At 48.9% G+C, this 236,395-nt stretch overlaps 67 protein-coding genes across 67 annotated transcripts; 31 read left to right on the forward strand and 36 right to left on the reverse strand.

Annotated features, from left to right (window-relative positions):
- Positions 1 to 12,375: 12,375 nt before the first annotated feature.
- clcA (putative C6 finger domain protein) lies at positions 12,376 to 15,962 on the forward strand (the record flags this gene model as incomplete). Its single annotated transcript, XM_022534194.1, has 7 exons — positions 12,376 to 13,047; positions 13,148 to 13,260; positions 13,329 to 14,681; positions 14,742 to 14,822; positions 14,893 to 15,095; positions 15,156 to 15,666; positions 15,743 to 15,962. The coding sequence occupies 7 exons, from the start codon at positions 12,376 to 12,378 to the stop codon at positions 15,960 to 15,962; spliced, it is 3,153 nt and encodes a 1,050-aa protein (XP_022388689.1).
- Positions 15,963 to 21,255: 5,293 nt separating this feature from the next.
- Positions 21,256 to 35,097, forward strand: lah (involucrin repeat protein; the record flags this gene model as incomplete). Its single annotated transcript, XM_022534195.1, has 8 exons — positions 21,256 to 23,089; positions 23,151 to 23,237; positions 23,571 to 23,726; positions 23,849 to 23,895; positions 23,946 to 32,016; positions 32,071 to 32,475; positions 32,998 to 33,500; positions 33,568 to 35,097. The coding sequence occupies 8 exons, from the start codon at positions 21,256 to 21,258 to the stop codon at positions 35,095 to 35,097; spliced, it is 12,633 nt and encodes a 4,210-aa protein (XP_022388690.1).
- A 1,121-nt stretch (positions 35,098 to 36,218) lies between these two features.
- On the forward strand, positions 36,219 to 39,065 carry ABOM_007067 (corA family metal ion transporter; the record flags this gene model as incomplete). Its single annotated transcript, XM_022534196.1, has 4 exons — positions 36,219 to 36,619; positions 36,688 to 38,667; positions 38,718 to 38,920; positions 38,995 to 39,065. The coding sequence occupies 4 exons, from the start codon at positions 36,219 to 36,221 to the stop codon at positions 39,063 to 39,065; spliced, it is 2,655 nt and encodes an 884-aa protein (XP_022388691.1).
- Positions 39,066 to 40,964: 1,899 nt separating this feature from the next.
- ABOM_007068 (putative phospholipid metabolism enzyme regulator) lies at positions 40,965 to 43,670 on the forward strand (the record flags this gene model as incomplete). Its single annotated transcript, XM_022534197.1, has 1 exon — positions 40,965 to 43,670. The coding sequence occupies one exon, from the start codon at positions 40,965 to 40,967 to the stop codon at positions 43,668 to 43,670; it is 2,706 nt and encodes a 901-aa protein (XP_022388692.1).
- Positions 43,671 to 44,621: 951 nt separating this feature from the next.
- Positions 44,622 to 47,320, reverse strand: ABOM_007069 (DUF3824 domain-containing protein; the record flags this gene model as incomplete). The annotated part of the gene is made up of 3 exons (XM_022534198.1): positions 44,622 to 45,046; positions 45,104 to 45,446; positions 45,533 to 47,320. The coding sequence occupies 3 exons, from the start codon at positions 47,318 to 47,320 to the stop codon at positions 44,622 to 44,624; spliced, it is 2,556 nt and encodes an 851-aa protein (XP_022388693.1).
- A 3,423-nt stretch (positions 47,321 to 50,743) lies between these two features.
- Positions 50,744 to 52,930, forward strand: ABOM_007070 (Zn(II)2Cys6 transcription factor; the record flags this gene model as incomplete). The annotated part of the gene is made up of 3 exons (XM_022534199.1): positions 50,744 to 51,364; positions 51,435 to 52,603; positions 52,681 to 52,930. The coding sequence occupies 3 exons, from the start codon at positions 50,744 to 50,746 to the stop codon at positions 52,928 to 52,930; spliced, it is 2,040 nt and encodes a 679-aa protein (XP_022388648.1).
- Positions 52,931 to 53,522: 592 nt separating this feature from the next.
- On the reverse strand, positions 53,523 to 55,674 carry hxt8 (putative MFS monosaccharide transporter (Hxt8); the record flags this gene model as incomplete). Its single annotated transcript, XM_022534200.1, has 11 exons — positions 53,523 to 53,661; positions 53,733 to 53,838; positions 53,909 to 54,022; positions 54,106 to 54,245; positions 54,322 to 54,476; positions 54,574 to 54,625; positions 54,686 to 55,114; positions 55,169 to 55,359; positions 55,412 to 55,473; positions 55,530 to 55,557; positions 55,615 to 55,674. The coding sequence occupies 11 exons, from the start codon at positions 55,672 to 55,674 to the stop codon at positions 53,523 to 53,525; spliced, it is 1,476 nt and encodes a 491-aa protein (XP_022388647.1).
- Positions 55,675 to 56,888: 1,214 nt separating this feature from the next.
- On the reverse strand, positions 56,889 to 59,241 carry ABOM_007072 (60S ribosomal eL42 domain-containing protein; the record flags this gene model as incomplete). Its single annotated transcript, XM_022534201.1, has 7 exons — positions 56,889 to 56,928; positions 56,993 to 57,177; positions 57,245 to 57,337; positions 58,049 to 58,095; positions 58,184 to 58,768; positions 58,831 to 59,092; positions 59,164 to 59,241. The coding sequence occupies 7 exons, from the start codon at positions 59,239 to 59,241 to the stop codon at positions 56,889 to 56,891; spliced, it is 1,290 nt and encodes a 429-aa protein (XP_022388646.1).
- Positions 59,242 to 61,083: 1,842 nt separating this feature from the next.
- ABOM_007073 (elongin A domain-containing protein) lies at positions 61,084 to 62,350 on the reverse strand (the record flags this gene model as incomplete). Its single annotated transcript, XM_022534202.1, has 3 exons — positions 61,084 to 62,097; positions 62,156 to 62,232; positions 62,293 to 62,350. 3 exons carry the CDS (start codon positions 62,348 to 62,350, stop codon positions 61,084 to 61,086), a joined length of 1,149 nt encoding a protein of 382 aa, XP_022388645.1.
- Positions 62,351 to 62,906: 556 nt separating this feature from the next.
- On the reverse strand, positions 62,907 to 64,300 carry ABOM_007074 (flotillin domain protein; the record flags this gene model as incomplete). The annotated part of the gene is made up of 5 exons (XM_022534203.1): positions 62,907 to 63,058; positions 63,117 to 63,344; positions 63,398 to 63,915; positions 63,965 to 64,010; positions 64,072 to 64,300. The coding sequence occupies 5 exons, from the start codon at positions 64,298 to 64,300 to the stop codon at positions 62,907 to 62,909; spliced, it is 1,173 nt and encodes a 390-aa protein (XP_022388644.1).
- Positions 64,301 to 65,753: 1,453 nt separating this feature from the next.
- ABOM_007075 (putative tubulin-specific chaperone Rbl2) lies at positions 65,754 to 66,222 on the forward strand (the record flags this gene model as incomplete). Its single annotated transcript, XM_022534204.1, has 3 exons — positions 65,754 to 65,918; positions 65,973 to 66,059; positions 66,121 to 66,222. 3 exons carry the CDS (start codon positions 65,754 to 65,756, stop codon positions 66,220 to 66,222), a joined length of 354 nt encoding a protein of 117 aa, XP_022388643.1.
- A 199-nt stretch (positions 66,223 to 66,421) lies between these two features.
- ABOM_007076 (uncharacterized protein) lies at positions 66,422 to 67,499 on the reverse strand (the record flags this gene model as incomplete). Its single annotated transcript, XM_022534205.1, has 2 exons — positions 66,422 to 67,401; positions 67,463 to 67,499. The coding sequence occupies 2 exons, from the start codon at positions 67,497 to 67,499 to the stop codon at positions 66,422 to 66,424; spliced, it is 1,017 nt and encodes a 338-aa protein (XP_022388642.1).
- Positions 67,500 to 68,062: 563 nt separating this feature from the next.
- ABOM_007077 (uncharacterized protein) lies at positions 68,063 to 69,289 on the forward strand (the record flags this gene model as incomplete). The annotated part of the gene is made up of 1 exon (XM_022534206.1): positions 68,063 to 69,289. One exon carries the CDS (start codon positions 68,063 to 68,065, stop codon positions 69,287 to 69,289), a length of 1,227 nt encoding a protein of 408 aa, XP_022388641.1.
- Positions 69,290 to 70,415: 1,126 nt separating this feature from the next.
- Positions 70,416 to 74,948, forward strand: ABOM_007078 (putative C6 transcription factor; the record flags this gene model as incomplete). Its single annotated transcript, XM_022534207.1, has 8 exons — positions 70,416 to 70,982; positions 71,145 to 71,247; positions 71,297 to 71,552; positions 71,614 to 72,194; positions 72,597 to 72,721; positions 72,786 to 72,880; positions 72,938 to 73,646; positions 73,695 to 74,948. 8 exons carry the CDS (start codon positions 70,416 to 70,418, stop codon positions 74,946 to 74,948), a joined length of 3,690 nt encoding a protein of 1,229 aa, XP_022388650.1.
- Positions 74,949 to 75,569: 621 nt separating this feature from the next.
- On the forward strand, positions 75,570 to 76,293 carry ABOM_007079 (uncharacterized protein; the record flags this gene model as incomplete). Its single annotated transcript, XM_022534208.1, has 3 exons — positions 75,570 to 75,734; positions 75,808 to 76,083; positions 76,141 to 76,293. The coding sequence occupies 3 exons, from the start codon at positions 75,570 to 75,572 to the stop codon at positions 76,291 to 76,293; spliced, it is 594 nt and encodes a 197-aa protein (XP_022388649.1).
- Positions 76,294 to 76,946: 653 nt separating this feature from the next.
- On the reverse strand, positions 76,947 to 78,532 carry ABOM_007080 (NADH:flavin oxidoreductase/NADH oxidase family protein; the record flags this gene model as incomplete). Its single annotated transcript, XM_022534209.1, has 7 exons — positions 76,947 to 77,012; positions 77,061 to 77,399; positions 77,456 to 77,692; positions 77,747 to 77,766; positions 77,826 to 78,245; positions 78,308 to 78,413; positions 78,464 to 78,532. 7 exons carry the CDS (start codon positions 78,530 to 78,532, stop codon positions 76,947 to 76,949), a joined length of 1,257 nt encoding a protein of 418 aa, XP_022388694.1.
- A 1,214-nt stretch (positions 78,533 to 79,746) lies between these two features.
- ABOM_007081 (NADP-dependent malic enzyme MaeA) lies at positions 79,747 to 81,931 on the reverse strand (the record flags this gene model as incomplete). The annotated part of the gene is made up of 6 exons (XM_022534210.1): positions 79,747 to 80,809; positions 80,886 to 81,234; positions 81,304 to 81,382; positions 81,477 to 81,589; positions 81,649 to 81,755; positions 81,855 to 81,931. 6 exons carry the CDS (start codon positions 81,929 to 81,931, stop codon positions 79,747 to 79,749), a joined length of 1,788 nt encoding a protein of 595 aa, XP_022388695.1.
- A 4,144-nt stretch (positions 81,932 to 86,075) lies between these two features.
- ABOM_007082 (uncharacterized protein) lies at positions 86,076 to 88,329 on the forward strand (the record flags this gene model as incomplete). Its single annotated transcript, XM_022534211.1, has 2 exons — positions 86,076 to 86,469; positions 86,522 to 88,329. 2 exons carry the CDS (start codon positions 86,076 to 86,078, stop codon positions 88,327 to 88,329), a joined length of 2,202 nt encoding a protein of 733 aa, XP_022388674.1.
- A 734-nt stretch (positions 88,330 to 89,063) lies between these two features.
- On the forward strand, positions 89,064 to 90,367 carry ABOM_007083 (putative DnaJ domain protein; the record flags this gene model as incomplete). The annotated part of the gene is made up of 2 exons (XM_022534212.1): positions 89,064 to 89,230; positions 89,284 to 90,367. The coding sequence occupies 2 exons, from the start codon at positions 89,064 to 89,066 to the stop codon at positions 90,365 to 90,367; spliced, it is 1,251 nt and encodes a 416-aa protein (XP_022388675.1).
- A 513-nt stretch (positions 90,368 to 90,880) lies between these two features.
- Positions 90,881 to 92,368, forward strand: ABOM_007084 (phosphotransferase family protein; the record flags this gene model as incomplete). Its single annotated transcript, XM_022534213.1, has 1 exon — positions 90,881 to 92,368. The coding sequence occupies one exon, from the start codon at positions 90,881 to 90,883 to the stop codon at positions 92,366 to 92,368; it is 1,488 nt and encodes a 495-aa protein (XP_022388678.1).
- A 457-nt stretch (positions 92,369 to 92,825) lies between these two features.
- Positions 92,826 to 93,754, forward strand: ABOM_007085 (snoRNA-binding rRNA-processing protein IMP3; the record flags this gene model as incomplete). The annotated part of the gene is made up of 4 exons (XM_022534214.1): positions 92,826 to 92,857; positions 93,054 to 93,158; positions 93,217 to 93,472; positions 93,581 to 93,754. The coding sequence occupies 4 exons, from the start codon at positions 92,826 to 92,828 to the stop codon at positions 93,752 to 93,754; spliced, it is 567 nt and encodes a 188-aa protein (XP_022388696.1).
- Positions 93,755 to 94,188: 434 nt separating this feature from the next.
- Positions 94,189 to 95,391, reverse strand: ABOM_007086 (uncharacterized protein; the record flags this gene model as incomplete). Its single annotated transcript, XM_022534215.1, has 1 exon — positions 94,189 to 95,391. One exon carries the CDS (start codon positions 95,389 to 95,391, stop codon positions 94,189 to 94,191), a length of 1,203 nt encoding a protein of 400 aa, XP_022388676.1.
- A 6,534-nt stretch (positions 95,392 to 101,925) lies between these two features.
- ABOM_007087 (allantoate permease family MFS transporter) lies at positions 101,926 to 103,868 on the reverse strand (the record flags this gene model as incomplete). The annotated part of the gene is made up of 8 exons (XM_022534216.1): positions 101,926 to 101,977; positions 102,036 to 102,216; positions 102,276 to 102,624; positions 102,682 to 103,101; positions 103,154 to 103,214; positions 103,268 to 103,412; positions 103,480 to 103,575; positions 103,628 to 103,868. The coding sequence occupies 8 exons, from the start codon at positions 103,866 to 103,868 to the stop codon at positions 101,926 to 101,928; spliced, it is 1,545 nt and encodes a 514-aa protein (XP_022388677.1).
- Positions 103,869 to 105,221: 1,353 nt separating this feature from the next.
- On the forward strand, positions 105,222 to 106,334 carry ABOM_007088 (mitochondrial carrier protein; the record flags this gene model as incomplete). The annotated part of the gene is made up of 3 exons (XM_022534217.1): positions 105,222 to 105,251; positions 105,307 to 105,499; positions 105,568 to 106,334. 3 exons carry the CDS (start codon positions 105,222 to 105,224, stop codon positions 106,332 to 106,334), a joined length of 990 nt encoding a protein of 329 aa, XP_022388639.1.
- Positions 106,335 to 107,059: 725 nt separating this feature from the next.
- On the reverse strand, positions 107,060 to 107,958 carry pyrG (orotidine-5'-phosphate decarboxylase pyrG; the record flags this gene model as incomplete). Its single annotated transcript, XM_022534218.1, has 2 exons — positions 107,060 to 107,736; positions 107,802 to 107,958. 2 exons carry the CDS (start codon positions 107,956 to 107,958, stop codon positions 107,060 to 107,062), a joined length of 834 nt encoding a protein of 277 aa, XP_022388640.1.
- Positions 107,959 to 108,527: 569 nt separating this feature from the next.
- On the reverse strand, positions 108,528 to 111,055 carry ABOM_007090 (ankyrin repeat-containing protein; the record flags this gene model as incomplete). Its single annotated transcript, XM_022534219.1, has 4 exons — positions 108,528 to 108,617; positions 108,695 to 109,104; positions 109,173 to 109,470; positions 110,312 to 111,055. The coding sequence occupies 4 exons, from the start codon at positions 111,053 to 111,055 to the stop codon at positions 108,528 to 108,530; spliced, it is 1,542 nt and encodes a 513-aa protein (XP_022388660.1).
- A 2,033-nt stretch (positions 111,056 to 113,088) lies between these two features.
- Positions 113,089 to 115,865, reverse strand: ABOM_007091 (putative diacylglycerol O-acyltransferase (DgaT); the record flags this gene model as incomplete). Its single annotated transcript, XM_022534220.1, has 7 exons — positions 113,089 to 113,376; positions 113,483 to 113,618; positions 113,685 to 113,743; positions 114,189 to 114,229; positions 114,420 to 115,422; positions 115,484 to 115,524; positions 115,586 to 115,865. The coding sequence occupies 7 exons, from the start codon at positions 115,863 to 115,865 to the stop codon at positions 113,089 to 113,091; spliced, it is 1,848 nt and encodes a 615-aa protein (XP_022388659.1).
- Positions 115,866 to 116,508: 643 nt separating this feature from the next.
- On the forward strand, positions 116,509 to 118,602 carry ABOM_007092 (WD40 repeat domain-containing protein; the record flags this gene model as incomplete). Its single annotated transcript, XM_022534221.1, has 3 exons — positions 116,509 to 116,602; positions 116,729 to 117,102; positions 117,181 to 118,602. The coding sequence occupies 3 exons, from the start codon at positions 116,509 to 116,511 to the stop codon at positions 118,600 to 118,602; spliced, it is 1,890 nt and encodes a 629-aa protein (XP_022388662.1).
- Positions 118,603 to 118,885: 283 nt separating this feature from the next.
- Positions 118,886 to 119,356, reverse strand: ABOM_007093 (uncharacterized protein; the record flags this gene model as incomplete). The annotated part of the gene is made up of 2 exons (XM_022534222.1): positions 118,886 to 119,006; positions 119,067 to 119,356. 2 exons carry the CDS (start codon positions 119,354 to 119,356, stop codon positions 118,886 to 118,888), a joined length of 411 nt encoding a protein of 136 aa, XP_022388661.1.
- Positions 119,357 to 119,737: 381 nt separating this feature from the next.
- pex8 (putative peroxisomal membrane protein Pex17) lies at positions 119,738 to 121,981 on the forward strand (the record flags this gene model as incomplete). Its single annotated transcript, XM_022534223.1, has 4 exons — positions 119,738 to 119,811; positions 119,871 to 120,868; positions 120,923 to 121,371; positions 121,424 to 121,981. 4 exons carry the CDS (start codon positions 119,738 to 119,740, stop codon positions 121,979 to 121,981), a joined length of 2,079 nt encoding a protein of 692 aa, XP_022388656.1.
- A 182-nt stretch (positions 121,982 to 122,163) lies between these two features.
- On the reverse strand, positions 122,164 to 123,112 carry ABOM_007095 (protein-S-isoprenylcysteine carboxyl O-methyltransferase; the record flags this gene model as incomplete). The annotated part of the gene is made up of 2 exons (XM_022534224.1): positions 122,164 to 122,252; positions 122,326 to 123,112. The coding sequence occupies 2 exons, from the start codon at positions 123,110 to 123,112 to the stop codon at positions 122,164 to 122,166; spliced, it is 876 nt and encodes a 291-aa protein (XP_022388655.1).
- Positions 123,113 to 123,556: 444 nt separating this feature from the next.
- Positions 123,557 to 124,465, forward strand: ABOM_007096 (sugar O-acetyltransferase; the record flags this gene model as incomplete). The annotated part of the gene is made up of 3 exons (XM_022534225.1): positions 123,557 to 123,729; positions 123,904 to 124,300; positions 124,376 to 124,465. The coding sequence occupies 3 exons, from the start codon at positions 123,557 to 123,559 to the stop codon at positions 124,463 to 124,465; spliced, it is 660 nt and encodes a 219-aa protein (XP_022388658.1).
- Positions 124,466 to 126,169: 1,704 nt separating this feature from the next.
- On the forward strand, positions 126,170 to 133,953 carry ABOM_007097 (putative ubiquitin C-terminal hydrolase; the record flags this gene model as incomplete). Its single annotated transcript, XM_022534226.1, has 5 exons — positions 126,170 to 126,791; positions 126,851 to 127,007; positions 127,061 to 133,695; positions 133,757 to 133,813; positions 133,868 to 133,953. 5 exons carry the CDS (start codon positions 126,170 to 126,172, stop codon positions 133,951 to 133,953), a joined length of 7,557 nt encoding a protein of 2,518 aa, XP_022388657.1.
- An 880-nt stretch (positions 133,954 to 134,833) lies between these two features.
- On the reverse strand, positions 134,834 to 136,306 carry ABOM_007098 (putative transcription factor TFIIE complex alpha subunit; the record flags this gene model as incomplete). The annotated part of the gene is made up of 3 exons (XM_022534227.1): positions 134,834 to 135,971; positions 136,034 to 136,129; positions 136,212 to 136,306. 3 exons carry the CDS (start codon positions 136,304 to 136,306, stop codon positions 134,834 to 134,836), a joined length of 1,329 nt encoding a protein of 442 aa, XP_022388664.1.
- A 648-nt stretch (positions 136,307 to 136,954) lies between these two features.
- On the forward strand, positions 136,955 to 138,837 carry ABOM_007099 (pseudouridine synthase PUS2; the record flags this gene model as incomplete). The annotated part of the gene is made up of 4 exons (XM_022534228.1): positions 136,955 to 137,040; positions 137,097 to 137,300; positions 137,354 to 138,544; positions 138,588 to 138,837. 4 exons carry the CDS (start codon positions 136,955 to 136,957, stop codon positions 138,835 to 138,837), a joined length of 1,731 nt encoding a protein of 576 aa, XP_022388663.1.
- A 772-nt stretch (positions 138,838 to 139,609) lies between these two features.
- On the reverse strand, positions 139,610 to 143,893 carry bud4 (putative GTP binding protein (Bud4); the record flags this gene model as incomplete). Its single annotated transcript, XM_022534229.1, has 4 exons — positions 139,610 to 140,206; positions 140,265 to 140,968; positions 141,023 to 143,747; positions 143,804 to 143,893. 4 exons carry the CDS (start codon positions 143,891 to 143,893, stop codon positions 139,610 to 139,612), a joined length of 4,116 nt encoding a protein of 1,371 aa, XP_022388671.1.
- Positions 143,894 to 144,810: 917 nt separating this feature from the next.
- On the forward strand, positions 144,811 to 146,715 carry mrh4 (ATP-dependent RNA helicase MRH4; the record flags this gene model as incomplete). The annotated part of the gene is made up of 1 exon (XM_022534230.1): positions 144,811 to 146,715. One exon carries the CDS (start codon positions 144,811 to 144,813, stop codon positions 146,713 to 146,715), a length of 1,905 nt encoding a protein of 634 aa, XP_022388670.1.
- A 226-nt stretch (positions 146,716 to 146,941) lies between these two features.
- Positions 146,942 to 148,646, reverse strand: ABOM_007102 (putative carboxylesterase; the record flags this gene model as incomplete). Its single annotated transcript, XM_022534231.1, has 2 exons — positions 146,942 to 147,199; positions 147,279 to 148,646. The coding sequence occupies 2 exons, from the start codon at positions 148,644 to 148,646 to the stop codon at positions 146,942 to 146,944; spliced, it is 1,626 nt and encodes a 541-aa protein (XP_022388669.1).
- Positions 148,647 to 149,321: 675 nt separating this feature from the next.
- Positions 149,322 to 151,269, reverse strand: ABOM_007103 (SET domain protein; the record flags this gene model as incomplete). The annotated part of the gene is made up of 2 exons (XM_022534232.1): positions 149,322 to 151,097; positions 151,159 to 151,269. 2 exons carry the CDS (start codon positions 151,267 to 151,269, stop codon positions 149,322 to 149,324), a joined length of 1,887 nt encoding a protein of 628 aa, XP_022388668.1.
- Positions 151,270 to 151,792: 523 nt separating this feature from the next.
- Positions 151,793 to 152,374, forward strand: ABOM_007104 (mitochondrial 54S ribosomal protein uL14m; the record flags this gene model as incomplete). The annotated part of the gene is made up of 4 exons (XM_022534233.1): positions 151,793 to 151,807; positions 151,872 to 151,956; positions 152,026 to 152,250; positions 152,304 to 152,374. 4 exons carry the CDS (start codon positions 151,793 to 151,795, stop codon positions 152,372 to 152,374), a joined length of 396 nt encoding a protein of 131 aa, XP_022388654.1.
- A 172-nt stretch (positions 152,375 to 152,546) lies between these two features.
- On the reverse strand, positions 152,547 to 153,245 carry ABOM_007105 (DNA-directed RNA polymerase II core subunit RPB9; the record flags this gene model as incomplete). Its single annotated transcript, XM_022534234.1, has 4 exons — positions 152,547 to 152,591; positions 152,646 to 152,735; positions 152,934 to 153,105; positions 153,166 to 153,245. 4 exons carry the CDS (start codon positions 153,243 to 153,245, stop codon positions 152,547 to 152,549), a joined length of 387 nt encoding a protein of 128 aa, XP_022388653.1.
- Positions 153,246 to 153,678: 433 nt separating this feature from the next.
- Positions 153,679 to 154,418, forward strand: pin1 (peptidylprolyl isomerase ESS1; the record flags this gene model as incomplete). Its single annotated transcript, XM_022534235.1, has 4 exons — positions 153,679 to 153,681; positions 153,759 to 154,120; positions 154,222 to 154,338; positions 154,409 to 154,418. The coding sequence occupies 4 exons, from the start codon at positions 153,679 to 153,681 to the stop codon at positions 154,416 to 154,418; spliced, it is 492 nt and encodes a 163-aa protein (XP_022388673.1).
- A 1,383-nt stretch (positions 154,419 to 155,801) lies between these two features.
- On the reverse strand, positions 155,802 to 156,527 carry ABOM_007107 (uncharacterized protein; the record flags this gene model as incomplete). Its single annotated transcript, XM_022534236.1, has 1 exon — positions 155,802 to 156,527. One exon carries the CDS (start codon positions 156,525 to 156,527, stop codon positions 155,802 to 155,804), a length of 726 nt encoding a protein of 241 aa, XP_022388672.1.
- A 798-nt stretch (positions 156,528 to 157,325) lies between these two features.
- Positions 157,326 to 160,161, reverse strand: ABOM_007108 (uncharacterized protein; the record flags this gene model as incomplete). Its single annotated transcript, XM_022534237.1, has 4 exons — positions 157,326 to 157,383; positions 157,444 to 157,613; positions 157,669 to 159,780; positions 159,841 to 160,161. The coding sequence occupies 4 exons, from the start codon at positions 160,159 to 160,161 to the stop codon at positions 157,326 to 157,328; spliced, it is 2,661 nt and encodes an 886-aa protein (XP_022388652.1).
- Positions 160,162 to 160,519: 358 nt separating this feature from the next.
- ABOM_007109 (nuclear cap-binding protein subunit CBC2) lies at positions 160,520 to 161,301 on the forward strand (the record flags this gene model as incomplete). Its single annotated transcript, XM_022534238.1, has 5 exons — positions 160,520 to 160,585; positions 160,661 to 160,758; positions 160,821 to 160,865; positions 160,921 to 161,112; positions 161,169 to 161,301. 5 exons carry the CDS (start codon positions 160,520 to 160,522, stop codon positions 161,299 to 161,301), a joined length of 534 nt encoding a protein of 177 aa, XP_022388651.1.
- A 163-nt stretch (positions 161,302 to 161,464) lies between these two features.
- ABOM_007110 (pyridoxal 5'-phosphate synthase subunit PdxT) lies at positions 161,465 to 162,352 on the reverse strand (the record flags this gene model as incomplete). The annotated part of the gene is made up of 2 exons (XM_022534239.1): positions 161,465 to 162,047; positions 162,105 to 162,352. The coding sequence occupies 2 exons, from the start codon at positions 162,350 to 162,352 to the stop codon at positions 161,465 to 161,467; spliced, it is 831 nt and encodes a 276-aa protein (XP_022388697.1).
- Positions 162,353 to 162,759: 407 nt separating this feature from the next.
- ABOM_007111 (4'-phosphopantetheinyl transferase family protein) lies at positions 162,760 to 163,788 on the forward strand (the record flags this gene model as incomplete). Its single annotated transcript, XM_022534240.1, has 1 exon — positions 162,760 to 163,788. One exon carries the CDS (start codon positions 162,760 to 162,762, stop codon positions 163,786 to 163,788), a length of 1,029 nt encoding a protein of 342 aa, XP_022388698.1.
- A 526-nt stretch (positions 163,789 to 164,314) lies between these two features.
- ABOM_007112 (1-acylglycerol-3-phosphate O-acyltransferase SLC1) lies at positions 164,315 to 165,259 on the reverse strand (the record flags this gene model as incomplete). The annotated part of the gene is made up of 2 exons (XM_022534241.1): positions 164,315 to 164,481; positions 164,548 to 165,259. 2 exons carry the CDS (start codon positions 165,257 to 165,259, stop codon positions 164,315 to 164,317), a joined length of 879 nt encoding a protein of 292 aa, XP_022388699.1.
- An 874-nt stretch (positions 165,260 to 166,133) lies between these two features.
- On the reverse strand, positions 166,134 to 168,688 carry ABOM_007113 (anaphase promoting complex subunit bimA; the record flags this gene model as incomplete). Its single annotated transcript, XM_022534242.1, has 4 exons — positions 166,134 to 166,205; positions 166,265 to 168,108; positions 168,164 to 168,275; positions 168,344 to 168,688. The coding sequence occupies 4 exons, from the start codon at positions 168,686 to 168,688 to the stop codon at positions 166,134 to 166,136; spliced, it is 2,373 nt and encodes a 790-aa protein (XP_022388700.1).
- Positions 168,689 to 169,661: 973 nt separating this feature from the next.
- On the forward strand, positions 169,662 to 170,248 carry ABOM_007114 (SND2/TMEM208 family protein; the record flags this gene model as incomplete). Its single annotated transcript, XM_022534243.1, has 2 exons — positions 169,662 to 169,670; positions 169,748 to 170,248. 2 exons carry the CDS (start codon positions 169,662 to 169,664, stop codon positions 170,246 to 170,248), a joined length of 510 nt encoding a protein of 169 aa, XP_022388666.1.
- Positions 170,249 to 170,687: 439 nt separating this feature from the next.
- On the reverse strand, positions 170,688 to 173,480 carry ABOM_007115 (uncharacterized protein; the record flags this gene model as incomplete). Its single annotated transcript, XM_022534244.1, has 3 exons — positions 170,688 to 172,518; positions 172,574 to 173,290; positions 173,359 to 173,480. 3 exons carry the CDS (start codon positions 173,478 to 173,480, stop codon positions 170,688 to 170,690), a joined length of 2,670 nt encoding a protein of 889 aa, XP_022388667.1.
- Positions 173,481 to 174,579: 1,099 nt separating this feature from the next.
- ABOM_007116 (E3 ubiquitin-protein ligase SSM4) lies at positions 174,580 to 179,207 on the forward strand (the record flags this gene model as incomplete). The annotated part of the gene is made up of 2 exons (XM_022534245.1): positions 174,580 to 177,592; positions 177,646 to 179,207. 2 exons carry the CDS (start codon positions 174,580 to 174,582, stop codon positions 179,205 to 179,207), a joined length of 4,575 nt encoding a protein of 1,524 aa, XP_022388701.1.
- Positions 179,208 to 180,168: 961 nt separating this feature from the next.
- Positions 180,169 to 183,976, forward strand: ABOM_007117 (uncharacterized protein; the record flags this gene model as incomplete). Its single annotated transcript, XM_022534246.1, has 2 exons — positions 180,169 to 183,505; positions 183,567 to 183,976. 2 exons carry the CDS (start codon positions 180,169 to 180,171, stop codon positions 183,974 to 183,976), a joined length of 3,747 nt encoding a protein of 1,248 aa, XP_022388702.1.
- A 913-nt stretch (positions 183,977 to 184,889) lies between these two features.
- Positions 184,890 to 191,873, reverse strand: ABOM_007118 (acetyl-CoA carboxylase ACC1; the record flags this gene model as incomplete). The annotated part of the gene is made up of 3 exons (XM_022534247.1): positions 184,890 to 191,429; positions 191,487 to 191,657; positions 191,733 to 191,873. 3 exons carry the CDS (start codon positions 191,871 to 191,873, stop codon positions 184,890 to 184,892), a joined length of 6,852 nt encoding a protein of 2,283 aa, XP_022388703.1.
- A 3,190-nt stretch (positions 191,874 to 195,063) lies between these two features.
- On the reverse strand, positions 195,064 to 197,026 carry nde1 (nuclear distribution protein NudE; the record flags this gene model as incomplete). Its single annotated transcript, XM_022534248.1, has 2 exons — positions 195,064 to 196,716; positions 196,790 to 197,026. The coding sequence occupies 2 exons, from the start codon at positions 197,024 to 197,026 to the stop codon at positions 195,064 to 195,066; spliced, it is 1,890 nt and encodes a 629-aa protein (XP_022388665.1).
- A 333-nt stretch (positions 197,027 to 197,359) lies between these two features.
- On the forward strand, positions 197,360 to 199,468 carry ABOM_007120 (cysteine hydrolase family protein; the record flags this gene model as incomplete). The annotated part of the gene is made up of 6 exons (XM_022534249.1): positions 197,360 to 197,379; positions 197,449 to 197,509; positions 198,045 to 198,190; positions 198,289 to 198,713; positions 198,777 to 198,908; positions 198,966 to 199,468. Coding segments are annotated over 6 exons (1,287 nt in total), but the record flags the coding sequence as incomplete, so codon positions are not given.
- A 1,365-nt stretch (positions 199,469 to 200,833) lies between these two features.
- Positions 200,834 to 201,481, reverse strand: ABOM_007121 (TRAPP subunit TRS20; the record flags this gene model as incomplete). The annotated part of the gene is made up of 2 exons (XM_022534250.1): positions 200,834 to 201,218; positions 201,291 to 201,481. The coding sequence occupies 2 exons, from the start codon at positions 201,479 to 201,481 to the stop codon at positions 200,834 to 200,836; spliced, it is 576 nt and encodes a 191-aa protein (XP_022388685.1).
- Positions 201,482 to 202,210: 729 nt separating this feature from the next.
- On the forward strand, positions 202,211 to 205,904 carry ABOM_007122 (splicing regulator NSRP1-like domain-containing protein; the record flags this gene model as incomplete). Its single annotated transcript, XM_022534251.1, has 5 exons — positions 202,211 to 202,274; positions 202,326 to 202,806; positions 202,892 to 203,120; positions 203,185 to 203,730; positions 204,444 to 205,904. The coding sequence occupies 5 exons, from the start codon at positions 202,211 to 202,213 to the stop codon at positions 205,902 to 205,904; spliced, it is 2,781 nt and encodes a 926-aa protein (XP_022388688.1).
- Positions 205,905 to 206,880: 976 nt separating this feature from the next.
- On the reverse strand, positions 206,881 to 208,487 carry ABOM_007123 (Zn(2+) transporter ZRT3; the record flags this gene model as incomplete). The annotated part of the gene is made up of 3 exons (XM_022534252.1): positions 206,881 to 208,113; positions 208,198 to 208,328; positions 208,433 to 208,487. 3 exons carry the CDS (start codon positions 208,485 to 208,487, stop codon positions 206,881 to 206,883), a joined length of 1,419 nt encoding a protein of 472 aa, XP_022388687.1.
- A 794-nt stretch (positions 208,488 to 209,281) lies between these two features.
- ABOM_007124 (uncharacterized protein) lies at positions 209,282 to 211,189 on the reverse strand (the record flags this gene model as incomplete). Its single annotated transcript, XM_022534253.1, has 3 exons — positions 209,282 to 209,512; positions 209,574 to 209,602; positions 210,784 to 211,189. 3 exons carry the CDS (start codon positions 211,187 to 211,189, stop codon positions 209,282 to 209,284), a joined length of 666 nt encoding a protein of 221 aa, XP_022388682.1.
- Positions 211,190 to 212,602: 1,413 nt separating this feature from the next.
- On the reverse strand, positions 212,603 to 214,122 carry ABOM_007125 (uncharacterized protein; the record flags this gene model as incomplete). Its single annotated transcript, XM_022534254.1, has 4 exons — positions 212,603 to 213,265; positions 213,333 to 213,467; positions 213,524 to 213,900; positions 213,963 to 214,122. The coding sequence occupies 4 exons, from the start codon at positions 214,120 to 214,122 to the stop codon at positions 212,603 to 212,605; spliced, it is 1,335 nt and encodes a 444-aa protein (XP_022388681.1).
- A 3,178-nt stretch (positions 214,123 to 217,300) lies between these two features.
- Positions 217,301 to 218,299, forward strand: ABOM_007126 (DNA/RNA non-specific endonuclease; the record flags this gene model as incomplete). The annotated part of the gene is made up of 1 exon (XM_022534255.1): positions 217,301 to 218,299. The coding sequence occupies one exon, from the start codon at positions 217,301 to 217,303 to the stop codon at positions 218,297 to 218,299; it is 999 nt and encodes a 332-aa protein (XP_022388684.1).
- Positions 218,300 to 218,563: 264 nt separating this feature from the next.
- ABOM_007127 (putative RING finger domain protein) lies at positions 218,564 to 219,842 on the reverse strand (the record flags this gene model as incomplete). Its single annotated transcript, XM_022534256.1, has 3 exons — positions 218,564 to 218,883; positions 218,950 to 219,208; positions 219,267 to 219,842. 3 exons carry the CDS (start codon positions 219,840 to 219,842, stop codon positions 218,564 to 218,566), a joined length of 1,155 nt encoding a protein of 384 aa, XP_022388683.1.
- Positions 219,843 to 220,255: 413 nt separating this feature from the next.
- Positions 220,256 to 222,163, reverse strand: ABOM_007128 (SET domain-containing protein; the record flags this gene model as incomplete). The annotated part of the gene is made up of 1 exon (XM_022534257.1): positions 220,256 to 222,163. The coding sequence occupies one exon, from the start codon at positions 222,161 to 222,163 to the stop codon at positions 220,256 to 220,258; it is 1,908 nt and encodes a 635-aa protein (XP_022388680.1).
- Positions 222,164 to 223,268: 1,105 nt separating this feature from the next.
- ABOM_007129 (Arf family guanine nucleotide exchange factor SYT1) lies at positions 223,269 to 227,634 on the reverse strand (the record flags this gene model as incomplete). Its single annotated transcript, XM_022534258.1, has 3 exons — positions 223,269 to 225,838; positions 225,906 to 227,153; positions 227,229 to 227,634. 3 exons carry the CDS (start codon positions 227,632 to 227,634, stop codon positions 223,269 to 223,271), a joined length of 4,224 nt encoding a protein of 1,407 aa, XP_022388679.1.
- A 2,895-nt stretch (positions 227,635 to 230,529) lies between these two features.
- ABOM_007130 (M14 family metallopeptidase) lies at positions 230,530 to 232,416 on the forward strand (the record flags this gene model as incomplete). Its single annotated transcript, XM_022534259.1, has 2 exons — positions 230,530 to 230,934; positions 231,001 to 232,416. The coding sequence occupies 2 exons, from the start codon at positions 230,530 to 230,532 to the stop codon at positions 232,414 to 232,416; spliced, it is 1,821 nt and encodes a 606-aa protein (XP_022388704.1).
- A 447-nt stretch (positions 232,417 to 232,863) lies between these two features.
- Positions 232,864 to 234,791, reverse strand: ABOM_007131 (dicarboxylic amino acid permease agtA; the record flags this gene model as incomplete). The annotated part of the gene is made up of 5 exons (XM_022534260.1): positions 232,864 to 234,178; positions 234,238 to 234,398; positions 234,455 to 234,461; positions 234,525 to 234,582; positions 234,638 to 234,791. 5 exons carry the CDS (start codon positions 234,789 to 234,791, stop codon positions 232,864 to 232,866), a joined length of 1,695 nt encoding a protein of 564 aa, XP_022388705.1.
- Positions 234,792 to 236,395: the final 1,604 nt, after the last annotated feature.

Here is a 236,395-nt window from a genome sequence, read left to right on the forward strand (position 1 = left end):
TTTTAATTTTTTAAAAAAAAAAAAACCTAAGCCCGGCGATCTTCAAAGTTCTAACCTGGTAGACTTAGGATACACATGCTTTCCCACATGTACTATAAATATGTGCTGTATATCATGAGCAAGACACATATATTGATCCTGCAAGTAATCTGTAGGGGCGTTACAATTCCCAAAAATTACGGAATCGGCGCTCAGTTATTGGTGTATCTATCTTTGATCGATTTGTTTCTGATCTTGTTTAGCTTTCGACGCTCGGATTCGACGTGTACTTCACTCCGAATAGACGAGTCAACTCATCATACAGGAGACATGGTGCACAGTGTTTTCGTTGAGGCATAGAGCCATTCAATGTAATTATTTGGGTATTCCCCCTTTAAGTTAGAGGTTCATTAAGGTTTGTCCGTGTCTGCCTGCCGGAGAAGGGCGAACTGGCTTCTATCCACCCGTTTGGTCGCAATATTTGATAGCCTCGACTCCTGAAGTAGAGTGGAACACCTATGATTATTTATGCATAAGAGTGATATGATGCCAAGTGACACTACTTGATTTCCATTCTGCTACTGATAATGTGATTCATTCCATGACATTGCATATGATCGTTGCCTCATATCTCCACTCTAATGATATATTACTTTGGCGCTCTAATACTTGTCACTTGAACGCCCAATAGAATCGAAGGATTCTGCTGCTCGTGCTCGTTGGCACTCTGATTAGATTCCAATCTAACTACTTTTACAAAAATGTGATAACCTTCCCTGGCATAGCGTCCATTGCTCGGGATGTTGGAGGGAAAGCTCAATGAAAGATTCGGCCCGCATCCAAAGGAAGGTGGAACCACACCGAGCAATCTCAGTGGCTTCCAGGTTATATTATATCGCAAAGAGCAGAGTGATTTAGACAAAACTCATGCAATGGAGCCTTTCTCGCAGTATGACATGAGTCTTTTCTAAGATATCTCTCTACTCTATGCTTGACAAAAGCAACGGATATGTCGAATGATACTTAACACTTGTATCAAGGTTCAACCTACGAAGGTTAGGATATTACAAGCTGATATCCCCCATGTTTCCTGTGCTGACAACCTGACAGGCTCAGAGAGACTGCACCAACACCCACTATACTAGGCATATTGCAAGCATATACAAGGCCTGGGACTGGCGTGCTGCGGTAAGTGATAGGCTCTGTTTTCGATGGCTATCGATGAGGTATATGGTTCTGGAAGCGCCTGAGAAAACATGGGAGCATGCCATACCTGGCTATGTCTTCTATGGTTTTCCTGGTGCTTTGCATCCGAATCTGTCCTTGTTTAATCTTGGTGATAGGAAGAGATGTGGTGTTGTCCATTGGTTTTCTGATCCCACAGTGGCCTTCTTTTGAATATTCAGAACCAGAGGGGCAAGTCAACATTGGACTTGACTTTCTGAGCTACGTGGAGAAATAGACCATCAGACATCCAATTGCCTCGCTAGCCCCACATGGTGATCTAGCAGATGTCAAGCTCGAGCAGAAGACTGATTTGTCAAACGGGGTCTCGGTTGCTGATTCAGACAGTGCCGATGTGCGATGGAGGAGAGCCCTATCGACAAGACATTTGCTACCTGGTATTTACTTCTATTTTCATAACCACATCCATGCCGACAATGTAAGAACTGCCAATATCCGAGTAAGAGACATAAATGAGCAAAAGCCGCTGTAGACGCCCGGCAGGAAGCATATGATCTTAAAGTGCTTATCCCACTAATAGCGGGGGTTTCCTCCACCCATAAGAGATAAGAGCTAATCAGAGAAGTCTATGAGGAGGCAGATGACTGGATTCTGCTGAGGAAACCCAAGCAACCCCCACTCGAGTGCATCGGCCGAGCCGGAGGACACATTGGTTAAGTTGAGAAAGAGATGGAGCAGAACTGAGCTACGTCAGAGCTACCCCACCGATCCCCCACTACGGATCATGAAATCTGATGTGAAAAGACGTGACAATACTAGTACTAGTAGTAGCATTTGACTATCGCGTCAGGTGGCAAAAGCACTGATCAATTCCCAGCCTTAAAACGGTATACCATCGGCAGAACATCTTTGCCTCTCTCGGGTAGATTTGAAATTACTAGAGTGGTATCTGGAATTCAGCATCGCCAGTAACTAACCAAGACAGGCATCAGCCAATCTCGTATTTCTATAGAGTGAGGCTCTGATCGTCCAACGCCGGATTTCTCATGTCTGTGCGGGCCAGGCAATTGGTGCCCATGGGGTCGGTGGAGTTCGGATAAGAACTCCGTTCTCCATAAACAAATGAAATATTACCCCGTGTACAGGCAGTTTCAGTGATATCATACGCGAATAGGGAGGCAAAGGAGCCATGGTATAGGGTTACCCCCGTGGCGCAGCTACATATAGGGCTATAGGAGGTGTCATGCCGAGTCATGTTGATTGTGGAGATAATTCAATCGCCGCCGTGGTGCTAAGAGAGGAACATTTTCTTTTCCCTCTTGCAATGATGCCGATGCCGAAGGGGAGTAAATGATAAATGTGATCCTATGCAGTATATCGTCGTTGTAGTACTTCTCCATGAGAGTTGCTATTAATAATTGAAGATACGATGCATGACCCCCTGAGCATAGCTTCGTTGTTGCAGCAGTGAAGCCGACGGTATTCCAGACCAGTCCATTGGATCCGGAGTTTCTCGAAGAAGCCCTAAAACGGTATGAAGGTATGTAAATCATGGTATTATGTCATAACAAGAGCAATGTGATTTCCAATCAGGAGACTCAGGAGTTTAGTCCCTGCTAGCAACTTGCGACACGACAGCCAGTAGACGCTCAACACGGGAAGCTTTGTCCATGTGCTGGTCTCTCCGCGTATGATTGTCTCTTTCCATTGGGCGCCTCCTCGGTAAGGATATGGAACTGCAAACTAAACTTGAACGAAGTGCACCGATTTGTCTAGCTATCTGCTTGGGCCGTTTCCATCACCGGGGTTCTTCGTCTATTATAATCTCCCATGCGATTTCCCCATTGGGCGATTTGCATGGCTGCTAAAATAAAGCCTGATTGATCACTGCGACAGCCCGCTCGAATCGCGTTAACCACCAAGCTTTCCACCGCATTTCAGCTTGACATACAGAGTACCTGCACCTTCATTAAGTGCGGAGTATCCTGTACAAAAACGCGTGAGATACATACAGAAGTGTATATGTCAAATTATATGTGGCTACAGAAGTGGGGCCAACAACGATAGCAATACATGTGATATAAACAGCCCAACGACTACTCGGTACTATCAATCAATTCTCAATAACAATAACAACAACAGATATATATGCAAGTGTGGACACTCCATTCTTCTACATCATGTAGGTACTGTACATAGCTCTCTCCACCATTGCCCCTGTTAGTTTCTTCGCGCCGTTCCGGTTTTGTTCGGAGACAGAACCACAACAAACTTCGACGAAAGGCTATTGAGGTTCCAGACCAGTGGGAATGTGATACGTCCACGGACGTCATGGAGAACGCGCACCTTGAGTCAGTTCTCACGCTGGTGGAATCGCAACGAGATGGCATGTGCGGAATACATGGAGCAACATATTCCGTTATCCATGCAATCCAAGCGATCGAATGGCTAAGTCCCACTAACCTGCCAGTGAAATGGGTCAATGCTCCGAAATTGGGCGCAAAGGGTTGGTTTTGGTCGCACAGTGGCCACCACCGGGAGCTGTCATATTACTCAAGCGTCCAAAAAGCCTCCCGAGCCCATTAACCAGGTCCATGGGTCGACTTAGGGGCTCGTTAGATATCAAAGAGCGATTTAAGCATCAACTGTAGTTAGGGCGGTTGAATAACACACAGACCCTGCTTCGTACTACAGTACCAGCAGAGTATTACTGTTGTACTACGGGCGGTTTCTCACAAACAAAGGGCGTGCGTAGAATTACTTTTTGGTATATACGAATCAAATCTTCCAACCAGCCTTCGTTCATAATGGAAGAAGTAGAAAGGACTCGTGGGCGGTGCGAGGTTACACATCTCATCCCTCAACAAACAATGGAAACAAGACAGTCATACAGCATTTTCACTGCCACAGGAGTAACGTGGTGTAGGTCTAGGATTTTTTCCGAGAACTCCAGTTCAAATTGGTTTTGGTCCTTTTCTTTTTCTTTCTGGTTTAGGGTTGATTAGATTCACTGAGGTCAGTTCGCAGGCATTCTTGGGCTCTGCCTTATTGCTCATCTGAACCTGCGGAGACAATCTTAAAAGAATGTCTCCGCAGCTAGGGAGTCATGTAGGATCAAGTGTCTAGGTCAAGCACTTTAGTTCAATGTTGATGTTGTATTATTATTATTATAAATCAAAGGTGTTGCCAATTGTTTCGGCTCCGTCACCATGGGCGTAGAGTCTGTGGCCCAAGGTAGTATTCAATTATAAATGGGCGACTATAATTGGGCAGAACGGTAGCTTTTTCTTAACGTAGTTATTGCTCGTGTCCATGCTTGAGTTTTGAATATGTAGGACGAGAATGCAACATAGGTTAATCATCGCAGCATTGGGTGCACTGCGCATGCAAGCGGCGAGATCAGGAGATCTGTTCCTGGAAATGGGAAATGATGAGAGGTACAAAAGGTGGGTTGGAAATATGCGCATAGTTTGGTATGGAGCACGACACTCTACCCCTCACTTCGACCAGGAGGCCCAAGTCCTGATCACCTCCGATCGATGGGGTCTGATCATGGTTCGCGTAAGGAGGTAGCCAAGAAATGGGCGATTGATTTGATACAAGACAACTTATGTCCTGGGAGCTGTCCATTTTCAAAGTCGCCACCCTCATTAATGATTATACGGCCCGCCAGTAAAAATCCAGAGTTGTACCTACAATACATTACCAGTCAGTTTCTCTTCTTAACGCTTCTTCGGCCTATTTCCGGATCTCTTATTTTACAGATGCGCAGACCACGTGGTTGTGGGTACATAATTTCGGTAAACATATCCACACAGGTAGGTCATCAAGGTTGATGATGATGCTGTATCCCAAGCGCACCCGAAATACAACCGTAGTGGAGCGGCAGGCGAAGAAACTGTACATACATCGGCTCTTAAAGAAAAGTCGGTATAGCATATAAAAATGCTAACCAAGAGAGATCTGCAAATCTCTGCAGTTGAACCGATAACTGAATAGCGAGGCCTTAGTTTCATTTTGGCCAGTTAATCATCACCTATTGATTTCACATAGCCGTCGGCGTGGGTGACTGGTATCGCGAGCTATTCCACATGGAGATCCGATCTCCGAAAGGCTTTAGCTAGCATTAGCCAGCATATTTTAAACATGTCTTTTTCGGATCTTCGGACAGTTACTTATAATGAGCTTGATTGTGATACGTTCGCTTTGGGTTGGTGGTGCGACAACGGTAGAACCATGGTACCCTATACGGTTACAAAGGAAATGACATGGGTGTCACATTAATATGATATTTTCTTTTGATATTTGCTAATCTACTCTGTTGGCGAAATAGTAGGTCCTCAGTAGTTAAGGTGTGCATAGTTAACCTAAATTGTTTTTGTTGCCAACACTAACTACCAATAATATTCCTGATCCTGTAACCTGGATGGAACCTCGCTGTGCTTACCGAAGTAAGCAGGATTAAGATCTGCCCTGAACCAGACCCTCGGAGCTCGTCAGACGGGCGGTTCATCCCGCTGTCAATTAAGGAAGTACGGAGTTTATCACGGGGTTGGGGTTATACGAATTATGAGCAATAATTGTCTCTTGAGAATTTAGTTGACCGACAGCTGATTATGTGGCAAATGTATTCAGTTGATAAACTTTTTTTTGTTAAGTCATTGATCCACAAACTGTTGACCGTTCGAGTGGACAAGTGCGCTTCGAATATCCACTTAAATTTGCTCTGAGACAGTAAATTGATCCACGGACTACACCGATCTTTTTGTCAGTCAGAGATGACTTCAATTGGATGCTTGAAGCTCGTGACGATGGTCAGCCGTACCAGCTGGTCTAGGGCCTCCTCCTCTACTCCGCATCTTCAATGTTTTAACATGTCTTGGTCTGCTTGCTCTGTAAATAACTATGGCATATCAAGTAGAGCGCTCATTGCTCATGGCTTATGTGATTCGGAGTTCGGCTAATAAATTACGAATCGGGTGTGAATTGTTGCAGTAATCAGTGTTTCGGAACAACATGACCCCTGGATGTACCTAGTTTTTTATCGAATATTCTTCCATTACTGTGTACATGGCTGCTACTAGTTGCCACTGATGGGTCCTGTGATACATGTATCCATGGGCGTTTCTACTTAGCGTATATCGGTTTTGCATTATTCCCAAGCTCTACCAAGTTTGAGTTGTGGTTCGGACTTCCCTAGAAGACACGAAGAAAGGGAGAAACCTCGCTGATTGCCGAGAGACAACTCAAATAATATCGTGTTATGTTATCGACTTTTGTAATTCCAGCCCCAGAGGAACTCTATTCCCTCCATTCCAAGTTTCTATGTTAGACAGAAGCATAGCATTGCCGATGACTTTTTTGTCTATCAAGACAGACGACTATGACATTGGTGTAACCATTCCTTCCAAATATCCGTGTTCGGTGATGGAATACTGTCTTCCACTCTGTATAATCTTCAGACAAACGATGATGTGCAGTACGGGGTCATCCCTTACGTCCGGTGCTCCATTATACTACAGTTCTACGCGCCATACAGCATGCATGCACATCACCCGTAGGAAACTTCGGTAGTGGAGCACATCATCGCAAAACCTTGACTAAAGTCAGGGGGCTTTGGTTATCGAGGTTGAGCGAAACGTTGTGCAACTCTGTTCCGTCCCAAATCGACTATATGAAACATACCTAAGCCAGTATGGGCTATGTCATAGGTAGAGTTGCGGAGGCTGATGGGGTTCCTTCCCTGTTACCCGATGAGGCGGTCAATGGACTAAGTGAAGATCCAGAAATTTATGCGGCCAACCGACGGATGGTACCAGGGAGACGGGATTAGGCAAAGTTAAAATTGCGGATCAACCGGACAGCGAGGGGTGAGAAAAGAGCAGGATTTTGCTGGCCCTTGGGAATGGCGCCTGGAGAGAATTAATTGGTGGCGATGGATAGCTAGCACATGGTTCAATCAGGTTGGGCGTTTGGGCCACGCTTGAATTGGGAGGGGAATTCCACGCAGGGTTTATTTAATCTCTTAATCTGGAAGGCATAACACGGTCTGATATTGATACGCCCGGGCCGATGTAATCTCTTTTCCCTTCGAGAGTACTCATCCATGGGTAAGATGTATTTGTTCACGCAGAGAAAGAAACAGATGAGTCTAAAGTGGCAAAAAATGGCGAGCCGGAGCGCCGGACACTTGATGATCTATTACGACATGCCGTCAACTCTGCCCCTCCTTTTTTCCGATGCCGAGAAAACCCAGCCAAAGTTTTGGGTCCTTAACTTGACTGTTTACTCGTTCCGTTAAAAGTAAAGCGGTCTTTAGATGGGGCTGAACCCCACTAACGGACGGGCTCTGGTACCTATTATTGACTAAGTAGGACACATTCAGTACAAGATTCGCGTTGGAAATACCTTGTAAAATTGGTTACATCAGCCAACCTAGTCTCGGGCTCTTGATAGGAGGAGCAGTGCTCTTTACGGGGCAAATACGCGACAGAACGAAAGATGGGAGTTACCTATTGGGGACTTTCCAGTTCAGGTTCGATGCTCTATAGTGGTGATATTATCATTACCTTCCAGAAAAGTTACCATCCTTCGGTATGGAATATACTGCAAGGGGAATTTCCCTGTGTAATATCTCTGGATGGGGTAAGAGTATCCAAAAGATTCGTGGCAAAGCGGTGGATAAGGGATTGGCTATTATACTTCACACCATACGTAGAAACAGTCTTTTTCGTAGAACATGGGTATGAAGCACTGGCGGTGATTATGACATTTGTCGTTTTCCGAGTGTAATCCGAGAGACTCATACATGATAGTTGACCAGGTATGAGCCTTTCTCAATTTATTTGGAGTAAAGCGACCCGTGACTGTACCCGTGACCAAATAAATTTTGGAAGGTACGGGTACTGTACTATGTACCTGAGGTATGTGTACCAAAGGAACCATCCCGTAACTTTACCAGTTCCCGACTAGGTAGCACCATGGATGGGGAACGGTTTGTTCCTGCTGATTGGGAGAGGTGCCATTCAAGTACTCTGTATATTTTGATTTTGACCGTGGAGTTGTGCTATGTAAACAGTAGTAAGGTGAACTATTCATGTATGTACCTATAGTTACATCTGGAGTACTCTATGGGGTAGTATATGAGTACATATGTAAGTCAACAGGACTTAATTGACAGGGTCACTCCTTGAATGATGTATTATGGGCTTGCGCTTCAATTTTTGCAACATGTTTAATTTTTATACAACGAGAAACTGTCTTAGATAAAAAAAATGCTAATGAAGGAGACGGTAAGGACAGAAAATAATGACCTCTGAAGATATAGGAATGACATTTTTCTGTTCTGGAGTTTCACAATAATGAAGGTAGCATGGTAGTTCTCCGCCTTTTTGAATCAGGCGGTCCTCCTGACTCCTTAATCCATGCAGAATGCTCGTTTACAGGGTACGTACTACTACTACATATGCATGTGTGGTGTTGGAAGACTAAGGCGTGACCCTTGATTCCAACAACCAAATGACAACCCCATATCATTGAGCGATTCTCACTGTCTTCTGCTTTTGTGTGGGGCTGTGGTCGAGCTTCCCTTGGGTCACATCATGCATACCTCGCACTGTCTGGTTCCCTCTACTTCGTATGCGAGACTCCAACTTCGACTGCCTGTGCTATCTTTTATTTTTATTTTTATTTTATTTTATTTTATTTTATTTTATTTTTTTTTCGCTCTTACCAGTGTATCCTCCTCCCTTTCAATTTCGATGTGTATGTATGTACTCTGTATGTACTGTACATACAACAAATTCGTAATTTCCCTAGAGTTAGACTTTGCGATCTCTGTGTTCTTCCTCACCTAAATACTTTGGAAGAATTGACTTTAGATCTAAGTCCACCAAAAAGTCGAAGATCAAGATAGGGGGTACCTTGCCAATAATAAGCTGGATTAAGCTTGATCACAGCAGTAGATGGGCATCAAGAGACCCAAGGAATGCGTCTGAGGGGCTTAGGTTGACAACAAGCATGTCGAGAGTATGTAAAATTCCGTGCTACTGTCCAGTTAGGTTGTTCGTATACCAGCCCTTGGGGAGGGATAAACCATTCCAAGTCTCTTTCATCATTACTATTAATCAGGTGTTGCGGCCACTCCATCTGTTTGTTCCATTCTTTGGTTTCACTTTCTTCTACCCAACGCGATGATCTGAGAATAGACATACGAAGTGTTTAGGGAGGAAAAAAAATGGAAGGCCAAGAAAGAAAAATATATTTTTGTTAATTCGTCCCCTTCTCTTGAACCCCTTTGCACAGTTCTTTGTCTTTTGGTAATTAAGAACTTTTTACCCCAAATATCGGTATTTCCTCTTTATCCGCCATATCTTTCGGTGACCAACATAGTCCACCGCTGAAATTACCCCTCCGGATTTTGGGCATCGACCACTCTCTGATCATCTCACGAGGCATCTGTTCCCAAGGAGAAGATTGCAAAGAGAAGAATCCGGGCTTTGTCTGGCATCAATAATAACAGTCATCATCATCATATTTATATACTAGTATTTCCTCATATCTGCCTGGCTACAGAACGTAGATACTATTGGGCGGTCCAGTTCGGCCCGGGTGACACCGATTCCCCCAAGATATTTCCATGTGGCACTGCGAAAAATAAATGAATGGAGCTGATTGTCGGCCCTTTGACAAGATAGGAAATTGAAAGGTAGCTTAAACATTTTATGGATTCGCCGGTGTGTGTTTTTCTTCATTTGTGATTCTTCTTCCAACCCGTCCCGTGTTAGCAACCAGCTCCAGTTTGCGGCTCCACTAAGTGAATTTTTTTTTTCCTTCTATCCTTTTCCCGTTGTTGCTCCCCTTCCCATTTTTGTTTTCTTACGGCAGAGTCGAAACCGAAACCGAAGTATAGACCAGAAAAGAAAAAAGAAAATAAAAAAAAAAGCGATCTGTCAATTCTCGGTGGCTTGTGGTAATTCTCTGCAAACCAGGATCCCGGTCCAGGTTACAAGACCCAGCCAAGCAGTCAATCAATCTGTCAGAAGGAGGCGCGCGTCAAAAAGCAACGAAGACGATAGAATACTTACGGAAAAAAAACAAGAACGACTATTAAGAAAAGGAACAACGGAGAGGAAAGGAGGGAGAAGAACGACTGCCTTCTATTATTGCTCTCGCTTCTACCACGACTGTTGTTGTTGTTGAGATTGTTGTTTCTATTGTCGTTGGTATTATTTGGATTATTATTATTATTATTATTATCTGTAAAGGAAGGAGACGGAAGTTCTTCATCCATTCATACTACTGACCACTAGACACTTCTCCCTACGGACAATCCCTCCACTTCCAGGGTTTAAAAAAAAAAAAAGAAAAGAAAACCAAAAAAAGAGGGGCAAGTCACTCACTCTTCATCTCAGTCATCAGTCAATCAGTCCCATCCATCAATCAGTCGAGAATTTGCTATCACAGTTCTGTTTGTCTGTGGATTGACGTCCCCCATCCGTTATTATTCTTATTCTTATTACTATTGTCATCATTTTTCTCATGATCACTTCTCTTATTTTTTGCCCCCATACCTGCCTATCATTCTCCTCGTTCCGCGACTCTTATTTGTCCCTCCTACTTTTACCTACTTTGTTTCCCCAGCAGATCATTCATTCCTACTTGGTCACAGTCGGGTCCCTTAGGTAGATACCTACCGACTTTACTGGGTCCTCGAACCGCCCCTCTTCCTCATCCCTCATCCACTAACTACTGACCACTACCTCCAACTACTACTGCCCGGACTACTTTACGGCACTGGCTAATCACCACTTTATCTCTCTTTTCCTTCCTCTCACACCTGACGGTAAGTTCTTCGTCTTTTGCCTATTCCAGTTTAATCCCTCTCCCTGCAGTGTCTCCATTGCTATCCCTCCGTTCATCTCTGGCAGCAACTTCCCGCATTTTGACAATATCTTTTGACTCTTTCCTATTAAACCAAAGCAGACCCGGCCTTTTTTTTTTTTTAATTTTTTTTATTTTTTTTTTATTTTTATTTTGGCTTTCCCACCGTTCGATCTGCTGTCGCGCACCACGCGACCCGACGGCCTGGCTTAGCTATCTCCCAACTGATCGGAGAGTAGAGGCAGTGCCAAACGACCGTCGTATTTTATTTCATCCTTTGGGCCGCCACGGTGTACGTACTACGATCTTATTACTACTATTATTATTGTTGTCGCGATTTAGGATTCTCTTACCGTTATATGAACATCATCAGCACTATTTTACAACCGGTTTACCCCTGTTCTAGCTTCGTTGGTTTGCTCCTTAGCTGCGCTTTTTTTTTATTTATTTTTTATTTTTTATTTTCCCTTTTCTTTTTTTTCCCACTAATTTCTCGTTTCCCTTTTCCCTTTGCGCTCCTGTTACCTGATTTGGACCCCTCGTCTGCGCATCTCTTCGGCGTTATAAAAAGAAAAGTACCTATACGGAGTACTCCGTACTGGAGAAGGGATTACTTACATACCTTATTTTTTCCCACTGACCAGGGTCGGTGTGCCCAGTGCCCACTCCAGTCATTAGCTCCTGCGCGGATCTCGTTCTTTTCCATCTACCCCCCCCAGCTTATACTACTTATGACAGGTACTAAGTATTCTGAGCTCTGTCCTTGATGTCCGACCTATTATTACTGTTACCATCATTCTGGGTTTCGCTTTGCATTAGCTTTTTGCCTTTATTACCACTTCTTACCTAATTTCCCCAGAGTCCTTCCTTATTATCTTTTTCTCTTAAATCTTTTAGCGAATGTTGCCCTTGGTTGACGGTTGTTAATACTGTCTTTGCGATCGTTATCTTTCAAACCCACTATAGCTAACTATTAGAAGCTATCGAGTTGTGGACAGTTGCTCCCATCCGGCAATCAAACAAACCGGAAAACCTGGCACCTCTATACGCGTGATATTAGAACGTCAACTTAGCTGTTTGGACGTCGCCGCTCTGTTCGAAAATCGCAAGTTAATACAAGCGCCACGAAATAGAAGGCAACCAACCCACCCCACTGCCAAACTGTGGTCTCATACTGAAAAGCTCATCGCCAACTCTGGGAACTTCTGGTGAAGCTCTTACTGTGGTAAGACTCCACAGTCTCACTAAGTTGGTGTAACTCACCAGTGTATGGAAGCCTAAACCCACCCTTGATAGCAATTCTCTGGGACATGATGTCCTCATGACCGTATGTCTCTCGCACTGAATCGACCGTCCACTGCGGATCTGCGGCGATCTGGTGATCCTAGCCGTAGCTGCGGACCCACGATCATGGAAATTATCTCAACGGACGATAAGCCGAAAACACTTCCTGCCTTTTCTGGGCCTGCGCCCCCAATGCATCGCCTTCCTCCCGACGGATCGCATGGTCCACCGAGTGTACCGGGAATGTATGAGCAGCCATGGCGCCACTACCCACCCTATGAAGGTCACCCTGCAGAACAACGTCGAACATCCACTGCTCCTCCACCATTATCGTCACATGGGTACCCTGTTATCCCGAATCGCGAGCTGCCGCAGCTTCCTCCCGACGGCCCGTATAGCCGGCAGGGAAGTCTAACAGGCCCAAAACACACACCAACGGAAGCGCATCCATCGTTCCGGGGTCCCATTAATGGGACACCTCATGAGCCGGCACCCCACTCTGCGCCGCCTGAGTATCGATCTCGGATGTCTTTTCCACCTCAAGAGCCACATAGTAATGGCGACGCTCCGCCTCCATTGCCACCGCACTCAATCCCCCCAGCTCCATACTCTACCCCTGTTCCGCCTATGTCTCATACGCCAGCTCCGTATGATTCTAACTATTATCAAAGTCAGGCCTATGGTATTCGCCAGCGCAAAGCTGCCAGAGCACAGCAGGTAAGTTAATTATACTCTTTGCCGCAGAGTGCCGCACTGCATATCTATATGTGCAAAGAGAAAGTGTTGCTGACATATGTTGTTCGCCCCATGGTTGAAGGCTTGCGATCAATGCCGAGCGAGAAAAGCAAAGTGCGATGAAGGTCGGCCGTCATGTAGTCATTGCAAGGAGAATAACTTGAACTGCGTTTACAAAGAAGTCCCTCCGCATAAGTCTGTGTTCCTAGCCCTTCCATTTTAACACTGAAGCAATGATGGAAGGACGCTAACGATCTTTATAGACAAGAAAAGGCGACCCAGCTCTTATTAGATCGATTGCAGTCATTCCAGGACGCTATATTGGATAGATTCGATCGTTTAGACCAACTTAATACGGAACATGGGAACAATTTCAACTCCATTCTGGCAAAGATAGACGCCAAGTCCACACCTAAGGAACCACGGAAACCCGCAGTTCCGCAATTGGCAAAGAAGGACATAATCGATATTCAGGAATCGAAAGCCAAGGATGAGAATATTGCTACAATACAGGAGCAGATATCAGAGCCGACTGAAACGGCCACAGAGCAAGTTGTTCCCTCTGGTGAGGATGGTGAGCTCTCAATCCCTGTAGAGCACACGACGGCGGCTCATAAATTGCTGTTGTGGCCTTCTATTCGGAACCTTCTTCATCCAAGAGAGTATGATGAGGATTACGTGATGAAACTCGAAGAAAAAAGGGGTTTAATCCGCGTGTATGGTCGTGGAGAGGGAGATGAGACTAGTGAAGACAATGGCCTGTCCCCACCACCGACGACGTTGAGCACTAGTTTTAATGAAAACCAGCCATACTATGCGGCATCCCCCTCTAATGGACCTTGGGGGGTGTACGTAAACCAACCCCAGACCAAACTTGAGAATAAGGGGCTTGACGAGGATGGTATGCTAACTGCGGACCCTGATATGGTTCGTCGTTATCATAAAAGCTATATGAAACATATGCACCAGCTTCACCCGTTCCTTGATCAGAGTGACTTAGAGAACAAAGTCGACTATTTTATCAGGATGTACTGTCCATTGAAAGGTCCTGTGCCGTCCCCAGGAGTGCCGAATAATCATGTGAATGATGTGCCTCGAGGCGCAAAACGAAAGCGTTCATGCGAAAACTTACAAGGTGTGGGATGCGATATGCAACCCGCAGTGGAACAAGGTAGCGGCCGACGTATAGAGAAATCTATCTATAATGCTATTATTCTTCTGGTTCTCGCTCTTGGAAGTATCTGCGAAGCCAATCCTGTGCCCGGCCCAGTCACAGACCACCCGGTGGACTTTCGAAAAGAGACAATACCTGGTCCTCCTACGCACGGTCTATTATCGCCCGAGGGTTCGGATTCTCTTCCTCAGTCTCAAGGCAGCGGTTACGTCCCAGATAACAACACCTTTGCTTCCCAAGACAAAAACCTGGATTATATTCCTGGCTTAGCGTTTTACGCATACGCTACCCAGATCCTTGGAAGTCTCCAAGGAGCAAATAGACTGCCTCATGTCCAAGCAGCCTTGTTAGCAGGGCTTTACGCGGGCCAGTTGGCGCACCCCTTCCAAAGCCACGGATGGATTTATCAAGCCGCCAGGGCTTGTCAAGTTTTGGTCCGATCGTATGGATTGTCATTTCCGTTCAAGCAATTATAGTATATGGCACTAATTAGAACTCCTAGAAAGCGTTACACACAAATGCCTGATGGCCCCGACAAAGACCTTTACGATTTTGCGTACTGGACCTGTCTTCAGCTGGAAAGGTATGTGTGCACCTTCTGTACCTGCTTTCTTTCTACTATCATCTGGGGGAAGTGCTAAACTTGTATCAAGTGATATACTAGCAGAACTTGATCTTCCCGCTAGCGGTATCTCACGCTCGGAAGCTCGCATCTCTTTACCCAAGGGACGGTTTACTCTTAACCTCCCGAATGAAATTTCCGCCCCAAGTACTATGATGATGTTCTTCTACTCGGCCCAGATTCATCTAAGGAAGGTTCTCAATCGTGTTCATACTGATCTATATAAAGTTGAAAGTAAGCTTTGGTGCCTGGAAATATTGTCAAGTTGAAGGATACTAACATAATGGTCTACAGAGCAAGGACAGACCCATTGGTCTTCGCACGTTCAAGAAATCTTGAGTATGAATCTTGAACTTTGGCGAAACAGTCTACCTGCTGTTATGAAGTGGAAAGACACAGACCCACCATCAGAAGAGATCAACGTTGCACGAATGCGAGCCAAGTACTACGGTGCACGTTACATTATTCATCGTCCCTTACTTTATCACGCCCTTCATTACTATGGACAACTAGGCCTTCGCGCATCATCGGATGGTCCATCTACTGAAGCTACTGCTATGACTGCTTCCAAATCACAGCAGATATCACCATCAATGAACCATAGTCAAGGTGCCACGAACATGGCACGTCTATCAAGTGACATCGGCCCTGCTTCTGGGTTCACAGGGATTGCACACCGTGACTTACCCACAAAGCTGCGAAGAGCTTGTAAAGTTTGCATTGATTCAGCTATTCTAAGTACAGTGGCCTTTGATGGCATAAAGGGTCGCCCGGTGGTAACCAACATTTTTGGCACGGCCCATGCGTATGTGAACACCACCTGCAGATATTATGTGTAGGATGGAGTGCATCAGCTGACATTGTTTATTGTATTTTCACAGACAATTTGGAAACATGTTGGTATTGTCCGCCACATACATGTCTAGCCTCTCTGAATTAGTGGACCGAAACGAGCTCGAGAGACTTCTTAAGCGAACAATCAACTTCCTGCTGCAAAGCCGTTATATTTCTCCTAGTCTCCGGGCTGACGCGCGAATTCTTACCGAGATATACGAGAAAATCTTCGGAAATCCCTCAGAGTGGAGGGATACAACTGATTAAGCTTGGCAGCCTGGCCTATCTGCATTTCAAATTCTTGATTGGTAGAATTACTGGCATCTACGATGCACGCCTCAGTTAAACGAGTACATGCAAGCTGAATGACGCCCCTAAGTGGCTATGGCTTTACAGTCGCCTGCACTTCGATTTTTCTGCTCCACCAGTGGGCCTTCCAGAACGCGCTTCAGCGTTTTATTTCGTATCTAACTCATGATATATACGTGTATTTGCATGGTGGCTTATTTGTTTGTTTTTCGTCTCGATTTTAGATACCACCTGCATTTGTGGTTTGTGTGGTCTTGTCCCGTGCATGTGGAGAGGAAGGGTGGCTATCTGACGGTTTTCTCTGTTGGTTTTGATTGGTTTTCTTTTGTGGTATTCTAAAGGTTCCGGTTGGCGTCGACTGCACCTGCTCATCGAAGCAGGAAATGGGTACGGGAGGGATCTTTCATTTGCATTTCTAGCGGATCATGGAGGATTGCCTCCGCATACAATACATTCTGGAACTTCGTACGGAGAACTACGCAGTGCATCTTACAGGTTAGGTGGCTATTACTCATGGTATCAGATTATTGGCGGCTCCTATTATCGTTGTTTGTTGGGATGATGGGTGTCTTCTGAGTCAATAGCGCATGCTGGCTGAATCAATGAATATAGCGCGGTTCTGCCCAGTATACTTTCCTTATTCGACATGTTGCATTCACAGTGTCTCCCGGGTTCTCGTGTAGGATGGCGACCAAGGTATACATGAACCTTGAGTGGCCTCGGCCTTTCATCCCTTATATTCACCACATCTTGAGCCTATGATGCGGTGTGGTTGGCCTACGGCGGCTATGGTCTTGCTGAACTGACAGATCTGCGTGAGGTTTATGCTAAAGGGAATGCCTTGTCCCTTGGGCATGATGGTTTAACCTCCTCCTTTCATAATTATATAGTGGAAGCGTATGTACGTCGAAGGTTGATAGCTGATGTGTCGGAGATGAGGTTGTGATAAGAATGGCCATGTTCCATGGATGTTGTGTTGAGGTCCCTAGGTTGCCTCAGGCACCGCTGCTAGCAACCAAGGTCCTAGGTTGCTTCGTACGACGTTACCAGCTGGGCGGGGTGGGGAACCCTGCAACCGAAGTACCAGTAGTAGTGCGCAGTAGAAGAGGCTGGGTTTGACACTTAAAGAGATGTCGACTGGTCTAGTACTAGATAATGAGTAAATGACTTCTAATTATGGACGCTAGTGGTCCATAAAATTTATAATAATTGTACTAACGATTGTCTACATTGTGGCCCCAGCCATCTCTGTTTTGATTATGTGCATCGACCTGTCCCGCACGTGCACCAGCGCCCACACCTCACCGCGATTCCGAATCTTTCCAACTAACCTTCTCTGCATTCCTCATTTTTTTTTAACCCTACTGTAGGGAAGTCATCTCATCCGAGATCGAAACTCAGTTTGTCTCCGACATCATCAGCCTCCCCGCATTCCTTTAATTCTGCACCATATCTCTCCCCTCTATCTCACCAGACCCGAGCTGTCGCTCTACTGGAGGGCGCTAAGTCCTCTCGATCGCCCTAACTAGCGGCACGCTGGAGCAACCAAACTTAGATTGCTGACCAAAGTGGTCCTCGCCTCCGCGTGAAGCTGGGGCCCTCCTCCGACTTCCGAGCAAGAAGGAAAAAAAAAAAGAACCACGGTTCAGCTGCGCCAATGTTTACTACCCTTCCGTCGCAAAAACAACTCGGCTGAACTGACCGATCAATCTATACGCGTCCTTTTTGTCCCTAATAGTTAATTTTCTGTCCCACTCATCTATTCCCTTATACTTTCCCTGCTAGTCCCCCTTTTTCTTTCTTTTCCTTTCCTTTCTTTTTGCCTCGATCTTTATCATCCTCACTATCTTATAGCCGGCCTGCGTTTGGTATTTTTCTCAACACACGCACACACCTACCCACACTTTCCTTTGCCTTTCTTGACAGCTGCAGCAGCCCGTATCCCACATGGTTGCCTGGCTGTTTAGGGCATCGCCTTGATCGCTCTCTGCCCACTATGTTCAAGGCCTTATTGGCCGGGGGCCGTTCGTCCGATGCCCGCAGCAGCTCTAGTTCTAGAAATGGTAGCCGTCGCAGAACAGATTCCAAAGCTTCTTCAACAGTGAGCCGCAAGTCCTCACGGGGTGACGACCGTGATCGAGGCTTGGGTGACCTGTCAGCCTACTCGTCGTCTGGAAACCGCAGCAAGCGCTATGCACCCAGTGCGGCAGGCGATTCCGTTGTGTCGAGCTATGCGACGGCGGAACCTCACACCGTGATCGAACCCGACCGAAATGTCATCGAACGGGCACCGAGGCGCAAAGCTACCGACGATAGTGAACGTAGCAATCGATATCCAGACAGCGATGACAACAGTGCCAAACCCCGACATAGACGCAATCGCTCCCGATCGCCGAGTCGCGAACGAACCAGTGAACGCTATGACAATACAGATGAGGTTGATAATGGAAACCGTGAAAGTGGTCATCCTCGAGAGCGGCGACGAACGCAACCTGACGAAATGCCTTTATCGCCAGGTGTGCCCATTTCCGGTGTTGGGGCAGACTTAGCTCCGAAGATGAGAACTTCTGACCATTCCCAATTCCCCCCGCCGTTCCACAACACACACCCAGTGACATCTATGCCAAGCTCGCCCAACGTGCCCGGTGTCTACGACCCCCATGTACAGCAGCAGTTTCCAGGCCAGTTTCCGGCCTTCGTTGAAGAACCTTACAGACCAAACCCTGCAGGCGCAGCAGCCGATTACTACGGCGACCAAGGGCAGTCAGTCGCGCAACAACCCGGTGTTCGGCCTAAGCCACCAACAGTTATTCCCAATAGTCAATCGCACTTGATGCCGGCATCACCACATGCCAACCCGCCGCCAGAGCCTAGTAGTATGGGGCAGACCGGTGCAGCGGCTGATTATTACGCAGACGACGCAGACCCAGAGACACAAGCACCCGACCAATCAAGTAAACCACCTTCAGGACCGACACCCAAACCTCCCAGACCAACTATACAAACTGAAGGAGTCTCGGGGCCTGTTGCAGCCGCTACTGCGCATGACGAAGGCAGCCCTCAAGATATTGGCTCTGGGCCCTCTCCATTGCTAGTCGAGTCGTTGACGCCTACATTTGTCCCGCCTACTGGTATAAACCCGTCCAAACCGCCCGATACTCATGGTGTAGGGACATTAGTTGGCGCAGCAGCAGCAGGTGCGGCAGCAAGCTATATGATGGGCCACCATCATCAATCATCCGTGAACGTAGAACATTCCTCTCAACCCGGCAATCAGAATTACGAGGACGCTTCCCCGTACAGTGTGGGACACGCTGGTCCATCTACGTACCCGGGTCAGCTGAATGCACCACCCATCTATACTGCTGGTGCTGGGGAGACAGCGTACGCTGCCCACCCGTCGCATCCTCATCATGCAGCCCTCTACCACGGAGCGCCATTTCAGCCCGGGGGTTTGGCATTCCAGCAACGCCAACGGGGCCCTCTGGATAAGTTCCTTGATTTTTGGCGTGACGCAGAAGGTGTTGGTATGTTCGAGGATTACACTGAAACCATTGGTGTTTGCAAGCACTGTTTTGAACCGGGCACCTCCTCGCGCGACGCACCTCGAAAACATTATTATAGACCCCGCCGTCGCTCTAGTGATCGCTATAGCAATGGCTCACGAGTGCACAAAACTAATCATAACAGTTCTTCAGAGGACGAAGGTCGACGTCGCAAGAAAACCTCCACAAGCTCCTGGCTACCTGGGATGCTTGCTGGGTACGCTATAAAATCGGCCTTTAAGAACAGAGACTTCGAGGATACCTATAGTGTTCGGTCTGGCCGAGCTGCAAGCTCGGCATCTGATACTGAAAACCTATCAACGCTCGAGAAGCGGAGTCACACATCTCGTGGCATCTATAGGCGCTCACACCGCCGCTCCCATGAAGACCTGCGAGACTACGAATCTCGACAGCTGCCCCACTCTAGGTCCCGATCGTCGTCAAGATCGAAGAAGCATTTTGCAGTCCGAGATGCAGCTTTGGAAGCTGCAATTGAACCAGTGGGCGACTCTGAAAGTCAGCCACGCCATCACCGCAGCAACAGCTGTAGCCGGTCACCGCGGAAGGCCAAAAATCGGAAACCATCATCTTCTGAATCATCCTTTGTAGATATCTCTAGACCAGCCAGGAAATCTGTGGGTGGTGGCTTGAGCTCATTTTTCACCGCCTCTTCTGAGAATCGCAGAAAGCGGCAGGCTAAAAAGCGCAGAAGTATATTTTCGTTCAACAATTCGTCATCATCCTCCCTAGATGCTGATTTGGCATTCGGAAATGGCTATGCCAAAAGATCATTACGGAAGTCTAAAAAGCGAAGCAAGAAGAAGGACCAGGACAACGTGGATGCGGCATTGCTAGGATTAGGAGCGACAGCAACTGCAATAGTTGCTTCAACTGACCGTCGCAGTCGACGGACAGGCGAGATTCTCGCGAGAAAGGAACCTACATCCGCTCGTTTGGGCTATCCGTCGTCTGCCACTACTGACGATGCTTGGGAGGACGTGGACTCAGGGGATCAATCGTCATCCAGTGTTAGTTCAGCACTTGCCTTCGGAGGCAGTGGACTTTATGGTAGTAATGCCTCACCGTCTTCTGATTCCGGTACATCATTGTGGGGTTGGAGATGGGGCAACAAGAAAGGCAAAAAGCAGAAGAGAACAAGGTCCAACGTATCGGATAGTCGTTTCCCTTTTAATGCTGCTGTAGCAGCGGGAGCATTGGGAACGGCCGCATTAGCCCATGACTATAACAAGCGAGGGAGACGTACCAGTGAGGACGCCGGAAGCAGTGCTGGGAATCTTCAACACGTGGCCCCAGTGCCCACTAGTGATCCTTCGCGCTTTGACGCTATCAACGTATCGCCTTTTCCTTCACAGCCGGCATTGATTCGCCCAGGACCCATCCCTCTTCAACAACCCCAACCGGTGACACCAGTCTCTCAGGCTGTCTATACTACGCAAGGAGAGACTATCCATGCCTACACTACACCATCTCGTCCTCCCCCGTTTGCCAATACATTTGCACACTATGACTATCATGCCCAAGGTTCACGAGTTGGCCTTTGGGAGCATGAAACCCCCGTTTACCATGATTCCGTCGATATGCCATCAAAAGTTACCCGCCCCCCTCGACGAAGTGACTCATCGCCTGTGTTTCATACGGAGTCTTTGGAGGGTGCATCGGTGTCTAGTGTGAAGCGTCGTTCTACCATGAAAGACCAGGGTTCCGTACAGTTTGACCTTACTAAAGAGCAAGTAGAGAAGGAGCGACGAGCAGACCATCTTGAGCGTATAAAGCGTGATTGTGGGCCCCAAGGAGTTCAACTCATTGACAGGGAGAGTGAGATTGCGGCGCAGGAGGATAAAAACAGTTCAAGACGCTCTTATGAGGGGTACCAGGATTCTGATCATGGCTCCCAGGAACAATACAGACGAGAGCCTCGAGGGGAGAGCGGCCCAGCATCAACGATTGAGCTAGCAACAGTAGGCGCGATCGGAGGTATAACTGCAGCCAGTGTGCTTTCCGGTCAAGGCTCCAACGGTGGCTCCTCCGAATCCAGCCAGAGGCGTCATTACGAACGCTCAGAGAAGCGGCGCGCAGAAAGACGCCGCGTGCCAGGTTCTGAGATATCGTCCGGCCTTCCCATGCCTGACCGTGCCTACAATGATGTTGACCAGCGCCCGAACCCGAACCCTGAACAAGAACATATCAAGACTTCAGTATTCAGTGACATTCCTCGCAAGAAGCCAGTCCATCATGATTATGCACAATTCTTCGCACCCGAAGAGTTGCGGTATAGCCCTGATACATACATGCGTCGCGAACCCGCTTCAATACCAACTATCATAGAAGTGGAACCTGCAAGTCAAAAAAGTAAGCCAGCGGAGGAGCCCCGCCCAGAATATCGTGGTCTACCATGGCCAGTTCCAGAGCTCAAGGTGGTTGAGCCCACGCCTCCTCAAAGTCAGAATGGCTCCGTAAGAGATATTGCCTCTCCGATTCCATCGCCACCAGAGGCCCCTGAAGATGAGAGGATATCAAGGCGATCAACAACAGGCTCCCGCATATCTTGGGGTAAGGATGAGACACGCGAATATGAAGTCCCATCTACATCCTCTGAACTTGACTCCGCCGATCACGAAATTATGGCAGACCGTGGACAGGAAAAGCAGACTGGTAGTGAACCCACCCAAGAAATTCCCGCCATTCAAACCGATCTGTCCAAAGGCGACACAAGTGAGTATGATACTGATATTGAAGTCGCGGCAACAGCCGCTGCAGTTGCTGCAGCCGCAGGTTTTGGTCCCTCCGTTGTGTCGGACATCAGGGAAAACCTCGCCTCTCCGTCAGGAGCTCGTGGCTATGTTGGTGAGGAGGTAACACCCGATGATGGAGAGAAGCAGCCAATCTTAGGAAAATTCGTCGAAAACGGACCAGCTTACTCTGAGCCAGCGTCGATGAGGGACGGTGTTAGAACGTTTTATGATGATCAACCTCCATCATCAATTGCACAAGAAGTGATTCAGCAGCTCACTGGAGAGCAAGCACCTGAGGTAGGTGAACTTCCCAGGAGGGCTGTGGAGGAACCGAATGAGAGCGGGCAAATGTTGGTCTTTCGAGACAAGCGTTCTGGACCCGAGTCGCCTGCAGAGGAAGTTTTACACATGCCTGGTGGATTCGAGCTAGAGGAGTCATCCAGCCAGCGGGAGCCGCGTGGAGATACACAAGAGTCAGCTCAGGATGATTCAAGCTCAATTACCTCAGCTGCTATACCTAGACATAGTGAGGCACCGACTGAGGAAGTTAGTTACTGCAAAGACAGTCGCGAATCCGACATCCCTAGTAGAGCTAGTCCACCTGCCGTTGAAGAGGGTTCTACTATCGAGAAGAAGAAGCGAAAGAAAAGATATTCCACGCGGGATAGCGATGCTTTCGATGACACCGTCTCAGTGACATCTTCCTCAGCCAGAGTTGAGGAGACTGGTGATCGCAGCAGAACTACGGATGAGCAGGCAAAAGAAAAGAGGACAGGTGGTCTATTCAGTAATATATTCGGTTCTAAAGTCTCTGAGCCGGTAGCAAGCCGACAGCTATCATCCGATAGCTATCCATCTCGCGAGGTCCAATCCGAAGTTGGGCCACGTTCTGGGGAGTCTCGACGACAACGAAGGGAGGAAAAGCGGCGACAAAGGTACGGAGAACTAGCGGACTTGGGTAAAACAACAGAACGTGAGAAGGTATGGTTCTAGTTGTTTTTGTTGTTCGTAAACTGTGATTTACCCAGTTTATTCCTATATTCGATCTTAAGCAAAGTGTATAACACATGTACTAAACATTTTCTTTTCCTTTTCTTTGTACGCAGGACCGGACAATATCGCAAGACGGAGACGTTCAGCCGTCTTTTTTAGCTGGAAGCCCCGAAATGCCTTACCAGGTAGGCGATGATGACCATGAAGGTGCTTCGGGGCGTTTGACCTCGATGGATGCAGACCTCACAGAGTTGGGACTAGATGTTTTCGAACAGCGGCCAAGAAGTCGTTCGACATCCCCACACGAAGAGGTCCAGGGTCAGCAGTCACGGCGGTCGTCCGGAGTTCGACCGACAGAGTCTCCTACCGCCGTCCCTTTGCACTTTCGTCGACCCCCACCAACATCACCACGAGCCCATCGGTCGCCTTCAGTCAGTTCAATCGTAGCACCATCTCCGGACTCTCCAACAGGGCGTTCTCGGCGTCCAGCTTCCGGTGAATTTATATCCTCACGAGAGATGCGACCTCTGTGGCTTGTCGAGCACCACGGTAGCAAAACGGAAGCTCAACCTGAGGAACCGTTACCTTCCCTACCGTCAAGTAAGACATCATCTGCAAATGCATCCGCTGAGAATCTCGTATCTCTGCAGGATGAGAAGAACTGGGAAAAGATAGATTTGAGCCCCAGTATTCATAGAGACCAGCGGCATGTTGACGTTGATATGCCTTCTGATTCTCAACACGGAGTGCTTGGTTCCCAAGAAGTAACACCTACTGCCGCAAGCTTTGGACAAATAAATGCCTATCAGCCACCTCGGAAGGATAAGCCCAAGTACGAGTTCCATTCGCCCTCTGAGCTTCTCCAGGATCCGTGCACTTATGCAGAGCTGCCTCCTTCTCCAACAATGGGGCTTCTTCCTTCTGCCGAGGGCTCTGCAGTCGGCGTAAAAGACGATGGCAGGCTGGAGCGCAACCTGGACAGCCTTCCATCTCTACCTGTGTCCCGACCCTCTACTCCTGAAAGTGAACAACTTCGTGCTTCAGACGCTGCTGAAGAAAATCTGACTAGAGAGCTGACAGCTCCCGACTTTGCAACGCCAAGGACCGGGAACGATACTCCATCCGCAGATGTCGACACGCCTATTATGAAGGTACTCGATATTGATCTACGGGATCTTCAGCCATCTGACGAGAAAGCCCCCACAAAAGCCACCCGGGGTAATATTGAGTCAGGCGATGCTCTAATGTCTCATGAACCAACTTCCCAGGGTCTGCCAGATGAGGCTATTCCTGTGCGTCCAGCTGTCCAAGTCCCAACGATCGAGACAGTAGAAAAAGTTAGAGAGGATCTAGAACAGGCAGCTACCACCCCTGTCGACATTGTCAACGTGGCAATTGCAGACTCTGTGCTACCTGCTGAAGAGGAACGCGCATTGTCTGCCGAACCGCTACAATCTCAAATTACTGACGAGGCAAAGCCGGGAATCAGTGCTACAGTATATGAGAAAGCGCAACCACAAGAGGCACCCCCTGGAGTGCAATCCGAGCCACAAAAGCCTGCAACAGAGGATAACGAGTCATTGGGAAATGCTGAGGCTAAAACTGAGTCTAATTCTAACCTCACTTCTGCCAAGATTCTTTCTGTTGAAGGCGAAGAAGCAGAGATTGCTGATGGAGCAACAGTCACAGGATCAGCCAAGCCAATAACGGGGAGTATAGACAAGGCTGCCAACGAAGCAGTCCAAGCACCCATTGCTGAAGAACTAACAGTTGATGCTACTTCTCCAAGTTCATCGAAGAAGAAGAAGAAAGCTAAAAAGAAAAAAACCAAGAGTGTGGATCTACATGATCAGGAGCCACAAGATACTGCAGCCATAGCTCGTGCAGCCCCTTCATCCCCTGAAGATGTTGAGAAAAAGGATGGGGCAATGGCTGAAGGAGAAACCCCGAGTGAACAGATTTCTCCACCAGAAAGCATCGAGAAATCCACAGGAGCTGATGTAGAGTCCGCCACAGACCTCTTAAAGCCAGACGAGGCAGCAAATGTACAAGTATCTGTGGATATGCCTGTTTCTGAGCCTGAGCCTGTTGTGAATATTACCAGAACTGAAGACGCACTTGCAGCTGAAAACGAGGTTATTGCGAGTGACCTCAAAGCTGGGGAAGAAGCGGGTATGCAGGCAATTGAGGGACGCCCGCTCTCGGAGTGGGAACCTACTGTCCAATCTGAAAACCCACAAAGCATCGTTGACCTAGCGGCCCCCGTGAATCTATCTAAGCAGGAGCCTCCTTTGGAGATACTGCTGTCAGAAGATGCTCCCCTAGCTGCAGACACTTCAATAACTGAACAGAAACCCAACCCAGAGGCCTTGGAGACAGACGCGGTTCAGGAAACGCAGGCACCCGAGGTTGCGACGGCTCCTGTGCAAGGGTTATCCAAAGTTGAAGATGCTCTCACCATTCCAGACGTTCTTGTACCCGAGCAGGTGATACCTAAGGCGGAAGGGGATGCTCACCGGGAAAGCTTTGAATCGGATAAAATGCAGGATTTCGATGCGAAACAAGGGTCTACCGAGAGAGAAGCAGCTGCGAATACAGATACCCCTACCAACAGTTTGGAGAGTGACAAGGAGAGCAAGAGATCTGATGTAAATGAGAGCGTCAAAGAGCTTGGTGGCGTGGAGTTTGTGATGGCTAGCAAGACGGAACCAGAGGCTAGTGTGCAGGCAGGTGAAAAGCCTTCAAAATCTGTCATTGGTGATTACCAGCCTGTGGAAGAAGACTTGGTGCCTTCAAAGGAAGAAACTATCTCCACCTCTGAACATCCCATGCAAGGTATAATGGAGGGAGCTGAAAGCCTGGAGTTCAGCGGACAGGATGTTGTACTGCCTGAAAAGTCCTTTGAGCACGCAGAGGAGCTTGATGAACAAAGTAAAGAATACCGCCAGTCAGTACCACAAGACTCAACAGAACACAGTGCCTCCGCTCAAGACGACGCTCCTCGGGTTGTTTCTGAACCTAGCACTGTAGTGCTAGAGCCGCCTACGGAAGCTACTTCTCTGAGTGTCCTTGGAGGTCACAAAAGTCCTGCGGCAGATTTGCAGGAGGGGCTAATCCCCGAAGCGAGTACCGTTGACCCTGCTCCGGTCGAATCTGAATCCGGACCATCACAACTCGAAAGTGGGCAAACTACCACGACAGAAGAGGCCAAAGCATCAATGGAACCGGGCTCCGGAAAGATATCGTCAGAACAAGACCAGATGCAGGGCAATGCTGCGCCTGTTCAACCAACATCTTCTCCCGAGTCGGCGGCTGAAGTTGCTGAGGCTGGTACAAAATGTCAAGATACCGACGTTACCGACGCGCAAACTGAAACTTCCTTGTCGCGACGAAGCAGCAAGAAGAACAAAAAGAAAAGCAAGCGCGATGGTATTACGGTGCCGCCTGAGGATAAAGGGACAAATGATGTTCCACCTAATGTGCCTTCTAGTGAAGGAGCCACGCCACAAGTGGAAGACGACCCTGCTGTGCCCCCCAAAGAAGAACCGGAAGCAAGGCAGTCCGAGGAAACCCCGGGCAACGAACACGAGGGCGCTATGGACGTTTCGCCTGAAAGGACACCAGGCGCCACTGCAGATACACGAATTGAGTCCCAAGATGCTGATATCGCGGAGATGGCGCAGAAAGCCGGGTTAGAGGAAGCTTCAGAAGGACAGTCAACGAAGAAGGGCAAAAAGAAAAAGAAAAATCGCAAATCCATATCTTCCGATTCTCAAGCTGTGGCCGATGCGGAGACCCAACCTCCACTCTCCGCTGAGGGGCTTCCTGCCGAAACCCCACTGGCGGAAATAAGCGGGGTGGTTCATCCTACGGAAGACAAACAAATACCACAGGAAGCTACGGCGACTAACGATATGACGGAGACGACTGAAGCCGTGGACGCTAATGCTGCAGCAGAAAATGAGCCCAGTGTACCTGTGGAGTACCCCGCTGAGCCTAATGACGGTACGCCACATATGTTTGAGCGTGTCCCAGACGATCCTGTACCTGATCTCGAACCTGAAGCAGGGGAATCTACACCGACAGGCAAGAAGAGCAAGAAAAACAAGAAAAAGAAACAAAGCTTGCAGTCCGCATCCGACGCTCACGAAGCAGCTGCTGAACCCACACCTAGCACAGATGTCGCAAGTCTAAAAATAGACATTCCTCTTGCTGCTGAAAAGCCCCAAACCACAGAAGGCCAAGAACTAGTTTTGGAGGAGACAATGGAAAGCGAACAACCCTTCAACGTAACCGAATTAGCGGAAGGCGCCGCTTCGTCAGAAACAGCACCCGAGATAACTGCTGCTCAAAAGAAGAAGGCCAAGAAAGAAAAAAAGAAGCAGCGCCGATCCGCTTTGTTGGATGAATCACCAGCTTTTGACCCCGCTATTGACCTAAACCCAGGGAATGCTTCTTCGGAACATGGTCCAGATTCTGTTGGAGAATCTGCCCCTGTCAAAGAACCTGAGGCATATGATGCTTCAACCGAGGGACCAACGCTTATCGATGAGCTAGCGAGCGAACAACCTAGGGTTGAAACGGTCACAGATACAGGGCCCAACATGGCGTTGGATGAAGGCTTGGACGAGCAATCCCAAGAACCTGCGCAGCAAGAGCCCACAGAAGCGCCCACAGACATTGCTGGTATTCTAGCAACGGAAGTAGAAAATGTAGAACTCGGCCAAACACATCATACATATCATACACCATCCGACTTGGAAGGTGCCCCTGCGAACGAAGAGCAATTAAGAACTGATGTTGATGGAAGGCACACGGTTGAAATAATGGGAGTTGAACAAGAGCCCACAAATGAAAAACAAGTTGAGGTAGAGGATGCCACGCTCAATGCTGCACCAAAAGTGAATGCAGACACGGCCCTTGAGCAACCTCAGGAAGAAACGCTAAATGAGAAAGCTGCTCCAGACCAGGCTCGAGATGCTGGAGTCCCCTTGGTTGATGTTATTCCACAAGACGCAGTTGAAGGGGAGCCTGAGATTCCTACTCCTAAGAAGTCTAAGAAGGATAAAAAGAAAAAGAAGAAACAACAGTCAATTTCTTTGGAGGAAGATCAGCCTGCGGCCGCTCTGGAAGAGACTGCGCAAGAGCCTTCTGATGCACGTCCGGACTCGCTTGAAATCTCCGGGAAACCGCATCTTTCTCTCCCCGGGGATGGTGCGGAAGAGCCACAGCGCGCCTTCTCAGAGGAGCCTACGCAACAGTCTGGAGCAAGTGAGCATGAGTGCACTGAGTCTCCGGAACAGGCTGACCTCACAAGACCTGTAGAGTCTGAATCTATGGCGGATACCCAGGAATCAGTCTCTAAGAAGAAGGCCAGGAAAGATAAGAAAAAGCGCAAGTCTGTTTCTTTTGCACACAATGAACAGGAGGCTCCCACGAAGTCATCTGAAACCACAGAAGCAACAGAAGCGAGTCACCATATTAAAGAGGCTAGCCAACCTCCAGAGCAGGCAAATGAGCAAATGGCAGAAGCCAGCTCCCTCGTTCAAACAAGTCAGGGAAATGCTGATAGTACTGCTGCCGATGAGGTACAGCCCGGAGAAACAACTGCAGACCTACACAAGGACGTTCCTGCAGTCGCAAATGGCGAGAATGGTTCAGAGTCCAACAAGGGGGCCATAGCAAACGAAGAACAAGTTACTCAGCCCTACAAGGATTCTGTTGCCGAATCACAAGCCAGCACATTGAATCCTGATCCCACGCCTTCAGTGGCGAGAGAGCTAGAAAACGAACCTACAGTTCCTGAGCCTGAAGGACATACCAATGATGACGCCCTAGCGATTGAATCCCCTGAGCAACAAGACGTACAGCAGGGTACAGGTATTCTGACCGCCCTAGAGACTACAGAGAAACACGAAGTCGAGTCCACTCCGGAAGCGTCTGTACCCGAAACACCCTCTACCTCCGTGCAGGATTCTACTGTGGTAGTCCAGGAGGTTGAACAAGAGAGCGTCCCTTCCAAGTCAAAGAAGGACAAGAAGAAGAAGAAACGCAAGACCCAAGAATCCATTGAGAACGAGGCACCTGCTGTGTCTGAGCCAAGCATCGAAGGGGCATCCGTTGAAACTGAAGAGGATAACCGTACTGCAGCTCCAGGAGTTATCGAAGAGTCAATCGAGCCGAATAATGCTGCCAAGCCATCCGAAATCTCCAGTCAAGATGTGCCGCCGTTGACGCCGGAGAGTATTGCTGAACGCACGCGAGCTGAGACCGAAGAAGTAGCTGATAGTACTGTTCACGAGGTGAAGGAGTCGGAAAGAACCGAACAGCAGGCGAGGGAACATCTGGAAGATCCTCAGAATGATGGTGCACCGGCTATGTCGGCGAAAGAAAGAAAAAAAGCGAAAAAGAAGGAAAAAAAGCGCCAGTCAAAAATCCTAGATGGTAGTGTTGCTGCCTCAGTTGTACTGGACGAAAAGACCCAAGGTCCCTTGATAAATGCAAGCACCACTTCAACTGAAGATATCACGCTTGATGCAGCCGAAACACAGGCCTCCGCTGAATTGAAACCCTCAGGCCCTTCGGTTGATACGGCAACCCCACCTGCTGAAGATGACGGTAAAGAAAATCAGTCCCACGGCACCGAGTCCCACGGCGAGAACGATAAGAATCTGTTTTGGACTGATCACATGGTATCTTCGCAGGTAGATCAACAGCAAGCCACTCCCCTCGACTCTCCCACCCAAACCGTGCCTGAGAATACCATACCCGAAAAAGTAGCTGTCTCCAGCGAACCAGTCTCATTGTCTGAGGAAATTGAGGTAGGAACAGAAGATCATGCGTCAAAGACCGAGCAGGAGGCAACTAGCGTGGTAGATAGGGTTTCCCTCGAGCGCCTGCCTGCTGAAGGCTTTGCAGCGGAAGCAGACGAAAGTGGCAAGGCGCTTACGCCAAAGGCGGACGAGTTAATGAGCCAGCAAGATACGATCCCAGCCCAGACAGATGAGATGCTTGAAGAAAAAGGTCAAGAAGCAGCGCCTGAAGCACGTCTGGTTACTGCTGAAGTAACAGGCACTTCCATGGATGATCTGCAAGCAACAAATGAAGAGGCAGTTCCTCTCTCTCCTGCCGAGGCTGGGGTTCCCGAAGACCTGCAAGAGACAAACAACGGCTCAACTTTTGACGTGGAGAAACTTGAAGCGACAGCGCCTTGGGAGAATTTATGTCAGGCGCGGGAACCAGAAGATCCTGTATTAGAAGATACCTTTTCTGGGTCTAATCGACTCTCTACGACATCACCTGAACGTGCCACGCGCGAAGCCAAATATTCGGAATTGCAAGCAAGCAGCGCTGGACCAGCCCTTGAAAGTGACGCAAAGGAATATGAAACTGCGAGCCACAGAGAAACGAGATTGGACGGAGTTGATCTCGTTTTAAACCCACTGACAGTTGAGTCACAATGTAGTAGTGCAGAGGTGACTAACACGTCAGAGTCTGCTAATGGGGCTTCAAGTGAGATACAGACAGAGCTCGGAGACTTGTTGCCAATTACCTCTGGCGAGGAGAACAGGGAGAACAAGGAAACACCCGCTGGGTCAGATGCGGCAAGAGAGACACCAGCTGGCACAGAGGCAACCGCTGAACTTTCGGAAGCCAACAAAAAGGCAATAGTGGATCCTGTGGAATCCTTAGGTCCAGGACATCAACCATCAGCTGAGAAGGAGCAACTGCAAGCCAGTATTGAACCTACACCTGAGCAGTGGAGCCACGAAGAACTGAAGTATGTCGCTAGAACAGAGGGGGAAATCGTGACACAGCCTTTAAACCGCAAAGCGTCGAAAAAACAGAAAAAGAAAGCGAAAAAGCAAGCCAAGGAAGCGTCAATAGAAATCGCTGGTCCTTCACTTGCAGAGTCTAAAAGAGTGATAGATGCAGAAAGCGTCCTTGAGCCAACAGTCGGCTCCACGGAAATGGCTGGCGCCGCTGAATCCCGTTTGGCGCCCGAAGAAAAGCCCATGCAGAGCCAAGGAGTGCAAGGCCCACAGAGCGAGTCAGACGTATCGAAGCCGACATTTGAGGCTGTATCCACAACGGAAGAAAGAAGTCCGCCCATAGCTAGGATGTTTCCCAATCAGACTCAAGCCACGCATAAGTTACAGGAGGGAGAGGGCAAAGACGCAGATGGCGAGCCAAAGTTGAGCAGCCAGACTTCCGAGGGAGGCAATTTTGAGACAGCCGAAGAGCGAACTCAACAGGAAATTGCAGTTCCCGGATCCGTATCAAAGGAGGAGGAAGGGAAATTCAAGCAAGAGGCTGAGTTGCAGGTTCCTGAGCAAACAGAGCAAGCATCAGGGGAAAATACCAAGACTGCTGGTGGGGCCCTGCTTTTACACGAAGCAAATCCTGAGAATTCAGAGCTTCCAATGGCTGAAGCAACCAGGGCAGAGATTTTCCCTTCCAGAACATTATCTCGGGACAACAAGCAGCAGAACGAAGAGAACCTGAGCGTAGGGGCCAAGGAGCCAGAAGAAAGTGAAAGTGTCAGTGGAGAGGCAAACGTGAAACATTCCCAAGACCGCTATCATTCAGAGACATTGGTAACGGAACAGTCTGCAAAGGATGATGAATGGCCTTTGATAGATTGGGAGAAGGAAAGAGTCGATGCTTCAGAACAGACTCCCCAATCTTCACCTGAAGCTTGCGCGGCCCCATTTGAGCCAGGTATTGCCGATTTCGATGAGTTTGCTATTCCAGAAGGGCTAACCAGATAACCAGACGAGTCGGCTGAAGCCATAAAGGCGAAGGCAATTATGGGGCCGCAAGGACAGGATTCTGAGGCGAAACTTGCGACGCCAGAAGCAACCGTCGAACCAGCTGAGTATGTTGCTGACCAATTTGCTCCGTCAACGGGGGAGCCCGGTACGGAGCCAGTCTCAGAAGCGACCCGAGAGCATGCCCTAGACGATGCAGAAAGCTCTATCCCGGGAAAGCAGATGATGGGAGAACCTGGCTCAGTTTCCCAGAAGCAAAGCAAAATTGCCAGTATATTTCCTAACTTGGAACGAGGGGCATTTCGGCGACCTATCACCACCAAGTCGTCGGAGTCAGTAAAAGATGGGGCTGAGGATGAGACCAATGAACAAGCGCAGGTCTCGGAAGCGCCCATCGCTACCACTGACGGTAAGAACAGCGACCACATTGCGAATCCTCTTGTGACTTCAGAGCGGTCAACTACTGCTATGCTAGAGGACCTACCAGGAGAGGCTATAATTCGTGATATCCACATGCCGGTTGTATCTCATTCAGTTCAAGCAAGCTACAAGGACTCCAAGGATGTTCGATATACAAAAGCTGAAACAGCTGAGACGCATTCTCTTGCGCGGGAGATTCCATTACACGCGCCAACTCCAATCCACAAACAACCGTCTACACTAATCAGCGCCTCATCGGATACTATGTGTATAGACCGGCAAGCAAGTCCCGAGTCTCTCTATAAACTTGGCCGCAGTCCGTCCATCCAGAGATCGCGCGACCCCTCCCCACGGCCAAAGCCATCGGAAGAAGATGCATCAACTGAACAACCAAACAGCACACCGCCATCTTCAGCCTCTGGGGTAGACAGAGGCGCAATCTCCCCTTCCCGAACTCCATTGCAACCTATTGCAGAACACGAACCAGTTGATCGGACAACAACCCCCATAGGAGCCATGAACCAGGGCCAGGGAACGCCCCGCCTGGAGATGAAGCCAGAACATGTGCTTCCGCGGCCCGAGACACCGGTCAGGAAATTTACAGACAATGCTCTGGCGCGCCAGGCATGGCCTACACTTGACAGAGATGGAGATGGAGAGTTTCACATCAGGAAGAATGGTGCAGCGAGATCTATTGACTGCGAATGGACTGCGGAAGCCATCCAAACACCTGAACGAGGCATCCTGAGACCGAGCAGTATGGGTAGCATTAAAAGCGTGCGCAGCGCACACTCGCAACGGTCACTCCGACGAACGGATCGCAGCGCGGGCGGCGATTTGCGGGCGGCGAGCCAAGCACAAACAGGCGCCCGCCAATCATCGTGCAGCCCCCAGCCACCACCTGTCGAGCCCCCTCTTTCGGACCTCAATATTGAGCACATAGCTTCCTCCTCTTCCTACGACCCCGTCACCGATAAGGGCAAACGGCCCATGCGAGCCATGACTGATGTTTACGTAAGTATTCTTGGTTCCCATAGTTTTACTCATTGTGGTTTTAAGTCACTCACGTTTATTTACTTAGGAGAGCTGGGGGGAAATACCGAACTCGCCTCGGTCGCCTAGCCGACCGCCTAGCATCCGGCACCGTCGAAGCATGCAACACTTACAAGAGCTTGAGACTCGACTCGACCGACTCGTTTCGGAGAATCGCTTGCTTGTTGCTGCGCGGGAAGCTGCTGAAGACAAGCTGCGCAATGCAAGTGTTGCTCGTCGCAAGAGTGACCATGCTCTCAACGAGCGAGCTGCAGACTTGCGAGACAGGGAAGCTGAAGTGGAACAACTTAAGAATTCAGTAGAATGGCTTCAGAAAGAAGTGTCCCGGTTGACTGAAGAAAACGAACGGCTGACTGTCACGAACTCCACCATTACCGTCGCCCATGCTGCCGAGATCCAAACTATTCGGGTGTCATCAAACCGTGAGCTAGACGATTTGCGCCTACAGAATCAGCAGCTGTCGAACGAAATGCAAGATAGAGTGCGTCAGGAGATTGATGCGGCACTGGCTCAGAAGAATATGGAGCTGCGCAGGTTGCGAGAGGATTTAGAGGGCGCCCGGGACAAAGTGAAGGAACTACAACAGCAGATCGCCGCATCCATGCACGATACCGTGTTAGTTTTCAGAGATGAGGACTACTTTGATGCAGCGTGCCAAAAGCTGTGTGGCCATGTTCAACAGTGGGTGCTACGCTTCTCCAAGCACTCTGACCTACGCCGCTGTCGCAAGCTCGACGATATTCAGGACGAGAAGATTGCCGACCGGTTTGAAAATGCCATACTCGATGGATCCGATGCCGATATCTATCTCTCCGACCGGGTTCGTCGACGCGATATATTTATGTCGGTGGTGATGACAATGGTGTGGGAATTCATTTTCACTCGCTACCTGTTCGGCATGGACCGTGAACAACGACAAAAGCTCAAGTCTCTTGAAAAACAGCTAGGTGAGGTAGGCCCGCGCGGTGCAGTTCATCGTTGGAGGGCTACTACCCTAAGCCTTCTCTCAAAGCGGCCTGCTTTCTCCCGGCAGCGTCAGAACGATACAGAAGCGGTGGCCTTGGAGATCTTTGAGACGCTGTCCCGTCTTCTCCCACCGCCGAGCAATGTAGAGTCCCAGCTTCTAGAGTCTCTGCGCAAGGTACTGCGGGTTGCCGTCAACCTATCTATCGAAATGCGCACGCAGCTGGCGGAATACATCATGCTCCCCCCACTACAACCTGAGTACGATACCAATGGTGACCTTGCACGGCAAGTTTATTTCAATGCGTCCCTTATGAACGAGCGCAGCGGCGAAACTACTTCAAATGAGGAACTGGAATCCCAACAAGCCGTGGTACGGGTTGTCCTGTTCCCTTTGGTAGTGAAGAAGGGCAATGATGCAGGTGAAGGCGAAGATGAAGTAGTTGTTTGCCCGGCGCAAGTACTCGTTGCACGTTCTCCTAAAGATAAGAAGGTTACCAGAATGCTCAGTGGTGACCGAATGTCCTTCGATGGCACCAGATCCATTCACAGTATCGCTCCGTCGTCGACCATGGACATGAGCAATGTGATTTGAGGCGTCACACTCGATCATATCTCGCCATGAGTTCACTTCAACTGTTGCTGATGGACAAAAATCATTGAGAAAACAATAGAATGGTTATATTTTCTTTTGGGGTGACAAAAGGCATAGTACTTGGGCGTCAAGGTCAAAGATGAATGGTTGGATAATGGGTCAATACGGTTTGGAAACACGAACAGGTAATGATAATTGCGATGGGAGTGGGATCGGACTTTTTTTTTATTTTTTTTTTATCTTTATCTTTGTCTCTTTTCTTTTCTTTTCTTCTCTTCTCTTCTCTTTTTTGCCGTCCAATTTACCCCGTTTTTCTTGCTTAACCACTGTTACTTTTATGACGATCATGACGATGCCAACATCTCCGTCTACTTTTTAGAGCTTATGATGTCACGGCCTGTTTATTTTCCTCTTCTTGATATAATGACTGCTTTCTATGTATATGAGAGACGAGTTTGATTTTGTTCATTATCTAATGACACTCGTCTGAGTGCATGCTTATCTTCTGTATTTATGTACTTCTATGAATATTTTTTGTTCATTTTGATAACCATGCGCTGTCGATTAATTAGGTTTCATAGGGCCCGTAGGGTAGAAAAGCGGAGTGCTGACTTCATACATCATACATTCCGAAAGTTAAAGCTCAGAAAAAAGAAACAATCGTGGGGCCTGAGGCTGACCCAGACCAAGCCAAACTTCCAAAAACTGGGCTGTGTCTTGACCTCCTTTCCCACGCACTCTCTCTCTCACACTCTCCATTTGACACCGTCTTTTCTCCTGCAGCTCAGGCAACTCTTTTCTTCCAACGAGTGTCTCTTTGATGGAGTCCTCCCTTGCTCTTGTCCAATTCCCCATGTCCCACCGCAACTTGCCACAGGTTCCATTTTCGCCAATCATTGCTCCTTGCCCCGTGTTTCGGTGAATTGGCATCGACAATGCTGGATTCTGTTACACTGGGCCTATCACAACTGCATAAACGTTGAACTGGCATTTGTTTTAATCCGGTACTTTATTACCCAATTCGGTGTTGGATTGTGCTCTACAAGGGAGATAAGCATACTCGGCTTTCTTCGGTCTGCCAATCATCGTGGATACCTCGCGCGCTGCACCCTCCCATCAGCATGGCTGACGCTCCATCTGCTGCGTATCAAACGGGCTCCAATCACGGTTTGTCTTCTTCACAAGATGGCCGCTCCGTCAACTCACGTCCAGACACTCGCCGCTCCACTACCTATGATCCCTTAGCTTCCGAAACGACGCAAGACCCTCAGGTTGATAGCAAATCGACCACGGGAAAGCGCGCGAAACGAAAGAAAAAGCATAGGAAACGTCATAATCGTCGACAATCTTTTATCAGTGCCGAAGATCCTCATGTCACAGCTCCTACTACCCCGAGGCCCGAAGTGGAACACATGGCTATAATGGCGGATCAGACCAAGTCTCGAGGCGCGCTTCCGTTCTACAAGCTGGGGAGAGACTTAAGTAGCACTAGTCTGGAAAGTGAAGCTTTACTGGACCATAGGTATGTGTTGTCTTTGATGCTATTGTCTATGTTAGCTCTATCACTGACCCATGTCCGGAACTGCCCAGGAATCAGCCCATGATGCGGCCGCGCAGAGACAGCCGACTTGCTCAATCTTTTCGACCCGGTTCCTTGTCCACTACAGTCCGTACCGGTGATTTGGGCTCTCGTACTCAGCCGTCTGGTACAAGAACTTTTCCTGCAGATGATGACAGCGATGGCCCTAACCCTGTGGATGATCGGACACCGTTGATGCGCCCGTCATCCGCTCATAGGCCCAATATCTCTAGGTATGGAACCGATTCGAAGTCGACTCCATTCAGTTTTCGCCGACGTCCGTCAGTCCAAACGGACTCGTCCCGATGCTCACCTCGTCGCATCCCGAGCCCCGGGTTTCCCGAACAGGATCGCGATTATGATATCAACAATCCGCCATCGATGCCAACTTCACCAAAGCTTGGGGCGGACATGGGCTATGATGATGCCGTTGTGACGGGGGCTGATTTTGACTTCTCTTTGGCCAAGTCTATCGACAATCGGATGGAATCGATGCCCCGATCACACGACATGGTAATCGATGTTGAAAGCGGTACCAACCGAATCCGAAGCTCTCCTCCATCTTCCGTGTCGCCGCGACATCGTCCTCCGCAAGAAGGTCTCCTTCGACGCCGGACTTTGCCCGTCGAAGAAGATGTTTGCTTTCCAACCGAGGAAGTATCTGAACTGGCCGATGAGGACGCTGCGAGGGCACCGCGTGAAACCGAGCGTCGGAGACGGCGGCGCAGAGAATGGCCTGACCTATCAGTTTTGGAGGAATGGAGCCGAGAGGAAAAAGAGGACCGCACAGGTGACTTTCGAGCAAAGAAGATTAGCGAACCTATGCTTATCGAAGGTCGTCTGCGCCCACAGTATCAGCTTTGGCGACGAGAGGAAGAGGAGGCACCTTATCGATTCACATACTTCAATGAGGAATTCCAGAGTACGATACACGCCCAGACAATATCCGAGCTGGTACAACCGGGAAGCAGCTTCCGCGAGCTTTTTATCCCCAACCCTCCAGAATTGGAGATTTCTTCAGACGAAGAGACGGATTCCGATCATGACCCCGAAGAAGAGGCCTTTGACAATAAACATAACAACAACCACGACTATGATGGAAACCGGGCTTCGCCATTCATTAACAGTCACCATGATACTGTGATCGGCCCTAAGCAACAACCTCGTATGTCTATCATCAGCGAAGCTGTTTCTGAAGCACGCACATCAGCAAACGCCTCCCCGTCTCGTCGGCCGCAGCAACAAACGAAGCCAAAAAAGTATGGGCCCCGGCCAACCTTCTGGCTTGACGTTCTTTGCCCTACGGATGCAGAGATGCGAGTGATCGCCAAAGCCTTCGGGGTCCACGCGCTTACAGCAGAGGACATCATGATGCAAGAGGCACGGGAGAAGGTTGAACTATTTCGGAATTATTATTTCGTCAATTATCGAACTTTCGATCAAGACCCAAACAGTGAGAACTACCTGCAACCAGTGAATATGTACGTGGTTGTGTTTCGGGAAGGAGTCTTGTCCTTCCACTTTTCTCAGACACCTCACCCGGCGAATGTGCGCCGGCGAATCCGTCAACTAATGGATTACTTGATCCTAAGCTCTGATTGGATATCGTATGCCATAATAGATGATATCACTGACGTCTTCGGCCCGCTGATCCAGTCTATCGAAGATGAGGTCGACGAGATTGATGGCATGATCATGAAAATGCACTCCCCTGAGCCGGTAATGGGCCAAAGCAGCAAGCTCGAGGACGATGGAGTTGAAGCCTCGACTACACTAGCTCCCGGTGAGGTGCTTCGAAGGGTAGGGGTTTGTCGGAAGAAAGTGATGGGCATGTATCGACTGCTAAGCAACAAGGCAGACGTTGTCAAAGGCTTTGCCAAACGTTGCAACGAGCAGTGGGAAGTGGCACCGAAGTCGGAGATTGGCCTATACTTGGGAGACATCCAGGATCACATCATGACAATGACGAGTAGCTTGACCTACTACGAAACGTATGTTAGGATCCCTCCTCGTAGAATTTTTTAACTGACCGACCATCAAGGCTTCTGTCCCGAGCACATTCCAACTATCTCGCACAGATCAACATTCTCATGAATGAGCGCCAGGAACAGACTGCGGACGTATTAGGCAAGTTGACCGTGATGGGCACAATCGTTCTTCCACTTAACATTATCTGTGGCATGTGGGGGATGAACGTCAAGGTGCCGGGTCAGGAAGTGGATAGCTTGACGTGGTTTTGGTCGAGTAGGTTTCCCTTGCTTTCACACAGCTTCCCATAGATCTGATGATGGACTGGCTAACATCCTGTCTTTGATTAGTTACGGCTGGTTTGATCATGTTCGCCTTTGCGTCATTTCTCATTGCCAAACGGGTGTATAAGATTGTGTAGCCCGCAATGCAATAACGTATTGCACCCTGGATATCAGTTTACGATGTGTCTAGTAATCCAGTCTACATTTACAGCAAAGGGGGCTTTGGTTTTGCAATAATTGCCCCCTGTATTGATTCTATATGCGGTCATGTGCTACTGGCTAGATCTGTTTCGGCTGGTATAGAGCTATGGAACTTGGGGCTATTCTCTTTTCCCTTTTTCCTTTCCAAAAGAAAGGGGGGGCATAAATAATCAAATACATAAAATGAAATTCAAGAAAATAAAAATAGAAAGAGAAATCTATCTTTCCTCCCCCTCGCCCTTGTTTGATGAATTTGGCCATGATTGGTTTGCCCTGCAAGTTCAAAGGCTGTGGGGGGTTTGTTTATGTCTGTACTACTAGTAGTATGTAACATCGCCTTTTCTTTTCGGTTTTTTTTTTTTTTTTTTTTTTTTTTTTTACATCTTCGCTAGCACGGAAACAAGATGGCTTGTAGAGTCTTTTGATTTGTCCTTTCCCTTCGTTTGTGTTCCATTTCTCATGAGGTCATGATGACTGGGGGTAATTTGAGTAATTTTAGGACGGATACACAGCATCCTGCCGTCTTTTCTGGTAATTTTCGCGGGTGAATAACCTTTTTAGCTTTTTGGGCGTTCCGGGCCAGGTTCTTCTTCATCATTACCGCATCGATCTCCTCATCCTTCTCATCCTCACTCTCTTTTTTCCCTTTCCCTCTTCCTCTCCACCCACGGTCACTTCCTTTCTCTACTACTACTACTACTACCTTACCCATTCTTGCTGTATACAATCCCACACAATCTTTGTGACCGTTTCCCCCCTTTCGCTCCTCCTTATCATTCGCGGGTGTTCCTCCGCCCCGTTCCCACCGCTAACCCATCCTTGTGGGTGCCTTCCTGCCTGTGCGCCCCAGATCGTGTCCTCGGCCTTCCCACACTAAACCTTTCGTTCCTTGACGTGGGCCCCTGTCATTGGCCTCGGTTTCCCCCTCCCCTGAGTGGGTGGTCGATAGTCTAGTCTCCTACTATTCTTTCCTTCCATTACCGTCCTCCTGCACCCGGTTTAGTCAACCACCTAAACCTCTCTGGTTGCATTCGCTTCGGCCCTGCGGGAGCCACTGGTTTGAATCCGTGATTCCTTGCGTCTGACAGTTTGTTCGTACCTATTGGAACCGCTGTCGCCATTCCTGAGTGCTCCGTGAGCCCGAATCGATTATTGCCGATACCAACGAGACTCAGATCTCGTCCGCGGCCCAGGGCCAGTTCAGCGGCCTTTTGACGTTGGTTTCGATCAACGGTAATTCCCGTTGGCTAAACGGCTCGGAGCTTATGTTCTAGACGTTCCATCTCACCGTCTTCTGATCAAGTTATGTCCACGCTTGCGCCCGCAACTTTGACTTCGGTCTGCCTGGGTTATTATTTGATTTCTTGAACATTGCGAATCGTTCACCCTACTTGTCGCCTACAGACAGTTCACGAATCTTGCTTTCCCCGTGGTATTCTCCCCGTCAGCATGTGGCCGTCGTCTATTCGTCCAACTTTCTCGTCCGTGTAACGTGTTTTTGTGTGCAACTGAAGATCATCATTGTGTCGAATCCGTCGACCTCTTAGATCTACCCTTTTCGATTCAAGAATCTCCTGACCTTTCTTAATTTTTTTTTCTCTTTTTAATTTCTCTTTATTTATTTTTTTTCTTCTTATTTTCCCCTTTTCTATTACCTACGGTGGTGTCATTCTCGGAACTTGTCACCCTTTCCCATAGCTCCCCCGGTTTTTCTTTTTCTTTTTTTTGTTCCTTTTTTTCTTTTTTGCTCTCTTTCTAGACCCGCCGCTTCGGTTTCCTCTCGGATCTCCTGACTTTTCAAAGTCTTGTCATCACAATTTGACTCGACATTGATCATGGCAGCGGAATCCGAGAGGTTGCCTTACCGCAATGGTACCTCTAGTGGATCCAGGAGGGCCAAAAAAGATGAGGCTGCGAGGTCTACGTCTCGGCGATCTACTAGTGAAGGTGACATGATAGAAGTGCCACGTTCAACGTTTAACTCCCAGATCCAGGCCTCCCTCACATCTCAGATGCCTAAACTCACCCCTGCAGTTCCTGGGCTGTCAGCCCCAGCTTCTTCAACGAATTCGGCTATATCCTCCCGTGAATCCTCCCCTGTTCGCTCCACCCGCCGCCCGCGCAACTCCGCCTCAACCTCTCGCGTTTCTTCTCGATCACATAAAGCCAGTGCAGGTCGCAGCCCGAGTAGATCGAGTTTTGGTCAAAGGTCGGGCTCGGACACACTTCCATCCACAACTACCGTGCAACGGGCACTGCCCCAAACTAGCAAACCTCTCATCATCAATCCGCCATCCAATGTCGAACGGTCGACCGATGCTACGAGTCCGGAGAAACCCAACATGCCGTTATGGGCCACATCCCGTCGGGTGGAACAAGAACCGACCCTCCCGAATATGTCCAGCAAACGATCATTACTGGTCGACGACTCTAAGTCCGACCGCAGCGCGCCTCGCTCCGTGAACAGGAGCATCAACGGGCCCGGCTCTGCCCTCGAGACGGTACAGGAAATGGCCAGTGACCAATCAACGCCATCGACAGAGACTATATTAAACCAGTCGGCTCTCGAACAGTCGCGGTTGCAGAAGATCGATGAGGATAGCACGCCAAAGGCGTCTAGGCAAAATGCCGAGAGCGGCAGTGATAGCGGAGGGAATAAGAGCCCGGAACTTCGAGAAGACAGTCGCCGTCGTGGTTCGGGAGCCAAGGGACCCGATAACCTGATCCCAAAACGGTCTTCTACATCGCTTGGGGGTGCTCGCGGTAAGCCGACGGATGGGTCAGTTAGGAACATGATCGTCGAGACAGAGACGGTCAGTTCCATCCCGCAGGTCTCCCTGGGCGTGGTGACAGGTGACCGGAGCAATTTGGGTCGTGTAGATCCGGGCACTCTTCGAATGAAGCCCAGCACTGAAACTATTCGCCCGAAGAAGGAAAAGAAAAGGACGCGCAAGCCGACAGCCTTACCTAGTGGAGCTGCATCTTCCAAGGCGGACATTTTCGAAGCTAAAGTGGCTAGCGCTGTAGATGAAGCCGACGTATCTGATTCTGACGAAACGTTTGTTTACGAGTCGAATCCACCGGATCCATATCCAGTGAGACAGAATCGGTATCATTCACGTACGCCTAGCGCGACATCTATGGCCAGCCAGGTTGACCAATTGGGTGCTCGTGGGCGTCCTGGGATGCGAGACGGGAATCATAGTGTTACAGGCAAGCGCAGCATGAAGTTCACCAATAACACGTACGCCGGCAGTGTCGATGGTGATGCAGGTGAAGACAGTGCTCGGAGTCACTCAAGGGTCGACAGTGGCGGAACTCATACGCCCCGCCACCATCATACTGGGCGATATGGGCGCAACAATGCGTACCATTCGTTGTTCGATAGCGATTCCCCGTTTCCCCAGTCCCAGGCGTATCCAAAATCTCCTCGACACTTCATCGGGGGATTTCGGCAGCCTCGGCATCCCGTCACTCGTGGAGGCCCAAACTATCGCACGATCAATAGTACCAGAAAGGCAGGCGAGATATATGGGTACGATTTCGATGCCGAAGGTGCAGATGACGAACGGACTCCCCTAGTAGGCTCTCCACGTGCAACTCGAAGTCGTCACGGCAATCGACGGCCCGGCAGTGCCAGTTTGCGTCAGATAGAGTACATGCAGCAGCGACAGCGTGGCTTTTTTTCACGGTACGGCACCTGCGTCGTCATAAGCCTTTTACTTCTGGTTATTATTGGAGGAGCTGCGTCCTTTATCGTTGGCATTACCAAGTCGCTTGTGGAGGTCCAGATCCTTGCTATCCAGAATGTGCTCGCGTCAGAACAAGAGATCATGTTGGACCTCAGTGTACGTGCCACAAACCCCAACCTCTTTCCCGTCGCAATTGACGACATGGATATGAACATCTTTGCGAAGAGTCGATTTGTTGGGACGGACAAATTATGGCGGGATCAAGGATCTGACTGGAGTGACTTCCCCCGTGTTGGAGATAGCAAGAAACGAGCCCATTTAGCTAGCCTAGCACGTTGTGCCGGAAGCAGTGGTTGCTTGCTAAATGAAACAGGCTTATCAAAGCGTATGGAGCACAAAAATGGTGGTGTGGACAAAGGCACCGATCCTATCCCGACTGACCCAGCGGGTGACCCCCAGACAATGTTGTTAGGCCGTGTTTTCCGTTTTGATTCACCCCTAACCTTTGAGGCGTCGCCATGGAACTATATATCATCCACCTCTAAGGGCCAGATCCGTCTCGCCCGGCCAGGTAATAAGACGGAGGAAGGCGGTACAGAGCGGTGGGAACGGGTATTGCAACACCCCTTTGAGCTGATAGTCCGCGGTGTTGTGAAGTACCAGTTACCGCTGAGCTCCCGGTTCCTTTCAGCATCTGTCAGCTCCAGTGTTCAAGTGGTGCCCGATAAAGCTGACAATGGCACTGGAGATGACAACAACAAGCCTGACCCTGGAGACAGCGACACTGTCACCATATCTAAGACAAAGTTATTTCGTCGCAGTCTACGAGCTGCGTTAAACTGCCACTAAACGCTCAACCGCCGATCTAGTAAGAGAAGCCCTTGTGACCACCCGATGAGTGATCACAGCTCGAATGCCGTTGATCCCAACACTCAGGGTTACACCATCTTGTTGCCGCCTTTGCTCTTGCTCTTTTTTGTATATTCTTTTGCCATGTTTAGAGCCTATGCTTCTGCGCCCAACCGTCCCTGTTGCCAAGGCGTGCGAATCTCTTTGTTTCAACATGAGAAAACCCTCCTTAATCTGGAGTTACTTCATTTTACGAGGAGGGGCTGTCAACGGAGTCTCATAATACCCACATGATTGTGGTTCGTTTGACATAATGACTTTTTCCTTTGTCGACTTACGGCTCCCTTTTTATTATACCTTTGCTACAATTCCCCAACGATGCGTCACGATGATCTGATATATTAACACGAAACAAACAGCAAAGCATGGAATGGCACGTTGAAAAAAGACTTTGATTATGTATGCATCAGCCCGGCGCGTTTCTGTCCATAGTTCTGGGGTTTTGTTTTGGGTTGTTCTGGGTGTTGCTCAATTAGACTTTTTGATTTGGGAATAGGGACAGGCGACCTATTCTGTTAGCCCCCAGAGTCATGTCACAGCTGGATTGAATCCATGCTTCCAATGTGTGTATGTATGTCTGTACATAATATATTATATCAGCGCACGTAATGTGCTACTTTTGTACTTCTTAAGTGGTTTGGAGTTCAGGTGGGGATCCATATTAGCATAAGTCTTGAGCATTGGTTTACATATCATAAGTACTATTTAGTCGAGAAGAACATCTTATATCAAAGCAAAATCGTTAAATCCGTGATAAATATCATCACATCATATCGTCGCAAATTCTTCATGTAATATATCAAGAACTTTCATGAATCGTAAGGTCATCACGTCAGGCCAAAGCCCAAAAAGCCACATAATCCCAAAAATCCAAAACAATAAAACAAGCAGCTAGACAAAAACTTTATTAAATCCCCTTAGCAGATTGTCGAGCCCGCCGGCGAACATATCTCCTTCGCGCTGTGGCAGAAGTCGGCCTTGTGAGTCGAAACGATCAGGTAGGTCAATTGTCGAGTCCGAGTCTGATCCCATCTCTTTTCCTGAAGTACTTGATCCCGGTTTCTTTTTAGTTGTCATGTGCTGAGTCTCTGATTCCGTTCTAGAAGAATGGTGCTGACGGTGCCCGTGGCGACGAACCCAGCTCGACGAACCAATCGTCGAATCGCTATCGTCAGTTTCATAACCCGGGTCCATTTGTTGGCCATCTTCTGAACTGAGATCAAAAGCAACTGACTTAGACTGAGGAGACTGACTCGCAGCGCGTGATCTTCGCTTCTTCACAAGGGGTGTCGTCGACGGAGACTGGATATTTAAACCTAAAGTTTTGGGGTTAGAATTCCTCCTGATGCATTGGCGTTCGTCCCTGAACCCACCATCATTCATATGAGCTTGGGAAGTGGGAGGGGAAGAGTTCCATGCAGCACTCACATTCTCATCTGCTCCGGGGGCGAGACACGAATGACTCGGGTCCTGGAGGGGGAGGATAGCCATATGACTGCGAAGGTGGAACCGCGCCAGGTGGAGGAGGATAGTCAGCCGGGTTGTACGGGGCTGTGCTCCCAGCTGGTCGAGGAGCGGACCCTGGAGGCGGTGGGAAGTAATTGGTATTAGGGTAGTATTGATGCTCAACCGGCTGTGGAGGCAGAGCAGGTTGATGATATGGTTCAGGGCTGTACGGTTCGCCATACGAGTCCTGGCGTGTATCCGCATCAAATCCTGATCCAGGTATATTAGTACGACCACATTGTGACCCTCTCAATCTGCTACGGCCACTCACTTGGCCTTTCCCTCTCTTGCTCCACCTTCTTGCGCTCTCTCCGCTGCGAATACTTATGAGCCGCATAACCGACGCCAGTTGCGGCCAAAGCAGCCTCAGCTAAGTCACGAGACCGGCTACGATGCTTATCTTGTCCCCTTCGCCGTCTTCTGCGATCGCTGCTGTCAGACCCAGACGGACTACCACTGTGTCGTCCACCACGACTCCGGCTGCGGCTGCGGCTGCGGCTAATGCTGCGACCACGGTGTCGGGACGAGCCAAATCCCGTGCCGCTCACAGCCGGGTCAGAAGCATCAGAGTAATAAGTCTGTTGACTAGTAGGCTGCCCGTAGTAATCCGCCGCGGGAATCCTTCCATGGACCGGGTCCTGGCCATACTCGATCAAACCAGCCGAGTCCCGTGTCGGGTCAGGGTAGATTTCGGATGGCGCCCTGCTTCGAGATCTCGATCGTTCCCTGCGGCGCGAGGCTTCGCCCTCTTCTTTCTTCTCCTTGTGCTTTTCGTAAAGCCCTGTGGCGGCAGCGGTGCCCAAGCCAGCCGCTATGACAGGAAGAGCTTTCCTGAGCCTGCTATGAGATCGCGACTCACGCTTACGAGAGCGGGAGCGACTGCGTGCCTTCTCCACGAGACCAGCCACTGCAGCACCCGCCAAGCCAGCGCCCGCCATATGCTTTCTGCGCTGCGACTCGCTGCGCTTTTCGCCATCGGTAGTCCTTCCAGACCTGACAGAAGATGACCGGTGGTGTCGTGACCTACTTCGATGGCGAGAACGGCTTCGTCGCTCATCTTTAGATTTGCTCCGAGCAAGGGCCACGGCGCCAGCAATAGCGGCAGCACCGAGGCCAAGTTCTGCCAAAGTTTTCACCCGGGAATGCGAATGAGAGCGGCTGCGGCTGCGACTGCGACGGGAGTGGCTGTAACTGTGATGGTGATGGTGGTGATGAGAGCGTGAGCTTCGATCATCGTCAAATGAGTGCGAACGATGTCGGCTCTTGCTACGATAGTAATCTCTGGCTCGGGATGCCGCATTCACTGCTACAGCACCCAGGGCACCAGCACCTATATCCCGTCCGAAACGACCCACCCCACTCGAGACTTCTTCCCCTTCCTTTTTCCGACGACTGCGGAGTAACTCTGCAGCACCAATTCCGACCAAAGCACCCTCGGCAAGATGACGTCGATGATGTGGGTGGTCATCATACTCACGGGTCTCTTTGCGGATGTAGACCATGCTGTCATCGCTGCTATAGTCACGGTCATCCCGGTCATCCCGACGGCGGGTAGTCTGGGACACTGAGTCGCTAGGGCTAAGTTCACGGTGAAAGCGACGGTCGTTGTCATATTCGCGAACACGGCGATGATAATAGTACCCGGGTTCTCGGTCCACCTCTGAGCGATGGACAACCTCATAGTCGGATTCCCGCGGGTTGACGTAGACAGGACCTCGAGCTTCAACCATAAGTACTGGTTGTCTCTCAAGAATGACAACGGGGGTAGGATAATAGCGATGGAGATGTTCAGGTTCTTTGTACTCACGTTCGTAATAATCCCGCTCGGAACGGTAGTCATAGCTGCGGGAATCGTAGTCAACATCGCGCTCGTAACGTTGAAGCATGACGGGTTCCTCCCGGTCTGTAGACCGCCGGATCACCAGCTCTCGGTCACCAGTAAAGGGGTCTTCGCGTCGGTAGAGAACGTCTCGCTCTCGCTCTCGCTCTTCTTCGGGGGAGACGACGTAACGTTTGATCGTAACTGGAGAACGAGGTTCATCCCAGTCGCGTTCTCGTTCACGCTCTCTGTATATGTATGACATGAGGATAGTTGAAGACAGATAAGAAGAAAGGATAAGAAAGGACTGCCTCGTGATGGATGAAACGGAAGGTAGAATCACGAATTCCGTTGTTGGAATGTGAAGCCGGATGAGGGGCTGCAAAAGTGGGGAGGGTACGGAGGAGGCTGGAACCGTGGATGAAGAGAGGGAACGGTAAAAAGGGATTACTTCGTTAGGCGTTGACGGACGGGAAGGATGACAAAATGCCGATCGAAGCAGCAGAAGATTCGACACAGTTCAGGAGCCCTTGAGTGGAGGGGGAATCCGGGATTAGCGACCAAGAGGGGCAAATCAGATCCCGCACGCGCCCGCCAGACTACTGATCACTAGCAAGATGCAGGGGCTTGGATAACTGGCAGAAACAGAGGGATGATTATTTTTAGGATCTGCAACACGTCATACGATCAACAACAGTGGCATATAGGCAGGATCTTGATAAACATATGATAAACATCGACGACGATGGATGGAGAGGGTGGGCAGGGAAAGTGAGGGTATCGAAAGAAGGGACGAGAAGGACAAAGAACAACTGGGGAAGGGGAGATTACCCACGTGGAACAACTATCTCGTGATGAACAAGTCGAGTCACGAGTGTATGATTGATCGATACGGATATCCGATTCAACAACAACGCAGTATATCCATATCAATCAAACTACGACGAATGTTCACGTCCATGGTAAACCTGTCAGTTTGGGGAAATGTGGATCATCTTCCGAGGAAAAAAACCACGGTACAGGTAATATCTATCCATCTTATACTTGCGTACTCATTATCTTATTTTACACCGGCCCGAGTCGTTGTTCGACATAATGATGACCTCATCGTTGATATGACCCAAACTGAGGCTGAGCGCCCCGAGTTGCCCGACTCGGCTGTACATACTGAAGCCCCGAATCCCGACTGGTATTTAGTACTGCGCAGTAGAAGTAGTGAGGCTCTGTCTTCCACCATTTTCGAGGCAAGTACGGAAATGGAATGGCCCATTCATTCCTTGGAGGGTTCCAACGGCATTTCTGGAAACTCGTGGGGAAAGGGTTTCCGTGGATCACGGGTCCCTTATTTCCTTACCGCCCATGGTTCGGAAAAGTGGGAGAGGTGGTACGTGAGAGAGTAGCAAGTACGTGCAAAGATCGGGACTACTACATGTAAATAGTCAACAAATAGTGGGATAATGGAATGCTAATACTTGCCAAAGATAGTTCTTGCGATCGTCAATTGTGACTTTAGTGTTGGACCTATCTCATGTTAGTACCTGGCGCACGGGGTACGGGGCGGTTCTAGAAACCTTCCATTTTCAACACACTTGCATCTGCTTCTGATTCATCATATTATCAACGTCATCATCATTGGCCACAAGATACCACGACTCCTGAATAACCGACAACCCTACCATAAGGACTATGAGCAATTTTTCTATCAGCCGAGTTTGTAAGCCGATAGCTTTATTGTTATTACTATCATCATTTTGGCAACCTCGTTATTTGCCACGCGGGCAGTAGTGCGACGCAACACGGAGCGCTACCAGGCAACTAAGAGGAGGACTGAGCTCATGCATGTTACATGCAGGGTGAATGAAACACGCATCCAATTTGCCTCCCTTGATCCGGGTTTCCGACCGAGCCACGCACCGTCGTGAAATAAACCAAATGAAAATACAAGGGGGAAAAAAGTTTCAGATCGCTTAAGGGAGAAGGGCATAACTCATTGGTCCATTTTAAGGATCTTCGTTCTGGCTTCTAGAAAACCAAAGTCCCACGATGATTTACCCACACCTGGATATTGCATCTCATGTCAAAGCGTCGTTCTACCAACTAAGCGGTGTATTCACGCTTCGGTGGCGATTTTGCTCTTTCTCTGTCTCTCTCTCTACCGAAGTACAGAGTAATAGCTGTCGTTTCTACAAGAAGCGTATTTTCCTAGTGTGAAATGTTATTGGTTTCTATTTTATTTTGATTTTTGATTTTATTTTTTTTATTGTTCTCTTTACCTTTCTTCGTCTTTCTTCGGCTTGATTTGAATTGTCAAAAGCCTCGCCAATATGATAGCGTATAGTAATCATAGTCGTTATAAGGTACTCAGGTAGTACTTCATTATACTAGTAGTAGTGAGTTATCGGCTTGCTTGCCAATAGGATAGTCGGCCGGAAACTATATCCATGTGTTTGCCGAAAGGTTTGCCGGATGAAGGGGTTGGGTGCATACTGTCGGGATGGTATGTGCATAATGGACATTGCCGTGACGTCCGTGAGACAGACAAGGGATGATGGATGGTACCATACAGTGCCGAGTTACACACCAGCATGATGAGACATGTCACTACTACTCCTACTACTACTACTACTACTACTACTACTCCTCCTCCTCCTCTACTACTAGTACGGAATACACGGAAATAATCCGAGCAAATCTCGAATCATGCTTGCATCCGTCAATTGCATCTTCTTCTGGCTACTAACAAGATGCCGGCTCTCATACGAGGGGGCAACAAAAGAGGAGAGGGGAAAGAGACCAGTCTTTCGTTGAAAAAATATATATATATATTAAATTAAATTAAAACACATTAACTAGTTGATTGAAAACCCAGAACAATAAAAGGAAAAGAAAAAGAGCGCCGCAATTTGATAGTTGTGGGGAAATATCGACTTGACGGAGATAGTCGACATTTTCTTTTCTTTTTTCTCTTTTCTTTTTCTTTTTCTTTTTGTTTTCGGCATCATGGTCGCGCCTTAATATGCAAGCCTTCCCCCCCCCCACCACACACACATTCTTTGGACGAATCTCCACTGGGGGATCAGCCCCAGCGGATCCTAAACTCCATTTCTCGCCATTGTCAAATAGTTTCCACGTTGACCATGTTCCTTGCTCCCTTTTTCGCGTGGCATACCGTCCCACATGGCACACAAATCCTGCAATGTGAAAAGTTTAAACGGATTGAGGCTGGCCACATGGTTTTTCGTTTTCTAGAAGGATGCATGCCCCTAGAAGGGCAAGGATTCCGTTCCTGATTCGACATGTAGCCAACTGCCAGCCAACTAGGAAAGGAAGCTTATGTTCCAATTTGTTGCAGGGTTAACTCTAATGTTCATTGCTCATTCCTCCTACCGACAGCGCATGAAATGGAGGTCTTCATCTCGATTCGGTGTAGCTCATCTACCGATTCAGCTCGCAGATCTCTGAACAAGGGCGTTTCCTCTCCAGTTTAAAGGCAACCGGAATTCTCGAGTTCTCGGAAGTGTGCACTCATCTCTCTCTCTCTCTCTCTCCCCATCCGAGACTGTGGACACCCATCATCGAGTGTGGATTATAATATCTCTTTTCAAGCCCCAAACCGTAACGGCCTCCACTTGAAGTCTTTTCGTGTGGAGTTGGCTAGACCAGTTCCTCTTCCCTCCCCATCGGTACCATGACTTCATCAAGTCGTTCCACTGGGAAGAGACTGCCCATTAGCTGCCAAGCATGCCGTACAAGGAAGATCCGCTGCTCCCGGGACGGCCGTCCGTGCCAGACATGTGTCCGACGCGGATTAGGAGCAGAAGACTGTGTCTACTTGGGCCAGCCTCGGTTATCCTCTGAGAATACAGTGACGGCGGACGCGACTTTGCAAAAGGAGCTGCTGGCGCGCATCCGCAACCTTGAAGATACACTACACAAGCAGGCCGCCAGTTCATACATGAGCGATTCCCTTTCACCACAAATGTCGCCTAGTGTGGCCGGGAGCTTCTCGGAACCGGACAGTTCCATCGGTCTCAGCCAACCTGATATCAGGAGCCCGTTTCTGGGCAACTTTGGCACCCTACAGACATTTTCTTCGGGCTATGTCCGTTATCTCCCGCTGGCATCTCAATGGGGTTCAGTGACTGGAAGTGCAGTGCAAGACGTCGATGCCGACATCCCAGAGGAAAACGATGATTTACAGATTCCCTTTGCCAGAAACAATATCTCCAGAGAGGAATTGCTGGCAGTGCTTCCTCCGGGCCGATATTGCGACGCGCTAAAAGATGTGTACTTCCGAGTATTCTCTCCCGTAGGTCCTACCCTATCTCATCCCCCTTCATGGCTCATCGGTTAGCGAGGTTCTAACCATATCGAATCAGATGTTCCATATTCTGCATGATTTGACATTCGAAGCTGAGTATCAGCGATTCTGTCACGATCCAAGCAGTGTAAGCACGGCATGGATTGCCCTCTTATTTATTATTTTGGGAGTTGCAGTCACTGCCCTTGATGACGATGATCCACTGCTATCTGACTTGGGCCGTGAAAAAACTGTCAGTCGCAATATCAAAGTCCTATCATCGCGGTATCGCTCGGCAGCGCTGCGATGCTTGGCAGCTGATGGCGTGTTTTCTCGCCACTCCATCAACTCTCTCCAGTGCCTCGTCCTCGTCAACTACGCAAGGATCCACCGTGGACTCCCTACGTGGACCTTGTTGGGCTTTACGCATCATGTGGCAATCTCAATGGGGTGTCATGTTGACCCGGAACGATTTGGCTTGGGGCCCATCGAGCGTGAGGAGCGTAGGCGTGCCTGGACCGGCCTCATGATCCTCTATATCAACCAGAATAACACCTTTGGCGGCCCCGATCAGAGAATACACTCTCAGGATGTAAAGTTCCCGTTGGAGATCAACGACGTGGACTTGCTCACAGGAGGCTCATCAGAGCCCACAACACATCCCACTCAAATGACCTACCTCCTGCTGGAATACCAGCTATCCAAGATCTCTTCGATGATCTGCGAAACCCTCTTCACGTTCGCACCCAGATTCAGCATCTCGCAGATCGAGACTGAGATCCTAGCGATCCATGAAACCTGCGACAAGCGGTATCAACTTGACGCCAGCGGCGAAACACTTCCAACCCACCATCTGGCCAACCTAAACACCTTGTACGGCCACCTCCACCAACTGTTTCTTCTCGCCCTCCGGCCCAACCTATGCCGCTACTTGCAAGGCGAGGTCACACCCGAGACATGCGCTGCGAGAGCTAAGTGCGCCGCGTCTGCCAAGGCCACTCTGGCAATCTACCAGTCCCTACACGACCTGCCCCAATATTCCACATACAAATGGTACAACAGTGGGCTGGGAAGCTTCCACGCTTTCCACGCAGTCGTTGTTCTCTGCGCTATTCTCATGCACCCGGACAGCCAGTTCGAATTCACCGAGACCCACGATCTCCTCTGGCGGTCATTGGATGCCTTCGCCGCATTGTCGAACCGCAGTAATTTCTGCAGCAAAGCCGTGCCGGTTATACGCCAGCTTCTGTGAGTCAACCCACTCATACAATCCCCCGTCCAGAATCCCACCTTCAGGCAGTATCAAACTAACAAAAGACATCCAGGGACTTCGTCAGTGCCCGAAGCCAGCAACAACAAACCTTAGTACCAATGGACAACAGTCACAACACCGCCCCGACCTCGGCTGCACCATCCTTCATCCAACCCTACCCCACACCACCGGTGGAATACATACCGGAGTCACTTTTTTCTCAGCTCCGTGCTCAGAATTGGGTGAGTCCGTCGTCGATCCAATGGGATGGATGGAACTTCCTCGCGCAGGAGCAACGCCTCCGTCAGTCGGGACTGGGGTAAATTGACGGCTGGAGCCGCATTATCAGTACTCGATCTCATGGTTCAGTACAAGACCATGCTATTTCCGGCTAGAGAGACCGAGCTCGGTCTCTGGTTGTGGAATATCCGCCGTTCGATCTAGGATCGACTCAGTCTAGCTTGCAGAAAGAAAGCTAAAGCGAGGTGGCGGGAGCCCCGTCGGAGTTGATCCGATGTCAGGACCTCCTCGTATACGAGTCAAGCATGATATCATGCAATCATGCGTGTCCACTCTTGGGGAGGAGTCAGTCACTTTTAAGTTGGGGGTGTCTGCAATCAAAGATTCTCTGGGGCCGGAGTTATCCCGCATCCAGAAATCCAGACCTTCATGGCCTACGCGGCTTTTACAATTGGCTATATTCGCTGCAATTGTGACATCTGGAGAAAATGATCCGGATCATTCTCTCAGCGTTCTTTAACACTCTTTCCTTGTCTTCTGTATGGAACCGTCATACGACACGTCTCTATTTTCCTTTGTCACATAGAATTATATCATTGGAAATTTATTATGTCAAACTATCCCAAAGGAACTGGTTACCAAACTATATGCATTGGAAGACATTGGAAGATGTCGTCAAGCAACTTCCACTCGCTCAGATGTAGGCTTTCCAGCGTCATCCCCATCATCCCCATCTTTACCATTCTCCCCAGGTGCAACAACCTTATCACCAAACGAGGCAGCAATTTCCTCGAGCGTCTTCTGCTTGGTCTCCCTAATAATCACTCATCAGTAAAGGATCTCAAAGCAACAACCAATTAATGAAACAGGGAACAAAACACGTACGGAAAGTAAAAATAAGCCACAACCAGGAAGAAAGCCGAGCAAGCGACGAAAACATAATAGTAATTCTCCCCGATATTAGCAAACGCACTTGGCCCAGCTTCGGTGACTGCAAAAGATTTCGATCAAAATCAGCACCTATACGCAATGTCCATGAGCAGAGAGGCAGGGAAACGAACTTGCAACATTGACGATAAAGTGCGAGGCAGCTGCTAGACCCATGACTTTGCTTCGGAGGGATATGGGGAGGACTTCGGCGCCATAGAGCCAAGTTGTGCTGTTTAGCATTCCGTCTATTTGGGAGGGGGATTTCCATTGTGGTTAGCTTTTATTCTGCTTGGGGTGTCTGTTGCTCTGCACGGTGGTCTTCGCTTACAGTAGGCTACGACGAAAAGATAGATGCCTAGAACAGCGAAGCCCTTTCCGACTTGGTTGTCTGTATTCTGGAATTCTCGTTGCATGACTGCGGCGTATATTTCGATTACTATGATCCCTGCCAGACCTGAGAGGAGCATCCTATTTTGGATTGATTTCGTCAGCGGGGCGGGAGTGTTTGGTAGATACTACTAGGCGGATGAGTGGTGACCCTTACTTTCGACGACCCCATTGATCAGTGAGGTATTTTGTCGTCAAGCAGTTGACGAGGAAGGCTATGGTACCGTAGACTGCGGCTAGAGCGAGGATGGTGTGGGAGTCTATGCCTAGGGATTTGTATAGAATTGCTGGTCGGGTGTCAGGAAGGGTATGCTGTAGAAGGTGAAGGTGACTTACTTTGATAGTACTGGTTGCAAATGTGCTTGGTTTAGTATTGTCCGGGGAAATAATGACCTCGCAATGAACGCACCTGGATGACATTCACACCGGTAAGACTGGTCATAGTCTGGACGGCGATCGATCTAGATATACTCCGTTAGATGCAAGATATGCAATCGTGAAGAGATAAAACGAGAACCCACACGAGCACACGATGTCTAAAGAGCCTGAATATTTCCTTGTATGACGTGATCTCCCGCTCCATCTCGTATTCGATCTGCGCAGCCATGATCTCAAACTCACGATGCATTTCATCCGGGCGCAAGTCCCTCCGGATTCGTTTGAACTCGTCCCGCGCGAGCTCGACCTTTCCATTTCGAATCAAGTGACGCGGCGAGTTAGGCATAAAAGTGATCAACCCGAAGAACATAATGATACCCCACGGAATCTGAATTCCCAATGGAAGTCGCCATTGGACTGGCCCATACGGGGCAAAGCTACAGGCGAATCCAACCCAGTTGGAAGCCATAGTACCGAGGGAAATGCCGCATCCCGAAATACCGCCAATGAGACCGCGATAACGGGGGTCAGAAATCTCGCTCAGGTAAATGGGGACTGTAGCAACGAGTCCTCTATAAAGCATCTATCATTACAACCCGAGCCTTTGAACGTATAGGAACACTTACCCAACAGCATAGCCGGCCAATACGCGCCCTGCAAGGAACATCCCAATGTTGATCGACGCAGTCTGGATTATAGTTCCGATTGTGACAATGACACACATCATCTCCATGAAACGCAGGCGACCAACTTTATCGGCGATGGCTGTCTGCGTAAGAGCACCGGCTGCTTCGCCAGCAATGTAGACAGCGACCACCTGCGTAGTTTAGACCACTGGTCTCTTAGCGAGCGGTGCAAGGTCAACTTACAGCCCCGGTGAGTCCATCGGAGGGGTTTTTCATATAATCAATCCAACTCTGATGAGCGATTGCTGGAAACGTTATGAGTTTGCTGCTAGCAACTGACAAGTCTTGTTCTTGAACCTACTTGTGGTCGCAATTCCGGTATCAAAGCCCTACTGGCGCATCAGAATTAATTCAGCCATACGTTTTGAGGAAGAATATGAGCTTACGAAAAGGAAAGTGCCGATTGCGGCGAAAAACGCAACACCGAGGGTGTACCAGATAGCCATCGTTCTTGCGAAGGGGTAGACTGAAGCGGGCAGTAGTGATTTCACAGTACCTGGAATACAGGCACGAGTTTATATACACCTTAGCCAAACTATCACTACACCGGTGACCAGTCGACCGAGGTGCAAATCCATGGACCAGTAGCTCGGAGCATAGCCGATCCAAGTGACATGCCGTGGGGGTGCTGGGAGATTACTGGAGAGAATACGGGGAGGAGAATGGACGATCCGGGGGAAAAGAGGGGAGAGAAAGGCGGGGGAGCCCAAGAAGGCAATTCCGCGTTGTTTCAGCTGCAGAGATTCAAGTCCCTGCAAACTTATGTAGTGAGTTTGTTTACACTCCTCCACCGTTGATAAATGCTCGCTTCGGGAATACGGGTGGGATTCCCTTGACCAGGTTTCAGCCCACCGCGGAAGCAGGTAGATAAACATGGTGTCCAGCTAGGAAGCAAAAGCAGTCTTTTTGTTCAATGGATGCCCAGGGGACTTTCATTGCTACAAGTAGTCAGCTAAGTTTATCTCTTAGAATGCACTACAAGATAGGCACTAGAGAGATATATATAATAAGGATAAGATTAGTAGGGCGTTTCTTGATATTAATGTGATCAGTTTACTGTGATTAAGATTAGACGGGGTAGGCAAATCAAGTGTACTTTAGTAGAAGCAATCAATCCTTTCCTAGGAACAGCCCTAGCCTGTTAATGTATGTTTTCAGTGTTTTGCTGAAAACGTTCCGTACAAAACCAAGTCTGAAAGAAGGCTTGGCATAGGGCATGCCCGGTGGACAAATGTTGATTCGGCTGGCGTCCCACTGCTATTGATAGCAGATTTGGGGCTTGGCTTGATAGCCAGGTGTGTGGAGACTACGTGAAATACTGCAACACACTGCCGTTCAACAAGACTGAGAGAACAATGCGATCACCGCAGCATTAACACTTGCGATACGGAAGACTAAAATCATACGATGATCCAGCAGGTACAGCGTAAAGCTTGGTAGCTTACACGGGCACGGTGAAGGAGGCTATCTTGCGACATTCTACTCGTCATAACGGGGATTAATTCATGAAGAGACTCATCAACTAGGAGTCATATATTCTTTTTTTTTCTGAATATGAAGTCCTATTCATTTTCCCATTGCCCAATGTCATGTGCCCCGCCGCGGGAGAAGCGGCCTGTGCAATGCAGGAAACCCAGAGCCGAACAAGGAAATTGCAAATTTAGAAAACAAGAGCAGCACCCTTGGTCTTCTTGTCACCACTGTAGAGATTGTTAGCATTACATGTCGGTGGGCGACAGGCCGGATGTTTTAGTCATGACGTACCCAAGCTCGAAGTGCTTGCAACGCTTCAGAGAGAGCTGCTTCTTCTGCTTGCAAGCAGTGCACTCAAGACGCAAGACGATCTTCTTGGTAGTCTTGGCCTTCTTGTGGAAGACGGGCTTGGTCTGACCACCATAACCGCTCTGCTTCCGGTCGTAACGACGCTTACCCTGGGCGTACAGGGAGGCCTATAGATATCCATCCGCATCAGCAATTGTCGTGTTGGTAGGAACCGGGGCTTTCGGGTATGTTCACCTTGCCAGCCTTGTACTGGGTGACCTTGTGCTGGGTGTGCTTCTTGCACTCCTTGCCCTTGCAGTAGGTCCGGCGGGTTTTCGGAACGTTGACCTGGTTGGGGAAAAGACATCAGCGCCTGCTGTTCGAATGACTTTTGATAAAGCTGCATCAGGATATCTGGATTCCGGTCATCGGAGACATGTAGTTCGACATCTGGTCGCTATAGAGGACATCGAGGGGAAAAGGCTGGGGGAAATAATATGAAGACTTTGCAGGGCGCTTGTCGTCATCTCGAGTGCCGTCGAAAAAGATTATGATCTCCTTGACGCGACCGCACGAAATCCAGTTTGTGTAGGCACTATTCGCGCTTCAAACCAGGACACATGGTCGCCTCATTTTCCGGTCAACCCACACCGTCCGGGTTTCCCCCTTATTGACTTGGGAAATGTTATCGTCTTTCTCGATCGTAGGCGTTTCGTCAAATCCGGTATCTTTCAGCCCGTTCGTTGAGAAGAGTCGTCCTCCGCAAGCATCACCAAAATGTCGACCACATATCTCCAATGTCCAGAATTTCCAAATAACAACAGCAAGCAAAATAGAACAATAATATTAGGCTCTTACCATTTTGACTGACTTGGCCGGGGCGAATTCGGTGGTCGTTGATAGTCTCTTGTCGGGGAGTGATCGAGTCGGCTGCCCGTCTGATGGGTTGTGGGATTTCGTTTCGCTTAGGCCCTATTGCACCTATTACGGAAGTGCGGTCTAACCGCTTCTGGTGACGCCAAGACCATCTACCAGCTTTCTACTAGTGTATATTCATACCTCAGGCATCAATAAGCCACATCCAATCAGTGTCGTCTTTTGCTCTTCTATCTTTAATCTATGTAATATCAACCTAGACTCATGGGAACCCTTTCCCTGTGACAACGTTCTCTCCTCCACCATAATATGACCTACCCTTACAAAGTTCTAGTCCTTTGCCTTGCCCAATAATCCACTCTCCTTTCGCAGAGATGGGCCCATTCCCCTGCGGCCAATATTTTTGCCGCAGTTTTCCATTAATCTGTTCGATCCTCTCGACCAGCGCAGCGACTCGCTCCTGATCTACAACTGGGACTCCACCTGGCTCTGAGCCTTCTACTATAAATCCATCGTGTGCAATAAACCGCGCAATGGTAACATGTGCAGAAGGAACAATATACCTCGGCTTCATAAGTAAACCTGCTGCAGTCAAGCGATCAAAAAGATCACGTCGCAAATGGTGATAGGTATACCTATCCCCTTCATCGCAGTATGCCTGGTTTCCAACGGCGGTCTCCTCTCCAGCCGCAGGAACAAAGCTCAAGGCCATGGCAGTCGCATCATAGCTAAGAATGGGCTTAACCAACCGCGTCCGATGATGGAATGTGTAATCCACCAGGTCTGGTATCGTGCCACTTTCTTGTAGATGGGTGAGAAACGCCTCAATATCGGCTTCTGTCCGTCCGCTAGCCATTTCCATCACGGTAATGTGCAGGGAATCCGGCGGTGTAACCCAGATGCCTAGGCATGGTATCAGTATTGGCATGACTAAACGGAAGATCATGAGTCATATGAAAACGAACCTGGCGCAGCATCTTGAATATCCGCCTGGATCTCAGCCACCAGTTCTCGGATCCCTGGTGGCGGTCGGGCATAAAGCGTGAAGTTGTTTCGAGGATCAACAAAGGAGGGCTCGTTGTCTCTTTGTGCGTCGGTTGCCTGTGCGTGCAACTTGCGGAGGATTTCATCTATCTGCCAGCCGGAGAAATCAGGGCTGAGAAGTTTGGCCTTGGATTGCGCATTTCTATTCGTACGGTGGTTTTCATAGCGGTCTTGGACTTCAATCTGTTATATTCCATTTTCGATTAGGTTTGTGGGGATATTATCTGGGACTGGGGTGAAATAAACAGAAGTACCGGATCATGTTGACAGTCAGTAAGAATCTGTTCAAAAGGATTGGGTATCTCTGGTTTGCTGGAAGTAATCTCAGACATCTTCGATCATAAGTACTGTGGTGGTGTATCTGCCTTTGAAAGTATTGGTGGTGAGTGTGTACTGTTGAGACTTGGGGTGAAATCCAAAAATAGGAGGCTTTAACGCCGTCGGTATATATCACAGCGCTCGGTGTTCATACTAATCAGGGCTACATTTGCACGCAGCAAGGCTAATCATACAGCCTGAAAGTACTACGAATACAGACTATGCACTAGACTAACAAATTTCTTACGAAGGGAATGTCAAATAAAAGTCGAGGCACGGTCTGTGTACTTACCTTCAAGGACATACAGTTCTGCCCTTTAAGCTCCACGGAATGTATTCGATTTTATTGTCCGCCCCACCAAAGGCCCCGCGCCACGGCGCAGCTTTCCGTCACCATCTCCAGTCAACCACCGTAGTTGAGCCTCACTGCCATTTCTCCCTCCCCTTATTCCTCCCTGGGATTTGATACCCTGCCCGCTTAGATACCGGTTTCCAGTTTAAACTTCCCCCCGAGTCTCGGATTACACACAATATACAAAGATGTTGATCAAGTGAGTCATGTGTGCCGTTGTGCTTAGCCCCCATCCTTGGATTATGGAGATCCGACGAAACAGCCATCCCGGTGAAAATGAGGCCATAGGCTGACCGTCGAGCGTCGTTGCAGAGTTCGCACCCTTACCGGCAAGGAGATTGAGCTGGATATCGAGCCTGATTACAAGGTATTGTCTCACCTTTGGTTACAGTTTCTTTTGACCGCGTCGTATGCGTCGATCCACGCGAGACCGAACAATAAATTATTTTCGCTCGAGCCGCAGTTACTAAAACTACGCAGGTGTCCCGGATAAAGGAGCGTGTTGAGGAGAAGGAGGGTATCCCACCTGTTCAGCAACGATTGATCTTTGGTGGAAAACAAATGTACTTGAACTCTGGAACGAAGCCTATCATACTGCGACGTGAAGTTTCGCTAATACGTTTTGTTGTGGGTGATAGGGCCGACGATAAAACCGCATCAGAATACAACCTCGAAGGTGGTGCGACGCTACACCTCGTTCTCGCTCTCCGCGGTGGATCTCTGACCTTGTAAACACCCACCTTGAGTCCTGAACATCGTACTCCATCGGGATTGCGAAGAGCATGCAGTGCTCAAATTAGCTGGGTGGTTCTCTGCAGTTGACACTCGAAGCCGAGCCGAACATTGTGGCCTGAACTCAGCTCATTTTATGTTTTCGTTCACTATACCCTGGAGATAGAAGCGGGCTGTCCAGTGCTGATTGCAAGCGAATGGTGTTTCAATAGCAGGAATGCTTCCTGAACCCGCATAGCATGTCTGTGCCACATGCATGTCACCCCCGACTCAGAATGACTCTTAATGTGCTACACCAACGCAGTAATGATACGCTTCACGAAAGAATTCTCAAAACACAACTTCGCAAAAAGAGGATAGAGCAAAAGATGTAGCCGTAATAAAGAAAATTCTTGCCAAAATTCGGAAGAAGAGTGTAAACTGGATATACCTTGAAAACAGAGACTTGCAGAGTAAAAATGCACATGCGTTTGGCATCGCGATCATAGACATCGTAAAGATCATGCGGTTCAAATACAGATACACCTTGAGGTGTTATTCGAGAAAACTCCAGTCAACAGTGCCAAATGGGCGTGTTGAGTATACAAAGCCAGAAAAAGGGAAAGGAAGAGAAGATAAGCCCAGACAATATGCAAATGCCCTTCGCTAATACCGTCAAAAAGACAAGTTACACACCAACCCCCTGAACTGCCATACCTTCAGAACTATGGTTAATATTTGGGAAGGTAACATCAAGAATGGAGACCATGGCAGTTTCGAATCCGATATTATGTTAGTTAACTTTTCTTTTTTTGGGTTGCATGAAAACATTTGGAGGAGGTCGTTTTCGAACTATTGCAGGGCGAGGAGCCTGTGCTGGGGAACCTCTGGGCCCATCGGCAGCAGTGCCGAGCTCCATTTCAGCAAACCGATGTCTTTCCGTGTGTGAGCGTGCCGGTGAGCTAATTTCTCCAGATGAAAGCTCATTGCGACTATTTGAGGTAGGTGTCTGGGTATTCCTCGACCTTGAGCTTGCAGCAGCGGGCAATTGCGACGAAGTAGAGGAAAGGGGGGTGCTAGAACCCGGACGTTGCCCGGAGGCAATGGCCCGTAGCCTCGCTTCCCTATCCCGCAAGGACGTGGATACCATTGGATTTTGACTTCTCCGATCGGGTGTACTCTGAAGGTTAGACCTGCCGGGTGCTCTCAATGTAGGAGGGTTAGTCCGCCGAGGTACGGCGGGTTCCGTCGGCCGTCTATGCTCCTCAATCAAGGAACGAGGGGCTTGTCTGACTTGTGTGGCTCTATTATTCAGGTGTTTTGTTGGCACAGCCAGGGCACTATTCCGTTTCGGAGCAGTAAATATACTGCTTTTCTTCTTGGGTGGAGGCGGCGGTCGGTCAAAGGACCAGAGAGATGATCCTAATGGGTCTGACGAACCGAAAGTATTCCTCGTAGATGTAAACATTGGTTTGATGCCGCCCATTTTTCGGTCATACGAAGCATACCGTTGCTTCGCCGTTGGTCTTTCTCGGGGTAAGCGAATATCGCGTCGGTCAGGGACAAAATTAACACTGTTTTTGGCACGTTCTGAACTGATCCCGTCCAGGGCCAGCTTCAGTTTCTCGGCATCTTCATCCACTTCCCTCTGCACACGCTCCCGAAGATCGCAATATACGTCATACCAACAATCAGATTGTTCCGGTATATCATACTCGTCCCATCTAGGTATATCTCGTTTTATAAACTCGAGCCAGAGCTCTTTATCTTCGTCTATAATATGAGGGGATTGCAGTTCTAGTGTTCTCTATCAAGGCGGCTGTGGTCAGGTAAGGAGCTAGTCAACTGTGCCTAGAACGACTCACGAGTTTCTCAGGACTTTCGATTTTCAAAAGAAAAGGGCGCGCAAGGATATACGGGACATTTCCAATATCATTTAAATCTAAAAAGTTATGAGGTTAGTGTGAGGATTCCAAGCACAAGCTCAGTGAGGTATGCGCACATTTGACGTTCTTAACAGCAGTCGCTGTACATAGTTGAAAGAGCGAAGGCGGCGGCATTATCGATTATGAGACCAAGAAGCAGCCAAGAAGGTAGCATGGGTAGATTGCGATATATGGAGCTCGTAAATGGGCACGAGAGGAGGTTCCGGAAATATGAGTGATATGCCCAAAGAAGCCCAAATGGTGCATTGACGCAGTTCGACTATTACAGGGGGATGATGTGTTGATACTAGCGTTCAAAGTACAATGAATGGTTTCCCCCAGCAGATGACGCTTATCACATGATTTGATTGGCCGAAAGCACTTCGGGTCTACGTGGGTGTCCTTTATCCGTTTTCCCGTGTGTAGTGCACCAACTAATAAAATAACATTGGAATAGTGTCTGACTTCTTGTACTAACTTACAGTTCTTTGTAAACATAACAGCATTTGATATTGACATAAGAAAGGTAGTGGGTATTACGAAAACGAAACGAAAAAAAAACAAAAACAAAAAGGAAGGACTGCAAAAACATCAAGAAATGGAAATGGCTGAGTTACTTGCGGAATAATGGCATATGCTTAAGGAGTCATGTGTGAAGCTTCTTCAAATCCCCCGGTTTGTGGAAATCCTTCTACTTTCGTTTATTAACTTCACCATTCACAGGCATCTGGCCCAACCAGGATGGCGGGCTGATGCCGGTCTGCTCGTGGATGGTGGTGAGAAGAGGCGGAAGGCCTTGCATAATATTTCGGACGGGGGCCATTGCATCTCCAGAGCCCTCTCCTTGATTTGAAGTCAGCTTCTTACCACCTTGGAAATAGCGCCGAGGAGCGATACTCACCGGTGTTCCACGCTGAGATCTTGGGTGATAGTCCTCTGATAGCATCGCCGTTGGCCTTGGCTAATTTCTCATATGTACCGTTCTCCATCATTCTGAACTGTAGGAAGGCTTGGGGTCCTCCGAGGACGTCAATAAGGGTACCGTATGCCTTAGACATCTCGAGAATTCCTTCAGCCTCGCGCTTTTGCTGATAGAGGGCAGCATCGGCTTCTTTGCTTTGACGATAATCTAAGTATATTTAGCGCGGGGGCTCTCTATCTCCAAGAATTTTGTGAACTTACAGGCTGCATCTGCATCCATCTTTTGTTTATACAACCGCGCATCAGCTGCTTTCTGTTCTGTGTAGTAAGCGGCATCTGCATTCTCCTGTGCAGACTCGCGTGCAACCTTGCTTTTAGTGACCTCACTGGCTCTAAGACGTTCCAATTCGGTTTCAGCACGCTTGGACTCCACTTGTTTTTGTAGCTCTGCATCTTTCATTTCTGTCTGGCGCTTCGTTGTAATCTTGCTGATTTGAACGCCGGCATCAAGCTCAGTCTGACGGTTCATGAGCTCGGAATCCGCCTTGGCTTTTTCGGCCCTCCGTTTCGTCTCCAATACAGCAGTATCGGCGTCGATTTTGGAGATCTCCTGCTTCATTTTACCCTTCTTCTCTGCCTCTCCAATCTCACCTTTCATCCGTGCCTCAGCAACATCGATCTTTGCTTGGTTAAGAGCTCCTTCGTGCGCTTTCTGGCTTAGGATGCTGAAGTATTCGCTACCAGGAGTGTCCTGGAGCTCTTTGACATTGGCGTTATAACTGTGCATCTGTTAGTGGAAGGAGCATTCATTGAGCTAAGGTGGCTTACATTCGCAGGCCAAATTGCTGAAGTTCCTTCTGTACGCTCTCAATCACTGCCAGTGTGCAACAGCGTTAGCTAAGTTGAGCTATCCGAGTTGAAATGAAGCTACAGACCTTTGTTTTTGAAAACCTGCCTTTCCTTGAAAACTTCCTCCATGGACATGCTGGAAACGATGACTCGAGTTTCACCTTCGATAATGCCTTTCACGATTTTCTGGACATTGGTTTTGTCATCAGAGTTCTCTGCAAGAAGCCGAGCGTAATCCTTGAGTGCTTCCATTTCATTGTCGGCACCGATAGTGAACACTGCCGGCAATGAAAATTGAAGCTTTTCCATAGTCATGGCCTGAAGATTGAGCGCCAAATCAAAGGGTGTCACGGAGATCCTCGCACACTACTCATGAGATAAAAAGTGGTGTCAGCATTGAACCTCAAGCAATGAACTGGTTGGCTCTCGAAAATGGTAAACATACTCGCTGGAAGGGAAGTACTATGGCTTTCTTGCAAATGCGAATGTCGTCTATCCCGGCTCCAGTGAGCACGAGATATTCGCTTGGCTTTGCAATCGCATACCTGTCGACGCTTCGTTAGCCCAGACGCTTGAAGAAGGATGTTTCTTATAGGTAACGGTATATCACATTTTGAACGTGTTGTTATACTGAAGTCTTTAATCCTGCCTAACAAAACTCGACGGTATTCAGGATGTCTAAGCAGTCTTAAGCCGCAACCTGGACGTTACTTATATAGCGCGGATTAAAGAGCCTCAGGGCTACGATTACATGATAATTACAGGTACACCCCATGATGACGCCTGACGATATGCCCTGCGTTCCATAGATCTTCGGCACATGTTCCGACAAAGCATTGTTATACGCAGAAATCTCGGGCAACCCCTTATGGTGAGGAGGCGATGCTGTTGGTGCCATAAAACACGAACGCCCGACGGGGCACAGCAATGGCAGACACAGCCTTGCATACCTGGGCTAAAAATTAGCCCATTGGCAAGTCCCATACTAGACTAGTAGTAAGACCCGCATCAATCCATGTCAAGGCTGGGCGAGTCATCGGCTTCCGGGGTAAGCTGCGAGTTACCTAGGATGCTATGCTTCCGAACGGTTGGGGGATAGCCATATTCGTGTCAAGTGACTCAAGGATTTGGCCACAAAGTAGGAATGTCCCAGTTAAGTTAGGGAAAGTTAAGGTAAGAAAAACTGACATATGGATGCATTCATAATTTGACTCATTTCGGAATAGGTAGTCGTCGTTTTATTAGCCTCGAGAAGAAACCCAGAAAATAATAATACTAGTATCCACGGCATAATGCCCCTGTAAGGCTGTATCACTGTCAACTGGTGGCGTCACGTGCAGTAGCACTCTGCCCCACCAAGCAAACAATGCAAAAATATCTTAGATAGCATCATCATTACGGAGGGGTAAGAAAGACTACGGCGAACTTCATCAGTGCTTGTTAGCATCTTCTTAGACGAAACTTCTACTGAGTATTTTTGCTAACTTACAAGATAACACATATTACAAGGTATCTACATTATGCGTGATTTTCATCCTAAACAACCACAAACCCCTGTCAAAGCCAAAAGGACAGCCACATGGCAGCTTCTTTTATTTGTCGTCCAGGATACCTGGTCCTGACTACAATTACGCTCCTACCTCTTGGTTTCAGATATAAGCTCCCTTCGGCATCACCAACCCCGAATAACCCACCAATTCATACTTATGATATATACCGACTCCTCGTGAGCTAATCGCTAATTAGGTCTTTTAGACATAACAGCAACATGGCGCCACGCACGCAATTGGAGATCACTACTTCGTCTGTCTTGCGCCTGGTTAAGGAAGAAGCGTCTTACCACCGCGAATTGCAGGATCAAACAGAACGAATTAAGAAACTAGAGAGTGAACAGGGCGGTGATGAGAACAAAGAGTATATGTTGAGGCAGGAGGTATCCGCATCCGTGGAATAGCTATTATGAATGGATTTGCTAACCCTGTTAAAGCGTCTTGTACTCGAAGAAACCAAGAAGGTCCTACCAAGTTTGAAACAGAAGATCGAAGAATCGATAAGGAAGCTTCAGAGTCTCCTGGTTAGTTCCGTCAATTGCGCTTCACATGATTTGGATCCCTCTTGCTAACACTCCGCGGCAGACTGAGGAGGGCAACAAAGGACCTGAGAGCAATGTCGAGCATATCAATGCTGCCAAGGACGCTATTTCAAAGGCCAGGACGGCAGAGAGAGAGATCGCTTGAGGGCCATCAACTGGGAGGTCAATTGAACATCAGGGCAATGCATATGCTACCATGCTAATGATACAACCACCTAATATCACAAATGAAGAGAAAATTTTATAAATCATGAGCAATTCCATAATCAAACGCCGTCCAAGCATAACTCCTTGCCTCATGAAGGATATATCAATAGCATGATAACAAGAGATGTGTATGTCGCTTACGTGATATCCATTCTGTCAGGCACTTCTTCTCCCTCCTCTAAGTCATCAGGATTCTCCCCATTCTCATCTCCAGTCACTTCACCTTCGTCCACCATAGTAGCATCCTGTTCTAGCGATTGCTTCTTATCATCTTCAGCCATGGTGACTTGCCGTAAGGGCGATGCTCCCCCGGCTGCTGTCAACCTCTCTGCATGTAGGCCAGCAGATGAACGACCCGTTTCGTCGTGCCCTTGTTGAGATGGGGTAGCGCTATCCGATTCATGCCGTGGTGTATTCGCTCCACTAGACTTCCCCTTGGAAGGAACGTCGCCGTCGTCTCCATCTTCGCCCTCTTGCATACCTTCTCTGCGTTCAACCTCTTCCTTTTCATCTCTGATAAGACGTCGAAGCTGCATTCCTTCTTCCACAATACGGCCGAATTGTTCTCGTCGTTCAGCCCAGGTCTTCGCGTAGTCTTTGCTCTCTTTCTCGAGCTCAGTGATCTCCGCCTGTAGCTTCTGTAGGTTTGCCTGTTGGTCTTCCCGCGGCTTCAAGAGACGGTTGCTGGTGATTTTATCGGCCAAATCATCGTAGCTTTTTCGCAGTGCTAAAAGCCGTTGTGCTTCTTCTAACTGAACCCTCAACTCAGCTGTGTTGTCGCGTACGGCTTGCATAGTGGAGAGAATCCGAAGTTTCTCGGCTGCATATCGTTCGCGTTCCTTCTCATTGCTTGTCAAGAGAAATTGGATGCGCGCGATACTACTCTCGAATGCAGCAAAGTCCAGTGTTACGTCTTCGCGAAAATGGCGCCACTGTTCAAGCCTTTTCTGTTTCTCTGTTTCTGCTGCGGTGGCATCGTCGTCTGTTCCATCTGGCGGAGGGGTGGGAGGAAGGGTTGCATTGGAGACAATGAGCGAATCGGGGTTCAAAAGTCGTTTTGATATACGTTTGAAAGGTTTCTCTTCGACGTTCAGCAGGCGCGACTTGTGGAGAGCATCTGGAAGGAGTTAGCGTGGTGAAGTGGAGGAAGCTTGTCCAAGGTCAGTGACAACGCCGACCTTCTTCCGACTGATCTAGTAAGCCGTAAGACGCCATTGTACGATCAAATCAAAGTATGATTCTTGCGATTGACACCGATAGCAGACGGTTGAACAAATCGGTGGTTGCTTCGGTCGCCGAGGAGGTTGGGCGCTTTAGAAAAAGGCTGATGCGAGCGGTCTGGGGATCCGCGCTAAGGCCGTTTCATTCTTTCTTCGCTCTGCCGCCATAAATCTTGCTCGGGGGTGCCTTTTATGGTTCCGTACTTTCGCACCCAACTACTACTAACTGTTATCGCTGCCAACAACGCCGAGTGAGCCAACCAACCACGGCCCTTTGGGGTCGAATGCTAGCAATTCATCCAGTATCCGCTGGGATTTTCTATATTTAGCGATGCCAATTGCCTCCCTATTATCTAGGCTTCGTGACAGGCTGGATGGTGCCTTCTGAACATGCTTCTGGTGCTTATACGCAAACGATACCCGATCAATCTACGAATTCGACATTTACGAAAGTCTATCAGTTTTAACTAACCGATGATGTTTTACTGATGGAAACGGCTTGCAAAACCACTCGGTGCCTGTCCCATCTACGGCACCTTTCCACCTTTCCTTACCGTCATGACGGAGATATACTCGGGGCTCCATATGGGCCAACAGTTCGCCTCGCTGGAAGAGTTCAAAGCATCGGTACGAAGTATATCGGTCAGGCAGCATTGGGAGCTTCGAGTGACAAGGAGCAACAAAAAGAGTGTGGTGATAGGCTGTCGATCGTCGAACAATTGCTTTTTCCGCGTCGTCTGTCGCGCGAATAAGAATGCGACATATATTAGCAGCCTTCAAGACCGCCATAGCTGTCGAAGCAATGCGACTTCCGCCATCAAGACACCTGTTCGGTCAGAAGTGTCGCATGTGCGGTTTCTCCTCAACGAAATACCGAAACTCTTCGATATGAGGAACGACGTTAAAGCGCAAGAGGTTGTGGATGCTGTTAAGCGTTACCATGGATATGAGATATCGATACGGCAAGCGCAGCGTGCCCTGATTAGATTGCAGCAACAGCATACACAAAACCAGGAAGAACGAGCTGACACTCTCGACTCCAGCGGAGACGACCAACAAGGCAGTCATCTACCCCCATCTGAAGAGCCGGCAGAGGGTTCAACTTACAGCAGTCTTTCTGGACCGAGATGGATCCCAGATAATATGCAACATGGCCTCATGGACGCCGAGGGAATGCAGCACAGTGGCATGCAGCGCAATCATCCTGCACTTCAAGCCCCACAAATCCACGGCGAAGCTTTGCAGTCGCACGCTCAACTAGAAGCTTCGCATCAAGTACAACCGACAGCTGCAGTGCATCATCCACCCAATATTCAGTCCCCAGAGCAAGCAACTTTAGGCAATCCTCTTAATCAGCCGATCACACCTCACCAGCCTCGTTATGCAGTGTCAGCCCCCAACCCTTCGTCAGCGTCGCAGACCGTGCAACCCAAGCTCCAAAGACGGCTTCAACCGGAGGGGCATCCTGCTGCTGCGCAACTAGTTCTCACAAACTTCAAGATCGAGTTCACATGCACTACATGTGGAGCCTTGAATCAAAGCTTTTTTCCAAACCAAGGAAACGTTACTGGCGGAAATTATCTGCCTCAGCCTCCTATACCTGGTCAGGGCTCTGCAGCAGAAGGCACAGGGCGCCCAACGCAGTCTATTCAAGGTAGCAGTGGTGCTAGCCGCGTGGCCGAGGCCCATGGGTATGGGGGAGACACCGCGGCTGGTTCCCGCGGCGTACATTCGCCCTGGACGCCAGGTACTCTAGATGTTCCAATTGCGCCTGCACACACCTAATCCACGTAGAATGATTAAGGGTGCCACGGCTAGTTGTTACTGCTAAGAGGTGACTTGTAACTTTTCACCAGACATGTTCATTCAAGTCTCTGGACTGGCTTGTTCTAATCAAGTATATAAGCTAAAATGGGTTGAGCCTAGAAGCCACTGGAAATACACCTCACTTGCTGAAGGACACTCCTGATCGTCATCAGAACCAGTAGGTCGAACTATTCGTCTTTGAATGCCAGGACGCCTCCTGTGCCTGCTTCTCCAAGAATGTGCTACCCACATTGTTGATTACGCGGACAAGCACGTGGGCATTTTCGACCTAGTCGAATATGAAAAGCAAAGGAATACGTTGTTCGAGTAATGACGATAAGATAGCGGCAAGGGGGAGGGGGAGAAGAGATAACCCGCAAAAATAAAGCACAGCTTAAAGCACAGGAGAATGAATAGAGCAGTGTGCTTTGAGAAACGCCGAGTAAGTCCTTGAAGTCAAGACCATTGGACGGAATTCGGCACGCATCCGACCAAGCTTTCGGACCTCCGACCAGGGCTTATCAATTTCCGACAGCAAAGATCCACCACCTCCCTCATGGTTTCCAACGAGGAGCGAGAATCAGGGCGGAATGGGTCCCGCACAACGATCCAACAGCCTGGCATTTACCAATAGCGCCAATGCTTGAGAAGAAGTGGATAGATTCCGCCAGCTTGGAAGGATCTGTGCAGTTCCCTGGGCAATAATTGGCGTTGGTTCTTTAGGCGTCGAATAAAAACATGTCGGCATATAGTCCGATGCTTTTGTTCAGTATGAAAGATTACGGCAATGGCAAAGTTGATAACATGCGTCATACTTACTGACGGCATCAGTAAGAAAAAAAAATTTCTTCTCGTTTCCTAATTGATTAGGTTGCTGTGCGTCCTTGCCTTATATTTCCATCATTCGGTCATAAAAGAAAGGAGGAGGAAGTTCTGTACTCAGCTATACGCTCCCTATTAAAAACTCTTTGATCCCAATGGGTGTCAAACACGCACTATATCTTGTGAAGAAATAGCGTCGGCTGCATGATATCTCATATTCCCCGATCTGAAGCAGCCCAGCCTTCAATGCAACGACCCAAGCATTGTTTGAATAGAACGCGAAATGATGAATCGGCAACAAGCTGCAGAGAAAGCCTTGCATGATCAGACCAATATCTTGCCGCTTGGTCAACTCCTGATTGTTTTTGCTGGCCTGGCAGTGTCCCTACTGATCACTTTCGTCGACCAGAACGGCATCAGCGTTACTCTCCCCACAATTGCCAAAGATCTTCATGCTGAAAACACTATCTCCTGGGCGGGGACATCGTCCCTCATCGCAAATACTATGTTCACGGTGCTGTATGGCCGTCTTTCCGATATTTTTGGCCGAAAGATAGTCTACCTTCTTGCGTTGGCCCTGCTCTGTATTGCCGATTTGCTCTGTGGCCTGTCACAGAATGCCCCTATGTTCTATGTCTTTCGAGGACTGGCAGGTGTTGCAGGAGGTGGTGTTACCTCTTTGACCATGATCATTGTATCTGATATCGTGACCCTTGAGCAACGAGGCAAATATCAGGGAATCTTGGGTGCCTCGCTTGGAATTGGCAACGTAATTGGTCCCTTCCTCGCAGCTGCATTTATCATGAAGGCAACCTGGAGGGCGTTTTTCTGGCTCCTCGCTCCATTATCAGTATGCTCGATAGTGGTGGGATATTTTCTCATACCAAACAATGCCCAAAAGACTAGCTTCAGGAAGAATTTGAGGCGGATTGATTACTACGGAGTCATTGCGTCGTCTATCGGGATCATCCTCCTGCTCATTCCCATATCTGGTGGAGGCTCTTACTTCCAGTGGGATTCTGCAATGGTGATAAGCATGCTGGTCATCGGTGGTTGCTCTTTGATTGTTTTCATTTTCATAGAGTGGAAGGTGGCCACGCTTCCTATGCTTCCCAGTGCGTCATTCATATAACTACCTTGCGGCGAAGACTAATGTTTCAATAGTGGTTATGTTCAGGAATAAAGTGATATGTACTTTGTTCCTGCAGAGTTTCCTTCTCGGGGCCGTCTACCAGTCGAACCTCTATTATCTGCCTTTGTACTACCAAAATGCTAGAGGATGGTCTCCAATCCTCTCTGCAGCACTAACGGCGCCCCTGGTAGCTTGCCAGTCACTGGCATCCATCTGCTCCGGACAGTACATCTCTCGCCGCAAACGGTATGGGGAGGTTATCTGGACAGGATTCGGTCTTTGGACCCTGTAAGTGCTTGCCTCGTAGAGGAATCCTTTCAGAAAATAGTCTAACCATATACGGTAACAGTGGTGCCGGCTTGATGCTTCTCTTTAATCGCCATACCAGCATCGGAGCAATAGTCGTGATCGTCCTCGTACAGGGCATAGGTATAGGCTTCACCTTCCAGCCTACACTAGTGGCCTTCCAAGCCCACTGCACCAAAGCTCACCGGGCAGTTATAATATCGAACCGCAACTTCTTCCGCTGCCTGGGCGGTGCTTGCGGACTGGCTGTGTCGGCCGCGATATTGCAGGCGGTTCTCAAGTCCAATCTGCCAGAGGGATATCAGAATATTGCTCACTCGTCATACTCACTACCATCCAGATCAGGCGTTGCGGACGCAGATTGGGAGCAAATCATCACTGCCTATGCGAAGGCCTCGAGGGGAGTTTTTATTTTGCAAGTCCCGCTGATCGGCATTTGTTTTCTTCTATGTGTCTTTATCAAAGATAGAGGACTAGAAAGGCCCAAGGACCCCGGGGAGGAAGAGGAGGAAAAGAAGAAACAGAATGATGACGATGGCCGTGGAGTCCAGGAGCTCACTGCGCAGGAAAAAAGTGCGCCCTCGGATCTTGAGAATCAGTCCGCATCTGCTAATAATGCGAATCGTGGGGGTTAACCTGATAGCCCCGACATTGGTCGAGAAATGTTCATGTTGTCTGGGATAGCTTTGCACATACGGCGTTTGGGCGTGTTCATAGATCAACATGCTATAGGGTTACGTACTGTATCGCAGCGTACAAAAGTGGGTTCGGGTATTGTTCGATTCATGAGATAATGAAGAAATATCTACGACTTCCTCTGAGTGGCCTCTGTCAATAGTCCTTCCTTACTGGTACTTTGTAGTACGTTCAGTAACTTTAAATGTTGTGCCCCTTATCGATAGCAACTCCACGTGTCTTGGCGTCCCCATATCCTCGATTCTACTCCAAGTCTCCAACAACCATCTCCCCACATTGCTGGAATCCACTGACGATCTTTTGTTTGACGTGAACCATGACTTCACATAGATTTCCAAGTCATGGATTTAAGTGAATTAACGGTACCTTCTAGAGACTCGACTCCGTCCCAGGAATACAACCCTCGGAAGCGCGCCAGGACAGCATGTACGCGCTGCAAAACGAGGAAGCAGAAAGTTAGTCCCCATCCTAGTTTCGAGTGTGGTATCGTCGCGAGCGGAACTCCTGACAATTGTGTAGTGTGACAACGAGTACCCAATTTGCTCCAATTGCCAAAAGGCCGGGGCTACATGTGACAAGGCCACCGTGCGGCAGGAAAGCGGCCAACAAAATGCGTAAGCCTACCCACTTCAACAGTATTCTTCTCCCCCCAGATGCCCTAATGCAAGTAGCTACACTCGTGCTCTAGAAGAGCGTATCGAGTATCTCGAGTCACAACTTAAGTCGGGACGGACGGGCAGTAATGCCAGTGGTGGTGTCTCAAATTCAGTTGCTGCGTTCTTGTCACCCAATAGCCAAGAAACGGTGCAGCGTAGTTCTCCAACTGGCATCGATCATAACGCTATCGGGGACCTGGTGGGATTTCTTGCACTGAATTCCCTAGAGGCTCCTGCGTATGTGGGGTCGAGCTCAGGAGTCTCTCTGGCAGCCAACCTGGGTGAAATGGTTCAGACAACGGTCTGGAACCAAGTCCTAGCGCCACAGCGAGGTTTCGAAAACGCACAAGCTACTGGGAATGGTCTAGCTACGAGTAATGCAAATTTGGGTCTTTCCTATCAACCAGTTAGTACGAGACATGCCGGTGATCGCTCTCGAGCGCCGAGGATGGAGGAGCTACTGGCGAAGGGCGCTGAGCCACCGAATGACGAAATGGGATCGCGAATCATGAATGCTTATCTGACACGACTCCATACACGGTATCCATTCCTAGATAGGAGAGAGCTATGGCGACTGCACGAGGCCCGTTGGCAGTTAGCGAAGAAAAAACGCGAGGATCTTTCTAAAGTTGAGAAATTTGGAATATTTCAACTATACATAGTCTACGCGATCGGAGCGACCTTTCTCCAATTAAGTGAGCGGTACTCATACATCCCTCCTGAGGTAAGTCGTGCACTATGGGCTTTCGAAATATAGTCTAATTGATGGAAGCGATTCTATATGACCGCCCTTCAGCAGGCTTCAGCTATGTGCGAGGCACGGTCCATTGAAAACATCAAAGCCATGACGCTTTTAGTTGTGTACCACCTTCGCTCGGCGTCTAGCCAGGGAGTGTGGTACATGATAGGGCTAGCTATGCGTACTGCTATTGACCTGGGGCTCCACAGGAAGGCGAATGAGGTCAACCTTGACCCATTTACAACCCAACTGCGGCGAAGGCTATTCTGGACAGTTTACTACTTAGAGAGGGTTGTCTCCATGTCCCTCGGTCGGCCGTTCAGCATTGCAGACAGGAACATCGACCTCCCCTTGCCCTTAGACGTGGACGATGACGTACGGGACTCGGCTATTCTAGCAGCACCTCCCCCGACAGATAAACCAACAACGATGACATTTGCCTTATATCTAATCAAGATACGCCAGATTGACTCCAAAGTTCAACATAAGATATACCGGGCAGACCGTCCACTCCACACCCTCCGGTCAAAGATGGACCGTCTGTTCCTCGAATTAGAGGAGTGGAAACAATCGGCACTGCTGCGATTTAGTGGACCAGATCTCGACTACCCGATGTTACATTATAACCGGGCGCTACGACTTCTGATCCAGCCTTTTCTGCCATCGCTTCCTCTCACAGACCCGTATTATCATATCTGTCTCCGTGCGGCTGGCGATATCTGCCAGACTCATAAAAGATTACACCAGACGCTCGAATACGGTCACTCTTTTCTAGCAGTGCAGACCGTATTCATGGCAGGTATCACAGTGCTGTACGCCCTATGGACGCACACTAGTGAGGTATGGTCCGTACAAATGAGCAACGATATCCGCGCCTGTTCCACGGTATTATTCGTCATGGGCGAACGAGCAGCATGGGTCAAGAAATACCGGGACGCGTTCGAGCTCCTCGTCAACGCGGCCATGGAGAAGCTCGAGGGAAGCGACGCAGCCAAGAAAGTTGGAATGGCCGAACTGATGACAGCTCAACATGGCAGTGCCAATCCCCGCCACACTGCTAGCATGTCCAAGGAGTATCCAACAACCGGTCCGGGCATGCCCGATGTCAGCTCAGTGCAGATGGATCCGACAGCGCAAGATCATGGAGTGCGCATGGCATTCCAACTTGCACCCTGGATTGACCTGGAGGAGGATTGCCCGTTCTGGATGCCTGATTTTGAGACTTTAGAGAGCTTATCGGGGAATCTCTGGGGTGGTGAGGATTCTGTATTGTTTGATCCTCTGTGATCTGCGACGCAATATACCATAGAAAGAATTATAAAGATTATATAGTAAAAAATTAATAAATGAATACCTCTTTTAATACTGTCTTTTTTTAAGGGAAAACTGGCTTCTAAATCAAGGGAAAATATAGTAAAAGAGTTGATTTAAACAATACTATTTTTACTACAACAGAATATAGAAGATCATAGGATATAGCATCCTTTAACATTAAACTTGTAACGTATTTTCCTAAATGTTGTTCGAAAGTGACTCTTCTTATACAGCAGATTCGCTATGTACATACCTAAGAAATCAAGACCAAACTTTGATATCGCCACATAATCCATTCTGGTACAAGACTCAGCGTGACCCAACAATCCAATAACATAACCAAAATGGGACAAATAAGCAGCATAAAATTATTGATATTAAGACTGTTGCGCCGGCAAGAGCTGTGACGTCTGGAGTTGACTAAAGGTCACGTCCAGATGACGTCCTCGCGATATGCATAGATCAAGAAAAAATAGTACATCATAGTTCTACATCCGGATATATATAAATACTGCCCAAATCAACACAGTCAAACAATTACCCAGATATACACAATCAATTTGTTTGAACAACATATAAAATTCTCTAACAAAAATGCTGCAGCAACAACACACTGTAGCCGTCATCGGCTCCGGAAACTGGTACATACTCCCAATATACAACCACAGCAACCCAAAAAGAAAGGGGCTCAACGATCGCCAAGATCCTCGTCAAAAACACAGCCTCACACCTCGACCTCCTCACCCCGAAGGTCCAAATGTGGGTATTCGAAGAACAGATCCAGGTCCTGTCCGACTCCCCCCACCACACTAGATACGGCGACAAGCCCTAGAACCTAACCAAGGCAATCAACGCTGTGCATGAGAGTGTAAAATACCTACCGGAGATCAAGCTCCCAGAGAACGTGGTGAAAGACGCAACGATCCTGGTCATCAATCTCCCGCATCAGTTTATCGAGAAGACGCTAGGTCAGATCAAGGGGAAGCACTTGCCGTATGCGCGGGCAATACCGTGCGTGAAGGGTGTGGATGTGACGGGTGAGATAGTCACGTTGCTTTCGGGGTTGATTATGGAGAAGCTGGGGATTTACTGCGGGTCGTTTTCTGGGGTAGATATCGCGCCAGAGGTTGCGGTGGAGAAGTTCAATGAGACAACTATTGGATAGGATACGCCGCCAATTGATGTCAAGGCTGAGGATGGAAGTCCGGAGGACAATAAGATCAAGATTGATGAGCAGAGGCAGGTGAAGACGAGGCCGACGCATACGACGTTGACGCGGGTGCCACAGGAGCTTGTGACGGTTGATGCAGACCTGTGACGGACGTTATTTGGACGACCGTATTTCCATGTCAATGTGGTGTTGGAGTGGTGGAGATGGTGAGGTTTGGACGGACTTGGTTCCCACAGTCTGTCAACGAGAGGACCTTTACGGAGGAGAGTGCGTTGCTGATCTGGTAGCATCTTGTTCTGCTGGAAGGAACTTCTGGTCTGCGAAGCATGCTGAGGACAAAGGGGTGGGTGTAGATGAGATTGAAAAGACTGAGGTGAACGGGCAGAAGTTGCAGGGAACGTCAACGGCGAAGTCCGTCCATGAATTCCTTGAGAAGCACGGAAAGTGCAGGAATTCCCTTTGTTTGACGCTGCATATGGCGAGTTTCGTCTATGATTCTGGGTGTTGTTTCTGCCAACTGTGGTTGCTAATATCTGGGTAGATATTCTCGAAGGCAAAACAAGCGTGGGCAGTTTGCCAAAGTTGCTGGAGAAGAGGTTCTCTTAGACTGAGACGGAGTCTGTAAAGCTAGAACGCTCAGATGAACTGTATATAATTAACCGACCTCCCAAGTTCTTCCAATTGACACTGATAAACAATTAAGCGACGAGATAAATCGGCCTTGTGCTGTTCAATAAATCCGGATCCATGATATTAAGTGTACTTATATAAAAACATTACAAGGAGCACCGATGGTGTAATTAGACAGACGGTACCATGGTCCTCAACCCCTTTGCTATCCGTTGAATCTGCCCCCCATAATATGCCTGTTCCGATTAGCAAGCTGTCTCTTGAACGTTAATAGGATATCTTACAGTTTCTAGCCCAGCACCTATGACCTTCGTAGGAAGGAACCGAGTATAAAATGGAGCCGGAACCTTGTTCAGGAGTAACTGTGCCTTTTCATCTGGAACACTCTCATCGAGGAGCAACTGAGGAAACTTGGCGTCAATAGCCGCCGGGCGGCCGATTCCAATTAGATCGCATGCGTTCTCCTTGATGGCGTACTCGGCACCTGTGCGGCTTCGAAAGCCGCCTGTCAGCATAAAGACAAGATCGGGGTACCGCTTGCGGGCCTCGGTTGCAAATTCGATGAAGAAGGCCTCGCGGGCTGCTGTGCGGGCGCTCTTCTGCGGCTGTGTGCCTCCAATCATCTGTATGCGATGAGCCTGTGTGATAGGCAGATGGATAAGGGGGCGAGGGCGCCTACACTGGGATCTTCATAACTTCCACCACTGACTTCGAGGAAGTCAATCCCGGCCTCTACCAGTAATCCGATTTGAGTCATGGTTTCTTCAAAGGTTGATGAGCTGTGGTCTGCAGAGTTGAGTTTGATGCCCACACAGAACTTCGATGGAACGGCTTTTCGAATTTCGGTAATGATGTCCAGGACAAATTTTGCTCTTTTCTCCAGAGTGCCACCGTACGCATCTGTTCGAAGATTTGTCTGTCGCCAAGGTGTTAAGTAGGGCTTTGGTAGTTACCTGAACGAGGTCGTTACCTTAGGGTTCAAGAATTGATCTGCGTTATTAGCAACCGATTTATATCTTCGAGGCATTCATCGGCTCAGAGAGATGTACCAATTAAATATCCATGGGCACCATGCAACTCAACGCCAGAGAATCCACTATCGGCCATTAACCGAGCCGTATCAACAAACTTCCTCGTCACCGTGTCAATATCCGCCTGTGTCATCTCTCTTGGTGCGGGGAATGTGATCCTGCTAACGAACCAATCCAACCAGCCACCCCCAATCTGCACGGGAATCGCACTCGGCGCTATAGTCGGTGCAAAGAGACCTCGGTTGCCTGCACCGCGGAATGACTGCCGACCGGGATGACTGATCTGCACGATGGCAGGGGTTCCATGTTGTTGACATGCCTGAGCGTATTTGGCCCAGGTCGCAACGAGGGCTTCGTTGCCCTCTTTGCCGGTATATTCACCGTGCAGAGCAGGGTCAAAGTGACTCCCGAGGTGGTCTATGTCAACTTGGACGTTTCCTGTCCGATCAAATTAACACGCTGATATGGTAGGTTGCACAACAGGCTATTCAAGGTTTTACCTGTGAGGAGAGCGCCCCATCCTCCTTGGCCCCATTGATTATAGACATCAAGCATTGACGGCGTCGGGTTATGCTCCCATCCCGCCATCATCTCGGCCATTGCAGCCTGACAGCCTTGTTAGAAAAATGGGTTTGCGCTGCAGGGTTGGTATTTACCTTGACAAAGCGGTTGGGAAACACCAACCCGCAAGGTAGTTTGACGGCGTCGCCTAGAGGGGACGGCATATCGGTAGTATGTAAAGAGAAATGATTTTGGTTGGGCTAATGTGACCCGGTACCTGAGGACACTGAGGATTGATATACTTTCCCGCAGGTCGGATATGCACAACCGAGGCAGATAGTGTCCGCTTTTCTCATGGTGATGAGCGGAGCAAACGCAAGCCGCACGGATAACGGATGGATGGGGTTTCCCGAAAGCGTCCTGAAGGACACTTGGTCGTCGTCAGTAGTTTGACCAACTATATTGATTAGTGATATAGTACTTAATGGTACGGAGCGGAGTACTAATTGGGTGATGCCCCTTAGCAATCATAAAAGAAGATTATTAATGTTTAGAAAAGAATCGAAACGAGATGAAATGACGTGAGTGCATGGCATGGCGACAAGTGACAAGTGACAGACAGACAGACAGGTTACATACATAGTACTACTAGTAGTGAACTACATGTATACCTTTTGCTGCTATCGTCATAAGCTCTTGTTGCCTGGGGAAGAAAAGTTATGTCCCTACCAGATGTGGAAAAGGCACGTGGAGCGGGCCCCAACCTTGTAGCCAATGGTGTTGTTAAACCACCCCTGACAGATTTACAAAGAGTGGTTTTTTTTTTCCCCTCTATTTTTGCCCACATGTTTCTTCCAACTTTCCACTGCCAGGGACCCTTCAAAGTCCATCCCAAATCCCAATCCGACATCCATTGCGAAAGATTAGATCTGCACAACCTTAACCTTAGCTCCGCCGCCGGGGAGATTCAAATCAAAACCTCCGCACCTCCCCCACTTCACATGCCCGTGAGGGGAAAAGCTTGCGAGGGGTCCAGGTGGAGAGGTTCAAAGCCCCAGAGTGAGACCCCAGCCTACTAGTATACCAATCTACTCTAAGCGTTGGAACACGAATCATGCAATCAAATATTATTCATTCAATTTGCCCGAAATACCACAATCATGGACCATTCTAGAACGAACCGAACAAATACCCAAGTCCAAAAATGTATGACAAATCGCAATTAGGGATGAACGGGGTATACAGGAACAAGTGCATCCTTCTAGCCAACGGCCGTGAGGTATGAACAAAACAAAAGCGCTTCAAATCAAATCAAACCAGCCTGGATGGTCCCAGGATTTTAGCGAAGATTGCTCGAAGTGGGAATGCTGCCGAGTCGAGCATGGAGAAAGTGAAAAAAAAAGGGTGAGGGAAGGAAGAACAAACAGAATGCGAGCGTTTACAGCTTGGCATTCTCGTCATTCGACAGCCCGTTCAGGAGCGAGGATGGGTTCAGGTTGTGCAGGAGGGCACCAACTTCCCTCTCCAAGGCCAGAACTTCGCTGTGAGCGTCATACATGCGGGCCTTGATCCAGGCATCAAGCGCGTCATCATTCATGGAGCGTAAGGCGGTCTCACGATCAACCTTGTCTTCCTGTGCGGCACGGATGACCTTGCGCGTCACCACAACGCTGACCTGGCGGATCCGGGTCAAGTCGGGATAGAGGAGACCGCGATCAATCTCCTCCGCAGTCAGGGCCTGCGAGAGGGCTGCACCAGAGGCATAGATCATGCTGTCGGTGATCTTGACTGCCTTGGAGAGGATCGTACCCAGACCGATACCGGGGAAGACATACATGTTGTTGCCTTGGCCGGGATAGTAGGTGCGGGTCTCTCCAGCGGAGTTAGTGAATGAGACGGGCTGGAAGGGAGAGCCAGAGGCAAAGAGAGCCCGACCATCAGTGTTAGTGATAGCGGTCTCGAAGTCACACTCCGACTTGGAGGAGGGGTTGGAAAGAGGGAAAATGATAGGAGCGGTGTTCCAGTCGGCCATCTTGCGCAGGATCTCTGGAGTGAAGACGCCACCAATGGTAGACAGACCCATGAGAATGGTTGGCTTCACATAGTCGACAACATCCTCCAGGGTCTTGTACTGTTGACCACCATTGTCCTCCCGGGCGAAGTAGACCTTGTGGTCGGCGAGCTTGTCGCCACGGTCAGAGGTGACGAGACCCTTGGTATCGACCAGGTAGAAGCAGGACCGGGCCTCTTCCTCAGTCATGCCCTCACGCATAAAGAAAGCAACAATCTGTTTAGCAACACCGACACCGGCACTTCCCGCACCGAAGAAGACAGCACGGTGATCCTTGCAAGGAAGACCCGAGCGTTTCACGGCGTTGATGACTCCACCCAGGATGACGGCTCCCGTGCCCTGGATATCATCGTTGAAGCACGTGTAAATATCACGGTAGCGCTCCAAGGCAGGGAAGGGGTTCTTGAAGTCTTCGAACTGAATGACAATGCTGCAGGGCGTAAGCCGTTCCGTTAGCGCCCGTAATATCGGAAGATGTTGGGTCGATCAGAGGAGTCACTACTTACCCAGGCCAACGTTCCGTAAGAGCGGCCATCAACTCATCCATGAACTCCCGCTCCTCTTCCGGAGTAATCTTGTCACGGCGGCTACCCATGTACAACGGGTCTTCCCGGAGAGTCTTGTTGCTTGTTCCCAGATCCAAAGTCAAAGGAAGGGTGGCCTCGGGGCGAATACCTGCACATGCAGTGTAGAGCGCCAACTTGCCAATGGGAATACCCATCCCATTGATGCCAAGGTCGCCGAGGCCGAGAATTCGGGAGCCATCGGTGATGCATGTGATCTCCACATGGGGCTGGGGCCAATTGGCAATGACAGCAGCAAGATTGCCGCGATCTTCCCAGCTTAGGTACATACCTGGTAAAACATCGTTAGCGGCCGGGTTTGATTCGTCGCAGCTGGGCTAGACAAGGTTCTGAAACTCACCTTCCGGTTGCTGGTAGATCTCGGACCATCTCTGGCAAGCTTCACCGACGACCGGGGTATAGATCAGAGGGGTAAGCTCCTACTGGATGTCAGATTTCTGATCTACGAAAATATAGCCTGCCAACATGGCTTTTATGATGCAGCTTGTTTTCGTCCCCACTTTCTGCACATACCCTCAGATGATCCGTCACTAGACGATAGAACAGATGCACATTGTTCTTGCGAAGAGTGCTCAGATAGAGAAACTTGTCAATGGGGGTTTGCTTCAAGGCCAATTGTGCCAGACCTATAGCACAATTAGCTTTTTCTCATTGCCGTGAGCATCCGACGCCCCAATATACATACATCTTGTTTTCTGAACCTCGTAGGATTCGGCGCGCGGGGGAGTTAGACCGTACGTGCGGAGGTACTTGCGGATGTAAGGAGGGTTGGCTGTATCAAAGTTGGCCTCTCTGAAGGGTCAAAAAGGTCGTCGTCAGCGAAGAACTTTGCTTCCATACCAGTACTTGTTCCACTGGCCGGGAGGCCATTGGGATATAGAAGGAACTTACACTGGAGTGGCATGATTCACATACGACGTCGAGGTCGCATGGACCTGACGGCCTTGCTGTGAAGGGAGACGAGCCATTGGGGCAAGCTGAGTCACACTACTATTGGGGCGAGTACCAGCAGCGGAAAATGATAATGAAGAAGACGAGGAGGAGACAGAGGAAATGGTTGCACGAGATGACAGAACGATAGGAAGCAGCCTGTTTTTATGTATGCGCGCTAACATTGAACCCCTCTGAGGAGTAATCCACAACATTCCGGTGGTCATAATACAGAACACCCGTTGTGATCTCCAAGGAGGTCGTCGCGAGGTCTAAGAACCAGGGCCGTGGAGTGATTAGACGAAGGCTCAGACTCATCAATCGGGAAGACTCGGGATCCAAAGGACCAGTCAGGGAGGTCGGGATCGCGACGGTGGATATCGGGGAGGACGTTTAATGGTTGCATACTTTTAGTCCGAGTCTCACCAGTGGGAATAGGATACGAAGCTTTTTGGGAAATTTGGGGACGAATTGGGATGGGTGTGGAGAAACGGGAAGAGTCTCCGAACCCGACAAATGCGGAGAAATAGAAATTCAAAAGGACGAAGCGAGCGATGCGAAGTGGCAGACAGGGCTGAAAGCGAATGAGAATGAGGTAAATTACAAAAGGAGTTGGCAATGGATTGCGGCAATTTTGGTCCAGGACGATAACTACCGTGTAGCACGGAGTACAGGTCGGGACGCAGGTATCAAAAAAGTTGATCATCTAAGTATAAAATTTCACGTTTGCAAATTCCGATATATCGACTAGTGCGGAGACACATTAGTAGTGGGTTTCCAATAAGTAGAGTAATACATATACTATTTTTTCCCTTTTTTCTTTTTTTGTTGAGGAGATTTGCACCCGACCCCTTGATTGTGGCATTTTACTGGACGTAAGCAAATATGAATTGCGGTTTTTTTTTGTCTCTTCTTCTTTCTCTCTTTTTTTTATTCCAATTCGACTATAGTCCCGAAGTACCCCCATCCATACATACAATGAAAAATGCCTACGCGGTGTACACCTAGACTCGGATGGACAAAAGTATACTGTTACCTAGTATCATATTCTCTCTTCTCTCTTAACTCCGGACTCCGGTTTACAAGTTCCTCCCTTGATGGTAGTTCCGTGTAATACTGTGTTCCCACGATGATCGTTATACTCCGTCCAACCTTCCTTTCCCCTGAAAAGTACGAAGTAGTGTAATAATAATCCTCTCGAGCCATCAGAGTAGGGATCCCGTAAGCAACGGCTGGTATCCGATATGGCATCCCGATAATTTTCATCCTGTGGAGCTGAACCAAAAAAACGACACACGACCCTTCAGACTTCAGTGGACAAAAAGTGGATCCAGTCTCATGTGGCAGAAATTAGCCTAATGTATAGGCGCACTAACTAGCCTGGTCGTGGAGCTCCAAGCTAGGTTCCAATCCCAGTAAGTCTAACTGCGAGAGGAAGGATTCTGGACGGAAGCGCTGATCGATACTCATGGTTCTCGACACTCTTCAGTACTTTTAGTGTCTTTTTTTAGGCTCCCCGCAGCGAAAACGCGGCCCGGACACTGGCCGAGTTCGGGTTCTTTAGTCAGTGGCGGGTTTCTGATTACCTCACCTCGCACCTAACCTCTAGAGGTTAAGGTATCTTCTTACTCATAGCAACCGTTGTCATTACTATTGCTGCATCGGGAAATACGATAATCATTGAAAGTTGGAGATTATACTCTGTGGCTGTCAATGTCTTTTAATGACGCATAGACTTTGTTGTATGTATGTATGTACTCCCCTTACATACATACAGACGGCTAAATACCATGCATGTTGTCTGAGTGCGTGTCGGGACACGTTTACCTGAGCCATCAGAATGCGTGATTTTTTTTTTGCCTCCTCCCTATTCTTTAGTGTGGGCATATTCTTTCGTTTCAACCCTTTCAAGTCTTGACCTCTCCAACTTCAAAATTGTCACCCCCAAAATCCTTGTTTCGCTACCCAATAGTAACACTCTGAAACAGCAAGGCTCCGCCGATCGGGTCCGGCCGATGGAGACATCGGATGGAGCCCATTTCCTAGTTTGCGTAGTAGTCGCCCTAGCCTTCCGAGCTTCAAAACCGTGACACAGTTCTGACTGAGAAACATTAGGCGCTAACGCCAAGCTTCAAAATTGCATAGATAATACATATTCTCTTGGATTTTAAACCGTTACAATCGAGGCGGTTCCAATTAATAATGGTGAGATAGGCGATTACTATCACACCCGACTCTCCCTGTTCAGTCGGGTGTATTGCCACCATAGACGGCAGTCGGCGTAGTCCAGATCTACCGAGTCATTTATGCACAACTCCTACATATGTCTCTAATTCAATCCCCCTCGCTTCCCAATCTTTTACGAGAGAATAATGGGCACATCTTCAACCTAGAATGATTCATACCGTTACCCACTCAGCCAGTTTCCCCAGATTCGAGTCGCATTGATCTAAAGCTTGGGCGGTGCCGATCCTTTCTTCTTTGATCCGTATACATCTGGTCACAGGGCCGAACAGTATGTTTTATACAGTGTAGCATAGGGACTGGGATTGAAGATACACAGTACTCAGTATACCGTTGGGATTTCCGCAACTATGATCCCTGCAGAGTCTTTTGTCTTTTCGGAAGTGTCGCTGGAATTGATGAGGAGGATTCTTTAATTATCGTGCACTTCCGACTTTGTCCATAACCCTGCAGCATCAATGTGTTGGGATGTGTGACGTTGAGACGGTGTTCGGGTTTCTCGATCGATCTAACGGAACTAACTTTCCGTGATTGTAGAAAGTTGCTTTTGTATTCAGCTGAGTAACCTGTGTCGGAAATACTCTGACATATTTTTGGATTATCTTCGTTCTAGTGTCCTGGTACGATAGCACACCCCCTATCCAGTTAGGGTTAGATTTGGTTAATATCTCGATTAAGTGTCAACGATCATTTTACAAGATGGAGCTCTTCCGAGCCCTTCCATCTCGTACTCAAATGAATATTGAAAATTACTAGTACTGTTATTGAGCTAGTATATTGGTGTCCATTCTGAGAGATACCCTTATTTTTCCCATTCATTTTTATTTTAGTGTTTCTAGTCAGTCTCAACCCCTGACCGATGTGCAGTCATACGGTCATCAACTTGTTAACTAACAATAAACATATGGTATACTCGAATCTCAGAAAACGAATAAATAAATAAGATATTCACCGGTTATCCTTTTGGGATAGGACTTAACTGAAGTACGTGTCGGCGTCCTTGAATAGGTTATTCAATCATGCAATTGAAGTAGAACTAAAATACATTTTGATCATGGAATGGAGGTCCTGACGTTACTCTATTGCAAATAAGAAACATCAGGTGAGGCTCAAGGTGACTATGTCGATCTAGTGTTTCCGGTGTGGTAGAATGGGTCCATCCATACTCCTGGGGGTCAAGCTTTTTTTAGGACAGTTTGACAACAATCAGGAGACGTCATGCCTATTAATAGAGATCTATATTATCATCCTCTGTTCAATTGATAATAGGGGACTTAGGCATCGACGTATCGTTTCATATGGGGATTCTATGCCTCGACAATGGCTCTACGTAGGTGCCCGTCCTGGAATGTTCTCCGATTGACAGATAAGAATAAAAGCACGTGTGTGCTTTGTATATTTAATTCTGATGTATGTACGAAGTACAGAGTACAGAGATAGATGTATGGACAAGAAAATAGGTTGAGACAGACAAGGACGTGAAATGTTGCTCACCAAGGACTGTTAAACAGACCCTAACTATAGTTGTTTGGGAAATGATCTTATGGAAAGAATAAATCAGTTGTCAATAAACTATAGGCAGTTTAGAAGAACCAATACTTGATTCTCTTGCGCTATGAGATCATACGGATTGATAAGTAGCTAGTAGTACATACATATCGAAAGGCAGATCACCTGATTGGCTAAAGCGGCGGGGGATCAGTGACGCAACAGTGAAGCTGTTAAGCGCGGCAACCAGGGAGAAGCTCATCTCACCCTGTCATGTAACCCATCATCCCTTCCTTGACCTCAGCTCCTTCCGGGGAAGGTTGAGTTAATTGAGTCATTGATTCTCTCGCGGAAAAACTCGGGTAGTCTACAGTGTACATACTGGGACTTGATAGTGCTTCGGTCAATCTACAGAGAGATACTACCGTGGTCGACGGCTGCCTATCTGTCATGTCGCAAGAAACCGAGCCCCTCCTTCCTCGCTATGAGGAGGACACGACCCTCCAGCGGCGGTTGCATCAAAAACTACACTCGTTTCAGATGCTGCGTGCCCTCTCGGAGGGTTACTTGCCATCTACCGACCAGGTTGTTATTAATCTCCGTACCTTGTTGGCCTCCGATATTCTGAATCCTCGTGCCCAGGATATCGGCTCTATCGGTCGCCAGCTTATCCGAGACTGTCGTATCTGGATACAAGTCTTCATCGAATTATTGCGCAACAAAAATAGTGATGATAAGCTTCAGGAATTCTTGTGGCATCTGTCCCGGTCTAGGGCATCTCTTGATCGCGGCCAGGTCGCACAGCATGCCTCACATGTGGGGGCTAGACAAGATACTAAAGCCGGTAAATTCACACGTATACTGGATGTAAATGTAGTAGGCTGATGTTGGAATAGCGTATGATAGTCTTCGTACTGTGGGATGCCTTCTTCTGACCAATGCCGACTTTCGTCTATTTGTTGATGACTTAACCACTGTTGGCCGCCAGATTTTCTCTGACACGGCATATTTCCTGTCAGATACTTCACAGCAAGTGGGGGAACAGATCAAGCCATCACAAGACGAAGTCGACGCGGTACAGGGCGCCGGTGCAGATGAAGGTCAGGCCCCGTCAAGCGAGGAACTACGCCAGGAGGTAGCTCAAGTCGCGGAGGCAGCCGGCAATGGAGTAGCCCGTACTGGACAAGAGGTAATCAAGAGTGCCAAAGAACATCTGGGCGGACAGGAAAAGGATACCTTGATCTACCGGTTGAAGCAAGCCGTCCTGAAACTGCGAGAGCGAACGGACTATTCAGACTCAGTAGCCACCCTTGCTACACTAGTGCAGCGTTACGCGAAAACATACGCCAATGCGGCCTCAGATATAATCACAACGGCTGAAGAGGAGGTCGAGGTGAATGAAGATCTAAAGCAAGCCATGCAGCAGTTCTGGGCTTTGGTTCAGTCGCTGGGCGATGCTGAGCAATGGAAGGCCCTGGAACAAAGATTCCAGAAACTGTTGCAGCACACTAATAAAGACCCAGAGTTTGAAAGACTGATGGGAGAGTTAGGCTCTTCAGTGCAGCAGATGCTGACCGATCCCGGTTTTTTTGACTCTGCTTCAGAAAAACTCAGTGAACTCGAGGAGAAATCCAAGAAAGTCGGCACTGAGTCTAATCTGCGGCAGGATGTGGATGCTTTTCTAGAACAGGCAAAACGAGCTTTACGTACAGTCCCTGAAGATGCCTCAGTGACCAAACTGGTCGATGCTACCAACAAGCTATACAAAGATGCATGGGACGGCTACTATGAGAGAAAAAGCGAGTTACCCTCGGATATCCTTGAGGTCTTCTTTCCTGTTCTTCTTCGAACCATACAACACATTCCAATCCCACGTCTGGAGGTGATGGCGCCTGAGCTTGACCTTTTATTGGAGAATTTCATCCTGGAGCCAGGCCACACTGTTAACTATTCATCATTTCTCCCATATCGTCTGCATATCACCACTCGGAATGACATCGACGTCTTAAAGAGGCATTCAAAGAGAACTACGGCCGATCTCAAGACCACGTTTACTGCCACAGTCATGGGGCTCAACGTTAGTGCTTCAGAATTCGGATATTGGCTCCGCACGCACTCAGGCCTGTTTCGTTTCCATGATGAGGGTGTTGCCAGTTTTTATCTGGATAAGCGGGGTATTGATATCTCCTTAGATATAGAAGTAGGTCGGGAGCGCCTGGAACAAATCTTTACACTTCGCGGCGTGCGGGTGGTAATTCACAAGCTCGATTACAAGGTGCATCGCAGCAAGTGGAAGTACCTTCTATGGTTGACTAAGCCCTTCCTGAAGCATATGTTTCGTCGAGTCTTGGAGAAGAAGATCGCAGAAAGAATCGTTGCCGCCGCTTTTGCACTGAACCGAGAGCTCGTGTTTGCACGGGAGCGTTTGCGAGCTGCACGTATTGCCAATCCCCAAGATCTGGCGACCTTTGTGCGGGCGGTGCTGACACGATTGCAACCAGCCTCAGACGTTGAGACTCGTATCGGCTTTGATGCACCTGGAAAAGGTGTGTTCAAGGGTGTTTATGCCCCTGGAAGTCTTACGAAAGTTTGGCACGAGGAGGCGTTGAGAGCTCTCGAGGCCATTGAAGAAGGAGATGAGAGCTATGGTCTGAGAAGAACATGGCGAAACGACATATTTAACGTTCCGACACGTAGCTCATGATTGACGGATGCTTCGCTTTTTGCTTTTTTGCTCGGGATTTCTTTTCATCCACTGACATATCTCACACTTATTTCGAACATTCCCTAGCGAGTTGCCTGCTTTACAAAGTCTATGAATACGCTGGACCATCTTGTTTGTTACTTACTCTATGCGACATATGCGTAATGTTCGCCATTAACAGCAGTCACTCATTTACTGCCATGCATGCCTCAGCTGTCCACATATCACGGGCCTTAATGAACTGCACAATTTTAGTATTTAGCAGACATCGCCAAATAAACAAATTCCTCGTACAATACTGCCTAGCTGCTGCTTCCAATAAAGAAGGGGACAATTGTATAACCACACGTGATCCGGCCCGGTTGAACCATTCGCCGTGTTGCGGCCACCTAATCGACAAGTTATGGTTTATTTGGTTGACAGCCGATGGACATCTATTTAGTTCAGGACAGCAACAAAGCTCCAATTCCACCACACGCTTTATGAGATCTTTGCTGATCTCAAGGCAAAGTTCACGTGTACTTTATGGAGTGTTTGAGTGTGCTTCTATAGTTCAAAAAGCAAAAAATTAGCGAAATAGCTGCTTTTTCTTTCTCTCGCCTCTTATCTACTTCGAGATACCCACAAGTCGACAAGACTCGCGCACCTCTGATTGCAACGATAAGGCCGCCAACTGATTATCACCAGACGCACACGAGCTGCGCGAACGCAGCTCGTAGAAGATGCTATCCACAATGCGCCTAGCTTGCCTTTTCCTCGCCATTGCACTATGCCTGGTGCAGTTGGTGTTGGCGGCAGAAGACTATTACAAGACTCTAGGTTTAGACAAGTCTGCTTCAGAAAGGGATATTAAAAGGGCATATCGAACATTGAGCAAGAAATACCATCCTGATAAGAACCCGTACGTTTATACCTTACCTCGGAAGTACTAGTACTCTAACGGCAACTATGCAGAGGCGACGAGAACGCACGCGAGAAATTTGTCGAAATCGCAGAGGCATATGACGTACTTTCTACATCTACCACGCGCAAGATCTACGATCAGTATGGACATGAAGGAGTGGAACAACATCGACAGGGAGGCAATGCGGGACGACAGGCGCACGATCCCTTCGACTTGTTTTCGCGATTCTTCGGAGGCGGCGGACACTTCGGCCATGCGCCGGGGCATCGGAGGGGACCAGATATGGAATACAAGATTGGGTTGCCGCTGCGCGATTTCTATAAGGGGAGGGAGGTCACGATTATGTTAGAGAAACAGCAGATCTGCGATGCGTGCGAGGGCACAGGGTCGGCAGATCGTGAGGTTATCACCTGTGATCGGTGCGCGGGACATGGAAGGGTCATCCAGAAACATATGCTGGCACCCGGAATGTTTCAGCAAGTGCAGATGACCTGTGACAAGTGTGGAGGGCAAGGGAAGATTGTCAAGAAGCCTTGTCATGTATGCCATGGACATCGGGTCGTTCGCAGGGAGGTGGAAACAGCGTTTACTGTAGAGCCTGGAATGGGGAAGGGGTCACGGATTGTTTTCGAAAATGAGGCTGACGAAAGTCCCGACTATATTGCTGGTGACCTGGTGCTGATTTTGGATGAGCGGGAACCCGAAGCGGGCGATTATCAGTGGCAGACGGACGGTACCTTCTTCCGAAGGAAGGGTAAGGACTTATTCTGGAGGGAAGCTCTATCACTGCGGGAGGCGTGGATGGGTGAGTGGACCCGCAATATCACTCACTTGGATGGTCACATCGTCCAGCTTGGACGCAAACGTGGCGAGGTCGTGCAGCCCTTGTCTGTGGAAACAGTCAAGGGCGAAGGCATGCCATTCTACTCGGATGGCCATCTCCATGAAAGCCACGACCAAGATGAGGAGCCGGGCAACCTGTATGTGGAGTACAGTGTGATCCTTCCTGACCAGATGGAGAGCGGAATGGAAAAGGAGTTCTTTGCGTTGTGGGAGAAGTGGCGCAAGAAGAACGGGGTCAATCTGGACAAGGAAAGTGGTCGGCCCGAGCCATCAGTGAAGGATGAGTTATGATACATTAATTAAATACACTGCATGAAGCTGTTTGGATGAACTACATGAGTCCGTGGCTTTTGTATATTACTACATACTCCATTAGATTAGACATCGATCTGCAATGATTAAAGCGGTGAAACTCTGCACCAGCTGAACCTTGGCGATATCTTGCGGATCGTGTCGCATATATAAGAAAAATGAAGAAATTGCAATCGTTGATGGTTGTACAGCGGAGTTTTTATCTGGAGTTTCCTGAGAGATGGAAACCTATGCCGGATAATTGATTAGGGTACAGACAAATCAGTCCTTGGCTTAGTTACCCGTGAGTTGTGGATCAATTTGCCCATTCTTCATATGTCTAACACACATCAACGGCCAGGCCTAGCTATATTCTGCACATTATTCACTTTTATTCTTCCTAGAAGAAACGGTTTGCATTGGGAGCATCCATTTTCTTTTGGAATCGCCAGTCACCAACCTTTCGAATCGCTGGCGGGAAATACAAGGTACTTGCCCTAGCCATTCAAACCCATGACACCAAGCTCTCCTATAGAGCAATATGAAGAGGAAGATGTGCTCGGGTCCAGCTCTTCGGACTCCCCAGGACCCGATGAACATGACTTATTCACAGAGGTTATGGAACGTATACAACTGGGTCGTCTCGCCAATTACGCCACCACAATTCGACAAAGCATCCAACACAGCAACCCACAAAGTTCCAGGGCAATCGAAATCAAGCCACCAATATTCGGTTCCTACCATGTGCTCTTTCCGGTGAGATTCCACGACGAAACTCTCTGGCTACTCAAAGTCCCTGCAAATGGGACCCGGGAAAGATTCAAAGCTTCCGATGCTAGAGCCATACGCTCAGAAGCACTGACGATGCGCTTCCTGCGTCGTGAAACTACCATCCCAGTCCCAAATGTTCATGCCTTTAGCGACACATACGATAATGAGCTCCATTGTCCGTTCATTCTTATTGACCACGTTGAGGGAGTCTCACTGTACAAAGTCTGGTTCGATAACGCTTCGCCCAAAGAAATTGTACAGGCGCGACGGATTCGGTGCTTACATGGCCTCGCGGCTGCTATGGCCCAGCTGGACAGATTCTCTTCCAGAACAGGGGGGTCAATGGCTTTCGATGACCAGGGGTTTCCATCAGGCATCGGTCCATTGCGACTAATAGATACTGCAACCATGCGGGAGCGGTTAAGAGCTGGCGACCCCGACCAATCGACAGTCTACTTGGAGATGGGGCCCTTCTCCAAAACAAAAGACTACTACACAGCGCTGCTGGATTGTCGAAGAGAGCCAGATACGACTTTCGAAAGGGGTGTGCTTGGACTTCTCCGATTGTTCATCGACTGGATTCCAGAGCCAAGCGATGAACGGGGCGCGTTCGTTCTGGCCCATCCTGATCTTGATGTTCAGAATGTCCTGGTTTCCCGAGACGGGGCGTTGCAGGCCATCATCGACTGGGACGGGGTGGGGGTTGTCCCACGAAGTGTAGGGAACGAACGATTCCCGAGCTGGTTGACACGAGACTGGGATCCGGCGATATATTGCTGGACTGAAGACATAGAGCGGCGTGCTGAGCCCCTGGGTCTTTGGGAGGATTCACCCGATACGCTGAGATTCTATAGATCTGTATATACTGGATTCATCCAGTCCCATTGGTCATATGATGATCCGGCATGCGCTAACCTAACCACAAGATCTCTCATCCTCAGGAATCTTCTAAACGCCGCGAATGACCCGTATGGTACGGTGGATATCGTGCAGAAGGTCTTCAATACAGTGGTTAACCTTGCCCAGGAGGGCATGTCGACTCGGTCAGATGCGCCTAGTAACGGCAAATGTTGCCAAGAGGAAGAAATAAAGATTAAGGATAGTGAACTTGAGGGCTTCGACTTTTACCATGTTTCATGCGCACTGGACGAGAAAAGACTGAGTGAGCATCATAGAAGACACTTAAAGTTCGGGTTTGACATTCTTTTATCACGAAGTAATACAGTATAATTGGCATCTACCATAGAGATAGTTACCGCTTCTTTTTAGGAGTTCTATCCCGCCTCGTAGTCCATAAGCTCATTCATTGCTACAAGCCCTACCCCAGGATAATCGTGCCATCGCTATACTAGTAACAAGGGAAACACTCCGAAGGTCTGGTATCAAGCCACTTCTTAGGTCCACTAACCAGTAGATCACATCACCTTCATGTTAATAGCATTAAAAGAATAAAATACATCATGGTTTCATAAGGATCTATTAGATCATACCAGTTGATACAACTACCTATTCAGGAATAGTACCAAACATCTCCAAACTTCATGCCTCAGGCAGAAGACCCAAAGCGGTACGCCCCAAAACCAGCAGAACCGCACACCGCCCTCCAATTTTTCCCCAATCAACCAATACAACCACCGCAACAAGAACTCCCCCATATACAAAGGGGAAAAAAAAGAACACTGTCAAAATGGTCCGTCAGCTAAAGTATCACGAAAAGAAGTAAGTCGATCTGCGTGCAGCTCCCGCGATTACTAAACCCCGGGGCGCATGTGTATATCCCGGATCCAGGTTGGAGATACGCAGAACCCTATCTTCAAGTGATCAGATATCATTTTCTTCTGCCTTTATGCTACGACAGAGCGAACCGAAATGAGGTTTCCTATAAAAATAGAAATTGACACATTTGTTAAAACAGACTCCTCCGGAAGGTCGACTTCTACAACTACAAGTCCGACGGCGGCCATCGCGAACACGAAGTCCGTCAGCGGTACTACCTCCAGAATGACCTCGACTATAAGAAGTATGTTCCTCATCGCCTAGTTTCATAAGGATATAAACCCTAACACAATGCTCAAAAGATACAATGCCCTCTGCGGCTCCCTCCGTCAACTAGCGCATAAGCTCTCCCAGCTCGATCCCGATAGCGACCCAACCCGGAAGAAGGTCGAAAGCGAAGTCCTCGATAAACTCTGGCGCATGGGGATTCTGAAACAGAGCCGGGAACAGGGGGCTGGGCTGTCGAGGGTTGAGCGCGAGGTGACGGTTTCTGCGTTCTGTAGACGTCGGTTGGCGGTTATTATGGCGCGGAGCGGGATGGTGGAGAATGTTAAGACGGTTTGTTTTTCCCTTCTTCTTCATTCTTCTTCTTTTGTGGCTCTGGCTGGGGCAATTGGGATATTTCTGTGCTATGTATGTGGACTGTGAGGGCTAATCTGTTTTCAGGCTGTTACTTTCATCGAGCAGGGACATGTGCGTGTTGGAAGTGAGGTCGTGACCGATCCCGCTTATCTGGTGACGAGGAACATGGAAGATTTCGTCACTTGGGTGGATAACAGTAAGATCAAGAGGAACATCATGCAGTATCGGGACAAGTTGGACGATTTCGATATGCTGTGATGGATGGGAGTGGATTGTTAGACAAACTGGGTGTGTGCTTCTGGTCGATACCCTTCACTATGATTTATATTATCTATATGATCTGCATGGCGTTACAAGGTGGCGATATTGGAAAAAAAAGTATCTCTCATTTTCTTATATCAAGGCAATCTGATTAATTTTGATGCAAAATAGATATGAATTCGGTCCAGTCTATGGCTTGTTGGGTATCACAATTTCAAATCTCCCGCCCATGAAAGGGAATAATCAACGACAGTCTCAAGTCTCACGAGAAATCTGTGACACGTGTTCAACACACCTCACGCTGTGAGAGCGTCACAACTCGGAACTTTGGAAAGCTCCAGGCTTTTCTTTTTCTAAAGAATGTTACGCAGCCGGTGGCTGTCATTGTCTAAATGAGAAAGGTAGAGAACCAGCGTGGCGTCATGACTCGGTTATTCGCTCTTTCGACGACTGCTCATTTTAGTCGTCACCAACTTTTGTTTCAGCTTGAGCGCCCGAATAGCATTCATTTTACGTTCCGGGACAGGCTCGTCGGGGAGGTCCATTCGAAACCGTCGGACACTACCCTCGTAGTTTCCTTTGCCGTCCTTTTCTTCAAAGAACGGTGTGCGGTCATGTCCGAACTGGCACCACTTGGGGGCAACCCGGCGCCAGAAGCCCCTTACCCCACTACTGGCACGATCGATCTTTTTGTATTCGCGCCTCCGCGTGGACGGGGACGTCCAGTCAATGACAGTGACCGAGGCCTGGATCGAAGGGATATAACTTTCGTCATGGATGGTGTTGGTGATGGGCGAAGTGTGGAGCAAGGGGCCCTTATGATTGTCTTGATCCGTCAGGTCCTCCCTCACCGTAGAAATTTGGGTCGGGAAGACTGGGGACACCGGGGGTGAACAGGTCTCTGACGAGGTACGGAGCGTGTGTGGCGGACTATCGTGGGTAGTGGGGGGAAGTGAAGTTCTTCTATACTGAGTTGAAATCGTTCGCCCACTGTCTTGAAATAGACGGCAGGATTCCCGGTGCAGGGCCAGAAGATCTTCCCGCTTGGTCTCTAGATCTTTGCTAGGAACCGATGGCGTGAGAGGGGCCGTGACGGTAGCTGCGTGGCGATGAGAATGTAAAGAGCTGTGGCGAGCCGTCTGTGCAGAACGACGAGTGCTTCGAGACGATGAGCGACGATAGTCTCCGGGACTTGTCGATGAGGGCGACGGTGGCGATGAAGTTCGTTTCCGCTTCGGGATGCGAGGGTTGTCGCAAACGGGAGATATTTCTGGTGTGACGCTTGGATCTGTGATGGAAGATACCTCCATACTCAGCCCCATATCGTCGGCGATATCATGAGACACTGGGGAGGTGCATGTATCCACAGTGATTTCAGTGAGTTCCAAGGTGGCTTTTGTATCGGACAAGGCATTCAGGTTATGAGAGGAAATCTCAAGGGATGGAGGGAGCTGGGACCCGGCCAGGCACGATGGAGTCTCCCCGGGGCCTGGACCCAGAGCAGTTGGCGTAATAGTGTGGACTATGTGGAGAGGGCGGTTATTGTTGCTATTATTATGGTGATGGCCGTGCGACAGGCTGTACGGATAGCCGCCGTGGGCATGCGATTGGCGATGGCATGTGATGGCGTTCATGGTTGGCGACAATCACCTGCCGACGAACCAGTGGTCGGGATTGTCGAAAAGAGACAGGAATATCAAGGGAGGCGCAAAAGATCGGGTGGATCAACCGACCATGAGACTCAGTCTCTGACCATCAATACGTGACAATAGGAACAATGGTTCTGACGAGCGAAGTCAGTACTATATACTTCATGCGGGCTCCACCACCCACGGCCTTTTAAACCCCAGAGTATATCACCATGTCTACATACCGGTACAATGAAACATCCTGACGGTCACTCCAGCCCATCAAACTTAAGAGAGAGAAGACATAGGGAATGAACGAGGGCCAAGCGAACAAGAAGGATGGAGGAAGGGTTCAGAGGGAAAGGGAGAGTGAGTCGACCGGAAACAGTTGAATGTCGTTCGCAGGATGCCGGGGCCGACTTATAATAATAATGAAAATAATAATAGTAGTAAGAATACTAGTAGTCAATCCATCAATTATGGGGAGAATGAGTTCGAAGGAAGGATACTAGGCGAAACCGGTTCTTGACCGACGGGGAACTTCCAATCTGTTGCGTGAAAAAAATGAAAAACGAGAGGATACACCGCAGACGATCAGTGGAGAGAATCGGGCACTTTACCCTTTCTCTTCGGGACGAACACGAAGGACAAGAAAGGCAAAACGAAGAGAGGACGAGGGCAAACAAATTGACCCCAATGACTTGACTAGTCTCATAGCCTAGTTGCCCTAGTCAAATCGGCGCTCCTTCCCTTTTGTCAACTCGATACGGAGGGAGGAACTTCAGAATCAATTCAGAAAGAAGAACACTGCGGGGCGGGCCCTCCATCAGGCATCCAGGCAGATTGGATTCCCCTGCAGGTCGAGTCTGGACCTGCAGGTTGACTCCTTGAGGACTCGTTCCTTGTCCCCCTTGCAACAGGCTACTCTTTTTTTTAGTGGGATTCATATTTCTCCTAACTCCAAATAATCTCCTTCGGAATGATAGGCACCCATCTGATGTCATTCCTCTGAACGACATGGACTATCGTGATCAATTATTGACGGCAAGGGGGTTCCTTTACTATGTATGTCATATATTCGAGGTAAATACTGGTAGTCCACACAAGAAGAAAAAGAAAACCGGGATCGAGACCCAAGCATGGGAATTAGACTACAGTCTATAGTGAGCGAACGACCAGTCATCTCGCTGGGAAGGAGAACGAGACATGGGTCATTCCGTTGATGATCTCCCCCCACCATGTGCCCCCGCTGCAACCAATGTCCGCTTCCGCGCCCCACTTGAATGGTGCACTCCCCCATCCTGATCCCTCCCATTGGCCACTTGTTTTCACCGCCAGTCTTTCGCCTGGGAAGGCGGTAACCCACGACAATCTGATCTGCTGGACATGAGCTCGTTTGTTCCAAGGCCTTGTTCGACGACTTGCTCAGCAGGGTGTGAACTTTGAACAATGGGAGATATCAGGTGATGTCATCAGCACACCCCCCCACCACCGTTGGTTGATTCTAGACCGAGTGACATCCGACTACTAGTTAGTGGTAGCATTCCCTGACTCTGCATCTCTCGACGAAGCTGTTTGTTCTCAACGTATTTAGCGCTCAGACTAGGCGACTTTGTACTCGGTAACCGCCCGAAAAGTGGGAATGCACCATTTCAGCCACTCAGGAACATTTTTTGCCCATCTGCAAATACCAGGGAGTACACGTTCACGGACCTCGATGCTCGTCTCCGTGTCGTTTCATGTACACCCAAGACAGACAGACCTCCCTTACTGATCTGAACAGCGATACATTACATACCATGTGAAAGGGAACTATTGATGCGCAAAACACAGCACCACGAGGACTCGACGACTGACTGGCTGATACCCTTTTGGAATTTAGGACCTATCTGCTAATGAAACATTGCATATTGGCCTCTGGCTTCTAGCCCCTATTCCGTTCTTCATACACGGACCACCTTATCGATCACGTCTCCTGAATGTACCCATCCAACCTAGTAGACAATTGCGTGGGAATCCCCCTCCTAGTACCGCGGCTTTAGTATCGTCTGATGTGCATAAAGAATTCCAGTCCATTCAAGGGTTGAGTGAAACATACATACAGTATTCTTTCGCAGATCATGAACTGCAGCGACAATATCCTCGGCCGGTCAACAACTTAAACATGAAATATTATAAGGTTGATCGAAAATAGCGACGTGTATCCATGGAGTAATATTCGGCGGTCAAGTGGCCAAATAGCTAGCTAGTTAGGATTGTGAGCAATGAGATCCATTTGCAGAAGGGAAACTCTTCACTCTTTGGTTCCGCAATATATTCGTAACCTTACGCGGCTAGACCTATAATGCGGTCCCTCATTCTTTTTTTGTACCCCCTCAGCAGTGCTGTGAGGTCCCCCGACTCTGTTTCAATTCCCCTGACATCCGGGGGCTCGCCCGTACAGCCATTGGAAGTGACGAGAAACAATTGGCTGACCTCCCAGATGGCATCTCCCTCCGCTGCTTCATAGACACCTGCGCCAAAAGGTATAATGCGTAAACGCCTTAATGTCTGAGTAGATTGTTTCGAGACGATAAGACTCCAGATCCCTCTAGCAAGGTCTTCATCAGTTGCAGCATTGATCAACGTCTCTCTTAGAAGTGCAGCCCAGCCATTCCCTCTGCTGAGGGAGTCTGACGAGTGATAGCAACCTAGATTTATGACCACGGTATGAATCTGTGGGAATTGACCCATCGCCTTGTATATGCCGCACTCTGGCGGGCGGGCTCTGTTGCTCTTGACTGGAAGCCGAAGCTCTTGAAAATGTGGACAACTACCTGACAGTTCAGTGGTGTCATGACTGTCAAGAAGCAGATATGTGTATCGAGTATACAGACAGGGGTCTTTATGGTTAATATCCCATGGTTCGATCGTGGGGCCTTTCAGCGAGCGGCCATGCTGGACAAGAATACGATGAAGAGACACTCTTCTTCGCAAATTTCGTGATCATAAATATTTTAACGGATTGAAAGCCTGCACTGCGGCTATCATATCTTCGTCATCTGCAGATATGCCTGCATCACGCACCTTCCATAGATCCATTGGCAAGAACAGTCCTTCCAGACCTATCAAGATTGGGGCCGCCTGCCTTAACAATATTGTATTTGAGTGAACAGCTATATCCAGCGACCGAAGCCGAGAAAGATCGACGGCACTGGCCAGTTTCAGCAATGTTTTCTCCCAAGCTCCATACTCCGATAATTTGAATTTGGGAGAAGCCATGGCTTGTCGAGGTAATCCCAAAAGCAAACTATATCTAACCCTCGAGCATGCTTCAGAAAGAGTCGCCCGCAGCCACCCTCCTTCAGCTCTAAGACGACTTGTTGAAGACTAGCACTGTCTCGAAACCTAACTCTGAGAGTTTTATAGAGTATAGGAACCGTTGCATGGTACCAGCTTCGACTTGTCAGGTTAAGGCGGGCCACAGTACCTAAAAGGGTCGGCTGTATCCTAGAGCTCTTTAGTGGAATTCCACAATTATTAAGGTGACCAAAGGAATCACATACAAGGTGACAGATGTGCCGCTTGATCTCGATAGGAAGAATCTCCATGGCAGTCGTATGCCGTATAGAAGGAGAGAGTTAGAGGCCTGGCTATTAGACAACAACCTCGCCGCATCAAACCTGCTCTCTGGGCATAGACCTCAAACAAAGGCTATAGTCCATCCGCCAGTCTTTCAAAGGCAGATTTTCATTCACTAATCTTGACATAGTTTCCGCCCAATCGCAAATACCTTTTGGGTAAGTGAATTACTACCAGAACTGTCTCCCTCGGCCGAAAAAGCAGGATTCGCGCAACATGACGTTCCTACGATGAGTGAATCGGTATTTCGACGAAGGCCTGACCAGGCAACCAGGCAGGTATAAACAGTGAATGCAATCGCCTTCCCAATCAGGTACCAACAATGTTCTCCCATGTCTCGCTAGGGAAGTAGCGGCCAGGTAGCCTGGGGCATAAATACTTCCTCCCCCCGCCCAAAGTTCCCTCTCTTTCTTTCTTTCTTTCTTCTTCTTCATAACACTCCTTCAACTTACCCATCTAGACCAGGCTGCCCAACACACCTCTTCTTATTTCCTTCTTTCTATTAGCTTGTTCTTCGTTTCGATCTTCTATCTCTGGATCCTGTTCTCTCAGTTGCCTGTTTGCCCATCTTTTGATATATTCTTGTCTTCTCTTCTTCTCAACTTTATTTTTCCCTTTTCCTGTATATACATCCTTCCTTCTATCAAACAATCTTTCTTCTAGAGTACCGGGTCGTGGCAGGGTGGGGAAAGAGCAGAGCAAACAGCAGCTAAGAAAAAGCAAAACAGAAGCAAGAACAAGAACAGAAAAATACCTACTCACATCAAATAAATACTGAAAAAAAAATACACTGACACAAATCAACAGGGTACTCCAAACCGGATATGTCTTCATATACGGGCCCTTGGTTGGGTGGTTGGGATGGGCCTGGGTTATCAGGCAGTTATGTGCTGTCTGATAACGAATCTTTTCTATCTTCAAATTCGAGTGAGCTATGCCTTTGTCCGATCTTGTTTGGTTGATGTACTGACTTGGTGATGAAACCGGCTCGAAAATAGGTCTTTGATGTAGGATCCCCCCCTCTTCTCAGAAACAAAGACTGACAGGATCTGTGGATAGCGGAGGATGGTGGCATCTCGCCTTTGCCAACAGGTAAGCAAGCCTCTTCGATGCTTTGTCGTGTGGATCAACCCGGCTAATGTTACTGACAAAGACAAGAAGAGTGAAATTGCTTTTTTCTCTTGCCACTTCACGCTTTCTTGGGGGATAACAACCGCCTTCCACATATCTCTTTCGATGCCTTAAATTTTCTGCGTATGACGGCCCGAATGTTCCAGGACCACTTTGGGGTTTACATGGAGTGCGCTAGGATCTGCTCGCGGATGGGACTGGGATTGATTCGGGTGAAGGAGACGACGGACTTAAGAGGACAAGTGAGAGCAAGGCGAATGCTGTCCGTGAAGCCTACACGGCTAAATGAGACGAAAAGGGGGCGGATCTTCTCAATGTATATACAAAAATGTTATGATTGAATAAGTACTACGGTTTGGCCCTATTCCTTGCTATGTCCCAGCTCTATTCAACAAGTGGCAGTTTAGGCCGGTGACATACCTATTATTCTCCGCTGAGGGAGAAGCACATCAAGGATGTACATGACTCTGCGGAGAAAATGATCTCGTAATTCAAATTTCCCATACTACGATATACACATGCTGGATTCTCTGTGTCTGTGCCATCCGCACCTCAGGCTTACATTAGGCAGGAAATTATGATGCTTTTCTCACCATTCGCTGCACCTTACGAGTTTCTCTTTTGAGCTTGACCAGCTCCTTACTCGCACTCTTGATAGCTTTGCCATATCTAAAGATCATATATACAATAGAACTGAATACAAGGAATCCGTTAAATATATGGCAAAATGACCAGTTTTGGAACTCTACCTGTGCCATCTGGTTTGCCCAGCGATGCTACTATAGGAGCCCTAGTCGAGCCAGTAATCCCTATTTCCCCCTTCACCCAGTTGTTTGTAAATGATGCTAATAGTAATAGATCTCCCTCCTACATCTTCTCAAGAGCACGTCGCGTCGCCTAGAGACGCATATGTCTATTCGCGCTCGGCAAACCCTAACCGAGAAGACTAATCGCCAAGCTGGACTAGCATTCTCATCTGTCATGGCTACCATAGGAGCCATTATCCAAGGGCTAGCGTCCAGCTCCCATACTATCTGCACGGCGAGTCTTTGCGACGGAACGTACAGGTAGCAAGGGCTCATTTCTTATAGTGGACAATACGTTCTTGTCCCAATAGATCCAAAATCCGCTGTGACATTTGGGGTGGGGGGGGGGGGGGGCCGATATTGTTTTGCATTCAGTGACCAAGTACACTAACGGGGCAGAGTGCAAGTAACAAATTCAAAATTTGATTTCTTACGCACGGGCAAAGTGCATGGGTTAACATAAGTATTTAGGGTGTACTCGTGATAGCACTTCATGACCCGAGTATCTATAAGAGTCTCGCTTTGTTACAAAACACCTGCTGCTATGACGCATAATGGGATGTCGAAGGAAGTTCGCGAAGAGAGTGGGACCTACGATGATTTGATTTCCGTTGAGTGTCGGCGTTGAGGATGTAGAGGACTTGAAAATAGATTTGATTGACATGGATCGAGTATATCCGAATGGCTTATTGTCTAGCCCTTGGTCTTTATAGCAGGGGTTAGTTAGGTACCCTCAGGCTTGGAGAAACTGGTGCTTTTGGAGGAGTGGATGCCATAGTCAATTCTTCAATTGAGCTTTTGTCTAGTATACGTATGCAGAGATACCAAGTGGACCTTCTAACAGGCTCTATAGAAAATAGTTGGGATACTGGGAGTCCTTAAAGTCAGGTCATATGGGATAATATGAATGAAGCAATATTCACTGTTTCGAGAGATTTATAGACTGGTCGCTGATGAAGGTCATAAACATGAAAAAGAGGATCTACAACGAATAAAGAAGCTCATGGTTCTCCCAGTCAGTCAGATCCAACCATCTAGACCCCGTTAGCAACCTATACTTCATGATAAAGATAAGATAGGGATGACACTCACTCTTGGTTCTCCAGTCGCACGTACCCCGGGCTCTCCGTGATCTGGGCCTTCTTAGCATTTTGTCTGCTATACCACCACCAGATGAAGGACATAAGAATTAAACAGACGCCCCAGCAGACAATGATCGTAATCTCGGCGGGAACATAGCGAGGGGCATCTTTGGGGCGGAAGACTTGAGGGCCTATACAGAAGATGCTGTTAATTTCTGCTCGTATTTAGGCCATAACGATACAGACATACCGATGATATTTCCGGCACAGTAGCCAATTAAAAATAGTGCAGCGACGGTGGTCTTCTTGGTATAACCGGCGACGTTGGAGGAGACCATCGAGAGCAAGGCCACGAATGGGGTCGGGCTTGCTTGGGTCATGTAGTAGCCGATCAGACGTCCGACGTTGTTTGATAGGGGGAGAGCAACGATGAGGATCATGCCCACTATGGCAGTGATTAGGCCGCCGGTGCTGCAAAGTAGTCGCTGGCCCGTGTATTGGCCGGCGTAACCGTTGAGAACTAGGGCGACAACCTCAACCGCACCGCCGGGAGTACCATACAGGAGACTTTGTTGGGCAGTGTAGCCAAAGCTAGTAATCTGGTGATAATTTAATTAGTCACGGAGTCTTAGTCCAGTACAAAAGGGGGCACTCACCAACTGGTTGAAAAAGTTTGAAATACCACCGTTTGGAATATTGGCGATGAGCGCAAAGAAGAAGAAAGCCCAAGTCATGGGGTCTCGGAGTGCTTCCTTGACCTGGTAGAGCTTGAAGTGCTTGTTTCCGATACCCTGCTGGTTTTCCCTGACACGAGCGACGGCGAGAACACGGTCCTCTTGTTTTAGCCAGCGGGCGTTCAGCTGGTTATCCGGGACTATCCAGAGGAATATAACACCAAGCACAACGGTTAAGAGGCCCGTGCAAAGGAAGACAATCTTCCACGGCGCGATGGCTGAGCCATGCCTTTCTGTGCCAACTGCGATACCATATGCCACAAAGCCGCCTAGGATCTGGCCCCAGCCATTGAAGCTGAACCAGATGTTGACACGGCTACCTTGTTCACTCTTGGTGTACCACTATGCGAGAGATGTCAGAGATTATTATCGTATGTAGGGGCCTGAAACGCACCTGCGAGGTCAAAAGAGCAAAGCCTGGTGTAACAGAGGCTTCGAAGACACCAAGGAAGAAACTAAACAGGGATTGTCAGCCATTGTTGACGATTGTAGCAGGGTGTGGTCTCACCGAATAGCGATGGCCCCGGAATAGTTGCTGACAGCAGCGAAACAACAAAGAATGGCACCCCAAATGATGATGCAAGCCGCAGAGTATTTACCCAAGGGGAGGCGCTGAAGCAATCGGTTGGTGGGGTATTCCCATGCCAGATATCCTGAATTTCAAGCCGTGTCAGTCTAATTGGTAGTATGTTTCCATTATGGGGCCATTGTTTGACGAACCGAAATAAAATAAACTGCCCAGCCATTGATATTCGTCGCCTTTCAGGTTCAGATCCGGCTTGAGACCCATGACACTGGCGTAGGATAGAGTCGTTTCTGTGTAGGGTTAAGTAATGAATGCCGAGGCTAGAGGCGACGAACCACATACTGTCCAAATAGTTCATTCCATAGACAAAACACATGATCGGCATCATATGCCAGTCAATGATTCGTAAAAGTCGCTTATTTGTTGCGGCATCGAGCTCGATAGCTTCGCCATGGAGTTCCTGAAAGGCTTTCAATGCCTCGTCTGCATCCTGGGCATGTTCTTTAAGCTCTGGATCGATGTGCCCCTTGACGTCTTTCTCCACATCGACGGTGACAGGCGGGGAAGTCTTCTCGTCTGCCATTTTTCCCCCCTCTAATACTTTGGTGTGGGAAGGAATAAGAGGGAGGACGAGACCACAGAGGACATCGCCAGGTTACATATGTGCGCCCACCTCCTCATCCGCGGGGGTCGTGGCACTAGAGAATGAAACGATTGTTATCTGAGCTGGCAGATTAGACTTCATCGGCACAACCGCCATCCACAGATAAGCCGCCGATTATCTGGGGTACGCCAACGACTAGTCGTAGCGCGTTCCCTATGACGGCAAGCTTATCGTCCATGGCCAATCCCACGCAAGCACAGCGGGTTCGGTTCCGCGTGAGTTCCGTACGTTGGAGCATCAGAGATGAGGGGGAAAGAGGAGAAGGAACAAGCAAAAGGGATCCGGTGGAAAGGATAGGCGACGGGACGGTTGATCCATTGGATCAGACAGCCGAGTAGTATCTCCATTCAATCACGAGGAGAAAGACCAGTAGCTGAATGAATGGGATGATAAGACAACCACCCCAGTGTGTCCCCTCACTTATCTGGCGGGCAATTCCGTTGCCAAGAGAGCTTACTCTCTCCAGTCTCACTGGTTTGTCGATCTGCATCTGCCAAGCGGAGGAGAGAAGTCACCGAGATAGGGAAGAGTAAATACTAGTAAATACTACCTCGTACTTTGTCCACGAGGCTAAGCACGTCGGCTTTCAATTTTAGAGCCGACAAACATGGGGAGATTACTAACCTGACATCATAGTTAGTTAGTTCTAACTAGTATATGGTTTCTTCTTTTGCCCCTGAAATTATTTGTACTATCTTCAACATTTTAAGCTTATCAGCTAAACTGGGATATTCATATCTCCAGATCAATATCTCCTTATCATCCTGACATCCACTTACTAAAGTGATTGCAGTGGACCTTTCCGGAGTATGTCTTTCCCCGTAAATGAGCTTTATCGATAACAGACCACTACGATGCAGTTATCAAGTTATCAATGATTTATGAGCACGTGTTCACTACCCCCGCTAAGAACCCGACAGCTTTGATGCTTATACTATTTACATCGGATGTATATATACCTCTACGACAGAAATCGATATGTTTCAATCGGTCAGCAAAGACCAACGTGAAAGATGTCCAGTGATGATATTGTTATATTGTTGGAAAAAGTCCTCGGGACGGTTCCCGCGGAGCCCGGAATAAACTCATCCAATACTGAAAAAGCTTCGCGGCCTGGCATCACTTCTCGTTTCCCCTACGTTGCTATAATCTTATATGGCACCTGACTGTGACCTGTCTCAGAGTGTAAGAGCCTTTAAAGCCGCATAAGGTGATGTCTGCCAACACAGGAACAAGTAAATTCAACGATTGAACATCCTCACGGCAGCCAATATGTCCGCCGAGCCACTGAGTATATTACTGGTAAATATATCCTTACCTCCTTGGACAGACAGCATATATTAACTTGGGGAACTAGGCAAGCACAGCCGCATCCCTTTCACTAGATCTATTCATTCATCCCTTGGATACGATCAAAACCCGCATCCAGTCTCGCGAATATTCGCAGTTCCTGAGAGCCAACACAGGAACCAGCATATGGAGACACCCTGAGATATTCCGCGGCCTTTACCAAGGCATCGCAAGCGTAACCGCTGCCTCTTTCCCCACAGGTTGGTGCTCCTCAACATCCCTCCTACCCAAACCCTATCCAAGGAGCAAAAGATTAACGGGTCAAAAGCTGGTGCATTCTTCATCACGTACGAGTACGCACAGTCAGGGCTCCAACTCATACATCAAAGGCTTGGGACGCATGAGTCTAGCTCGGCTCGGCTCTTTTCCGATTTTTGTGCAGCCTCCGTTGCGGATCTTGCTGCTTGTGCAGTCTTTGCCCCGGCCGATGCATTGAAACACAACGCACAGATGATCCAATCACATCAACCAGATGCATCACCACGCGTAGGTGGGGTAGCCCAGAAAGCAACACGGCTGGCTTTCAAGAAGTTTATCAACCCTAAACAGCTTTGGAACGGATATCCTGCTCTTGTAGCGCATAGTTTGCCAATGTCGGCGATTCAGATGCCTCTGTACGAAGCTCTTCGGTGTCGTATTTTTGAATATAGATTCGGAGCCCGAGAGGAGGGTTCAGAAAGACTAAGAGATTATGGAAGGAAACAGGCCCATTTGACAATTGGAGAGGCTGCTGGTACAGCCGCGATAAGTGCTGCAGTGTCAGGATGTATAGCCAGCGTCCTAACAGCACCCATGGATATGGTCCGGACACGAATCATGCTCGATGCTGCAGACACAACCGCGCCGCAGAAGAAAAGGATGATCAATGCCGTACGGGAGATTATACGAACAGATGGCCCAAGGGGCCTATTCCGAGGGTGCGCGGTAAACACATTTATGGCAGCTATCGGGTCAGGATTATACTTTGGTCTCTACGAAAGCGCCAAATGGTGGCTACGCTCTGACTCGATGGACAGCCGGGTCATGTTGGACTAGGAGGTGATGGGAAATCTTGTACTATGTAATTGTGATAGTTTGTACGATAGTGGCCGACTGTACATTAATGATACCCCACTCTAACAAAATAAACTACCCTTCAGTAGCACCTTCAGGGAAAACCGGGTCTGAGCTACAAGTATCTATGGGCTGCGCAAAGTGCGAACTTTCAGGCTATGTGAGTCCACCTCTGAACCCCTTTACTGTAATTTAGGTGGATGTGTGCACAATTAGTTGATGCTTCCTTCCTGTGGCCTGCCCATTTTGAGAGGCTTTTACAAAATTTAATATGAGGCGAGTAAGTGAAGTACCAATTATATATCAACTGCCTTTGAACCCGCCTATGAATTGTGGGCAACTACAAGATATTCGACCAGAGCGGATCCACTACTACTAGTACTAGTACTTAGCCCTTGTTTAAACCGATTGCAACCTATTACCGTAAGGGGTGGTCCAGACAATGATTACGTAGGATAGCCTTTAGACACACCGGTACAAACTCTCATCTATACTAGAAGAAGTTGTGATTGATAAAACGACCCTTCCTGACTCTGACCTTGGATTTGTCCATATATCGAGGCAGGCGTCTTATTCATAGGGAGAGGGTATCTCTTAGCATCGGTCTGTCCTAGATACATAGCGGTTATTTCCAGTGTTGAATTTATTATTCGCATCATACTTGTGACATATTGCCATTTAAGGACCACGTATCAGCTGCACCCTCTTTATTGCGCACCAACACGCTTCAGGTATGCAGCCCATCCCTCCTTCTGGTACCGCTGCGCCGCCTCCACGGGATCAGCAGCAGCATAAATTCCTCGGCCAGCAATGATAAAGTCGGCACCGCGTCCAACAGCCGACTCAGGAGTCTGATACTGCTGTCCCAGCTTGTCTCCCTTCGAGGAGAGGTTGACACCTGTCGTGAAGACGACGAAGTCCTCATCCTCCGAAGGCGAGCTAACTTCAGACTGAACCTCGCCCAGGTGACGAGTCGAGACGAATCCCATCACAAACTTCTTATACTTCCGAGCATAGTCAACCGAAGAAGTAGTATATTGGCCGGTAGCCAAAGATCCCTTGGACGTCATCTCCGCAAGGATCAAAAGGCCCCTCTCGGAGCCGTAGGGGAAGTCCTCGGCCGATGCAGTCTGGGCCAGAGCCTCGACGATACCCTCACCAGGCAGAATACTGCAGTTGATGATGTGGGCCCACTCGGAGATGCGCAGAGTGCCACCATGGTACTGCTTCTGGACTGTGTTACCGATGTCGATGAACTTGCGATCTTCGAAGATGAGGAAATTGTGCTTCTCCGCAAGGGCCTTCAGACCGGTGATGGTTTCTTCGCTGAAGTCCGAAAGGATATCGATGTGAGTCTTGATCACGGCAATGTACGGGCCGAGTCCTGTTATGCATTCCACCATTAACCATTACTAGATCATATGAAAGTGGCATCCCCGGTGCGCATACGGTCAGCCAAATCCAGCAGCTCTTTGGTGGTGGTCACGTCGGCCGAAACGGTGACATTGGTTTTCTTGGCCTCGGCAACCTCGAAGAGCTTCTTTACGAGGGCATTGGGATGCTTGCTAGCGCGTGCGCTGTAGGTCAATTGCGACTTGGAAGACATATTGGCGATGGAGGGGTAGCGCGGGGTTCTGCAGCTATTGTATAAATGAGCACTTAGTGGCTGGAACTGGCGTATTCAACAGACTAGTACTTCAAGGTTTCAGTAAGCAGATGAAATAATCAGGACTTCTAATGACTAACTCAAATTGTGGAATGAACGGTAAATACAGACTGTACGATAATCGCCGCGAAAAATTAAAATGGATCTACTCCGTATGGAGGGGCGCCATGCACTAGCCACACATTCCGCCGCCTGTGGGGTGAGCCACATGCCTCATCTGGACCAAACACATCAGCGTAGTCACATGCAGATAAGATTAGGGCCTATCCTTAGGGTACCGTCCGCGCGGGGGATCACTCGACGCAAAGATACAGAATTGTCGTAGATTCCCATATTAATTCAAAAATCATAAACTAGCCTAACTAAGGAGCTGCTACAGTTTAAACCATCTGAGACCTCACCCTCTATCATACAGCAGCTATCTGCGAAATTCATATCTATATGACATGCAACTAATCTATAACAAGACAGTCGATTCGTCGTGGAGCTTGGTGGCCATGCCTGGCATTTTATGCTTGCTTTTTATATCCTTTTAGGGACAAAGCAATAAGCCCAACTCTATCGGCCATAATAATATCAATACCAGCAGCGGCTTGGGCCTGCAATGTTTTATCAGCTATTAAGCAATTTCCATATCGCAATTTGAAGGCACTGGAATTAGCTTGGATACACTTACCTTCGCATTCTCTGGTGTATTGTTCTGAGATCCATAGGATCCACAGATCAACCCTGATCGTTGAACATATCTGACAAGCCTAGGACACATTACCAGCGCCTCGGACGCAAAGACAAGACCAGATAAATTCCACCTCTTGGCAAATCGAACGGCGGACTGTATGCTGGCGGCCCTCATTTCTCGATCCGTAACCGGAGGTTTGCCGGCATTAGTGATGAACATCACAGGGTACGTCTGTTGTTTGATGGCCAATAACATGCATATCTCGGGGGTAAATGAGGATAGTATAATGGCCCGTTTCTGGTTGCCATAAGACAAGAGTTTCTCAAGCGCTTTGTCGATGAAGGTGTTAATTTCAATGGCCACGGGTGCTACACCTGCATCTACCGCTTCATGAAGCCTGGGGTACTCTTCATTTGGATGCTATTAGTCTCACCTCTCACGAATCGAGAACCATTGGTGACATCATTTAACATACTTATCTCGATATTGAAGCTGATTGACTCAGGCAGCTCTTCAAGAAGTTCTCCCAGTGTCGTGAAAGAGTCTTGGATAAAATCACCTCTGGTATTAGGCTTGAATCCCTTGTTGAGAAAGTCTACTGTATACTTCATTCTATCACGAATTTCCCTAGTTCCACTCTCGTGCCCTTTAGTTAATGATCGAGATCGTCGCTTAGCCGAGATATTCTGGGTGGTCATAGGCGGTGCATTCGCTTCTCCAAGTACAGATACTGGATCTCCTCGTGGCGACTGGATATTGCTTGCGTGCATGAACTTCGACGGGTGAGAATCAGTTCAAATTAAGCCTAGGGATACTAACCTGATCAAGATTTAAGTCATGAATAGATATATCGGTTCCTGACTCGCTCAGAGAAAAGTCATGGTATATGACAGGCACGAGATCCCTTGTTAACTGTACATCTGAATAAACTTTAGTACACACGCAAGGCACGATTAGTGAGATATTGTATTACCAAACTACCATAGCTATTAGTCGCGTTCGCTTCACATTTTAGCAAGTCATCCTCTTACCTCAACAACTGTGGCGCCTTGCTTTGAAGCCAAAAGAAATGACTATATCCCATGTTAGGTAGGTAAGTATTTGGTTTCACAGGTTCTAAAAGTGTTGCGTACCTCTATAGTATTTTCTCCTATCTGGAGATAGCTGCGGCTGGCTGTGTTTTGTCCAAGTCCTGACTACACGTTACTGGTCTGCTATAGAGGAGGAAGTAATAATATAGCACATACCTCTATGACCAACTAGCTGTACGCCTTCTTCAGTGACGGGAGGCCTGACCAAGGGACCCGCACGGTGGGATATTGGTTTACAGACAACGAAAGTAAAAGTGACATTCCCCAGAATATCAAGTGTATCTTTCTCAAGTATAGGAACGGTACGTTCTCGGGTAAGGCTTTCACGGTTTTCCCCAAAATAATCGCTGGGGCTTCCTATCAAAGCCGTACCACCCCCCCAAAGACTACGCTCCTTTGTCAGTGTAGAGCTAGCGTGGAATAACTTGAAGGATATCCAGGCTCTGTCTGGATCTGTAACTGGAAAAACAAAAGGTTCGTTGGTCATATCAGTCAATATAGGTAGTTCTATAAGCTGGCTTACGCTTTCCCTCTCCGAGATTGAAATTTCCATCAAGAAGCCAGCATTCATAAAGATTAGCTCCTTCGGAGTGTGATCTCTCAGTTCAACAGCCTTTACCTTTTTTCCAGTTTGTAAAACACCCAAATTGATGACCAGGCAGTGACAATCAGTTCTAAACGGGATAGTGGTTTGACAAATTGGCTGTTTAAGTGTGCTAGCAGGCCCACCGAGAGGATCCTCAGTACCCAATGAAGTGAGCATCCCAGCTAAAGCTAGATGGCCTCTTACTGCGGCATGCTCTTTAGCAGTCCACCCGGAATAATCACGAATGTCCTGTTTTGCTGCCGCATTCAAGAGAAGTTTGGCCACGGCGTGGTGACCCTCCACGCATGCAATGAATAAAGGAGTCCATCCATGCACAGTCTCTGGGATATCAAGATCTGGGCACCTACCATGCTTAAGGAGTATATCCACATACCCTTCATTTCCACTGCGAGCCGCAACATAAAGAGCTGTCTCTCCATGACTAGGTTTTCCATGAAAATATTGGGAAAACTTGGCAAACAGGCGGACTATGTCATCATATTGATATTTGATTGCAATGACAAGAAGATCATTTAGAATATTGATTAAGTCGTAGTTCCTTGCTTCGTCACTTGTTGGCTTCATTGGCTCGAAAGCTTTTAGGAAAACCTTTGTGACCAGTGCATGGTTGTTGATCACTGCGTAGTGCAGTGGCGTATATCGTTGAGAGTCCAACGACATGATGAGGCGTGCGGGGTACTCCTGACCTGACTTTTGAGACAAGTCCAATATTAATTCACAGATACCTGGCAAGCCGTAAATTGCACCGTAATGGAGTGGAAGACGCCCAAAAACATCCTGTTCCAATAAAAATGCCCTTTCCGCTGAGCGCAAGTTGCTCAACGGCCAAGGAGAACAAGTTACTCTCGGGCTTACCACAAGGGTATTTAGAGCTGCATTGAGAGCACATCCTTGATGTAGTGTGCTCTTCAGAAGTTTGTTGTTGACCAAGAATTATGATCATTTGGTTCAATATCTTGTGGTCTAGCGTAATATGATATCGGGGAAATCCTTCTGAGAGCAAAAAGGTGGCAGCCCGCTTAGAACGACAGACCACTGAGCGCCTTGTTAAATCACGGACAATTTCCTGGAAGCGCGGTCTCGTTGTGGCGTTACACGTGTACGTCTGTTCTAGCACTTTGGATAATTCTGGGACATCATCATCTATCACAGCGCGGTTCAAAGCTCTGACTGGGCCATTGAGAATGGAACTGTGACTGAAGACATCTTCCAGACAAGCTTTGGTGTTTGAATGGAGCTTCATATCAGAGCGGATTTGGATGAAGCTCTCCATCAGTTTGTTCAGACTTCCGGCATGCTTCAACCATGATGCATCCCGATCAGCCTCCAACTTGATCCACTCCACTTTATGGCTTCCATGAGTCCGCCCGGTCGAGCTGTAAAGCTTCTCGAGCTTAGCATATACCCTCCGGATTGCTTCTTTGTTGACTCGATAAAACCATTGCAACTTTTCTGAATCCTTACGAAGCTCTAGCACTGCTTTGAGGATGTTCTCTAGCTCGTAGCAGTTTGAGTCTCCTGTTCTTATCAAAGTGTCTGTTTCAGGAGCCAATCTTTTGAGAAGCTCCTCGCCCCTTTGCCTCAGGAGATCATAGTTCTCGTGATGAAACTGGCTGAAGGAATGGATACTACATTTAAGATAGTTATATGCGTCTTCAGCAAATGTTAATAATGCTCCTAGGGAACAGATGATAGTAACGGACCTGTAAAATCCGGTTGCTTTTCTGTGCAGTCGACTGTTCTGATAGCCGTCTTCAACAGCCTTTTCAGTAAGGGATAAGGCACATAATATGGCGCCCACTCCGGCACCTGGTATTGATGGTAATTTAGTCCGAATCGCATTATCACTTGGGGTAAAGCAGAGCACTAGGCAATGTAGAGATCCAGCTAACGAAAAATGAAGTTACATGTGAACCATTACCATCTCGGTAACTTGATAGAATCACATGCGTTACTGTGGGCCGCAAGAGCTTTAAAGAAAGGGATACGGTAGCTCAGGAAGTGGGCTGCTTTAGTAGCTGCGGTGGCGTTTATATATAAAGAAATCGACTAGGGTACCCCTGTCATTTACCGGATTGGATAACCTCAGCGCTATCCCGTGCAACTTTCTGCCATGTTTAGATCGGAACTACTCGTACTGCGCTGGTAGTAGCTTCAATGTCATTGCCCTACATGATGAGTAGTGAGCCCTTCATCTTTCGTAGATATAGACCATTCTTAGGTAGCACTATCGCACTTATCCCACAAGTGTACCAAGCGGATACTTGATAATCAGATTTACTGCTGAGTTTCTCGAGAGCTACCTCGAGGCTCCCTTACCAAGCCCTAAGACATCTAACTTCGCGGTGGCTCAGATTACCAGGGCATAGGAAGAATAGGAGATTTGGATGAAAACTAAGATATATTAGATACCACTAAGGTTGAAGATGTAACAAGAGCTATATAATTTATTAGAGTCAGGAATCCATAAGAGAACTAGATTATATATCGTAAGGATTGTTTTCAGAGTTGCGATGGATATAACTTCGACAGATTATCAACATATAGTCAGTCGTGTCTTCCGAGATTTTAAAATTCTCTTTAATTTGCTTAAGATATACAATGGCAAGTTTCGAGACCTATTTTACCAAGAGTAAACAAGTACAAAATTGTCCAAAATCGCGATGAATCCGTCACTTGGAAATAGTTTGTCTTCAGAAAGAGATTAAATCCCTTCCAACGCCGAATACACTCAGCCCCCACAAAGCACCCTGCACCAACCAGAAAAATCCTCCAAGAAACCTTCCCTTACCCTGCGGCTTGCCCGAGTACACGTAGCCGTACAAGAAGAGCGAGCGAGCCACGAGCCAGACGGCGCCAAGAGCCGTAGCCAGCAGGGGGTATTTCAGACCCGCAACGAGAGTAAAGAGCATGGTCTGGGGAGCATTTTCCAGGAAGTTGGCGTGTGCGCGCTGAGCGCAGTTGAATTGTTCGGCTTTAGCCTGCCGGGGCATATTCTGTTAGCTCATATCGAGGTTGCTTATGTCTACGACAATTTATTCCAAAAGTCGTGGTAAGTAGGACGCTGAGGGAGAGTGGAGGTCTCACATTCGACTTGCACTGTTCGATAGTCGCATAGGTGTGAGGGTAGGGGACCTTGGCTTCCTTGCGATTGCTTGTCACAACAGTTCCATGGATAAAGCTGAGCACAGGAATAGCTCCAAGCGCGACGCCAATAACGGCACTGGACGCTCACAGTTAGTCAAAAGATCATTGGTCTTGGTGCTGTCTGGATGGGGGATAAATTTACCCGTAGTTGTCGGGGACGATTATCGCGACCATTATGAAGAGTAAACTAAATATTACAGACTGTGGATTGATCGTTTGGGTGCTTCTTGTGGTGCCGTGGGATCTAGAAATACAAATACTGTCGATTTCTTTGACGTCAGGAAACCTCGGAAGAGTTGAGTTCCATCCGGAGTCCCGACGCACCGACAGCCGTATTTCACATTGCTCACTAATCACTTGGGGCTGTTCTTCGTAGGCTCTACAACACGAGGTGATCTATAACATTGGCTCTCAGTTACAGATTGACAACCAATTAAAGTACATTACAAACGAAGGCATCTATACGAGATACGTGTACTTTCCCGTCACACTCTGCCGAGAGATTCCGAGAACAATTCGCTAAGGGATGATAACTACTCTGGCTATTTGAGAAACGGTGGGTGACTGAGCATTTCATCTATCATTGTTATACATGTGTACTATAAGATAAGATCATCCCTGAGTCATTTTGCTGACGCTGCCATACTTCGCCTGCCAAGCGAAGAAATACAGCAGTGCCCCCAACGGCTGTCCAACCACGCAAAAGCTAACCCAAAATATTGAGTTCCCAATTACTTTCCCCGAAGGATCTTTCATCTTTTCTAATGGGGCGGTGGCGGCGATCAGCGGGAGTTGGAACAACATTCCTACGAGGGCGACACCTTGTTATCGGTTAGCTTGGAACAATCATTCACAGGGCATGCGCGATTCTCCGTACCTATCATATTATGCGTAGGGATCCCCACAAGCAGTTCGTGCAGAAGAGCCGAAACTAGAAAGACAACAGTGCTTGCCATCAAAGGACTGTACCCCCGCCCAATTAGAGGCGAATACACATGCCTCTTCATGAAGAGATAGACCGGCCTGTTCCAAGATCGCCAGTACATACCAAGACTGGAGCTGTTCCACCAGTCGAGATAGAACTCTCGGTCTCCAAACCGCAGCACTTCAGCCAGGGCATTCAAGAATGATTGGAAAAGAGCAAAGAACCCAGCGAGCCAAATAATAAGGGAGATGGTAGATAGCTTCATCACGCGCTCAAAAATGGAAGCAATGTCCATGACAGCGATCTTGTCAATAGAATTTCGCAGGACAGGGGCAGCGTACTGGGCTGAGAGAAGCCATATGAATATCGACAAGCTTACAAACTCGAACATGCGCTTGCCCACAAACCACCATCGGATTTTGGGTGACCTGGGGTAAACCGGCTGATAAACCAGCGTAGGTGCCAACCAAAAGTACACCAAGTTCCCAAGTGTAATGTTCCGTGGATAAGGGCATGAAGAGTAGATCTCGGGAAGGGCGGACTCCGCGGATGGATTAAGCATCGCTTCGCGAAGATCACGATTGGTGAACGCGTAGGACCAATTTTTGAGCGCTACAATGATGGCATGAACTTCGCAGAGCGTCCCGATCCCCGGATGATGGATGTAATAATAAACGACATAGCTCGTCACCGCAAGATTCAGCAAGGTGTTGAGGATATGAAATGATAGGGCGAACCGCCAAATCGTCCGGAATTCGCGTTGTTCACGTTCGCCCTCCTCAGCTGATTTGTCTTTCTTCTTTCGGCCAACAGTCTCTTTGACCCTCCCTGCTACAGCCAATTCTAGTATGTATGCAATAAACAGCTGACAAGGAACAATGACAAAGAGCATTGAGCCAAGGACGACATCTTGTTTCCGGTAGTCATGGCATCTAATGCAGATGAGGACACCATACTATGCGATAAAACGTTCAGCTCTGTCCACAATAAATACTTAGTTCTACGATACCACTTACTTTCATAGAATTCTCGATAATTAAACGGAGATTCATCGCCACTAATCCAAGGGGGAATATCAGCTTCAGATCGCCAAGTTACCTTGAAGAAAAACATCGTACCCAGGACAATCACCATCAGGTTCCGGAACCCGAGGAAACTAGTCGGAACATTGGATTCTCGGCTTAGGCTTGAGTGTTGCGACTTTGAATGGTAGGCTGCCACATGCCGATACTTGCTTCTCCTTTTCCCCTTGGGCACTTCGCTAGCCTCACCCGTGGGAAGCGAAGTTTTGGTGTGAGAAGAGCCGTTGATGACTTTCGAAGATGAGGACGAAGCCGCGCCGCGGATATTAACATCGCTGCTTGACGCAGATGCCTTATCTGTAACGGCCATCTTCATATAATCTTGGAGGAACCCGGCAGCAATCCACAATGATCACAGGATGACCGAAATCCAAAAATAAAAATAAAACCACGAAAGGGTTGGTGAAGCCGCGTGGAAACGACAGGGTTGATTGAATATGAGGTCAATTGCGGGGACAGCTTTGAATACAGGATAACAATCCCAGCGGCCGGACCAGAGAAGAGTTGATCATGACAGGGTAATTGAGGGTATTTATAGCATGAGAACAATGAGACAAGCCAGGAGCAGCGCAGCGGGGCTGGCAAGGACGCATTGCAACGGTGTTTAAAGCAAAGGCCTCTGAGGCGACCGGGGGTTGAGAGAGCCGTTTGGTGCTAATCATCACTTGCTCTGCCGCTTAGTGTCCCGCGGCCAATGATCATCACCGCCATGCGCTCGGCCCAAAGTCAAGTTACTTTTGCTCCCCATTCAAATCATCGACCACGTTCACGACGAGAATCCATCCACTCTACCAGCCGCATGCACGCTATGGAAAGACCGTTCTAGCTGAAAACCCTGTAACCTCATTTGAGGGGTTGTTGTTTGTCATTCGTTCCGCTCCGCTTATCTTTTACCCAGTCAATGGTCGCAAACTTCCGTGAGCTTCTTTTCCTTTACAGCCGAAAATAGCTTGCTTGTGATGGCATTTTACGACGACTCTGGGGCCGACTCCCAGCCATTTGGAAGACCTCAAAAACCCTATGAGGGTGGAATTGTCGGACCACGGCGACCACGTACGTTTATTTCATTGCTTTTGATTCTGTTTCCCCCTAGTATACCCGTCTCTTTTCTTTTCCCGTTCGTTCTTGTTGCTCCATCGTTCAACCACTGTGGAAAGCTAACGCCTTCCAATTCGATAGGGCTTGTCACCGATTATGGATCGTCACTCGTACAATGGATGCGCACACGGCGCCCGAGATACAAAGGCGGCCACCGGATGGAGACAGAAAGGCCAAGTGCAAGCTACATAGTTGATGTAAACAGCAATGCCCTGCTTTTAAAGACGTCGACTAACTCCCTTCCCTCTTTGCAGATGCTGCCTCCGTTAGCACGAATCCATTCCCCTGTGGATACCATCCCCGTACGGCACCTACACCAATCCATTGGAAAGTCAAAGAAGCCGATCACAGTCGTAAGATGGACTCCGGAAGGGAGGCGGTTATTGACGGGTGGGCACACTGGAGAGTTTATGCTATGGAATGGAACAGCATTCAACTTCGAGACTGTGATGGACGTATGGTTTTACCTTCCTTTTTTTCCTCATCTATTTCAGTGCCCGATTTGCCTGGATCGTTTCTGACCACGAAGCTAGGCACATTACGACCAACTGCAAGCTGGAGTCACCTCGTTGGCATGGTCCCACAGCCATGACTGGTTAATTTCGGGCGGACAAAGAGGTGATATAAAATACTGGCGGCCTAATTTTAACAATGTCGAGACGATTGATGACGCGCATCATGATGCGGTTCGAGATCTTGCGTGGTCTCCCAGCGATACGAAATTTCTCTCCGCTTCTGACGATACGACTCTGAAGATCTTTGATTTCACCTCAAGAACCGCCGACACCGTCCTTACCGGCCACAACTGGGACGTCAAATCATGTGATTGGCACCCTACGAAAGGACTACTCGTCTCTGGTTCGAAAGACCACCAAGTCAAGTTCTGGGATCCCCGCACGGCAAGATGCTTGACAACACTCCACAGCCACAAGAACACAGTAACCGCCACGAGGTTTTCGCGTGTGAATCAAAACCTTCTCGCAACATCGTCTCGCGACCAGACAGCCAGGGTTTTCGATCTACGTATGATGCGGGACATTTGTATTCTTCGTGGACACGAGAAGCCTGTTTCTTCTCTAACATGGCACCCCATTCACAGCTCACTCATCTCGACGGGTAGCGAAGATGGTTCGCTGTACCATTACCTCCTTGACGAGCCAAACGTGCCCTCTGGACAGGTCCCTACAATAGCACCTTACGACAGTCCGGATCCTGCGAACACACCTGCGCAAGTCATCTACCCTGCCCACCGGGTCCAGTACGCACATGGCGCTACTATTTGGTCGCTGGATTGGCATCCACTAGGCCATATACTTGCATCCGGCTCGAAAGACAACTTCACACGGTTTTGGTCTCGAGCAAGACCGGGAGAGACTAGCTACATGAAGGATAGGTTCCACATAGGAGAGGAGGCCGCCGAGGCCCAGGGAACTTGGAGCAGGGGTTTCGGACGGCGACAAATGCGCGAGGAGGAAGAACAGGAATTGCAGGATGAAGCCGAGAGCCTTATTGATCAGAGGAAGCCGACTGGATCTGGTCTTCCTGGAATACAGATCGCACCTCCTGGCGGACCGCCTCACAACGATGGGCTAGGCTCGCAACTACTACCAGGCATTGGCGCTCCCCAACCGCCACCAGCACCATCAGCCGGTATACCTTCATCTATGCCTCAGATGGATCCCAACCGCCTAGCCGCTCTGTTGTCTACCCAAGCCCCCCCTCAACACAATAGTATTCCTCCGAACACGGGATTGCCTGGGTTTCCCATGCTTCCTGCCCTCTCAGGAACACCACCCGCCAATGTTGATTTTGCAGAGCTTCAAAAGCAGCTCATGTCACAGGGCATACCGCTACCACAGAATTTCGCTCCCCAACACTTTTCTCCCTTACCGGGTACCGGAGGCCTCCCTGGTTTGCAGGGTAGCAATACACCCGACAATCCTTATGGAAGATGACATGCATGTTTTGAGTTGGCCTAGGGACGATTGGCGCAATGGCAGATAGCTTGTTTGGGTTTTCTGATAGCATCGGCATATGTTTGAAGAGTATCACATAATTCCTCCGGCTGTATTATAAATCGGTGTTTGAAGGACTTTTCGATTCATTCGATAGATTAAAGATCGCATGCACTGTGCATCGCGTTCGTCGTGTATCATTGCCAGTATCCGAGGCATATTTCAAATCTCAAGCCCATGAAGGGCGCATTGTGCGAAAGCGTATGCCTCTGCTCCGTACGGATTACAGTCCACCTTGCATTGGAAAGCTCGATAAAATAAGGACCAACATGTTGATGCCACCCCATATCATGGGGATCCACGTCGACATCCTAAAATTACCGGCCTCGTAAACGGAACCCAGACTACTACCCGTATTAGCTTCATAGTTCGGATATAATTCTTGGAGCCCCATATATACTTACACCAAACCAATAATACTCCCAGCTAGAAGCGCCTCTAATCCTGCTATAATACCGTACACTAGTGGAATAGCAATACATATGCGCCAGCTTCGGCCTTGCATCGCTAGGGCCCAAGCGGCCACCGACAAATGGCTCGCCAGGTAGAATATCAGGGTCCAGTAGAGCGTGAACCGCCAAATGTCCCGGGTATAGTATAAGTAGTAGACGGCGGCATTTGGTCGCGGAAAGGGATCGTAGAGCGATGGGAACGCCGGTGTCTGGTAGTTGATAGGGACACGATTGTCGGTCATTTGTCCTGACAAAGGTTTGTCGCCTTGTCAACAGGGGCAGCCTCACGAGAGAAAGTGAACTACCATGGTACCTAGTGTAGTGGGGACGAGCTAAAGCTTAGTGGTATTACGGGGGTCAAAATAATGTACGTAGTCGTTGTGAATCACGGGAGTCATCTTACTTACTCCGCGTAGGTTATAGCTCGGAGCTATGGCCGGTTTGCATTGTTTGCCTCTATGCTCCCAACCTCGGCAGGTGATCCGGGGCCCTCCGCGGTAACTGATAGCGCTGGAGACCTATCGTCTACTCCAATTGCCGAATACGACGGCCTTTGGCAGGTGTCATTGCATTTCGTTCCTTACGTGTTTCTATCCTCAAGTCAAGCATTCCTGTTATTCAAAATGGCAACAGCGCGCTCTCTGGGCGCTCTCTTACGGTCGCTCCAATCCCCATCAGAACTTCAAGATGCATCTGCGTATGATAACACCTGCTCTGTCGGCCGATCAAGGGCCTCAACTGACGATTCTTCTTCAGCCTGCTCCCTACAGCCACCGGCCTCTTATCCGTACTCGGAAATCCTTTGAATATTAGTTTGCTTGCATCACAGCTGCTTGTAGCCCCCTCTGTATGGGACCATGCAGTCGACCTCCATGCCTGCCGGAAGATACTCAGTGTATTCAACACAGCCGCCATGGCCATCATCCGAAACGAAGAATCCGATGACCTAAGGATACCATACACTAAGCCTGTGAAGATAGAACGAGAAGCATGGGTCAAAGCTGTTGTCAGTGGAGCGGACGAGAAGTCTCCACGTTGGAGACATATGCTTCTAATTGGAGGAGTTCTTCTAGGCTTTGAAGCACAGGATAGACAAGGCTTGCCTCTCAGTGTCCGTAAAAAGCTTGAGTCGGCTCTTGTAACTGCTGCGCAGCTTGCTATTGAAGAGTTAGATCCCCACAACAAGATCGACGGCCTCTGCATTACCATGGTTTTGAATTATACGTTTCCATTGTTGTCCGACTTGGAGAGGAGCAACCTTAACTACGACCGACTATTGCCGGTAATGATAGATGCGACATTTTCATCCCCGGAGGGTCTCGAAGGGGGTTACTTTCTAGGGACAATTGATAAAGATATTGTTGAGGCACCAGGGAAGTGCTTCCAATGGTCTTCACAATCTGATACTTTCATGCGCGTGGCAGCAATTTCCTCCAGTCCTCTCATCTCGGCGTTAGGACCACTGTCCCGACTGATTGCACATGCAATTGAAAATGCGCATGACCCGGGACTCATTGCGCGGTCAGTTGATCACATTGCGGACTTTGTCCGCATACTAATGGTCCAATGGCGGCAGAACAAGCTATCCGAAGTTGACAAAGCCGAGGAAGCGGACTTCTTGGATGCGGAATCATTGAAGACAACTATCCCAGGCTTATGGAAACTACTTCGCAACAGCTTGTATTCGATCGTGATTGTCCTTCGAGCCGTTCTTGGGAGAGTCATTAACGATCATATCTTGGCTGCGAACAGAAGTCAGTATCATGCAAATTATATACCGATGTCTCCTTCAGCTAACCATGCTTCAGGTGCACCTTTTCTATCGATGCAAGCGCTTCATATACTCCGCAATTTGTATTTCATCACGTCACGTGTTGGACAAAACACCTCGTCTCAACATATGTTCGTGACTTTGACGGCAGTGGACATTCTCGCGCAATATCCAGATTTAAGTGAGAACTTCTTGAGAAGCATCAAGCCGAATGAAATCGGCCAAATTCCCGCCCATCCCCTTGAGAGATGCCTCGACCTATACTTTTTGAATACGTCAGAACTTTTCACTCCCGTCGTGTCTTCGAAATTCAGCGAAGATGTTCTCGTTTGCGCCGCGGTTCCCTACTTGCCCGCTGGGGGAGATAATAATCTTCTCGAAATTTTCGAGGCTGCACATAGCGTGGTTCTCGCTGTATTCGCTATCCCAGGCAACGCACAGGTAGCAGCCAAACATCTTCCATTCTACATTGATAATCTCTTTGCTGTAAGCTAGGTCCAAACTTTGTAATGGTTCGGGTGCTGACCAAGTTTTCCAGGTATTCCCTGACAATCTGTCCATCCGCCAGTTCCGCCTCGCTTTTAGAACCGTCCTCCAAGTCACTGCTCCTCCGTCGCCAATCGCAAACACGCAACGTCACCTGCCTTCTATTCTGCTTGAAGTTCTTCACGACCGAGCACTGCACGCCTCGAACAAGGTTCTACATCAACCTGCTGACAATGGTGCTGGATCAGAAACCAGCAAGACGCCACCGCTCTCGGAGCAAGCTGCTCTCACACTTTCTCTAATTGACGGTCTGAGTTTCCTTCGGGTGGAAGACTTAGAAGAGTGGCTGCCCTTGGCGGCCCAACTGATCAATGCCATTCGTGAGACTGAGATGCGTACCGCCTGCATTGAACGGTTCTGGGAGGCCTTGAGCAGTGGCGAGATGGATGTCGAGCGGGCATGTTACTGCGTAGCCTGGTGGAGCACCAAAGGTGGGCGTGAACTCGTCCTCTTTGGGAATGATCCCGGCGCTGCCGAATCGGACCCCCAAGGTCCTTATATGAGCGGTGCAGTTGGAGGAGTCGCACCGGAAAGAGAGAGTAAACTTTAAAGTTCTTTGATGGCGTTTAGATATTATGGGATTTACTTCAGATCTAGTCGTTGTAGCGCATGGCGTTCGGTGTAGCATTTGATACCATCGCAATTTTATACAGCTGCCTCTCAGGCAGATACCATTTCTATACAGTCTATAGACGCGTAGCATCCGAACCGGTACTTCAAGCGCGATCCTAATCAATGGATGCCTGGAATTCCCACCCACGACCGCTTCTTATACTCAACGTAATCATCTCCAAAAAAGGCGATCAAGAACTTCTCTTCCCCTAAGCACAAAATCTAAATCAGCACCAAAGCAACACACATGCGAGCAAAGAAGGGAGAGAGACAAAAACTTACGGAAGATCCGACTAGAAAAGAACCTCCACAGCACCAAGGTATATCCGATGAAACAAACCACATTCCCCAGCACCAATTGTGTCCCTAACCCCCACCAAAAGAACCCAAAGTAGCTGGGATGACGCAGAACAGAATAGATGCCATGCGTAACGAGTCGATGATCCTCCTTCCGCTCGACCTGCACCGTATGGTTGAAATTACTTCCCGCCTGTACCATCGCCAACGTGCGAACGACCTGGCCAATAATCATCAGGACGAGGCCCAGCACAACCTGAATATTGAGGCCCGGTGCGAGAATTCCCCAGTTCAGGTAGCCAGCGGTCGGCCAGAAGCGCTGGGCTAGGAGACATTCCAGCGCGGCGGAGATGTGCGCGACATTGTATGCCCAGCCATTAGAGGAGAGGAGGAAGGCGGAAATGTTGGCGTAGCGGGTGTTGTAGGCAGCTGTTACATAGTATTCGAGGAAGTGGAAGAGGGCGAGGGAGGCGAGGAAGAATGGGATACGCCAGAGGGAGGCTTCGAGGAAGCGGAGGACAATGGTCAGGGAGATGGAGAGGCCGAGAGTGGTGCCGATTAGAAATGCCCGTAGTGAGATTCCGGCGAGAGACTTTTTGCCGTTGGGGTAGTTGGAAAGGTCGAGGGGAGGAGGTGGTTTGGATGTTGAGGTAGGCATCGTTGCAGCTGGTCGGGAGGAGGTCTGGTCGATGGAGAAGGAGGAGTTGGAATTGGGTATTATAGGGTCCAAGGGGATGGCGGAGGATGAGGGGACTATAGTTTGGGCCATCATTTTGTCTAACATGAAGTTTTGACCGTGCTTTAGAGTTCCGCAACAAATGCGCGGCTGATTGGCGTCGTAGTGGAGAGAGAGAGGGAGGGAGGGAGGGAGGGAGAGCTCAGGGATTTAATGCGACATGATTGAGTAGAATGCCAACAATGGACTTGCTCTATTGGAACATCTGATGGAGAGAATATGCTGAAACTAGAGAATGCAGACAAGAACAATCTGTCGGACGGAGAACAATATGAATCCTATTCAACCGTCGCCATTGAATAAATAAATTAGTTGGTCTAGTTGGTCTTGCCGCTGCCAGACAAAGAAAACGTCCAGGCGCCCCCGCCATTCATTTACTAGTACTACTAGTAGTAGTGAATGGTGGGATGAACACCTACAGTACTCATCAGCCAAAGTATCTTCTCCAAATCTACTGAAGTTCAGTTCATGTTTTTGAAAATGGACTCCGAAGAAGCCCGATTGGCCAACCGGGAGAAGATGCGACAAGGGGAGCTCTATTACGCCTTTACTCCGGATTTAATTGCTGCTCGATCTCGTTGTACCAAAGCTTGCCGCCGCTTCAACCATGCCGAGGATGTCTCTCGTCGACGTCTTGTAGAGCTTTGGAGAGAGTGAGTACAGGAAGCACTTGCACAGGGGATCCTTGCATACGCAATTCATACTCAATCTCCCTCGATCTTATGTTCCATAGTATTAAGATATACGTCTTTATACTCTCATCGTTGCAACAGCCGACCCATAAGCCAGCAGTTGCGGTACCACACGGAATACTAACTGTGGTGCAGTCTTGTCCAGGACAAAACCCCTCTCCCACCCCCCAAGGACGATCCAGAGGAAGATGAAGCTCTATTCGAGAATGAACCATGGGTAGAGGCTCCCATCCGAATGGACTACGGGTTTAATGTGAAGGTGGGTGAAGGCGTCTTTATCAATGCCAACTGCCACATTATCGACACCTGTCTGGTGACGATCGGGGCACGGACCATGTTCGGTCCCAATGTGCACCTGTACAGCGGAACTCACCCTTTGGACCCTACCCTGCGCAATGGAACCAGAGGCCCCGAATCGGGAAAAGAGGTCCATATCGGGGAGGATTGTTGGTTGGCCGGGAATGTTACTGTGCTCCCGGGGGTGACAATCGGCAAGGGTGCAACTATTGGAGCCGGCAGTGTGGTCACGAAGGTACGGATATATTTTCCTCTCTATCACCGCCTTCCCTTGAACTCGGTGGAGACTTACGGTGCACAAATCGCTTAGGATGTCCCTGCTTTCCATTTGGCTGTGGGCAATCCGGCAAGGGTCATTCGAAAGATTGAGACTGCAGTGGAAGGGGGATCGTCAAGTTAAGCGCTTTGGCACCACTATAGATTTAAATCTATAGGTATATGTCTATCTTGTATACTCCTTCGATGGTTACACCGATAGACCGTTGTGTTCTCTTCCAAACGAGGGTCTTTATTGTATCGAACTCTGATTCTATTCTTGGAGTTCAACATATGTCGTAGCTACCCTTCCAGGTAGTACATACATTCATTCATCGCATTAAGGAATGGGATAATGCATATGTCTCTTAAGGTCGACATAGCAACACGACACAGGGGATTACAAAGTAAATTAGTTAGCAATCTAGACCAACGGGGCCCACATATCAACCATTATCAATGTACACCGAGTTGTGCACGGAAGCTAGAGTGTGGAATGTTCCTGTGGATCTTCGCTCGGGAGCTTTTTAAGGTTGGGGAAATTTGCAGGGTAAATACTAAAAGTAACACTAAACAAAGACCATTGATTAGCGGAACGATGTCATACTTGTCAAATGCGGGTGAACTTGTTGTATCCACCGGTCAAATTGAATCATTCATTGCACTGATGCAAGGTACGGCTGAGACCCTTCGTACCTTGTATACTACTAGTAATTAGTACTTACTTGCTCTGCTACTTCTGTTTAAAAATCAAGGCTGGCTGAGCATCTGGAGAATGAATTCAAGTAAGGGGGTTGTATATCAAGTTACACCAACAAGAAAAAACAAAACTTGGGAAGGACTTATCGAAGATTTTCAGACGCCAAGGTGTATTCGACTCATGTTCTCATTCTCATGCTCAGTGCTCCCTTGATTATGGTTTCTCAGAGCGCTCGTGTTAGAATAGCTTAGGGCAGATATTTTAAATGATGTCATACTTCCTATTGGTAAATCAATTGAATTTATTCTCAGCTGTATGATACTTTTCTTTCTCATATCAGATGGGATCACACATTACTAGTACTGTACCATACGCAGATATGTAGTGGTACACACCGTCAAAAGTTCCTAGGGTTTCATGAAACAATAATGTTTGTTCTTGTACATATTGCTTTGAAAGAGAGAAAAAAAAAAGAGTAAACAAGAAAAGAATAAATGAATGGACAATCTTCAAGAAAGTACTATTTTCTTTTCTCCTGTTTTTCCCTTCCCCTCTTTTTTTCTCTCTTTCTTCTAATCAATAAAACAATAGTATGCAATCTCTCTGTAGTCGTGTCCAGAAGGGCCCTTTTTGGTTTGCGGTGCCGCCAAAAAATTAAAAAAGAACAGGAAAAAAGAAAAGAGCCAACGACTGCTGAGCTTCTCCACCGCAACGTCAGAGCTGTTGCTCTTCTATGGTTCTTTGCTTTACATATCTTTCCACCAACCTTTACGGAGAGCTATTCTCTTCCTTTTGTTTTAATTTTTACCCTGGTTAGGTCAACCCACTCCCCCCTAGGCTACCATTTTCAGTTTACTTCTTTTTCTACCTCCCCTACTGTTACTCCTCATCCATGCTCAGGCCGAGCTGAGCGCTGCGTCTCCGCAAACCAATCATAAATAAAGATTATTTTTTTTTTTACCCGCATCATTCGCTCTTCCTTCCCGTCACTCTTACGACTCTCATCTTTCTCTTTCTCTCATCGCCTCTCTTTCCCTTCTTACTCGTGGGTGCTGGTCTTCCACTGCCTTTTTTATTTGCGTAAAAACTACAATCATTCCTACTCCCTTGATTTTCCTGTAGTTCCCCAGAGAAACACAGGAAAATGTCATGGCAGCTGCCCCGCTAGAGAGCTCTAGCACCCCGCTTGATCCTATATCGACCGACTCGACGCGTTCCCCTGGCGATCCCATGGAAGAAAGCGATCCTCAATCCACTCGGAAACGTCCCCGCCTCGACAGTGGAAGCGGCATCCGGCAGCCTTGGTCAAGTAACGAGGCCCCTTCTTCTCGAATACCCGAGCGGACTCCGGATGCTCCTGCCACGACTGAGCAAGAAGCTCCTGCGTCGACCCGCCCGGCTAGCCGAATGACTATCAACACGAAGTCTCCAGTCGCCGATAATATGACATCTATCCCCAAAGATACCCCTGCTGATCAGTCAAACGCCCCCTCCCCCGCCCCCTCCGCGGATGACGTCGGCGCCCGTCCCGCCAATGTTATATCCTTGCTGTCCTCTCCTGCCCAGAGCCCGGAGATTGAAGTGGCCGAGCTGGAGGATATGGATCAAGATCCAAGTACATCGAGCTGGAAGCCGCTGGGCGAAGCGCTAGGAGATTCCGAGGTGGTTCAGCTTCATGAGCAGGCGTCTCTGACCGACACCTTCCCCAAGTTCCGCAGCGATCTCGATTTACGAGACAATCTGGAGGAGATCGGCGCAATCATTGAGAAAGGTACGGCAATACCACTGGGTTCGTGCGAAGCTGAATAGATGAACTAATCCATTTGGCAGGGTCCCCGCCGGAGGCCACGCCGTTCTTCCTTGCTGTGAAGAACTGGATCGATGACGTCGCAAATAACCTAGAGCAGTTGACTTTCGAGGGCATATTGGACGAGCGGGACTTCTGGGAACAGCTTCCTGTTATACCGGAGAGTCTGCTGCGGAACTCGTAAGTGCCACTGAAAACATCCATTTGTCATAAATACTGACGAGCTGTAATAGACAAGACCTCCAGCCAGATGAAGGCAGGGGGCCTTGGGTATGTCTGGAGGAGTTTTTCCTTAACTATACCCGGCTTGCACTCCATATAGTCCGCCTGGATACTTTAGTCTTGGGTCAATTAATAGAAGACGCAGACCTACAGGTATCGGACTTAATATCAAGAGCCTATCTCCCTTCACTTGGTTGGATGCTCCAGGTAAATGGTATACCCTTCTTTCGTACTGCCGAAAGGGTCCATGGCGTGGAAGCGATCAATATGGTTGCTCGTCTGAACGACTACATTCTGGCTCCTCCGTTCAACGTGCTCCAGTGGCTATCCGATTATGCCACCTGTGTCATGACTTTGATACCCCGTTGGTCCCAACTCTCATCCCCTTTAGTCTCAGTTGTGACCATTGTGCACAACCTGATGGATTCCGGGAACGAGCGGAGGAAGTACCAGGCAGATGATGCCCTAATAAATTCTCTTACCTATCTACGTGCTATGAAAACGGCTTACGGCCTGATGCGGATCATAGACGAGAACTACCAGATGCATGTAAGCAAGAAATCCTCCTGGGTCACAAGCGACATCAGTGACCCGATGCTCCGTTTCATATCTTGGGTTTACTTCACAATCGCTCTTCGCGGCCAAGATCTGGGCTCGGAGATCGCCAAGGATCTCTCCATTGCGGTACCTGAAGGTATATCCTCAGATGAGTGTGCTTCCATAATCTACTATGGGTGGAAATTTGCTGCCCTGAAAAAACATATCCTGGACGGGCGTATGGAGCTGAGGGTCAACGGAATGGAGACTATGCAAATGGACTTGGTCAATGTGTGGCGGCAGTATATTCAAAACGACCTAGCAGGGACTGAACATCCCGTCGTGCAATACCTCGTCAGGTTTTTACGGGAGAATGAAATCGTCGAATATATCGTTAGCATTGATTCTCACCCTCAGCTTATCAGCAGAAGTGGCAACATTGTCGGCTTTTTGATTGTCACATCCACATACACCGACACCGACACCGACACAATCTGGAAGGCCGTGACAGAGAGCCCCGATCCCCGAACGGTGTCTGAAATACTCAGAATGCTTACGAGAACCTTTCAAATGCATTTGCCAACTTCGCCGGCGTTGTTGTGTTTATGCTCAAAGCTTCTTGAATTGCCTCTATCCCGCTTTGATTCACGGATGGTGGATTTCTGTGAGCAACTTCTCCTTCATGTACGTGAAAAGCATCGCGAGAGACATCAATTGTTGGACGAGCCGCATGTAGATGCTGTTCCACTGCGTTTGTGCGTACGCCTCATTCGTGAAAGTGCTGCAGCGGACGATCTTCCTGTTGAGCATAAGGCTATCCTCCAGAAATTCTCCAGTTCGCAGCTTACCTTGTTCATGGACGTTGGACTCAGCGAAATGGACAAAATGGAAACATATGAACGTTGTGTCCAAGACCTTGCCGAGATGAATCAGTTCACTGTTGGCAGCATACAGGCTTTGAATGCCCTAGTTCCCAGCTATGACACACAAGAGATACGAAAGCTTGCTATGGACTTTGACCTGACACGCTTGTTGATAAATGAATTGGCTCATACCGTGGACATGAACCAGACAGACTTCACGGAGTCCTTCTCGCGGAACGGCTTTCTTTCGCGCGTCCATCTACTAGCCCGCATTATCGACAAAGTCCCAGACTCCATTACCACTGATTTAGGTGATCTGCTGTGGAGAAGAATCCTAATGGCGAATACTCTCGCCCAGCAAGGCAGACGGGCACTTTGGGACACACTGTGTGCACTTACCAGACATAGTACGAAGAGCAATCCATTCATTGAACGCTGTATCCACGGGTACCTGTCCGAACTTTCCCCTGCTGAAGACTACTTTCTTGAGGTCCTCTCATTTGCAAAGCAGGCAATCAACTACGAGGTTCGCTTCAATCCTCCGCCTATTGCCGGTGATAATGAGGTCATCTCAATCCCGGGGATAGACCGGATATGGGATTTTATTTTGACGGCTCCACCCGGCTCGATCGAAACCGATGCCACTAATTTTGCCATTGAGGTGTATCTCGACCATAATATTATCAACAGATCACCACGGTCTGCAGTTGAAGCAACTCATGTTGCCTTGGTAGATCGCTGCGTTGACCAACTGAAGTCGGCTGCCTCCAAGCTGAAGTCTTCCCGTGGCCAAGGTGCTAATGGTACTAGCGATTCGATGGCTGCGGAGGTCCCCGAAGAGGAAACCCAGGCGGAAGAATTGAGGTTTAGTCGTTCGCTGCTCTTTCTGCGTCAGTTCCTCCAAGGTCTACGCAGTCGACCCCAGTATAGCCCGCCCCAGAACTCGCCGCCTGGTTTGCCCGGTAAACCTGTAAAAGGCGAGCTGGTCAATATCCGTTATCAAGCTTTCGACGGCAGCACGCAGTCCAAAGTCCGCTCTTTGCAGATTGGTGATCTCTCAACTGCATCCGAGTTCGTTGAGAAGCTTGTACAAATCACCGGTTTCACAAAACTTAACACTATCTATAGTGGGCATAGGGTTGATCTGCTTGAAAAGCCTACTCTCACCGTACGAGACCTCAAACTGAACTCGGGACTGCTAATTGTTCGCCGGGACCCTGACAGCCGTGAGGTTACGCTGACAGGGCGGCGTCAGTCTCTGACATCGGTGGATTCCGAAGTACTTAAGCATTTTGATGATCTTTATGATCTTTTGGGTCTCGAGGACCACTTAGCTCGAGAGATTTACGACTTCCTTGTTGTCTTCCCTCCCCAGGAAAGGGTCCTGCAGTTAGTCAGGTCTACTGACAAAGCTGATCAAGACGTCTTCCCTATGGGTAAGCCCTATAACTTCCTCTACTCAGTAAATGCGCTTTCTATATGCCTGAGAGAGGAAGCACTAGAGTCATCGCCAAATCAAACATTTGTGTCTCATAGCGTCCGAGTTTTGGTTGCTGCTTTAACACGCTCTGAAATGGCAGATTCATTGGACAATTGCCCAATGAAGCTCCTTTTTGCCACTAGTCTGGTTGAATGTCTCCTTTACGCTCTTCTTGTGAGGCCGCCCCTAGCCGGCGATACAGCCTCGATTCCAGATTCGACAACTTTAGTCCGACAGCTGCTGCATTTAATGGACGTTGGGCGGCGTTCGTCGACGGGTCATCTTTCGGAACTTGGTATACATAAGCTAATCTGCAACTCCTTTGCTATCATGATCGAAGGCTCTGTTCGCGACCCCGAGTTTTGGGCTGTGATAAAGCAGGAAGCAACATTCGACCAGCTTCTGTTCTCGCTGCTGTTGGATGAGGACCGCCAGCCTATTCGCAAGGGCATTTCGGAGAATATAGCCGTGGCCTGCAGTCCGTCCAAGTTGCTCAAGAAAACAGGGAAACCAGAAGTCCCAGAACAACGAGAGGCAACAACTTCCGAGAATCCAGTCAGAATCGATATTCTTGCTACAATCTGGGAAGCCTTTGTGCAGAATTTCCCTCGGACACTAGGCTGTGTCCAGCAGTCCCAAGAGTTTTTTGAAATCGCTCACTTGGTATTCCACTCAGTTGCGGAAAAGTCACCGCGTGATCTTGTGTTGAGCGAATATCTCAAACAATGGAGTGCCATTTTGTTGGATCACCAAACCGAAGAGTTTGTTGGACGAGAGCCTGTCGACCATTTACTTCTAGGCTTTTGCCGTCTCCTGAGATCGTGCTTAGACTTTGCAAGCTCAACTAATACCACAGTGGACACGTTTGATCTCGCTGAAAGCTTGTTTGACAAATACCTCTTCCCGGATCTTTCGGAGTCAACATCCCTTGTTGCCATCACCCCTCAGACGCCCGTCATGCACGCATCTTCCCGGCAGGAACTGTATAGTATTCTGAACCTGCTCTGCAAATACGACGAAAACTACGCTAAAGTCGTAGAGCGCTTGAGTGATCTCATTCCTGAAGACTATACATATTCACCAACCTGGTGTTTTGATCGCTACAAAATGATCAGATCACCCGAAGGCTATGCTGGGCTGAAGAATCTGTCCAACACTTGTTATTTGAACTCGCTTTTAACCCAGCTTTTTATGAATGTGCCCTTCCGCGACTTTATGATGCGGCTTGATCTTGTGGATCCTCTTGACTCCCAGATATTGCTTGAGGAGACAAAGAAGGTTTTTGGCTATATGCAAGAAACGTGGCTTAAAAGTGTCGATCCACAAGGGCTAGTGGACTCAATAAGGACCTACGATAATGAGCCAGTCGATGTCACGGTACAAATGGATGTTGACGAGTTCTATAACCTGCTTTTTGACAGGTGGGAGGCTCAGATTACCAATGTGGAAGACAAAAAGAAGTTTCGCTCATTTTACGGTGGTCAGCTAGTGCAACAGATCAAGTCCAAGGAGTGTCCCCATATCTCGGAACGCCTTGAGCCCTTTTCTGCGATTCAATGCGATATCAAGGGTAAAGCGAGTTTGGAGGAGAGTCTCCAGGCGTATGTCGAAGGAGAAATCATGCAAGGAGATAACAAATACTCCTGCACTTCCTGTGGAAGACATGTTGATGCTGTGAAGAGAGCCTGTTTGAAAGATGTCCCGGACAATCTCATATTCCATCTCAAACGCTTTGACTTTGACATGGTCACGATGATGCGGAGTAAGATAAATGACGAGTTTCAATTTCCAGAGCACATTGATATGAGCCCGTTCAAAGTCGAGTACCTCTCAGATCCAGACGCGGAGATTCAACAAGACATTTTCGAATTGGTTGGTGTTTTGGTTCATAGCGGTACAGCTGAATCTGGTCACTACTATTCGTACATCCGTGAAAGGCCTACTGCCGATACTAGAGGCTCGTGGGTTGAGTTCAATGATTCAGATGTCACTCGGTTTGACCAGTCCAAGATTGCAGACCAGTGCTTTGGTGGCTACAATGACTCTATGAACAACACTTCCATGGGCCAAGTCCGGTTCAACAAAGTGTGGAATGCTTACATGCTATTTTATCAGCGTGTCTCGAGTATGGAGTTATCCAAGTCGATTTATAAACCAACAGCCAGCCATTGTCCGGTTCGTGTGCAGGCACCAGTGCCTCTTGTCAACCACATTGTGATGGAAAATGAGATCTTCATACGAGCTTTTTGTTTGATGGATCCATACTACGCCATGTTTGTGCGACACCTTCTATGTCAGCTTCATGACATGAGGGACATTCATCCTGTGGGTGATTTTAAATTGGATAAATGTATTATTTTCATCGCCTTGGACACACTTGAGCAACTTATCTCAAGGAACAGAGAGCCACTGGGACTGGATGCGGTTGTGTCTGAGCTACTCAAAGCAGTCACTGAGCTTCCCAAGGCGGCCTACAGAGTTTTACAGTGGGTCGCAGAAAGACCAGCCGGCATACGCAATCTAGTGCTGAAGTGTCCCCATGCCGCTGTTCGAAACAGTTCAATAAGGGTCTTCATAAGTGCGCTTTCAAAGTTGCAGGACCTGTGCAACAATGTTGGGCAGGAAGAGAGCAATAAAGACAAATGGCATAAGCGGTACTTGGATGGCTTCGAGAATGTAGTTGCAGCATTGCATGGCCTCTGGACAATGTTGCACACTGCAAGCAGGGCATGGGATGATTATTTTGAATTCCTTTTACTGCTTGCAAGTTTTGGGTCTCTTGAGGCCGGGATGGTGCTCAGTTACGGATTCCTTTCAAGATGCCTGGAAATCGTGTGGCTTGATCGTGATGATTCAAAGAGACTGAGACGCCATTACATTGCTTATTGCAAACTCCTTGAGAAGGGAAGAAGATTCTCACATAGGAAACTCACCGATCTCCTGTCTGTCTTGCTACAGAACATCGATCTTTCTGCGTCGCCTACGCCGGGTGATGAAAGACAGACCTTACCCGACAACATGTATTCTCTTACAGTTGCGGAAAGCGACCTTCTTCGGCCTGTTGGGAGAAACAATGAACTATTAGTTCTGAAGAAACTTCTTCAACAATACAGCAGCCCGCAAGCATGTAGAAGCATTGTTGGCATACTTGTTGATGCGGAGTTCGAGGCTGGTCTCACGGACCCAATATGCAAGGCGCTGGAAGATGGCTTAAGAGTCGCGCCTGCCGAACTTTGTGCTCCGTTCTTGGAGGCCACCTTGATATTCTGTCGGCGGAGCACTGATGAAGAAAGAATCGTTTCTTTGATTGACTACGTTGCGAAAGGGGTGGAGTCTATCAATGACAGCGGAGGTAAAGAACACCTCGCATTCTTTACAAGCATTATGGCGTGCCGCAACGAGAGACTTGATCTCAATGAGGCATGGTTTCTATCCCAGCTCATAGATAAAATCCCAGACTGGGCTCCGACATTGCTTATGTTCCCAGACAGGGCCGTCAGGAATATGAGCATGGAATTCTTACGCCGGATATTATTCACGGGAGAGGCTAGCGACATCGGCGACGACTGGCAATCACGTCATGCACAAGCGGCCAAGGAGCTGGTTCATGCAAGTATCAGTAGGTTGAGAAGGACTTACCTCTCAGCCTCTGGGAGCAACGTTGAAGCGAAAGTTGTAGAGACAATCAAGACGGTTGTTGAACACTGCTTAGTTACATACTTTGATGACAGTGAACAGGACGAGGAGTTTGTCCGCCAGGCGCAAGGTACGTTTAATCTTTAATTCACTATAGCCTAGTCTTTCACTGTTGCTAATGGCGAGCATAGCCGTCCTGGGAGCTATTGAGGAATTAGCTGTTGATATGCCTGAAGAGCTGGCTTCCGGTATGTATCCCATTTTATTGCATCCTTATCAACGTCTAACCCCGGGGGCCTCAGAATCTGATGTACCTTCTCCAGAGGAATGGGAAGACCAGTCAGCGATGGCAAGTGATTCGGAAATGGGAGTTGCAGGCACTCCATGAGGCCCTGTATGCAATATATCCCGAAATTCTCCCATTGTATCATGATGAAAGATAAGTCAATGAAAGGTGCTTGAGGAGAAGAGCAGAGGTATCTCCTTCTGCCATTTGCTCTTTCCCTTCGCTGTGTTTGGGACTGCATTGATCGGCGTTTTGTTTGCCCATCCACACTAGAAATGGGTTCTCTGTTTCTGAACTCTGTACAGGGAAAGGATTCTGTCTCTTACGTTTGTTCTTTTTTTTTTTCATATTTAATATCTTCGGCCATGTGTTAAATACAGAAAGGGTAATGGTGGTGTTGTTCTGCAAGAGCTTGCATTGCTTTCGTTGGAGGGCCTTCACGGTTTGTTTCTGCGTTGTCCCTTTGATGAACCAGGGAACGATATTGCTTGATTGAATGACTGACGGCTGCAAATGAGACTTTAAGGCAGTGGTTCCTGGATAGTCCTCAGATCTATGGAACAATTAGAAGGCCTATCTTAGAAAGAAAGCAGGACTTTCACTTGAATGGATTGGTCTCTTCGGAGAATAGTACCGGTGAATTTTGTTTCAATCATTTTTAGACTCCTTATAATACAAAGATGTCTTGACTGATACTCGAGCTAACGAGAATGTTTGGTTAAGTCAAGGCAGAGCAAATAAGAGTCTACGCCAATGTGAAGAATTCGAGAATGAGAAAGAAAAAACGAAGGCCTAGTCTATTCATATTCCCCTTTTAAAGCTTGGTTAGGTAAATATCATACATATATTCCTCCTTTCCCGTCATTGTGTTGTTACTCTTTGACAGAACACCTTCTCCCGGGCGCCTGCGCCGACAAGGGGTTGAAGCCGACTGCATGATAGAGTTCTACCTTCATAAGTGTATGGTTTGAGTGAAGCTTCTTCAAACATCTTCAAATTCCTCGTCGTCATCTTCATCAGACTCCTCTTTCTTGACCTCCGGTTCGACTTTGACCCTCTTCGTTGCTGGGCCTTCATCGGTAGCAGATGGTGTTGCTGAAGCTGTCTGAGGAGCGCTGGTTCCAGAGTCTGTGTCGAACTCGCGCTTTATTCCCATGGACGTTGTATTCGTAGGTGCACTGGTAGGGCCAGCGCCAGTGCCGCCAATAGCCGGTGACGCAGTGTCGCTCGCAGAAACACCACCAACGTCCTCGAACTCTTCATCGAAATCGTCGGAATCCTCTTCTGCACTGCTGGAATCTTCCTGGGCCTGAAGGGCCTTTTCCCTTTCCATTTCGGCATAGTAGGCGGCGACTTTGTCGTCGAGGGCATCGAGATCCGGCTTTCGATCTTCTTCCTCCTTGATCTCGGACTTCACGTCGGCGTCCGTCTCCGTCTTCACCGTATTGAGATTTCCAGCGCCTGTAGACACGGTCGAATGTGTATGCCACACTGGCAGCGCATTCTGCTTCTCCACAGCGGCCTTACGTGCGGCCTCTTCCGCTTGCTCGGCAGCGCTCTTTTCTTCGCTAGATGTGAGGGAAATCTCAAGAGCCCCGGCATCAGTCTTAGTATTACCGCGAACAGCTTCCTGTTTCTTAGATGGCACAACAACTGCAGCTCGTGTTGGGTGAGTAGCCTGGTTTCGCACGACATCGATCTTGTGATCCCAAGCGGTATCGAAGTCGTTCGGCGGGATTTCGACAGAATCGATTTGTTTAAGCAACTTCAGCATAGTGTCCAGTTGAGCCATGAGCTTGCTATTCTTCTCGTGGCCAGTACGGTCAATCCCTTCCGCCCCCTTGACATCTTCTGTCCGTTCAAGAATAGCCCCGCAGTTTTGGCACTCGAACCCTTCTTCAGAGTACAAGCTCAGCACATCAAGTTCGGTCCATTCTGCCCCGCATCTTAAACAGATATACTCCTTCCGTTCTTCGCTCGGCGTATACTGAGCCTTAATGGTTGATGTTAACTTCGAGACCTTGAACTTAATAGCGTCGATGACCGGGTGTAGCGGAATGTAATAGTATTCACGGTTAACGGGGCGAGTTGAGCCGTCCCGTATTTCTGCTCGGGTATTACTGATGGATCATGTCAGTATTGCCACTTTCCAGCATAACGTGATACTGCAGGCCAGCCATACACCGATATTAAGCGATCCTCGCGCAATTTGGCGCATAGCTTCCGGAGATCCTTCTGTTGCATGCCTAGGAGAAAGGCGAGGTCTTCGGCATGGAGTCTAGACAACGGATAACAACACTTAGTACTGATGCTGCAGATGGAATAGAATTCGTTATGAGCCCAGGTATAGTGAAGCATACACCGAATGGATGAAAAGCGCATCAACCACCAAAATGTGGCGGGTCTCGTAGAAGGCGCGGACCACAGTCCGAATGAGCGTATTCGCAAGATCCATGGTGATATCTAGAAGATGGTCTGGTAGGGAAGGAAAGTGAGGCTTGACTTTGATCTTAGTTGATGAGACGGTGTTGAGGCGGGTTCAATCGCTGCTGAGCGCAAAGGTTCTCGATATCCCGAACTAAGGTCAGCGCAAAACGAGTAGCATGGCTTTTTTTTTATTCTGGGTGCCAAGGGAGAGCGGAGGATGAATCAAAGATGTGAGTAGAAGCTCACACGGAACAATCTAATAGCCCGCGACGCTATATCTGAGAACACCAGCGTAAAGAAGAAAAAGCAACAATGAGGTTAAAGGGAAGTAAGGACGACCAGCGGCGCTGCAGCGGATGAACTGCCCGCAGCATCCATTCTTGCCTGAGGCCTCGGTCAAAGCTACCCCAATTAGGCTTAGTGGAAGAGGGTATCTGCACTAATCCTACTACGGCTAGTGCATACGGAAATTGAATCGCAGGCCCAAAGAAAGGCACGAATCCCAAGTATCGACGACGCAAGTTTTTCCCCTCGGGACCCGCTTCTTCATGCGTAGCTACGTCTCCGCGCGTCAATATTTGACAGGCTTTCTTTGTCGATCTTTTCCGCCTGTCAATTCGCAGAGGCATTTCGCATCTAATACACCGCTATCTAACTTGCGGAGATCATTGGAACCATGGACAATAACGAAGGAAGAGCTAGCGGACCCGAAGAAGTTGATCGCAAGCGTAAGAAGGGGGATCTGGGAAGGGCAGAGTGGAGGTATGTCTCGCGGCTTCTGGGGTACAGATCCGACTGTCACCGGCTAACCAAGCAAGTCGGCAACCGCTAGATAAGAGAGGACGGTTAGATAAAGAGAATGAGGCCAAGCGACAGAAGATCGAAAATGGAGAGGAAATCAAAGCCCCAATCTACGCCACGCATTTCTCTCAAGAAGACATCGAGAATGAACAAAGACGGCCGAAGAAGAAGGTGGCTGTACTCCTGGGATACTCTGGAACGGGCTACAAGGGAATGCAATTGTATGGACAAATGTTGAATTCTGTCTACCTAGACGGGTGCTGATCGTCTACAGGAGCACAACCGAGAAGACCATCGAGGGCGATCTCTTCGCGGCGTTTGTGGCTGCCGGGGCTATCTCCAAGGCTAACGCGGCGGACCCGAAGAAGTCGTCGCTGGTGCGATGCGCCCGTACAGATAAAGGAGTCCACGCGGCTGGTAATGTCGTGTCGTTGAAGTTGATTGTCGAGGATGAGGATATTGTTGAGAAGATCAACGCACACCTTAGCCCGCAGATCCGCGTTTGGGGTATTCTGGTCGCGAGCAAGTCTTTCAGCAGCTATCAGATGTGCGACTCTCGTATCTACGAATATTTGATGCCTAGCTACTGCTTTTTGCCGCCACATCCCAGCACGTTCCTCGGTAAAAAGATCATAGAGATCGCCGAAAAGGAGGGTGATTTGGATGCACACAAGGCCCGACAGGTAGAGGTCGCTAATTACTGGGAAGAGGCCGATGCGAAATATATCCAACCCGTTCTCGACAGTTTGGACGAGGATATCCGTGAGGTCGTCATGAATGCAATCTATCATGAGAAGCCCGAGGATGAATCATTTGAAACCGAGAAGGGCGAGGAACAAGCTCAAGCCACAGAGGGAGGAGCAGATGCCACCGCAAAGCCCGAACTCACCGAAGCCGAGCAGGCTCACAGGCGGAAGATCATCGATGCAGTCAAGGCCGTGAAGGCTGCATACAATACCGCAAAGCGCACTTACCGTATTCCTCCCGCGCGCGTTGCCCGTCTTCAAGAGGCGTTGGATAAGTACCTTGGAACTAAGAACTTCTATAATTACACCATCCAGAAGTTGTTCAAGGACCCCTCTGCAAAACGCCACATTAAATCCTTCAACGTCGACCCGAACCCGATTATCATCAATGGCACCGAGTGGCTCAGCCTTAAGGTCCACGGTCAGAGTTTCATGATGCACCAGATTCGGAAAATGGTGGCCATGGCCACACTTATGGTGCGCTGCGGCTGCGATCCCAAGCGGATCGTTGATTCATATGGACCGACCAAGATCCCAATTCCTAAGGCGCCCGGTCTCGGGCTGTTGCTGGAACGTCCCATCTTCAATGGCTACAGTAAAAAGGCGCAAGAGCTTGGAAAGAAACCCATCAACTTTCAGGAGTATGCCACGGAAATGAACGAGTTCAAGCAAAGAGAAATCTATGATCGAATCTTCCGCGAGGAAGAGGAAACTAACGCGTAAGTTCTCAGTCAGCTATATTCCACACATGCATTGAAACAGTTCAGCTGACATTTTCTTAAAAAAAAAAAGTTTCGCTTCATTTTTCAACCACATCGATCATTTCCCTCAAGAAGAATTCCTATACGTTACATCCGGCGGTATTCCAGCAGCGAAACCTGCGACTCAACCTTCGGCTGCTACCCAAGACGCTCAGAAGGGCCGAAAGTCTCAGAAAGAGGCCCTAGCAGAGATTGAGGAAGAATCTGAAGATGAGGGCAATCTTCCCAACAATGGAGAAGAGGGTGGTTAAATTTTCAGCTATATATATATATATATATATAGAAATAGTAATGAAAGAATTTGTCTTGCACCTACAGATGCATCGAATCTCTCCTCAGGTAGCATCAATTTTGCATTCCACCAAGCTGCAAAGTGGGGTTTGATCTGCAAGGTTGTGCAAGGTTGTGAGTATACAAATGGTTTGACTATATTTTTGCAGGATGTATGATTATCCCTTGTATCAGATGAATAGGTAATACTACCAGCTTACCACATGTTCCAGTGTTAATAGCACTCACTGTAAAGATACCCAACCGAGTAATATATCTGACGTTCGTTAGGCTCGAGGCCGTCATAGGCGTAAAGATGGAGCTTGTCACGACCGTCTTGTACATGATTATGGCTATATATTTACCAAGCCAGAGGTAGACGACATATACTTCATTTACAAGGTCGACCATGGAAAAAGAACAAACTCAATTATTGACGGAAGAAGAGAAAGGCGCTATGTATCATTAATGTACGACAGAATGCAACACGACGCTCGGTGCTAGTGAAAATTGGACCTTAGACAGAAGGAAACACAAAAGGAAGTCAAGTGATACATCAGTAGTACACCAACACCGCAGAGAAAAAGAAGTGGAAAAAAAAGGGGGGGGGGAGAAGACAAATGACAAAAGAAACAGCAAACAGATCAAGGATGCACGATAGAGGGATGAGAAGACAAGGCCAATATGACAAGTGGAAACACAGAAGGAGATTCAAAGACGGGAAGAAAAAGTCAATCCAACCTGTTGGCGTGTTTAGAAAATCAAGGAGCGCGCTTTCTGGCGTCGAGTGTCCGCACTGCGAACTTCGGGTTGAGACTGGGTGTAGCGATGTTTAGCTCGTGGCGGTGCGGCTGCCGGCGCCGGTGCCGTGGATGTCGGTGGAGGCGCAATATCCTTATCTTTTTTGACGGGTGGGGGAGGAGGCCCATCGAAACGTCGGTCAGTCGTTTCCCGTCTCGTCTTGACGCTACGCTCACGCTTGAGTACGAGCTCGGTCCACTGCTTAACTTGACTGCTTCCCGAAGAGCCCTTACCCACAGCGTCGGCCAATACTTTCATCCAGCCCTCCTTGTCGGCTGCACTGTCCGCATAGAAGTCGATCACTTCGCCGTTGCCGAAGCGGATACGGAATCCTTCTTCCACAAACATATAGCCCTCCTCCTCTTCTGCAAAGGCAGACTTGCGACGTCCACCGCCCTTGGTTGTGGTCTCCTTCTGCATCAAGGACGATCTGTCATCGATAAGCTTGGCAGCCTTTGAGAGGTTGATCGTCGCACGAGGCTGACGGGTGGTTTCATGGTATGCGGTCAATTTGGAGCCTTGAAGCTTGAAAAAGCGGCGACGCCAGAACTGCCAACGAGAAGTTAGTGGGCCGAGTTATAGGGAATATGAGTGAAGGGAAACTTACGGGACAGTCGCCTCCCTGCTGAGACAAGAATCCTTCCCAGCTACGGGATGAAACACTCTCCGCTTCACGCATTTCTCGAATGCAAGCGTTCATGCTCTTCGGCATATCATCATCCTTCGCACCTGTTGGCTTGGGGACAAACAACAGCTGCAGCTCTAGCTTGCCAATCTTGTAAGGAGGCCGCCGTTGGGAAGTAGCGCTGGAGGTACTCTTCTTGCTCTTAACACTGCTTGGCTGGTCTTCAACGGCCCATTCATTGAAGCAGGCCACATCGACCGTGTAAGGGCGGCCGAAAGCATGTTTTTCATGATCGCTCAGCGCTACATATGCACGAGCGAAACTACCGTCTCTAGCGATCAGAGTCCTGAGGCGGTCCCAGACACCTGCGTTAACATCTTTACTCTTCTGCTGTTGGGAAGCCAGTTGGTGTTTCATATCTAATTCCTTTCGCTTGCGAGGGGAAGCAAACACCCTGCTGAAAGTGGACGTTTTCTGTCGCGCGGGTGATGCTGTTGGAGGGGGCTCTTGGACTCTGAATTTTTCATCATCAACCTTCATCTGTAAAGTCAACTGAAACTCTAGGTCATTTTGCACAATCAGCTCAAATTCCTGCCCGACGGGGGCTGTCTTTCCGAGTTCCAACCAAGCCGTAGTAACACAGTGGAGGCCGTTGTCGAGGGTCAGGGAGAAGTACGATCTCTCGCCTAGATTATATTTAGATGATGTCGCTCATGCGTATAGTGGCATCGGGAACTTACCTCGTGGGAGCGGCAGATCTAGGTACTTCATCCCAACGACCTTGACGAATAGCCGACCTCGCTCTTCTCCTTCATCCAAGGCCCCATTCAAAGCAGGCTCGTTCTCTTCGATTGTCGCAGGGTTTTCTTGGACATTGCTCTGCTGGCCTGGAAGAGGGGGCACGGGTCCAGGAACGGGCTTCTTGCGGATTCCGCTAGCTTGCCTAATGCTTGCACGGCGAGTTTGTCCGTTCCAAGGCACAGTGGTCCAAGTTTGCTGGCTTGCTTTCCGGGGTGTAGGTATAGCCGACTTTGTCCCTTTAGAGTCGGTCGGGGCAGCTCCAGGAGCAGTGGCAGGCTCGTCTTCATTGCGGCTGCTTGCAATGATGACTTTCGTGTTATGTCTCATGAGGTAACCTCTCTGTTTAGGGCATGGCTCGTTAGCGATTGGGTCCACATCATTGCCAGGGGACTTCTGCATGTGTCCATTGGGCCCAGCACGGGAGTACAATTGGGAAAGGGATAGCTCAAACGCAACCTTTTGGTTCTCAATGACGCGGTCGAACTCTTTGTCCAAACCAAAGCCAAGGCTTTCTTCTTGGATACTGAACGGGATGTCTAGTTTCACAAGACTGCTTTGTCGTTGGGAAACTTCTTTCGCAGGCTGTGCTGGGGTGGTGTCCTCGGGAGCGGCATGCTCAGATTCGTTGGATTGCTGCTTGCTGAGCCCGGGCATTGGTGGGGGATGTTGTCCGCTTATTCTACGGCGAGTGGCAGCCATGGATTCTAAATCAGCTGGGGTTAATGACGGTCGTGTTTTAAGACCCGTTCCAGGGGCTTTGACTGTCGCAATGGGATCAGGGACACTTTCTTCCGATGGAACTTCTGTATCACTATCATCGTCAATAGGATGACGGATCACAGAATCTGGGGTTGAGGGCTCTGAGATTTGGCTGTCATCCTCGGGGGTTACTGGGCGTTGCAAGGCCTCTTTGATGGTTGACATTTTGGAACCAGGTGCGGGCGCCGCTTGGGTCTCCTGGGGTGTCTCTTCGCGCAAAGCCTTGTCATCCTGATCTGCAGGGACGGGCGTGGCTTTTCCTGCGTCAGAATTCCGAGAGCTGCCTTTCTCTGTCAAGTCATCCTCCATCTGCGGGCTGGAATACCGGCTCTCCTCATCGCCGGTCAGCTTATCCTTGAGGCTCTTGAAGGAGGAATCCTTCGACGGAATTGTTCCATAATAATCGGGGATGTCGTAAAGATCGTTGTCATGTTCTTCTTCTTGTTTGATCACCACGCTATTGGTGTCATCGTAATCGTCGCCTTCGTCAAGCATGTCATCATCATTTTCAAGTGACGGAATCGGAACATCTGGGTCATAATTCATATAAGAGTGAGGGCTGGAAGGGATCTGGGAAGACTCGTCAAACGAGTCGTCCATGAAGCTTTCGCTTCTTCGGAGGTCACGTAGGATGGAATCCCTGGAGATATGTGGTGGTGAAAAGACCTCTGGGGCAGCTCCTGGAGCTTCATCTGTAGCCTCAGCGTCATGTTGCTCTGGTTGATTGGAGTGAATCTCAGTTTCGACTTGATCCTCATCATCATGCTTCGAACGCGGCTCAATATCTTGATGTTCAGGGTTAACATCCTCCGGTCCATTCTCTTGTATCATCATCAAGCGCAGCCTGTCCTCCAGTGACATCGAGGAATGTCCAAATTCTGAGATGTCTGACTTGCTGTAGGAAGCTGGTCCTGGAGGGGATGGCAGAACCCGCTGGCCACCACTTCCGAGCTCAAATGCTGAAGCCAGCTTACTGGGGGACGAAGGCTGTGGCGGGAAAGATGTACGCCCTGGGAGGGGAGGAAGGGGGCGAGGCTCGTCATTTGAGTCCAGAGGTTCAACAGGAGCCTGTTTTTCAGATGTCTCTTGTCGCGACGAAGGCCGGGGATCTGGAGTGTGGCTTTCCTCATCCTCAGTGAAGGGGTCTTCGTCCTCTTTCACCAATTCGTCATTTGCGCTGGATGGACTCATGTAACGCCAGTCCTCCGGCAATACGACTGGGGTCTTCTCGAGGTCCTCTAGAGAGGCATCAAAGCTATCCTCACGGTCTGTTAATGAGTCACGATCGAAACTGATGTCCGGGAACTCGTCCTCATCAGACTCATAGCTGCCTTCACGAGAATCAGAGGCGATGGAAGACGGATCGGGTGTTGTCATTTCGTACTCGTTGACCTGAGGGGGGGCGGCATCGAAGGTGACGCTTTTAGCGTGTCTGTTGTCCGCATCAGACCAGATTTCATTCTCTGGATCAAACCCCATGTCCTTAACGCCAAAACGGCTTGCGCGGGACAAGGATGACTTGGCTGGAGGTGCCTGTTCCTTGCTTGGTGATGGCGGCCTTGGGCCTACTGGGCCGGTTTCTTGCCTGTTCGACATTTGCGACGTTTGCGTGCTTTGCGCTTCCTTCTGCGGCGACCGACTTGTGGCTAAGGGTCTGTGCGGTACATAGACATTGGTTGGGTCGTACTCCTGGTTATAGTCGCGGAGCATGTTGCTGTTCCTCACACGGGACTGCCGCTTTAAGTTTTCGATAGATGGTCGCTTCGAACTGGAAAATGGAGACTCGGGGTCATAAGGGACTTGGTTTTCTTGGGGTTTGGGGAATGGAGATCCAGATTCTCGTCCTTGCCAAAATAGACGCGGGGACGATTTGACGTCGTAAGCGTCGGTACTGTTTCTCATCATCTGCGCGATTACCGTCAGCCCCGTAAACATATTACACAGAGTAGTACATCACGTACCTTTGTGCTCTGGTTCCAGACAGGCGAGTTTCGTCGTTGAGCCGTTGGACTCACTTCGGAAAGTGGGCGTTGGCCAGTACCACTACCCATCTTGACCGGGGATTTTTGTTCTGTTGTGATGCAGCTCAAGGCAAGTGAGGAGAGAAAAAGCGCTGGGGTTAAAGTGTCAGTGCCGCTTGTTTCCTCATCGCATAGTTTGGATGAAACATAAGAATTTCCGACGTTGACGTCCCTTGCTGCTGGAATGACGCGCCTTACCTGATTCTGATAAACAACAACAACAGAAGCCGATAAGAAAACGTCGCTTTGCAATTCAAGAACGAAGTCAATTTAAATTGAGTTGGGGAGTGCTTGATTTGTTCGTAAAAATCGTAACAGGCTTGCAAGAATGCGTCACAAGGGGGAGGGAAGTAATAATAAAAAGAAAAGAAAAGAAAAGAAAAGAAAAGAAAAAAAAAGTAGAGTAGGATAGTAGCACGTTCAGAATAATTGCCGATTCGTTAGTGTTGGAAGTCCCTTTGTTCCGTGTAATGGAGGGAGAGTAATGCGATAACGAAGGGATATAGAAGGCCGTCCGATGGGAAGAGATAGGGCAACAAAAGAAATGGAAATACAAGGGAGGGGGGAAACCAAAGTACACCACTGCATCCACCACCGGACCACGGAAAGGAAGTAAAGAGATCGCAGGATGAAAAGGTAAATAGACTTTGTTAAGTAGTAAGACATCGGGACTTGGATGGCGATGGTGGAGGTCGAGGTTCCATGTTGACATTTGCTGGCGGGAGTCTCCATAGCAACACCTGTTTCGGCCTCGCCGCCTGAGCACATTGGTGGCCTTGACGCCTGGGGCCCTGGTCGCGGCTCCGATCGCTCTAAGCCCACCCAGGACTAGCGTGGGATCGCCAGGTGCTCCGAGCTTCTGCCTTGATTTTCTTATCCAAGGAATTTTCTTGGAAGCGGGTAAGGAGGAGATTTCATCATCCGTCCCTCTACACCATCGCACCACCATGAATCAGCTAGGCAGGATGTCCCTGGCGGTTCGTCCTCCAGTATGTCTGCTCTGCCGGAGCGGAACCCCTACACTCCTTCCTTCGAGCGTATCGCAGGTCGCGCGCTCTATGGCCACAGCTCGACTCCGCCGGAAAGCTGCTCGTCTGGCCTTGTCCCCAGATGTCGCCAAACCATCGATCAATCAGAAACGCTCGGGTAAAGACAAGTTTGGACCATGGTCAGGGATGAATCAGACTGAAGCTCATATTCGGGGTGAGCCACGGTCACGGTCTCAAGCGGCCTTAAGACGCTCGGGCGAGAAGGCGGCGGATACTCCTCGGAAAAGCGACAGCCCCTTGTACAAAGCTCTAAAGATGCAGACCACGCTGGCTCCTGTCCCTTATGGCCGTAGGACTGCGATCAAATCTAAAATCGCCGACGTTACCAGCTTTGATCACTTCCCGCTCCTACCAGTTGTTCGCCACTCAATCTTCTCTCAGGCTCTTCCCGGTCTGGTCGATGTCACTCCCACTCCTATTCAACGTCTCGCGATTCCCAAGCTCATAGAAGATTCACCGGATGGAAAGCGAGGAACTAAACTTGAGGACGGAGAGCCTCACTACGACCAGTACCTTTTGGCAGCGGAGACGGGCTCTGGGAAGACATTAGCATACTTACTCCCTTTGGTTGACGCCGTTAAGCGGTTAGAAGTTGAAGATAAGGAAAATGAGAGGAAAGAGGAGGAGCGAAAGGCAAAGGAGAAAGAAGAGAGGCTGAAGAACCGGGCTTTTGATCTTGAGCCTGAGGAGCCGCCACTCTCCAATGCCGGAAGACCGAGAGTGATAATTCTAGTGCCAACATCAGAGTTGGTTGCACAAGTAGGTGTCAAGGTTAAGGCTCTTGCTCACACAGTTAAATACCGATCTGGGATGATTTCGTCCAACTTAACTCCTCGCCGGATCAAGAGTACTCTGTTTAACCCAGAGGGTATCGACATCCTCGTTTCTACTCCTCACTTGCTTGCATCGATTGCTAAAACGGAACCTTACGTGCTGAGCCGGGTCAGTCATTTGGTTCTCGATGAGGCCGACTCGCTTATGGACCGTTCTTTCTCGCCAACAACGACCGAAATTATTAGTAAGGTAGCACCGTCGCTCCGCAAGCTTATTCTGTGCTCCGCTACGATTCCCCGCAGTCTCGATAATCTGCTACGCAAGCGCTACCCAGACATCAAAAGACTGACTACACCTAACCTGCATGCGATCCCACGTCGAGTACAACTAGGCGTGGTGGACATCCAAAAAGAACCCTACCGAGGAAATCGAAACTTGGCCTGTGCTGACGTGATCTGGTCGATTGGGAAAGCTGGCGATTCCGAGCCCTCGGACCCGTTCGCATCTTATGTTGGACCGAATGTCAAGAAGATTCTTGTGTTCGTCAATGAACGTGAGGAAGCCGATGAGGTGGCCCAATTCTTAAAGTCAAAGGGGATTGACGCCCAGTCGCTTTCTCGGGACTCCAGCGCCCGGAAGCAAGAAGAGATCCTCGCTGAGTTCACCGAATCAGCACCTCCGCCCAGCCCAGAAGAAATCATGTTAGCCCAGAAGAAGAGGCGTCAGGAGGATGCCATTCCCTTTGAACTGCCCGAGAACCACAACAAAGTCGGGAATGTTCGCCAGTTGCCTAACACTAAGGTGCTCGTTACCACTGATTTGGCATCCCGAGGCATTGACACTCTCCCCGTCAAAACTGTCATTCTATACCACGTCCCACACACCACGATCGATTTTATCCACCGTCTGGGGCGTCTCGGTCGTATGAACAAGCGTGGTCGCGGTATCGTGCTAGTCGGAAAGAAGGACCGTAAGGATGTTGTGAAGGAAGTCCGTGAAGGTATGTTTAGAGGACAAGCATTGATCTGAGGGGACACAAACTATTTCAACGTATAAGGACCGGCGTTAGGGCATGGCGACAATTTGGAAATACGGACAGTAAATATATGTACAGCACGGCTCAAACATGAAATGTATAATATTGTACACTAGATAGTAAAGTATAGACACGAAACTCACTCACGCTCTTTTCTATTTATAGCCACTGAGGCTGTACCCCCATATACAGTTGATATATATACTCATAGAAGCTATACTATACCGGAATCCTTCCTCCAATCGACTTCCAGAAGTTACACCTCTCCTTCAACAGTACTAGCTCTGCAGTCTCGAATCCAGTCTCAGTTACAACAAATTCATCGCCAGTACTCTGGAGCAGCGGCACCCCGGGCTGCGAAGCATTCGTCAACTTATGCGCGTTGGGATCCCCGGTTTGAAAAAAACTGGCGAAGGCACCAGCGTAGCCTTTGTATATTAATTCATCCGTCTGTTGGATGGGATTGACTTGATTCCACTAAGATATCTGTCAGTAAGATCTCTGCAACAACCCATATGTCAAAGTATACAGATACTGTAGACTGAGAAACACCTACATAGATGGTATCACTGGCGTGCTGTGCAGGCAGGATAGTATATTCACCCACATAACCCGCAGTTTTGGCTGCCGATGCTATCCAATACGCTGGACAAGCGAGAACAACATCCCTGTAGATGAGACCTGCACGCACATACGTGGAATTGTACAGATCAAGAGTCTCCGTTCCCCCTACAGGAGGGTAGTACTTCGACTCAACAAGGTGTATCTGCTTGGGAGACAGTCCTGGCAGAAACCCCACCAGCCATTGGTGGAAGCTAGGAATAGAAGAATTGAACCCATCTGTCGTGTTCTGCGAACGCAAGCCAGTCGGCACGAAGTTCTCGCCTTCGTGGGTGTTGTACATCCCGAAGACGAGGTCTGTTTGGAGCGAGTCGCTCGTCGCAGCTTCGGTAAGCGTGTCGAAGAGGAACTCGCCGTCGATGACTGGACCCCAGGTGAAGGTGCTTGTTGTATACTTCTGGCTTTCGCTGATGATTAGGTTTACCTCACGTATGGTCTGGACATCGACTTCTTTGAGACAAGTGAGGGTATCTGTGGCGTTCGCACAACCGGTCAGATTGGTCAACTGTTTGTAGATCACCTCTACTTCGGGAGCATCGTAGGCATAGGTTTTGGGCCAGAATGGTGAGCTCGCCAGCGCTTTTGAGAAGAGCTTTGGCTGTTTGCCTCGGCCGTTCGCTAGCACCTGGGCGACGACTGAGCCTCCTCCAGCGGATTGCCCCCAGATGGTGACGTTGTGAGGATCACCACCGAAGTGATGGATATATTTCTGAACCCACTTCAGAACAGATTGTTGATCAAGGAGCCCCGGGTTTAGATCCGAAATGGGTGATTCTTTGACCGCTCGTCCCGGGAGAAAGCCGAACGCGTTCACACGGTAGTTGGAATAAATGACCACATAGTCATTCAGGTTACTAGCATTGAGGATGGGATAAGACGATGGTGGCAAGGTAAAGGAGGCACTCCCTTGAATGAAGCCACCGCCGTAAAACACCACCAAAACGGGCCTTTTGGTCGAGGCTGTGGAGACGGAGCGGACATCCCAAGGTCGCGAGAACAGGCCGAGGTATAAGCAATCCTCAGAACCGTTAACAGTACGTTGCGGACACATGTCAAAATCCTGATCGGTATCATACACATCGCCGAGTATCCTCAGGGGAGGCTGAGGGGCACGAAAGCGATTCTCCCCTGTTGGCGGGGCTGCAAATGGAATCTTACGGAAGTACGAAAGGTTATATGTCGAGTCATATCTGCCCTGGAATACTCCATAATCGAGGCGGATGAGAGGATTTTCGTAAGCTCTGGCAACGGAGGTCGTTAGAAGGAGATAGAGGGCAAGCAGATGGGGGATGAGGAGCGCCATAACTAACACAGGCCTTCTCACCAAGACGACCAACGCATGCGGAAATGATAGACATGCTCGCGAGCTCTTTTATACTCACCTTGAAAACGGCTTTGTGTTTTTGCAACATCGGTGGGAGATATACCGAGAATCGTATTTGCACACACGCAGGCAAGACACGAAGGGACTAAAGCTGGAAGAACGGAGACACAGCGGAACGCCATTGGTGCAGGAATTGTCTCCAGCTTCCATTAAATCTCCATAATAAATGCGGGGAAGAGTCACCGAGAATGAGCAAGTCTCCGTCTGTTCTGATCCAGTAAACCCGATGTTTTCTTGTGGAATCCTAATATGTCTGTTGTACACCCAAGGGACTTGAACTTGTCCCGATTAATGATATGCAAGAGGTCGCTCCCCACCCAAGTCGTGATCTTGTTCAGCACAAATAACAAAATTAATAAAGGAGAGACTTAAGAAAGAAGATAAGGGAGGTCTATACATCATAACCAGAAGAAGCAACTGGCAAAGGGGAAAAGAAATGAAAAGAAAGAAGGATCATCTAACCAGTCCCAACAAGTCCTATCAATCGCACCATGCCCAGGTATAAATCAAACGCCAACTGCAATGTAAAGAGTTACCCGAAACTCCTGCTCAGCATCCAACCCTTGCCTATTAATCGATTACACATCATCATCATTACATGGTCATCCGAAGTGAACGAGTCCGTCTCCTGCTCGCTCTAGTGTTGCGCCGGTCATCGCATGCTTCACTGTCCTCGGTCTCTGTTCGTGGCTCAACTAATTCGGGGGTGGGCGTGACGCCGAAACTGACCCCACGATCTTTGCGAGAGACGCGAGCTTCTTCCTCCGGGTACAAGAACCTGTGAACAGTCCGATGATCCATCACTCGCTCCTCCTCATCCATTGGGCCCTCTTTATCCGTCTTTGGCCAGCGGAAACCGTATAGCATTGAGTGACGCTCGCAGCGGGGACACTCTCGCCGAGTGAGATATGAATTCTGCTGCACAAACCAAACATTACAAGTATGGCAGTCTACCCATCGATCGTAGGCTTGCGCGAGCAACTTGGAAGTTTTCGTGTAGTCACCGGGGACCCGAACACGGCTCGACTCTTCCTCCACCGATGGGACAACGCTATGCTTCCAGCGAGAACCCCTCGATCTCTTCGGCTTCTGGGGAGTGTCAATTAAATCGGACAATTCTGACAACATGTCGTGGTCAGTTCCCGGGAGGTGTCGGTCGCTGTGGGACTGGCCTGTGACTGAAAGTGTAAGATGGGTCGCCGTCGTCGATGCTGATTCAGGGAGGGACGTCTCCACCGTTTCCTCCACCTTGATCTTGACATCACCGATTGAGGTTGGTGTGGTTGACGTTGACGACTGTTGTGACTCGTCGGCCTCGAGCGAAGGAGAGGAGTCACAGTCAGTAGCAGGCACATGAGTGACTTCCGCAGCAGAACCGCTTGCAGGTACAATGACATCCTTGGTTACACTTGCGGCTGCTGTGGTTTCTGGCGCAATTGAAGTCTCCGCTTGGGGCGATGGATTATCCACCTCCGAACCAACAGAAGGAGCAAAATCTGCGAGCGATACTGCTGATCGTAATTTAGAGCTTTGTCGTGTAAATTTATTCCTCTTCCTAGGCGTGCTCGAGGGCGAGATATCGGAATCACTATCCAAATGGCGCTTGCGCTTTCTGGGTGAAAGGAGGCTGTCGTTGGACATCGCTTCATCGTTCAGAGCTGGAGTGGATGCTTTGCTTGACTCTTCCTCGGAGTCAACACGAGACGCCCAGCCATTACGAACTGCCCGTTCGCATGTAAGACAAAGACACTCGCAATTGTCGATACCGAAGTAATCGCCGCCGTATGAAACGGTGATCTCTTCTCCAATGTAGATGTCTCGAGTGGCGACAACTTGCATGCCCTCCGATCCCCGGGTCACCAATCGGCCATTGGCATTGCAGTCATGGTTGGCAAAGCGAGCGGGTCCGAGAAAAAACGATGGCGTTTTTCTCCGACTAGACATGACTATACTGAAATCCTTCCTCTTCAGATCCAATTCTTGCTCTTCTTCGCGGGTCATGGGAACAAGCGTCCCACTAAGGTACTTGATCTCCTGGCCCTGTTTGATGAATTTCCTGGCACAGATGGCCGCCTCATGTTCGGTAATTGTGTAGCGATTGGTCGTAGTAACTTCGAAGGGCGAATCAGGGAGATACATTTGGATGTACTTGCGCAGATGCCGGCGAAACCATTCCTTTTCACGGTCATTGGGAAGCCTGGCCAAGTACTTCTTCATGCCTGACATTGCCAGCAATTGCTTTTCTGCTTTCGCAGAGTCCTTGGCCACAATGACATCGTGAAGGAGAATACGAGCGACATCATCCTCGTGAATCCCTCTCACGGGAATATATTTCGTTCTATTTTTGCGGGTATTGGTCCAGAAATATGCCTGCGATATGGTCCAAGTTAGATACAATCCAAAAAGGGTGTTTCTGAGTAAGATGGCGTACCCGGTCAACCAGCGCATCCGTCGCGACATCGTCATAGCTAGCCAACTTTGCAAGAGTAAGACGGTCGCGACGCTCCGCAGCGGGACTGTCTCTTGCTTTCGACGACGGCATGTCAATCTGCACGATCACAAATTTCCCATGTAAAGAATGTTTGTGGTGTGGTGAAAATTTTGTTTTAATTGGTTGGTGTTAAATGTTGTGTCTATATGGCGAAGGAGGAACAGTAGGAAAAAGCGGGAATACTATTAACACCAAAGGGGGGGAGGACTTTCGAAAAGAGCGTGATGGTGAAACAACTTTTAGAAAGGATAAGAAAAATCCAATTCAACAGGCATAATGGAAAAGAAGAAAAGGGCCCCCCAGGGGAAGTTAGCGCGCACGAATGGGAAAGTGGGCGACTATCCAAGAGGCTCCAAGCACGACACACACGGCTGTGTTGCCCAGTTAATTAAATCAATGCGACTTGAAATGAGTTGAACGCTGCCCTCCTGCAGCAGCAGCAGCGCCCCGTCCGCCGTCCGGGGTCGGTGGTCGGCAAAACCTTTCCGGTCCGGACGTGCTGGAAATCTTTCGGACGGATAAGTCTGCCCTTTATCTGATACTTTGGCCGTTCCCCTCAGGGCATGCGATCAAGATGATTCAACTAAAGGTAACCCTGCGATTTTGTCCTCGTCCGATAATTTGAGCCTTCTTGGCTAATAATCACCCGCCAGACGATGCTGAATTGCATCGACAACTCCGGCGCCGCAGTTGTCGAGTGCGTGAATGTCCTGAAGAAGAAGCGGCCAGCCACAGTCGGTAGGTTCTAGATCTCCCTCAATTTTTCCCTACCGATACAGTTCTGACGATTGATGTGATGGGGATTAGGTGACCGAATCGTCGTGGTCGTTCAGAAACAACGGAACTTTGGCCCCGAGAGCTCGACGAACAGTGGTATTGCAAACAAAGTCCGTCGTGGAGATATTCGACATGCCGTCGTCGTCCGAGCGAAGAAGGAAATGCAGAGACCAGATGGATCTATTGTCAAGTTCGATGACAATGCCTGCGTGTTGGTGAACAAGTCTGGAGACCCGATCGGAACAAGAATGAACGGTGAGTATCCTGATCCTGACGCCTCTATTCCCAGGTCCTGACCTCAATCCCAGGAGTTGTGGCTACGGAACTACGAGGAAAGCAATGGTCGAAAATTTTGTCGTTGGCACCGATGCATGTATAATATCCCTATGAAAGCGAAGCGTCTATTTACATAACTATTCTGTATCAATAGAATTATCCCTTGAAAAAAAACTTGTTTTCTATTACTCGGACATCGCCGTAACTCCATAACCATGCTGAAAGGGACCAATAATGGGTATCGAAAACACGATGGTGACAAAAGACGTTCCAAATCATACGAAGACGTTGCCGCACGCGCAACAGACATAGTAAAGTTTCTGAAAGGTATATGTCAGTCACTCGTCGAAGATGTCAGTCGGTAGATCTCTCACCATTCCGGTTTCTGCAGAACGCTGCTGAGACTGGAAAAAGACCGCTTCGGCTTCACCGCAGCTCGGGCAGAGCTTGTTCGACCGAGGAAGCTAGAACGAGAGAGAGCATGTTAGCCAGGGAAATTGCAAGATCACTTGACATCTCTCCATGACACAAATTCGAGCCCTTTCTCAAAGCATTGGGAACCCCTCATAATCATCTTCGGACAACTCATCTTCAGAGGGCTGGCCGCAAGAAAAACAAGTGATCTCCTCCCCGCAATGAGCACAGAAACCTGGGAGACAAACCGTAGGATCAGATCCCACATCCTGAGTCACACCAGCTGTGTCTCCGACTTGACTGTTGAGCTTGTTTTGATAGACGCAGTATGAGCTTGCGGGCTCGCCGACATGGCAGGTTCGACACGTAAACATCAAACGGTTGTTGACGCGGTCTTCTTTCGGGTAGAGCAAGTTCGAGCTATAGCAGCGCAATTAGCAAAATCGTCAAGAGAAGAAGGTCAAGAAACATAGTGCCTACCATTCGCGACAAAAACGAAAGTGGACCTGTTCATTTGTCTTGCTATCGCCACCGGCGGAAGGAGATGGGCTGGCAGACATTTTTCTGAAAGCTGAATATCCGTCAAGAACTCGAGCAAATAGTTCGATGGTAGGTTTTGAAAATAGATTTAAAGTAGTTGCAAATTTGAAGGGTGTTCACGTGTCCTATACAGAAATTTTGGTGGCGAAGATAGTGCCTGATACTAAGAATAATTAATACCTGCGATGAAGTCCGAAGAAGGCCTACAGGGAAGTTGCACTAGTCACGATCGGAGTGCACGGACACTGCCTTATTGATGGATGTTTGTATTGTTAGCGCTGTTTGCATGCTTTGTGTTTGTCCCTCATTTCCCCCGCAGTCTGTCCCGCAGGAGCTGCTGCCACGGCAATTATTACTTGCATTTATTTTTCGTATTTCCTGCAATCCTGCATATCCTGAAAAAGCCCCTTTAATAAAGCTTGTAATTCTATACCACTCTTATCCCAAATCATCATGGTACGCTTTATCTCGCATCTACCGAACTATCAATCACGTTTAAAGCTCTATACTCATTTGAACTCGGCTTTTTCTAGGTTGAGACAGGTCTTCCGGCCGGATGGGAGGTCCGCCATTCTAACTCCAAGAACCTTCCGTACTATTTCAACCCCATAACAAAAGAATCTCGCTGGGAGCCTCCAGCAGGCACTGATACGGAGACGCTCAAGGTTTACATGGCCAACTACCATAGCGGGCCCACCAGTCGGCCTGATGGCACAGGCCATGGTGAAGGGAAAATCCGCTGCAGCCACCTTCTGGTCAAACATAGGGAGAGCAGACGACCCAGTAGCTGGAGAGAGTCTGAGATTACTCGGTCCAAGGAGGAGGCGATTGACATCCTTCGTGGCCATGAAGAGCGCATCAAGTCGGGCGAGGTCAGCTTGGGAGATCTTGCGATGTCAGAATCAGACTGTAGCAGCGCCAGGAAGAGGGGTGATCTGTATGTACCTGCTTTGTCATCTGTGGGCTTGTTACCATGTGGAATTAACGTTATAATAGTGGCTTTTTTGGACGTGGAGAAATGCAGAAGGAGTTCGAGGACGCTGCATTTGCTCTACAGCCCGGTGAGGTCAGCGGTATCGTTGACACGGCTTCCGGTGTCCATCTCATTGAACGGTAAGCTGAATACATCGCTTGTTAATGCATTCGAATAAACTTGCTAACAGTTTTGGTCTGTTACATGAAGCATTCAATAAATTGTGTGATCTCCTATTTCGATACATAAACATAAATACATCTAGAGAGAAGATCGATACTTGTGTGATATACTTCTCTTTCCCCTTTGGCCGGGGACTATATACTTCGGGGAAAGACACATCTGCTCATGATATTGTATACCGGAGAGCGACTATTACGACGGCCACATGCTGGCAGTCAATCACTTCCCGTCCTGCAAGGTTTCATGACCGCCACCGGCAGCAAATAAACCCTAGTAAAGTCAGATTTAGTGAATTAATTGGTCTTGGCCGTTGGATCTCACCGGGTAACACCAGTATTAATCCTTCCTAGCAGCCGTAAATGACGTTTCTATATGGTCAATTCATGAGAGCATGGCTTACTGCTAGTAGTCTGTTGCCAAGCTAGGGCATGTTCTAGTCATGTGCTACATTAAAATTACTATTTATATACTGTGCCATAAGATAGTACATCCCTAGTAAACACGGCCACAAAGGCTAGCGTATCATATATACCTATCTCTGTGGATATGATCCTATCGTGTCTTTGAACTCACTCGCTAGTAATCTGTTCGTATTTTGTTCACCTACTCACGAGGATGTTGTTACTTAGCGAGTTTCGACATATTAGCGTTGCCATGCTGGTCTTCAAGGCAATAGGAATATGGAGAGAGAGGGAGAGAGAGAGAGAGAAAGAAGAAAAGGAAAAAAAAAAGGAAAAGTACAATAGAAACATGGTGATCATCTCGATAAGAAGCGCTTTCGAAGGTAAAAGGGATCCAGTGGGGGCTTGGCCTTCTGCTTTGATCTTTGCCAAAGAAGCGAGGCGTCAAAATACGGCATTGACAAAGGATTGGAATTGAACAAATAAAATTAAAATTAAGTTTGTAGTACAACACAGACTATTTCATCTTGTTTAACAGTAGTATGTAGATTGTAGGCGAAGTGGAGTTGTACTGGAAAAAAAAAACAAATTTGCTGTGTTGCTTGCCTACACAGCTTCAAGATATATCAATAAATGGTATTTAACACGTCACATCCGGGCTTCAGTTAATGTTGTATTATAACTTTTGCTCACACAGATATTACTAGAAAGTATATGACAAAATCCTAATATGTGCTTTTTCAAAGCAAAAATATCAAAGACTATGCTTTCTGCTCGCATTCAGAACATCCAACCCAAACCTTTCGGAAGAATAGCAGCAACAAAATAAAACAAAATAATAAATGAAATGAGTTGACTACCTAGTCTGATCACAAGTATTTTTCGCGATACAACCACGAGCATACCTAAAGGCGGCCTTGTCCCCCAAAGAGCTAACCGCAGGTTATCATCCGACCAAAATCTCAATACTCAATACTGCATCTTCCAAGTGACGTGCAACCCAGCCCAACAAAACTCCTCTAGAACCCTGACAAAAGGGGTGCTTCCCAGTGCAACATTGGGTCAACTTCAAGCGCACCGTATCCAAGACCGCTTTTGCTAGCAATACCATGAGCAGTATTGGCCAGCACATCCTCTGCTCCCTCAACGCATTCCAAGATCGCATCGTAGAACTCATCGACAATCGCCTCCCAAGACGGGATAGCGAGGGCTGTAGCGCGCGACTCCCACTTCTGCATCTCGCCCAGAAAGTTGATACGCCAGAACTGATTCCACATTCTTTTTTCCACCTCGCTAAGTTTAGACTTAGCGGCTGTTGCTTCCACCGCGCGCTTGGCGTTCTGCCATGCCAGGAAAGGACCAGACAGGAACGCTTGTTGGTATTTGGCGAAGACCGCTTGATAGCTCTGGTACGCAGACTGGTCTATGTGAAAGCAAAGGATGGTCGGGTCGAGCTTCTCGGTTGGAGCAAGAGTCGGGTTTCTCCAGTGGTAATCATGACGCCAGCTGAAAAGACGTAAGACAGACATTTGATGGCTGTAGTAGTTCACGCTCGTGCGAGGGCACATCGCCTGATAGCGATTTGCCTGGCGGATTTCGATATACTCTGAATATCGAAAGGCCCGTCCAGCTATGAATCGCGCGCGGTAGAATGCATTGCGGAGCTCTGCAGGTATGATCGTTTCGAGGTGAGCGGGGATATCGAGGTTTTCTTTCTGGAATCCGTAGATGCGGACGGCTACCATGTTGCTTAGGATTCGGTCCACGTTAGCGTATTGGCGACCCCCTAAGTCTATGCTGAAATGAGACGTTCAGTTGGAGAGAACATTTCACATGAAGTGGGGTTGCTACTAGTAGGAAGAGACCAAAAGTTGGTTGTATTCACTTTTGGCAGCTACGTACAGTCGGGACCCAGGTAGGTGCCATGGATTCCATCTGTCATCACCATGGTGCTACCCATTGACCGTCCATTGATGGTATGTGCATTCCGCCACCCTTTCAGTCACTGACTACTACTAGTAGTAGTCCTAGGAGTTGTCTACGCCACCACTTGGACTGCATCAGTCCCATCATCTGTAGACTGTACTAGTAGTTCTCGCCTGTCGTCCTTCTCGGTGTGCAAGCTCAGATGAGGATCAGTAACTAGTAACTGGCAGATCCGAAAGACACTGAAGAAGCAAATGAATACTCTAGGGGTAGGAGTAGATCATCTGTCTAGCATGAGTGTGAGGTGTCTAGCGTATGTGCCCTAGTTGTCTTTCGGAGGGGTCTAAAAAGATGCAGGGTCTGGTGAGAAGATCTTCGTTGCTTTGCGTACCCTCTTTTTCGTCGGGCAGAAGAGAAGTATAGGTATGTACAATGAATATGGGTGCTGTCTTACGATACTACTTCCCGAAGAGACATACTATGCAAGCTGTTTAGACCTGCAGACAAGAGAAAGAAACATCATGCTTGCAACTTAGTTGCAGGAGGTATTATCAACTATGAACTGCTTAACTGCTTGATCCCCCAAAGACCCTCAAGTACTACACATTCATACTCTTTCATATACTGGCGTTCAATCGTTCCAAGCGTGACGAAATCGCTTCAATAACAGCAGACCTGCATGGGTAGAATCATCAGTACAAGCTACGCAAAACGTCCGACCGGAAGAAAACTCACTCTCGTTCCACCATTTTCATTGCATCTGCAATCTTGGCTCGCTGCAGTCTCTGGGGAACTCTAGGTTGAGCACCTCCAGGTGATGCCGGGCTGCCCGGTTCAGTTACTGGGGGAGCCTTCGCTGCTACAGACTTGGCCTCAGCCAGAAGGTCGGCTGCAATCTCCTTCACCTACAAGGGTTGTCAGCGTCATCGTGTAATACTCTCGGTGGCAAGAAAAACTCACAGTTTCCAGTCTCTCAGACAGCTGCTGGCCATTATCCCGGCCTTCCTGTCTCGAATCTCCACACAATTCTGACAATGTTTCCACTTCTGATACCCAGGACTGCTCCTTCTCGCTAAGTGGTCTTCCACCAGACTTTAGAATCTTATTGCGAATTGCTTCATATCGCTGCACAAGCTGCTCCTGTTTATCCCTTGCCGCTTGGAGTCTCTTATCCAATGCCTCGCCACTCCTGGAGTTTTCTTTCCGCTCCCCATCTTCACCAATTTCGCTCGACACTCCCTTGATTCGCTCAGACACATCAGTGAGTTGCTTCAATTGCTCCTGCATTTCTCCCTGCAGTCGTTCACACCGACGGAACAGGTCTGATGCTGCCCTCTCCAGGGCGTTGGTATGAGCAGACAGAATCCTATGTGCAGCGGCAACCAGGTCCAACGTCGCCGGGGACAGGCGAACTTGTTCCTTGAGAGTATGTCGCTGGCGATGTGGAATATGTTTGTCGACGAAGAATTCCAGGGGAGAATCCGAGTAAAAGATAGCGGGAACCTGATAAGGCGGCCGGCGTGGTGGCAATACGGGGGAACCAGGAACACGGGCATCCGGATTCAGTTCTGTCAGTGATGGGAAAGAAACTTCAGGAGTATCCATGATAGCAGCATATGGATGAGAACCATGATAGGTCAGCAATAAGTAGCCAAGATCGTAATCATAATAGACCACCGAGGCGGGGAGATGGTCTGGTTGATCTTTCGCAGTTTTATGGGCCTCGTCTGTCTGGAAGATGCGTTCTCTTAGAGACACAGTGCCCTCACAGAGAACCTCCAAACGGAAGCCCGAGCCACTTGTGTCCTCGGATCGAAGTTCCGCCTCAAGTCTCTGCACCCATGAAGAAAGGGAGATAAACATCACATTGTTCTCGGTAGTCACGAAGAAGTCATATCTCGAATGCACGTCTTTCGTAAATGTAGGCCAGTTCTTCAACGATTGTTGTCCTTCCCTCATGGTGTCCAGCGATTCCACCAAGACTAGATCAGACGGCTCCGAGAGTGGGGTCCTAAAGGCATTCTTTCTCGCCCTAGGAAGCCACTGTCCCTCTACTCCATCAAGTTCAAGGCAAATGTGAACTCTTCCACTTCCTGTAGAAAGACAGATAACCGTGGCCGACAGCTTGTCCTCTCCGTTATCCTCGAGCAAAAGCTCATCCTCGCCCATCATGAGGGCATCGACGTCAACTTTGGCAGCGATAACATGAAGATCGCAGAGGTCCAAGTCATCGACCTCATCTCCTGTATCTATACGGAAAGGTCCTTGCAGTCTAGGGATTGCACTGGGATTGGCAGGGCGAGTAAGGATTTCCGAATCTGGGCCCGTATTTGATTCGTAAACATGCAAGGGGTCTTGGTTATCAATTTCTGTCAACCACTCGTACTGTTGCCGGCAGGCAGTCAGCTCATCCACAAAATCAGCAGGATCCTCCTCAAGGGCTGCCAATTTTGGAATTATAGCTGCGGAGAGCGAAGGAACGGTAGTAGCTGGGGCTCTCCATTTGGAGGGCAGGAGCGGGCAAAGGGCGTAAAGGTCGCCCGGTTTCATCGCAACCCACAAGGTCGTCGGTGCCCAGGCGTCCTCCGTTTCACTCCCCGTGCCTCCAAAGCAAGCGGATGCGACTTCCATATCAACATAATCAGCAGAGAACCCTTTGTTCTTTCCAAAGCCGGAAGGCGAAAAGTCCTCGTCAGAAGAGGTGCCATCCACCAGCTTTCTCAAGTCGATCGCCAATGTAGGACGGTCGAAAGACCATTGATTATTTCGGTCCAGTTCCCAGACGCGTACAGCGGCATCTACCGTGACGGTAACGATACAGCCTCCAAGGTTGCTGTGAGCCCCAAGCGGATGCCATAAAGCTGCTACTACAGGCGACTCTGGTATCACGTGCGTTGTAGGCCCAAGCTGGTAGGTCTTCACACGAATCGGTGAGCTGTCAGTCCCAGACAAATGAGACGGATCCGGAAGTACGGCAATATGAACCGTATGATCTGCAACAATAGCCAGAAAAGCGCCATTGGGGGAAGGTATGAGTTGGCGGATTTGTTCGTAAACCGGAACTGTCAAGACCTGGTGGTTGTCAGTTTTATATTATAATAGTAGCTGATTCTGCAACATATTTTCTCATACTCTGTAGTGCACACTGTCGCTAGCATCCGACCTTCCTTCTGTGTCTTCTTTCTGATCAGGAGTGCCTTTCCTTGATCTTGTCTGCTGCTGCCATTCGTTCTTCAGTCGCGTTAGGCTCGACCAACGGATCTGGTTGTCAACCACTGTAAACGCTTCGTTTCCTCTCCTTGCCAATATGCGAGTTGGTCCAGCATAGTCACTTTCTTGCTGAAGCTTGCCTGATATATTCTCTGGAGCTTTCGGAGCTGTGCTTGAAAACAAGGAGGCTCCGGGAGAAGGGCGTGAGAGCCACGGAGGTGTGTAACTGATCACTTTCGGCATTGTTGAAGCACTTATTCCAGACAGAAGTTGAATGCAATGCTATACTTCCATCCCCTGCCGGCGACAAGCTTATGAAACGTAGGAATGTCAGTGCTGGTATAAAAGGCGGGAGAATGCGCCAGTAACAAAACAGTGTCCGGGGAAATTTTGGCGGAAGCACACTAGACGACGGGCGCGCCAAGAACAGCGTAAGTTTCCGTGAACAAGCTCCAATGGTGAGCTTTCCTGGACTGCATCTCTAACAACCTCCTGCGCTCAACTTGCCCCTTCATTGTCTTCAGTTCTTCCTCTTCTTTGCTTAACCTAATCGTGATTCTTACGCAATTATCATCAAATTCTTATCGTTTTTTCCTCGACAATGGCCGTATCACCACGCAACACCGTGGATAGACTGGATCGGCCAAGCGCCTACTACCTGGGAAAGGTATAGCTTTATAGAGCCCTTCAATGACAACTGACCGGCTCGCGAAAATCACTAACGTGTCTCGTATGTATCCAGAACAAGAAGCGCAAGTACAGCCAAGATGAACCGGAGAAGGTCGCAGAAGAACCATCGGACAACTTAAAAAATGCTACCACTCTTTATGTTGGTAATCTGTATGTCCCTTGCCTCGCAGACGCTTCAGCATTGGCCTCTCTCCATATACTAACTACGGTAGTTCTTTCTACACCACGGAGGAACAGATCCATGAGCTCTTCTCAAAGTCAGATACCACCCAACAACCGTGCTGAAGTCCGTCTATTAACTGATAGACTCAGATGTGGAGAGGTTAAACGACTTGTGATGGGGCTCGACCGATATACGAAGACGCCCTGTGGCTTCTGCTTCGTCGAGTATTACACACATCAGGATGCGTTGGATTGCTTGAAATACGTTGGCGGCACTAAGCTCGATGAGAGGATTATCCGGACGGATCTTGACCCTGGTTTCGAAGAAGGGAGACAATACGGGTATGTAGAGAGGCGCTCAATTCCAAAAGACAAAACCGTTTCTGATGTCCTTGCAGTCGCGGTAAATCTGGTGGACAGGTTCGCGATGAATACCGAGAAGAGTACGATCCAGGACGTGGCGGTTATGGCCGGGCTTATGCAGATGATCAGAGACAACGGGAAGAAGAAGAATACGGTAAGGGCAGGTAATCTTGATGAGTTTTGTCTGGTTGGCGCATGTACGGCGTTTGCATGCATTATATCTCTTTGATTTAGTAGAAGGAACGGCACCAACAAAAGAATATTTACATCCGATACCCCATCTATCGACGAACCTTTCTATACAAAATCTTTTTATAATGCAAAGCATTCATTAGCGTTGCTCTGTCCCCTTCCTCTTTTTCACGGACTGCTCCACTTGGCGCAGCCACCATGAATGTATGCGGGCGTCGCCGGTGAGCTCAGGATGGAAGCTTGTCCCGAAAACATTTCCCTGTTTGACAGCAATGATATCTCCAGCTTCTTTGTCTGCGTCGATCTTCCTCCCCTCACTAGCCAGTTTAGCGGCTCTGCCTGGAAGTGTGGCCAGCACTTCAACCTGCGTTGCCATTGCGTCCAAAGCCGCCCGGCCTTTCGCGTGTTTTGAAGGCGCTACGACAGTCTCGTCTCTTTGAACCTCGCTTATTTGGATGCCCTCTTCGTGTGGCAATATCTTCTCGACAACAGGTGCTCTGATGAAAACAGCTGGGAAAGAAGGCTGGTCTTGCCCGCAGGAATTCAGGAATGGCAGGTCCAATGGCGCTTGGAAACTCTCAGTTTGCCGACCAAAGTGGTTTCTATTTACGCGCACATCTAAACCTCCGATAAGCTCTTGACCACCCTTCTTTGTCCGGTTGGCGGACTCAGCAAGCAAAATCAACCCGGCACAGGTTCCCCAAGTTGGCTTGCGATGGACCCTATCGAGAAGAAATGGTTAGTCTTGGGAAGCAGAGCAGGCTTTCTGGGGCACATACTTTACGAAATCTCTCAAGGGCTCTAGAAGATTGGACCTAGCTGCGACAAGAGAGATAGTAGTGCTCTCACCACCAGGCAAGATAAGCGCATCGCATCTATCCAATTCCTGCGAGGTTCGCACTTCAATGAACTCCCATTGCGGTGAGGTGTTGGTCTCGGTCGCTAAATTGGCTGCTGCCTGTTTCAGCAGCTGGACATGCTCGTAGAATGCGCCCTGTAAGGCGAGAACCCCAACGGTGATGCTCATTTCAATGTGGTATAATTCATAGAAAATGAGTCAAGTGTTGGCTAGTCACGGCCTGTATAAATGGCCGGAACAATGTATATCCGAGCTATCTCCACGTGCTGCCCCGCATGATAAGACGTTCCTGCACGGTGATCAGTTTGGAAAACGTCACCTCAGCTTATTCTGTACGGAGACTTTATGAATTGGTTTCTAGTTCCGTGTTCTGTGGAGCGAGAGGACAATTCAGTTATTCGTTTATAACCATAGAGATATGATGGTGGTTGAGCTATTCTAGTATTTGCTCTACTCTATACTGTGTATGCTTCACAAATAAACATTCCCCGCACTGAAATCAAGTTAGCAACAAAGCTGCTCTACATACGTCTCACCACCCTGCTTCATTGTACCCAATCCCCTGAGTCTTAAACATGCAATCATCGCAGGATGAGTCCAACAATTGCATGGTACGGTGGTATATCGATACTCGGGACCTAACAGCGACCACCTCATCCCTCCCTCTACTGGAAACACTCCAGCCATCAGACCAGGAGTCGGCCAAACGCTTCTATCACCTGAAAGACAAGCATATGTCCCTTGCGTCCAATCTGCTGAAATATCTTTTTATCCACCGAACATGTCGCATCCCATGGAGCCAAATTACCATCAGCCGAACGCCAGCACCGCATCATCGGCCTTACTTCAACTCTGCAGACTTCATTCAAACTGCAGCTACAGCCAAGCCAATCCCAAGCATCGAATTCAACGTCAGCCATCAAGCATCCCTGGTCGCTCTCGCAGGGACTATTTTGCCGCCATCAAGCAATAATAACTCAATTGCGCCTACCAATGTTATTACAAACCCCAATCCCGCCTCCACGCCCCTCTCATCCATACCCCAGGTAGGGATAGACATTACCTGCGTGGACGAGCGCCGCAACACCACGGAAACTAGACAAGCGTTAGAAGACTTCGTCAGTATCTTCTCTGAAGTCTTCTCCCAGCGCGAGCTGGATACCATTAAAAGCTTGCACGGGGTACCTTCACATATCGGCAACGAGGACGCCCTTGTGGAACATGGGTTCCGGTTGTTCTACACCTACTGGGCGTTGAAAGAAGCATATATAAAGATGACAGGGGAAGCATTATTGGCACCGTGGTTGAGAGAATTGGTTTTCACGAACGTTCTTGCGCCGGAGCCTGCAGGCCGGGACCTAAGAACCTTAGGTGAGCCGTATACTGGGGTTAAAACATGGCTGTATGGAAAGGAGGTGGAAGATGTGAGAGTTGAGGTCGTTGCATTTGAGAAGAATTATCTTATTGCTACTGCGGCAAGAGGGGGTGGGATTGGGCGGGGAAGTGGAGGAGATGGTGCAGATCCATGGCAGCGGCTGCAGAAGATTGACATTGAGAAAGATGTTAGACTTTGCGCGACAGGTGTTTGCCAATGCTTGAAATAGGTTTTGCTTCGCCCCCTCCGACATCATGCCAAAATTCTACGTTTATATAAACATCCACGTAAGGTTTGAACAGCAAGTGGATATGTTCTATTGATCTGGTAGCCTACATACAGAATTGGTCCAGGATATACAGCGGGAGGGACCCCGGTGCTCCTGAACGGAGGGCATTATATACACCTTGGGGGGGAAAGGTCCTATCCATGAGGGATAGGAACCAATTATAATGGACGTTTCATCAGGGCGGACCGCTCTGTCTCACGTTGTCTCTCATGTCTACAAGTAATGCAAATCCTAGGCCCTTGTCCCTTGACAGAATTTATCGAAGTGCCCTGTCGCGGACTTTGTGGTGGAGAATAGAAGACAATGATTATTAGCGGGTGGTACGAGGGACAGTAACGCCCGGTATTCATGTCTCATGTCGCGTTTCAAGTTGTTCGTGCAATGAAGGGTGCGGGCATCTGACGTTCGGTGAAGGGGATGCCAAGGCAGAAAAGGGTCATTGTCATAACTCGAACTTGCAACGAGGTCAGATCTCAACGGCAGTAGAGGTACCATTGGCAAGCGAGTTGTCAACCTCGGTTTCGTTCTTCTCGGACATCTCGAGCAGAGTCTTGAGCATGGATTCCCGAGCTGACTGAGTCAGAGCATCGACATCAGCCGCAGTCAAACCCTCAGTACTGATGGGAGGGAGAACTAGGATGCGTCAGTTTCGTTCATGTATGTATTTGCTCAAAGGAGATGAGCAAAGGAAAAGCGTACCTTTGACCTGGATTGAGCCAGCATTGAACCTCCAGTGCCGGGGAGACAGAACATGAGAGTAATTCTCAGAAACAACAGGAACAATAGGCACACCGGCTTTCACAGCGAGATGGAAAGCACCCTTCTTGAACGGCAACAGCCCCGGCTTGTCCGAGTAGCTTCTTGTGCCCTCGGGGAAGATGAAGACACTCTGACGGTGGTGGCGCATCTCCTCTGCAGCGCTGTCAAACGCCTTTACGGCTGTTTGGCGATTGGCCCTGTCGATGAAAACGGTGCGAGAAAGAGACATGAACCAACCGAGGACGGGCACATGGCGCAGCGATTTTTTGGCCGTAACACTGCAGTACGGGGGGAAGATCGAACCCAACATGAGGACATCTAGCTCCGATTGATGGTTTCCGATAAAGACCGCTGGTCGGGTGGAGAGATGCTCCTGGCCTTCAACAATGTCAAAGTGTACACCGGTTGTATACCGCATGACCCACTTGAAGCTGCGCGCGGTGGCCCATTGCGACACCCGTCCGTAGCCGACCAGACGCAAGAAAATCGAAGCGATTACACCGTAAGTGGCACATAGGAGAAGAGAACCGTAGGAGGCCAAGCAGCGAGCAACGAACGCTGCGCCGGGAATCTTCTGGCCAAGGGTGAAAAGTGAAAGTGTCACGACGACGAACGAGCTGATGCCCGAGGCAACGTAGGACAGAAACGACATGGTGAGAAGAACAAAGTATTGTCTATAAGAACGACCCTAATTCCCAAGCTGAGCGTCAGACCTATATAGGCTGTCCAATTAAGAGAGGAACATCCTTACTTGGTACTTTCCAGCGGTGATGAGGTCAGGCGAGAAAGTCTCGGGAACAGCAGGGATGCACAGGAGAATCACAAGAGCGGTTGGGGCATGGCAATGGCCGATATAAATATTAATAGAAAGCGGGGACTCCCAACAATACTTAGAAGAACGACATTAGGAATATCAAGGATCCCAATAGGAAGACGTATGCTGTGAAACAGAACTACCAAACAAGTCGTCTTTCCACTTCCGCCTTTCTCTGGCGAATTTTGTTGGACCGCTCACCGCCTTTCCTTCCCTGATGGGCAGGTGACAATGCATGTAATGTTTGATGAGCGTCTTACTGGTTTTTACCTCGGCTGAGTTCCTTCAAATGTAAGAATATGTATAAAGATGAATTGAGTATGGAAATGCCTCGCACGACAGACTGTATATGTCCACGAATCTGTCGCCTGGTGTCTTCATGTCTCATTCGCAGCTAAAACGCGAGAAAGCCAACCCACGCTAATGTACAGAACCAAAGAGCCTCGACACCTTTCCGTTGATGCTGGGAAACGCACTCTCTACCCAACCGGCCTGTTAACGCCCGTGTAATGCTGATGCTCACGCAGATTTGACCCAGAAAGGAGAAAAATAGGGAAAAACGCCAACCGTCATGAATTAGAACCCCAAGCAGGAACGTGGTTCAAGGCCAAATGTTGAGGAAACCGAAGCAGATAAGACCGAAGGTCAAGAAAGTGTCATGTGTGGATGTTTAGGAAAGCTTGGGACAGGGGGGAAAGGAAAGCCGTAGAAATCAAGCCATATCTTCATCGTCCTCCTCTTCGTCATCTAATGATTCCATAGCGTCCTTTATGTACTGTGCCGCCTAAAGGTAGAAAGAGTTAGTGAGCCTATTCCCGTGGTAAATGTTGGCATGGCCCTTACCTTGGGATCCAAATTCAACGCCGTGGTGAAGTGTTTGATAGCGTTGGCCTTATCATGCAGCATTTTGTAAAGTTTACCCAAGAGATAATGCACATTTGCTTCGTCTGGAGCCATATCTTTAAGAATCTTCAATTCTGCTAGAGCTAATTTGAGCTCTTGCAGCTTCATCAATGCACGAGCCTTGCGGAACCTAGCAAGCACGGAATGTGGTGCCAATGAACAGGCTCGCCCATATTGAATGAGAGCTGCCTTTGGATTGTTCATCTTTTCCAGGACCAGACCAATACAACAGATTAGCACCGCATTTGTAGGGTTAATACTTGCTGCATTACGGAAATGTTGTTCAGCGAAGTCGAGTTTGCCCATTTTGTCGTATACGGTGCCCAATCCGTACCATGCATTGTAGTGGCGGCTATCGGCACTGATGCCATGCCGGTAGGCATCCAGTGCTTTGTCGTATTCTTCGTTTGCTACATATTCGTGTCCCTGCAAGGTAAAGCCATAGGCAAAATGAGCATCTAATTGTGTCGCTCGTTTGAAACACTTTAGAGCCTGGTCATGATCGCGTTGATGCGAGAACGAATTGCCAATGGCGCACCATGCTTGGGGGGATAAACGATCGACCTCCATCAGCTCATGCGCCAAATAGGCTAGTTCGATGTCGTTTTTCAGATGCCAGAGAACAGTCGAGTAAATCTCCATATCATCCAGCCTGGACGGTGCTATGTTTCTCACCCGTACGAAATACTTCTCTGCGTCTGAATACATTGCTTGCTCATAGTAAGCTCGCCCGATTTGCGAAAGAACCCAAGGCGTTTCTCGCTGGCCTTGAGAAAGCGCATTGAATATTTGTATAGAATCAGTACACCGATACCGACTCAAAGCAAAGTATCCTGAAGCCAGTTTGGAGAAAAGTTCCAATAGCCATGTCAGGGCTTCAATGGACTTCGACTTTTCAATCGTCGCGGTCTTAGAGGCAATATTGGTAGCTGCATTATGAATAGTCGATACCGGACGATGCTCTTTCCCATCGCTCTCGTGTATCTCGCCGACATGCTTCCTATTACCGCTCACAACACGACCTACACTCGTGGCTGCCGTAGTACGCCCCTTGGCACCGGTAGCTTTAACCTTTTTGAGTTCCCTGCCGTCCTTTGCGCCTAGCGCCGTGGTTGAGAGCTTGCTAGTTGTGGGCTTGATCTGGTTGAATAGACGTACGCTGCGGCGTTGAGGAGCCCCTGGCTCTGTTGGTGCTTGTGGATGAGCTACCTGGCCGGAAACCGTTCGCTTGCGGTCGCCAACTCTAGATCCTGTCACAGATTCCTTTTCCAATTGGGTTGTCGTTTGTTCTTCTTGTTCAACTCTCATTCTTGTCCTTTGTCTAATACCCGTCGGCTTCATTTTCGGTGGAGGATCCATTGCATGATCTGCCCCGATCGATTGAATCGTGCGATTTTTTCTAGCTGGAGCTAAGGGAGGCTCCCACGATGTATCCCCAACACCGTTAGCCACGCGAAATTCATCAGACTCACTGCTCTGGCCCCCAGGGGTCTCTGTTCCTTCCCGCACAACTGGTGTTGATGTTCCATTCGATGCCACGCTGACAGTGCTTCCGTTTAATTTCTCCCATAAGGCAGAGCTTCCATGTGTAGTACCTGAATCACTGCGGGACGCGGCAGACATAAAGGGATCCCAGCTTGGATTCACATTTGCTGAAGTTTGCAACGGTCCACCTGCAGGTGTAACTTTGTCAGGGGGAAGATCGATATCTTCCTGTGATGACGATAGAACAGAAAGTAGCTCGGAGCTCATTTTGTAAATATTAGGGACTCGAATATTGACACCTTCATAGGGCGATCAGTTTTTCAGTGCAACGATAAGGACCGCATCCAAACTTACCTGTCTCGCACAAACCTAGAAAGGCATCCCACATAAAAGGATTCAGTTTCAAGGCTTCGACGTAGCATTCCACTCCCTTGTTGAGATCTTTATGCGCGTGCCATAGTTTGCCCTGCAAGCACAAAACTGCAGCCGCGTCGGGTAGGTGCTGCCTGCGTGTTTCGCTGTGTTTGTCTATACAATCGGCGGGAAATTATCAGCCTCAGCCACATTGACGATATTATTCAGACTACGAATATAGTGAGAAGCGAAGGATGGCATGCTTACTCCAATGGTTTTTAGAAGTCCAAAGGCTTTTGCTCCGTTCCAGCGCCGCAATGCCATCAAGATATTTTCCCAAGTCAAGACACGCCTGCGCATATACATAAGAGCAGCCCAAATGAGTACCTCTCGACCCAAAGTTCTTGCTGTAATCATAAGCTGCCTTGATTTGCCCGTTGAGTAGATGACATAAGGAGAGTAGGTAGGAAGCTTCCGATGTTCGAGGTTCATAGGCATGCAGACGACCAGCAAGAAATAGCGCATTTCGAATCAGATTATTATCGAGATGATAGTATATTAGCTGCCTCAACTGGCCCGATATATGGGATGTCGACGGCGACATGTTGGGGTGTGAATAGTTAGGCTTGAAGGCCCGGGGAAATTTGGCGAGTTAAGATCAAGGCGTGGTGTCGGTGGTGACCACGGTGGAGGATTGAGTAGACCGGTAGGAAACAATTAAGATGTTCGCTCAAGAAGAGCAAGCATTTGGTAGGTAGTAAGTGAGAGCTAGCGCTCTTTGATAGAAATTCCGGTGACGAATGAACCGCGAGATTCTTTGTGATGCGCGGATGCAAAGTTGTGTTAATAGCCAGAGGACCGCCGACAGAGGGAAATGAGTGATACGATCGCCCTGACAGACGTTCCCCTATTACTTCCTTCACAGAATCCCTCAGTTAATTTACCCGCGATATTATACAGGGTCGTGTCTCGGAGAGTGAATGACGTCCGGCCAACTCGTGACGCCCCTTTGGGCCAGGTTGAGACTCAGAGGAGAGTAAGTTGCATGTCGCGAATGATGGGTGAACGGTTGAGAGAGGAGAGCTGCGCGGGGACAGCAAAGTCTCACCAAGAGAGATGTAGTGGGATGTGGCAGAGGCGATCTTGATTGTCGTCACGATGTCTTTTTCGGCCATCAGATGTTTTGGGGCGGTAGTTCAATGCACCACTCTTAGTGGCTGGTGGAGGCGCGGGCGCTTGTCTGGTTGTGGTGGGCAACGCCATTCCCTAATCGTCTGTCAATCCAAAAGTTCCACCAGCGAACTCAATACCACGCTGAGCTTCGATCTTGCTCTGTCACAATTAGGTAGTATGGCTCAGCTTCTGTATATATAACCTAATATCTGCAAGGAGCTATCGACTCATATGATCTTCAACTATCTACATCCAACCTGGACACATCAAACGACACGACCAAAAGTACTACTCCACTACTACCAATCTTGGACGACTGATCAACATGGCACAAGTTTGTCTCCCCCGATTCTACCACTCCTTGGTGACTTCATATATCAATGATAACTTAAGAGCTGACCCTCTCTCAAGAAAGCGGCAAAAACTCTCGCGACTCGAAATGCCTCCCTCTTACTCCGTACCCATATAACTACTCTCTGTCTTCATGCGACCTTCCTCCTTCTCCACTGGATATTTAACCGCCCACGCTCTTTAACGCCTTATGTTGTCTTTGCGTGTCCGACTCTAGCTATCGAATTCTATCTCGATCGCTTGGGCCGTCCACGCTATAATCCCGCCGATGGCTCACTTCGCTCCCCTGGAGAGGACCTTGGGGCGGCCGGTTTAACAGAATACATGTGGGATGTCTTGTATTGGACGTGGGGCTGTATTGGTGCGGTCTGTGTTTTTGGCGATCGCGCCTGGTGGCTATGGATTGTGGTGCCCTTGTATTCCGTCTGGTTGGCATATACCACTTTCACGGGAATGAAGAGCGGGCTTGCCGGAATGGGCGGAACAGAGCCAGCTGTTGCGGAGAGTAAGAGGCAGAAGAAAATGGAGAAAAGGGGAGGCCAGCGAGTACAGTATCGATGAGCTGTTGGAGTTGACTATTACATGTACATTATGGACTATCTCGTCGCTATGAGAGAATAAGGTACAATATCTTCAAATGTTGGACAGACATAGAATGACGAAGAATGTGCTGAATTACGTTTTCCATGAATGTACGGTAATGACGTGCACGTACATAGACCTACAAAACCACTGGTGCGCTAGTGTATACAACAATCATTAGGCTTTAGGAGTACACGCAAACACAAGAAATCAGCAATATAATGTACCAAAACATACTCGCAGAAAACTATGTGGGGAATAAGAAAGGTCATGATCAATCTGATAGGATATCAAAGCTAGAAGGAACAAAAATGAAGGATACCATTCATGAGTGTATCGCTTTGGACCGAGCCATATATTTCTCCAATCCACATGGGACTTGGGTTCGCAGCAAGCAAACTTTGCCTATCTTCTGGGATCATAGATCATCTTTAACAGGCGCCGCTTCAAGGTTGTCGTCCGAGCTCTGCATACGATATGCAGTAGTCTCGGTGGCGTCCAGAATCAAGTCGTTTTCGTCGGTAGCAATCCATACATGCTGTTCCTGTGTACTTTCCAATGGAGAAGGAGGCTCACTTGGGGTGTAAGCAGCACTGCCAATCGTAGACTCCGCAACAGAAATGGTATCGTCAGGTTGTTCATAGCTATTCTCCACGGAGTCTTCACCAACGGGCATGCTTGTAGCCGATGAGGATGGAATGGAAGCGGTCTTATCGTTTGCTACAATATCTCTTTGTGATTCGAATGCGGGGTGTGAGTTTCCATAAATAGCGTGTAGTTTGTCCATCACGTCCTGGGCGAAAGAAGGATCTTTCCCGGCGAGTAGCTCAGACACAAGGTTTTCAATAGCTTCATAATGAACGATCGAGGAGCTTGGCACTTGCGGCTTATGAAGGTTTTGGGTGTCATCAAGTTGTTCGTGAGCCGCCTGCTCAAACGACTGAGATGATCCCTCTCCAGCTGACCTTTCAACTTCCGCATAGTTTTCACGAGCACTATTTAAAGCACTGTAAATATTCTCAGCCGCGTCCTCAAATTCTTGTACGCCTTGTATAGATTCAGCCGCAGCCACACCCCAAGTTGATCTCGTGGTGTCTTCCTCCCGATGAGTTTGCGGCGCTGTGAGTGGACCGGTCTCTATATGACCATCGGATTCCGCACGATCTTCATACGGCTCTAGTTTTTCGCTCGAAGATTCCCCACCCTCCGAAGTGGTCTGTTCATGTGCTATAGGCGCATCATCAAGACCCAGCACTTGGTCTTCGGACTCCGCAGTACCCTGTGCCGCTGAGCTAGCGTTACCTGAGTCATGGTGCATTGAAGCTTCGTGATTTGCAGAGTTTGCATCTAGGGTATGCTCTTCGGAAGCAGGTTCACTGGGCATTGGCCGTGGAGGCGGAGAGCCGGACCTAGTATCGAAGTTGTCACTTACTTCCCGGGCCGCAATCTTCCATCTACCGACATCTTTCAGCCTGGCAAGTTCTTTCGCAGCAGCTTCGGCGGCATCCATTCCACGAGATAAGATATCATCTGAGAGTGCCCTGGCATCTTCCAATTTTGGATGACGCATGCCGACCTCCCGGAATTTATCCTTCCAATCTTCAAACTGTGCTTTCAGTGCATGATACCTTGCCCAGTCTTTGTAGGTAACACCATCCATCCAAGCCCAGCGCATCCCTATTTCCTGGAGCCCCAGGTCACGCACACTGTCAAGCACATCTAGGGTAGAATTTACTGTTGCAGAGACACGGTGCACTAGCTCCTGATCAAATGAACTGTGCCATTCTCGGATAGCATGGGCGCGATCCCTAATGACGACTGCGGCTTGTCTGATGCCCTTAAGAAGTTCACTTTGCGCCGTTTGCTCCGCGGATGAATATTCACTAGGCAAAGCCTCAGTCAACTCGCCTACACGAAGCTTGATAGCCGAGAGTTCGTGTTCCACAGCAGTTTCCAGAGCAGTTACAAGACTCTCCCCATGATACTTCGCCCCGCCATTTACGTAACCTCCAACAAGTTCGTATAGGCGCTCTTCAAGATCTTCGATACCTTTATCAGCAGCCACAGAAAACTTTTCCTGCCAGGTCCGCAGGTCTGACTCGATCTTCTCGCGAGTTTGTGCTGCCAATTCTGTAGGGGACAATGCGCGAGATGTAGATGGCACCACGGTTGTAGAAGTTGTGGAGGAGGATTCGGTTTTGCTGGCTTCTTGTGACGTGGGAACAACATTAACCTGTTGTTCCGGAGAGCTTGTGGCAGTCGAGGTCAGCCAACTGAGGGTATTCCTTAGGATCTGAAACTCACTTGTCAACCTCATCCACAACCTTTCGCAGCTGCTTTCCCTCACGATAGCTGGCTAGTCTCTGCCCGATTTTAACTAATTGAGGTTCAACATTCTCTGAGTAAAGACCGGTAATTTGTGGCCAGAGCCAGCTGTTCACAAAATAGATAATGGATGACCATGACGTTTGGGCATAGGGCATGACCGTGGTTGTTAGAACACTTTGACCAGAGGTATATGTCTTTCCAATAAAAGGTCTTGTCCGAGCAAGGAATGGTTGAATATATCCAACACATGTTGACTCAAAGGCGGAGTTTGCCTTCTGATAGTAAGGCGACACCACTGCCGTGACTCTTCGGACTTGAGGTGCTACCTCAGCATTATACAGCTCGCTCGCACCATCCTTTGCGGATTGTAGAAGAGGGGCAACTTGCTTTTCCCACTGCTTGGATCCGTAAGCATGAGCCTGGTCCAAAGCAGGTGCGCCGTATTTATCGTAGCTAAGCTTGGCGACATTTGCGGCAGGCGTATAGACCTTCTCGTTGAGTACCACCACATACGGACGGGCTTTCTCAAAGTAAGGCGCGCCGTAGGTATTGTAGTATGGAAGAACGTGAGGCTCAACATAGGAGCGGGCGACGAGATACGGCTTGCAGACTCGCGGAGAGGACTCGTTCAAATCCGAAAATTGAGCCGGGCATCGGAAAAATGGGGCGAGCAATATATACCAAATACAAAGCCTATATTGGTAGGTTGTTTGTCAGATCGTGGTTGTAAAAACTATACCTACACATGAATACAAGCATACCGCACCACCAATCCGAGCGTCCATCGGAAGATATTTGTGGTTCTAGATTTCGGTTGGGCCTCTCTATTTCCCACATCCTTAACAATGCCTTCTGAGGCATGACCGCTATCTGAGGTGGTCATCGCTGGTGACCTCGCCTCAATAATTGGAGTCCTCTGTTTTGAGTCGATAGGATGCTAGCGCTTATGTCGTCGCGCGTATAATTCAAATAGATACAGGACTCGAACAACTTGTCGGTGCTCCCTATATCATCGCAATTGCATTACGGAGCCACACCGTCTGGGCTTCAGCGGAAATTGAGCCCGGAGGATAGACTCAATGGCCTAGCCCTTCGCTAGGTTTCAACAAGACTCGTACGCGACGAAGGCGCAGGTCTTGGCGCGTGTTTTTTTTTTTTTTCTTTTGGTTGAAATATGATGCACTTCAAAGAAGTCGATAAATACAGTCGATAAAGAGCTGGTTTGTCTCAATATGTAGAAATAGCTTGAAGAAAGCTCAATTAAAATAACATCAAACTAAGAGGGACTTCAGGATAAATGCATGAAGGCTGAAGTGAGGTCATCGTTTAGTTCAGCGTATCTGCCGTCTTACAAAGTGTTACATTAGGGTCCCTCACCGGTAGTTATCAGCTTTGTCCCTGGCTGTAACATACTGTATCTCCACGTGATGCCATATGTGGCGTCGTCGGTGCTGAGTCATCATCTCATATGGTAAACTGACATCGATGCTGGTCATCATTTCTCAAGGATTCTTTGTTCTCGAGGGTAAGGGGGCTTGACATTGGTACCCTAGCTTGCCGGCCTCATATCTCACTCCTAGCCACTTTGCGACTCCGGAAAACTATAGACATGGTATCTTGCTCTCGCTATTAATGACGATCGGATCGTCGACTCAAAACTTGTCGAAATCATGGAACCCCCGACGGATCAACGCTCCGACTATGCAGGAAGCGCAGCACCATCTTTTCCAGACGTGATGAATGACCCAGCGTATGCTACAAATTACAGAGGAAAGGAAAGGGACTTGGAAGAACCTGATACTTGTCGAATATGTCGGGGCGAAGGTACGGAGGATGAACAACTGTTCTATCCTTGCAAATGCAGTGGTAGTATCAAATTTGTCCACCAGGCATGTTTGGTGGAGTGGTTATCACACTCACAGAAGAAACATTGTGAGCTGTGCAAAACACCGTTCCGCTTTACAAAGCTATACGACCCAAATATGCCTCGGGATTTGCCAACGCCATTATTCCTGAAGCAATTGCTGGTCCATAGCTTTCGCACCGTGGTGACATGGCTGCGATTCGTTCTTGTTGCATTCGTCTGGCTTGGATGGTTACCCTGGTCCATGAGAGCCATCTGGAGAGCTCTGTTCTGGCTTGCAGATGGCCGCTGGTCTGGTGGGGATAACGCTATGCAAGGACCGGCCCGGGAACGCCTTTCTGAAGCAATTGCAAACAGCACCGCTTCGCTTCATAGTGCAGGTGTTGCGACAAGCTCAGCCCTGGCCTCTACATTTGAAACGAACACGGCCGATACGCAGTCCATGCCGTCACCGGCATCGTCAATGTTTAGCTTCTCATCAGGCGAACCGCTACTGCTTACCATTGTAAAGAAGGCATTTTCTGCCCTTTTCTTTCCGGCCATGTCTTCAAGTTCCAGTTCAACAACCGGAAGGACTCCAAATATAACGGTAGGGTTCTATAAGCAGCGGCACCCCTCGTGGCTGTCTGATGTCAAATTCTTGAATAATATCACACCTTCCCCTACTATTAACAATATTCTCATCGACACATTGGAGGGCCAGTTAATTACGTTGCTTGTTGTCATATCCTTTATTCTAATTTTCCTTATCCGTGAATGGGTCGTCCAGCAACAACCGATGGCCAATATCGCGGATGGCGAACGGGAAGCGGCTGTCCAGTTAATAGCAAATAATCGTCCAAACCCCGTGGACGAAAATCCTCGCCTAGGAGATTATAGACCTCTACATCCAGACAACGAACACAACGAACAAGAAACTCACAATCATGAAGATCGCTTCGATCACGCTGACGATGCCTTCCCTGATGCTGTAGCTGAGGTGGACTCGCCTTCTAGGAACATGTCGGTTCGGGATGATAATATGGCGTTTGTGGATGACCTCAGTACGGCGGGTTCCTTCCATCGGAACCTTGAGAGCGATGACGATGAATCGAGCAATGATCTTGTAGCGGAATCAGCATCCCAGATCAATCAACCCTGGCCTGGCGTCGAGACCTTCAGAGACCTCTGGTCACGTGGTCATGGTGACCCTGAACAGGTCCTAAGAATCATACACGAAGAGGGCCGTCAGGATGAGCTCGGTTGGGTTGTCACGGCCATGACAAAGCTACAGCGCAGCGATAGTCCTAGAGTATCCTGGCCTCACAATCAAAGCTCCTCAGGCCCATCCAGTTATGTCCCGCGTCCGGGCGAGACAGACTCAGAACCCGCAAGTCATAACACAATTGCTTCGGCAGGTTCGTTGCTACCGGACTCTCATTGGAACACGGGATCTCAGTCATCAACTCCTGTTGGTCGACCCTGGGATATTGCGAGTTCGCATGCTGGAAGCGATGCTCCTATGGACCAGTTGCACACTGACTTCGCTTTCGATTTCCCGGAATCTGAACCTGGAAGCCAAGAGGATCGGGAGCTGCAGCCAGACGTCCATAGCTCCGCGAATGACTTCGTTGGAGTCGTCCAGGAATTTACGTCACATGAAGCCTCAAGTGCAAACGATACTCCCAATTTGAACCGGGAACCAGCTGCAAACGTGCCGCCCCCAACACAGACGGAACATCCTAATACTGCACCTCCTAGAAATTTGGTTACTAGGCTCTTTGACTGGTTCTGGGCCGACATCACACCTGATGATCAGGCTCAGGAGCGCCCACAGCCAGATGAGGAACACGTAGCTGAGGACCCTGCATTAGAAGAACAATTTGTACCATTGCAAAACAATCGACGCCTTGCCAATGCTGGTGCGCAGGATAATCAAGCGATATTTGCGGATGCTGGAATTGACGGGAACGATGTTGACGCTGTCGAGGAGGGTGATGATCTAGAGGGGATTCTAGAACTCATCGGTATGCAGGGTCCGATCTTTGGTCTCCTACAGAATGGTGTATTCAGCGCACTGCTTATATCATTTACGGTTTCTGTCGGAATTTGGTTACCTTATCTTTGGGGTAAAATCGCCCTCGTCCTTCTAGCCAACCCTATACAACTGGTCTTTGGTGTCCCAATGACGGCAGTATCAGTTTTTGCAGACGTTGCACTTGACACTTTAATTGGCACTCTGGGATATGTCATGTACGGGGTCAGTCTTATCGCCAAATTGTTGTTGAGTCCCCTTAGCGCTCTACTTCCTCTGGGTGACTGGATTCCTCAGACAAAGTCTATCACCACCGCTTCGCTTTCGCTCATTGATGCTAGCAGTCGCCGGCTAGGGAACGTGATTAGTTCCTTCTTTGTGTTCCATGAGTCAGATGTCCCCATGTTCTCCGTCCTCTCTCACAGAGCACTGAAGATACATGAAGAGCGCATCACGATCTTGTTTCGGCTATGCTTTGGAGTAGGTAAATTTGTGTTGTACGACTTCCCACTCCAGTTACTTGCTACTGAAGTACCTGATTCCCAATCGTTCAAGCATGGAATTGCCAGTTTCATCAACTTAATACCCCAGGCTCGCGGTCAACTTTATAAATTTGGGAATCAAATACTCTTCTCTTCGAACGCAAAATGGTTTAATGCAAGCGTGACGGGATTGGCTCCAGGTGCCATAACTGTGGACTACGAACTGGCCGTATGGGACACCAAGGATCGAGTCATCGCTATTTTAATGGGCTATCTCTTAGCGTCAGCTTTGGGTCTGCTATACCTTCGTATCACTGGCCTGCTATCAGGTGCGGACAGAGGGCAGAGGGTTGAAGGCATAGTTGCCGATGTTCTGCACCAAGCTGGTGGAGTCATGAAAGTCATCTTGATCATCGGGATTGAGATGATTGTTTTCCCGTTATATTGTGGTACTCTGCTTGATATCGCATTGCTTCCTCTTTTCGATAATGCTACTATTATATCGCGCCTTGAATTTACATCGTCGTCTCCACTTACTTCATTGTTTGTGCATTGGTTCATTGGCACCTGTTACATGTTTCATTTCGCTCTTTTTGTGTCCATGTGCAGGAAAATCATGAGAAGTGGTGTTCTCTGTATGTTCGACCTTCCCTACGTTTCGATGACATATACTGACAGCATTCAACAGATTTTATTCGCGATCCCGACGATCCGACCTTTCACCCCGTGCGTGATGTTCTAGAGCGTAGTATAACCACCCAACTACGCAAGATTGCATTCAGTGCTCTTGTGTATGGCGCTCTAGTCATCGTTTGTCTTGGCGGTGTCGTCTGGGGTTTGTACTATGCATTCGACGATGTGCTCCCTATCCATTGGTCTGCCACAATGCCAGTCCTTGAATTCCCCGTTGACCTCCTGTTCTACAACTTCCTCATGCCGCTTGTGATTCGATCAATCAAACCTTCGGACGGATTGCATGGCCTCTACAATTGGTGGTTCTATAAGTGCGCACGTTTCTTACGACTGACTAACTTCTTTTTCAATGAGAGGCAGCCAGATGAGGAAGGTTACCATGTCAGACGGTCTTGGTGGGCTACGCTATCGCGGGCAAAGGGGGATATTGGCCACCCTGTGAAAAGTGGAGAACGGCAACGTGATGCTGATGACAAGCATATTGACGCCTACTTTGTTCGGGATGGTAAATTTGTCCGCGCCCCTGCATCTGATCAGGTTCGGATTCCAAAGGGTAATTCCGTGTTTTTGGAGGTGTCAGAATCAAATGAAAGAATCGATGGACTTCCTGAGACCAACGAGGGACTACACAGCCGAGCGAATCCCATGTTTACGATGGTTTACATTCCGCCCTTTTTCCGAACCCGGATTGCCGCATTTATTTTCTCGATATGGGTATTCGCGGCTGCTACTGGCGTAGGCGTCACAGTTATTCCATTGGTCGTCGGCCGGAAAATGATGTCGTCGCACTTCCCCAACCGACCGGTGAACGACATCTATGCCTTCTCCGCAGGCATCTGCATAGTTGGTAGCGCTGCCTATCTGGCGCTTTATTGTCACACGAGCTTTGCTGCGGTGAAAGACCGTTTGAGGCCATATTTACAGTCGCCTCGCCAGGCTTGTCTCGGGTTGACAGGCGCTATAGCCAATGCCCTTCAGCTCGCCTACCTCGCTTTGGCGTTCTCGGTGTTTTTACCGTCACTATTTGCTCTGGTAATTGAGCTTTACGTGTTAGTTCCCGTGCATACGTATCTGGATGGTGCACAGACACACGTCATCCATTTTGTGCAGGACTGGACTATTGGAGTACTCTATGTCCAAATGGCAATCAAATTCGTACTTTGGTATTCCACCTCTCGTCCCGCGGCCGCTCTCAATGGTATATTCCGTGATGGTTGGCTGAAGCCCAATGTAAAGCTCGCCACGCGAGCTCTACTGCTTCCAGTCATACTCTTAACGGCAATCGCAGTTGCCTTGCCATTGTCGGGTGGATTTCTGGTCAATTCGACCGTATTTTATTCCACCCCCGAGGTTCAGTTCAAGGTTTACCGTTATGCATATCCTCTGACATTGCTTCTGAGCTTGCTGTTTTGGATTGGTTTCCTCGTAAATCGACAGGTGGAGAAATGGAGGGTCAACATCCGTGATGATGTCTACCTAATTGGAGAGCGCCTTCATAACTTCCGCGAGAAGCGGGCGAAAGATGTCGGTGTACCCCGACGAGTGATCACGGGGTGATTCCATGTTAAATACAAAACCTTTTCAAAAGAAACCATTTTGAGTTCTTCGATTCGTGTACATGCTATGACTGATGAATAGACTTTTTTCTTCTTCTATTTTTCCGTCCCTTTCGATCACATTCACACTGGAAATTTACCTGATGGCTGCCTGGTCTATTTGTTATGTGGGTATCCATCCAAGTGGGTCCTAGCAAACCCTTTGTTGTTTTTTTCTCTTTTTTTATTAATATTACTTCGCTCGCTTCCATATCGAGTAGTCCCTCCCTTACTCCAAGATTGCATAATGTGTCATCTTTTAGTCTATTGTACATACTTTGGAAATGTAAGGTTCGGTACATAATGTACAGACTAGATAAGAGTAGTCGGATGTAACATGATCAACGAAGGTACAGTCGATCTAGTATGTACATTATCCTGCAAACCCTAAATCACTTCATCTATCAATGGCAAGCAATGACCTATCCAAACCCTCCAGGCCAGCTTGAACCATGAAAGATCTACTAGCTAATCTGTATCATGAGCTTAATGCTCTGAAACAGGCAAGGATGTGGCTTGTGCAGGCGATGCACGGATGTCATGCATGCGCCACTGCTAGGGAAATGACCAATCATTAACGCATGAGCCTGGAGCCTGGGAATCGCGGCTGCCTGCCACGTGATGCGCCAAGCTTGCGCGGACTTGTGGCTTGGCGATGGAGGCTTTACTGCACTCGCCACTCCCTATTGGTTAGGCAACAGAATTCCTGCCCACCTTCAATCTATTCTTATTCCTCCTGTCGCTCTTTGCCCCTCGACTTTGATATCTACTGAACAAACAATTGTTGAAGCTGCGCGACCAAAACACTCCTAGCAACAGTTTTTGAAATCATGCATTGCCACTGGTAACGGCGGCGTGTTATCTGCAATGCTCTGAATCCCTGTTGAATCTTACAATTCGTCCCGGACAGCCTGCGCGCCAAGATGTCCGTTCTCCGTCATGGGGGTTCGTACCTCCAGCGACGCCTTACCAAGATGTATACAGACACCAAGACCTCTTGTGAGAGTGTAACGACAGCTTCAAAAGCGGTTGATGATCCGGAGCTAGTTGCTCTTCACCGGAGCTTTCGAACACAAAGAGACAGGCTTCTGGCATGGGGTCTAGATTGGAGCGACGCCAGCGCTGCGCAGCCGAACGATATCGATGAATCGCTAACACAAGCTGGCTACAGCGATGTTGTTGCCAGTGTCATGTCTTCTATACAAGAGCTTCTCAATGAAGCAGAACGCATTCAGCATGCAGGGACTTCCGACCTTCCCCCCAAAGGCGCTCGGTCAGACCCGCCCTCGAAGGATGGTCTTAGTAGTCTGCCACTTAAGACGCACTGGACTGACGAAGATATCAATCGGTCTAAGCATCTTCTCGCCGACCTAACCGCTTGCATTGATACCCTTTACGACCTGTCCCGCTCACGACGCAACATGACCGCTAGTGGACAGTCGGCTACCAAGGCCCGGTCACGACAATATCCTGGGTCAACAGCAGAGGATACCATCTATACTGTTTTCCCGGATTCTAAACCATATCATGGTGCCGCTATTGACTCCAAGCACCCCAAAACACAGCTTGATACATTTGAATATTCGCCATTTTTCAATCGCGCTGCCACAACCCTCGAAAAGCCACAACTCGATAAGTCATTCAGCAAGATATCCCTAACTACGAACCACTACATTATCGATCGTTCGGCTCTACAGCTGTCCGGAGCATCCCACGATAATAGCCCCCCACCCTACGAAATTGTAGCCGCCTCGACCAATTCGCGGGCCATCGGGCGCATGAAGACATCAGCATCACCTTTTTTGCGGGGCACGAAAGATTCTACTGTCACCATTCTGGTTGAGTTTACTCCCATAATGCTTGAGAACTCAGGGGCGTCTACAGCACCAGGAATTCAACGGCTGGATCATGTGCATCAGACTCTTGACCAGCTTGTCCAAAACGCCCGGGTTTCCCATCTGGGCTTGTTGAAGTTTCTCGGCTACTATGTTGATATGTCTAACTCCCGATATGCCTTTATCTATCAGATGCCAGTTGACTACTTTCCCTTCTTACGCAACCCTACCGATCTATTGAACGGGCTAAAACCCAAGCCTTTGTTGTCGCTCTTCCAGTTGGGTGAAGAGTATCACGTACCTAACCTAGAAACACGTTTTCGCTTGGCTTATGACCTTTTAATGGCTGTTTTACAACTACGGAGCCAGAACCTTGTGCACGGAAATATCAACAGCAGCAATGTTCTTATCTTCCCTGGGTTGACAAACTCAAATACCGATGAAGTTGGACTGACAGAGAACTTGCGGCGTCCCTACCTGACCTCGTTCGCTCAATTCTCCGGGACCAGTTCATCTCCTGAGCCTCTTTCATCGAGCATGTATCGTCATCCGGATGATAAGAGGTCTCTGGGAGATGACGCTTCCTGGGCATATGACCTTTACTCGCTTGGTCTGGTATTGATGGAGATCGGTCTATGGACGCCTATCAGCCGCTTGTGGAAGATGAAGTACAACAACTCTATGTTCAAACAAAGGATCGAGAATGTTTATCTTCAGAAGCTGGGTCCCAAGTGCGGTAGCGCATACCTTCATGTGGTACAGCTCTGTCTAGACGCGCCCAACTTCCATCTTTCAACCCAGCCATTCGATGATTTTAACCTCAGGGTTCCTCAAACATTTCACTATCCTGTGTTAGATCTTTCCGAGCCTGACAGTATCTTCTCATTCTCCATGAACTTCATTTACACTATGTCCAAGATCGTTTGGTCTTGCTGCAGGATTGATATTTTCTCGGCGCCCGGGGCTGAGGAGTTGGACGATTGCCTCCCACTTGCTCTTGTTCCAGGATCAGAGCCCGCGGCTACGAAAGAGCCTGTCAGAGACTATAACCCCACTCCTGAGCCCTTCGTTCCATATACCGAACCATTTGCCACGCTTCCTACTGCCGAAATGAAACTGATAAGAGAAAAGATGGGCTTGGATGAGAGGAAAGTGCGGAAGAGAACGTTTAAGAAACTCGCCAATGTTGAAATACCTCAGGAGCATCTCAACGAGTGGAACTTTCAGATGTTACCTCGGTTGAGAAAACTCCTACAAAAGATCTTAAAAGACTCATCTGAGTCGTGCAGCGTCACTCTCATGATGACAGGCGAAGCCCCTGAAAGTGCCAGGACGACGATCTGCGTGACGTGTGCTAGTGCGAAAAAAGTCAGGGCTGCCTTGAAAAAATACTTCGCTATTGATCGGGAAGATTGGGATTTGATCGTTCTTCGTGGCGACATTCAACGCTCAAAGGTCCCTCGGAAGAAACGTCGTAGGCCAGCAAAATCTGGTCCTGAGAGAAACGACGTGTCTGCGTCCGTTCGTCCGGACCCAAACCCTTTATATCAGCCTCGTCCTCTCTGCGGTGCCTCCATAGGCGCCTTCATGAATGAAGAGCACTTGCCTCCGGTAACTTATGGTGGGGCTATCCTGGTGGATGGAATGCCTTACGGTATGACAGTGCATCATATGTTGGAGTCGCCCAGTGATCAGGAGGACGGCGAGGATGAAGATCCCGGTGCTCCTCTCCGGTCGGCAGGGAACTGGCCTCGAGATCCCGCACCACAGGAAGCAGAATTCATGTACAGCTGGTGTGATGAAAATCCGTCAGAACTTGAACTTGAGATATCGGAAGACGAGGATGGCGACGATAATTCCATCTCGCTTAGCCTAGAAGGGACTTACGACGACTTCAACCTTTCTGATGGCTTCTCCTCAGATGAGGACGCATTTGACATTGATGAGGATGAAGACTCGGCCTCAGTAGGTGACACAGCTGGTATCGATCCAGGCGACGAGCCACCGTTGTTCGTCACCCAGCCAGCGATCGATGACGTTCACGAAGATTTTTTCCCGTGTCCTGAAGATCGTGACGACGAACATCTAGCCTCTCACTCTCTTGGATTTGTCCATGCTTCTTCTGGTGTCAGACGCTGGACACGCAAAGGCATTAGGCATGAAATTGATTGGGCCTTGATCAGGATTAATGATGATCGGATTGATGCGCGCAACATAGTGTTCAGTCAACGTCCTATGCAACAGACTGAAACCATTTATTTGAACGATATTGCACGCCTCGAAGATCTTGGCGGCTTGAAAGTTCATTGTTGCGGTCGAACCAGCGGCTTGCAAAGTGGGCAGATATCTCGAGCAATGACAATAGTAAAACTCCACGGCCGACAGACGTTCTCGACGAGTTTCTGTGTAGACGGGAACTTCGGTGGTAAGTAAGCATACCCAGGATCCCTGGTTGCTCTGGATTTTTTTTCTCTAACTTATTCTAGTACCCGGCGACTCAGGAGCATGGGTCTTCGAAAAGTCAACCGGTCGAGTATGCGGCCACGTCCTAGCTTGGTCGGAGAAAAGCCACACGGCATACATTGCCCCAATGGAAGTCATGTTAGAGGACATCGCCCGCACCCTGGACGCGACATATGTCAGTCTACCAGGCTATCCACATGAGTCTTTCTCGTATCCCGCGCCCGGTTCTTCCCACTTTGAACCTCAAAACCCAAGATATCGCGCCCCGCTCCCACTACCAGAGCAGCTTCCGGTTGATATCGGACGTCTACGTATAGAGGATCCTAGCATGGGCCCGGTGCACCCTAGCCGAGCTCGAGAGGTCTCCACCCCATATCGAGGAATGCCGCCCATCCTGACTCCACCCCGCAGCTTGGAGAGGCAGCTCGCATAAAATTTCGGTCTTTTTCGTTTTTCCTTCCTTACTCTCTTATATCAACCTTCATACCGCAATTTTTTGTTTTCTATACCCCTTCTCTCCTTTTTTTTTTTATTTTTTCATTTCTTAATTGCTATCTCGAACTCTATATATCATCATTCGTGACTCTTGGGTCTGGCTCGGCATTCTGCGATTCTGTTCTTGCCTTTTTTTTATGGTTATGATTATACATGAGTGGATGGGAAAGAACTAAATAATACCCCTTTGCGCATTTGTTACACGGTTTCTAATCTCACTTTCGTCAGACATTGGGCGATTTACTTCCTCGGGCTTCTCATAATCTCCACTTGTCTCTCTCATTCTACTTTGTGATCAGAACATGATTCCATCGTCTTGAAATTGACGTCCGGAAACACATAGTTGTACATAGATAGGACTGGGTCAGAATATACTGGATAGTCATTCAATAATTTTTTTGTGTGCTAAGATTTCCGTCATTGTTGATAAGGATATGCCCCAGCTGATGCTTTGAGTCATCCATAATCTATCTTCTGCTCATTTTAAATCTAGAAGCGTTTTTTCTTTTCTTTTTCTTTTTTTAAAAAAAATATTCAAATGCTGTGGTCTCATGTAGTTACAAACCTAGGGGCCGAGTTGCTACTCTGATATCTTGAAGTGCTTTTAATATTTTGATATTTATTTTTCTGACTAGAATGTAATGAACAAATAGTTAAGGATAAATGTTAATAACCGACATCAAACACGTCATATGCATCAAGAATCACAGAAACCAGAAACATAACATGCACCCTCCCAAAAGCCGAACCCCGATCCCTGTCTCGTGCCCATTGCCTAAGTGCATGACTTTATATATGACATAAAAGAAAAACAAGAGACCATCCACACCATTTAATACTAAATGCAGGATTTATGACGAAAGGTACTTGAGAACAGCCTCCTTCTCTTCAACAGGAAGCATGCTCAGAACCTGCTGTACACCCTTCAATCCACCGTCCTTGTTGCCGATAAGCAATTGCGCAACATCTGCAGCAACGGATTCGGTCTTGAGGGATTCAATCTTTGTCTGAATGAGCTTCTTGTTTTCCTCATACCACAAGGCCACGCGTTGGTCATCATGCTCCAATTCGTCATCAAGAATTCCAGTCCAGGTGCGCAGGGTGTTAAGGTGAATCGAGCGAGCGGATTCAGTAGAAGAGACGTTTCCGGCGGGTACGGCCGGGATGGCACCACTGCTGGCGTCGCGGGGTGCGGGAGATGGTGCCGCAGCAACCATGCGCTTAAGGATAAGTTCCTCGCTGAGACGACGACGCACACGCCAGTAGAAGAATCGACGTGCGTTCTTCCAAGTGAGCGACCGGCGAATAGTGTTCTTGGCCTCCATGCGGCCAGCACGGTCATGAAGATCAGCAAACTGCAGAGCAATCTGCAAATAGACGGGCAGGAGTTGCTCCTCGCGGGCAGCCATCTTGGTCTTGATCTCCGACAACTGCTCCTTACTGAGCGACGGGTCCTCAAGAGAGCGTCGGAGCTCACCATAAGTAGCATCCAGGCGAGCCATGGTATCCAATTGTTTGTCACGGCGGTATTTAATGTTAACAATACCCTCAGGCTCAAGGACACCACCGCGAGCTTCCTCATCAGCGTACATCTCCATCTGGTCTGGATTAATTGTAGGGTCAATGACGACCCAAGAACCGCCACGAAGTTCACCGAAGGGCGGGATGTAGACGAAGATGGGCTGCTCATACTTGACCAAAGCATCAACGATGTACGAACCATACTTCAGAACCTCATTGTACATGTCGCGCTGTCCACCCGAGAAACCTCTCCAGTTGGCCAGGATCATCACAGGCAGTTGTTCACCGTTGTTGAAGTCACGAAGGGCTTGGGCTGTCTTGAAGGCAGAGTTAGGGTACCACACTCCACCGGCTTCGGTGCTGATCATCTCCATCGAGTCTGGGTTGGCCGGGTCGGCTGGAGTAACGTTCTCCACCGAGCGAGTCTCAACAGCGATGACACCCATAGGGATACCACCCAGTCGCGCTCGACCAACAACAACAGTACGAGCCCAACCGCCAAGAGCTTCTTCGAAAGATCCCGCGTCAAACAAGCCAGGAAGGAAGCCCTCCTCATCCTCTTTACCGGCAATGAGCCAGCGAGGGTCATAGGCCTGCTTGGAAGGAGGATGGTACTCGATGTCACGATCCCAGTTGTCAGACCAAGGGCGGATCGGATTGGGTGACCCCTTCCTGTCAGGAACGAAGGACATCCATTCAACGATCTTCTGCACACCTTCGAAGTCGTCATTAGCAGTCATGTGCGAAACTCCGTTCCTGTACATAATCTGCGTTCCACCAAGTTGGAGGTTAGATGTGTAGACCTCTCTGCCCAACAGCTTGTTAATGGCCGGAGCACCCGTGAGAATAATTGGCTGGCCCTCAACCTGGATAGCTCTTTGTCCGAGACGGACGAGATAGGCACCGATACCGACCGAACGGCAAGTGACCAGAGTAATCGTGAAGATGTCCTCATAAGCCTTGGAGGTGGCACCTGCAATTAGGCCAGAGCCCTTAAGACATTCAACACCTAGACCGTCCTTGGCACCGATGATAGTGGTGATCTTGTGCCGCTCTTCACCTTCATCGTTGATCAACTCAGTGATAACTTCCTTCTTCTGGCTCGCGTCGAACTTCTTCTTAACCTCGGGAGTAAGGTAGAGGTACTTGAACCCAGCCTCAGGTCTCTCAGGATCATTCCAAGCGACCGAGAAGTACGGGATCAACTCATCAGCCATTCCGATACGAGCACCCGAGTTGGCAGAAAGGTAGATACGAGGAATGCCAAGCTTTCTTGCCAACTCGGTACACTTGTGGAAGAACTTGTCCTCTTGTGGACCAAACGATCCAATTTGGAATGTGATATCATTGGCAACGATGATAAAGCGCCGTCCACGAGGATATTCAGGGGTGCGGGCAGTCACGAGCCAACCCACCATACCGTGCGTGTTCGTACCAGGGCCTCTCGAAATTTCCACCAGATTGTCAGTGTCATCCAGCACAAGCTCGGTGTAGTCGATGCATTCACCAACGGGAGGGCGCTGCTCCGCCAATGATGGCACCTTAGCGATGGCTTTGGTCCAGCTATTCTGGAAGGCTTGCCTGAAGAGCTCTGGGAAATCGTACACATATTGGGTGCCCATCAGATGAGCCTTGTACCGCTTAGGCTGGAGCCACTCCTTGGTGGGGTATGGCGTGGAGACAGGGCGCAAATGCATGGATCCGAGCTTGTTGGTACCACCAATGCTGTGGAAGACCCATTCGCCCTTTTCGGACTTCTTCTCAATGTAGAGTTCCACCTGGATAATGAAACCATAGGTGTTGGTAATGATCACACGCAGAGGGTATGGGGCTCCAGTGGCGGGGTCAGTACACAGGATACGGATCTCAGCGCCAGTAACGCGAAGTCGCCAGAGGCGACGGCCGAAACGATCCAAGAAGCCAGCCAAGGCCTCCTCGACGTCCTTCGGCTGCAGGTTGAACACGGGAGAGAAGTTGATGAAGATGTGGTTCAGATCAGAGTTGTTGTTGCCAATAATCTCAAGAGCGTCCAAGATATCGTTCATCAACCGGTCAGCCTCGGAGATCAGATACTCTGCCGTAGGGATATCGTCACGAAGGCGGCCCGGACGCACCACCGCACGCACAAAGTAGCGCTTGTCCAACGCCTTGTCACTCTCCGGGCCCTTACCAATCGCCTCATAGACGTGAATGTTCCGGTTTTCCGTGAAGACTGGCTTGATCTTGAACTTGGACAACCGGCCGAGTTCCAGCTGGAATGCCAGAGCAGGCTCACTATGACGGATGCTCTCATCCTCCTCGTAAGTAGGTCCTCGGAAGGTATAGTAGCCTGGGTAGATGCCATTCTTGCCACAGATAAAAGTAACACGGCGGATGCGACGAGCAAGCAACTCATCCTTGACATCAGCCAGAATTTCATTGATCTGAGAGACAATCTGTGTGTCGTCAAGGTCTTCAACATCGCGCACAGCGATATTGCAAACACCAGTCAACTCGCTGTCGCTTTCAATTCGAGGAGCCGGTCGACGCTTGCCCTCCAGCGTGGCAAGAAGGCCATTATCAGAAGGCTTCTTTGCCTTTGAGCCAGCCCGAGGGAAGACCTCCAAGGCTCTAGGCAGGTATTCCTCAGCATCCTCCAAGTACTGGACTGGGAGAAGGACACCCTTTCTGGCAGGCTCGTTGCTTCCATCATTGACCAGGTAGGACATGTCACTGATGGAGTTCAGCCTGCGGAAGGGATTGTTCTCCGCTGTTGGGGTGCTTGGGGTCGACGGGTGTGTCGACGTGACACCGCCAAACTCAGGTTGTCCGAGCTTATCAAGCGTGAAGTCCCACGAAAGCAGTGGCGGCTCGCCGGAAGAGTGGTACTGAATGCCTTTTAAGGTGTAAGCACGGTAGGCACGGCGAACATAAACCTCGAGAGCAGCCAGCGTAACCCAGGCATCTTGATGCACGAAGAAGCGAGGCAGCACATCGAAAACAGTGTACTTCGAATCGACCACCTCCTTCAGCACGCCGAAATCGGGTTCGCGATGGTCCCAACCGGTCTCACCGTAGCGCGACTCAACAACCGAGGAACGTAAAATTAGCTCCATTTGCGAGAGGCGTTCCTCCAACGAGGGAAGAGCGCACTGGATAAGAACTTCACGTGCCTTCAGAGTGACCTTAGCAGCAGATCGGGATTCAAGTTCTGTGAGTTTCTGGAGAATCGGCTTGAAGTGCTTGCTGACGTTGCCGACGCCAGGTTGGTTGGGACGGTACATTGCCAGAATGGCAAGAATCAGGTTATTCTTGGCGCCAATGCGACTATGAGAGAGCACAGTCTGGACAACGCTGAGAATATCATCCTTATGCTCGTCTCTGAGTTTCAGGATAGCATCTTCGTCACGAGTGTTGCGACCAGAGAATAACTTCTCCACTTCGTAGTATTGCTCCAAGAGCCCAATGAAGACATTGAATTCGTTGGTCTTTAGTCCATCGATATACTTGTTGATGACTTGCTCCAGAGGCAAGAGAGTTGTTCTCAAGATTTCAGCGTCCGCGGGATTGAGGTTTTCTTCGATAAATCGAGCAATGGTCTTTTGGAGCTGCTTCGCCGGGAATTCTGTCTTCCGGGCACGTGCACGATCGACAATATTTTGAAGCTGAGTGTCTAGTCTCTGAGGCATACGAGAGTGCAGAGCGGAAGACTGAGCATTCCACTCTCCATAGGGGAGCTCAGGGTCCCGAAGAACTTCCACAAGCTCCTTGAGCGTGGTACCCATGATTACTTGGTTATCAAATCCTCGCAGAATGTTTTCCAGGATGCTATGGAGCAGGAAGAACCTCTGGGGAGGCTTGTTACCTACAACCTGGGGGGGACCAAGATCCGGCAACTGCCCGGTGAAAGGTTGGGCATGCTTGACGCGGGAAGGATCATCCAAGGCGAGGATACCGAGGATATCACCGGCCTCCAGAGTAGCACCAGGCTGCTTGATCAACTGGACAATTCCGTCTTCTTGAGCGATCAAAGGCATGTACATCTTCATCACCTCAACTTCAGCGAAGGCCTGGCCAGCCCGGACGTGTTCACCATTCTCAACAGTGAACTTGACGAGCTTGCCGGGGGAGGGCGTGCGGAGCTGTGTCGGGTCGTTCTCTTGCTCAAGTAGGCAGGTCTTGCCGTCGACACTGAGGCGTGTTGCGGCCGCTTCCTCCTTCCAGTAGACGTTGTGGCTGCGACCATTGAGGAGGACTAGCAAGCCACCATCGGCCAGCGCACGGACGCCGACGGAGCACTTAGATCCGTTGATGAACAGGTGGTAGCTGTCCAAGCTTGCTCTAGTGGCGGTGAACTTGTAGCGCAGACCTTCGTAAATGAAATCAACAGGGAAAACGGTCTTCAAGACGTCCTTCGAGGGCACTTGACCCTTCTCGAGACCCTTCCGGTACTCCTCTACACCGGCTTCGCTGGCCTGGTGTGCCTTAGTAACCGCACCACACAACACAGCAACAATGGGATCAGGGCGTTCAGCAGTGAGTTTGTTGGTGATCAGCTGATCCAGCCATCCGGTTGTGATTGTGTTGTCCTCGAATGCAGGGGTTTCGAGTAGCTTAATCAAGTACTCGACGGTCGTCCGGAAATCACCACGGATGCTCAATTCCTTCAAGGCGATCACCATGTGTTTCCGTGAAGCGGAACGATTCTCACCATAGGCGAAGATGTGACCGAACTGACTGTCTGAGAAACTGTGAATGCCTCCGGCTGTACCGACAGAGAAGTAACCCCAAACATTGGACGAACTGCGGAAGTTCAGTTCGTGCATGGTACCACTGGAAGGCTTGAAGCCCTCGCCTGGATCCTCGGAGGTGATACGGCAAGCAGTGGTATGTCCCTTGGGTTGCGGGCGACGCTGCGTCTTGTAGCTTTCTTCGTTGGAGAAATCGAAGTCAATCTCGGAAGATGTGTTTGGGTCCACACCATAGAGCAAGCGAATATCGCGGATCCGATGCAGGGGAATACCCATAGCAATCTGGAGTTGAGCAGCTGGCAGGTTGACACCTGAGACCATTTCAGTTGTAGGGTGCTCGACCTGGAGACGGGGGTTCAGTTCCAAGAAGTAGAACTTGTCATCTGCATGCGAGTACAGATATTCCACGGTACCAGCCGACACATAACCAACCAGCTTTCCCAGGCTGACAGCCGCACGCTCCATAGCTTGGAATGTTGCAGGCTTGGCGATTGTTACGGGGGCCTCTTCAATGATCTTCTGGTGTCGCCGTTGGACCGAACAATCTCTGCCAAACAAGGAGATATTGTTGCCATACTGATCAGCCAGCAGCTGAACTTCCAAGTGGCGGGCATTCCCAGCAAGTTTCATGATGAAAATCGGGGATCCGGGGATTTCATTCGCGGCGGCATTATACAAGTTGACGAAGTCTTCTTCACCTTCAACCTTACGAATGCCCTTTCCTCCTCCACCTTCGGAAGCCTTGATCATCACAGGGAAACCAATCTCCTTGGCTTTCTGCAGACCTTCCTCCGGAGAGAAGGTGCAACCGCGGTTGTAAACATCATCTTCAACAGTGACAATGCCATTGTCGTCAACCCTCACGTCGTCGACACCAGTTCCAGACCACGGGATGCAAGGAACACCAGCGTGTTGGGCGACAATTGTGGACGAAATCTTGTCACCCAGTGAGCGCATGGCCGAGGACGGTGGTCCAATGAAAAGGATCTTCTTGGGAGAAGCAGCGAGCGACTCAGGTAGGCGAGGGTTTTCAGAAGCATGACCCCATCCGGCCCACACGGCGTGGACGTCCATTCGTTCGGCAACATCAACGATCAGCTCGACGTTCGCATAGTTATTGTTATTTGTGCCCCCCGGAACCTAAGAAGTCCGCTGTCAGCTTAAACATCGCAAGTTTAGCTTTCGACCATTCCGTACCTCAACATATTGGTCCGCCATACGGATATAGTCTGCATTTGCCCGCAAATCTTCTGGCGTTGCCATCACCGTAAACTGAATCGCACGTTCATTGCCGAATGTTTCGTAGGCCCATTTCCGGACCGAACGGATTTCTTTCACAGCTGCGATACCATTGTTGGCAATCAAAACCTGTACAAAACAATATTATTAGTTTCGGCTACTTCCTACCGATTCACTTCCTAGACCACCGTCGGATGTGCTCACCGAAGTAATCACTGAATGACCGCCATGCTTGGCCACAAAGTCTTTGACACTGCTCGGTGCTGCAGCTTCGAGGTGGTTACCACCGATAAAATGTGAGGGAAGGTTGTATTGGGCTGTCGAGGTTCCGTTGGTGAGGGCCATGATGAAATCAGTGAATTATAGATTATACAACTCGCATGCGAGATATCCAGGTAAAATGTCTAGAAGAGTAGAGGTATAATCGAAGTAGAGCTCAGGACGTAATCAGCGAGGAGAGAGGACTGTAGAATTGCCTGGATCGTAGTGGTACACGTGCTGAGTAGGGGAGATTAGAATATGATAACGTAAGAAAAGACCCTCTCTAGAGAAGCAGATAAGCCTCCACACGGCGTCAGAGAAAAGAAGTCGTCAGAAGGAAGAAGGGGCCGTAATAAAAGTAAGATGAGAGGGTTCCCTTAGCTGTGAGGTGAGGAAGTAATGTCAGCAATCAACCCGGAGTGCGAAAAGCGAGAAGTACGGGCAATAAAAAAAAAGAGGGCATGGATGAAAGTGGATGGATGGACGGCCTGGGGCGGGAAACGTCGCAAACGGCAAGTGGCAGGTTTGGGAACCGCGCAGGGAACCAGGTACGGAACGGTAACTTAAAGGTAGTATCCATGTACATGTACCGTAGGTATGTACTGCGTACTCCGTATCTCTGTACCGAGTGTAGAAGGGAGGCCAGATCTTACCGCTAATTACCACCTCAACCAATATAGTAGGGTATTGAAAAAGGAAGAAAAAGGTGAAAGAGGTCCGGAGTATGAGGAGAAAGCAGGACAGGAGGGGAGAGAGAAGGGTTATATTCAATCTTGTCCTTATTTATTTATTTTTTTTTTCTTTTTTTTCTTTTCTTTTCTATTCTCAATGTATCTAGAGGTCTAGGTGTCGAGAACCACTAGTCAAGAAGGGGTTTAGGTCAAGAAACCTGAGTAGGGGAAAAAAGAGCTGTGGGTCAGCGCCAACTTGGGAACGACACCCCAACTTCTTCCCAATGCGCTTGTTGGGCCCCATGACGTTTACTTCCCACCACTTTTTCTCCTTCATCAACATTCTCTGCGATCCAATCAGCTGCCCGAAGTCCACGGCGGAACTGGCGATGATTAGGTACCAGCCAAGTTTTATGACTCCATTCCAGACCCGATGCCAATCAATGTATCGTGATTACTCTTGCTCTTATCTTAGTGTGCATCTGTGATATATAGTTTGAAGAGTCCGCTCTCCGAAAACCATCACCCGCCTCATGACAGCAACCCTAAGAAGATCCTACAACAAAAAAAAAGAGAGAGATCCTCGAAGAGAGAGAGAGACAAATTCATTAAGATATCTCCAATCTCGAGGTCATGAATTAGCCAGGCAAGAAAACCTGTAAAAATCCGTACTAAACATCCAATGCGAAGAACATGGGTCTCGGCACTTGCATGCCACTGGTACGTACTCGGGACGTTGCATTGGTCACCAGATCTGAGTCCAAGCCCTACTGTGTAGTGATCTAGAATACCAGTACTCCGTATATTGGTCTATATTGGTCTACCCCTATAGCTCTACATCTGTGCTCTGGATGACAACCCATGCCTTGGTACCAATATAAATTGCGACGATCCCATTTATTTGCTAAAATGACATGAAGAAACTCTTGGGCCAGCCAAGGGGGAAACAAATGATGAGTACAAGACTGAAATTAACTTGATGAACAAAGTGATTATATCGACATGGGAATTTTGCCCTATGGATACTTATTCTGACACGCCTTAGTGATCAATACAAGGGGGAGGAGAAAATGTCGTAGAGCGAGACTTGTCATGTATTCAGATGACTAAAGCGGAAAGTAAAAAAATAAAAAATAAACTAATGAAATGCAAGAGGAGAGCGAAAAGGATGCCCCCTAAAAAACAAGGAAAACAATTCAACCTACATGCAGCGCGGGACCATATTTGCTGACGTGGAGCTCTTTCAAGTGAAGTAGTAAAAAACCATACTGAGAGTATATCCTCCGTAGTAGGACTAGACCACTAAATCTCATCCGAACTAGGCCAAGGCTTCTCAGAACTAGGATAGAAACTAACCTTATTTGGACAGTGTTGACGTCTGAACCCAATCCCGACCAATCTCGGGGTTTTGTCCCGTTGGGACCGAAATGATCGCCCTCATCAAACCCTACCGCTAGTTCTTCATATTTGCCCAATACATATTATCCGGGGCTTGTCTTCCGAATACCGACGGGGCCCGACAGTTCGGTCTTCGGGGCCTCTTATCGCTTACACTTCTATCACTTCTATTGAAATGTTCGGTGCTTTTACATAATTTGAGAATCAAGGACCAGAACATGGGTTTTGAGAGAAGGGTTCACCAATAGCGATAACGTGTGTCAAGCCAAGTTCTAGAAAAGACTAGGTGTAACTGTACCTCGATACCTGGCGGTGACGGGCTTATTCCGAACTCCACGTGATGCAGCTACGGCGCAGTATAAAACGGGGCACATTTCCGGTACTGCTCCTAGTCAGGTAACTAGAATGGAACACATCAACTGTCAAGGATACTCCGTCGCCGCGTTGCAACTGCCAACGCTATATGACTTGTCATAGCACTTAAACTCCGGTATAGGGTTATTGCGTGTATATAGCGTGTTCTGGTTGGTCATTATCTTCTCACCACACAGCCATATTTCTGCGAGCTTCTATACTCCCTAATAAAATAACAAAAGGAGGATGGGGGAGAAGGTGCAGCTAGAGCCCCATTTTAGGTGAAAGTTGCGACAAACTACCATGCTTACAGGACCATCTCATCAAACTATAATTGGGTATTGTCTAACGCCTAGGGCAACACAGTAACAACACAGAAGAAATATACAGTCAAAAGAAAAAATAATGCTGAGTCACAGCTTGGACGCCGATGGGGCTCCCCGTAGGGAAAACCCCCGGCTGTTAATCGAAGCGCCATCAAAACGAATACACTGCCAAACTCCGCCTTTCACCGAGACTGACTGTACAGGTTATGATGACCAAAACGTGGTATAATCGCTGCAGTAATGTCCAGGGGAATCCTCGAATCTATGAACAACTGGCCCAAAAACAAGTCCTCTCGTTGTACCCAAACCCCTTGTGGGAGCTTGCAAAAAGGGTAGTGATTAGAAAATAAAAAGATGATAAAAGGGACAAGGAAAGATAAAAAAGATATTGCAGTCTGAATGGTAAACTGAAATGTATCAAGCGCGCGTACCAGCCGTGAAATCGTGACGCCCTTCGGAGTTGCCATAATATGTTTCAAAGGGTAAGCAATGGAAGGAAGAGGTGGTGGAAAATTCACATGCAACTTAGAAAGTTTCGCCCAAATCGGTGGTGGTCTTAGTCTTCGAATCGGGCGGCCCCATGCGACCCTCCCGTCGATCAAGTCCCGTGCTAGTGCGAAGGCTTCGAGGTGCAGGGATGGAGGGGATTCCGCTTGGTGTGCGCTTCTTGAGCCCATTGGGGGTGGAGAACGAAGGAAGACGAGTCTCGCGGGCCTCACTGATCTTTGCCCGCATAGACATGTGCAGGGAGAGATCTTCATCTTCGTCAATGTGGGACATGCCGTTTATGGGTACATTTTGTCCCGCCGGATTGCTAAGCGATGATCGCGGCCGCCGACTTTCAGTGGTTGGATTTGTCGAGTAATGTCCCAGTGGCGTTTTGGTCCGGCTCTGACGACTTTCAGGCCGAGTCGAAGGTGCAATACTAGGGTGTGTGCTGTGGCTGAACGAACTAGAGTAGCTCGTGCGGCTGCTCGGCCGACTGTTAAACGACGGTCGACTAGTTGAGACATATGATGAGACACCGTCACCGTGAATTGAGGAACTGAAGCTGCTACCACTCAATCGTTTACGAGGTTCCCTGCGAACAGTAATCGTGGAAGCAACAGGACTCTCACTAACTATGGACCCGGAGCGAGAAGAGACCCGAGACGGCGAGTCAGAGGGTGCCGGGAGTTTGGATTTGGCCGATTGAACCCTTTCTTCCAGTTTCTGCATTTTGCCAATCAGACCGCGAATTTGATACAAGGATCCCGACTTGGGCATCCCGGATGACCGGGTGTTGTTGTTATTGTTGTTAGATTTGGATAGACTCGAACTGGATCTGGAAAAACTCGGGCTGGGCCTGGAGAGACTGGGGCTAGGCTTGGAGAGACCGGGGCTGGGCTTGGATAGGCTCGCGCGGGAAGTAGCCGATGAAGTCGAACGGCCATTGCTATGTGCCGAGGACGCTGCGCGAGAGTGTGCGTGGGAGAGTTTCTGAGTCCTGGATCCGTGCAAAGATCGAGAATTGTATGATTCGGAGCCAGAAGCCTTCTGCCGAGGGAAGCCATGCAAAGATCGAGAGCTATATGCCTCGGAACCAGAAGCTTTCTGTCGAGGAAACCCAGGAGTCGCATTGATGGACTTGCGCATACTGGTGGACGACTCGGATATCGGCGGCGACGGCGGGGTTGCAGCCGCGGCTATTAGTGATGTCTTCATTGGTGTAGTAAAAATAGGAGATGATACAGTCGATGGTCCTGGAGAACGGTCGAATATTTCTGGAGTCTGTGGTGTGGATGGGGTGCGATGCAAAGGAGCTGGCTTCCTGCGTCGGCCACCGTGTGATTCCGCATTCCGGAGTTTCTCGTGAACAATCTCAGTTTCGACCTTCAGCTCTGATAGTTCAGTACGAAGATGCTGATTCTCAATTCGTAGATTCTCTCGTTCCTGTTCTCCAATTTTGATCTCCTCCTCTAGCAATACGCTTCTCTCAATCGCAATGTTGTATTTCGACTCCAAATCCTCCAGGGATGAAGTCGTATGACGGGCCTGGCGTTCATAGTCATCGTTCGCTACTTCGATGTCACGTAATTTTAACTGTAGAGTCCGATTGGCATCTCGTAGTGTTGTTATTTCCTTCTGCAGGGTATTCTGAGCGGTGTTGGCTTCTGATTTGGATTGCTTGTACTTGGTCTGTATAGAGCGGCGGGTTAGCACTCTAACGGCCACTTTAGAGGGTCTTGAATGAGGTGGTAGATCGACTTACCTTCCACTCGTCGACCTCGTATCTCAAGTTGTCCACCTTCTCTTTCAACTGACGCTCCCGCTTTTCAGATGCCTCAATGTCCTTCTCCAGCTCCGCCTCCAATTCACGGCTAGAGGACTGAAAGTCGGCCAACTCTGCTTCTAGCTGTTCATACTGTTTCTTATAGTATGCGAGCTCATCCCGGCTCGAGCTAGTCCCGTTGGGTCGAGAGGAGGTGGAATCATCGGCCGATGGCATTATATCCGCGCCGGCAGCTGACGCCGGGGAAGGAGGCGCACGTTCCAGCGAACCACGTCAGAATATGCCACTGCTGAAGGAATACACACTCAACCAAGACGTTGAATGGTGTTGAATATTTCACAAACCCCAACCCAAGATCATTCACAGGAGCCAGTGTCAACAACTGGGTGTCCGGTCGTACTAGTCGTGGAGGGGCCGAGGCGGTGTCGCGATAGTCGGGTTGCGACAACGACGTTCGGGCGGGAAAGGAAATAGAAGTAGAAGTAGTAGAGAGAAAAAAACAAAAGAAAGAGAACAGAGGAAAAAAAGGGTCACTGAGACTGAAACAGTCTCAGTAACTTGACTTACCTGTAAGCGTCCCTCACAGAGGGGCAAGAGGGTAGAGGGTCGTAGGCAATGTTTTGGGGGGGATGAAGTAGAGGTGGTGATGCTATCCAGATGAGTGGGCAGCAGATGCTGGGCCGTGTCCACGGGACAACAGTACGGGTCCATACGGGAGAATCATAACAACCAATACCACTAAGCTAAATCGGGACTAGCACTATAACAATTCGATTCCACCGCCTGCGGCTGTGCGTCTTCCGATGATGATCTGTGAGTGACGGACTCTCTGGGGCAATCGAATGCCTCTGGCTTGTCTGGGGCCTGTTTGGAGATAGATCGATTTCTACTTGGATTGTGCTTGGGTGAGTTTCTTCATCCCTCGTCCCATCCCCCATCGCTCGGACTAGCTCGGGTTCTACCTCTCTCAGCCCCTGTTGCGTTGAACTTCCCCCCCTTACCAACAATCTATTGTCCTCTTGGAGATCCGCCTCCCGGCTGTCTCCAGAGAACGTTCGCTATGTCCACGCACGATTCAGCTCCCGGTTCACTTCATATACTATGGATTGCTTCCACGCACTTATTTAGTTCAAGCCTTTGTTGTGCTTCATGATGCCCCGTTTTTCTTTTCCTCGGCTGCAAGCTTCATTGTCACTTTAAAGACCTTGCCGACAATGCTGACACTTCGTTTCAGACCTGCTCTATCCTACACAGATCCACACAGTCTGTTATCATGGCAGACCCCACCGACCTGAACCTCGACGCTCCCAGCGATCTTCAAGATATTCCAGAGATGTCAATGCAACTCATTCCACCCCCCGAAGGAACATTTCCTGACAAGTGAGTCTACTCGTTGTTCGTCTATTTGGCTTGGCGGCGGAAATCCCCGCATTGGCATGATTGTGGAGTTGTAGACTTATGCTGTGTGACATGTGAAGGGCATCTCTTCTTGCAGCAGTGCAGGCACACGGAAAAGCACACGGGTACAATGTCGTAGTCAAGTCCTCCAGTACTCCCACCGAAAAGAAACCTGGACGGACCGCGAAGGTATGGCTCAGATGCGATCGGGGCGGACACTATCGCCCGCGCAACGGCCTCACCGAGGAGACGAGGAAACGGCGGCGAACGTCGCGGTTGATGGATTGTCCATTTATGCTAGTCGCAGCTGGAACTCCTGGCATTTGGACGTTGACCGTTCTAAACCCGACACATAATCACGGCCCAGTTGTCGAGAAGCCCCGGCAAGTTCCTCATCACAAGGTTCGAAAGGGCCAAGTCGCGGCGGCACCGTATGATTGGCCGCATGACGCGACTTTAACACCATATACAACTGCATTAGTTATTATTGATATGCAAAAGGATTGTATGCACTCTCATCCCTCTAGATCCTCTTGTGGATATCGCACGCTAACGAAACGTATCACAGTCTGCTCACCAGGTGGTTATATGGAATATCAAGGCTATGATATATCCGCTGCCCATGCACTTATTCCTAAGCTACAACATCTCCTGAATGCGTTCCGAGCGTCTGGGTTTCCAGTCTATCATACACGTGAAGGTATAGTAGTCATGTACAGCCCCCAAATTTGTGTGTTCCAGTATCTTATCTTTTTAGGTCACCGACCCGATCTCTCGACTCTCTCAAGTAGGGAGGCGTACCGGTCACGGAATAACGCTTCCGGACTTGGGATTGGGTCCCAGGGTCCATTAGGTCGTCTCTTGATCCGGGGTGAGGTTGGCCACGACACTGTCGATGAACTGTATCCGATTCCTGGTGAGCCAGTCATCGATAAGCCCGGTCGTGGGGCATTTGCTCACACTGACTTCGAGCTTCTTCTCCGGAATAAAGGCATCAAGAACCTGGTAATTGCAGGAGTGACGACTGATGTCTGTGTGTCTACCACTATGCGCGAGGCGAATGATCGAGGGTTCGACTGCGTAATCTTAGAAGACGGTACGGCGGCCGGTGAACCTTCTCTCCATGTGAGCACGATTGAATCGGTCAAAATGGAAGGTGGAATCTTTGGAGCGGTAGCCAAAGTGGATGACATAGTGCACGCTGTGGAAAATTTCAAGAATAGCACCGTGAAGAAGTTGGCTCCGCAGATGACAGTTTGACAGTTGGTTGGTTAGGCGTTATGATGTATTTTTGAGCGTTCCCTTTTCCCGTTTTTCAAGCCATGGGGTTTATCTTGCGGATACGAGTACTTTTATTTGATCTACATGTTAGCGACACGATCGAGATTAAGTCTCACTTGAACCATTCGAACACGGGTCTAGACTGTTGAAAAACCGATGAATGAACACGGTTCATGCATGGTTTCCATGTGAAGTAAGAATAAACCCACGGGCATGTCAGACTAGCACGCAACTAGCACTGATCGCAGTGTCTAAGGTTTTTGCTAAGAGCTTACTCCATTACTAGTATTACTGGTATTTACTATTACGACATGGATATCTCAGGAGGTATACTAACCCAGTATAGAAAGCGTAGCATGTGACCGGACAAGGCCCAAGTAAACCCTGAGGATCAATTAACCCTAAGTTCACCTCGACCTAGATCTGCTCCTTGTCAGGACTATAGATCCATTTACTCGTAATAAACATCCCATTACTCTGGTGAGATAAAAATCTTAATTCACTGTGACTAGTATATATATTTCGTAGTGCAAATACCCAAGCCTCTCAGAATTCCAACGTGACGCCAAGCTTAGGTAGGTACCCTACGGAGTAGACAAATTAACACCCTTTCTCCTAGCGACAGTATTCATGTTTTCAAATACAAACCAAATTCGAAAATCAGACGACATGTGAGTCTAGGCAAATCAGTATGGTTCTACAGTTTCCGTACCTGTAGTAGCTATTTTTACGTATACGCAAATCGCTCTTTAGCGGACTAGTTGACACCGTAACCTACATGACCAATTTCTGGCATGAGTATGGTAATCCAACTGCTTAGCGAAATAGTCGATACTTGGTTCTACCAGTATTAGAATGGATAGATTCCAGTCTATCAAGTCAACTTTGGATGAATACCATGGAGGACGGTAGCCATTGGCCTCGGATGTGTAGCGTGGGGCGCAGCTGATTATATACAATGTTAAGAGGAATAACCAAGATCTCACTCAACGTCCACGCCTACACTTTACGTTCTACCTCCGAGAACTACTCACTACACATCAATTGACCCTGTAGATAACCTTGGATAATCACGAAATGAGTGTTGGAGTTCCGCCAAAACCCAATCACATGTGAATAGATCCATAACTCTGCAGCTTACTCTCACCAGGCGTGCGTACATAAGGCAGAATCGAACAACCATCGGATTGGGGGCCACTCTGCTGAGATTTTTAAATAGAATCTAATCATTGACTCCCGGGAAATATACACAGGTAGAATATGCTCAAAGAACAAACAGGTATAAGCAGCAAAGTGGTATTAAGAAGGCGGGAAATATAGCAAAAAAGAAAAGGAAGGGAGAGATTACAGCCATTTTCTTCCCGCAGCCGTCACCCTCGACCTGAACACGGGACTCTTAATCTCCATCCCTTGCCTGTAAAATGGGCTCATCACAGTCTTGACATAATTTTCGTAAACCTCGTTCATGAATTGACGCACGGCCTCCTCGGTCTGCGGGGAGGTTGGGTTCGCCCCGATTGAACTAGATGATGCGCGACTGGAACTACCACCTCCAAGGGCAGAGGCCGAGAAACTTGCTCCTAGTATTGAAGAAGATCCGCTGCTGGTAGAGGAAGTGGAGGGGAGTTGAGGGGGTTGATGTAAGAGGAGAAATCGGGCGCCGGAGGGAGCGAGGAAGGCGGAGATGTAGGCTGAGGCGGGGGGGTAGGTGTCGATGTGTTTTAGATACCTTCATATCTTATGTTTTAGTACGCAGCCTATATCAAATCAAGCAAGTAAGAAACGTAAAGAAGAGACATACAAGTTCCCATTCATCCACTGTGCTTCCTCAACAATGTCCAGACTTGAATGGATGATGAATTGGTTCATGTATTGTGCGGTATCCGGAAATCGGAAGCGCGCAATTCCATCGCCACCGCTTTTGGAGGTGCCGAAGGCGATGTTAAACAAAGGGACATCTGTGGGGGAGAGGATAGTGAAGTAGTATGACATTTGTAATTGTCAACTTTGTCGGAGTATTGGTCAGGGGAACAACGATGACATCCGGAGAATAGATAATGGGACGCGGGTCACGTGAACGATAAGATAACCCTTATCTACGTACGTCCTGTACATATTCCGGTATGGTTTCTCAATACTAGTACTAGTGCTTCATTTTGCTCTCTAGATTACGTGTACAGATGCAGGATTGACAGTAATATCTAATAATCATATATTCTGCATAAAGTCCCACCCTTTTTTGGTTCTGGTCCCTGAAGTAGAGGTAATTGGGTGCTTCGTATTCCGTACTAGGTACGTATACGTATGTACATTCGCCCTACCTTGCTGGAAACGTGTCGTCTATGGCAGAAATGGATATCAATCCCCAAATTATCTACACTGCCCTGTGTATCAGCATTTTGATAGCTATAGTAAATCTGCTACACTTTACCCTAAGATGTGCGACCGTCTCAATCCGAACATGAGCATACCACATACAGGGGAAACCTAAAAACGTCAGAATGAGACGTCATTACTACAAGTCATACGGAATCAAGGGGAAGTACTAGTAGCAGTAAGTATGCTGCCCCTGAGCGACCCAGCAATCTAGTCCTCCCTGGCTTTGATGCTGTCCTGTCTATCAGATACACTGGGGGATGTATAATAATGGCCCACATCGCCCTTCCTTTGGCGATCTCACAGAAATATTCTATAACTCACTGCAGAGTATTTGCTTATTCTATGACTGCTCCATTTCACCAAGAAGCCGGCGTCTCAAGTGACTCGCGCCGAGATAGTGCCAGTGGTAAGTATAAGCTGAAAGTTTGAAGTTTTTCCTCTCATTCTCGAATGCCAGTTGGTGCCCCGTTAAAAGATGTGGAAGACAGACGGCTCTCCTTAAAATCTTATGGACACCGAGACACTTCTCCGATGCCGAGCGGACCCCGAACCAACGTCAGCAAGAAAAAACAACGATGGAGATGGGCACTTAAAATCTGGGACCTTGTAGTTGACCAATGGTTTCTTATTGTCATGGGCATCCTGATTGCCTTTGCCTCTCAGGTGCAGGTGCCAAAATCCCATCAGCAGCTCAAGCAAACCGTGGTCAACTATCTTGCGGTTGCCATCATTTTCTTCATCAATGGATGTACACTTCCTACTCAGGTCCTAGTAGAAAATCTGAGCCGCTGGAAAGTGCACATCTTCACCCAGGTGCAATGTTATCTCCTGACCTCATCGATCAGCTATGGCATTGTCAGCGCCAGTGCAACCGACAAGCATTTTATGGATCCTGCACTATTGATCGGAATCATAATTCTGGGGTGCCTTCCTACCGCGTATGTCAACCCAATTAGAAGTCCGCGGCGATATGTTTTCTTTCTACTCTGTATTAATCGCTAATCCGAAGGCAATGGCATAAAGCATCTCTTTCAACACAATAATGACCAGAAAGGCGAACGGAAATGGAGCCTTGTCCATCGCGCAGTCGACCATTGGGAACCTTCTTGGTCCATTCCTGACGACAGCTTTGATAAAGCTCTACACCGGCACTGGCGCCTGGTACACAGATATTCTACCGGAGACCGAAGGATTCACCAAAACATATCGATATGTCTTTAAGCAGCTGGGGCTTTCGGTTTTTGTCCCACTGGTATGTGCTACATTCCCTTTGATAGCATGTGAATTGTTAATGCTAACAATTTCTCCATGATTAGCTGGCCGGACAAATCATGGCCAGCGTATTTCCACACCTGGTGAAGACAGTATTCACAGAGTGGAAGCTGAACAAATTGAGCTCCTTTGCATTGTTAGTCGTCATCTGGAGTACTTATGACGGTGCATTCGAGTCAGATGCGTTTTCCGGCGTTCGATCGGATAACATGGTGTTCGTTGTCTTTATCTTGATAGCATTGTTTCTGGTGTGCATTGCCATCACCACTCTGGTCTCATGGCTATGGCTCAGCCGCGAGGACACGATAGCTGTGGCATACCTGGTGCCCACCAAAACGCCGGCGATGGGTGTGCCAATAACAACCATCATGTTCATGGGGCTTCCCGAAGCCGCTCAGTCTAGGATGAAGCTGCCCATGGTCATCTATCAGGGGATCCAAACGACCCTTAGCAGTTTGTTGACCATCCCACTGAGGAAATGGCAAGCTACTGAGCCTGCGAAGCGCCAATTGGTGCAGGCTGAGACCTTAGAACTAAGCGATCAGCTGCAGGACACAGGCTCACATAGGAGACCTACGAATAACAGATCAGTCAGTACTATCGCATGATTGGGCTAGGTGATACCGTGGAAGACTGGGCAATATTGATGTATGCAGCTCGGCTTTATGGGTCATTCATCGGGCATTTGGAATGTAAAAAATATCCCCCACCCTTTCCATATACGATGACGATGCTAACTGAATGGGGTCTAGACGTTACGTATCAAGGTGCTACTGGATGGCATTTGCTCCTGGGAGCAAGAAATACGCGCTTTGACATCAATACTAAATGACCGTGTGATGGTATCTACCTACAAACATGCATCTTGCTGAGTGATTACATTACTTCGGTCCATATTTGATTCGTACGCTCACTTACAGGCGATTTTACCCTACAAGTAAATGTGAATTAGTTCAAGTCCCATATACTGTTGCTCTATCACAGCTATCGATTACCAGTCTCCACAAATCCAGCACTCCTTCCAACACTATTCATACAGAACAAACCGTTGTGCGTGGCATTGGGATCTAAGATCGCAGTCTTTCTGCCTCAAATGTAGACATTCCAGAGCACATACTAGTAGCCATATGACTTACCCACCCACAAGCGCAAAACCCTTCATTCAATACTCAATACAACAGGGCCTGGATTAATCCAATCCACGCACCAAAACCATCTTTACTCCAAAAAATAATATCTATACGATGAGCCCCAACCCACACCGATAAGATAACATTATCACCACGTGACCACTATCAACTAGAACTTACCTAGGTTCAACCTCAAAAGAAACCGCGAACACGAACCATCTTCCAGCACGCAGAACAAAACCTCCTGTCCCAAAAATGCCGCCCCCAACGCTATCCTACGGCCTCAATCTCGGCAACAAAAAAAACCAGGCGTGCGCCCAGGTCCCCCGGGTACCCTTGGGCAAAAGCGCAAGAAAACCATCTTCGACTCGGATTCGGACTCGGAAAGCAAAGACACGGGAAGCGGGGAAGTCGAGATCTCCACACTCGGCGGGCTGGAGGGGACGAAAAGCACCTCGGCCTCATCGACAAAGCCATCAGCGACGGAACCTCCCGCGAAGCGCAAAGTCCCATTCGGAGGAGGCGCAACGGGGAAGCCGAACGTGAAGCCGCTGAGCAAGAGTTCTATTTTCGCGGACGACGATGATGACGAGACCACGGAGAAGCAGACGGGGGATAGTGGGGTTTCATTTGGGTTGAATACGAAGAAGGGTGGTGGTGGTGGTTCCGCAGCGGGGAACAAGGAATATGTGAACCTGTCTGCGATGCATAGTAGCAAGAAGCATGCGCAGGACGCGGAGGAGCTTGATCCGTCGATTTATTCTTACGATGCGGTGTATGAGAGCTTGCATGCGAAACCGGGGAAGGAGAAAGCGGCGGCGGAGAATAAAAGCGAGGGTCCGCGGTATATGGGGTCTTTGTTGCGGAGTGCGGAGATCCGCAAGCGCGATCAGCTTCGCGCGCGGGATCGGATGTTGGCTAAGGAGCGGGAGGCTGAGGGCGATGAGTTTGCTGATAAGGAGAAGTTTGTGACATCTTCGTATAAAAAGCAGCAGGAGGAATTGCGGAAGATCGAAGAAGAGGAGGCAGAGCGGGAGAGACAGGAGGAAGAGCGACGGAAACAGAATGGAAGTACTGGTATGGTTGATTTCTACAGGGATATACTATCTCGGGGCGAACAACAGCATGAGGCTGTTATGAAGGCTACGGAAGAGGCTGCACGGCGGGTGCAAGCTGGAGAAGCCCCGGAAGAAACAGAGGAGCTCAAGGAGAAGACAGAAGCGCAGAAAGCCGAGGAGCTCAACGCACGGGGTGCCCATATTGCCATCAATGACGAAGGGCAGGTTGTCGATAAGCGGCAATTGCTGTCTGCTGGTCTCAATGCCGCCCCAAAGCCCAAGCAACAGCCCTCTACGGCCACGGCTGCTGGATCGCGCGCTTCTGCGCCAAGGTCCCGGTTCCAATCGGAGCAACAGAGCGCTCGGGTTGGCCAGCGTGCTCGTCAAACAGAGATGATTGCTTCACAACTGGAGGAGAGAGCGCAACAGGAAGAAGCGGCCGAGACAGCACGGCAGAAAGAAATCGCAGAGCGCAGCCGCAGCCGCAAGACCGAGGGAGATGTCTCGAGCGCGAAGGAGCGATACCTGGCGAGAAAAAGGGAACGAGAAGCCGCCGCGAAAGGCAAGGGTGCCTAGCCCTTCTTCCTTTGCTTTTACTGTATACTGTTTCGATTACTTGGGAGTCATAGGGGTTATGGTTGTATAAATGAGGCGTTGGACATGGTATTGTATATGCGTATAATAGATGTATGATAAATGCAAAAATCAATATTCTTCCTAGACAACGAGCCCCCTACCTTATTCTGTGTTGTAGATATAGACTAGCATCTAGAATATGGCTGATGATCATTCACGGATATCCAACGTACAGGCGAACCCAGTAGGGGCCTGTAGTCTTTCTCAATATAGTTCTGAATTTATCTAACCAGACTATACAGAACCTAGTCAAACCTACCCTCTCAGCAGGTTTTAGCCCATGAATTATTACTATCATATCCAGTCTAGCAGTAATTTCTCTTTTACGGTAAGAGTAAGTAAGCAATTTGCGAAGGGCAAATGAGAGACTTGCCCTGCACATGACCACAGGATCCGTGTCACCTGAAGCCCATGTCAGCTTCTCGTTCCATTGTGTATTCAGTACTCTACAGCGCAGTACCAACTCGTCTCAATCACCCATGTTGTCATCAAATGGACACATTCATCCCATGGTCCATTGAACAAGCAAAGTGATCTCATAGATTTACTAGGCAGTTCGGCCGCATAACCCAAGCCCGAACAGCATACTTACGAGGCTGCGATTTAAAAAGGGGCTCCGATATGCCCTTCATATCCCGCTTTCTACAATATCCCTGTGAAAGGAATGTTGCGCCTAATGGCAGCAAGGGTGAGTTGAGTCTTCGTTGAGCAACCAGTTGAATTAAGTGAATAGGTAAGACATATCTCATAGACCCGAAATCAGAATCATCACTCGTTGCGCATTCATGAAAAAGACTGAACTCCTAGATGCTTTATGCTTTGGCTTCCCTTGTTGTCTATGGAGATGCGAGGTGCGTATAGTAACTCAAACTCAAACGCCAAGGTATACCAAAAAACGCCTAGTGAATCACGACAATTATGCTGTCAGGGCAAAGCTGAGGCCCATTATACCCATTCCCGCGATGGCAAAGCCGATTGAAATTCCCCGGTTGTGAGTCAGTCCCAAACCTTCGCTGAACAACTGCAGGGCCACGGAGGTCATGACCCCTGCCGTAGCGGCGAACATGCCTCCGTACACGGCCCAGGACGAGTCGGCATCGCCCTCGGGGCTACCGGTTCGTCCGGTACCCCAGATCCAAAGGACCGCGAGGCCTGCACCGGCCGGTTGGCTGACACCGCCCAGAAGGCTGGACCAGAAAATCGCTTTGCCGCGTGATTGAAGGGCGAGATAAAGAGGCAATGCCATGGCGAAGCCTTCGCTGATATTGTGGATGAAAAGGGCAAGAAAAACGGTCAGACCAAGTTTTGGGTTAGCATGGTTGGTAGCATAAGTGATGAAGCCCTCAGGCAATTTGTGAAGAGCGATCGCTATCGAGGTCTGTAGACCGATAGACAGGAAAGCATTTTGCGGCACATGGTGGTGATGCTGGCTTCCAGGTACTTGCGTTTTGGACGTGCCATCCGCATCTCCCGCAGATGGGGGCAGGTATTCAGATAGTTCGTTACGAGGGGTAGAGGAAGATGAGTCTCCAGATTTGTGATGTGTGTGGTTGAAGGTAGACAAGTCTTCTTCTGGAACATCCACCTGGTCAATGTCCACACACACAGGAATGGCGTGGACGCCAGTGTCATCCGCGACAGAGACCTCAGGGGCAGTTAGAGTCTTGGAGCATTCGGCACCACATTTCTGCGAAAAGCCATAACAGGGACCGTTCTTGTCGCAGTGCGTTTTGATGCCCACCATACGACTTAGACGTCGGCCCAAACGTACGCGCCAAGTTCCGGCCGGAAAAAAAGCAGAGTGGGGATCTTCAGATCCCACGTGTGGCACCGCAGGACTGGATTTGCTCGCCCGCGTCAGCAAAGGAGTCCGCTCGGTCCAACCATGATGATCTTCTGAGTGATGAGCATGGTGGTGACCGTGTCCGCGCTCCGGGTCGGCAGAGTTTGCATCCGGTTCATGACTATGAGCACAGCCGACGACATGGGAGGGAATGTAACGATGAAGAAGCGCAGATAGGAAACGAATAACAATGACGCCGGCCAAGAAGAGACCGATCAGGGAGTAAGCAGCGGCAGCGGGAGACCATCCAGCACGGGTGAGGTACTCTTGGGAGGTAGGCAGCATGCTATAGAGAGAAGTGAAGAGCTGTGAAGGTTAGCAACGGCTGTTGAAAAAAAAAAAGAAAAAAAAAAAAAAAAACCAGGACAACAGGAAAGGAGAAGAAAGTACCATAACACCCGCACTGAGGCACAACGAAGCTGACAAAAAGGCATTATTATTCACGATCTGGAAGCCTTTACCTCTCGAGAAATGGCGGAGTAGAACGTCAACACATATGACAGCGGACCCCAAGACACAGGCTAGAAACGGGTCAGCGTTAATTTCCCCGAAGGTTGAATACGATTTTTAAAAAAAAAATATAAATCAAAGTCAAAATCAAAATCGAGTCCAGGTATTTACCCACCGACGCCGGAGACACCGCTCATGATCCAACCCCGAACATCATTACTGGCAGCCATGGTGGTGAATCAATGTGGAGAATCGGAGGGGGGTCGACGAAGGGCGGAGCGGAGGATAGAGGTTAAAAGGGCAAGAGATTCGAGGACCTTGCGGGCGGGTGATGTCACGGGGTTCAGTCCTTCTTTTCTGTTCGCCTCTTCCGCATTTAAAGCTTAGCAAAGTGCCCTATATTTAGTCTCGAATCATGCTATCATATCTGCAGATAATATAGCCAAGCTTTCCCATGTTCCGAGATATGTAGACATCGCGGATGCTCCCGTGTACAAGTAGTAGTACATGGACTGGGTGGTCCAGATCGGTGAGCTGACGGTCGATATGATGTGTACCGGAAGGGCTGTTGATCAGGCCAAGGTGGAGTGGAGGTTTCTGAAGGAAGTTTATGCAGAGGATCTCGAGCAGGTTGAATGCCGTCTCTTTGGAGAAAGACACCAAAAGTGCCGTGATTAGTCGTGGAACTATTTGTTATTGCATTATTCTCATTGGTGGTCTGCATGCGGAGCTAGCGATTTATATGTAGATGGATACTAGTATTGAGCTAAGAGAACTAAGCATTGTTTCGAAGAGTATGGAGTAGTCGTCAGACCAATATTAATTGGACCTGAACACAGTCGATTTTTTTTTTAAAGAAAACAGTGTTCCTCTATATAATGTTCAAACATGGTCCCTGAACAAAGACCAAACAAAAAAAAAAAATTAGTAGCGACACGAACCAGGGATCGCCAACGTATACAAGCGACCTTAGTAGTTACTGGAGATCACAACTTATGACTCGCATAGTTACCCACCTGGTAAGTTACTCAGAAACAGGCAGTTTTTCTAGATCGACAAAAACCTTAGATGCATATATGGCGTCCGCTTCGGCGAAGCAGTTATCCAACTCCGGACACAGGGAATCTGCGGCCACAGCCACTGGGACACCATTCGTGTCTTTAAGAGAGTAACCGCCGGCTTCATCGTAAAGGGCCATTTCTAGAGCGAGGTATCCAGAAACACCAGCCCTGCGTGCCATATATGCGAGCGAGTGCTTCCACACAGTAAACTATCTCACTCATGTCATGCTTCCCCGGCCATCGAAGTAGCATTACCGAGCTGTCAGATTCCTCGGCAGGTATATCTGCCCGGTGTCAAATGAAGATTGAAGAAGACCAAACATGGTAATGTCGTATCTAAGGAGATGTTTGGGTCACGTAAGCCGGAGGCTAAATTCATGCACGGTGAGGTATCCGCTTGATCTATCCCAGAGCGATCATCAGCTATCGAGGCGATATTACAATCATGCAAAGCATGGAGCACGTGTCATAATACCCTTCGACCCCAAACTCTGGTTTCTCGGACTGATTTGGATGGAGGAGCTCTATTTGCTTCGTGGTGTTCCCAGGGTTTCGGCTCCTCGTATCGCCAACAATGGTTTATGCCCCTTGCTGTAGTTCATGCACGGAGTCAGAAGATCCTCGATTGAGTTGTCGACCGAACTACTGCGGTGTGAACATTCGAGCCAATTTAATCATCAGCCAGGCTGGCAAAGAGACAACTATGAGAAAGGTAGTGGGACTTCCGACTCGGATGTAGAACGGAGAAACACTACCCCAGACATGTACCAAGAAAGGCAGAATGCAAACGCGCGTATGCGTGCATACTAATGTATAATTCAGACTTTAGGGGATAAACAAAGACTGAAATATACGCAATGACTATAGTGCGACAGCCTCTTCCAGTGATAGGCTCTTCTGTATAGATTGCGGAGGGGTGGCAGTGGGAATGAGAAGCTCGAACACTAGTGCGTGCATTTATAGACATCGACTGATGCTCTTCCACGTGGATATGGTGAAATCAATGAAGGGAAAGAGGAGAGAAAGGACGGAGGAATAGTAAAGTGTAAATAGACGGCCGCATTTATAAGGCATCATGGATGCTTTTGCGTCTGCCACAGAACCGTCGCAGTAGGAACCATATCCAAAGGAATTGGCCGAGAGCCAAATAGACTATAGAATATTACTCGCTTAACTCCAAAACGCTCGAGTTCAACGTAAAGAAATATCAAACGCTCCTCAGGAAAAACAGTTATGCATCTGCCATCATAACCATACCCAGCCCGGTCTCGTAATGATGCATTAACAAACCCATCGCACCAGCATTGTATACCCTGTGACCCGAAAACTAGACTCCAGAAGTCGCCAGACGGCCCCCAATGCCATGGATACTAAGTCGAAACAAAAGAAAGACGACATCTCCTTCACAAGGGTTGTCAGTTTATACGGATCTCGTATAGCCAGCCGGTGTAAACCCGAAACTTACACCCCTTCTCAGGCGAGTGCTGCTGTAATGACTCCAGCTCGGCCAACCGGCTTTCCAAGTATGCGCATTCTTCCGTGAGACTCTTGATGAGATCTGACTGCAGCATATGTGCACTGCTTCCTTCCTCGGTAAATTCACACTGCGAAGGCGTTCCCCGGAGACAGCAGGGTGTACATGGCTTAAGGTGATCGCACTGGACAAGCAGACGAGTCAGTTCTGTCTCTTCAAATGATGTCACAAGGTAGCCCTCGGCTTCTTCAAGAAGCGAACAAGACGGCGGAGGGGCTATCAAAGTACTTGCCTTGACTCTCCGCTTGTGACACGGAAGACAAGCGTAGATGGGCCGTCTCTTCTTTTCCGTTCGAGGAGCCCCCGAAGAGGAGGGGGAGTCTGTACCGTCGTTCATGATGCCTTGCAATTGCACTGCACTGAGAAAAGCCACGGGGTTGTCCGGCTGTAGCCTCATAATACGAAGCGAAACTAGGGGAGAAGAAGGTACCGGACTCGGTCCATTGCGAGACAAGGGCTGTAAGTCAAAGGAAGCGAAAGCAAGATCAAAACAACGTCGCTCCGGGCTAATGGTATATAACCCTACCACACCCCTCCGCAACGCACGAACCCACGAACCCGCGAACCGTAGAATGGAAATACAGATATGTTGGGTGATAACTCAATTAGGCATCTATCATCATGCCATTGCCATTCTGGGTAGCTTTTGCTTGAGTGGAGTTCGTCAAAGCCCGGGTATCATGCAGACACCATCGAATTAAGGCTGGATGCATGCAACTAGAACAATAAATTGATAAACTATGGCATGCCAAGTGGTTGGATCCGATTAACTCCTAACCATGTGGCATTTGGTTCAGAGTTTGTTTTTACTTGATTTGATTTATTAATTTTATTAATTTTTTTCTCTTTTTTTATTTTTTTTTTTTCTTCACATGCAACCGTGCATAGACTCCAATTGGCGTGTGTCCCAGTGATGGGACCAGTGGGCAGGCATCCATCTCGAGATATCTATCGTGTGCATGGATCTAGACGACCCAGTAAGCACAAACCATGGAATTTCTTTCAGCCCTGAGGGCTGAACACTCAAGGGATTGATGGTAACGAATGAGACGGATGGACGACATCTCCACCCAAGATCGAACTGTGGCTTTCCAACGGTTTCTGTGGCCCGGCAATAGTTTGCCACCGGATCTACAGTCCTCTTCTGGCTACATAACCGACGGATCCAGCCCATCAGAGAAGTTCCACTGTGGCGGTGCTGGGGCGATCAAGTTCCCAATCCAGTCCATGTTTCACGCCCTCGACGACAGATTATTGTGGCTGGTTGGGGAATGTCTCCAGTGTGGATGTCCTTCAGGCACGGTGAGCATGTTATTGTCTCATAGTGCCCTTGCTGAGACCCGTACGGAGCCGGAGGTCTTCTGCACCTTCCTATGTGGGGAAAGCTATACCAGGAATCCTCTTCGGACTAGTTTATCGATGGGGCCATACATGCAGGAACTGAACTTTCAGAATCCGTCAGAAATGAGCAAAACTCCCAGGTGGGACCGACATGTGAACGCAGAGCAGAGTGACAGGAGGGAAGGGTAGAGCAGCAGGTTCTCTGTAGAGGAGGAAAACAGGGAGGCAGAGTGGAATTAAGGAAGGAAGAGTTTGCTACGTCCCGGATCGGGTTCGGTCAAGATCATTCCATTCATTCTCGCTTTCAAATGCATAGATGTAAAAATATTGTACAGTTGGTCATGTTCACGTCATTACTCTCAAAATCCTTTGGAAACCTTTGGTTGGGCGTCTTCCGTCCTTCCGTCCTTCAGTCCAGGAGAGAGAACTGATACTTTTGATAGAAATAATGGGACAATTTCCGAGGAAACTGTCCCTCAACACTGTCAGCAGAGAAAACGTCACAGACAAGTTTCAATGCAAACCTGACCAAGCAGGCTAAAGCGAAGGGAAAGTTTTGCACGCAGAATCTCATACTGCGGCATATGTTGCAGGCGTATTGATAACGCCAAGCCAGTGACGCTCCGGTAGGGACTGCGAGGCAAAAGGCCCAGTATGAGATGGTTGCCACACACACGTCAACATTAGGGTAAACCAGGTCCCGTGGTCTATGAGCTCCCGATGCAGAATCGTGCATCTCGAATACTGGAAAAGCGTCCCTGACGGTGAAAAGCGCTTCGGTAGGTTCGGGAAGGGCATCGACGGGTTGAGATTCCCTCCACTCTTGTAGGCGATGAACTATCTGCGTGGCTTGATCCTCGGCAGTGTACTCAAACTCATCTAGCGAGGTACAGGGAGAAGCAGAGTCTGAGCTTGGCGAGGTGCATCCCATCTGTCTCCAAAGCCCGGGAATATCCGCGGCGATGTCCAAGAGGCTGTGTAGGTTGCTTCGTGGGCTTGCTTCGGTCCAGGGCACGGTTTTCCAGTCGTCGTTCGCCAGGAACGTCCGTCCATGTGAGATCGCGGAGAGGATCTATTTCAATATTAGTTCATAGAAGCTCGGTTGATTTTCATTTATCGTGGTCGTCAGTGAGATGTACCCATGATAGGCGCAAATCTGCATAGATAGAGTGACCCACGCCTTTGCAGTGGCTCGACGGGGTTCGTAGGCATAGCAAATCTAGGCCTCCTTGTTGATGCTTTACCAGAGCGTCCTTGGAGCCTCCTTCGTACATCTGGCCGTTCCAATTAGCGGAATTGGAATGAATTCGAATTAATCGGACAAACACACCTCAATCATTCCAAACAGAGCTATCGCCACGAAAACATCGTCGCGTAAGCGTCTCTCAGCGTCACATATCGCCGCCCCTGCTAATCGTAAAGCACATGTGTACCGAACCAGACCAGAATGGGTGGACTTTGGATCGCACGACATTTTGCCCATCAGGACAAAGGATGCGGCTTCGATGGCCGCACACAGGAGGGGGGAGCTGGAGCGCATCTGGACTGCTTGCTCCAGCCAAAAGGGCACCGTGCGCTTGCCGTCCACATCGACACTGAACACTTCTACTAGGGATTGGATGGAACGTTCCGTATGGGTAGATCGTACAGGGAGACTACTATTGGATTGCCCGTAGGATTGCGATTGCTCCGTACAGAATTTCTTCTCTTTTGAGCGGATCAGCATGGCTGAAATCAGTTGATAGTGTAAGGAGCAAATCGCCACATACCATCGAATTCCTGTTTCGGCTGCACAGCCTCTTGGCATGTAGATGAACTTGGACTTCGTCGATGTGTATTTCGCGACCGTGCTTGCTTCCCCCGTTGCTTGGGAAGATCCGATTGTTGTGACGTGAGGTAAACAGGAATTTTCTTATCTGAAGCCGACATAAGGGTGAGGATCCGCTGCTCGAGGAAATTACGCCGCTGCTGTAGGCGTCGCAAAAGGTGTGCCTGCTCAATGAACCACCTATCTTCTAGAGTGACCGTGTATTCGCATTTCGCTTGTCGTCCTCGCACGCAGCAGGCACTGCATGGCCTGACATGATTGCACTATACCACCCACTATCAGCACCACACACGGAGTGGGTTCGCTAATCCACGGCTGGGTGAATTCGGGTACCTTAATTTTTTGAAAATGGCAGGGTATACATGAGAGCACGGCTCTTTGCTTCTTGTTCCTTCGGGGGGCTTCGGAAGCTGCACTATCCATAATGCCCAATAATTCTTGGTTGTCCGTTTAAGATTCCTTTTGATGCACACCCGGGCTCGGGGGACGGGGGGGGGGGAAGGGATTTGGCCGTCTCAAAAAGGAAAGCAGAAAGAAGGACCTGGAAGGTAAAGAAGAAGCAGTTTATTGGGAAAGGGGGAGTCGGGCAGTACGGAGTCGAAAGTGCCAGTATCGGCGTTTAGCCAGTCGCAACCTGTCCCAAGAAGAATTGAAGAACAACCTAGCTTAGTTTTGGTCATGTCGTTATTTGTCAGCCCACTTAACAAGCATCTAAAAGTCTTTCGGTGGGACAGGTTACAGTACTATATTTTAGTACTACGTGTGAACTGGTGGTAGTCGAGGGACGGGTCAAGGTGCAGATCGAGGAACCATGTCATTAGGGCTAAGGGAATAGCGTAAGTCAAGGGAAACTTCTCTCTGGGGATCTGCAACATTGTAACCAATATCTCAGTAGTCTATCTTGCTGTCGGCCAAGACTTGGATGCGGGATCCTGCGCCACACCTGATCACCAGAACCGACCTTCGGCCGGAATGCTGTGGCTCCTTGTCATACAAAGGTCGTTCAAGGTACGATACGGATTACGGAGTATGGAGTACGGGATCTTTGGAGGAGGGTGATTGGAACTACGCTTGCTGCGACAGATTGAGGTAAGGAGAGGGAGAGAAGGAGGAGGAGGAAGAGGCTTTGGTGGACATTGCGACACGGAGTGATCGGAATCTCAACAAGGAATGTATGTCTGTGCTGTGCTCCTAGTCCTCCTTAGTAACACGTCCCGCATATCTTGCGCCCATCAGATCTCAAATTCCCAATGTCAGTCAGAAACTTTACTGCGCAGGAGACCCAGGGAAGCGAGTTTAGTCTTCGGTACGGTCGTGAGGACCAACCTTTCAAGCTAGGGCTTTGGGATCCACCGGGTGGCAAACCATTAGGATTCCTCAGGCAGACCAGTTGGTACTAGTCCAACTCCCCTTGTTTATATGGTTATGCAATCGTATTATTCATAAGTTTATTGGGGGTTTGATTTGATTTGGTTTTATTTATTTATTATAAATTTAATTTTATTTTATTTTATTTAATTTAATTTTATTTTTTTGGTGCCCCTTTCTACTCGTTTCTACACCCTTTGTTTAGGCGGGGAGGAGGGTTGGTTTTTGAAGGATCTGTGAACCTGTGAGATTTCCCGGCCAGCGGATCGACGAGAGTAATTTGATAAATGGTTGCCTGCATGTTTTGTTGGAATGCGACTTCAGGGCAAGTCAAGTGACTTTCCTGCTGAAGGGAGTGGATCTTTTTTCCATGAAGGTCCTCCGTACCATCTATCATCCTGGTCTTAATGCCTTCTGTTAAGATCGAGGGGAGAGGAAGGATGCGATGTGAATATTCCTCGCTTTGACTAACTCCTCGTGAAAGCGCAAGCTGAAACCAAATATACTGCTGCCTTGAAAGAGGCAACTCGAGTCATGTCAGAAGAGATGCGCTTACTGCGGATGACGAAGGGCTTGCCCCTCCACTTGGAATACTACACATGATTAGTACTTACTGGACTCTACGAAAATAGCAAAGCAGACCTCAATACCTGTACACCGCTGAGGCTATCTACCAATTGGGACCTCGGAGGGCTCGGTCCTATAAACCTGGCCTCGGTAGCGTAGCGACATGACAAATCGTTGGAGGACTGACTAGGTAGACCAGTTGGTCAACCTGTGCTACTATTCTCCGGGAGGGATTAGCGGCTAACTGCAGATGGTCGGATTTTGTCCGTGAAAACGGTCACTGGAATCAGTTGGTGGCAGCCGGAGAACTACTGGTGCAGGAAAAGGAGAGTGTGGTGTGCCAGGTCGTCCGCAGTTGACCAAATGGGAAGGGCGGCGTCATATAGTCTGAACCCGATGCATATGTTGACAGGCAGACGTCTTGATCAGAGAGGTAAGCCAGGTCTAGATCCGAAGGCCGTGAGGCTACACCCGTCATAGTGATGGGTGTGCGAGCTGGCGCAAGAGTTGAGCATTCTCGATATCCTCCGACGGGACGGTGGAATGTGGCTGAGCATTCGTCTAGGAAATGCAGATCTGGTCGACAAATTCTCCGGGGGGCGGTGGGAAACTCTGTTTATGGACAAGTAGACATTCTGATCCATCAGAAATGCGATCTATCGTTTGACAGTGTTATTGGTTCCTCATGCAATAAAGCATTGACTTACCCCGTCTTTTGCTTTCGATAGTTCGTTTCTGACTTTCCGATCGGGTTGAAAAGAGAATTCCGCACCCAGGAAACTATTTCCGGTTATTTACGCGGATCAGGAGACTGCTCTTGACATCCCCAGGAACGATTGTTGTCCCCCCCCCCCTTTCCCTGATATCGACGCGATCTCAAGTCAACAGCCTTGTACTCCGTACTACTATTGAATCTCCTCAACTGAGAGAATGAATATGTATATATAATATTAGTCTTATGCTTTGGATCAGCTGCAGAGCTCACCTGCGCTGGTCGTCAGACCACCCGGTGTAGTATACAGAAAGAGAGGAAAGCGTCTTCTGGTAGATATTTATGCTTGGCTCATACTCGTAGATCTAATAAATGATATCCCGATGTTGTTTACAACCATGACCAGTTTGTCCTGTATGTTCTTTGTGCGGTACCTGAGGCAGCGTGCCTGGATATCATCTGATCACCGCCCTCTGATTGGCCATCCACTTTAGCTTCAATTTGACTCTCTTCATGCAGTTTTCTTCTTTCCCCGGACTTTTCATTCATCTTCAACCCCATCCTCGTCTTGCCGCCTTTTATCCTTTTTCCTCTTCCGCCTCTACCTCCCCTCTTTCCCTCCTCCCGGCGGCATGTCCAAAGCGACTTTCGCCGCAATCGCCGCGGCTAGCGCGGCCACCGGAGCCGGCCTTACAGCGCTGCTCTATTCCTCTTCCTCCCCTCGGCCTCAACAGCAACAGCAACAACAGCAACAGAAGATACCTCCATCTGCACCAGTGTCCTCAGCCACCCCTGTCCCGACCCAACCGGCAGCCCCGTCGCTCGCCGCCAAATCCCTCGCCGGACCCGTCGACCCGTCCGGCATCTACCAATATGGCTTCCCCGGCCCCGTCGCCGATACTCTGCTCTCAGCTCCTCTGGCTGGCGCATACGACCGTCGCACGCGCAACCCCGCCTGGGTAGCCGAGCACATCACGCCGGCTTCGCTGGCGATGAAGAACGCAGACCGCAAACATAGCACCTTCTTCGAAGACACCAGTATCCCCGCTGCCTTCCGCGCCAAACTGAACGATTACTTCCGCTCCGGCTACGATCGCGGCCACCAAGTGCCTGCGGCCGACGCAAAATGGTCTCAGGAAGCCATGGACGCTACTTTTGCCTTGACAAACATGTGCCCCCAGGTGGGCCAGGGATTCAACCGGGACTACTGGGCGCACTTTGAGGAGTTCTGCCGCGACCTGGCCAAGAAGTATCCTTCCGTTCGCATCGTGACCGGCCCCCTGTATCTCCCTCAACGTGAGGCGGATGGCAAATGGCGTGTGTCGTACGAGGTGATTGGCAACCCGCCTAATGTTGCTGTGCCGACGCACTTTTATAAGGTCATCTACGCCGAGGAGGGCCCCGCTTCTCCTACTGGAAAGGTTGCCTTGGGGGCTTTTGTCTTGCCCAATGCTCGGATCCCGAACGACAAGAGGCTGACGGAGTTTGAGGTGCCGGTTGAGGTGGTCGAACGCGCGAGTGGCCTGGAGTTTGTTTCCAAGTTGGAGACGAACCGTCGCAAGCGTCTCTGTCAGGAAATCAAGTGCGATGTTGTCGTACGCGAGTTTAACAACTCTGCCAAGCGGAGCTAGAGTGGCTGTTGTCCTTTGAGGGACTAGACACCCTGGGCCGATTTGTGTAATTTTGGATGTAATAATTTCGGGTTTATAACTGGTTTATATCGTCCGGGCGTTTACGGGTTGCATGCACGTCGGACGTTGTACCTATGTATTTTTTTTTCCCATATAGATCGTCATTCTGCCAATGTTCGGCATGGTCTATCAGTGCCCACTATGTCACAAAGTATACCCCAACCGTTACACCATACTCCATGCAATCAGTAGAATGCAGCCAGTTCAGCATTGAAATGCAACACCCGTTTTGGTCGCTATGTTTCCACCACGCCCTGCAAACCCTGTTCCTTCTGAACTGATCTCTACTAGGCCAGGCTTAATGCTCTCCTTATCCTTCTTCTTTTTCTTTCCTGATTCCTTGCCATTCTCTGTTGAATCACGAGGGGTGATATCGGCCTCGCAAACGTAGCATAGAATTAACCCATGGAGGGCAGCTGTCTGCTCTTGTTCTTCTTTAGTAGCATGCGGGTCTGGTGCATCGTGCGGCGTCATGAATTTGGTCACACAAGGCGAACAGATAACATGGCCACAAGGTTTGGTCACTATGGGTGTAAATGGTCAGTTGGTCACCGCTGATCGAAAGTTCAAAAGTGAAGGATTGTACTTACACATCGCCTTAAGCCCATTTGTTAGTGTCTTTTTACAACTCGGACAGGTCCGCGCCATTGAGCCGTCGGATGCCTTTTCCTCGGTGAAATGTACGTCGACCAGCGACTTGAGCGAATAGCTATGGCGGTGTTCATCCGTCGAACCAGGGCAAACAGGACTCAATTTGACGGTCTTATTGGCCGCAATCTCATTTGGATCGGTATTGGGAGTGAGCGAAGGAACCCAGAATGACGGCAGAGCAGACTTGCTGGACTCAGACTGGCGATTATCGTCTGTCAGTATAGTACTCCCGAACAGGATACCGGTCGATTCCTACCTTTTCCTTCTTCAGCTCCTGTTTGAGTCGCTCCTGCTCCTCCCGAGCAACCCGTGCCATCTCCTTTTCATCCAGCTCAAACACCTTCTTCCGCTTGCCGTCCACTTCGATTTCCCTCGCCTTAAACGCAGCCAATGCCTCCGTAGCCTCCTCAGCCTTCCGCTTTTTATGGTTGTCATTCTGTGCTTGACCGGAAGATTTATTTTTTGCCACCTCCAACCCCATACTGACGAGCTCAAACTCGCGTAGCTCCCGCTCACGCGCCTCTTCTAACGTCCGCTCATCTTCCTCTGCGAGTCTTTTTTTGGCCTCCTCCCGTTCTCGTTCGAGTCGCTTGATCTCCTGTCGCTGCGCGAGGAGGTCATTGATGGCGCATTCGCGACAAAATATATCACCATTTGTTGCGCAGGCGACGACGGGTGCTCGAGCGGGGTGTAGACACAGGCGACAAGAAGCGAATGGAAGGAAAGAGTCGCGGCCGATGACGCCGCGTTGGGTGCCCCATTGCGAGCGGAGAAGGCCGCGCTCGTAGGAAGTGAAGTGTGGGAGGGAGGTGTTACGTTTGGAATGGGCCATTGTTGCGTGGGGTGAATGGTAGGAATATCTAGAAGAACATGGAGTGGGAAGTTCTATTCGGAGCGGAGAATATCTGCGGAGGATGAAGGAGCTGCGATTGTGGCGGGCAAATCAAGAGGAGATTCCTAAGGAAAAAACTTGATGGTTGATTGATCTAATCCTGAGCTAGCCTGAGCCAGAAAAATGACATATCAACAGAAGTCAAACAGAGAACTTGAAGAATAGAGTGAAGAAGATGAGGCCAAAAGCATGCAAATGAAATAAATTGGAGAACTCATGACATAATCATCGTCACGTTCTCTCCGCATTTATTCCAAAACCCCAATCGGGCCATTCAATGTCCGTCCAACTTCACCTGAACTCCAAAGAGAGATGAGCAATGGCCATCGTCTGTCACTCTCAGGTCCAACAATTTATTTGGAATCTAGAGCCTCCTCAGGACTGCGGACGCCGGCTTTTTTAACCATCACCACCTTCTTTTCCGCCTCGAGCTCCTTCACTATTGGGTTACCCTGTTCCTGCTGAGTATTCCCCCCCAATTCAGCCGAGTCCTTCCCCTTCTTGCTCTTCTTCTTCTTCTTTCTTTTCTTCTTGGAGACCTCGGAAATAGCAGGGGAATGATAATCCGGGAATAGATCGGGATTATCAGCCATGAGCTCTCGTACAAGATCCAGCATATCCCAGTGCGGATCAGTGCAGACTTCGCCTGACGACGATTCCTGGGTAGATGCTTGACTATGGCTCTTGGAAACTTGAAGCTTCCCCTTTGAAGTATTTTCGCTGTGTCCATCCTTATCCCGTCTCAGATTGAATGTGCCACTGCCGCTCCGGTGAACCCTCTCCGGCGCACTCGGCCCATGTCTGTGCTTTGGGGAGTGCGCTGATTTCGAGACACCTGGTTCAAGCAATTTCTGTGTCACCTTCGGCTTGGTGGGACTTTCGGGTAAAAGCAGGTACCTACTGCCTTTCTGTTTGGCCATGGCGTCAGACAAGCGGTGGTATCGGTGTATGCGAATGTACTCGTCCGATTTTGCTGCCGTCATGAACAGCTTCTCCTTGACGTCGCGTTCATCGAGCATGGATCGGCCTTCAGTAGCGGTGGAAAGCCCTCGCGTGGTAGCTCCAAACCCTGGCATCACCATGGGTGTTTCGTACCATATGAGGATCTGTCGATAGATGACCCCCGTACTCCCCTCGAGGATAGCCAAAATTCGGTATGCCTTGGCGAGGAAACACATCGCGCGCGCAGTATCGGAGTGGTAGCCAGCGATCATGGCACATTTGGCCCAAATCATCGCAACGCGAGCATCGCGGATCTGGCACGTAAGAAGCCTGCCGATCACTTCATGTGCGGCCTTGAAAGCCATCGCAGGATACAAGTTGACAGTGTCGGGGTGGTTCAAGATGCGCTCAACCTTCCAATACTTATCCATGGCAATCTCGATCACATCCTTGGGTTGCACACAATCTTTGCACGAGCAGAAGAAGCCGAACTCAGTCCACGAGAACAACTCCCGCGCCTTCTGTTGTCCCTTTCCATAGAAGTACGCGACAGTGATCTCCTCATCCTTCTGGATATTCTTGAGAGCGCGCACAACAGCCCTCCCAATCATCGGACTCTGACTCATATTAGTATTTCCATCCTCATCCTTCGGGTACTTATTGATGATCGTCAACGCGCAATTCGGCACACAAGCATGATTAACCGACGCGAGATTCAACCCCACAATCCCAGTCTTCACCCCATTCATGACAATCGGCAACTGATACAAATCCCAAATCCCCGCAAACACCCCCAAATCCTGCTTTAGCGAGCTCGGTAGAGCAAGGAACTTCCTCAGCCACTCACCCCCCATGGCCCTCACCTTCGCCCCAAGCATAGCATTCGCCTCCCTTTGCGTCTGGCACTCTGAAGACTCCTCCTCCGTGGCCCAAGCCACATCTTCCGCAAACACCACGCTGCCAGCAGGGATAGATTCGGTGGTGACAAGGCCGACGCCAACGCCGTAACTAATGAACCGACGCACCAGCGACTCCTCGTACGTGTACTTCTTGACTCCGGGGTTGTTGGAGCTGAAAACGCCCGCCACCTCAGCCATGGAGATGAATGGTGTCGCGGAAGTGACTGTTGAAAACGCACGATGGAAGTGCTGTGTCAGGTCTGAGAGACGGATCACCTCACGACGGACGTCGCATATGTCTGTCTTCTCGTCTAGCGTGATTTCTTCTTGCCCCTGTGTTTCTGGTCTGCTTTGCAAACATTCACTGCGTGACGGCTGGCACTCACGTGATGGTTCGCGACCTACGTACTTTTGGTCCATGGCGCCTGACTAGTTATGTTCTCTGTGAGGAGTGTGCCATGCAGTGGATGTTTGTTGGGACAAAGAGATGAACAGACTAATATTTGCAGAATCACTTTATCTGTGTCAACAATGTGGTTGCAGTGAGGAAAGCCGAATGTGGACAAAGAAGCTGGTCTTCTCCAGTGGTGGCGAACAACAGTGACTGGTATTGAATCAAACAAGACAGAACCTTGTTTACCTTGTTATTTCAGCTCTTTGTGGGTTTAGGTTGAAGGAAAGAAGGAAACAAAATAGCTTAGGGGAGGGAGAACGAGAACAGCTCTTCCTTCTGTATGTGTCTTTATTGTCAGTGTGGGCAGGGACCTAAGGGGATATTCTACGCTGTGGAAGTCTCACCAGGTAACACACAAAGATATGACAGTGTGAGGAGGCAGTGTGTTGGAAGGCATGGAACTCTCAGGGCTACTAGGAAGAACGTGTTGTGTTCTCGGCGCTATTGACTATGATGTCGTGTGTGAAGAGTGTCTAGGCAAATAGCCAAGAAATTCAGAAGTCAACATGCTATTAAATCTCTATTTTAATGGTCTCTTCAATGTTTTTACATGTTATTATTGCCGATGCCGGCTAAGGCCTGCTCTTCCAATGCTCATATCACGCCAAACATCCACATGATACATGGTATCTCAGTAAGAAAAAGAAATGGAAAAGAGAACGACTGCCGCCCATCCTAAGCAAATGCGCCTCGGGCTTATAAGAAGCCAACTAATCAAGTGGAAAAGAAAGTAGAAGAAAAAACGAGGTAGGTCATGTCAATGCGGAGCTGATTCTCCGCTAGTTTAAAGGTGGACTTGAAACAGAAGGAAAGGAAAAAGAGTGAAGTGTGATGAGAGAAGAAAGGTGGACGGGAGAGTAGGCGCTCCATGACAGACATTTGATGAGCCCTCTAACCAAAGCCGAGAAAGCATATCAAGAGAGCTGACGCGATAAGAGACGGTTCATAAAGCTTTTCCAAATATGTCGTTTTTAATGAAGAGACCAGAAGCAGATGGAAAGAAAAGGAAAAGTAAAATGGGTATAATGTCATGAAAGTAAAAGAAAAAAAGGCCTTGCATAATTGCAAAAATCAAGCGTTTACAGCCTGCTCCGGTGGACTAGGCGACATCCCCTGTGGAGTGTTGTTCTCTATAAGGCTATCATTGTCGCCTCTAGTCGAATGCGGCGATACACCTTCATTAGACACCGCGCTCGGCTCATCCCAAGTTAAGATGGGTGGCACCAACACATCAGGCTCCGAGAGTTCCGGAACTAGGCCGATGGCAGCATCGCTCTTGGCCTTGTCTTCGCGATATAGAGCCCCGGCTGCTTCAGCGGAATTCCAGGGATCATCTCGTGCACTCCCTTTGGTCGCTATACTCCCACTTCGCAAAGGGTGTGGGCTGCCAGGGTATAAGGACTCTGAAGCGACAGATCCTGCACTACTGGCAAGTTCTGGATTTGATGCTCTTGGCTCGTCTGATGGAGTTGGCTTTCGTAGTTTGAGGCGCTCTTCTGGCGGCATGTTCTGCCACTCGGAACCAAAAGTCACAATTGATGCCTTCTTGCCATGCACAGTGAAGTTGGTCGACTTCCGTGATAGACCTTCGCCTTGCTGTGGTTTTTGGTTATCATCTGGCGTCGCCATACTGAATCCGGAATCTCGAGACTTTTTCTTTCGAGGATAATGAAGATGATGGCCGCTGGGGGAATCCCGAAGGGTACGATGAAGACTGCGACGGATACGGCTTGTTCTCTCCCCCTGAAATACGCCTTGCGCATCTTCTGGTTTCTGGTCGGCCTCGCTATCATTTGTAGCCGAAGAATGCTTCCGTGCTTGAGGCGAACTGCCGACTTCAAGCAGCCCTGTTTCACGCAGCAGCCGCTCTTCGTTTTCATCCATACTACCGGGGGCAGTTATCTTAGAGGCTCGAGACCCCAGGCTCGAAACATCTACCTTACTAGCGGCGCTCAGCACCGATGCTTCGCGCCGTACGCTACTCGCCGGATGGGGCGAGCAAGACTTCGCGCGTTCCCCGGTATTGTCCATGGACATTTGTCTACCAACCCGGGAAGCTACTTCGAGGGAAGCAAAGGAGGCTGGTATACTTGGTCTCCGGCCGTCGGGAGAAGCGGGTTGTGATGGCGGAGTTTTGTAGACCGAGTGAGGACCGCTAGACTCCGCAAGTGGGGATGGGTTATCCTCTGTCGGAGACATCACTCGGTCAGACCCTGCTCCATCCAGGTTCTCTGGCTCGGATGTAACGGTGGTGGTTGGTATTTGCAAGTGTAATTTCTGCTCTGCGAGAGGCTTCTCTTCGTCCAACGCTTCGCCTATGTCTCGAACAAGAACCTCTCTATAGCACTTAGTGCGCCAAATATCCTGTCTAACCCATTTGAGTTTTGCAGCCATGCGCCCTGCAGCAATGATGACATGCTCTCTAGCCCTGGAATGTACAGGCGTCAAAATTTGCAAGTGCCTTGCATTTCGCAAGAGATCATCAAGCTGTCGTTGTCCAACAAATAGTTTTTCATTGGCCTCTCGAATCTTTTGGCGTATAAGCTGCCTACGAGCAGTGACCAACTCCTCCGCCACATCGGTATCAGGGTTTGGAGACGGCGGTTCTTTGTCTATAGAGAGATGTGAACTGCTGGATTGAGTCGAACCCCGACGGCTCATCCGATTCCGTTGTGCTTCATAATTCGTGGCGATCATTCCCTTCGTTCTGACTCCGGTGGTCCGAAACGTCGCAGCATAATTCAGTTTCGCTACCCAATCGTTCATGTCAGCTTCGGTATTTGCCAGGAATACCTCCTCTAGAGCGCCATGGCGGACGAAGACAAAGGCATGCTTGTGCTTTTTGTAGCTTAAATCCAGCAAAGCCACTGCGTCCTCGGTTGACATGATACCGTCCGGTTTGAATTCGGTAAGAGGAGGTTTGAAAACTACCGCCCGACGACGGCCCTCCTTTTGATGGCTTTCGTGCTGAGCCATCAAAGATTTAACCCAAGCCACATCCTTGAAAAAGTAGAGTTGCGAGAATGTGAGCAGAGCACCCCATTCTTGCCATGGAGATCTAGCTCTCTTCTTTTTCGGATCCTTTCGCCAAAGCAATCCAACTTTAGCGATTTTGATATCGACCAGCCCGGGATTAGAGTCGGCCGGATTGTCGATACTCGATGGCATATACATGTCCGGCCTAGATCGTAGAGACACAATTTGCAAAACACCAGACTTAGAAAATGCGTGGTGGAGACCATCGATATTTGCTGGTCCATCAGTTCCATCACAACAATAGGTATCGTCCAAGTTCATAACGTCCCTAAGGCTTGGGCGCAGAGAATCCAGTTTCCCGTCCAATATCAACGTATAGGGGTCCACTGGTTCTCTGGTGGCTCGAACCAAGTGATCTGTGCTAGTGGCCTTCAACAGAGTTCGTCGTGGCCGTGCAAACTGTCGGCCATTGGACATTGTGTCCTCGATATGGATGAAAGGGGTGTACGAGATGTTCTCATAGAAACACTCCAGGATGTCCTCCGATATGCCTTCGCCACGAGTATTTTTGACATAGTCTGGCTTTTGCATTTTCCTCTTGTTATTCTTGTTAAAGACATCTGTATGTAGAATTAAGATCGAGAAGGCGATGAAATAGGCTTGATCTAGATGAAAAGTAGAGCGTCAGTTTCGAAGCTTTGCACAATGCCACACTGATGGTGATCAACGTACCTGTGGAGGCGAAAATACCCGGATTACATTCATGATATCTATCGGCAAAACTTTGGAGGAAGCGGTCAATCTGTTGCGTCTCCTTTGGCAGCTCCACCTCCATTAAGAGTTTCCGGATAGCCATATCAATGGGATCACCGAAGAACGAGAACCCTCTCATATACTTTCGCAGGGCAGTCTTAAAGAAATCATCGTTTGATTGAGCTAGGACGCCAGCAATCGCGCCCCTTGGAATGCTCTCTTCTAGTCGAGTTAGATATGTCGCCGGAGTGTCACCCTCTTGTCGTTCGGGATATGTGATCAAGCTCAGCTTCGAACCTGGGGTTCCCGGGCCTTTGGTGCCTGGGGATCCGGACCGGGCAACCGGGGAATCGGAATTCTGTCTAAATCGGTGGGGGATGTTAAAAATATCCCCAAAACTCTTTCGCCCACTAGTGGAGGTTGATGTCCGCCCTGAGATGAGATGTGGCGATGACTGCCCGTTATCCCGTGCATTAGCCAACGAATCCAAAGTAGACGATCTCGTACGTGATGTAGGCATTGCCCGACTCTTGTTCGACGGTGTTGAACGGGCAGAATGAGCCGAGGCTGCAGAGTCATTTCTCAGCAAGGGCGGTCGCGACGAAGCCAGGCCCACCGACGACCGTGTGGGAGATGGCAGCGGAGAGACATGGTCTTCGTTTGGATCTTCCGACAGGTCGGACTTCGGGGCGGAATCGCCAGCAGCAGACTTTGATATGGCCGAGCTTTGTGCGTGGCCGTTGCCGGAGTCGTTGCCCGTTGGTTTTGGTGGTAAAGGAAAAAGAGGACTGCGGTGCCGTTTTAAGCGCGGCATACGAAATCGCTTGTTGCCAGACACCCCCTCACGAGGGGAGGCCGAACGAGGATTGCTATCTCCAGCACTCCGATCGGAACGAGAGGATTCCGAAAACCGCGCATCTGTCACCGAGGAGCGTTGAGAATCATGGGTCTGGTCACGATTGCTTCGGATCGACGTAGTTGATAAACGCCCGGGCTCTTCGCTGTTACTCTGAGAGGCCGATAGGATAGGATCCGCCGCCTGCGACGCTGTTGATCCCTGTGCAGCATGCCCAAGCTTTTCGTTCTGACTATGTTTTGGTGCGCGCTGCGTAGGCAATTCCTCTACAGAGGGTGTTTTAGAATCGGGGAAGAGTTTGAATTTAGTCTTTCGTTTGACAGGTTGATCTAGTTCATGGCTCGTGGGTGCAGTGGTAATTATGGTAGGAGCTATGACAGTATAGAAGCAATGAGCGATGTGACCAATACAACATTAATGTGAGCCTATGAAGCAGATGCACTTACGAGGCAGATTCGGCACGGGAGGAACATCCTCCTCCCCTTTCGCGTAGGATTTTGAGAGCTGCGGATCAGATGCATGACGTAGCCTCATGAAACTAAATCGGTTGAAGCGCCAATTTGAACTATCGGTCACTGATAGGCCGGCATTTTGTACCTTGCCCGGTGGGGTATGCGAATGACTTCCTACAAGCTCCGGCCCGGTAGTGTCAGTGGGGTGGTCTGCATCTGGACCGGTCAAAGTGGGTGAACGAGGAGCGGACTCCGAGCGCCTCGGTGCTAGATTGGTTGTGGAGAGAGTAGGGCGAGAGATTTGCTCGCTATGGCGGGATACCGACTGAGGTTCGACCAAGCTCCGTCTCTTGGTTTCGTTGCCATCAGAGGTGCCAATTCGTAGACCTTTCCAATACATGACGACAGAAATACCGAGAATGAGTTGTTACGTGGCCCTGCAGCATAGCCAGGGCGAGAACCCCATCCAACAGTATCCGGTGACGCTAGGCGATTGCCCCACGGTGTATCACAACAGTAACCCCCGATCTTGTTCGCACGGCTATCTTATACGACGGCGTTCCCCAATAGACGGGCGGAGGGTTTTGCTTGGAAACGTCACCCTTAATCAACATCGATTAGCATCGCGAACGAATTGTTAGGTAGAAGAGTAACGGAACTGTTGACGGAGGCGGAGGTGCGGAATCGTAAAAAGGGGGCAGGGGTACGGCAAGAGTCGATCGCCAGAGGAGAATTCGGAGGCCAGAAAGACAATTTGGAGAACAATGGTTGGAGCTCTTACATTGCCCAGCTCACGCTTGACCGAAGTGTGGAAGCGCGGACGAATGGGGTTGATTAGGCTGCGAAGGCTGAGGAACAAATAAAAACAAGGAAATGAGGGGAGGCTTGTCAATGTGTTGGAGAAAATAGGAGCGGAGGAGCAGTCAATGCCCTTTGCAGTAGTAAATGAAAGATTGTACGACGGTGAGAAGTGAGGGAATCAAGGATTAAAAAAACCGAGTGCGGAGGAAGGGATAAGATGTGAAAATGGGGCAGGGTTGTTGGCAAGGACAGGCATAGGGAAGAAGAATAACGATGATGATGAAGATGGTGGAGTTTCAGATGACGGGCCGAGCAAATGCACCCCAGGCACGTGTTCTACGTTATGCACAATTTCCCTTCCTCTCCATTTTTTTTACTGGGGTTGTTTTAACTTGTTTGCTTTTACTATCATATTTTATTTTTTACATTTAAAGTATATTAAAATTTCTTGACACCTTTTACAATATGTAGAAATCCTGTCAGAATATTGGATCGGCCCTATCCTCAGTTTCCCCTCCGGTGGGTTGTTTCTATCTTTAACTTGGATGTACTTGGTTTAGGCGGGATTTAATAATCCAAGGTACACCCATTAATCTAGACAACCCCATACACCACTGAAGTACCACCGATTAAGTATACGTGTACCTTAAAATTCATCCATGTACTGTAAAAAAAATGACATCAGAATGGACTTCCTTACCACCCACAATGACATATCCTTTTGCCGGTGGCATCCCATAGGTATGTATGTACAAGTATGTACAACTGAATACAATACCCAGCGGTGGTCTCCCTCAACTGAGACCCGAGTCTCCTAGACAATAATCATTGTCATCTGTAAGGACTGGAAAGACAGGTTTTATCTTTTAACTCGGAGACCCTTGCGGTGTTCCATAGTTCACCAAACCCACGTGATATCGGTCGTCGTCATATAAATAGCTGAGACATTGTTTCCTTTTCTGCTCCCTTCTGTTATGAAATAATATATAATATAATCCAAAATTTTTGTTTTTTTTTAAAAAAAATAGAAATCAAAACAAAGGAATGCTATGCTAACGGTATTAGAAATATTCCAAGAGAGAGAGAGAGAGAGAAAACTGTTACAATCTTGAAAATAGTTCGTATCGGTCAAGAGTGACATGCATTACTAGTATGTCCTTGCTGTAAAGTTTCACTCCGCTTAAATCCCAGTAAACAATTCGTCGTATGATTCTAGAATTCTACAGCCCTGGGAAGAACTGCAAAACCAGCGAACGCGTCACCACCACTGGCCACGAATCAAAAAATGGAGCTTTGTTTCGGGTATGCCAAGCAGGGCTTCCAGACCGGGCTCCTTTCGGAAGACGGTTATATAAATGTTCAACGATTCAGGGAGTACTATGTTACATTTGTCGGTTGCTGATGGACGGTGTTCCGGTCGGCCATTCCGGACCCGTCGAAGGCCGGATCTACAAGAACCATAATGCTGGGATTGGAAATGTTCATCCGTTAATGCTCGCAACGGGCTCATTAAGTGCCTCGTCGCGGTCTAGAATGGCCTAAAAACTTTATCGGAATGTGAGTGGAGCCAGTGGGGGTCCGTCATTCGACTGACAGCTGATTTGGCCTGCAGCAGGTGCAACGGTTGATTTAATTCTTGATCGTTCATAGAATTCTCCTACTAAGTAGTATACAAACAGGGCCCGGAAGCCTGCGCCAGCATTGAAGGATGCGTGTGGTAAAGGGCGGCGGTAGCATTCTCTTCCTGGTTTCTTGTCCCCTCTACCCCCAGTAAGGGCGATCTCCTTAAATTGCTCCTTGCGCTTTCCTGACCAGTATTTTCCCATTCGGAGGAAGCGGAAGTATCTTCAATTGGTACCTTGACCCGAACCTAGATAGGGCCTTCTTGGTGTATTCAGGTCGAGTGCTTCCCGAACCAAAAGCCCCAGGAGCCGCTGGGTCACCGTTCGGCTATCGGTTAACATGCCAAGTTGACCACTTCTCTCAGTGCTGGCATTGTAACTCTCTGCAAGAACCGGCATATACTGACATTGTAGTGCCATATTGCGGACAGTGACTCCTCAATTTGCCCAATGAACCAGTCTATTTGTCCAAGTATGCGACTGTAGTATGATTACGATCGGACCCTGGGGACAACTACCAGGACTTTCCACCAAGAGTCTGTTCGATGAGTAGTCGTGACAAGTACATCTTTTCCTTATCTCTGTAGGATTCGATAAAAACCTGGATCTCGTTCGGGTGGTGTCCGGCAGGAAATCCGACAGATACGTTTCTACCAACAGATGGGGCTGTTCTGCCTGAGGCACTCGTCAGATGTCAGCCTCAGGCAGCAGCCGCGGTCCATGGCTCATCGTCCATCTCAGGTCACTTCACTCCATGCCTCTTTCATCCTTTTCCCCCAGTCGCTGTCTGGCCCCGCTCGATTGACATTCACTTAAAGAGTTGACAATGAGGATCTTGGCCTAGCTCTTCTTGCGATTTGACTACCACCGAGATGCGCTACCTCTTTCTCATCATCCTGGTGGCTTTGGCCGCTCTGACAACCGCCGTCCCCGCAGGCTCCAGTATCACTCCACCACCGCCGATTGAGCCCGTCCAGCTACTATCCCCACAGTCGTCCGATCTCAGACGGCCATGGACCCGAGTAAGGGACTGGATAATTGAGACTATCTGGGGCCTTCCAAAACCAACCTCTTATCGGCTCCCTTTCAAGGACCTTTCGCACGACCACTCTCCGCCGTCTCGGGTTCAGGCGCGGTACGGCAGCGATGTGGTTCTGCGATTCCGCTTGCGCAATGACAAAGAAGCCGAAGCCTTAGAGCAGGCGACCGAGATTCTTTTTCTGGATGTCTGGGCTTCCGCTTCCGACTTTGTTGATGTTCGACTGGCCGAAGAAGTCGTAAGTCTTAATTACTTTCTCCGTTCTCCCATGCAGGCTGATCCCTTCCTAACGCTCTTCCCATAGATTCCTTCGTTATTAGGCTTACTGCCAGACTCCCTTCGCACCGCTTATACCCCCCTCATTGACAACCTACCGGAGCTGATATATACTACTTATCCAACTCGACGACCCATAGGACTAGAGGGCCAGCCGGGATTCCGGCCTTCCGTCCGACAGTCGGCTCAGCTCGGGGACCTCTTTTTCCAAGATTATCAACCACTTTCCGTCATTGTTCCATGGATGCGTTTGATGGCCTCTATGTTCCCATCCCATGTGCGCATGATCAACGTGGGAATTTCATATGAAGGCCGAGAGATCCCTGCACTCCGACTCGGCGCTGGAAGCCACAGAGCGCAGTCAGCCCCTCGCCGGACTATTGTCATGGTCGGGGGCAGCCACGCGCGAGAATGGATCAGCACCTCCACAGTGACATACGTCGCTTCGAATCTGATCACCAATTTTGGCAAATCCAAAGCAGTAACCCGCCTGCTGGAAGACTTTGACGTCATCCTCGTACCAACCATCAACCCAGACGGATACGTCTACACCTGGGAAGTCGACCGCCTATGGCGCAAAAACAGACAACGTACCAGTCTCCGCTTCTGCCCGGGGATCGACCTAGACCGATCATGGGGTTTCGAATGGGACGGCGAGAGGACCCGTTCCAACCCCTGCTCCGAGAACTACGCAGGCGACGAGCCATTTGAAGGACTAGAAGCCGCGCAATTCGCGCAATGGGCTCTCAACGAGACCCAAAACAACAACGCCGACATTGTAGGCTTCCTCGACCTCCACTCCTACTCCCAACAGGTCCTCTACCCCTTCTCCTTCTCCTGCTCGTCAGTCCCACCCACCCTCGAAACCCTCGAAGAGCTAGGCATGGGCTTCGCCAAAGTTATCCGCCAGACCACGCACGAGATCTACGACGTCACCTCCGCCTGCGAAGGAACCGTCACAGCCACGGACAAAGCCTCCGCAAAGACCTTCTTCCCCATCAGCGGGACGTCGGGCGGCAGCGCCCTAGACTGGTTCTACCACCAACTCCACGCCAGCTACGCATACCAAATCAAGCTGCGCGACCGCGGAAGCTACGGCTTCCTCATCCCGTCCGAGTACATCGTGCCCACAGGAAAAGAGATCTACAACGTTGTCCTGAAACTGGGCGAGTTCCTCGTCAAAGAAACCGCCTCCCCAGCCACCAAAGCAGACATAAACTGGGACGCTGACCTCCTTGTCCACGATGACTCGACGAGAGCAAGCCCCCCGGAAAGTGTCTCCGACTCTCGCCCCGAAGTAAACATAGATTCAACATCAACTGTGAACACCACCCCAATCCCCTTCCCAGAAGACACACTGGATAACGAATGGGTACCGTTCGATCTAGATGGGGAAGAGGACGAGGATGAACAGAACTGGGAGCTCCGACGACGACGGAGGTAGAAGATTTGTTCTTGCCTTTAGGTATAGTTTTGCACAGGACTGGTTTTGCACTGGATTACTCTTTTGATTATTGTTGGTGTCATTTCCCCCCCTCCCCCCCTTCTTATTTTCCTTTTTTACAATCTAATTGTGGATATCTGAGATGAGGCTATGAATAATGAACAAGACTTCTATAGTGGTTGGAGATTTACAGAGCTCTACATAGTGCTTTAGTTATATGTCAATTCTATTATACTTACCCGATGAAGACTGTAAATACCACTCGTATAGATTCCAGCCGATCATACAAACCTGTAATACAGTCACTACAGCATCAAATAGAGAAGGCAAGTCTACAGGTATTCTACCAGCCGACCTCAACCGGAAACTCTAGCATATGATCGGAGTCTTCATTATCTCATAGCATAGCAATAACCATGAACATAAAATACATACGACAAAGGTTTCCTAGAAGAGCCAGGACACAAACTTGTTGTAGAACCAGCTTCCGGTGCCACGCTGTTCATCCAGAATAGCCTTCCGGGCCAAGTACTCTTGTTCCTCGCGGTCGATGATGTCTTTGCCGGTCCAGAGATCGGCCTCCTCGGGCTTCACGCCCTTGGCACCGGTGAAGATCTTGTAGCCGAAGATCAGAATCAAGTAGAGGGGGATGCCTAGATAGGCAGTGATGAATTTCTTGTAGTTGAAGTTGCCCCACTTAGGGTTGTGGGTGAAGACGTCGTAACTCTTCGTCAGGGCGATGAGGATGCAGAATGCGAGGGCGATGTAGGCGCCTGTCTTACCGAAGGGAGACTTGTAAGCTAGCTCGTGCTCGGGGACATTCTGAGCCTTGCGGGCATTGATGAAGTGGATGTGCGTGACCAGCAAGGAGATCCAAGCCAGGAGACCGAAGATGGTCACGAGGTCGACGAAGTAGCCGAAGACGGTCTTGGAGTCGTTGGAAACGTTCATGTAGGCAAGGCAGGCAATCAGGGCACACAGAATCAGGGCGAAGACTGGGACACCACGCTTGTCGGTCCGCGATAGAAACTTTGGTGCTTTGCCTTCCCGAGCCAGACCGTAAATGGTTCGGGTCGCGATATACAAATCGGAGTTGGATGCGGAGAAGACGAACAACAGAATGCATGCATTCAGGATGTGGGGAAGAACCGGGATACCGGCAAGCACCACCGCCACCACGAAGGGCGATGCAGCAGCGGAGCTGGACTGCTTCGTGGCAAAGACGAGCTCGTCTGAGTTGTAGGGGACGAGGGTACCGACGAGCAAGACGCTGGTCACATAGAAGACGACGATTCGAAAGAAGGTAAGCTTGATCGCGCGGGGGATGGTTCTACGGGGATTCTGAGCCTCGCCGACAGTTACACCGATCAGCTCCGTACCCAGATACGCGAACGTTGCCGAAACCATAGTCGACCAGAACGCGAAGAAGCGCCCAGAATCTCCATCAGCGATATACGTATTGAAGGCGCCCGGGTTCTTCCAGTAGCGAAACCCTTTCCGGTCGTGATCGGGACCACCTCCCAGCATCAGAATGAAAGAGAGCAAGATGATGCCGAGGATGACTATCACCTTGAAGGAGGACAGCCAAAACTCGAATTCGCCGAAAAACTTGACACCGAAGTAGTTAATGCAAACAATGATCACAAGGAACACTGTAATCCAAACACCTGCGTTAACTCTTTCTGTCGGTATCCAATATTGTATGACCATCGCGCCAGCTGTTAGTTGGTTCGGTGTGAGAATAATATATTTAAACCAGTATCTAACGGGGACAGCATACGTCAGTTACCACAACTCCTAGGGTATAACCGTATCACTTACGTCCATCCCAGAGCAAACCCAAGAGCCGGGTCACAGAATCGAACAGCGTAGCCAGTAAAACCAGAAGACAAGGGTAGCCAGGCGGCCATTTCTCCCAGGCCGCACATGACAATATAGACGACAAGACCGACAACAGAATAAGAGATTAAGATAGATGCAGGCTAATCGAAAGTTAGAGAGTAATTTCGCTAGAAACATCAAGATAATTGTAACTTACGCCAGCCCTAAAAGTGAATCGCGCATTAGCATCTCAAGTTCGCTTTCTATAGGTTCTGGAAAGGACTTACTTTGCAAGAGCTTCTCCCGTACCAATAATGAGACCTGTACCGATAGCACCTCCGATTGCTGCTTTCTGTTAGCTCTTTGCGCTCAACCAGCGATTCCAAGCATAGCACCATACCAATCATAGTAATATGACGGGCCTTGAGGTCTCGGTGGAGGTCGACATGGTGCTCTCCCGCAACGATGCCCTCCTCTGCCTTGGTGATGTCGCCGGACAACTCTCTATTCATCTCCGGCGAGATGCCATCGTTCTTTTCTCCGATGAAGCCCATTGTACCGAATGCGTTCGGATGGTGGGCAGAGTTCTGCGGGGGCTCAGGAACGAATCCCGCTTCACTAGCGGCAGGTACTCCCGCTACTTAAAACAGAATACTTTATCTTCTCTCACGTTGTTGAGCCCTCTGAAAGGAGAACTAAGATCCCAAGGGAAAGGGACTGTAAAAAAAGGGGGGAGAGATGAGGAGAAGCAGACGACAGAAGGGGAAAAAGGCAGAAAGACAGGCGAGGGGATAGGTTAAATAGTAGTAAGATTGATCACCACGGATCGCATCGGGGTGGCCGAGGCTCTGAGGGACAAGGATTAGAATCTGGACGGCATGAAAAACAAAAAAGAAAAAAAAAGATAAGCTAAGATTGTGGTCCGATAGTTGAAAGTATAATTGATATTACTGGAAGAATAACTATTACCTACTGCATATTGCATTGCCCCATCCGAACGGTGTGTAGTCTCTCCCAAAGAGGAGATGATAGACCCAACTTGGAAGTAAGGAATTAAGGAATTCCCCCGCGTAAAAGACTCGCAAGTGATGATTGGTGTACCGGCAGGAATTTCCCGCCGTTCTTGGAGGCTCATCCAACTTTGTGGATGGAAGAGGTTAGCCTCGTCCGACTGCTCATGAAGAGCTGTTACCTGATTGAGTTGTCCATTGGTTGGTTTGCCTGCCAAGATGGGGTCAAAAGCGGACGGTCTTGGCACCCTTGACACGAGGTGCACAAGCCGCCTACTCGAATTCTCCACACCCGGGGAAATAAAAGATTAGCCTTTTCTGTTAGTCATGGAATCGGTTGCCCCGTCCGGGGTAGATATTCTAGTTACTACTAGTCCTAGTCCTTATACACACATGCACACCGAGTCTCGACTTTGGGCGTCTTATACGATCCGGATTTTAACACATAACTTGCAGTATTTTGGGGTAGCCACTAGTGTATATATTAAAAGTTTTATAGTTGTGAGGTATTTATTAATGGTAAAGAAGATAAATAAAAAAAAAAACTAAAATAAATAAGCAGTCAAGATACTGAGGCAAAGATAGAGACGCTGGGATATATTGTATGAGTGTAAGATTCACCTCATCGATACTACCGTAGCTCTCCATATCTCTGTCTAACCAGAAACTAACACCATCGCGTGGATAAGCTGTTCTTTAGCCGAAGCAAAGCGAGCGGGTCGGAAAACAAGCAAGAAGAGGGGCCATCAACAGCATCGACCATTGGGGCACTTGGTTCTTGGCACGCCTTGGCTTTCCGGTCTGTGGCTGGAATGACGCTTTTAGTTCATGACTAGCTTGGTGAAAAAACCCGCCCGAACGAATCGTAGCGATGCCAATAGTCAGTGGCGGCCAGTTTACCGCGGACAACTCAGGTTCACCAGACGTATGGCTACCTTTCCATGTATCGGGATATACTTAATCCACACGCACAAATAAAAGATGGGAAGAGAAGAAAAGGTTGGGCCGCAAAGGAGGAAGTCCGCTATCAACTTAGTGGCTCGCCAAGAGCTGCTATCTCTGCGTTTATCTCCCAGGCCATGACTCGCCAATCATCATGGTCTGTCGCTTATCTCTGCTTCTAGAATAGCTAAAAAAAAAAAGAAAAA

Source organism: Aspergillus bombycis (genome assembly GCF_001792695.1).
Source record: "Aspergillus bombycis strain NRRL26010 chromosome Unknown contig00048, whole genome shotgun sequence".
Lineage (NCBI taxonomy): Eukaryota > Fungi > Ascomycota > Eurotiomycetes > Eurotiales > Aspergillaceae > Aspergillus > Aspergillus bombycis.